General features: G+C 41.7%; 1 protein-coding gene across 2 annotated transcripts; it reads right to left on the bottom strand.

Annotated features, from left to right (window-relative positions):
- Positions 1–72006: 72006 nt before the first annotated feature.
- On the bottom strand, positions 72007–237726 carry LOC140477394 (uncharacterized). Of its 2 annotated transcripts, XM_072571224.1 has the most exons (7): positions 237383–237726; positions 215560–215713; positions 187275–187387; positions 185435–185537; positions 168156–168269; positions 156551–156651; positions 72007–72088 (listed from the first exon to the last, which is right to left on the bottom strand). In XM_072571224.1, exons 1-6 carry the CDS (start codon positions 237435–237437, stop codon positions 156585–156587), a joined length of 606 nt encoding a protein of 201 aa, XP_072427325.1. In that variant the 5' UTR covers positions 237438–237726; the 3' UTR covers positions 72007–72088; positions 156551–156584. The 2 variants fall into 2 exon arrangements, with proteins under 2 accessions (XP_072427325.1, XP_072427316.1); XM_072571215.1 differs by lacking the exon at positions 72007–72088 and having other exon boundaries at positions 153833–156651; positions 237383–237725.
- Positions 237727–249315: the final 11589 nt, after the last annotated feature.

Below are 249315 nucleotides of genomic sequence, written 5' to 3' on the forward strand. Positions count from 1 at the left end.
CATTAGTTGGGTCTCTTCATTGACTGTCCAGCAACAATACCACTAGGCAGTCACCTCCCATCATCTAACATGAATTTATTCATATTTCTTCATGTATTTACAACCATAGAGCAATTAACATATGAACCATCTGAACTTTTTATTGTCACGTGGTTATACTCGTGAACTTGTAGAAACTGGATAGTGTTTTGAAACAAAATGGAGCCGATGGGTCAGGTAACCTTGGTTCTTGTCTGGAATTTCACCAGGCTTGATGTAAACTGCTTGCCTGGACAGGACATAGAGTCATAGAGATGTACAACAGAACCTTGGGTTTATCTCATCCATGAGAGCCAGACATCTTAAACTAATCTAGTCCCATTTGCTTGCACTTGGCCCATATCCCTCTAAATCCCTCCTATTTTTAGACCTATCCAGATGCCTTTTAAATGTTGTAATTGTACCAGCCTCCGCCACTTCCTCTAGCAGCTCATTCTATTCACACATCTCCCTTTGCGTGAAGAGGTTGCCCCTTAGGTCCCTTTTAATTTTTTCCCCTCCCATCCAAAACCCATGCCCTCTAGTTCTGGACTCCCCCACCCCAGGGAAAAGACTATGTCTATTTACTCCATCCATGCCCCTCATGATTTTATAAGTGTCTATAAGGTCACCCCTCAGCCTCCAATGCTCCAGGGAAATCAGCCCCAACCTATTCAGCTTCTCCTATAACTCAAACCTTCCAACCCTGGCAACATTCTTGTAAATCTTTTCTGAACCCGTTCAAGTTTCACAACATCCTCCCGAAAGGAAGGAGATCAGAATTGCACACAATATTCCAAAAGTGGCCTAACCAATGTCCTACACAGCTGCAACATGACCTCCCAACTCCTATACTCAAATCTCTGACCAATAAAGGAAAGCATACCAAACACCTTCTTCACTATCCTATCTAAAAGCATTTCCACTTTCAAGGAGCTATGAACCTGCACTCCAAGGTCTAAATGTTCAGGTCTAAAACTCCCAGGACCTTACCATTAAGTGTATAAGTTCTACCCTGATTTGCCTTTCCAAAATGCAACACCGTCCATTTATCTGAATTAAATTCCATTAAAATTGAAATGACTTTTTGGATCCTTTAATTGAAAAGACATCACAACGCAACAGATATTGTAGATTAAGTGGCCGCCATTGTTCAAATACTTGTAAAAGGTTGTTCAATGGCTTTTCAAAGTTCTTTGCTGTGGAGATCACAATGAGAAATGAATGAAACTGAGCCGCTATTGTCTGTGAATGCCTAAGTGTCAGAGACCGTTTGAGCCAGCACTGGAAAACAGGTAGTGTGGTCACCCGACAGAAACAAAGCACGTTCTGTCAGTTTGGAATCTAAAGAAACTCAAAGGGATCCAGTTTAGCATAGAAAAAATATATCTAAAATCTGCCCAAAGGCAGAGAATTAGGGCTAGTCTTGTCTTTACCCAATCTGAAGAACTACACAATATCATCAGTATAGATGCTCAACTTGATGACAGTAAAGCAATATATTCAAAATCAGGGACACTTAAAGTTTCCATGGTAACTATGTATGCAGGAAGTATGTTCAGGTGTAGCTCCTGAATTGCCGCAGGGAGTGGCTGGAGCTGCGGATGGATTCACTATGAACCATGCATGAGGATGAAGACGTTCTGGATAGTGCATTCAGTGAGCTGGTGACACCATCATTAAGGGCTTCACAGACAGAGAAGTGTTGGATGACCACCAGGAAGACATGGGCAGGCTATATCCCCTGCGGCCATTCCCCTCTCAAACCAGTACACCATGTGGATACTGTTGGGAGGGCTGGCTTCTCGGGGAAATACAGCAGCAGTTGGATCAATGGTACCACGACTAGCACGATTGTACAGTGGGAGGGTCAAAGTGTAGGCAAGCAATAGTGATAGGGGACGCTATAGTCATGGGCATAGATAACGTTTCAGAGGCTGAAAGCATGATGTGTGGCCTCCCTGGTGCCAGGGTCAGGGATGTCTTTGAGAAGACATAAGATATTCTGAAAGGGGAAGGTAAGCAGCCAGAGGTTATAGTCCATATTGGTACTGATGACGTTGTCAGGAAGAGTGACAAAGTTCTGCAAAGGGAGTTCAGAGTTAGGTAAGAGGTTGAAAAGCAGGACCACTGGGTTGCAATTTTGGGATTACTCCCTGTCTCAGTGGGGCTACAAATAGGAAGATAGTACAGTTAAATAAATGACCAAAGTGTTGGTGTGGGAGGGAGGGCCTCAGGTATGTGGATCATTGGGGCAGGTTGGAGTACAAGAAAGATGGGTTATATCAAAACCAGTGGGGCACTAATATCCTGGCAGGGAGATTTACTGGTGCCATTCAGGAGGGCTTAAACTAGTGTGGTGAGGGGGCAGAAACCAGAGTAGTAGGTCAGCAAGGAGGAATCAGAGATCAAGGCCAATAAGGTTAAAAGGAAGAACAGACTCAGAGAGGCTACTGAACATGGTGGAACTGGCAATCTGAGGTGTACTTGTTTTAATGTGAGGAGCATGACCCGTAAGGCAGATAAACCTAGAGCTTGGATTAATACATATAACTATGATTTTGTAGCTATTATAGAGACTTGGTTGAGAGAGGAGCAAACTTCCAGGAGTTTGTACATTTGCCTCCATGTCTGCGTGGGTTTCCTTCAGGTGCTCCGGTTTCTTCCACGATCCAAAGCTGTGCAGGTTGGGTGAATTGGTCATGCTAAACTGCCCATAGAGTTCAGGGATGTGTAGGTTAGGTGCAATGGTCGGGGTAAATGTAGGATAATAGGAAGGGGAATGGATCTGGGTGGGTTACTCTTCAGAGGGTCAGTGTGGACTTGTTGGGGCAAATGGGCTGTTTCTACACTGTAGGGATTCTATAATTTTATGATTCTGTAGGGATTTTATGATTTAAATGTTTCAGGCATGAATGAGAGGGATGTAAAAGAGGTGGAAGAGTGGTATTACTGATTAGGGAGAATACTAAATTGTATTGAGGAAGGACACTTTGGAAGGCTCATCCAATGAGGCCATGTAAGTAGAACTCAGGAATAGGAATGGTGCAAACACATTTATGGGATTGTACTACAGGCCTCCCAACAGCCAGCAGGAGATTGAGGAACAGGTATGTGGATTGTGGAAAAATATATGGAAAAATAGGGTGTTCTGTGAGTGATTTTAAATTCTCTTATATTGACTTAGTATCAGGAAATTGGATGGAACAGAAGTTATGTGTATCCGGGATGGTTTCTTGAAACAATATGTAAATAGTCTAACTAGGGAATGGGCCACACCAGAGCTGGTACTGGGGCATGTGCCTGACCAGATGAACAAAGTTTTAGTGGGGTATCATTTCAGGAACAGTAACCATAATTCTGTAAGTTTTAAGTTACTTAATGGATAAGGACAAAGATAATCCTCCAGTGTAAGTACTAAGGTAAAAAGGTAAAAAGGTTAAAAGGTATTACTGATGAAGGGCTTTTGCCCGAAACGTGGATTTTCCTGCTCCACAGATGCTGCCTGAACTGCTGTGCTTTTCCAGCACCACTAATCCAGAATCTGGTTTCCAGCATCTGCAGTCATTGTTTTTACCTAGTTGATTTTAACCCTACTGCGAATCCTCTTGCAAGGATGCCTGCCTTGAAGACGTTTTCCTCCTCTCTTAAAAAAAAGTCAATTTTCCTGCTCCTCGGATGCTGCCTGAACTGCTGTGTTTTTCCAGCACCACGAATCCAAAGACAGTGAAAGTACTAAACAGAGGGAAGGCTCACTATCACAATATTAGGCAGAAACTGGGAAATGTAGATTGGAGGCAGCTGTTTGAGGGTAAATCCACATCTGACATGTGGGAATGTTTTAAAGATCAGTTGATCAGAGTTCAGGACCAGCATATTCCTGAAGGGTAAAGATGTCAAGATTCAGGAACCTTGGCGATCAAAAGAAATTGTGATCTTAATCAAAAAGAAAGGGAAGCATTCCTAATGTTTAGGGAACTGAAGCGAGACATAGCCCTTGAAGAATGTAAGGAAAGCAGGAAAGAACTTAAACAAGGAGTTAGGAGAACTAAAAGGTGCCTTGGAATGTCTTTGGAAAACAGGATTAAGGAAAATTCTAAGGTGTTTTATCCACATATAAGGAGCAAAACATTAGCTAAGGAAAAGATAGGTCCACTTAAGGACAAAGGAGGGGATTTATGCATGGAGCTTGAGGAAGTGGGTGACATCCTTAACACATTGGTATTCACAAAGGAGAAGGACATGGCAGATGGTGAGTCTCAGGAGGAGTACGTTGACACTCTAGAGCATTTTAATATAAAAAAGGAGGTGTTGGGTATAGTAAAAAGCAGTAAGGTAGACAAGTCCCCAGGACCTGATGGGATCTGTCCCAGACTGTTGAGGGAGGCGGGTGAGGAAATGGCTGGGGCCTTGTACAAAATCTTTGTATCGGCTTTACTCACAGGAGAAGTCCCAGAGAACTGGAGTATAACCAACATTGTTTCTTTGTTTAAGAAGGGCAACAGGAACATTTTGGGAAATTACAGGTCGGTGAGCCTTACATTCAGCTTAGGGAAATTATTGGAGAAGATTCTTGGGGATTGGATTTATTCACATTTGGAAAAATGTGGATTTATTAGCAAAAGCAAGATGGCTTTATGTGGGGAAGTTGTGTCTCACAAACTTGATTGAGTTTTTTGAGGAAGTGACAAAGATGATTGACAAGGGTGAGGACTTATATAAGGACTTTAGCAAGGCCTTTGACAAGGTGCATCATGGCAGGCTGATAGAAAGGTGAAGTCAAATGAGGTCTGTATTGAGCTGGTAAAATGGATACAAAACTGGCTTAGTCATAGAGAACAGAGAGTAGTGGAGGAGGTGTTGGGGCGGGGGGCAGGGGAATGTTTTGACGAGAGATCTGTGACCAGCAGTTTTCTACAGGGATCAGAACTGGGGCCTCTTATTTGTAATAATGTCAATGATTTGGAGGAGAAGGTGGGTAGCCTGGTTTGAAAGTTTGTGGATGACACAAAGGGAACTGCAGATAGTGAGGAGGATTACTAGAGGATACGATAGGATATAGATAGGCTGGAGATTTGGGTAAGGAAATGGCAGGTGGAGTTTAACTCCAGTCAAAGGTGAGGTGATGTATTTTGGCACATCTACTGCAAGAGCTAAGTATAGAGAAAATGGCAGAACCCTTCGTCGTATCAACATACAGAGGGCACCGGACGTACAGCTTTATAGATCTTTGGAGGTAGCAACACAACTGGATAAAGGTGGTCAAGAAGGTGTATGGCATGCTTAATTTCATCATTCGGGGAACAGAGAGTAGAAACTGGCAAGTCATATTGCAGGTGTATGGAACTTTAGGTCACATTTAGAATATTGAATACAGTTTTGGTCGCTACACTCCCAGAAGTATGTGGAGGCTCTGGAGAGAGTACAGAAATAGTTTACCAGAATGCTGGTGGTTTGGAGGGTATTAGCTATGAGGAGAGATCAGATGAACTTCGTTAGTTCACACTTGCAAATCGAAGGATTGGGGCAAACTGAAAGAAGTTCACAAAATTATGAGAGACATGGACAGGGTGGATAGTCAGAGTCTTTTTTCCAGGATAGAAATGTCAATTACTAGGGGATATACGTTTAAGGTAAAAGGGAGTAATTTAAAGAAAAGGCAAGAGGCAATTGTTTTTACACAGACAGTGGAAAGTAAAGTCATATGCAATAGCAATGTTTAAGAGGCACTTTAACAGATATATGAATAGGCGGGGGATAGAGGAATACAGACTGCATAGAGACAAAAGATTTATAGTTTAGAAAAGCATCATGCGTTGGCTTAGCTTGGTGGGTCCAGGGTCTATTCCTGTGCTGCACTGTTGCTTGTTCTGAAGTCAAAAACCTGCAAATGTAAGCAATGAACCATTGTATTGACAACTTCTGACCTCCATCTCTTCAGTGAAAGACAGAGGCACCATAAGGCCTTCTTCCAGCTCCAGAGGCCTAGGTTTAAAAGTGAATTTTGGGACTTCCAAGATATTAAGTAGATGTTACCTCTCATTTCTTTGCATGTTTGTGTGTGTGTGTGTTTGCATTCATGTGCAAAAGTGCAAATACATTCAGGTGTTGAGAAATAAATACTTATCTTATTCCTGTAAAGGATCTACAAGAAAACCTGTGTTTTGTGTGCTCTTGAAAGTTATTGCACTCAAGGAGTCAAACACTTTTCCTTTTAAAAAAAAACTTTGGTCAATTGAGAGCTGAAGAAAGTGAGAATTATCCACTTCTGCCTACACTAACCTGTTTACCCTGCTTCATTTGAATAACACAGATGTAGTGACAGGGATGCGGAAGAGTGTTACACACCTCAGCAACTGACAATGGAGTTCTGGGGCTGTTTGATTTTCAGTTCAGTTGGTATCTCATGCATGGGAATGAATGAAGAAGAAACAGCAATTTTCCAATACTTCAGCTATAATCACTACATGCAGCAACATTCTGAACACGAACATCCTGCTGGAAATTGGGGTGAATTCATTGTAAAAACTTAAGAGGTAGAGTTAACAATATGGCTTGTCGAGCCTCTTCTGCCAGTATCATTACTGATTTACTAGCTCCTCAATTTGCCTGTCCTCTCCTCAACTTGCCTGTCCTCTCCTCATTTACCTTGATTCCATGAGTAACCAACATTCCATCTGTCTCAAGTTTCTATATATTCAACAATGGAGTAGAGGCAGAAAAGTACAAAAGCTCAACTCTTTGACTGAACTTATTTCTCCATATTCTGAGACAATGAGTGTATGTTCTAAATTCCCTAGCAGGGGAAACAAACTCCCAATGTATATTTGCCAAACCAATTCAAAATCCTAAAAGTTTTGATGAAATTACCTCTCTTCTCATAAATTCATAAGTTATAGACTCACTTTATTCAGCCTCCCATCATTGGGCTCCACACTGCCTCCAATGCAAGTGTGTCCTTTCTGAAATTTGGGACCTAAACTGTGGGTAGTGTGGTCTCACCAAATTCCTATATCATTGTAAGAAGACTTCCTCAGTCTCGTACACCAATCCTAATTCAGTCTTTAACTATGTAATTGGCTATTATAGGATCCCTACAGTGTAGTCAATCAGCCCATCAAGTCCATGCTGACTCTCCAAAGAGCATCCCACCCAGACCCAAACCCCCTATCTATGTAACCCTGTATTTCCCACAATTAACCCACCTACTATGCACATCCCTGGACACTATGGGCAATTTAACGTGGCCATTCTATCTAACCTTGCACATCTTTGGACTGTGAGAGGAATCCAGAGCACCAGGAAGAAACCTACGCTGACATGCGGAGAATGGGCAAACTCATCATGGAACTTGCAGACATACCTATTCCCATCCTAACCTGGCACTGGAGATACATTGGGGCAAACATCCCGACATAACAATCCCCATTTTTCCCATCCTACCTGTCTCTTTCCTGCCAAACTCAACACGACAGAGCCAGCAAAATTTGCTCAAGGGTTTTATTCACTCTTCACTTTCCAATGCCGTGTGTGTTTTAAGAATTCTTTGCTTTTATGTATATATTTAATTGCTATATACATTTTTAAACCAAAAGAAGAACTGGAAGGTGATCAGGAGTATTTCCTCTTCTCCAGTTTCCTGCATCATTCATTTATAATTTGTGATTTTTTTCAAAATAAAATGCTTTATTTTGTAATATAAAAGCAAAATACTGTGGATGTTTCAAAACTGAAATAAGAACAGAAAGTACTGAGAATATACAGCCGGTCTGGCTGCATACATGGACAGAGAAAAAGAGTTAATGTCTCAGGTTGAATACAACGCTTATTCAGAAGTCATATTCAGCTCAAAAAGTGAATTTTGCTTCTATCTCCACACATGATTCATATTTTGAAGCTTACTCCCTTTGTTCCAATTCTCCATGTATACTGAGAGACTCCTTACTTCACATGCACAAACAGGCTGGGAAATTGGACTTCAGAGACAGCAGAATGGCACTATGTGGAGGTTCCCACATTGAAAAACAAGTGGGCTTCCAAATATGGCTAATATGGCCAACATGGCTTACCCTACTGACTGAGTACTCATGTAGATGTACCATCCAAGTGTCAGAAAAAAGCAGTGTCCAGATCGTAATCTCAAACAGTGTATGACACTGATTTGGTGTAAGTCCTGTTACTGCCCTCTCTAAATCAAGTCCCAGCTGAACATGTAAACATTCCCACTTTTAAAGGGACCACCATGCAATTTTCAGCTCAGGTACTCTTTTCCTGATGCAGAATCTAAGGGTGATAAGGGTAATAAGTGACATGAAGGTAGTGCAGAAAGGTACAGTTTAGGTGAATCTTTGACTACTGTTGAACGGTCAAGCAGATTTGAGTGGCCAAACAGTCTACTTCTGCTCCAATAACATTTCTTAAGTACAGACTGCTGCTATTGAATAATGATTGACGCTCAAGTTACAGATCAAAGCAATCACACTAACAAGCGGAGGCTAACAATACTGCTAGCTACTTAGAAAGCCATTGGGTCCAACAGAATAATGTAGGAGTGTAGAAGAATGAGAGATGACGTCATTGAAAGATACAGGATTCTTCAAGGAATTTCTTGTGAATCTGTAGAATGCTTTACCACAAAGAGCTGTTGAGGCTGGTCATTTGTTATATTTAAGGCTGAGATAGAACTTTAATCAGTAAATGAGTCAAGGGTTAAAAGGGGAAAAGACAGGAAAGTGGAGTTGAGGGTTATCAGATCAGCCATGATCTCATTGAATACAAGAGCAGACCCTCACCTCCATCCAAGGCCCCAAAGGATCCTTCCACATCCAGCAGAAATTTTCCTGCACCTCTACACATGTCATCTACTGTATCCGTTCCTCTTGATGCAGTTTCCTCTACATTGGGGAGACAGGATGCCAACTTGTGGAATGTTTCAGAGAACATCTCCAGGACACACGCACCAATCAACCCCACAGCGCTTTGCCAAACACTTCAACTCCTCCTCCCACTCCACCAATGACTTGTAAGTCTTGGGCTACCTCCACTGCCAAATTCTAGCCAACTAATGCTTAGAGGAAGAACACCAGACCTTCTGCCTTGGGGTCCTCCAACCACACGGGATCAATGTCAATTTCACCAGCTTCCTGATCTCCCCTTCCCCCACCTTATCCCAGATCCAACCCTCCAACTCAGCACTATCCCTCTTGAACTGTCCTACCTGTCCATCTTCTATCCCACCTATCCACTTCACCCTTCACTTCAACCTATCACCATCACCCCCCACCTTCATCTACCTATCGCATTCCTTGCTACCTTACCCTCAGCCCCACCCTTTTCCCATTTATCTCTCAGCCCCCTTGGGCCGCATCCACCCCCAACATTCCTGATGAAGATCTCATGCTTGAAACATCGACTACCCTGCTCCTCGGATGCTGCCTGACCGACTGTGCTTTTCCAGTACCACACCTTTTGACTCTGATCTCCAGCATCTGCAGTTCTCACTTTCTCTTGGCCCTATTATATACCCAGTGTATTATCTTCATTCAGGCAGGCTGATACATTTCCAACCCTTTGATGCTCCTACTGACATTGGAATTACCCTCATTGTTTTTAATACCCTAGTTTAAAGGAAACATTAATAATACAGAAAACATAGTCTATTAAAATAATTGATGAGCACCATTAAATTTTCTTAGAATTACCAACCATTTTGTCACATTGTTATTCAGTAAAACTGACTTGAGTATAGTCAGATCTGTTACATTTGTGATGTAATTACTCAAACATTTTCAATCCAACCAGTTCTCTCCATTATATTTGTACTTCATAAATATTCAAAAATGTGGATTTTCAAATCCAGATGGTGCTCACCAGATGCTAATTGCCAATTTTCCTTCATGGATGCTCATTAAGTCAAATACCTGACAGTTCACATCCACTGCACATGTTTGCAGGCAGCTCTGTCAGACTGCAAGGTGTTCATTTGTAGTCAGCTGAATACATGTCACCTTGATTCCTGAAACATAGGTGACAGGGCGGCTGAAACACTATAAACCTTTCCAATGCTGTTACTGAGGTAGAAAGAAAGAATGAAGTATATGGATGTTATAATGAAAAGCTGTACAGTAACTGTAGTGTCTTTGAACTGCTGCCAATGGTTGTTCACAAGTTAAGGTGCTAATTGGTTACCAAATATACATCAGTCAAGCGTATATGAAGAGCAGAGTGCTTAGAAGGGATTTGAGGAAAGATTTTTGACCCAGAGGGGGTTGGAATCTGGAATGCACTGCCTGGGAGGGTAGTCCAAGCAGGAAATCTCACAACCTTTAAAAGGAGAATGAGCACTTGAAATGTCATAACATCCAAGGCTAGGGGTCAAGTGCTGGAAAGTGGGATTAGTGTAAATAGATAGGTACAAACTCAATGGGCTAAAGGGCCTCTGCTCTGTTTGTTCCCAGATAAGCTACTTTCTGTGACCTTTGCTGAAAGGTCAGTGTGGATGATGTATGACTGATCTAGCTTGATTTCCATGCCCTTCTCAGTCCAATACCTTTCAAAATTTAGGCGTTCACCTCCCATACCCACGCTGACAAACTATGGTAGGAGTTCAGGCTATCCTATTTCCTGTTCCACAGACAGTTCCTACAAGGCATGATCAGGGACAGAACCTGCATATGTCCCTCACTTGAACTCATTTACAAAGGACAGTACATAACAAGCAGTGTCTAGCGTGATGAAGTAGAAAAGATCATTATATTTTGGACAGGACTTCAATAATCAAACTAGCACCTCAGGTAAGTGTGTCCCATTCAGAATAAGGATCAGTGCTGTAGGCTGAGATTGAGAGCTGAACCTAACGTGATTACTTTAAAAATATAACACAGGTCCTCTTACAATGGAAACCATGGACGGCAGCATCATTTACTTGGTGAGGGTCCCATTGCCCCAGCCCTGATCGGATTCAAAGAAAGAACAAAGAAAGTTACAGCACAGGAACAGGCCCTTTGACTCTCCAAGCCTACACCGATCGAGATCCTCTATCTAAACCTGCCACCTATTTTCTAAGGATCTGTATCCCTCTGCTCCCTGCCCATTCATGTATCTGTCTAGATACATCTTCAATGATGCTATTGTGCCACCCCTACCATCTCCACAGGCACCCACCATCCTCTCCGTAAAGAACTTTCCACGCATGTCTCCCTTCCATTATTCTGGTTGGAAACTGGCCCAAATGTAGGCCGAGGTCCAAAATGTCCACTTTTCATGATGCACATTCCTTCCAACCATCTTTGACATCAATCCACAGCAGGCGCTCTATATATCTCCGCTGAGGGGCAGTGGCCAACATATTATTTGAGACCTCGCCGATTTGAGGGAGGAGTTTGCTACGAGATGTGATATCTTTCTGTTGCCCCACTCTAGGAGGGTTACACTTCCTTACACTTTTGGAAGTCCAGATCCTGATCCCAGCCTAAAATCCCTCAATCCCTTCTCCGAGTTATCCAAGCATTAGCATGCAGCCTGGCACCCTCCTAACCTTTCTGCTGGCTACTCTACAGGCTGAGGAAATGTGAACCCTCAGCTTTGGGAGTCCCTGCTTACTGCTGCAAATACTGAGCCAATGTGTGGACAGAGATCATTCAATGGGCACCACAAGAATTCAAGTCCCGGCCTGGACCCCAAAAGATCTGTGTCCTAGTAATTATGGCATCATTCAACTGGAACAGTGTAGCAGTTTCTTATTGCAGGGGACAGTCAACCTGAAATTCAGTTGGTACCGCTGATCTCTATTGTTACTGTTGACAATTAAAGTGTGCCCATGATCCACTCCATCATTCACTGTAAACTATCAGGCAAATGATGCATCGCTAAAATGCAGGTTTGCCTCCCCCTGCTGGTGAATAGTTAATGCTCCTTCACTTTATGTTGTAGAGTCATAAAGATGTACAGCATGGAAACAGACCCTTCGGTCCAACCCGTCCATGCCAACCAGACATCCTAAATTAATCTGGTCCCAGCATTTGGCCCATATCTCTCCAAATCTTTCCTATTCATATACCCATCCAACTGCCTTTTAAATGTTGTAATTGTACCAGCCTCCACGACATCTTCAGGCAGCTCATTCCGCACATGCACCATCCTCTGTATGAAAAAGTTGCCCCAGCGGTCCCTTTTATATTTTTCCCCTCACACCTTAAACCTATGCTCTCTAGCTTTGGACTCCCTGACCCTGAGAAAAAACTTTGACTGTGCATCTTATCCATACCCCTCATGATTTTATAAACATCGATAAGGTCACCCTTCAGCCTCTGATGCTCCAGGGAAAATAGACCCAACATATTCAGCCTCTCCCTATTGCTCAAACCCTCCAACCCTGGTAACATCCTTATAAATGTTTTCAGAACCATTTCAACTGAAACAACATCCTTCCAATAGCAGGGAGTCCAGAACTGCAGGCAGTATTCCAAATGTGGTCTAACCAGTGTCCTGTACAGCTGCAATATGACCTCTCAGCTCTTATACTTTGCACTGGCCAATAAAGGCAAGCGTACCAAATGCCTTCTTCATTGGTAATTTGAATTGGTCATTTTTATAATTTTACAAGTCACAAATTTAATTGCCAACTATTTTCTGAGCAAAAATGTTTCTCAGTCTCCTTCATATACTTTGACATAATTTATTGGGACAATGTGTGGTGTGCTCCTTTCTACTATTACACGTGCTTTATCAATGCGAATTGGCTGTAATGTGATTGATGAATGGGCGAACACTGTTTGTCATGATGCATGGAGGAATGCAATGTTTATGCCAAAAGATTCACATCATATATTCAGTTGACTGGTGTGATTTGTTGTGAAGTGCTTTTTGAGAGGTATTCCATAATTTTCTTTTTTTTTGCAAATGTTGGTGTGTTAGGCAGAAATATGGGAGGACAAAGTAACAAGAATGTTTACAAGAAGTCCCCTGGTGATAAAAATTGTGGGTGGTGAACGTAAAAGAAAGGCTATAACACTTGAAGAGAAGCTAGATTTTATAAGGTGTTTTGAACTTAATGAAAGAACGTGTGATGTTGTTCAGGCAACAGGAATAAGAGTGTGCGTTATGCATCATTAGAGACAATGCAGAAAAAGTTAAAGCAAGCTCTATTGCTGGAACAAGCCTGGGTGTTAGCAACTCTGTGAGATCACAGCCATGATTTTAAAGGTTTTGAACCATCAGGCGTGCTCCCAGAATCAAAGAACATTGTGTTGCTCTTATAAAGCAAGTGGATTGAAGAAGTGGAGAGTGAGGATGTTGAAGAGTTGCTTGAGTCCCATTGTGAAGACCTCTCTGCAGCTGATCAACAACAACTTGTTGCTGAGGAGGAAATGGAAGCTGGGGATAAAGCAGATGAAGTTCAGGATGCAGCACCATGAGAGATTTCCACTTTTCCTCTGTCTTCTAGCTTGGAGGAAGATGAGAAGCAGTTGCAGCTCTTAGAAGACAATGACTACAATGCAGAACGCAGTTTGTGGAATAAGGTCTTATCTGGCAGCCGATGAAGAGCTTTGTTATGAAAGAAGAAAAATGGTAAAGCAGCAAAAACTAAGTGTCTTTTTTAAGCGAACATCCAAGATGACGACGACCCTCAGGCCCTGCCATAATAACCCAGCAACCTCAAAACCACCCTCCTCCCACCTCAAGCTATCTTCAAATTTTCTCAAGGTTAAGTGTTAAATTTATTGTATTATTTTAGTATTAGATATGAATTTAACATTTACTAAATTGTGCTATCCTTTGTGTTAGGTTAACTACTATATTCGTTTTTAATTTTGAGTAATATTTTTGGTGGTCTGCCCCCCCAACCCTATTTTTTCCATAAGCCCTATTATTTTCATTGCACGATTTTCTATAGCGCAAGGTCACACAAGAACACAACTATTGTGTTAAAGCAGAAAGCACTGTAGTCAATCATTAGGAACTATCTATGTGGTAAGGTGCAAATAAGCTGTTAAGTGCATGTTATTTTTTATTCATGGTAAAAACATCTAAATCCACTACACGTTCAGGCTCTCACCAATCAGACTTCAGTTAAAGTTGGGAGAGTAGAAAGAACATTAGAATAGTCACTGTTGACCTCTTGGTGTGGGGACAATTAAAGCTTTTGCACTGGATGTTCATGTCTGCAGGGAAGTTGACTTGAGAGGACTCAAATGTACCACTATTATTGTTATTTGATTGCTTTTCATGCAGTAGTAATCATACTGTTTTGTTGATAAACTTAAAATAGAAGGGACGTCTCTAGTCAGCATCCACGTTGGTACTAACAACATTGGTAGGACAAGAAAGAAGGTTCTGCTGGAAGATTTTAAACAGTTAGGAGGTAAGTTAAAAAGAGAACCTCCAACATAAACATCTCTGGATCAGTACCTGAGCAAACCGAAACAGGGTAAATAAAGACAAGGAGTTAAATGCATGGTTCAATGATTGTCAAGCTTTAAATGGGTTCATGGGGCATTGGCTCCAGTATTGGGGTAGAAGGGAGCTGGTCTGATGGGATGGGCTTCACTTGAAATGTACTAGGATCAGTGTCCCAGTGAATCAAGCAATAAGGCTGTAGAGAGGGCTTTAAAATAAATAAAGGTGAGGAGGGTTTTGGAGAGAGGGAATGTAGGCTTACAAAGCAAAAGAAATTGGCAACATTACAGAGCAGCTTTTGGATAATGACACAGAGTGGGACAAACGGAGAAAACAGCAATAAGTAGAGACAATGACTAAAAATATGGTAAAAAGGTAACGTTATTGGCTCTTTCCTTGATGAGTTGGTGGTGGAAAAGCACAGCCCAAGAAGCAGGAGAGTCGACGTTTCAAGCATAAGCTCTTCATCAAGAATGAAGCATGTGGCCCAAGGGGTGGGGCGGGGGTGGGGTGTGGGGGTTGGGGCTGGTGGAAAAGTAGCTAGAAATGAGATAGGTAGCAGAAGGTGGGGGAGAAGGTGATAGGTCAGAGTGGAGGATGCATCAGAAAGTGGGAAGGAAGATGGACAGATGGACAGTTCAAGAGGATGGTGCTGAGTTTGAAGGTTGGATCTGAGATAAGATGGGGGGTGGAAATGAGGAAACTGGTGAAATCCACATTGATCCCATGTGGTTGGAGGGTCCCAAGGTGGAAGATGAGGTGTTCTTCCTCCAGGCATTGGCTGGTTAGGGATTGGCAGTGAGGAGGCCCAGGACTTACATGTCCTTGGCGGAGTGGGAGGGGAATTTAAAGTGCTTGGCCGCTGGGCAGTGCGATTGTTTAGTGCGTGTATCCCAGAGATGTTCTCTGAAACACTCCACAAGTTGGCATCCTGTCTCCCCAATGTAGAGGAGACCACATGGGAACAACGGACACAGTAGATGATGTGCGTGCTTGTACAGGAAAATCTGCGCCAGATGTGGAAGGATCCTTTGGGGCCTTGGATGAAGGTGAGGGGGGGGAAGGTGGGCACAGGCTTTGCACCCACATCTGCCCCCCTAATCTCCGTCCTCCTGAAGAAGGGCTTATGCCCAAAACGTCGATTCTCCTTCTCCTTGTATGCTGCCTGACCTGCTGCGCTTTTCCAGCAACACATTTTTAAGCTCTGACCTCCAGCATCTGCAGTCCTCACTTTCTCGTAGTTTTAGAAGAAGCTTGCATGAGTTACCGCAGTGAGTCAGTGGCCGAGGGAGGAACTATTGATGGTGGTGGATGTGGTGCCAATCAAGTGGGCTGCATTGTCTTGTATGGTATCAACCATCTTGAATGTTGCATGAGTTATTTTCTAAACCTTTGATACAACCCTGCTCACCCCCAGCCAGATCCAACTCCAGTGATTCCTAAAAGATCACCACCAATGCCTCTATGATCTCCTCAGCTATCTCCTTCAGAACCCAGGGTCTGGTCCACCTGGTGCAGGTGATTCAGCTTCATACTATTCAACTTGCCCAGCATATTCTCCTTAGTGAGGGCCACTACACTCACCCTCTGTCCCCTGAATCTTTTGAATTTCTGGTATGCTGCTGGTGCTTTCCACTGTGAAAACTGATGCAAAATACTTACTTAGTTCCATTTCTTTGTTCTCTATTACTACTTCTCATTCTCCAATTATCCATTGCCCACTGTTGCCTCTCTTGTACCTTTTAGAAATCTAAAAAAACTCTTGCAATCCTCTTTTATATTACTAGCTAACTTACTCTCATATTTCAACTTCTCCCTCATTTTATTGCTGTTTTAGTTTCCACTGCTGGTTTTTAAAGACTTCCCAATCTTCTGACTTCCCACTAATTTTCCCCACATTATACATCTTTCCTTCTTCTTTTATGCTGTCCTTGACTTGCTTTGTCAGCTCTGGTTGCCTCATCCTTCCCTTAGAATGTTTCTTCTTCCTTGGGATAAATTTCTACTGTGCCTCCCATATTACCCTCAGAAACTCCTGCCATTGCTGCTCCACTGCCTCCCCTGCTAGACTCCCCCTTCAATCAAGTCTGGCCAGCTCTTTGTAGTTATTTTTGTAGTTTCCTTTACTCAATTATAATACAATTACATCTGATTCCAGCTTCCACCCTCTCAAACTGCAGGGTGAATTCTATCACATAATGATTACTGGCCCCTAAGGATTCCATCACTTTAATACCCTTAATCAAGTCTGCCTCATTACACATCACCAAACTAAGAATTGCCTGTTCCCTCATGGGCTACCACAGCTGCTCCAACAAACACATCACTCAGATATTCCGCGTGTGCCTTCTTTTGGGATTCATTAGCAACCTTGCTTTCCCAGCTCTCTTGCAATTTGAAGTCCCCCATGATTATTGAAATAGTGCTTTTCCTACATGCTTTTTCTATCTCCTGATTGATTTTTCTTCCTCACATCCTGACCACTGCTAGAAGGCCTGTACACAACTCCCATTAGGGTCTTTTCTCCTTTACAGTTCCTCAACTCTATCTCCACAGATTATACACCTTCCAACTCTATCCCACTTCTTGCTATCAATTTAACTTTGCTTCTTTCTAACAAGACAACCCCGTCCTTTCTGCCCATCTACCTACCCTATTGTTAGGGCATGTTCCTTGAATATTTCGTCCCAGCCCTGATCCCCTGCAGTTATGGCTCTGTGATACCCACAGCATCGTAACCTGTCATTTCAATCTGCACTACAAGCTCATTTACATTGTTTCATATACTGTGTGCATTTAAGTACAATACCCTCAGTCATAGAACATAGAACATAGAACAATACAGCACAGAACAGGCCCTTCGGCCCACGATGTTGTGCCGAACTTCTATCCTAGATTAAGCACCCATCCATGTACCTATCCAAATGCCGCTTAAAGGTCGCCAATGAATCTGACTCTACCACTCCCTCGGGCAGCGCATTCCATGCCCCCACCACTCTCTGGGTAAAGAACCCACCCCTGACATCTCCCCTATACCTTCCACCCTTCACCTTAAATTTATGTCCCCTTGTAACACTCTGTTGTACCCGGGGAAAAAGTTGCATTAACTTCTCATAACGGACCCCCTTTCTGCTGTGCCTGAAGTTAGATTCCTGGCCCTTTTAGTGCTCTCTGTCCTATTACTTTTTCTAGAAACTTTAACCTCTGCCTAGCCCTCTCCCCCTTTAACTTATTTTGTAATTTTCCATGCACCCCCCTATTCACAGCACTAGTTATGTGATTCACCAAGACTCTGGTCCCAGTGTAATTCAAACGGAGCCCATCCCATTGAACAGCTCCCTCCTTGCCCCGTACTTATGCTAATATCCAATGACTTCAAACCTATTTCTCCCACATTAATCCTTGAACAATGCCTTACCTGTTTAAGCTTGTACCCATGGCTCAAGTAAGAATTCAGAGATTACCACCTTTTTGGTTCTCTTTATAATTTAGTCCTAACTGCTCATATTCTCTCAGCAGAACCTCTTTCCTTTTTCTACCTATATCATTTGTACCTATGTGGACTATGATAAACAGATCTTTCCCCTATAGTTCCTCCGCAGCCCAGATGAGACGTCCTAAACCTGGGCACTGGGCAAGCAACACAGCCTTCACAACTCTCAATCCTGGTCACAGAAAACAGTGTCTCTTCCCCTGACTATACTCTGCTCAATTACAAGTACACCCCTCTTGAAAGGGACCCTGTACCAAAGTGTTATGGTTAGTTTGCTCATCCTCCCTGGAGCCCCCACTCTCATCCAAATGGGGAGCAAGAATTTAAAACCCATCAGACAAGCTAAAGGGCTGAGGGTCCTTCAGCACTACCTTCTGGATCCTTCTACCAACCTCACAGGTATTTGTAATATTCTGACTAAATTCAAAGTAGTTAATCTAAGGGACATAACTACCTCCCAAAATACAGAGTCCAAGTCAGTCAGTCAGTCACAGTGTTTGAAACTCAGACTCTAGCATATCAACTCTGAGCCAGAATTCCCCAAGCAACCAACACTTACCACAGATATAGTCATTATGAACTCTAATAGGGTCCACCAGCTCCCACACCATACAGTTACAACACACTGCCTGGCTGGCTTCTCTGTTTTATTTATTTCAGACTTGATTTTTTAAAAAATATTCCTACTGTTGTTTCAATTTTTAGCCTGTAAATATGTCTCTTATTAACCTTCAAACTGGAAGTAACTGACAATAGATAGTCAAAATAGTAGCTGTCACCAGCCAATGAACCTACAGCTTACCTGTGATGTCACTCTTTTGCTTTGGGCCCCTGATCCTGAGCTTCAATTTATCCTTTCTAAAAAAAACCTGACAAGCTATGAGCCAAAAAAAGCAAGCATAAAGCACCTCTTTCCTTCTGCACCAAATCCCTATGCTGCTACCAAATTCTCTGAATTACACATTCACTGAGGATGTGTCTCACTCTAGATGGGATCTCTTCTTCTTGCCGATGTGAAACTTACTGATGACATTGATTTGTTGGTAACTACAAAATGCTCTGTTAGACTGAGCATGGATCATCGGGAGATAAAGTGATAATGACATACTGTTTAGAGAACCTGCCTTAGAATGATTTGCTAGTGAAATACAGTCCATTTTCATAAATAATCTGTCCTGGAATTCTTAATAAATTGAAAATTGTTGTCATTATGTCAGTGATGGTTTCACTTGTCATGTTGAAATATAAGCGTTGCTGAAAAAAGACACATTTTGTCAAAGTTTTATCATTTTGCATTTATCAGGACAATTCGCAAGAATGCCAATACAAGAGTTAAACCAGCATTCAAACTCCATGAGACAAGAGTGCTATTTGGTTGGCAATTGAACCCTGATTGATAGAGGCATTGCCAAGAAGAATGCACCCATTCATGCTGACTGACAGATGACTATCAGCCTTGTTTACATTTGGAACAAGACAGGTTTACTCTGACTAATGATCCTTAAATTCCATATTCTTACTACACGTTATAATCTTATCTTGATGGCCTCTAGATATGTTCTTTCCCACAAAAGGAAACATTCTCTCTGTATCCGAAATCTTTAATAGTTTTAAAGACCCAATTAGACCTTTGCTCAATTTCTTTTTTTCAAGAATAAATGAAACAAGAATTTTTAGTCCTTTCCTGATACCCACAACCATGCATGTCCACTATCTTGCCCATGCTGGAATTTTTCTAAGGCAGAGTTGTCAGCCTGAGGAATGTTGAGTTTCTGTCATATAGATTTACATTGTCGCTAGTTACATGTTCTAGCATGAATTACAGAGTTTCTAACCTGTATATCAAAGCACCACAAGTTTGAATTGTGGCATTCTCCATCTCGATGCCTTTTGCTGGAAACAAATAAGCACATTCAACAATTGCCCCAAAGCCTTATTTTCCAAATCTATGTCATCATCAACTGAGACTTAATTGCATTTGATCTTTCAAGCATCTAGTTTCTGTTCCTCTGCCAAAAACTCTATTCTTCTGTTCTTGCTCACCCTGCTGCATGCATTATGCATGGTACTCTTCTAAAACCCCTCTCATGGTGAATAAATCTGTATTGTTGCTTTGCTGGGACAACTTACTCATCATTGAACTTATAGACTGCAAAGTCCTCTGACTGGAGGCAATGGGTCTCTCACTAAATTGTCTGATACATGCCCTTGGTGGGATGGGGTGGTGCTGGACACTCCAAATACTTACAACCATGTAACCAATTGTTTGTTAGCCCCTCAATATTTTCCTAAGTTTTGATTCTGGGATGGTTCCTTGAGTGAAGTATGCAGATGCAATGCCGCATTGATGTGGCCACCCTTTGTCATGAACTTAGATTGTAATTACCATCTGAGTATTTGAGTATACGAATACAATCCTCACCCAAGCACATACTGCCTTGCACAAAAAAAAAATCTCCTTTGATATTAGGAGCTGGGGATTCACTATGACTTGTGTAACTATTTTGAATATGATTTATATTTCAGGAGAAAAAGGAAGGAAAGATGGAAAAGTGGTTTGTGTGGGGAACAAAGGCAGAAATAAGATGAGCTACAATAAAAGTGTGTGTATAAACTCTATGTGTAAACAAAGTTCACATTATGTCACAAATTATGAATTTAAACTTCAATTAATTTCTCATGTTACTTCCACTGCCAGAAGAAATTCTGGCACAGTCTCCAGCAACCTCATTTCAGTTCATTTAACCTCATTCAGTGATAGAAATTTTTTTTAAAAAAGGATTAAGAATTACCACAAGCTTGAGGTTAAGTATCAGTGAATTGGAACAGTAATCTGCAAGTCAAATTTTGTTGCCTGTGGGAATGAAGACAAAACATTGACGTCAAATGATCACAGTCCATTAACTTTAAATATAAAAATATACAGCTGCACAGGCTTCAGGTTGTTGTGAAAGAAAATACCTTCATATTACCCATAATTAGAAATTTGTTTACTCATTTAGCCTTTAAAGAACCATCTCTGTATCTGGGCAGATTAATAAGCCTCCCCTCACATAAATGCCAAGATCATGCAATCGGGTAAAACACAAAAAGATGCATAAGGTGTGAGATGGGCAATTAGTCCATTCCCATTATGCTTAATATAGACAGCATGCAAATGTCACACTGCTTGGTCATTTAAATAGTTGCCAAATACAGCCAAGGCTAAGTGTTTGTGTGTACTGATAAATGGCTGCACACCTTAGAAGAGGATATAATATTGAGAGTCTATTATAGGCAAACTTGATAAGGATACAAGCTACGTATAACTAAGTTTTTAACACACAAATGTCCTGCAAATTGTTAACTGATCAGCAAAATTTGGAACTGGAGTGAACTCTGAGAAAATGTGAAGCTATCTATGTGAGAAAAAAATTAAAGCAGCATATTATTTAAAATGATAGAGATTGCTGACCGCAGGTCTGAATGTCCTCATACATAAATCACAAAAAGATAAGCATGAGGGTTCAGAAAAAAAAATTACAAGGATGTTGCCAGAGTTGGAGTGTTTGAGCTATAGGGAGAGGCTGAATAGACTGAGACTGTTTTCCCTGGAGCATCGGAGGCTGAGCGGTGACCTTATAGCGGTTTATAACATCATAGGGGGCATGGATAGGGCAAACAGCCAAGTGCTGGCAAATGGGACTAGATGAGATTAGGATATCTGGTTGGCATAGACAAATTGGACCAAAGGGTTTGTTTCTGTTCTGTACATCTCTATGACTGTAAGTAATTTAGAAGGTTAGTGAAACTTTGTCCTTTATTACAACAGGGATGGAGTATAAAAATCTTGTTGTTATGTAGAGAGCAATGGTGAGACCTCGTGATCTTACACTGAACTCCTTTCCATTCAAGTGTATCTTTGAAATAAAGACACTAAAGCTAAATGGAACACTAGTAGCATGAGTACCTGACCTGTTGGTAGTGATGGAATGTAAATGAGATGGATTCTTCCTGCATTGTTTCAATGCCAGCAGCAAACAACAAAACTGTTACCTTTGATACAAATTTCCAGCATTGGCTGATCAGAACTGCATAAAGGTGGAATGATAATTTAGGAAGAATATTCAGGCACAAGTCCATTTGTTCAGTGATGCTCACTATGCTCTGCACCTGACAATGTGAATGGAGACGTCAAATGATCACAGTCCATTAACTTTAAATATAAAAATATACAGCTGCACAGGCTTCAGGTTGTTGTGAAAGAAAATACCTTCATATTACCCATAATTAGAAATTTGTTTATTCATTTAGCCTTTAAAGAACTATCTCTGTATCTGGGCAGATTAATGAGCCTCCACCTCACATAAATGCCAAGATCACACAACACAGGTAAGCTTTTCCAACAGCTCACCTTTATAAACAGTACAGCCTTGTGATCGCAGCATTACTTTCATTCCAAGGCAATCAGCTGGGGGGTTGGCATTCTCGCTTAATCACAACTACACTAGCTATTCTTCTTAGTGGAGCAACAGAAACTCATGGAATCAGAGATTTACAGCACAGAAACAGACCCTTCGGTCCAACTCGTCCATGCCGACCAGATATCCTAATCTAATCTCGTCCCATTTTCTAGCACTTAGCCCATATCCCTCTAAATTCTTCCTATTCATATACTCATCCAGATGCCTTTTAAATGCTGTAATTGTATTCCCCCTCCACCACTTCATCTGGCAGCTCATTCCATACACACACCACCCTCTGTGTGAAAAAAATTGCCCCTTAGGTCCCGTTCAAATTTTTCCCCTGTCACCCTAAACTTACGCCCTCTAGTTCTGGACTCCCCACCCCAAGCAAATACCTTGTCTATTTATCCTGTCCATGTCCCGCATGACTTTATAAACCTCTATAAGGTCACCCCCTCAGCCTGCTCCAGGGAAAACAGCCCCACTCTATTTAACTTCTCCCTATAGCTCAAGTCCTCCAAACCTGGCAACATGCTTGTAAATTTTTTTCTGAACCCTTTCAAGTTTCACAACATCCTTCCAATAGGAGGGAGACCAGAATTGAACACAATATTCCAAAAGTGGCCTAACCAATGTCTTATACAGCTGCAACAAAAGCCAACATTGACACTGTTGTGACAGAAGTGGGTGAAGAAGAATGTTTGACCTCAAGAAGAGTGACTTTGGTGCCACAGGGGAGAAAACATTCTCCACTGTTCTCAGATACTGCTCTGCAGACCTTGGCATGGGAGATGTGATGAAGGGTAGTATCCTCCATGCACAAGGAGTTAGGAGGCACTCCATATTGACATTGCAAAGGGGATTGGACCAAATACCCATGGCAGCTGCCAAAGTATTATCTCAAGGACCTCGAGGACTTCAATGACCTCACACATGTGAATACATCTTTAATCCCATAGCCTATTAACTGCTCCATTAGTTCAACACCTTGCTGAATTCCTGCATCCCATTCAGACACCACCTTAAAAATCTGTATCAAGAGAGACTGACATCTAACATGAAAAGCTTCATCTCACGCCACATACTTCTCATTGCTGAAAGCCTCAAACTTACAACTTACAGCTTCCACCTGCTGGTCAATATTCAACCATAACAACCATATCATCCAAACGCATTACACTCTGCCTTTCCCCTTCTCTCTTGCAAACAAGATTATATCAGATTCAAAAACACGTAATCTGTCACATAATCTGTCACACCTGCATGTCCTTAAAGCCCTGGATGAGATGGTGCTCACCATTACTGAAGTGACCATGGCAAGCTGCAGCACTGAAACCAGTCAAGATCCACTACGCTTGTATCCAATTCTTCTCACTTCCCATTGCCCTTTCATTCCACAATAATTTGTTATTATTTAATGGAAAGTGAGTATCAATGGCAAGGCCAGCCTGCAAAAGTAGTAGACTTGCCAATGTTAAGGGCATTTAAATGGACATTAGACATATATATGGATAATAATGGAACAGTGTGGGTTACATGGGTATCAGATTATTTTCACAGGTCAGCGCAACATCGAGGGCTGAAGGGCCTGTTCTGTGCTGTAGTGTTCTATGTTCTTTGTTCACCTGCTTGAGGTTACAATGAAGGATTCTGCTTCTCAACCTTGTCCAGTGATGCTCATCCCTAATTCCCTCACTAGGCCTTTCAGAGCCTCGTTAATGGTGAATTGTATTTTTTTGTTGTGTCGATATAGTCTTAGCAGACCATGAACATTAGAAAGAGAAGCGACTGCTGGTGATTTAACCTGAGAGCCACCAGACCTCAGGCAGTGGATTAGGTTGAGAAGGAGAATAACCTCAAACCAGTGAACATAGAGTATAGAAAACTACAGCACAGTACAGGCCCTTTGGCCCTCAATGTTGTGTTGACCTGTGAAAATAATGTGATGCCCATCTAACCTATAGCATTCCATTACTATCCATATTCATGTCCAATGCCCATTTAAATGCCCTTAATGCCGGTGAGTCTACTAATGTTGCAGGCAGGCCATTCCCTACTACTGTCTGAGTAAAGAAACTACCCCTTATATCTGTCTTAAATCTATCACCCCTCAATTTACAACTAATGTCCCCTCATGTTAGGCTTCACCATCCGAGGAAACAGGGTCTCCCTGTCCACCCTATCTAACCCTCTGATTATCTTGTACGTCTCTATTAAGTAAACTCTCAACCTTCTTTTCTCCAATGAAAACTGCCACAGCTCCCTCAACCTTTCCTCGTAAGACCTTCCTTCCATACCAGGCAAAATCCTAGTAAATCATCTCTGAACCCTTTCCAAAGCTTCCACATCCTTCCTATAATGCAGTGAGCAGAACTGCATACAATACTCCAGGTGCGGCCTTACCAGTGTCTTGTGTAGCAGAAGCATGACCTTATGGCTCCAAAACTCAATCCCCTGACCAATAAATGCCAACACACCACAAGCCTTCCTACCAACCCTATCAACCTGGGTGGCAACTTTCAGGGATTTATGCACCTGGATACCAAGATCTTTCTGTTCATCTACACTGCCAAGAATTTTAACATTAGCCCAGTCCTCTGCATTGCTGTTATTTCTTTCAAAGTGAATTACATCACATTTTCCACATTAAACTCCGTTTGTCACTTTTCAGCCAAGTTCTGCATCGTATCTATGTCCCTCTGTAACCCACAACATCCTTCAGCACTATCCACAACTCTGCCCACCTTAGTGTCATCTGCAAATTTACTAAACCATCCTCCTACACCCACATCCAGATCATTTATAAAAATTACAAACAGCAGTGGCCCCAAAATAAATCCTTGCAGCACACCATTGGTAACTGAGCTCCATGATGAACATTTCCTATCAACCACCACCCCTTTGTCTTCTTTCAGCTAGCCAATTTCTGATCCAAACTGCTAAATCACCTACAATCCCGAAAGTCTGTATTTTGTGCAATAGCCTACCGTGTAGAACCTTATCAAACATCTTACTGAAGTCCATATACACCATATCACACGCTCTACCTTCATCCACCTGTTTTGTCATCTTCTCAAATAACTCAATAAGGTTAGTTAGGCACGACCTACCCTTCACAAAACAGTGTTGACTATCCCCAAGCAAATTATTCCTTTCCAGATGATTATAAATCCTATCACTTACAACCTTTTCCAATACCTTACCCACAACCAAAGTAAGGTTCACAGGCCTATAGTTACCAGGCTTGTCCTGACTCCTCTTCTTAAACAAGGGAACAACATTTGCTCTCCTCCAGTTTTCTGGCACTACTCCTGCCGACAATGATGACATAAAGATCGAAGCCAAAGGCTCTGCAATCACCTCCCTGGCTTACTAGAGAATCCAAGGATAAATCCCATCTGGCTCAGGGGTCTTATATATTTTCTGATCTTCCAAAATTGCTAAAACTTCCTCTTTGTCAACTGCAATCCCATCTAACCTTGTAGCCAGGATCTCCGTATTCTCACTAACGTTACCCTTTTCCGATATGAATACTGACAAAAAGTATTCATTAAGCGCTTCCCCTATGTCTTTAGATACCACACACAACTTTCCACCACTATCCTTGATTGGCCCTAATCTTACTCTAGTCATTCTTTTATTCCTGATATACCTATAGAAGGCCTTAGGGTTTTCCTTGATTCTATCCACCAACAACTTCTCATGTCCCCTCCTGGCTCTTCTTATCCCTCTCTTTAGATATTTTCTGGCTAACTTTTAACACTCAAGCCCCCTAACAGAGCCTTCTCACCTCAGCCTCGTATAAGCCATCTTCTTCCTCTTGACAGAAGCATCAACTTCTTTAGTAAATCATAGCTCCCTCGCTCAACAACTTCCTCCCTGCCTGATAGGTATATACTTATCAAGGACCCACAGTATTTGTTCCTTGAATGAGCTCCACATTTCAACTTTGTCCATCCCTGCAGTTTCCTTCCCCATCCTATGCATCCAAAATCTTGCCTAATCGCATCATAATTGCCTTTCCCCCAGTTATCACTCTTTCCCTGTCCATTGCAATTGTAAACAAAAAACGAATTGTGATCACTATTGCCAAAGTGCTCACCTACCTCCAAATCTAACACCTGGCCGGGTTCATTCCCCAGTACTAAATCCAATATGGCATCACCCCTTGTTGGCCTGTCTACATACTGTGTCAGAACACCCTCCTGCACACATTGAACAAAAACTGACCCATCTAAACTACATGAACTATAGTATTCCCAGTGAATATTGGGGAGATTAAAGTCCCCCATAACAACTACCCTGTTACTCTCACTACTATTGAGAGTCACCTTTGCTATCCTTTCCACTACATCCCTGGCACAATTCAGAGGCCTATAGAAAACTCTTAACAGGGTGATCTCTCCCTTCCTGTTTATAATCTCAGACCAAACTACCTCAGTGGATGAATCCTTAAACGTTATCTTTGCTGCTGTAATACTACCCTTGATTAACAATGCCACACCACCATCCCGCATCACCTTCTGCCCCCCCCTCCCCCACTTAACTGAAACATATAAATCCTGGAATCTGCAACAACCATTCCTGTCCCTCCTCTAGCCATGTCTATGATATGGCCACAATATCGAAATCCCAGGTACCAACCCATTCTGCAAATTCTCCTGTACACTGGAATGACAATTCCGGTTCCCATCCCCCTGCTGCATTAGTTTAAACCCCCCAAAAAGCATTAGCAAATTTCACCCCCCAGGATATTGGTACCCCTCTGGTTCACGTGAAGACCATTCTCGTTGTAGAGATCCCACCTTCCCCAGAAAGAGCCCAATTATCCAGGAATCCAAAACCCTCCCTCCTGCACTATCCCTGCAGCCACGTGTTCAGCTCTGCTCTCTCCCTGTTCCTCGCTTCACTAGCACGTGGCACAGCCAACAAACCAGAGGTAACAACTCTGTTTGGTCCAGTTCTAAGCTTCTACCCCAGCTCCCTGAATTTCTGCCTTAAATCCCCACCTTTCTTATTATCCATGTCGTTGGTGCCTATGTGGACCATGACTTGGGGCTGCTCCCCCTCCCCCTCCCCCTCAAGGATCCTGAAAACACAATCTGAGACATCATGAACCGTGGTATCTGGAAGGCAACAAGCCAATCATGAGTCTCTCTCATTCCCACAAAACCTCCTATCTGTCCCCTTAACTATAGAGTCCCCAATGACTAAAGCTCTGCTTCTCTTCCCCTTTCCCTTCTGTGCCAGAGACCAGTGCCCCATTGTTTACTCCTGGCAAGTCATCCCTCCCAATAGTGTACTTGTTGTTGAGGGGAACCACCACAGAAGCTCCCTGCACTGCCTGCCAGTCCCCTTTCCTACCCCTGACAGTAACCTATCTACCTTCAAGTGGCTGTGGAGTAACTACCTACCTCCCTGTAAGTCCTCTCTATAAGCCCCTCTACCTCCCAAATGATCCAAAGTTCATCCATCTCCAGCTCCATTCCCCTAACATGGTTCTCGAGGACCTGGAGTTGGATGTATTTCCCACAAATGAAGTCGATGACAGGAATTGAACCCATGCTGTTGGCATCACGCTGCTCTAGAAACCAACAACCCAGGCAACTGAGCTAAACTGATTCCCTGAATCATATTACTGTGGGTCTGGAATCACGTGTTTGCCAGGCCATGTGAAGATGGTAGATTTCTTTTTCAAAAGGGTAACAATCACTGATGGGTTCCGTGGTCACCATTATTGGGACTAGCTTTACATCGCACATTTATTGATTCAACTTAAATTCCACTGGCTGCTGGTGAGGGATTTAAACACGTTTCAAGGATATTAGTGTGCTTCTCTCACCCAATGACATTGCCATAACATCCCTTATTTTTGATTTATAAGTTGGTATCAGAATGAGATAAGAAATAGCAAAGGTAATAATTTGGAGGTACAATAACAATTGTAACACTGAGTACAAGTCAAGAAGTGAGGGGTTTGTAAGAATTTCACTTCAAAAATCATGGGAGACTTTAATCTTCATATAATGGCAAAGAAATCAGTTTGGTAAAGTTATCCATATAGCAGTAATTTTGAAAAATACATTTTGGAACTAATTGGCGAGCAGGTTATTTTTGGTCTGGCAATATGTGATGAGATATAATTAATCTATGTCAATTAACAGTACAGGATTCTCTTGGGAGGACTGATCATAACATGATGGAATTTCACATTCACTTTGGGGGTAGGGGAAATGTGAGGCTGATACTAGAGTCTGAAATGGTTCTGTTCGCCGAGCTGGGAATTTGTGTTGCTGATGTTTCATCCCCTGTCTAGGTGACATCCTCAGTGCTTAGGAGCCTCCTGTGAAGCGCTTCTGTGATCTTTCCTCTGGCATTTATAGTGATTTGTATCTGGCACTTCCGGTTGTCAGTTCCAGCTGTCCGTTGCAGTGGTCGGTATATTGGGTCCAGGTCGATGTGCTTATTGATTGAATCTGTGGATGAGTGCCATGCCTCTAGGAATTCCCTGGCTGTTCTCTGTTTGGCTTGTCCTATAATAGTAGTGTTGTCCAAGTCGAACGCATGTTGCTTGTCATCTGAGTGTGTGGCTACTAAGGATAGCTGGTCATGTCGTTTCATGGCTAGTTGGTGTTCATGGATGCAGACCATTAGCTGTCTTCCTGTTTGTCCTATGTAGTGTTTTGTGCAGTCCTTGCATGGGATTTTGTACACTGCATTGGTTTTGCTCATGTTGGGTATCGGGTCCTTCGTCCTAGTGAGTTGTTGTCTGAGAGTGGTTGTTGGTTTGTGTGCTGTTGTGTGCTTTAGTGTTTACCTCTATCGACAAAACCCTAGCCAGAGAAACAATAGCCAACCTGCTGGAAATACAGAACAGACAACACGGTGGGCGGCACGGTGGCACAGTGGTTAGCACTGCTGCCGGAGACCCGGGTTCAATTCCCGCCTCAGGCGACTGACTGTGTGGAGTTTGCACATTCTCCCCGTGTCTGCGTGGGTTTCCTCCGGGTGCTCCGGTTTCCTCCCACAGTCCAAAGATGTGCAGGTCAGGTGAATTGGTCATGCTAAATTGCCCGTAGTGTTAGGTCAGGGGTCGATGTAGATGTAGGGGTATGGGTGGGTACGCTTCGGCGGGGCGGTGTGGACTTGTTGGGCCGAAGGGCCTGTTTCCACACTAAGTAATCTAATCTAATCTAATCTAAAGACGGGGAACCAATCAACAAAGATTGCATACTCAAACTACTGGACCTGTGCCTCACAACATACTTCACATTCAACAACCAAATATATGAACAAATCAACGGCACATCCATGTGCTCACCCATCTCTGGACTCATAGCAGAAGCGGTAATGCAAAGGTTAGAACAAACAGTCTTACCGCAAATTCAACCCAAACTCTGGGTCAGATATGTAGATGATATCTTTGTAATCATTAAAAACACAGAAATAGAGAACAAACACCGGATCATCAACACCACACTCAGAGGAATCCGATTCACTAGAGAGGAAGAAAAGGACAACCAACTCCCATTCCTAGACGTGATGGTACAGAGAACACCGAACGGAGAATTCACCACAAAGGTTTACAGGAAAGCCACACACACAGACCAAGTCCTAAACTTCGAAAGCAACGACCCCAACACACGCAAAAGAAGTTGCATCAAGACACTGTTCAAAAGGGCCACAACACACTGCAGTACACCAGAACTGCAAAAAGAGGAAGAAGAACACCTATACAATGTATTCGCCAAAAATGGATACCCGCGCAATTTCATCAATAGATGCCTAAGGGAAAGACAATGGAATGAGGACATGCCACAACCCAAAGAACTAGCCACACTACCATACATCAAGAGCATTTCCGAACTGACAGCCAGACTACTGTGACCACTAGGACTCATAACAGCACACAAACCAACAGCCACTCTCAGACAACAATTCACCAGGACGAAGGACCTGATAGTCAGCATGAGCAAAACTAAAGTAGTGTACAAAATCCCATGCAAGGACTGCACAAAACACTACATAGAACAAACAGGAAGACAGCTAATGGTCCGCATCCATGAACACCAACTAGCCACGAAACGACACGACCAGCTATCTTTAGTAGCCACACACTCAGATGACAAGCAACATGAGTTTGACTGGGACAACACTACTATTATAGGACAAGCCAAACAGAATAGCCAGGGAATTCCTAGAGGCATGGCACTCATCCACAGATTCAATCAATAAGCACATCGACCTGGACCCAATATACCGGCCACTGCAGCAGACAGCTGGAACTGACAACCAGAAGCGGCAGGTACAAATCACTATAAATGCCGGAGGAAAGATCACAGAAGCGCTTCACAGGAGGCTCCCAAGCACTGAGGATGTCATCTAGACAGGGGACGAAACGTCTGCAACACAAATTCCCAGCTCGGCGAACAGAACCACAACAATGAGCACCCAAGCTACAAATCTTCTCCCAAACGTTGAACTAGAATCTGAAACTTAAGAGCAATTACAAGGGAACAAAAACAGAGTTGATTAAGGTGAAATGAGAAAATAAGTTAAGAAGTAAGACCATAGAGTCACCGGGATGTACAGCATGGAAACAGACCCTTCACTGCAAGCCGTCCGTGCTGACCAGATATTAGTGATGGGCATTTAAGGAGTCATTTAATAACTTTCAATAAAGATACCTTCCACTGGGAGAGAAAGACTCAATGAGAAGACTGCACCATCCTTTGGTACTAAAGATGTTCAGAATGCTATCAAATTGAAAGATGGACAATATTGCAAAGATTATTGGTAGCTCAGATGTTTGAGAATGTTTTAGAAACTGGCAAAGCTAAAAATAAAGAGGGAGAAATTGAATATGAGTGAAAAGCTAAAAAAAGAAAAGACAACAAAAGTGTCCGAATATCATTAAAAAGAACAGTAGTTAAGTTAGACATTAAACCTTGGACTGTTTGACTCTGAGACTCAGAAATTAATATTGGGAAATAAGGAAATGGCAGAGATTTTGAACAAGTATTTTGATAATGTCTTCACAGCAAAAGTACAAAATGCATTCCAAGGACAGTGGAAAATGAGCAAAAGGGATGGAGGAACTTAAAACAATCGTGGTCACTTTGGGAGTTAGTTAGCTCAGTTAACTGGACAGTTAGCTTGTGATGCGGAATGACACCAACAATATGGCTGAAATTCCCTGAGCAACTGAGGCTACTATGAAGGTCCCTTCTACTCAGCCCTTTCCCTTGTCTGAGGTGTGGTGACCCTCAGGTTAAACCACCAGTTGTCTCTCTAAGGAGAGATCGGCCTAATAATCCTCTTGAGAAAACAAGTGAGACTGAAAGGTTAAGTCCTCTGGACCTCATGCTCTACATCCAGGATCTTAAGGTATAAAAGTAAAATACTGTGAATGCTGGAAAAATTCAACAGGTCTGGCAGCAGTTTTGGAGAGAGAAGCAGAGTTTGCATTTCAAGTCCAGTGTGACTTCTTCAGAATTTCAGTCAGGCCCCTGAAACGCCAGGATGCAATCGCTTCTCCCCCACCCCCATCATTGACTCACTAACTCCCCCTCCCCAGCCCCTTCCCAAATCCCTCCCCTGACCTACTCCCTTAAGCCAGATAAGATTCTGCCCTATGTTACTCCTTGGAGGAGTGAATCTAGGAACTTATGCAATTCTGAGCATTCTATTGTAAAATATTCTGATACATATTCATACCACCTGTGGACATGTCAGATGTGACCCTTGCCTGCCTTTGTGTTAGTTATTTGCTTCTCATATCCTTTTTAAGTCTCACATTACCATAGCTGAAACTCAGCAAGGTCACCTTTACACAACAGCATAGTAACAATATTTCATTAAGAAAGTTCTCTTCGGTGGCCTTGTTCTTTGTTCCTGCCAAGTTCAGATAAAGGCTTAATGTGAACTTATCTTGATTTTGTTGAAAAATGTTTGTTCCTTTGAGGAGAAACTAAGATATCTGTTCCAGTATTCATGTGATATAGCTGTGAAAAAACAAAAATCATATTTAATGATGAAATACTCTTAGAGTGGCACATAATTCAGTGTTATAGTGCAGAATGTAATTATTTGGACAGATGCGTTACAAAAGATACATACTGATCTTTCCATTGCCATGACATCCACCTACTAATAAGTAGAGTTCTTTTGTACATCTTTTAGTGATTAACCTGGAGGTCTTTGAGGGAAAAGTGTGTGGTTTCTGTACCAAGCAGGATAAAGGTGGGAATGTGATAAGAAGATGGAATATAATATGACGAGAGATTTGATGCATTCAGCTTCAAAACATGGTTTGTTGTAGGTCTGCTTTAAATCTAATACACGATGCTTTTCTTTCTTATAGCTTCTGTTTCACAGTATAATGTGCATACTATGCTATTTTTGCATTTGCCATGGCTGATCACCTTATATGCCTTACACTAGAAAGTCTACTTTTAAATAACTGAATTCATCTTCATGAAACAAAATAGATCAGCTAGCTGCATTGACATAGTACCGCTGTGCGATTACAGTCCCCTTAAATCTCTGTGAATTAACTGCATCCATCTCACTTACTCTACGATGCACAACACGTTTCATAATCTTTCATCTGCTGTTTGCTACTTGCTGTATTTCATTTTGACTGACAGGACAATAGCTTCTCTCTACATGTACACTGTATAACTAGCCATTGTTATAGCCAGATGTACAGTTATATCAGTAAAACGTTAACAACAGAAATCCACTTTCTGAAATCTCTGTTTAATGCTGATATCTAATCGAAATAAATTGGTCTTGGTCAGTAATGTGGAATGTGTTCATAGTGAGCTAACAATCTGTTTCACACTGCATCTGATGATGGATGCCCGCAGAACATTAAACTTTCCTCAGGCCAGTTTTGGGGGTAGTCATTCCAGCCATCTTAAACACTATCATTAATACAGACGGTCCCAATTCCCTCGAGATGCAGTGAACGCACAGTTAACTAGAAGTCATCATGCCCAGTACTTCTAATACTTTATTTTAGATTTATCTCCATAATTAGAGAGCAAGAAATCTAGTAATTCTCAGAGATTCCCCCAGAACCTCAATGTTAAAATCCTTTCTGAAATATGTCCTGACCATCTTTCTTTTTTCAAAATAAAGGATCAAAATTAGATTGTCTTTCAATTGGGAAGTCATTTGAGGTTGTACAGGACATTGGTGAGGCCTCTTCTGGAGTATGTGTGCAGTCCTGTTCACTCTGCTACAGGAAGAATATGGTTACCTTGGAGACGGTTCAGAAAAGATTAATCAGGATGCTACCATTGACGGGAGGATTTTAGTTATAATGAGGGGCTGGATAGGCTGGGATTTTTTTCCCCTGGAGTGTAGGAGATTGAGGGGTGACCTTGGACAGGTTTATGAAATCATGAGTGGCATAGATAAATAACAAATGTCTTTTCTTTAGGGAGAGGGAGTTCAAAACTAGGCAGCATATTTTCAAGGTGGAAGGAGAAAGATTTGAGGAGCAACTTTTGCACACAGAGGGTGATTCATATGAGGGAAGGAACATCTAAACAATGCAGGTATGTTACAACATTTAAAGGACATTTGGATAGGTACATGAATAGGAAAGGTTCAAAGGGATATGGGTCAAAAGCAGGCAAGTGGAACTAGTTTAGTTTGGGAAACTTGATCAACTTGAACAAGTTGGACCAAAGGATTTCGTGCTGCTTGATTCTATGACTCTATGCCGTTTTGTTGTTGTTCCATCTGTTCTGAGGAAAGGTCATCGATTTGAAATGTTCACTCTGTTTCTTTTTCCAGAGAAGCTATCAGTTCTGCCAAGTATTTTCACCACTTTATGTTTTTATTCCAGATTTTGTATATTTGTTGCATCTTAGGTCTTAGATAAACAAGATAGCTGCTGAATTTGTCTACATCGATAACAGTGATTGAAATTCAAAATAATTCACTGCATTTTGCTTCATCCTGAGCGTTGAGATAACATGCATTTATAAATGCAAGTTGTAGTTGTTGTAATGAGGTCAGCCATGTATAACTCATAGAATATAAGGTATTTGGGCTGTTAACCTGGTTGACAGATATAAACAGGACTGTCAGAGGTTCTGTGCACTCAGAGCTGGCTCGCAGGAAGCCGGACCAGTGTCAAGTACAATGCACATGTAAATAAAGGGTGACTTGGTAATGGGATACCGGCCTCTGTGGAATTATTTCATCCGTGTTTTGTTTTTTATACGAGTAATGTAACACAAAGTACAGCACATGCAACTGGACAAGCAAGCAGAACTGTGAATGATGAGAACACAATACTTGATTCAGCTTTCTAATGAAGTTCAATTTATCAAATAGACAAGGGTATATCAACTCAAAAAGAGCCAAAATAAAAACCTGATTTTTAAAAATTATACAGTTCAGACTGCTGGTACTTCAAAAAAAAACAAAAAGAACAAAGAAAATGACAGCACAGGAACAGGCCCTTTGGCCCTCCAAGCCAGCACTGATCCAGATCCTCTATCTAAATTTGACACCTATTTTCTAAGGATCTGTATCCCTGTGTTCCCTGCCCATTCATGTATCACTCTAGATACATTTTAAATGACAGTCTCATGCCTGCCTCTACCACCTCCACTGGCAATGTGTTCCAGGCACCCAACACCCTTTGCATAAAGAACCTTCCACAAATATCTCTCCTAAACCTTTCCCCTCTCACCTTGAACTTGTGACCCCTAGTAATTAAGTCCCCCACTCTGGGAAAAAGTCTCTTGCTATCCACCCTGTCTATACCTCTCATGATTTTGTAGACCTCAATCAGGTCCTGTCTCAACCACTGCCTATCTACTGAATATAATCCTAATCTGCTCAACCTCTATTCATAGCTAGTGCCCTCCATACCAGGCAACCTCCATAGCTGAACCTCCTCTGCACCATCTCCAAAGAATCCACATCCTTTTAGGAATGTGGCGACCAGAACTGTATGCAGTATTCCAAACGTGGCCGGACCAAAGTCTGATACGTCTGTAACATGACCGGCCAACTCATGTACTCATTAGCCGTCCAGTGAAGTAAAGCATGTTGTATACCTTCTTGACCACTCTATTGACTCCTGTTGTCACCTTCAGGATACAATGGGCCTGAACACCAGATCTCTCTATATTTTCCCCAGGACTTTTCCATTTACTGTATAGTTTGCTCTTGAATTGAATCTTCCAAAATGCATCACCTCACCCAGATTGAACTCCATCTGTCATTTCTCCATCCAACTCTCCAATTTATCTATATTCTACTGTATTCTCTGACAGTCCCCCTCACTCTCTGCTACTCCATCAATCTTGGTGTCATCTACAAACTTGCTAATCAGACCACTTATACCTTCCTCAAGATCATTTATATATATCACAAACAACAGTGATTCCAGCACGGATCCCTATGGCACACCACTGGTCACTGCTCTCCATTTTGAGATACTGCGTTCCAGTACTACTCTCTATCTCCTCTTGCCCCGCCAGTTATTTATTCATCTAGCTAGCACACCCTGGACCCCATGCGACTTCACTTTCTCCTTCAGCCTACCATGGGCAACCATATCAAACACCTTACTGTAGTCCATGTACATAGGAACCTCGATTATCCAGGATTCAGTTACCCAAATATCAGATTATCCGACAAGATCACAAGGTCCCCAATGCTCGGCTAAACTATGTTATCTGGCAATCAATTATCCGGAATTCAATTAACCGAGCGAAATACTCACCGTCTGTGTCCTTCGGGTATTCAAGGTTCCTCTGTATATGACATCTACAGCCCTTACCTCATCAATCAAGATTGTCATTTCCTCAAAGAAATCAGTAAGTCCATAAAGAAAACTATTACAATACACACCAATCTGAGGCTGAATTATGTATCTCCATTGAGCATTTGCATTGCTTGCCAATTAGCTGAAAAATAAGCTATGAATAGTAATAGTGTGTATTTTTCAAAGAGAATGAAGATGTGGTCCAGCATGTTAATTACATTTTCCACATTAGATTGAAGCATTGTTGCCGACCTTTTTTTTAAAAAAAGCACACGTTACCAATGTTTATTTATTCAATTTTTGGAGCTTTTTAATCAAAGTCCGTCTTAATTGAGATTTGGAATAATGAATATTAGGGGATGTGCAAAACAAAACGAAGTCAATTTGTGCTGATTGACAAATAGTTATCTCACTTCTTCCCATCTTAGTATAGACAAGTTATAGTTTCAATTCTCCAAGTCGATATCCAGGTATGTACTAAATGTGGTGAGAGTTTCATGCTCCTGCCACTCTCTGGGTGAAAGAATGCTTCATCATCTCCTCGCAACCTGGAAATTGTAAAGGCTGGTGAGAAACATGGCTGGCACTAGGAGAAGCTGCTCCAGTGTCACTTACACTAGCACAAAGGAAAATCTACAGCATTCAACTTTTAATGACACTCAAAGACATTGCAGGTTTTTACAATGTTAACTATGAAGAAAAACAAGGATTAGCAGGCAAATGTGAAATGAAAAGAAGTCCAATTTATGGCCTCTAGAAATCTAGACAGCACTTTGGTATGTTGTTATATGTTATAGGAATGAAGAAAATATAAATTGGTGTTTGTTTACTTAAGAAAACAAAAATATGCTATCAGGAGTAGATCATATAGCCTTGTAAGCTAACTCTGTTATTCAATACAATCATGGTTGACTCAACCTCAACTCAATTTATCATTCTCTCCTATAGGCAAGAAATACTGCAGCGATTAACTCACTTCATGACCCCACAGGACCTTCCCATCTACAAGGCACCAGTCAGGAGTATGACAGAATACTCCCCATTGATGGGGCAGATGCAACAATCAAGAAGCTTGATGCTATCTAGTACAAAGGCACTGGGCCCACAAACATCCACTCCCTCCACCATCAACACTCAGTAGTATAAATGTGGATGATCTACAAGGTGCACTGCAGAAATTGACCAAAGATCCTTGAGACAGCACCTTCCAAATTCATGGCCACTTCCATCTAGAAGGACAATGGTGGCAGATACATGGGAACAGCATCACCTGCAGATTCTTCTTCAAGCCACTCACCAGCTAGACTTGGACTTATCACCTTTCCTTCAGGACCGGTGAGTCAAAGTCATGGAACTCCCTCTACACAGCATTGTGGGTCTACAAACAGACTGCAGCAGCTCAAAAAGGAAGCTTACCACCACCTTTGCAAAGGCAACTGAAAAGGGCAAAGAATGCTGATCAGTCAGCCTGTCTGAGCTCCAGAGGCACCAATGTGCAATCAAATACAAAATGCATTTGGGAGTTTTGGTTCTTAGTTGGCAAAATTATTTGTATGCTTAGTAATAATTCAATGTAAAATACAAACCCATAGGATGTTGGAAATACTGAGATGTTTAGGCAATATCTGTGAAGAGAAAAATAATGTTAAGAGAAGCGAATAGTAATGGGAGAAGAATAGGCTAAAACAGACAAACACTAATCTTGTCAAAGTGAGAGCTTCCAAGCATTCCTGGAAGATTAATGTCAATGAATTAGATCGGAGAAGAAAACTAAATCTTGCATTTAATTTGCTTTCTTAAATGATTGCATTAATTGATAGTTAAGATTACTTACAGTGTGGAAACAGGCCCTTCAGCTCAACAGGTTCACACCGACCCTCCGAAGAGCAACCCACCCAGACCCATGCACCTAACATAATGGGCAATTTAGCATGGCCAGTCCACCAAACCTGCACATCTTTGGATTGTGGGAGGAAACCAGAGCACCAGGAGGAAAATCATGCAGACATGGGGAAAATGTGCAAACTCCACACAGACGGTTGCCCGAGGCAGGAATTGAACTCAGGTCTCTGGCGCTGTGAGGCAGCAATGCTAACCACTGTGCCACCGTGCTACCCAAACTTAATGATTAACTTAGTGATCTCGGACTAAGTCCCACTCTCTGCAACTGGATGTTCAGTTTCCTGACCTACAGGCCACAATCAGTGAAGATTGGGGACAATATTTCATCCTCACTAACAGTCAATACTGAAGCCCCCCCCAGGAGTGCATACTCAGCCCCCTACTGTACTTACTGTATACCCATGACTGCGTCACCAAATACCAGAAGAATGCCATTTACAAGCTCGCCAATGACACCACCATAGTTGGTTGAATCTCAGATAGCGATGAAACAAACTACAAATGGGAAGTGGAAGACCTGGAAAAATGGTGCACTGAGAACAGCCTAGCTCTCAATACCAGCAAAATCAAGAAACCCATTATTGACATTCCATAAGACCATAAGACCACAAGACATAGGAGATGAAGTAAGGCCATTCGGCTCATCGAGTCCACTCCGCCATTCAATCCATGCGCATTTCAACTCCACTTACCCACATTCTCCCTGTAGCCCTTAATTCCTTGTGACATCAAGAATTTATCAATTTCTGCCTTGAAGGCATTTAGCGTCCCAGCCTCCACTGCACTCTGCGGCAATGAATTCCACAAGCCACCGCTCTCTGGCTGAAGAAATGTCTCCGCATTTCTGTTCTGAATTGACCCCCTCTAATTCTAAGGCTGTGTCCACGGGTCCTAGTCTCCTCGCCTAACGGAAACAATTTCCTAGCGTCCACCCTTTCCAAGCCATGTATTATCTTGTAAGTTTCTACTAGATCTCCCCTTAATCTTCTAAACTCCAATGAATACAATCCCAGGATCCTCAGCCGTTCCTCATATGTTAGACCTACCATTCCAGGGATCATCTGTGTGAATCTCCGCTGGACACGCTCCAGTGCCAGTATGTCCTTCCTGAGGTGTGGGGACCAAAACTGGACACAGTACTCCAAATGGGGCCTAACCAGAGCTTTATAAAGTCTCAGTAGCACAACGGTGCTTTTATATTCCAACCCTCTTGAGATAATTGACAACATTGCATTCGCTTTCTTAATCGCGGACTCAACCTGCATGTTGACCTTTAGAGAATCCTCAACTAGCACTCCCAGAACCCTTTGTACTTTGGCCCTACGAATTTTCTCACTGTTCAGCGGGATGTTACTGATGCCCCCTACACATTAACAGCACAGAGGTGGAACAAATGGAGAGTGTCAAGCTCCTTGGAGTGATCATCCACAACAAGCTTTCTTGGACTCTTCATGTGGATGCACTGGTTACAAAGACCCAACAATGTCTCTTCTTCCTCAGGCAGCTGAGGAAATTTGGCAAGACAGCGAATACCCTTGCCAATTTTTATAGGGCGCCATCGAGAGCATTCTGTCTGAACGTATCACTACTTGGTATGGCAACTGTACCATTCAAGATCGGAGATGGTTACAGAGAGTGGTGAATTTGGCCCGGACAATCACAAAGGCCAACCTCCCACCTATAGAACCCATCGACCAGACCCGCTGTCAAGGGAAGGCCACCAGCATTCTTAAAGATCCATCCCACCCTGGCAATGTTTTTCTACAACCTCTACCATCGGGGAGAAGGTACAGAAGCCTTAACACACGCACCACCGGTTTCCGTAAGTTTCTAACCTACTGTTGTTAGAATGCCGAATGGACTCACAAACTGTTAACATTGGCCTGTAACTATATTTTTGTTTTTGCAGCTGTTTACCTATTATTTACTATCTATGCTACTTAACTATGTGATCTGCCTGTATTGCTCGCAAGACAAAGCTTTTTACTGTGCCTCGACACATGTGACAATAAATTCAATTCAATTCAATTCAATAGTTTCGGTCAGAGAGATCCTGTGCATGATTGGAGCTTGAAAGATAAATATAACTGGTGCAACATTAGATTTGAAAGATGAGATTTGAAACATGAGATTCAACCAACTATGGTGGTTTCATTGGCGAGCTTGTAAATGGCATTAGTCTGGTATTTGGCGACGCAGTCATGGGTATACAGTAAACTCTGAAAATGTCATTGCGGATGAGTTAACATTACAGTGTTGGTAGGGATTGAATTTGAGCTTATATCGATCCAGACCAAATGGGTAGTCATGGGCACACATATGGGCCCCAGCTATGCCTGTCTCTTTATTGGCTACGTAGAACAGTCGATCTTCCGTAATTACACCGGCACCACACCCCACTTCTTCCTCCACTACATTGATGACTGCATTGGCACCACCTCATGCTCCCGCGAGGAGATTGAGCAATTCATCAACTTCACCAACACATTCCACCCTGACCTTAAATATACCTGGACCATCTCTGACACCTCCCTCCCCTTCCTGGACCTCTCCATCTCCATTAGTGATGACCAACTTGACACTGACATTTTTTACAAACCCACCGACTCCCATAGCTACCTGGATTACACCTCTTCCCACCCTACCTCTTGCAAAAATGCCATCCCATATTCCCAATTCCTCCGCCTCCGCCGTATCTGCTCCCAGGAGGACCAGTTCCACCATAGAACACACCAGATGGCCTCCTTCTTTAGAAACTGCAATTTCCCTTCCCACGTGGTTAAAGATGCCCTCCAACGCATCTCGTCCACATCCCGCACCTCCGCCCTCAGACCCCACCCCTCCAACCGTAACAAGGACACAATGCCCCTGGTGCTCACTTCCACCCTACCAACCTTCGCATAAACCAATCATCGGCCAACATTTCCGCCACCTCCAAAAAGACCCCACCACCAGGGATATATTTCCCTCCCCACCCCTTTCCGCCTTTCCTCCGTGGCTACCTGGTCAGGTCCACGCCCCCCCTACAACCCACTCTCCCATCCTGGCACCTTCCCCTGCCACCACAGGAATTGCAAAACCTGCGCCCACACCTCCTCTCTCACCTCTATCCAAGGCCCTAAAGGAGCTTTCCACATCCGAAGTTTTACCAGCACATCCACCAATATCATTTATTGCATCCGTTGCTCCCGATGCGGTCTCCTCTACATTGGGGAGACTGGACGCCTCCTAGCGGAGCACTTTAGGGAACATCTCCGGGACACCCGCACCAATCAACCACACTGCCCTGTGGCCCAACATTTCAACTCCCCCTCCCACTCTGCCAAGGACATGCAGGTCCTGGGCTTCCTTCACCACCTCTCCCTCACCACCAGACGCCTGGAGGAAGAACGCCTTATTTTCCGACTTGGAACACTTCAATCCCAGGGCATCAATGTGGACTTCAACAGTTTCCTCATTTCCCCTTTCCCTACCTCACCCTAGTTCCAAACTTCCAGCTCAGCACTGTCCCCATGACTTGTCCTACCTGCTTATCTTCGTTTCTACCTATCCACTCCACCCTCCTCCTTGACCTATCACCTTCATCCCCTCCCCCACTCACCTATTGTACTCTATGCTACTTTCTCCCCACCCCCACCCTCCTCTCGCTTATCTCTCCACCCTTCAGGCTCTCTGCCTGTATTCCTGATGAAGGGCTTTTGCCCGAAACATCGATTTCGCTGCTCCTTGGATGCTGCCTGCACTGCTGTGCTCTTCCAGCACCACTAATCCAGAATCTGGTTTCCAGCATCTGCAGTCATTGTTTTTACCTTTTATTGATCCTTGCTGGGGAGTTGATTTTTTGGAGCTGAAAATGTGTTGCTGGAAAAGCGCAGCAGGTCATGCAGCATCCAAAGAGCAGGAGAATCGATGTTTCGGGCCCTTCTTCAGGAATTATCTTCAGCATCTGCAGCCCTCACTTTCTCCTAGTTGATTTTTTGGAGTCAGGCTAATGTTGGTGACAGGCTTCTGGTGATGTTTCTGGAGTCACCAGGTTACTCACCTCAGGCAATAAGTGCGCCTTGGCATAGCTTGGAGTGGTGCAGTGTCGGCTGAAGAAATAATCAAAACATTTACGTTAAATCTTTCTAATTGCCAAGGGTGACCATTTGCTCTGTGATTGCTTGGACAGGATAAATAGGCAACCTCCTCTGCTAACATTACATGACCAAAACACAACAGGATCCCTGATTTCCAGCATTAGAAAAATGTTACTGCTGAAAACTTTCTCTTCTCTGTTCTTGAACTATAATTTATTCACTGACTACTAAATTCAGTAGAAAAGCTGAGAAGTGATAACAGACACCAGGGAGCCAGAGGAAGCGCTTCAGAATTCCTTACCCTGGTTCCTCATACTTGGAAAAAAAGAAAAAAAAAGGAAAGTCCAGGCCATTAACTATTGCAGAGTATGATGACCTTTTGACTGCACTTTATGCTGGACATTGGACGTAGAAATGGTTAATGTTGAAACAGGGTGTAGGTAAGGAGTGAAAAGTCTACCATTTCCTGTGCTGAATCAGGATGTCGATAACCACAGCAAGAAAAATGCTACAGACTTGTTATGAATTTTTACTTGTAGCCATAATTACAGTCAAAACAACAATGCAGGCTTCTTTCAATCTCAACACAAAATATTTTGCAGGTAACATAAGGGTAATATGTGAGCAAAATAAATCAGTGCCTGAAAGTTAGAAAGACTAAATGAAAATTTCCAGCGAGGTTTGAATCTCAATTTCAGAGTGGAGTGCTATTTAACAATCCTATGAGTTTCCTCTCCAAGCTAACCACCAGCTTGTCTTGGGACAAATGCCACACATTTTTGGGCAGAAATCAAACAGGAGGTCCATTGGTGAGTGTGAACAATTAAATTTTGTATTAATTTTCTGGGCATGACTTCTTCCTGCCAAGACTGTCTGAAGGATAAGATACTGTGACTGAGATGCCGATGCAAAATCATCCAAACCAAGCTCCTACAACCACGTGACGCAAACTCTATGCCCTTGCCATAGGTTTCATCAACTGCCTCAGGGCAAATGAGACTGCTTGTGAGCCCAATGCTGCATTCATTTTAATCTCAGTTCCAGATCCCACATGCTTTCTACCATTGTAGTTGAGAGTAATTTTCTGATAGTGGTGATAACGTTACTGTGTCAGGCTAATGATGCACAGCCCATCTAACTGAATGTTCTTGATGCAGACACAGCATCATAATAGAGGAATATAGATTTCATTCTTTGGAATTGTTCCCTCTTGATGAATGCAAAAATCTAAAAATCTACAGCATTTAAAGTTCACCGCATCTCAGTTATTGCCAGAAACGTTATATTCTGAAACTCAGTGACTCAAGTTAAAAGCTATTTCTGCAGGATGAAATTCTTACATCAACCAGCTAGATGAAAAGTTAACATTTTTGTCTTGTGTTTCTCTACCCATAATATCAATACCTAATTTTTTGTGAAAAGAATATCTTTACATAAAACTTAAGAATGAGCTGTAGTCTTCAACCCTCAAGAATTCACTTTAATTCATGCCTAGGAGGCACATAGTCCCAAAGAAAACAAATTATCACAGAGATGACGCAATCTGCTGGAATTAATCATTCTTCGTCAGATAACTCATTGCATCCATAACAACCAAAAAGTTATTTATATTATACATTGTATTGCTGCAATGTTTAAAGAACTGGAGAACTGAGAAACTTTCAACATAAAATATTACTAGATCAACAGATTATGACAGCAATTTTGAGTTACCCATGAATAGTTGATTTTTTGACAAAGTACTGAAAGTATTCCTGTTCTGAAGTACAGTCACTGCATACAAAATGGTTTCCCTCTACAGATGCTGCCAGACCTTCTAAGTTTTTCCAGCAATTTCTGTTTTTGTTTCTGAATTTCAGTATTCAAAGTTCTTTGATTTTTTTTTGATTACTGAAAATTAGCATGATCCCTATCCACCATATCTGGCAAGCAGCTTCATACAAGTTTTAAGGTGACATTTGTTCATCTGAAATCATGAGGCCATTCTTTAGGGATTTTTTTTAATATCTTCATTAAATGGGATAAATATGGTAGGCAGGGCAAGGAATTTCCAGAGGCGAAAAAATGACTGCTATATAACCCACTATATCAAGAAAGGACAACTTAAATCTAAAATAGTTAAAGGCAAATTTGTAACAAAATAAATATGAAACATACATGGGAGATATTAACCATAAAAAGCAGGATCTTAATCCACTAGTAACCCACAATACAATCTATTAAAAGAAAATCAGAAATCAGGAATAATACCACGTATGCTTCAATACTTTGTTTTACACAAACATTTTTTCAAAAGATTTGTTGATGCAGTTGATCACATTGCAGTGTACTATGCCAGGGGTGGTTCCCAAAAACGTCTCAGTTGCAACAGTTATGGTTTGATGAGGTTCAGATTAGCAAATGGCACTACAAGGACCATTTTTTAAAAATTCATTCATGGGACATGGGCATCTCTGGCTGAGCCAGCGATAATGGCCTGTCCGTAGTTGCCTTTGAGGTGGCGATGAGCTATCTTCTTAAACCACAGCAGCCCATCTGCTGTGGGTTGACCCACAATACCCTTAGGAAGGGAATTCCAGGGTTTTGACTCAGCGACTATGAAATAACAGCAATATATTTTCAGGACATGCTTCTGCTATTGAGTGTCGGTGATTGGGGGAGTGGATGCGTGTAGATGTGGTGCCAATCAAGTGGGCTGCTTTGTCCTAGATGGACATGGGCAGCTTCAGACATATTGAAAAAAAAGCAGCATTGTGATTAGAAAAGCACTTCCATTTGTGTGCTTTTAGTATGTTTCAAACCTGCATCTTCTGAGATTTACCCTAGGCAATTGACTAACATTCTTTTTGATATTCATTCATAGGATCTGGGTGTCATTGGTAAGGACATCATTTTTGCTCATGCCTAACTACTTTTGAGGATGTGATGGTGAGGTATCTTCTTGAAGTTCATGTGGTGTAAGCACACTGAGAGTGTTGTGAGAGAGGTGTTCAAGATTTTGACCCAGGTACAGTAAAGGATCATCAATATAGTTTAAGATGGTTTGCACCTTGGAGGTGAACTTACAGGTGGTGAGCTTCCCTTATATCTTCTTTTTAAGAGGTGGAGTCTATGGATTTGGAAGAGGCTATCAAATAAGACTTGACATCTTATGCTTTTTGTGGCCATTGTGTGTGGTGATGGATACATTGCATGTTTAAGGTCATGAACGTTGTGTTAACAAGTGGGCCGCTTAGTTTTGGATGGTGTCAAGCACTATAAAAGAGTTGTTGGAACCAAAAGGGAAAATGCTGGACAATCTCAGCAGGTCTGGCAGCATCTGTGAGGAGAGAAAAGAGCTGACGTTTCAAGTCTAACTGACCCTTTGTCAAAGCTTGACAAAGGGTCAGTTAGACTCGAAATGTCAGCTCTTTTCTCTCCTTACAGATGCTGCCAGACTTGCTGAGATTGTCCAGTATTTTCTCTTTTGGTTTCAGATTCCAGCATCCGCAGTAATTTGCTTTTATTAAGAGTTGTTGGAGCTGTATTTATTCAGGCAAATGGGGAGTATCCCATCACACTTCTGACTTGTGCCTTGTAGATAGCAGGCAGGTTTTGGGGAACTGGGAGGCGAGTTACTCGCCGCAGGATTCTTGGCTGCTGACTTGTTCCTTCAGCCCTGTATTTAATTGGCTGGTCAAGTTTAGTTTTAGGTCAATGAATGTCGGTAATGGGTGATTCAGAGATGGTAATGCCATTGCATGTCAAGGTGAGATGAAGATTCTTTCTTGTCAGAGATGGCCATTGCCTGACACTTTTGTGGGATAAATGTCACTTGTTACCTATCATCCTAAGACTTAATGTTATCCAGATCATCCTGAATATGGTCACGGACTACTTCAGTTTCTGAGGAATCACGAATGGTGCTGAATAATGTGCAATCATTGGCAATAATCCCCACCTCTGACTATATGATGGAAGGAAGGTCATTGATGAAGCAGCCTGAAAATGGATGGACCTGAGACAGTACTATGAGAAATGTCCTGGAGACATTTCCTTGAGCTAAGATAACTGACTTCCAACATCTACAACCATCTTCTTTTTTGCCAGGTATGGCTATAATCAGCATTCGCATCAAAGTAGTATACAATTATCTCAAATCTTCAGTTCATCTCCTTTAAGTATATTCAGATCAAGGATGTAATGAAGCCTATCCACATTACATCTTTCTATAGTCATGGAAAGCCAGCATTTTTCATCATATATGCACATCCAGTTTTGCTCACCCAGTTATAGGAAGGATATTATTAAGCTGGAGAGGGTTCAACAATAAATATACCGCTTTGGATACTGTTGGGGGGGACAGCCTAGCAGGGGTAAGCTGCAGTGACCAGGTCTCTGGCACGAAGTCCGGCTCTGAGGCTCAGAAGGGAAAGGGGGCGAGGAAAAGAGCGCTAGTTATAGGAGACTCTATAGTTAGAGGGACAGACAGGCGGTTCTGTGGACATGGGTGAGACTCTTGGTTGGTTTGTTGCCTCCCGGGTGCCAGGACCGTGTTTTCAGGATCCTTAAGGGGGAGGGTGTGCAGCCAGAAGTCATGGTGCACATTAGCACCAATGACATAGGTAGGAAGAGGGGTGGGGAGGTCATTCAGGAGCTCAGGGAGTTAGGCCGGAAGCTAAAAACTAGGACGGACAGAGTTGTCATCTCTGGGTTGTTGCCGGTGCCACGTGACAGTGAGGCGAAGAATAGAGAGAGAGTGCAGTTAAACACCTGGCTGCAAGGATGGTGTTTGAGGGAGGGCTTCAGGCATTTGGACAATTGGACTGCATTCTGGGGAAGGTCGGACCTGTACAAGCAGGACGGGTTGCACCTGAACCAGAAGGGCACCAATATCCTCGGAGGTAGGTTTGCTAGCACTCTTCGGGGGGGTGGGGGGGAGGGGGCGGTTGTTTAAACTAATTTGGCAGGGGGATGGGATCCGGACTTGTAGTCCAGCAAGTAGGTTAGCTGTTTTTCAGAATGTCCAAGAATGTAGGGAGGCCGTGGAGAAGATAGCACTGACAGGGAATACTTGCAGACACAGAGTTGGGTTCAAGTGTGAATACTTCAACGCAAGGGGTATCAGAAATAAGGTGGGTGAACTTAAGGTGTGGATCGGTACCTGGGACTACGATGTTGTGGCCATCACAGAAAGAAGAGGGACAGGAATGGTTGTTGGAGGTTCCTGGACACAGATGTTTCAGTAAGATTAGGGAGGGTGGTAAAAAAAGGAGGGGGGTGTGGCGTTGCTAATTAGAAATGGTATAATGGCCGCTGGAAGGCAGTTCGAGGGGGATCTGCCTTTGGAGGTAGTATGGGCTGAAGTCAGAAATAGGAGAGGAGTCGTCACCTTGTTGGGTGTTTACTATAGGCCCCCCAATAGCAGCAGAGATGTGGAGAAACAGATTGGGAAACAGATTTTGGAAAGGTGCAGAAGCCACAGGGTAGTAGTCATGGGTGATTTCAACTTCCCAAATATTGATTGGAAGCTCTTTAGATCAAGTAGATTGGATGGGACAGTGTTTGTCCAGTGTGTCCAGGAAGCTTTTCTAACTCAGTATGTAGATTGTCCGACCAGAGGGGGGCCATATTGGATTTGGTATTCGGTAACGAACCGGGACAAGTGCTGGGCTTGTTAGTGGGTGAGCATTTTGGTGATGGTGACCACAATTCTGTGACTTTCACCTTGGTTATGGAGAGAGATAGGCACATGCAACAGGGTAGGTTTTACAATTGGGGGAGGGGTGAATACGATGCTGCAAGACAGGATCTGAGGAGCATAAGTTGGGAGCATAGGCTGTCAGGGAAAGATGTCATTGAAATGTGGAACTTTTTCAAGGAACAGATACGACGTGTCCTTGATATGTATGTACCTGTCAGGCAGGAAAGAGATGGTCCTGTGAGGAAACCTTGGTTGATGAGGGAGGTTGAATGTCTTGTAAAGAGGAAGTAGGAGGCTTACATAAGGTTGAGGAAACAAGGTTCAGACAGAGTGTTGGAGGGATACAGGATAGCCAGGAGAGAGCTGAAGAAATGGATTAGGAGAGCTAAGAGAGGGCATGAAAAATCTTTGGCAGATAGGATCAAGGATAACCCCAAGGCCTTTTATGCATATGTGAGAAACATGAGAATGACGACAATGAGGGTAGGTCCGATCAAGGACAGTAGTGGGAGACTGTGTATTGAGTCGGAAGAGGTAGGAGAGGTCTTGAATGAGTACTTTTCTTCAGTATTTACAAATGAGAGGGACTGTATTGTTGAAGAGGAGAGTATGAAACGGACTGGTAAGCTAGAGGAGATACTTGTTACGAAGGAAGATGTGTTGGGCATTTTGAAAAACTTGAGGATAGACAAGTCCCCCGGGTCTGACGGGATATATCCTAGGATTATGTGGGAAGCAAGAGAGGAAATTGGAGAACCATTGGCAATGGCCTTTTCGTCTTCACTGTCAACTGGGGTGGTACCAGGGGACTGGAGAGTGGCGAATGTTGTGCCCCTGTTCAAAAAAGGGAATGGGGATAACCCTGGGAATTACAGGCCAGTTAGTCTTACTTCGGTGGTAGGCAAAGTAATGGAAAGGGTACTGAGGGATAGGATTTATGAGTATCTGGAAAGACACTGCTTGATTAGGGACGGCCAGCACAGATTTGTGAGGGGTAGGTCTTGCCTTACAAATCTTATTGAATTCTTTGAGGTGGTGACCAAGCATGTGGATGAGGGTAGAGTAGTGGATGTAGTGTACATGGATTTTAGTAAGGCATTTGATAAGGTTCCCCATGGTAGGCTTATGTGGAAAGTCAGGAGGCATGGGATAATGGGAAATTTGGCCAGTTGGATAGAGAACTGGCTAACCGGTTGAAGTCAGAGAATGGTGGTAGATGATAAATATTCAGCCTGGAACCCAGTTACAAGTGGAGTTCCACAGGGATCAATTCTGGGTCCTCTGCTGTTTGTAATTTTTATTAATGACTTGGAAGAGGGAGTCAAAGGGTGGGTCAGTAAATTTGCAGACGATAGAAGATTGGCAGAGTTGTGGATAGTGAGGAGGGCTGTCGGCTGCAAAGGGACTTAGATATGATGCAGAGCTGGGCTGAGGAGTGACAGATGGAGTTCAACCCTGCCAAGTGTGAGGTTGTCCATTTTGGAAGGACAAATAAGAATGTGGAATACAGGGTTAATGGTAGAGTTCTTAGTCAGGTGGAGGAGCAGAGGGATCTTGGGGTCTATGTTCATAGATCTTTGAAAGTTGCCACTCAGGTGGATAGAGCTTGTAAGGCGGCCTATGGTGCATTAGCGTTCATTAGCAGAGGGATTAAATTCAAGAGTCATGAGGTGATGTTGCAGTTGTACAGGCCACGTTTGGAGTACTGTGTGCAATTTTGGTCACCTCACTTTAGGAAAGATGTGGAAGCTTTGGAGAGGGTACAGAGGAGATTTACCAGGATGTTGCCTGGAATGGAGAATAGGTCGTACGAGGATAGGTTGAGAGTGCTAGGCCTTTTCTCATTGGAACGGCGAAGGATGAGGGGTGACTTGATAGAGGTTTATAAGATGATCAGAGGAATAGATAGAGTAGACAGTCAGAGACTTTTTCCCTGGGTACAACAGAATGTTACAAGGGGACATAAATTTAAGGTGAAGGGTGGAAGGTATGGGGGGATGTCAGGGGTAGGTTCTTTACCCAGAGAGAGTGGTGGGGGCATGGAATGCGCTGCCTGTGGGAATGGCAGAGTCAGAATCATTGGTGACCTTTAAGCGGCATTTGGATAGGTACATGGATAGGTGGTTAAGCTCGGACAAATGTTCGGCACAACAAAGTGGGCCGAAGGGCCTGTTCTGTGCTGCATTGTTCTATGTTCTATGTTCTAAGAGATTTACCAGGATGTTGCTGGGTATGGAAGGTTTGAGTTATAAAGAAAGACTGGATAGGCTGGAAACTTTTCACTGGAGCATAGGAGGTTGAGAGGCGACCTGATAGAAGTTTATAAAATAATGAGAGGTATAGATCGAGTTAATGGCAGTTTCCTTTTTCCCTAGATGGGGGACTTCAAGACTAGGGGTCACATTTTTAAGATGAGAGGAGAGAGGTTTAAAAAAGACATGAGAGGCAAAGTTTTTACACAGAGGATGGTCTGCATGTGTAGAATGAACTTCCTGAGGAAGAAGTAGTGGATGTGAGTATAACTACAACACTTAAACAACATTTGGACAGATAGATGAATAGGAAAGGCTTGAGGGACATGGGCCAGGAGCAGGCAGGTGGAACTAGATTAGGTTGGGATTACGTTCAGCATGGAATGGTTGCACCGAAGGGTCTGGTTCCATACTATGCCACTCTATGACTCTACATGCCTCACCTCAGGTCTTCAGTAGCCCTTGTTCTGATTTAGAAGGTATGCCATCAAAGAGTATGCCTGGATTAAGTGCAGGTTAAGGAGAGCTTATTCTTTAATTGCATCAGGTATAAGACATGTTTTAACACGATTCACCTCAAGCTATCCACTTGAATGGACTCTATCACTGGAACATAGAAATCAGGGTGATACTCACTAATTCAAAGTTAGAATCTTATACCAGAGACTCAAGGACATAAAACAGGATGACACTGCAATGTAATACTGTGTGGCTAGCAACCCATTGGAGTCACTCTTTTCATGATTGATCTGAGCTTGCCTGCTAACTTTCATTTTCTAATCGTTCAGAAGTTAAAGATTTTATGGTTCCATCAGAAGAACATGAAAACTTTTACTAATGTCTTGGCTGACACCCAATTCCACCAAGGAAACAGAGGAAATGATTATTTTGCTGATGACTATTCATTCATTGTAGTTGTCATAGTTTGGATGACATTCACCTAGACGACAACAGGCAACACTATTAAACAAGTTTAACTTCATTTTAGAGTGTTCTGAGGTATTTTGGCATAAGAAGGTACCTGAGAAATGTCAGTGCATAATAACTATCAAGTTTGAATGGTAACACTTAACTGTGTAGAAATAATACTGCCGTCAACATCAAACCCAAGGGATGTCAGACTCTGATGATATAATTGCTTTACCTGCCTAAATTTAATGCAGACATTTCCAAAAACAAAACATGCAGCCTAGTTTGCATCAACATGAATGAAAAGTTTAACTAAAATCTGGCCGATTAATTGTTCAACTCTCAAGTTATTGATTGTTCTTATTTATTAAGTATTTATCAATTGATTACTTGTAGAACTGGTTGCTCTGTTTAAACCAAGTTAGAGCAGATTGTTTTTCTTTTGGTGTTGTTAAAAATGTGTTTGGATCCTACAGAAACCATTCTATTCTCCAGTAATTCTGAAAAAATAAATCTGCAAATCTCACTTAAATACAAGTCAGTACAACCACCTTTAAAAGAAATTTGAACAACACCCAAAATACCATGCATTCCCTTGATGCAACACTTATTCAAATTGACATATCACAGGTTTTTTTTTAAAATAGCACTCTGCTCTGAAATTGAGATTCAAAGCTGGCTAGAAATTTTCTCTTAAGTCTGTTCCAATTCCCAGACATTAATTTATTTTGCTCACATATTAAAGAGCTCTCTTGCATTATCTGCAAAATATTTTGTGTTGCGATTGAACAAAGCCCACATTATTTTTCTGATTGTAATTGTGCTGTGAGTAAGAATGTATAACAAGTCTGTAGCACTTTTCTTGCTGTGGTTATGTACACCCTGTTTCTGCACAGGAAACGGCAGACTTTTCACTCCTTACTTACATGTTGTTTCAACATTAACCATTTCTAGGTCAAATGTCCAGCTTATAAAATGTAAAGTGTAGTCAAAGGTCATCATACTCTGCAATAGTTAATGGCCTGGACTTCTTGTTTTTTTCTTCTTTTTGTCCAATTATGAGGACCCAGGGTAAGGAATTCTGAAGGCCTTTCCCTGGCTCCCTGTGTCTGTTACCACTTTTTAGCTTTTCTACTGAATTTGACAGTAGTCAGTGAATAAATTATAGTTCAAGAACAGGGAAGAGACAATATTCAGCAGTAGCATTTGTCTAATGCTGGAAGTCAAGGATTCATTTGTGTTTCATGTAAAGTTTGCAGAGATTAGCAGAGGAAGTTGCTTCAAAATGAAGGATTCCCTATTCCCTATAAATAGGGAATCCTTTATTTTGAAGCTACTTCCTCTGCTATTCGCAGAGCAATCACAGAGCAAATGGTCACACTTGGCAATGAGAAAGATTTAAATTAAATGTTTTGACTATTTCTTCAGTTGACACTGCACCACTCCAAGCTGTGCCAGGCATGCTTATTGCCTGAGGTGAGGAACCTGATGACTCCAGAAACATCACCAGAAGCCGGTCACCAACATTAGCCTGATTCCAAAAAATCAACTCCCCAACGAGGATCGATACAAGCTTAACATCAACCCCCACCAACATTGTAATGTGAACTCATCCACAGTGACATTTTCAGAACTTTCAAATCCAATGTTACACCAATTATACTTATCTTTCAAGCTCCAATCATCCACGGAATCTCTCGGACTGAAACTATCAATTTGGTAACAATTACCGCAATCATCTCAGAAAACAAAAGCAAATTAAATGCAATACTTACTTTTCTTCTCTGGTCTAATTCATGAATATGTCCCTTCCAGGAATATCTGGGAGAGGTTCGGCTCTTACTCTGACAAGATATGTGTTTGTCTGTTTTAGCCTGTTTCCCTCCCATTACTATCTGCTTCTCTTACCATTATTTCCCTCTTCACAAATCACGCCTAAACCTCTCCATATTTCCAGAATCCTCTGGGTTTGTATTTTCTGCTGAATTATTACCAGACATACTAATAATTTTGTCAACTAGAAATAAAAACTCCCTAAGTGCACTTCACATTTCATTACACATTGTTAATCTAGTATTTGCTCATAACGTCTCTGAAGCTCAGACAGGCATTTCCTCTTCGATGTACCATAGCATTGATAGGGAGCAGTCATATGACTGTTATGGACCATCCAACATGACTCAGCATAGTGACACTGATGAGAGCACCTTGGAGGCAGCATTGCAGTCGTGTCATTTCAATTTCTATAGGACAGCTATGATTGTATAATACTTAGAGCTATTGAATTCAGCTCCACTGGGAAAACATGAACCTGTGAATGAAGAATCAAAGCATTAAAAACAGTCCCATCTATCATAAACCAATTCCACCTTGTTGCATCACTTCTGCCCAATCCTTCAGAGCCAAGAAATAAATGCAACCCATTTTCAAGGAGTTGTATTAACTCTGAGGCTTTTTTGATGCCTTTTTAATGTAACATCAATAATGATAGCAATAAAATTTATTAAACCCTACTTACCCAGAATTTTCAAACTAAGACAAAATTGAATCTTAATTTCAATCGTCACTAAAGCAGGTGGTGCAGTATTTGAATATTGTTAAGATATTTTAAGCATTGATAATGTTCAGAAAATCATCTATTGTTACAAAGATTCATTGCTAGAGATAATCTACTTCCCCTAAAACTGCAAAACTGGTAAATTACTCATAATATTTTTGTGTTCAAAATGATAGATTTTTTTCCAGAAACAGTAGTTACAAATATGCATTCACCTTAACTGAAAGCATTGACTTGATCAGAACAATAACACCACAACATGAAAACACCGAAGGAAATTTCCTTGCCTATGGTTGACTTGATACTTCATGGAATCATTGTGGATGTCTCCTTGAGACAGTCCCTAATTGCAAACCAGTGTTCTGCAACTTTTTTTGGATCTGTCTGGCAGTGGGATGGGATGGACTCAGGGGCTGTAATGGGGGATTCTGGGATGTTTGCTGAAATGTGGTAGATTCTTATAGAAGTTTGAGCAATATGGGCTATGGCAAGATTTGTGGCAGAATCAGACCAGGAAATCTAGTCCGGCAAAACCTAGCTCTACATCAGAAGCATCTTGCTCTGTCTTTTATGCTTTTAAAAAGTGGCACGGTAAGGCACCATTTGCTCGGCAATGGTGAGTTGCCAGCTAAGGATATTATTGCTTATTAAATGCCTTGCTTATAGCCCAACTCACCTCGTTAATATTCGGTCTCCTCTCTTATCAACCCTGCTGAACAAATTAGACATCAAGAAAACTCAACATAAAATTCAGAGAGGGTGCCTGGTGACTTCAGCTCACCCCTTGCTCTGCAAGATCTCCATGTTACTTATGACCAAGTGGTATCCTTAGGCAGCAGCTGCATGTACCCCTCATGCATGACCACTGGCAGCTGGCATTTTCTAATCTATCAGAACCATCATGCCACTTGAGAGTTGTTCAGGAAGTACAGATTTGCATTGCAGGGCACATCAGCAACTAGGCTGAGAAAGGCTACAGCAGGGATACTTTCCATGTATGAGCAAGGACCCAGATTCACTGTCTCTCAAGACTACTCACTTCCTCTCTTGGTTCTTGTTTACTTAACACCAACATGTACACTCACACTATTCATTCGTTGTTTTATCTAGCCATGCCAGATTGCACAATGGCAGGATGAGGCAGTGTGCCTTGCTGGTCTGCAGTCCTCAGTCTAAGTGATGTACAGCTTGCTATAGAGCAGTATGCTACATCAACTTCTCAGCTGCATCACGTGTCAGCAACTTACGTGACACACAGTTCATGTGCAGCAAGCAGACTGCCACATCTTACAGTCTTCGAGGGGTAGTCTTCACCAAAGGCCATAGAGGCTCCAAAGGTCAGTTGGTCCCAATGTAATATATTGAGGGCAGTCTTCCATACTGGTCCAGAGGAATGGCCACAGTCATGCTTCCCATCAGAGTGCTCTTGGTCAGGAGTTCTGTGCCTCTGCAGTCTGGGGGATTGGGTCATGGTTGGTCTGGTCACTCCACACTGGCCAGGCTGGATAATGTGATCAGGAAGGTATACAGCTGCCAGTTAGGGGGATGGGCAATTTCCATCTGGGGCTGCGTGGTTCAGTAGCCAAAAGGAAAAGGACAGTTTAAAAAAATCAGTCATACTTGGAAATGAACATCCAGCATGTACCAGAGCCCCAATGGGAGGACACTTGAAGACGAATCACATTACATACTACGTCAAGCACTCTGCACACCTCTTTTCCTCAGCCCTTTGCTGAGCAGCTCAGCTACACCAACACATTTAAGCATAGAGGCCAGAAAATGAATAGGAATGATGTTGATCAGAACCAGTGATGCCAATTGGAACCATTGCCCTGTATTGACCTTGTTCTTCTTGTTGCTGGATACTGCAGCAAGCTCTCAACAAAGCCATTGATCCATAGTATATCCTGTGCTATATCCTGTAAGGTTATGCATCAGGCTGGCAAAGTTAGATTCAAGGTTACACAGAGATAAACAATTGAATCCAAGATCAAAGCAGTGTCATGTATGAAAAATTACAAAATAATTCACCATGCATTATCACCCATGCTACCGATGTGCACTTAATAAGTTTTCTTCTATGCTTCCCATTCAGTCTCAGTGTACTCCCTGGTTCCACAACTAGGGTAGTCAGGTGACCATGGGATGTTGGTATATCTAGATGGGCCAGGCATATTGAGGGTCTTCTCATTAGATGCATGAACCTTTAAGGTTCTGAGGGGAGCAGGCAAAATGGAGGTGCCCTGAGGGGAAACTGCCAAGAGGCCATTGTGTGGTTCCTGAGGACCAGTGGCTGGTGCAGGGCAATGGAGTGGACATGTTTGTGCCTCTCCAGCACACCCTGAGGCTGCTGGATTTGTCTCTCCGTGACAGCAACCATGCTGTCCATGGAGGCAGACAGACAGTCACATGATGGTCTGCAATCCTGTAGCTTTTGAGCACTGAGGGCCATTGTGTCTCACTTCCCTGCCAGCCACTCCTGTAACTCCCTGTGCACATGGACAATGGCCAACCAGCGTCCTCTCCTGCTCACAACTGTGCAGGCAATTGGTCTCTGGCTGCCCTCCAAGTGTCAATAGCCTTGGCAGCTGCATCTTTGAAATTGCTCATAAATATTACTCCAAAAATGACAATGACTCAAGTATCACTCCTATTTTGAACATAAATGAATACTTTTTTTCTCAGAGACCCATTAGCAGCACATCTGGCAATGCCATTGTTAGCATCTCTGCAATATTATAGTGTGCTTTGGTTCTGTGTTTCATAAAAATCATCTCAAATGATGGAAGCTTTGCTGGTGACCAAGACATTGTCAGTGGCCTTGAGGGACAATGACGTGACAGCATTGATCACTGATGTGAGAGAGAAACTATAATTGAATTGTAAGTTTGACTCAGGATAAGAGAATGGAAGGAAAGAGAGGCTAAGGAACTTGAACAGAAGGATCCTACAGCATAGAAAACATATTCAAAAGTTTGGGAGAAGATTTGTAGCTCGGGTGCTCATTGTTGTGGCTCTGTTTGCCGAGCTGGGAATTTGTCTTGCAAACATTTCGTCCCCTGTCTAGGTGACATCCTCAGTGCTTGGGAGCCTCCTGTGAAACGCTTCTGTGCTGTTACCTCCGGCAGAGACAGGCCACTATAAATGCCAGAGGAAACAGCACAGAAGCGCTTCACAGGAGGCTCCCAAGCACTGAGGATGTCACCTAGACAGGGGACGAAACGTTTGCAAGACAAATTCCCAGCTCGGCGAACAAAACCACAACATAGAAAACATGTGAAATGGGAGCTCAAGTAGATCATTCAACCCCTGGAGCCTGCTCCAGCAATCAGTAAGACCATGGTTGATCCGTTTCCATTTCACATTCCACATTCCACATTCCACATTCCCATCCACCCCAATAACGTTTGATTCTCCTGCCTCTTGTGTAACTTGATACAATTCCATAAATTATTGTCTTCTCTAGCCCAGGGACTGCATAGCACTACTTCCTTCACGTGATTTATTTCATAAGAAGTGTACAATGTAAATAGACAGTAAAATCATGTAAGCTGGTTTTAAGCAATCACTTACCATAATTATGAAGCAATTTGAGCCCTTCTAATTGAATGAAAATATTTCTTAATTGCTTCTGGAATGAGAGCTACTTATGTTTCTGCCAATTTCTAAAATTGTATTTAATTAGACATTGTACATTTCTACATACTTTACAATCTAAATCAATAGTGTAGTTTATAATATTTAACGTTGATACTTTAATGTCAACTACAAAATTATTCTGTTGGAAATTCATTTACTTCTGGTCCCTCCTGACCAGTCTCCTTTCCAATAGACAGTAGACCTGACTTCACTAAACTATCCAGTAACGGCAGCTAGTTCTCCTGTTCTATCATTACTCAATATAATTCCTTGGGACCGTGAGGTGAATTTAGCGGCAGATACCAAAGGCATATTTTAAAATTACTGATGTGGGTTTTTCACACTCAATGCCAATGGGGCCTTGATGCCACCAGATCATCTGTTGATGGTTGTTGGACTGGGGTCTGGCACAGGTGGGCAGTGGCTTGAGAAACCTGTTCGACCACATGTGGAAGCCCCTGCACTGAGATACTGCAATGTAATGTTTATCTGTAATTTGTTTATCTGACTGCAGTGTCTATCCTTTTAACTAAGTTTTATTTCTAACTTGTACTATGAATCACTGTAAGATAATGCAACTTCTTTTCGCTTTTATTCCTCTCTTTTGTATCCAAGATTTGTACGTAGGTACTTTGGCACCATGAGCGGCAACAGTATAAACTTTTCACTGTACTCCTGTCCTGCTGGACTTGAGTGCATGTGACAATAAAGGATATTCAATAGCAGCAACACAGATTACTTTTGTGGGGTTGGGGGGAGGATGACACAGAGAGTGGAACATTTTATGATTTTGGATCTCTGTGTGAGTTGTGTCAGGTTTGTGGAGGAATATCCAATGTGAGACTGAGCAGGATTCCCCGTTGTGGAATACTGATTGTGCCTCAATAACTATCTACCCCAGTCCCAGGGTGTCCTTATTTTAAACTAGCTTTGGCTGAGTCAGCATACATAACTGGTCAGAGTGTATATGATGGTTACCTTAAATGGTTCCCCAACCTAAACTGGGAATCAATTAGACAGGATGGTCCTTTTCAACTCCTATAACGTTAGATATCTGGTGATAGTTCACTTTCAAGATAAATATGATAGTATTGCTAAGGTTAACAAGCTGATAAGATTATTGCTAACTTATTAATCCATGTGTAACCAGTGAAAATGAGCCTCATTAACAGTATTGGACACATTCTGGCATTAATATTCCAGCCTAATTATACCCAAAAAAACAGAGATTCATTTACAGCACTAAATAATTTGCGTGATAAGTTTTATAAGACCATGGATATTCACAAGTTAAAACATACATAAAACTATTAATGAACCCAGTCTTTCTACAAAGTTAAGCATTGGACAACATCTATGCAAAGATGTTGTGGCTGGAATTTTCACTAAGTTGGGATAATTGGTGATTTCCACTTGTTTCAAGGTTGTCCTCATAAGAATATGAGGTCAGTGTAGGAGCCAATGGGTTTTGGGCAAAATACAATTTTTGTAGAATGTGGAGCTTAATGAATTATAGGCTGAAGTTCAGGAAGGGTATGTACGGCAACTACAGAGTAGGTCAGAGGGGCTGCATGAAATCTACAGCAATATTGCCTCTAATTTTCTAACTTCTGGTTACAGTTTTTTGGCAATGAGAATCACAAATTGGTGCTAAGTTTATATACCAGCAGATATAGCGACAGTTGAAAATATCAGCTGCAAGAAAAATTGCCTCAATGGGATTGATATCTATCCACAAGTCTGTCCTTGAAGTCACTTACCATATTTGTTTCAGAAGTTTCCAGCCTTAACATACTTATGTATGGAGTTTCTTTTGTTTACTCGTTAATTGGATTCTGGAATCATTGGGAGACCAGCATTTGTTACCCACCCTCAATTTCCTTCGAAATAAGTGATTTACAAGGTCATTTAAGAATCAACTACACTGCTGCTTGGAGTCACAGAGACCAGACCAGGTAAATCTCTTTCATTAAGGGACTTTAGTGACCCAGGTAGGTTTATACAACAACTGACGATGGTTTTTTTGGTCAGCATTAATGAGACTGACTTTATATTACTGATTTATATTTTAATTAATCCAGTTTATTCCATCAGTTGTCGTAGTGTGATTTGAAATCTTGTCTTGACAGCTTTAGCCTCAGACTCTGGGATAGCATTCCAACGTCCAATGATATTACCGTTATGGGTTACATCTTGTTAGACTCCATGTTAATTTCACACCCCATCTCATTATTGCCCAGCTTGCTTCTTGCCAAATTTTTCATGTATAATAAAATTCTTTCTGTAGGTCAGTGTGCTGTATCAATCTCACACCCGCTTCACAAATCAGCAGATTATAGATACGCTGCATGTGCAGTGACCAAACAGCCCTGTCTCAAAATCTTCAGGCAGTAGTCCTCAACAAAGCCCATGGAAGCAACTGCCAGTCAGGGGGCTCAAGCACAGTAAGTCAAGGGCAGGGTCTGATACCAGACCAGGGGAATGGGTGTGGACAAACTTCCTGTCAGTGTAATCTCACTCAGGGTGCTCAAAGTCTCTGTGCCCAGGGAGTGGGTCCACACCAGTCAATCAGGAAGAGTGGGTCTGAACCAATTGGGGAGATTTACAGACATTGATCACAGCTTTGCACACTTCCTGTCAGGGGTCACTCAGTTAGGTTGCTCAAGGGATGACCATCAACCTGTTGCATTCATCCAGAGAAACTAATACAGGAAGGGAGATGTAGGGGGACAAGAGGGACCGTTGCCATTTAAATGAGGTTCAGGAACCTATTCATTGTGATTCGAGGCTGCAAGGTGGGAGAAATGTGAGTTGTAAATAGGCAACGATATTTCTAAGAGGTGGCTACATTGAGGCATGGATGGGAACAGAGTAATGCGGGTGGTGGGGGGTTGTGAGCTTGTCCATGGTTAAGAGCCTCCTGCTGTTTCAAGGTGGGTAAAGTGCACAACCACAGCAAGTGTGGTCTCCACATATCCCACGACTGGGGAATGCTGGGGCCCTGAGGAGGTGCAAAGCCTATGAGTTTGCAGGCAAGGGAATTGAATGAATTGAATGGATTGAACTCATTACATGGTCGACTGAACACTCAAAAGCTACTGGAATTCCCAGTTGCCTTCCACCTTGATGGAACTCAAAAAGTAGACAGACAATGTGAGAGAAAAAGACTGCAACCACACACAGAGTTTCAGGGTAAATGTCTTGACCTGTGGCGGAGATAGGATACCAATCTGAGGCCTTTTAAAAGTCACAAAAATTTCACACAAACCTGCACACTGTATAGGACACAGACCTGCAATGTCCCTAATCCTTGGCCATCCTAATGCATTGACTGTCTGTGTGCTGCACAGCTCCTGCCCGGACATTACTGACCATGTCATTCATTCAAACACTTTTGGACACAGAGGCTAGAGAAAGGAATGAGATGTTTATGATGATGGGCAATGGTTTCAGCAGGACCCATTGTCTATATATGTTTGCTCCTCTTGTTTCCATATACTGCAGCAGACGGCCAGCACAAACATCCAACCATGATGCATCTTGCATGGGCATGAAGTCAAGAACCATGCTGCCACAATTATCTTCAAGGCTACTCAGTCATACAAACAAATAGATCAAGTGCCAAAAAATGAGATGTATAAAAATGTGCAACTTCATATACAGTTTAATTTCAACCATGTCACCACAGTGCCCTTAATTCAATACCCTATTTCTCTCCTTCCCACTGCATCTCAGTGTAGTTCTTAGATTCTGTAGCTGGATTGGAGGGACCATGCTCAATAGTGGAGCCCAGTGACCCTAGACATTTAGTTGGGAAGTCCCAGGGTGTTTAAGTTTAGACCTTAAGGGTGTCAGACCAGGTTGCCAGGATCTGGTGTGGTGGTCTCCAATTCTGGTCATTCTAGAAGAGATCACCCTTACTTTGTACCATACCAATCCATTAGGACTTCCATGTCCCTGTTGCAGAATCGCAGCATCATCGTCCCTTTCTCCAACATGTTCAGAATCTCTCCGCCATGGAGCTGAGAGCTTCAGAATGTCAGTGCTTCTGTGGGCACTCTGCAGCTTTTCGAATATGAAGTGCACACTAGAGGCTCTGATCCCAACAGCATCTACATCCAGTGGATCATTGGCCTCACCTCCCGTCCTATCCCTTGTCAGCCTTCTGCAAGGACCTTCCCTGCAGGACAGCCTGGTCCATTCCTCCTTCACTCCCAACAGCCAGAAAAAGCCCCTCAACACTTTCCCCTGCAACCCCGAAGGTCTAAAACCTGTCGCTTTACTTCCTCCATCCTCAGCATCTTTGGCAGATATTCAGCGAAAGGCAAGTTGTTCTGGGAAAGGTCTGTATTAAGATGGGTCTAGGATAAGATGTGATGCCTCATTGGAACAGGATAGATAGTTAATGAGGTGAGTTTGGGAAGATATAGTGAGAGATCTCCCTGGGCATCGCAGCAAGAAGGCGCCCAGAAAACTCAATGCAACTGGTACTTAAGAGAAAAAAATGTAAGATTCAGCCCTACATTTCTCATTCACGGATGGTGCCTGACCCACTGAATGTTCCATTGTTTTCAGTTATTTAAGTGCATTCTTGGCTGCTCTATCAAGTCAGAAGCCAAAAGAAAACTTTTAATGTTATTTTGAAGTGGGAGATTATAATTATTTTGGCACTTGGAGCAGCTGTCGAGTTTCTCATTAATTTACAGAATTTTGAGACACTATTCATTCAGATAATAGCTCAGCAAATATATTCCTTCTCAGTTGTACATATGTATTATTCAACTAGGATCAAAAATTGACTGGAATTATAAGTGACCTTTCCATGCTGAAACCATACTAATTTAGAAACATCTGCACTTCAAAAAGACAACAGCTTTCTTAGATATGCAGAGCACACATATTGTAAATGGAATTTTCACAAGGCTGCCTTTCTTCAATCAAAAGATAAATGAGAAAATCTTGAACTTATTAATACAGAACAGAAACATTGTAGAGTTAGTTTTAACTCATTCATTACCAAACTACCTTAAATTACCATCAGATTGAAATGTCTAAAGCTTTACATAACAGTCACCAAACTACTACAAGTGGCAAAAACATAAAAAATTGTTGGAAAATCTTGGCAGGTCTGGAAACTGTAGAGAGAAATCAGAGTTAACATTCTGGGCCCAGTGACCCTTCCTCAGAACTAATGGCATGCTAGGAAAAAGTTGATTTTATGCAGTAGGTGTTGTGTGGGGAGGAGATAAGAAGTAAACAATAGGTGGATATAGAGTTCAAAGAGAATGAAGGAGCAGATAACGATCAGCTGAGGAAAATGAATAACTGCTAATGGGAACTGCTAAGGCATTAGTGACTAACAATGTGTTCTATTTAATAGCAGACCATGTGATAACAAGGCCTGGAATGTGGCGATTGGGCTAAGGACATGGGAGAAAGTGCTTCAAGCTCTAAAATTGTTGAACTCGATATTGAGTCCAGAAGGCTGTAGAGTTCCCAAGCAGAAAATGTGATGCTGGAGCACTGCAACCAGCCTTAGAGAGAGATGTTGACTAGGGAACAAGGTGGTGTGTTGAAGTGGTAGGGTCTTTTTATGGACAGAATGTTCGAGCCACTATTCTTAACCACATTAAAAATCACACAACACCAGGTTATAGTCCAACAGGTTTAATTGGAAGCACACTAGCTTTCGGAACGACACTCCTTCATCAGGAAGGGCTTTTGCCCGAAACGTCAATTTTCCTGCTTCTTGGATGCTACCTGACTTGCTGTGCTTTTCCAGCGCCACTCTAATTCAGTATCCTCTCAGCCACTTTTAGACTATTGTGTGCAATTCTGATCTCCCTTCTATTGGAAGAATCTTATGAAACTTGAAATGGTTCAGAAAATCCGGGTTCAATTCCCGCCTCAGGGAATGTGCAAACTCTGCGTGGAGTTTGCACATTCTCCCCGTGTCTGCGTGGGTTTCCTCTGGGTGCTCCAGTTTCCTCCCACAGTCCAAAAATATGCAGGTTAGGTGAATTGACCATGCTAAATTGCCCATAGTGTTAGGTGAAGGGGTAAATGTAGGGGAATGCGTCTGGGTGGGTTGCGCTTCGGCGGGTCGGTGTGGACTTATTGGGCCGAAGGGCTTGTTTTCACACTGTAAGTAATCTTAAAAAAAATTTACAAGTTTGTTGCCAGGGTTGGAGGGTTTGAGCTATCAGGAGAGGGCGAGTAGGCTGGGGCTGTTTTCCCTGGAGAATTGGAGGCTGAGGGGTGACCTTATAGGGGTTTATAAAATCATAAGGGGAATGGATAGGATAAATAGACAAGGTCTTTTCCCTGGTGTGGGGGAGTCTAGAACGAGACGGCATAGGTTTAGGGTGAGAGGGGAAAGATATAAAAGGGACCTAAGGGGCAATGTTTTCACACAGAGGGTGGTGTGTGTATGGAATGAGCTGCCAGAAGAAATGATGGAGGCTGATACAATTACAACATTCAAAAGACATCTGGATGAGTATCAGAATAGTTTAGGGTATCTGAACAGAAGAGTCTGTTTCCATGCTGTACATCTCTATGACAGTATGACCCTATATATTCAGCATAGAATGTAGTGATGACAACTGAGGAATTAAAATAATATGCCACCTCTTTTCATGTATTTAGCACCAAGCATGCACAGAAACAATCTCATTGCAAATTTTGGTGAGATGAGGTGCCATCAAAGCCACATTTGACCAAGTGTGGCATCAAGCAGCTCTAGATTAGATTAGATTACTTAGTGTGGGGCAACAAGTCCACACCGACCCTCCGATGAGCAACCCACCCAGACCCATTCCCCTACACTTACCCCTTCACCTAACACTACAAGCAATTTAGCATGGCCAATTCACCTAACCTACATATTTTTGGACTGTGGGAGGAAACCAGAGCACCCAGAGGAAACCCACGCAGACACGGGGAGAATGTGCAAACTCCACAAAAAGTTGCCTGAGGCAGGAATTGAACCTGGGTCTCTGGCACTGTGAGGCAGCAGTGCTAACCACTGTGCCGGCCCCTCTAGCAACATGGAAATTTCTCCACTGGGAACCGGCATAAAGAAAATGGCTGTGGATGTTGGAAGTCGATCATAATAGTTTCAGGATATCTCTTCAGGATTTCCTCAGGGTAGGTATTTTCAAATCACCTTTTCAGAGGTGAGATTGCACACCACTAGGGTTTGAACATTTGTATACTGGTTCAGAGGTAGGGACACTACCACTGTGTCACAAGAGGAAATCCTCATGGTAGTGTTCTATCTTTAGCTAATTCATCAATGACATTCCCTCCATCTTCATGTTAGAAGTAGGGATGTTTGCTTATGATTGCAAATGCTTAATACCACTTGTGACTCCATAGATACATGACTAATGTATCCATATGTATTCTGTCAACCCCATTGATAATCCTGAATACTTATATTGGATCACCTCTGTACCTTTATTGCACAACCTTCCATTCAAGTATGTGTTTCTATAGGTGTGGAGACCAAAACTATACACTGCAGTCCAATTGTGGTCTCACAAAGTCATGGTGACAAGACTTCCTTCTTGTACTCCCATCCCTAGAATAAAGGAGTTATATGCCTTCAGAATTGCTTGTTTAATATGCACACTAACTTTCTGCATACCTTACACAAGTAACCCAAGTTAAATCCTCTGTTCCTGGGGGCCATTCCACTAGTCACAATCATTGAGCCATTCCACTAGTCACAGTCTGCCAACATATCTAATTTATCTCTCATCTCTGCTTCCTGCCCAATAACATATCTTCCATCCATGCTAATATATCACTCTACTCCATACACCCGATTATTGTGTCTTTTATATGATATCTTAGTGAATGCCTTACCTGCACTTCTGGTTGTATCGTCAAAGAATTCTAATACATTTTTCCAACATTATTGCACTTTTGTAAGATGATGTTGACCTTTACTAATCATAAGTCCATCCTAAAGGTTTCCTTAATAATAGATTTCAAAATTTTCCCAATGGTATGTCTCAGGCTAACTGGCCTGCAGATCCCTGTATTTTCCCCAAGTTCCTATCTTGAACAGCATGGCAGTTACCACATGTACCGACTCACTGGGATCTTGTTGGGCAGAAGAGAAGGTAAAAGCACAGTGTGTAATGGTTTAAAAAGCAATAAAAGGTTATTTCTTAATGTTGAAGTTGTATTTTAGAAGAAACCACAAGAGTTCCATTAAGCCCATTGAAACAGTTTACGTGAATTAGAATCCCTACAGTGTGAAAACAGGCCCTTCAGCCCAACAAGCCCACACTGACCCTCTGAAGAGTAACCCACCCAGACCCATTCCCCTACCCTATATTTACCTCTGAATAATGCACCTAACCTACACATCCCTGAACACCATGGACAATTTAGCTTGGCCAATTCACCTAACATGTACATCTTTGGGAACCCACGCAGACACGGGGGGGATTATGTAAACTCCACACAGACAGTCACCCCAGGCTGGATCGAACCCTGGTACCTGGTGCTGCAAGGCAGCAGTGCCAACCACTAAGTCACTGTGCTGCTAAACAGATTAGCTAAACAGATTTGAATTCCTTGAGCTTGGCTTACAGGCAATATTGGAAATGGAAAGGTCTTTCTAAAAGGTTAAACTGACAGTTTAATGAAACAGATTTTGAAAGAACAGTACATTCAATTGTTTTGACAAAGTAAACCAGGAATGTTCCAACATGTTTGAAATAAATGGAAGAAAATTGTTAGCTACAAGCAGAACTGACTACACCATGACAGATCAACTAAATATTTTGACTTTGAACAATATTCTATTTAAAGGTTTTAGCTTTAAAGCTTCAGCAATTACAAGCTGATAATCTGCTCACTGATCCTTAGTTTAGGTTCCACGAGGAACACTCTGTTCCAGAACTCATTAAACCCTTCATCTAAAGAAGGGCTGAATTCCAGAGTTACAGCAAGAACAACTACACCCAACATCAAGACCAAGTGTGGCATCAAGAATCCCTCGTGTACACTACTGCCCTTTGGGAAAGGAAAATCAGCCTACATGTGACTCCAGACCCACAGCAATGTGGTTAATTCTTAACTGCACTCTGAAATGGCCTAGCAAGTCACTCAGCTCAGGGCAATTAGGGATGGGCAACATCTTGTTGGGGACACTCACATCTCATGAAGGAATAAAGCAAAAACAGAAGCATGATTAAAACCAAAGTCAATGGGAATCAGGAGAAAATATAGTAGTAGAAGACAAAACTAGTACAAAGAAGGATGGTGGTTACTGGAAACCTATCACCACGGGACATCATTGAAGGATTTCCTCAAGGCAGTTTCCTGGACCCAATCAACTTCAGCTACTTCACCAATGATCTGTTATCATCAAAAACTAGGAACAGTACTATTTGCTTTTGATTGCAACGCAAGTGATGCCGAGGTGGATCTGGGATGAGGTGGGGGGAGAGAAGATTTGGAAACTGGTGAAGTCAATGTTGATGCCGTGTAATTGTAGGGTCCCAAGGCAGAAGATGAGGTGTTCTTCCTCCAGTCAGCGGGTAGCTTTGATTTGGTGGTGGAGGCGGCCCAGGACTTGCATGTCCTTGAGAGGAGTGGGAGTTGAAGTGGTTGGCCACAGGGCAGTGGGGTTGTTTGGTGCATGTGGACCAGAGATATTCCCTGAACTGCTCCCAAGGTGGTGTCCTGTCTCCCCAGTGTAGAGTATAACACATTGAGAGCAACGGATGTAGTTAATGAGGTGGGTGGATGTGCAGAAAAATCCCTACCAGATTTGAAATGATCTTTTAGGGCCTTGGATGAAGGTGAGGGAGGAACTGTAGACACAGGTTTTGAACTTGTACAGTGGCAGGGGAAGGTGGCAGGTGTGGAGGTTGCTGAGCTGTCTACTCTGAGCCCAGCTAGCTTTGTTTTTTTAAAAAAATTTGGAACAATAGAAACAACACGAAGGGGAGGTGTCAAGCTCCCACAGAACTAGGATTTTAGTTTAACTTTCAGTAATTGTTGGGGATCCTGAAGTGAATGTGGTAGCTGTTAGTTGTCTCTCTGTTACAGCTAAATGCTTGGCTTCTCTTCCTACTCCTAGAATTGCACGTGAGACAATCTATTTTTCTGAATTTGCCTTTGCCAAGTGTACATTTATGAGATGTATTGGAACAGTTGCTGTTTAGTAGTTAGATAATCTATTAAGCTGTTAAATTTTCCAATAGAGTTGTTATTCCATACTTCCTTCTCTTGTTTATTTTTACATTATAGTTAAAATGCAAAGTATATCTTGTTTCAAGCCGGGTAATTTGACCAAGTTGAATTGCATCAGACCGCAACACACTTGCCTTTAAAAATAAGAAAATGCGTTTGGTTTGGTCCATAAAACATGTCCATATGCAACAAAACCTAAACAACATTCAGGTTTGGGCTGCTAAGTTGAAAAGAAGTCAGTGTGATGCGGATGGCAGAATGGAATTGTTGCAAATGCAAAGGGAGCTCTTTTCCTGAATGAACAAGAGACCCAACACAGTTCAGTAAGATTCAGGCAGTGATCCCAAAGTTCACAGTCTCAGAGTTTGGATGGCAGTTTCCTTCCCTAAAGGACATGAATGAACCAGATGGGCTTTTCCAACAATCAACAGTGGAGACATGGTCACCATTAGACTCTTAATTTAAGATTTCGTTTTCTACTGAATTTAAATTCCACTGTCTGCTATGGCAGGGTTTAAACCCAAGTCCTCAGAACATTACCTGGGTCTCTGGATTAACAGTCTAGTGATAAAACCACTAGGCCATCACCTCCCCTAAAGTTAGTTTAGGAGTCTGGAAATTTTCAAATGGGCAAATGATAAATACAGGAACAGAATTCGACATTTTCAAGCAGGAAGATCAAGATATGTACTTAGTCAGAGTGATAATGTAACAGAATGCACCCTGTTCCCATGTTCTGACAGTCAACTGTAGCAGGTTTCACATGCAAGCTCCAGTCATCCTGACAATGTTCCCACACGGGCCCAGGTCATTGAAGAGGGCTTTCGGGGAAAAAACACTGGCTAACTTTGTTTATTTTCTGGAAAAGAGCACAAAAGCCAATTGTAGTGACTTTCAGGTTAGGCTTAGGTTGAGGGTTAGGGTTAGGGTGATCCTTAGGTGATTTAGTAGCACAGCAACTGTCCACAGATTAAACCAATAGATGTCTGGCACTTTCCAGCTTAAAATACCACAATGTGGTCAGATTCACTTCACCAGCCATGCAGTTCAATTTCTAAAGATTTTCCATATATTTTAGTTTTGATTCTGAGGGACAAGTGAACTGTTGTTAGAGCTGCTGCAGAGCAATAGCAGGGTTTTTTTCTGCACCGCAATACCAAACTGAAGCACAGGATTCTTTTGTCTTTCAAAATGAGAAGATTTCTCAGTGGCTAGCAATGGTTAGGGTGGACAGTGAGAGCCTTTTTCCTTGGATGGTGATGGCTAGCACGAGGGAACATAGCTATGAATTGAGGGGTGATAGATATAGGACAGATGTCCGAGGTAGGTTTTTTACTCAGAGAGTAGTAGGGGCATGGAATGCACTCGCCAACAGTAGTACACTCGCCAACTTTAAGCATATTTAAATGGTCATTGGATAAACATATGAATGAAAATGGAATAGTATGGATAGATAGGCTTCAGATTGGTTCCACAGGTCAGCACAACATCGAGAGCCAAAGGGCCTGTACTGCGTTGTAATGTTCTACGTTCTAAATTGCCCATAATGTTCAGGGATGTGTAGGTTAGGTGCATTAGTCATGGGAAATGTAGAGTAACAGGGTAGGGGAATGGGTCTGGGATACTCTTCAGAAGGTTGGTGTGGAACTGTTGAGCCAAATGACCTGTTTCCACACTGTAGGGATTCTAAGATTCTACGATTCTATGATTCTTTAAATCTGTCCAGTTCGTTCAACAAATTCTTCTCTGTCACTGAGAAGCTGTTTTCCTCTGTATTCCCAACTCAGTAAAGTTACAAAACTAAAACATGTAACTTATTTTCTCTGAATGCCTGCTGGCTATTGGAGTGACGCAAATGACTCATTCATACGTCCGTCATATCATTAGTTCTTTTCCTGAAGGTTTGCGCAATTGTCCATCTCCGATTTGCTTCTCACTGAGCGTAATCGGCTATTGTCTCATTCTGTTCTGAAACGCTTTACTCAAAGTCTATAATTTGAATAGGTTGGGACTTCAGTGCTCTTAAATTATAATGCATCTGATCAGCATTCCCCTCCCTGTGCCTTGACATTTGAAATGCTAATTTGTTATTACATCCGTTTAGTAAGCCTCCCTGACTTGAAAGCACCTGGAGATTTGCTTGAATTCTTTAAGTATGTATTTTTCTTGCAGACATGTTTAAAACTGCGCAACCATTGTTCTGTGAAATCCATGTGGACTATTGCAAATACATGACAAGAATTACAAACTGTGATTAAAAATTGCTGTTAGACTCACCAGGTTCTTTACCACCCTTCGAACATCAGTAACAGTGCATGAGAAATGCTGGGCTTGAGCACTGTGAGCATATGAAACTCCATATGATTAAAAGCTTAGAAACTGGAAAGAGAAAAGTGAAGTGAAATTTTTTATTGGAATAAACTCCCATGCAAGACTTGACGTTCTCAGCACAGAAGATGGGCTTATTATCCATTGGGAGAAAAACTGAGTTCACTCCAAAGATAAAACTTAAAGTGCATGTCCATTCATTAGGCAATGAATGGGAGAGAGTGGTAAAAACAATGACTGCAGATGCTGAAAACCAAATACTGGATTAGTGGTGCTGGAAGAGCACAGCAGTTCAGGCAGCATCCTGCTCGTTGGATGCTGCCTGAACTGCTGTGTTCTTCCAGCACCACTAATCCAGTATTGGGAGAGAGTGAGCAGCCAGGTTTTCCAACATTGGTGGAGGAGGTGGAAATGAGGTTTGACCTAACCAGTGACATTCATGTCATGAACAAATTTTAGAAGTAGTGTTAACTGTTCCCTTTTTTAAGGCGTTGTCCATCTTGATATAATCATCCGCATAATTCACAAAGAAAGGCTACACTACATGTCACAGAGAGCCTGCTTGAGCTCAGAACGCACTGGCAGACAACTATGGAGGATTATTTTGATCGCCCTGGGTCTTCAAGAGGTCACAAATGTCTGAAATGAAAATTCCAAAATCAATCAATCAGAAAAAAAGTCACTGGCAGGGAGAGAGTCCCTGCTCAACCACATCCCAATTCCTGCTGAAACAGACACTTTTTTTTATTTCAAAAATATACTTTATTCATAAAATGATTTGATGGTCTGTACATTTGATCATGCCATACATATGTCCATATTTACAAACACAGATTCGAATTTATCCTTGTCCTTTACAATCCTGTGCATTTTTCAATCTTGTACATATACATATATTTGGCTGAGGCATCAGCAGAGCCCAAAAAAACGTCCGCATGGGCCCCCTGTTCTTCTTTAGGCAGGCCGGTCTTACACGGTGGTCTTTCCCCACCGCGCCTTGGCGGCAGCTGCCCAGAGCTCCAGCGCATCCCTCAGCACGTAGTCTTGGACCTTGGAATGTGCCAGTCTGCAACACTCGGTCGGGGTCAACTCCTTCAGCTGGAAGATCAACAGGTTTCGGACCGCCCAGAGAGCGTCCTTCACCGAGTTGATGATCCTCCAGGCGCAGTTAATGTTCGTCTCGGTGTGAGTCCAGGGGAACAGGCCGTAGAGCACGGAGTCCCGCGTCACGGCGCTGCTCGGGACGAACCTCGACAAGCACCACTGCATTCCTCTCCAGACTTCCTCTGCATAGGCAGGTTAAGGCCTCCCTGTACATGGATGACGTCGCTGTTTTCTGCTCGGATCCGCTGTCCGTGCACAGACTCGTGTGCATCTGCGACCAGTTCGAACGGGCCTCGGGGGCCAAGGTAAACCGAGGCAAGAGCGAGGCCATGCTCTTCGGGAACTGGGCCGACCAATCCTCTATCCCCTTCACCGTCAGGACTGACCACCTGAAGGTGCTGGGTATTTGGTTCGGGGGGGCTGGGGCGTGCGCCAAGACCTGGGAGGAGCGGATCAGGAAGAGGAGACAGAAACTAGGCAGATGGGGGCAACGGTCGCTCTCCATCGCGGGAAAAAACCTGGTCATCAGGTGTGAGGTACTCTCAGTATTGCTATAGGTGGCACAGGTCTGGCCTATCCCCAGGACCTGTGCCGCCGCAGTCACCCGGGCCATCTTCCAATTCATTTGGAGATCAAAGATGGACCGGGTCCGAAGAGACTCTATGTACAAAGACCGGTGCAATGGGGGAAAAAACACGCCCAATGCCACCCTCACCCTGATGGCCACCTTTGTGTGTGGCTGCATCAAGCTGTGCGTGGATCCCCGGTACGCAAACACCAAGTGTCACTACGTACTGAGGTTCTACCTGTCCCCGGTGTTGCGAAGGATGGGCCTGGCCTCGCTGCCGCGGAACGCTCCGAGTAGTTGGACTGTTCCGTATCACCTGTCCTTCGTGGAGAAATTTATGAGGAAAAACACCTTTGACCACAAGTCCATCAGGAAGTGGTCAGCACGTAGCGTCCATGAGACCCTTCGGGAAAAGGAGAGGGCGGATCCTGTCGAGCGGTTCCCTGAGCAGACTGTCAAAGCCATTTGGCAGAATGCCTCATCGCCAGAACTTTCCAACAAGCACCAAGACGTGGCTTGGCTGGTGGTGAGAAGGGCTCTGCCTGTGAGATCCTTTATGCACGCCCGGACTCTCTGCCGCACCGCACGCTGCCCTCGAAGTGGCTGCGGGGGGGACGAGACTGTCACACACCTCCTTCTGGAATGTGCCTGCTGAAACAGACACATTGTTGCATGGAGACTTCGATTCCTGTTCAGACCTAAGTTAAAAGAGAAAAATCACATACCAAGCTGTTACAAGCCACTTTAGTGTGAGTGGAGCCTTTTTTGAAGCGAGACAGAGAGAAGGGCTGAGTAACTACATCTGGGAATTTGGTGTAAGGTGGGTATTGAACTGTTATATCTTTTTGAAGTTCAATGATATAGTCAACAGTGAAGAAGGTTATCCAAGATTACAAAGGGATCTTGATCAATTTGGCCAATGGGCTGAGGAGTGGCAGATGGAGTTTAATTTGGATAAATGAGCAGTGCTGTATTTTTGGTAAAGCTAAAAGGGGTGAGGGGGCTAGTGGTGGTGGCAGGCAGGTTTTATATAATTAATGGCAGTGGCCTGGATAGTTTTAGCAGAGAGATGTAGGGGTTCAGGAACATAGTTTCTTGAAAGTTGTGCAACAAGTACACAGAGTGGTTAAGATGGTTGACCACACTTGCCTTCATTGCTCAGACCTTTGAGTATAGAAGTTAGTACGTCATGCTAAGATTGTACAGGACATTGGTGAGGCCACTTGTGAAGTACTGTGTCAGTTCTGGTTGTCCTGCTATAGGAAGGATATTATTAAGTTAGAGAGGATTCAGAAAAGATTTATCAGAATGTTGCCAGGATTTAAGGGCTTGAGTTATAAGAAGATTGTAGACAGGCTGGCCTTTTTCAGTGCAGCTTAGGAGGTCGAAGAGTGACCTTATTGAGGTTTACAAAACCGTACAGGGCATAGATAAAGTGAATAGAAAAGGTCTTTTTCCCTAGGGCGGGGGAGTTCAAAACTAGGGGGCATATTTTCAAGGTGAGAGGAGAAAGATTTAAAAAGGACCTGAGGAGCAACCTTTTTACAAAGGGGGTGGTTTGTTTGTAGAACGACCTGTCAGAAGATGCCAGTACAGTTACAACATTTAAAAGACATTTGGATAGCAGAGTGAAGAAGAAAGATTTAGAAGGATTTGGGCCAAATGCAGACAAGTAGGAGTAACTTAGTTTGGGAAAGTTGGTTGTCATGGACTAGTTGGACCGAAGGTTCTGTTTCCTGCTGTATGATTCTATGACTCTATGACTTAAATTCTAGAATTAACATCAGATTCAGCCAATAGCTTTTAAGTGAGTTAAACCAATCTAATAAAATGATGCATTTGCCTGAGACATTTTCTAATCAACTGCTCAGTGATGTTATTGCACATCTCTGGAAGTTGAACCTGGACCTTCTAGCTCAAAAGTAGAGATGCTACCACTGCACCAGGAGAGCCCCTGGGTAACTGTAGGATAATGGCAGTTAACATTTCAGATGATACCTGAAATTCCCTTGTCTAGGTGAGGTGCTGATTAATCCAGCGTTGAGCAGCTCCATATAAGAAAAGGATTTTTGTACCTCCCAGTCACTAAGGAACATAGTCGATGTGAATGGAGATATGATAGAAACAAAGTGAAAATATCTGGTAATTTGGTTTGAATTGCAAATTCAAGGCAGGGGGATAAAAGAGCAGTTTTAAGTCAGGTTTAAACCAAGAGATAAGATCTCCAGAGATTTACATTTGAGATTGAGGCATCTTGATTAGATTAGATTAGATTAGATTACTTACAGTGTGGAAACAGGCCCTTCAGCCCAACAAGTCCACACCGACCCGCCGAAGCGCAACCCACCCAGACCCATTCCCCTACATTTACCCCTTCACCTAACACTATGGGCAATTTAGCATGGCCAATTCACCTAACCTGCACACTTTTGGATTGTGGAAGGAAACCAGAGCATCGAGGAAACCCACGCAGACACGGGGAGAATGTGCAAACTCCACACAGAGTCGCCCGAGGTGGGAATTGAACCCGGGTCGATGTTTGAGGTTGAGGTAACGAGTTTATACAAACTCTACAGTCTGTGTTCTTATTGGCCTCAGTTCTCATTTATCTATTTCTCTGATCTCACTGACCTACATCCATTCCCTATTAAGAATAGTCTCCGATTTAAAATCCTTATCCTTGTTTTCAAATCATTCCATGGCCTGGCCCTTCCCTTTCTCCAAATTCTCTTCCAGCTCAACACTCACCTGAGATACCTTGACTTCTGGCTTCTTGAGCATCTCTATTTAATTTCCAACAACTTATCAGCCTAAACCCAAGTTCTGGAAGTCCCTCCCTGAAACTCTGCCTTTCCCACTCACTTTCTTATTTCTTACATCTTTGACCAAATCTTTGGTCTTCTGATCTAATACCTCCTTCTGAAGCCTCATGCTGTATTTTGTTTTAGACTGTGCCTATGCAGTGCCCTGAGATGTGTTATTACTTAAAAGGTTCTATGTAAAATAGTTGTGGCTGCTAGGTATATGCAGCAAAATACTTGGTGAGTTGGAAAACCTGTCATTAAAATGTGCAGACAAGGTCAATGAGCATAGGGGAGTCAAGCCCCATTGGCATTGGTCTTTTCCCACAGTTTGGGGTTTATCCTGTCCAACATGGAACTGATAGACCAACAGAATAACTCTTGTATCTGCGATGGTCATCAGGCCATTTTGAGTAGGCCCTTGCCTGCTTACAGCAGGAGCTTTGGCCAACTTGAAGGTAAACTGCTGGAGATGATATGCTGCCAGGTGGAAATGGCCTCGTGCCAGGTAAGATGACTCCTGCTAGATTGAGGGTAGGGAATGGTTAATATTAACCCTACATGTTGGACAGACTTTGATCCATATCTGAGACAGCATACAAACAAAACCAGATCCAGCCATTGTGTAAAGATCTTTCCAGGGAAATTTGTGAAGATTTTTTCTGAGTCTAAAAGGTTGTTTGAAACAAATTCTGCCATAAGGCAATCTGGAACAAAAAACTATGAGGAGATGGAATGCAAGAATAACCTGGCTTGGGTCAAGAAAGGCAACCTTTTAAAATAGCAAAACATGGCATGCTCTTTACTTCGTATTAATTACAAAAAAATATAACATACACGTTAAAGTGATCATACAGCTACTGTATATGTTCACCTCTGTCAAATTTAATCAAACAATTTATCAAATAATTTTAAATTACATATCATACAGTTACTGTTAAACTGAATGAAAGAATTATCTTCTGAAAGCTGTGAATATCTGGTTCAGATCATGAGAGGATACCACTCTTATCCAAGGTTAAGCTATTTTCCAAGGAGATATAGGCAGTGTGTTTCTGGGAGAGACTAATGACACTGAACAATGACAATGAGGTGTCCACAGTAAAACCACATTCACGTTTCTGAGGTAACTTTACTGGCAGCATGAATTACTAGTCTGTACGTATGAGCTACTGGCAATCTAATTTTTTCTGAATGGAAACCAATGACATGGAATGTCCCACTGTTATCTATTATGTAGCATGTTATATAATGGCTATAATTAAATTGAGTACCTAGCATAATTATATTGTTTACTGCTGTTACAGTTCACAAGGTCACAATCTCTATTAGCCTGAATGCAAAGCTGGTGTAAACTGGTTCATGAGGTGCCTGACAACATTGTTGAATAATATAGGGAGAATGCCCTTGAGGAGATGTTAGTGTAGTGGTGATGTCACTGGACTGGTTAGCTAGGGCTTAAGGTAATGCTGTTAGGGTGTGAGCTCAGATCCTGCTGTGGGATATCGTACGACTTAATTTTAACTTAAGGGTCCTTGTGTCCAGGTTCAAGTTCCACCTATGCCAGGCATTTGTCTGAATAGGTTGATCAAAAGTATTTATAAAGAATGCCCTGTGGTAGAGAGGAAGTGGTTCCAAGTTGTTGCAAATAAGAAGCACAATATTGGGTAGCATGAACTTTATACTCATGTTCCCAATCCCTATGATTCATTCTTTGCTGCAAACTGAGACGTAACGCAGAATCATTTGGGTTTTTTCAGTAAGTGCTGTTTCCAGTGTGTTTTTTGGTGAACCTTCTGTCATGATGTACAGGGATATTTCTCTCCATATCTTATCAGACTCACTCTATTAAATATCTACTCCACCCTGATGGTGTGTCTATCATCCAACTTTAGTTTTACTTTACCACGTATGATTCCCAGAACCACTCACCACTCAGCACACATCCCCTAAAAGAACAACATCTGTTTTGCCCATGCCATTTCCGAGAAACTACTGAGCACATGGCCAAGCTTTGACAATCCATCTTTGCCCTTCACTTGGATGTAGAGCAGTGTGTGTCAATCAGACTGCCTGTGGGAGAGACTGATGACATTGAACCCAATGAAGTATGCGCAACAAAACCACATTCATATTTCTGAGGCAACTTTACTGGCAGCATGAATTATTGAACCGTACGCATGATCTACTGGCAACTTAATTTCTCTGACTGGAAAGCAATGACAAGTTACATCACATAGTTGTCTATCAGGTAGCATAATTATTTTCATATGGTAATATGCATATAACTGCCTTATATCTCCTTGGATCTCTTCATTGCACTATAGAACCCACACCTCAACAATAAACTGCAGATTCCCCGGACTAGGCAAACCAGGGAAAGGCTTCATCAGTTAATGGTAGGGCCCTGGGGAGTATTGCCAAACAAACAGATCTAGGGGTGCAGGTTCATAGTTCCTTGAAAGTGGAGTCGCAGGTAGACAGGGTGGTGAAGAAGGCATTTGGCACTCTTGCCTTCATTGGTCAGTACATTGAGTATAAGAGTTGAGATCTCATGTTGAGGCTGTACAGGAAATTGGGGAGGTCATTTTTGTAATACTGCATTCAGTTACAGTCTCCCTACTATAGGAATGACGTTGTTAAACTTGAAAGAGTTCAGAAAAGATTTATGAGGATAATGCCAAGGTTGGAGGGTTTGAGCTAGAGGGAGAGGTTGAATAAGCTGGGGCTATTTTTCCTGGACCCTCAGAGGCTGAGGGGTGACCTTATAGAGGTTTATAAAATCATGAGGGGCATGGACAGGATAAATAGCCAAGGTCTTTTTCACAGGGTAGGGGAGTCCAAAACTAGAGGGCATAGGTTTAGGGTGAGAGGGGAGTCCAAAACTAGAGGACATAGATTTAGAGTGAGAGAGGAAAGATTTAAAAGGGCAACATTTTCACGCAGAGGGTGGTGTGTGTATGGAACCAGCTGCCAGAGGAAGTTGTGGAGGCTGGTACGATTACAACATTTAAAAGGCATCTGGGATGGATATATGAATAGGAAGGGTTTGGAGGAACATAGGCCAAATGTTGGCAAATGGAGCTAGATCGGTTTAGGATACCTTGTTGACATGGAAGAGTCTAGTTTCTAGTGAACCCTGCAGTGCAAGTCTGTGTTTCCTACAGGTCTTGCAAGTGGATTGAAGAAATGCTATGTAGATCATGAGGGTTTGGCAAATGTTAAATATCAATGTGCATGGTTGGGGGGTCAGTGTGGCTGGTGCCAATAGAGCATGCTCTGAGATGCTGTTTGGTGCTGAACGACACAGAGGCTCCTCACAACCAGTGATGAACTGAAGTCATCAGGTACCCAGTCTGACCTCCACATCTAGATTGCTCAGTGTATTTCGGGAGTTAGGGTGCTCAATGTTAGTGAGGTGAGATGTGGCTTTAATAAGACATTTAACAAGCTATAATCCCCCTTATTCGGCAACTCATCACTGCCATTTGAGTTCATATCAACTCAGTAAATTAAAAAATGCAGTAAGTTGCTCTCTACATGAGGACAGGTCTTGCCAGACTTTTCATGCAATCCTGACCCAAATCTTACACAGCACACCATTCAGGCCCCTATAAGATTCTACCCACAATTTCTTTTTCCTTTATTCTTTCAAGAAGTGTAGGTATCGCCATCTATTGCCCATTCCTAATTGCTCAGAGAACAGTTCAGAGTTAATCACATTGCTGTGGGTCTGGAGTAACTCACAGCTTCCCTAAAAAGGATATTAATGAACCAGTTTGTTTTTTACAACAGGTATTGTATTGTCACCATTAGGCTGACTTTCTACATATGTTAGAATGAGGTCTTGGATTACAAACCCATTGATATTACTACAATAGATTTGTGTGATCCTAGCCTCTACCTTACCTACATAGCTTATCTACCATTTTTCTTTGAACCACTGACCATCTGACCAATTCTTTGTATCACCACCCAGTCAATATTGTCCAAGTCTCCATCCAATCTTGTTTTTTGTTACATCTTCCGCTGAAAAATGTTCTCTCCATGTTACTGACAACAACTTTTTTCAGATTTTTAGCCTCAGGCTCTCCATTCCCATGGTACTCTGCAATTGTTGTTTTGTCAATTTGTTTAACTCTTCTTTCACTTGCTGACTTTACCTTGTTCCCAGAAAGTCTTTTATTCTGTCCCATATTCCATTCATTTCTTGGAATATTCAAATTTTGTCCCTATTAGTTCAAGGAGCACTACTAATTCGCGACTAATAGTTGGCAGATCTGATAAATCTGGGACTTGGTCTGGCCCATTCTGAAAATTGCTTGTAAACTCCAATAAATATCCAACTCACTAATTCTTCAGCTCTACATCCTTGGAAACATGTTCCATCCACTTTACCATTAATTGCAATTATGTCTTTAATTGCCACCCTACTCTTGGAATTCCCTCTCTTTAATAGCACTACTTTGTTATTCATTCCCTGCCTCGTGGTTCTTCTCTTTTGTGAAGTATCTGTCATTAAAAATGCCATACAAATGTAAATTGTTGTTGAATTCAGCAATATAGTCATTTTTTCTATTTGTGGTAATTTTATAACTAACACATCTAAAACCCAAGTTCTCGATCTTAACTCTTATGTATCTACAATTTCCCAATCTCTTGGGACTTTATTTTGTCCCAAGCTTTGCTGAATACAATGATTCATGATGCAATATCATTCTATAATGCCACCTAGCCTCTGGGCAACTCCTAATGTCTATTTCTGATGTGTTGAGTTTGAATAGTGCACAGCTTCCAGGAAGGATTAAATTTGGCATTGTATCAGCTTTTCACATTATTCTCACTGCAGTCCTCTTGTAACACCCCAGCAAACCTTTCCTGTACAAGTATATATCCAATCCCCTTTGGAAAGCTGCTAATGAAGTTGCTTCCACCAGCCTGGGTAGAAAGAGGACAGAGTCCACAGCTGATTATTTTTCTCCTTTTCGCCTTCATCACCGCATCAGCTGACATGAGCTAACTCAGCACAAATCAGGGTTAACCTGATAGCAAAGCCTCTGTTTCAGGAACACACTACATGAAGCAGGAAACTATTATTCAATAATCATTTTACCAATTGATAAAAATTAAAACTGAAATCCACTAGCTTCACTTTGTGTAAAATTGGGGGGCATTTGTTTTGTATTGAATAGGAGGCTAGCCGGGACAGATTTATATAGTTCATGAAGATAAATACTGAGAATTAAGCAAGTGCATTGATTTCTACTGACAAATTGTAACACTCCAATAACAGAAACACATGAAAATTTATAAAACAAAGCCTTGGAAATCCTTACTGACTCAATTGCAGCATTAAATTGCAATTCCCACTTTTTCCTTTGGGTTTGTGGTGCTCGACAGAATGATATGCAACTACATGTTGCAATTAAAATGAGGTTTCCTTTCTGGTTTTGACCAAAGGGATTTAGAACTGAAACATCATTTGAACTTGTTTGGTTTGATGGTAATCAGCTCTGCTGCCCCATGTAGCTCAGATATCCAGCTGATAAATTGTCAGTCATTCACATGTCAAGCGTCTGAAACCTATGAGGAGTCTCGATTTTGGTACATTATGTTCTCACTTTACAGATTCATTTCTACTCATCCATCATGAGGGCAGAGCTCACAAGACTCAAAAAAAAGGAACCAATTGATTTAGGGGAGATGTATGAACAAATCAGTGAATTTCACTGAATAGGCTTAAAGCAAGTATCAGACAAAATTTAACCATTCTGCATTTTACAGCAACTCCAAGTGCCATGCTGCCTTTAGAACATGTGTTCTAGTCTGAGAATGAAGATTTGTTGTATCTACATGAAATGAGGGATCTCAAAAGGTAAAAAAAAAACAAAAAGAAGTGGTTTAGTTACATATATCCGATTACCCAACAAGGAACACGCAGTCAAACTTTTAACATACTAGGACAATTAAGATGCTCAAAGACGTAACAATGCCAATCATTGCAGTTAATCATCCTTCACATAATTTTTTATTAAGCTGCGCAAGTTCCGCTTGAGCTTCTGTCATGGCTTATTGCCACTCAGTAGTGGGCAAAAAATTTACACTCTGCATCTTCCTCATACTTTTCATTATTGCTGCTGTACCTTGCTTAGGATCTTTTAGCTATATCAGGAAGTCTTACAGTTATTCTTACAGCAATTCATATTTGGTGTCAGCTTATGCTCAATTTTCATGCTCTGACCACCTCATCCACCCTACATGTGCCCCTCAATCTATAAATTCCTGTCAACTTCTTTTTTCTTTCTTCCACCTGGTTCTTTCATAATTCTTCCATGCAATCAACTTTTTGTGCACTCAATCTGTTCCATACCCAAGTCTTGGACATTGATCCCCTTTATTATTTAGAGTACTCAACATATCTACCTTTGTGCAGACTTGCTCTCATATGAAAAGTCGCAATCAATATCTGTTATTGATCTTATACCTTTCTCCCACCATTACACTGTCTCTAATTTCTCTTTCCTCTCCATACCTTAGAACTTGCCCAGTGCCATCTGTTGCACAGCATCCTACTAAAATTGCATCATTCTCAATTTTTTCTCTGCTCACTGCTTCACTGTATGACTTTTCTGATCTTTCTGCCCTGAGCTCATAGCAATCAACAATCTTCTGCTGCTTTCCTATGGCACTATCCTTGCACTCTGCTCTGCTCACTCAAAGCCAGATGGTGCAAAAACTCCTAATTTCCCAATGTAATGGGGGTCTAAGTATTTCTGCCACTGTTATGCGACATAAGTTATTAGCAGAAAACAATAAACCTTCCTGTTAAAGCACTAAACCTGGGTGAGCAAACCCATAGGGAATAATTTCTTCTGATGTGAAGGCTTTGCATTCATTTTATTTCTTTGCTGTGTTTAAGTTAAATAGAAGTCTTCAGGACTTTTGCAAATATGAAGGACCGTGGCACAGTAGAAGGATTGAGTTGTTTATGCTGGTTTTTCAAGGTCAGTAGATCTTTCACCAAAGTATAGCAAACAAATAGTAGAACCAGCTGAAATACAGTCTCATGATCATCAATATTTGCCTGAACCACCAGGACAACCAGATAGGTTCTCTGTTTTGTATCTCATCACCAAGGCAGCATTTCCAATAACAAAGCAATGTCAAGGTAGAATGTGAGCTCAGGACGTGGATCTATGATACTCTGGCTGAAAGACCAGAAAGATACCAGCTATAACAAAAGTTAAGTCCAGCTGGGGGATAAGAAATTCTGCAAATCAGTTTGGAGTGATAGGCATTTAATCACAGTATTCCTTGACATGCGTTCAACTGTCGGTTTTTCTGATACTTCTCAATAAATTGGTGATAAGCCAAATTTCTAAGCAAGGCATCTAATAGGCATTTGCCTTTAGCTAAATTTGCTCTTGCACTTTTTGGTGTTTATTTATTTTTTGCATAGGAAGTTGCTGAAAGTGCAAGTTGATACCTGCTCAATAATAGAACAATGTTTCTGGAGCTTGAATGAGCAGAATAACAAATCTTTAAGTGCACTAATAGTCAGGTAATGAGAATCATGATCTGTGACCTGCCTGTACTGGTTTTCGTGCAGACAGGCAGCATCGGAATTTAGCAAATTCTGAACAAGTAGTTATGCCTTTGCAGCCCTTGTTTCTCCTGAAAAGTATGAGATATTTGAGTGAAATTGGAAATGGCATTAATGTTGGTCTTTTCATAAATGTGCTTAAAATAATTCAGCCTTGCTATTGGCTAGAGGAGTAGGAAAGTTCATACCCTAGAATGGATTTTAAATGCTGCTTAAAGGATAAACTTCATTTCATAGAATTATAGAATTACCCCTCCGGTGACTTTAATGGGTTATTTGCTATTTGTCACCTTTGTTTTGTTTCAAGTGCCAATATATGGAAAACATTTGATAAATAAATCAACTTAATCCAACATTTTGGGAAAGAATTGTGTTACTGTCACTAATAATGGGTTTTCATGAACAATAAACTTAACCTTGACACAATGCTGTAACCCATACTCACACTATAGTTCAGTATATGGGATAGGTGGCAAAGAGCTCATTTGTAACATGCTGTTGTAAAGGAGAGGAACAAAATGAATAGAACAAAGGGCCTGATCTAAAGAGGAAATGCTGTCTCTAGGGTGCCCCAAGGTATCTCTATTATATTTTGCATTAAAACTTTCACTACAAAACATCAAGAGATGGTCTAACTTCCAACTTTATGATGCCTTCTAGTTTTTATACCAGTAATCACTTGGTGGAAAACTAACTTTGCAATAAGAAATTTAAAAAATGGAAAAGGCAATATGTACCAATATTCTAAAATGTGTCAATTGTGTAAAGCTGTTTAGCTGGATGGTTCTGATCCACCTCCAGATCACTAGATCAGATGGGAGCACAGATTCATCCCTAAATGCCCAGGTAGAGGGGAAATGAGAAGCAATCAACTTTACACGTAGGCAGCTGCAGACATCGTCAGTCTGCATTTTGAAGATTTGATCAAAGTTGTTTTGGTCCATTCACATTTTGAAAAACGGTTTTGTAGTTGGTGAATTAGGGCATATTTAAGTCCAGTCATAGAGTTTAGTTCCATGATTTTCAGGCCTGGTTACAACACCTGACTCACAATGGTATGATTCTAATAGATCTATACACCCTTGAAAGCCAATATATCCTTCTTGAGATATAATGCCCCAAATAAAACACACATCTCTAAATGGAATTTAACCAGTGACATCTACAGCTATAATGATCACCCTACTGCCTGCCAATCCTCTCTAGGTAAAGGAAAACATTTTGTTAACATTTTCAGTTTTTGTTTGTACTTGTTCGCTATTGTGATTTATCTACTTGGAATCCCAGCTTGCCAACATTTCTATCTTTTCCACATTTAGAAAATGCTTTGGGTTATTTTTCTAAGATCCAAAACAGATGACCTCTTGGGTTTTCATTACCTCCTACTGAGTTTTATACACACCGGAAAGCAAAGGAAACCATTGAAAACAGACAGAATCTAAAAGTACACCACCACTCCTGTGTATTATCACAAAACTGCAGCATAAAGGACAGAGTGGTGCCTGCAGGATAGATGTATGCTGCTTAGATGAGGTCCAATAACAAACAAGATTAATGGAACAGACATTAATGGAACAGGCAGGAAAACACATACAACCCATTGTACAAAAGAACAATCTTAAATGTTATTAGCTATGTATCAAGTAATATGTAATAAACCTATTTACACTTCATCATGATTGAGCCTAAGATATCTTTTGTGTATCCTTCCCTACTTGGTATCAGTAGCCTAGACTAATATCATAAGAGCATAAGCTATAGAAGCAAAATTAGGCCATTTGGCCGAATGCTCCACCATTTAATCACAGCTAATATGTTTCTCAACTCCATTCTCCTGACCTCTCCTCATTACCATTAAACCCCCATACTAATCAAGAACCTATCTGTCTCTGTCTTAAATACACTCAATGACTTAGCCTCCATAACCTTCTTTGACAATGAGTCCCACAGGTTAACCACCTTTTAGCTAAAGAAGTTCCTCCTCATCTCAGTTCTATAGGGTCATACCTTCACTCTGGCAGGTACACTCTATCCAGGCCTCTCAGTATTCTGTAAGTTTCAATCAGATCCCCTCTTCATCCTTCTAATCTCCATCAAGCACAGATACAGAGTCCTCAATTGCTCCTCATTTGACAAGCCCTTCATCACAGGGATTATGCTTGTAAACCTCCTCTGGACCCCTCTAACAGTAGCATCTCCATCCTTAGACACTGGGCCCAAAACTGCTCACAATATTGCAAATGCTGTCTGACCAGAGCCTTATGCACCTCAGCTATAGGGTCATCCTTGCTCTTGTATTCTAGCCTTCTTGAAACGAATGCTAACATTGCATTTGCCTTCCTAACTGAACCAAGACTCTTCAGTCCCTTTCCATTTTCGATTTCCAAAGACTTACCCCTCTGTAACCAACTCATCCCACATGAACTCCGGACCACCTTTAAACCAGCAGAGTTCGGACCTGAACAGGACAAACAGTACAGACTACAGATTCAAAAACACCAGCAACAGTTCTCCTTCAAGATCCTCCGCTCCACGCTTGCAGCAATGCGCCGGCACCTAACCTCTCTCCAGTCAGCCCTGCCCCAGCTGAGGGCCACACTCTCTCAGAATTGCAAAGGATTCACTCTGTACCACATCCTCAAGAGAATTCATACTCTCAACAAACAGTATTTCAATTCCATCTCAAACATCAAAAACTGTAAGGACAACAAACTTTTATCCACCCACCTCCATAACCAGCGCTCCTCAAACATTCCAGAAGATTTCCCCTAGCCTTGGAACCTATTCCACCATTAGCCATGCGACTGATGCAGCTACCACCACACGCTCATTGATGATGTCACTTCCGCCCCCATCATGACCACTCCCACAACCACTTCCACCCCTCACAATTCCTCATGCATCACACCTGACATCACTTCTGCCCTTCACATCATCGCTGATGCCACATGCTCAGTGACTTCCGCCACCTCTACTGCCGTGGTCACCACCACTTCCGCCCCCACCAGCGCCACTCACCTGCATTCTGCTGACATGTCCCCCACAGACACCATTGTCACTATCCCCACCCCCCAGAACCCCAAGGGGAACATTACCCCTGGTCATGCCTCCACCCCCATTCCCCTCACCATCACACCCACTCCAGTTACTGGCTCTGACCCCACTCCCAGCTCTACACCCACACCAGATTCCAGCTCCCAGCCCTGCTGAGTTTTCACCATCCCCCCAGACCTCCCCCTCACTGAGGACGAATGATCAGTCCTCAGCAAAGGACTCACCTTCATCCCCCTCCGTCCACCCATCAATGAATTTAACACACGCTGTGATGTCGAACAATTTTTCCGTCGCCTCCACCTCCGAACTGACTTTCACAATCAGGACTCCCGCCCACCTTCCGAGGACCCCTTCGCCCACCTCCAACACACTGCATCCACCTGGACACCCCGCGCTGGCCTATTACCTGCCCTCGACCTCTTCATTTCCAACTGCCGCCGGGACATTAACCGCCTCAACCTATCTACCTCCCTCCCCCACTCCAACCTCTCACCCTCACAACGCGGAGACCTCCAATCCCTCTGCTCCAATCCCAACCTCACCATCAAGCCAGCGGATAAAGGGGGCACAGTGGTAGTCTGGCACACTGACCTCTACACCGCTGAAGCCAAACGTCAACTCGAGGACACCTCTTCCTACTGCCCCCTCGACCATGACCCCACCCCCCATCACCAAACCATCATCTCCCAGACCATACAGAACCTCATCACCTCAGGAGATCTCGCACCCACAGCTTCCAACCTCATAGACCGGGAACCCCGCACTGCCCGGTTCGACCTCCTTCCCAAGATCCATAAGCCTGACCACCCTGGCCGACCCATTGTCTCAGCATGCTCCTGCCCCACTGAACTCATTTCTACCTACCTCGACACTGTCCTATCCCCCCCTAGTCCAGGAACTCTCCACATACGTTCGAGACACCACCCACGCCCTCCACCTCCTCCAAGACTTCCGTTTCCCTGGCCCCCAACGCCTCATCTTCACCATGGATATCCAATCCCTCTACACCTCCATCCGCCATGACCAGGGCCTCCAAGCCCTCCGTTTTTTCCTCTCCAGACGTCCCCAACAGTACCAATCAACCGACACACTCATTCGTTTGGCCGAACTGGTCCTCATCCTTAACAATTTCTCCTTTGAATCCTGCCACTTCCTCCAGACCAAAGGGGTAGCCATGGGCACACGTATGGGCCCCAGCTATGCCTGTCTCTTTGTTGGCTACGTAGAGCAGTTGATCTTCCGTAATTACACCGGCACCACTCCCCACCTCTTCCTCCGCTACATTGATGACTGCATTGGTGCCACCTTGTGCTCCCGTGAGGAGGTTGAGCAATTCATCAACTTCACCAACACATTCCACCCTGACCTTAAATTTACCTGGACCATCTCTGACACCTCCCTCCCCTTCCTGGACTTCTCTATCTCCATTAATGACGACCGACTTGACACTGACATTTTTTACAAACCCACTGACTCCCACAGCAACCTGGATTACACCTCTTCCCACCCTACCTCTTGCAAAAATGCCATCCCGTATTCCCAATTCCTCCGCCTCTGCCGGATCTGCTCCCAGGAGGATCAGTTCCACCACAGAACACACCAGATGGCCTCCTTCTTTAGAGACCGCAATTTCCCTTCCCATGTGGTTAAAGATGCCCTGCAACACATCTCGTCCAAATCCCGCACCTCCGCCCTCAGACCCCACCCCTCCAACTGTAACAAGGACAGAACGCCCCTGGTGCTCACCTTCCACCCTACCAACCTTTGCATAAACCAAATCATCCGCCGACATTTCCGCCACCTCCAAACAGACCCCACTACCAGGGATATATTTCCCTCCCCACCCCTTTCCGCCTTCCGCAAAGACCGTTCCCTCCGCGACTAGCTGGTCAGGTCCACGCCCCCAAACAACCCACCCTCCAATCCTGGCACTTTCCCCTGCCACTGCAGGAACTGTAAAACCTGCGCCCACACCTCCTCCCTCACCTCTATCCAAGGCCCTAAAGGAGCCTTCCACATCCATCAAAGTTTTACTTGCACATCCACTAATATCATTTATTGTATCCATTGCTCCCGATGCGGTCTCCTCTACATTGGGGAGACTGTGCGCCTCCTAGCAGAGCGCTTTAGGGAACATCTCCGGGACACCCGTACCAATCAACCACACCGCCCCGTGGCCCAACATTTCAAATCCCCCTCCCACTCTGCTGAGGACATGGAGGTCCTGGGCCTCCTTCACCGCTGCTACCTCACCCCCAGATGCCTGGAGGAAGAATGCCTCATCTTCCGCCTCGGAACACTTCAACCCCAGGGCATCAATGTGGACTTCAACAGTTTCCTCATTTCCCCTTCCCCCACCTCACCCTAGTTCTAAACTTCCAGCTCAACACTGTCCCCATGACTTGTCCAGACTTGTCCTACCTGCCTATCTCCTTTTCCACCTATCCACTCCACCCTCTCCTCCCTGACCTATCACCTTCATCCCCTCCGCCAATCACCCATTGTACTCTATGCTACTTTCTCCCCACCCCCACCCTCCTCTAGCTTATCTCTCCACGCTTCAGGCTCACTGCCTTTATTCCTGATGAAGGGTTTTTGCCCAAAAAGTCGATTTCGAAGCTACTTGGATGCTGCCTGAACTGCTGTGCTCTTCCAGCACCACTAATCCAGAATCTATTTAGAAAATAGTCTATGCCTCTATTCTTCCCACCAAAGTGCATAAACTCATACTTTCCCACACTGTACTCCATCTGCCACTCCTTTTCCCAAGCTGCTGGCCTGTCTAAGTCCTTCTGCAGCCTCCAACTTCCTCAACACTACCTGTCCCTCCACCTATCTTTGTGTCATCTGCAAACTTAATAACAATGCCTCATTTCCTTTGTCCAAATCGTTAATGTATAATGTGAATAGTTGTTGGACCAGGGGTTCAAATCCGATTGAGACAGATGTGACGTGTGACTCCAGACCAACTGCAAATGCGGTTGACTCTTAACCGCCCTCTGAAATGAATATTCAGTTGGATCAAAACTGCAAAACGCCTTAATGAAAATGGAACAAAGTCAGGCGGACCACATGGCATGGATTAAGGCACCAGTGGCACAGTGGGTGGCACAGTGGCACAGTGGTTAGCGCTGCTGCCTCACAGCACCAGAGACCCGGGTTCAATTCCCGTCTCAGGCGACTGACTGTGTGGAGTTTGCACATTCTCCCTGTGTCTGCGTGGGTTTCCTCCGGGTGCTCCGGTTTCCTCCCACAATCCAAAAATGTGCAGGTTAGGTGAATTGGCCATTCTAAATTGCCCATAGTGTTAGGTGCAGGGGTAAATGTAGGGTCTGGGTGTGTTGTGTCGGCAGGTCGGTGTGAACTTGTTGGGCCAAAGGGCCTGTTTCCACACTGTAAGTAATCTAATCAGTAATCTAATCAAAAAACAACAACAAGTGCAGTCCTGTCGATAGCTTCTTACCAACATCTAGAGTCTAGTCCCAAAATTGTGACTGCTGTCCCACAGACTAGTCAACACAACATAACCGTACCTTACAAACAACACCTTCACCATTCCTGGGTATGTCCTGTGGCGCCAGAAGGACAGACCCAGCAGAGGTGGTGGCACAGTGGTATACAATCAAAAAGGAGTTGCCCTGAGAATTTTCATCATTGACTCCTGACCCCTTTAGGTCAAATACAGGCAAGGAAATTCTGCTAGTTACAATATTAACCCCTCCACCCTTACCTGAAGAATAAACACTTGAACTCCACTTAAAGGAAGCATTCAGGTTAGCAAGAGTGCAGAATATACTCTGGATGGGTGATTAAACATTCATTAAGAGTGGCTGGCAGTGCCACTACTGATCGAGTTGCTTGTGTTCTGAAGGATGTGGCTGTTAGATTGGGTCTGCAGCAGGTGGTGGGAAAAAGATACTTGACTTCATCTTCAATCTGCTAGCTGCAGATATGTCTGTCTATGATTGTATCAGTAAGAGTCAAAGAGTGTGGTGCTGGAAAAGCACAGCTGGTCAGGCAGCAGGCGAGGAGCAGGAGAATTGATGTTTCAAGCATAAGTCGTTCATCAGGAATGTTTGGGGGGGAAGGGGGCTGACAGACAAATTGCAGGGTGGAGATGGGATGGATGGAAGATAGTTGGGAAGGTGATAGGGAGATGCTAGTGGAGGTGATGGTGATAGGTCAGAGGAGACGGTGGAATGGATAAGTGGGAAGTAAGATGGACAGATAGGACAGGTCAAGATGGCGGTGCCGATTTGAGGGGTTGGATCAAGGATGAGGTGAGGGGAGGGCAGGTAAGGAAACTGGTGAAGTCAACGTTGATGTTGTGCAGTTGAAGGGTCTCAAGGCAGAAGATGAGGTGTTCTTCCTCCAAGCATCGGTGGCTTGGATTTGGCAGTAGTGAAGGCCCAGGACTTGCATGCCCTTGGCAGAGTGGGAGGGAGAGTCGAAGTGGTCAGCCACAGCACGGCAAAGTTGTTAGGTGCGTGTGTCCCAGAGATGTTCCCTGAAATATTCTGCGAGTTGGCATCCTGTCTCCCCAATGTAGAGGAAACCACATCAAGACACAGTAGATGAGGTCTGAAAATGTGTTGCTGGAAAAGCGCAGCAGGTCAGGCAGCATCCAAGGAGCAGGAGAATCGACGTTTCGGGCATAAACCCTTCTTCAGGAATGAGGAAAATGTGCCAAGCAGGCTAAGAGAAAAGGTAGGGAGGAGGGACTTGGGGGAGGGGCATTGGAAATGTGATAGGTGGAAGGAGGTTAAGGTGAGGGTGTTAGGCCGGAGTGGGGGTAGGGGCGGAGAGGTCAGGAAGAAGATTGCAGGTTAGGAAGGTGGTGCTGAGTTCGAGGGTTGGGACTGAGACAAGGTGGGGGGCTGGGAAATGAGGAAACTGGAGAAATCTGAGTTCATCCCTTGTGGTTGGAGGGTTCCTAGGCAGAAGATGAGGCACTCTTCCTCCAACCGTCGTGTTGCTATGGTCTGGCGATGGAGGAGTCCAAGGACCTGCATGTCCTTGGTGGAGTGGGAAGGGGAGTTGAAGTGTTGAGCCACGGGGTGGTTGAGTTGGTTGGTCCAGGTGTCCCAGAGGTGTTCTCTGAAGCATTCCGCAAGTAGGCAGCCTGTCTTCCCAATATAGAGGAGGCCACATCGGGTGCAACGGATGCAGTAAATGATGTGTGTGGAGGTGCAGGTGAAGCTGTGGCGGATATGGAAGGATCCCTTGGGGCCTTGGAGAGAAGTAAGGGGGGAGGTGTGGGCGCAAGTTTTGCATTTCTTGCGGTTGCAGGGGAAGGTGCCGGGAGTGGAGGTTGGGTTGGTGGGGGGTGTGGACCTGACGAGGGAGTCACGGAGGGAGTGGTCTTTTTGGAACGCTGATAGGGGAGGGGTGGTGGGGTCCATTTGGAGGTGGTGGAAATGACAACGGATGATATGATGTATATGGCTGTTGATGGGGTGGTAGGTGAGGACCAGTGGGGTTCTGTCCTGGTGGCAATTGGAGGGGCGGGGCTCAAGGGCAGAGGAGCGGGAAGTGGAAGAGATGCATCATCAATCAAGTCTGGGGGGAAATTGCGGTCTTTGAAGAAGGGGGCCATCTGAGTTGTTCGGTATTGGAACTGGTCCTCCTGGGAGCAGATGCGGCGGAGATGTGGGTGCAAGATTTACACCTTTTGCGTTGGCAAGGGAAGATGCCAGGAGTGGAGGATGGGTTGGTGGCAGGAATGGACCTAAAAAGGGAGTCACAGAGGGAATTCTTTTTGTGGAATGCTGATAGGGGTGGGGAGAGAACTATATCTCTAGTGGAGGGGCTTGATTGTAGGTGGTGGAAATGGCAGAGAATAACGTGCTGTATCCAGAGATTAGTGAGGTGGAAGGTAAGGGCCTCGGAGATTCTATCCTTGTTGCAGTTGGAGGGGTGATGTTCAAGGGTGGAGATGTGGGAAGTGAAGGAGATGTGCTGGAGGGCATTGTTGATCTCTGAGAAGAGAAATTGTGATTCCTGGAAAGGGAGGCCATCTGGGATGTTCTGGAGTGGAATTGCTCCTCCTGGGTGCAAATACGGAGGAGGCAGAGGATTTGGGAGTAAGGGATCACATTTTTACGGCGGTGGGGGGGGAGTGGTGGGAGGAGGTGGAGTCGAAGTAGCTGTGGCTTTGAAATAGATGTCTGTATTGAGTCAGTCACCGGAGATGGAGAGGGAGAAATTCAGGAAGGGGAGAGAGGTATCTGAGATTGTCCAGGTGAACTTAATTTCTCGCCACAGATTTGCCAAATCTGTAGAGTTTCTCCAGCAATTTTGATTTGGATTTTCAACATCCACAGTTCTGTGTGGGAAGTAACATTCATGCCACACAAATGTCAGCAAATGACCAGCTCCACCAGAAAAGTTATCCACTTCACCATGACATTAAATGATGTCACCACCATCAAATCCCCCATCAACATCCCAGGGTTACCAGATAAAAGCCACAACTGGACCAGCCATATAGATATTACGGCTGCAAAAGCAGGTCAGAGGCTGGAACTTTTGTAGTGAGTATCTAATCTCCTAAGACTCCATAGCCAATCAACCATTTTTAAAGTGCAAGCCAAGAATGTGATGGAATATTCTCCACTTATCTGAATTAGTGCAATTCCAATAACACAGAAAGCTCCACAACATCTCGGATAACACAAACTATCCTCAACCTGTACACACTGCATTTCTTATACAACGTGGCTGCAGCGTATTGTTATGATCCCTGCTGATGTTATTACTGGATAAATGATATCCTAGATTTGATAGAACCAATGTTTGTTTTTGCTTATTTAATGAGGTGATCTTTCACTGACACACAAGCATGCAAAGTTGCAGATTTGGTTTTAGCCGTAAGGCAAATGTTTGTTAAGCAAAAGAAAAGAGGATAAAATAGAATAAACTAAACTATTTATATCTAAGACAAATGTTTCACATATCTATTTTCACCAGCATCTGTGTGAGCTGAAAACCTAAAGCTTTCTAAGATTTGAAGTTTTCCCCGAAACAAAAAAAAACTTTGTAAACACAACGCAAGTTTGTGTTTTTGGTTGTATGGACAATGTCTGCCCCTGAAGAATACTTCTTTTCTATTTAAATTGACAATTTTTAGAGAAGAGACCAAGTTGCATCTCCTAGATACAAATAGAAGGCTGTAGATCACAATTGGGAGAATGATGAAAGAATGAGTGCAAATGATATGGGAAAAATGAATGTATGAGCTTGGTTTAAGTGTTCCATATTAATAGTTCACCCAAAACACAGCAGAGGTTTGAATCTAAGTTCACAATCAAAACCAATTTTTAAACAAATCTTTCACGAACGTTTGAAGTATTTTAAGTCTTGTCATTTGGAAAATTTGTTGTTTTTGCTTGTTTGCCTAAATCAGAATTACTCTGTTTCAATTTTAAAAAATAAAATCAACTATTGATTAGTTACTGATTTTGAAGCCCACAGGCATACCACAGTGACCTTGGCTCTGGATCATTGCATCCTGTACTGTCAGCTCAATTTGTTCACACATACTCAATAACATGCTCAGGTCAGGGTTCCATGGAAAATTAAGCTTTGAATTTAGCTTTAAATCTCTCAAGTTAATAACTGCACTTCTGTATATCAAGGTCAAGCCATCTGGGTTTTACTATAAATATTCTAAAAATATACTACATTGAAAATGTGCATTGCTATAATCACCAATGGCATTGAAATGTATTGGAATATAAAATAAACTGACAAGTAATTTGAAGAGTAGTTGAATAGCAGAAATGGTGTTGAGGTGAATTATAAAGCAATCAAAACAAAGTGTACTTGGTTTGTGATGTAAAGGAAATTAAATTCAACTTCACTGGAGACAGGTTAAAATAGGATGTTAACCTGTCTCTCCTTGGGGAGTTCTTCACAATAATGAACACACCACTCTCTTCCTTTGTTTCCCACCTGGGACCTGGCCTCACATTTTGGCCTGCCTTAGTACAACATATTACCAGCAATAGTCGCTCATCCTTTCATATTCCTTTATACATGGCATATTCCTTTCCAGAGTTCCCCAAGGATCAGTCCGTCCTCTCCCCACAACTATCTGTGAGATAAATGGCCAGTTAATGGGTTCAATCATATTAGTTGAATTGCAGGAGGATGGCACACAGGGAGTGAGATACAAGTTTTTATGTGAAAGCATCGTGATAGCATATGATTTCAAAACATCTAATTTTAAAGCAATTGATTTTGTTCTTATTTTTGTGAACTACTTTATTTAGAAGCCAAGAAGTAAATACAGGTGAAAGGGAGTGAGAGAATGGAAGACAGCAGATGGAAAGGTGAATAGAGATACAGGTGAATGAGGGTTAGTGGAGTAGTGCGAGAACAGGCATTATGTTGAGTGGTGCCTTCCACTGATCTGTAGAATTGGGCTGATACTTCTCTAAAGGAGATAGCTACCTTAGCATCAGCCACGCCCATCTCCATCCCAAGCTGTCTCCATCTTCAGCCATTGAAAATTGTCCAGATGTTGCTGTGACTATATCTGATGAATCGCGATGTTGGGAAAGTTCCCACCTCCCAATTTCCATTGCAGTCATGAAAATCTGACCCAATCAGTTAATGTGAGTTGAAATTTCCAGAAGTTATCTCAGTGTAAAGTTTGGGGAATTTAATTAAGCTTTCCCTCAGTGAGCTCTAATGACTTTCCTCATGCGATTTTACACCACTCACCTCAATATCCATTGGGCAATATGTATGTTATGTTACACTCAGCAGCAATGAAGTACTCACCACTGCTTGGACCTTTAGGCATTCGTATGGTGGGCACCATATTTAAATACCAGCTACACGCTTTGTCAAACATTGTCAGCCTGATCTGGAGTAGTCACCCAGATCACGGCATTGTCAATGGTCTGGAGGATTGTGCAGCAATGCTGTAAGAAATTTAATGACTTTCTGTGCTCTATAACGGTAAGGGTCACCATTTTATCCCTGCTACCTCATACTTACTCTAGCTCTGCCATTGCATCAGCCCCCTCCCAAGGCTCATGGTCTCGATTCTCAATATTGTAACACTCAATGGCCCTCACCCTCTCCATCTACTGAAAGTACCTTTGCTAACCTGAGTGCTTCCTACTCACTCACTTGTGATGCATCACAACTTTTCCTTACCAAGAACAAACCAGGCTTTGATTGATCATAGTCCCACATAACTGTTCATTGCTGTCAAACAGCACAGCTGCCTGGCTATCTGTCCATACTAAACTGCAAGACAAGGTAGAGATGCTGTGAACATCCAAACGGTGCAAACCAAGTGGATGCTATGAAAGCAAGAAAGAGCCCAGTGATAACATGTGCTCTGATTCATGAGATGAATGCCTGTGGCTTTGTGCAAAGCAGCCTGGCAGCAGCATTGCAATGAAAGGCATTGGTGAGCTCAAGTCTGATGTTGGGGCACTGAAATATATTATCAGTGAGTCTGAGCTGTGTCATGGTGATGCAGTGCCCTGAAGTTTTGGGGAATGCTGGATAAAATAGAGGAATGGAGAAGATGCGAAGGAACTGGAGCGATGGGTAACCCTCTCTGACTACATGTAGAGAATTGTCTCTGTCTAGTTTCTCTCCACTGCTGGGAAAGAGCAAGCTACATAAAGTATGAGAGGAGATTAGGCAATAATTGGATGTTAATGCTTAAAAATAGACCCCTGGCCACTCACTTGGTAAAATTCTTATCTACCCAATAAAACTTTTAAAGCTTTTCTCCTTTCTCGCCATTTTTTTCCCAACCCTCTTACCATTGCCCACATCATTCAGAGCCTTGGGGAAAAAAAAAATCAGCTAAGCTGAGAATGTATAACAAGAAAAGGTTGAAAAAGAGTGTGATACAAGTGCGACAACAAAGAAGGATTTGCACACACATGTAAATTGTTAAATATATTTGAATTAACTTTACTATTGATAACATGTTATTTGTCAACTTATGCTCATGGTCAATGAGCAATTAATTTAACTGCAAAAATTGTTAAATATATACATTCTACCTCTGAATACAAACAATGCTATCTACTACTCACTGAAACACATATTGTTCAACTATTTTGTTTTCCAAAATTGGGCAACTTAAAAGTAACAATTGCCGGCTGAAAATATTTATGTAAAATCCTGGAATTGTAAACTGCTTGGTTGAAAACACCATCATACTATTCATTTGTGCATTGGTAGAAACCTCATCTTTTCATCTACACACAAATACCAGGATCTAAGAAGAAATGTCAGGCTCATATTCCACAAATAGGTAACATCTCTCCACACCTTTCCATACATCTGGATATTCACTCTTCTTCTTTTCATGTGCACTAGAAGTTGAGATAATGATACATTCAACATCTAACATTCATGGCTGTTTTTAAACCTTTTTACTGAGAATAAGTCTGGTTGCAGGAACAACTGCAATTATTATGTTGGAAGTTGAATATGAGATATGAGCCAGTTTGGTGGTGTCCTGTAACCAAGCGAAAAAGTTACCATTGGTATTTTTTTGTGGGGTCTAGCAGAAATGCCATTGTAAGGCTAAGAGGTTCATCTCATGTGAGAAAAAAGTGAAAATAAATATGTAGATCTATGATCATCTGAAAGAAAAATCATGAATTGATGCCTTGGATTGACATCTCACATTAGAACTGATACAGGGTAGTTCGGAACAAAACGGACAGTGGGAATAGTAAAAGGAAATAGTATAGATTGCTAATTCTTAATACAAAGATGTAATGTGCTGATTTAACCGTCAAAAGCATTTCAACACCTGTTATTCTCACTATATTTGTTTTGCAGGGCAAAACTTCACCTGAACTCATTCAGCAGTGAGCACTGAGCTGTATAGACTTATGCAGACCCTTTTAACCTCAGCTTAATACAGATTGGAAAAGGTTCAACACTCTTGTTATTGAGTTACAAACCAGTATAAGATAAGCATTTTTGGTGCGGTTGCTTTTCTTTGATTGTTATTTATAAAACTGACCTTTCTATTAAATAAATGAGATGCAACATGAGTAAGCAGGTTGTTCTAGATCTAAAGCAATTGGTCAGTTCTTTGACTCAGTCATGACGCAGTTGCCTCTTGCTTTTAAATGTAGAAATGACACTTCTAACTGCGGAACTCATATTCCTTTAATTGATTCAGTCTGTGAGCTATTAAGTGTTGCTCTGTACCCTGAAGCAAAATGGTACATTTCCACTTTAAATATAGTGGTCTTTAGATTTGTATTGCTTATCACATGGTGTGTAAAACTATGCTGAAATGTCTGAAAGGAATTTTTAAAAGTGAATTGTCACACAGTTCACAAGGTTTTGAGGTCTGAAGGATATAAATGGAAGTCTGGATTGCAGAGACAGGTTCATGGTCACTTAGCAGCTAGCTCACACTCACTTGGGTATAAAAAAGGAAATCACCTTGACTACCTCAGCAAAATGTGAAGATACTTCTCCTTTCTTTGCAAATTTCAGATTAAAGGACCCCTCACTGGGCAAAGAAAGGGTCCTATCTGTTCATCTGTGTAAAGTTAAGCTGCGAGGTTACAAAGAATAGCTTGCTTTCAACAGCATGTCATGGTTCAAGTGATCTCAGTTAAGTTGGAGTATGTGATCTTTAACGATATTTTTAATCAATGCTTTCGGATGGGTTATAGCTTTCTAGCTTAGAGGTCGAGATACTACCACTGCACCACAAGAATTATCAAACTTTTTTTTATTGAATTCAAAGTTCATCTCTGCCAATAAAGGATTTGAACACATGTCCACACAACACCAGCCTGGGATTCTGGATTAGTAGTCCAATGACATTAGGACTATACCAGTTTCTCCCTGTTATGTATTATTTATGTTCGAGCATGTGTTTAAAAGATGCTGACTGTGAGACATAACACAACATCTCCATTCTACCACCAAAGAGAATTATCCTAAATAAATAAAAAAAAGGGAATAGGGATAACCCCAGGAATTACAGGCCAGTTAGTCTTCGGTGGTAGGCAAAGTAATGGAAAGGGTACTGAGGAATAGGATTTATGAGTATCTGGAAAGACACTGCTTGATTAGGGACAGCCAGCACAGATTTGTGAGGGGTAGGTCTTGCCTTACAAGTCTTATTGAATTCTTTGAGGAAGTGACCAAGCATGTGGATGAGGGTAGAGCAGTGGATGTAGTATACATGGATTTTAGTAAGGCATTTGATAAGGTTCCCCATGGTAGACTTATGCGGAAAGTCAGGAGGCATGGGATAGTGGGAAGTTTGGCCAGTTGGATAGAGAACTGGCTAACCAGTCGAAGTCAGAGAGTGGTGGTAGATGGTAAATATTCAGCCTGGAGCCAGTTACAAGTGGAGTTCCGCAGGGATCAGTTCTGGGTCCTCTGCTGTTTGTAATTTTTATTAATGACTTGGAAGAGGGAGTCGAAGGTGGGTCAGTAAATTTGCAGATGACACGAAGATTGGTGGAGTTGTGGATAGTGAGGAGGGCTGTTGTCGGCTGCAAAGGGACTTAGATATGATGCAGAACTGGGCTGAGGAGTGGCAGATGCAGTTCAACCCTTTCAAGTGTGAGATTATCCATTTTGGAAGGACAAATAAGAATGCAGAATACAGGGTTAACGGTAGGGTTCTTAGTAAGGTGGAGGAGCAGAGGGATCTTGGGGTCTATGTTCATAGATCTTTGAAAGTTGCCACTCAGGTGGATAGAGCTTGTAAGAAGGCCTATGGTGTATTAGCGTTCATTAGCAGAGGGATTGAATTCAAGAGTCGTGAGGTGATGTTGCAGCTGTATAGGACCTTGGTAAGGCCACATTTGGAGTATTGTGTGCAGTTCTGGTCGCCTCACTTTAGGAAAGATGTGGAAGCTTTGGAGAGGGTGCAGGGGAGATTTACCAGGATGTTGCCTGGAATGGAGAGTAGGTCGTACGAGGATAGGTTGTGAGTGCTAGGCCTTTTCTCATTGGAACGGCGAATGATGAGGGGTGACTTGATAGAGGTTTATAAGATGATCAGGGGAATAGATAGAGTAGACAGTCAGAAACTTTTTCCCCGGGTACAACAGAGTGTTACAAGGGGACATAAATTTAAGGTGAAGGGTGGAAGGTATAGGGGGGATGTCAGGGGTAGGTTCTTTACCCAGAGAGTGGTGGGGGCATGGAATGTGCTGCCTGTGGGAGTGGCAGATTCAGAATCATTGGTGACCTTTAAGCGGCAATTGGATAGGTACATGGATGGGTGCTTAAGCTAGGACAAATGTTCGGCACAACATCGTGGGCCGAAGGGCCTGTTCTGTGCTTTATTGTTCTATGTTCTATGTTCTATGTTCTAAATACATATGAGTATACATTGGAATGTATTGTCTATTAATAGTCACACAAACAGATTAAACAGTGTTTACAAGACCAACAGCTTAAACTTCAATGTAATACTTTAGAGATTTGACAACTCATCCTGAGCTGGTGAACATATAACCATCCGGAAAGGTGCGCATTGTTCTTTGTTGCATTAAGTTTGACAACTTGCTATCTTCTGCTGGTAGCTGTGGCTTTGCATCACCACATAATCATCATGGTCAGAGTCTTCTTCCTCACTCTCTTTGAGTATGACTGGAATGTTGTACATTAATGTGGCCTGGCTTACATTCCTTCACAATATAGCGCCCTGGTCAGGAATGACTCAGTATGATCTGGACAGGCTGCATATTCTAGCAACCTTTGCTGGTGTCCAGGTGTTTGTATTCATCCACCACAGCAAGGTGGCAATACATGGAAAGGGACTGTCTCCATCTTCCATCTCCTCCACAACAAGATGCAATGATCCTAACTGGCAGAAATATGTCAGAATTCTTTGAGGTCAAAACTGGGGTGAAGCGGGGATGTATCATTGTTGTTACTCTTTTCTCCATCTACATCACCACCATTCTTCATTTTGTGAAGAGCAGATTCCCAATGGTCTGAACATTGTCTTCAGAGTGGACAGAAAACTTTTCAACCTCAGTTGGTTGCTAGGTTTGCACTTAGCTTCCAAGTTTAAATTGTGGTGCTGATGATAAATCCCTTCCACATTGTTGATGCACAATATTATTGTTTTGTTGCTCAATGCTTAATGACCATTGAATTGATAATGCATGCCATATGTTATGCTAGACCGTTTGATCTTGGATAAGTGATAACAACATGATATGTGTCAAATCCCACTTTGTATACATATCTTAAAATAATTTGCTAGTGAGCTGTAATCCATTGTCAGACGTTATTAAACAAACCAAAACTAGTGCTCCACCATTCAATAGAAAACATGGCTGATCTGATAATCCTCATGTCTACTTCCTTGACTTTTACCCTTAATCTTTGATTCCTTAATTATTTATCTAATCTATCTCTCAAATATATAGTAAGAAAGTGTTAACAAAATACAAAAGTACAACATTTCAATATGGTTCAGAGTCAACAAACAAAGGCAAACTTCAGAAGATGACAAAACTTTCACAAACCATATCAAAAATATTCAGGGTTTTGCATTTTAAGAGCAATTAATATCACATGTCCTAAGAAGCAGATGATCCACATTAAAGACTGGAGTCAACAGGAGCTAGAGCCAACATATTACCATTATTCTTCCTAAAAGGCATGTAACTCAGCAAGCACTGCTCCATGGCACAGACTAGGAGAGATTATCTTACTGTGTTATCAGTTTTTACCAGTTCCATACATTGGCAACATTGCACTGTTGGGGCCAGTATGCAGACTCATCTTGGCATCCAAAACCACCTTGCTGAAGTTGAAGACAATCCCTGAACTCTAAAATCCCTGTATCTCACATCTCAGTCGGTTTAAACTCCCTGTGACTTCAACTTTTAGACTCGAATGGCTGTAGCTATCATACACCTCTTTAAAAGTATTCAACTTTAAGTAACCTTTTTCAGGTTTTAAGCTTAACACTTCCAGTCAGGGACTAACACTAACCCTGCAATCTCAGGTTAATCAATTCATTCTATATATTTCACTTCTCAGGAGCACTTTTCTACACAGCCATCCTAATTCAAGGATTGCTCTATTCCAAGTCAAAAATGAATTTAAAAGTCTCTATCTCCCAGCTATGAGAGATCTTTTCATTTAAAAAAAACCTAAATTCCAAAATGTTTAAAAAAAAACTTAATGTCCTATTATTTACTATGTTGGGTCAAAAACAATCTAAAACAAACAAAAGTCCATTAGTGGTGCACAAAACCCATTCACTCCAAAGTCAGACCTCAAAAACTGTTTTTAAAAAAATCACCATGTGCACAGATACGCAAGTTGATAGCGAATTTCAAACACACAGAAAGCCCACCAGTTACTAACTCCAAAACCAGAAAGCGAAACTCACAACAAACAACATTGAAAATTCCGCATTCAAATCCCAAAGCTTTCATTACATTACCTCTGCCTTACAGATATCTAATGACTCTGCCATCACTGTTTTCTGAGGCAGAAAATTCCAAAGTCACACAACATTCTGATATAAAACAATTCCCCTTGTCCTGGTCCTAAAAGGGGGCATTGTAAAACACTGTCCTCTAGTTGTGGATTAGTCACAAGAAACTTCCTTTCCAGGTCGACCTTGTCAAGACCTTTCAGGGGTTTACACACTTCAGTCACGTCATCCCTCACTCTTCAAAACCCTATGGAAACAAGCTCAGTCTGTCAATCTTTGTATCCCACCACAGAAGATGTTGAAATTCACATTTTGTGAAATATGGAATAAAAGTAAGCTGGTGACTATGTCAACAATTGTCTTAAAAACCCATCTGGTTCTTCCTTTAGGGAAGGAAATCTGCCACCCTTACCTGCTCTGGTCTAAATGTGACTCAATTCCACCAGCAATGTGTTTGAATCTTAACTACCCTCTGAGCAATAAATGTTGGTCGAGTCAATGATGCACAAAACCCATTGATAAATTTATAAAAGATGTAGTCTCACTAACGATCTGAATAACTAAAATAACACATTCTTCCTTTTATGTTCAATTCCTCTTGTAAGAAAGGATGTCATTCTATTAGCCTTCATTGCCACTTATTTCACCTGCACACTAACCTTTAGTGATTCACAAACGAGAGCAATGAAATTCCATTGCACCTTGGAATTCTGCAAGGATTCTCATTTAAATTATACTCTACTTTCTTTCTTCCTTCCAAAGTGAACAACTTAAGACTTTCCTCTGTTTTACTCCAACTGTCAACTTTTTGGCCAGTCACTTAACCAATCTATATTGATCAGCATCTTTGTTATGGCATCTTCCCAAATTTTATTCCAAAAGTCTTTGTGGGAGCCACCATGTATTTGTTCCATTCATCTAAGTCATTGATATAAACTATAAATAATGAGTGTCAGCACAGATCCCTGAATGACCTCACTCACCACATCCTGCTGGTCTGAAAAAACACCAATTAATGCACTCTGTTGTCTGCCATCGAGCTATTCTTCTGTAAAAGCTGGTACATCACCCTCTACACTTTGAGCTCCTTCTTTACACAATAATCTTTCATGTGGCCCCCTTCTTAAGTACCTTGTAGAAATCCAAGCACAGTACATTAACAGTCTCCCCTTTAGCGACAGTGCCTGTCACACATTTGAAGAATTCAATAAATTGGTTAAAAGAACTTTCCTTTCCATAAAACCATGCTGGTTCTTCCTGATTATTTAGAGATGCCGGTGTTGGATTGGGGTGTACAAGCTTAAAAGTCACACAACACCAGGTTGTAGTCCAACAGGTTTAATTGGAAGATTTACCTTTAGCTTTCAAACCATCTGATGAAGAAGCAGTGCTCCGAAACCTCGTGTGGTTTCAATTAAACCTGTTGGACGATAATCAGGTGTTGTGTGATTATTTTGTGTTTTCCAAGTGCTCAGTGTAGGATTGAGCAAAAATCCCCATCTTCTACTGTACTGGACTAAGACGCTGGATTTTTCAAACATCTAAAATACTGGACAAAAACATGAGCTAGGCTGCAATAAATACACACAGAAGCAGAATGATTTCAGTCTGGGACCATTGTTCAGCCTGCAAATCCATTTTACACCTTCACTCTAAAAGAACAATCAACCAGACATAACACTTGAGATTGAAACTAACTTTTATACCTTGGGCTACCCCAGCCAGACATTATGGAACCTACAGAGGTACCACATGTTCAACTTCAATCAATATTCATTCAGAGGGATATCAGGCATTTAACCTCAATCAAAATACATTTACACATACTCTTAACTGTCAGGAAGCCAACTGACCTCAAAGGGAACACTAGTATCACAATGGCAAGCACAGATTTGGTGCAAAAATAAGAGGTCCATAACTAATATAATTGCAGGCTCCAACCTCACCTAAAGAGCTATCCCCACAGCTATCTCCAGAAGAAAGAATACCTATCACCCCGAGAGCAATCCTCCAGCAGTTATTCCCCAGGCGGCATTTCCAATAGCCATACCCAGAAGAAGAGTTCCAACAGCTAATTCCAGTGGCTATTTCCAACAGCTATCTCCGGAAGGGGGGATCCGGCAGCAATTCTGCAACTTATCAACACAGGTCTGTTCTGTACCAAAGGAACCAACAGAAACCAACCATCACCAGAAATTACCAAACTGACCGACACTACAAGGCTTCAGGCACACCCTGAAGTGAAAACTGGCACGCAAAACCACCACCACCTGTACTTGTAATGCCTACCTTCATCATACGAATGAACTCTGAGTTTAAATTGCTTAGGCTGAATTGCTTAAATGTACAACTCCGGAATTTAGAGTCATTTGCTGTTAGATCATCAGGGAATGACCTCTAGGTAGACTCGGGAAGGGGCCATACTGGACCTGGTGTTGGGAAATGAGCCTGGACAGCTGTTTGAAGTTTCAGTACGGGAACCTGAATTATGGTTCCAGTGTACAGGTGGTTGAGGGTAGTGAGGTCAGAGATAGGTTTACAAGGTCGCGAGAGGGCATCAGCAAAAAAGGATATCGGTTTGAAATGTGTGTACTTCAATGCCAGGAACATCCAGAATAAGGTGGGTGAACTTGCAGCATGGGTTGGTGCCTGGAAGTTTGATGTTGTGGCCATTTTAGAGACATGGCTACAAGAGGCACAGGAATGGTTGTTGCAGATTCCGGGATTTAGATGTTTCAGTAAGAACAGAGAAGATGGTAAAAGGGACGTGGGGGTGGTGTGGCATTGTTAATAAAGGGCAGTATTACAGCTGAGGAGATAACATTTGAGGAATCATCCACTGAGGTGATTTGGGCTGAGGTTAGAAACAGGAAAGGAGAGATCACCCTGTTGGGAGTTTTCTGTAGGCCTCTGGATTGTTCCAGGGATGTAGCGGAAAGGATAGCAAAGATGATTCTCGATAGGAGTGAGAGTAACAGGGTAGTTGCTATAGAGTGCTTTAACTTCCCCAATATTCACTGGGAATACTATAGTTCAAGTAGTTTAGATGGGTCAGTTTTTGTTCAATGTGTGCAGGAGGGTTTTCTGACACAGTATTTAAACAGACCAACAAGGGGTGATGTCATATTGGATTTAGAGTCAGAGAGTCATAGAGATTGTGGGTAACGAACCAGGCCAGGTATTAGAACTAGAGGTAGGTGAGCACTTTGGGGACAGTGACCACAATTCGGTGATTTTTACTCTTGTGATGGAGAGGGATAAGTGTGTACTCCAGGGCAAGAGTTATAGCTGGGGGCAGGGAAATTATGATGCGTTGAGGCATGACTTAGGATGTGTGGATTGGAAAAGTAGATTCCAAGGCAAGAGCGTAATTGATATGTGGAACTTGTTCAAGGAGCAACTATTGAGTGTCCTTGATAAGTACGTACCTATCAGGCAGGGAGGAAAGGGTCGTGTGAGGGAGCCGTGGTTTAATAAGGAATTGGAATCCCTTGTTAAATGGAAGAGGGCAGCCTTTGTAAAGATGAGGCGTGAAGGTTCAATAGGGGCGATTGAGAGTTATAAGGTAGCCCGGAAGGACCTGAAGAGAGAGCTAAGAGCAGCAAGGAGGGGACATGAAAGGTCCTTAGTTGGTAGGATTAGGGAAAACCCTAAGGCTTTCTATAGGTATGTTAGGAATAAAAGAATGACTAGGGTAGGAATAGGTCCAATCAAGGATAGTAATGGGAAGTTGCGTGTGGAGGCTGAAGAGATTGGGGAGGCACTGAATGAATACCTTTCGTCAGTATTCACTCAGGAACAGGACATTGTTGTCGATATGAATACTGAGGCACGAATAAGTAGAATGGATGGCTTTGAGATATGTAGAGAAGAGGTGTTGGAAATTCTGGCAAGGGTGAAAATAGATAAGTCCCCTGGGCCTGATGGCATTTATCCTAGGATTCTCTGGGAAGCAAGGGAGGAGATTGCAGAGCCATTGGCCTTGATTTTTGTGTCCTCTTTGTCTACAGGAGTAGTGCCAGAGGACTGGAGGCTAGCAAACGTGGTTCCCTTGTTCAAGAAGGGGAGTAGGGATAATCCTAGTAACTATAGGCCAGTGAGTCTCACTTCTGTTGTGGGCAAAGTCTTAGAGAGAATTGTAAGGGATAGGATTTATGCACATCTGGATAAGAATAATGTGATCAAGGATAGTCAGCATGGTTTTGTGAAGGGCAGGTCGTGCCTCACAAACCTTATTGAATTCTTTGAGAAGGTGACTAAGGAGGTAGATGAGGGGAAAGCGGTAGATGTGGTATATATGGATTTTAGTAAGGCGTTTGATAAGGTCCCCCATGGTAGGCTACTGCAGAAAATACAGAGATATGGCATTGAGGGTGAGTTGGAGGTTTGGATTAGGAATTGGCTGGCTGGAAGAAGACAGAGGGTAGTAGTTGATGGCAAAGGTTCATCTTGGAGTGCCGTCACTAGCGGTGTTCCGCAAGGATCTGTTTTGGGACCATTGCTGTTTGTCATTTTTATAAATGACCTGGAGAAAGTGTTAGAAGGTTGGGTGAGCAAGTTTGAGGATGATACGAAAGTCGGAGGAGTTGTAGACAGTGAGAAAGGATGTGGCAGGTTACAGCGGGATATAGAGAAGCTGCAGAGCTGGGCAGAAAGGTGGCAAATGGAGTTCAATGTAGCTAAGTGTGAGGTGATTCACTTTGGTAAGAGTAACAAAAAGATGGGGTACTGGGCTAATGGTCGGATACTTGGTAGTGTGGAAGAGCAGAGGGATCTTGGTGTCCATGTACACAGATCTCTGAAAGTTGCCACCCAGGTAAATAGTGCAGTGAAGAAGGCATATGGCGTACTGGCTTTTATTGGTAGAGGAATAGAGTTCCGGAGTCCTGAGGTCATGCTGCAGTTGTATAAGACTCTGGTGCGGCCGCATCTGGAATATTGTGTGCAGTTTTGGTCGCCATACTATAGGAAGGATGTGGAGGCACTGGAACAGGTGCAGAGGAAGTTTACCAGGATGTTGCCTGGTATGGTAGGAAGATCCTATGAGGAAAGGCTGAGGCACTTGGGGTTGTTTTCATTGGAGAAAAGAAGGTTTAGGGGTGACTTGATAGAGATGTACAAGATGATTAGGGGGTTAGATAGGGTTGACAGTGAGAACCTTTTTCCACGTATGGAGTCAGCTATTACAAGGGGGCATAGCTTTAAATTAAGGGGGGGTAGATATAGGACTGATGTTAGGGGTAGGTTCTTCACTCAGCGAGTCGTAAGTTCATGGAATGCCCTGCCAGTAGCAGTAGTGGACGCTCCCTCTTTATGGGTATTTAAGCGGGCATTGGATAGGTATATGGAGGATAGTGGGTTAGTGTAGGTTAGGTGGGCTTTGATCGGCGCAACATCGAGGGCCGAAGGGCCTGTACTGCGCTGTAATGTTCTATGTTCTATGTTCTAGATGTTCAGCATGAAAATAGAACCTTCGGTTCAACCTGTCAATGCCGACCAGATATCCCAACCTAATCTAGTCCCACCTGCCAGCACCCGGCCCATATCCTTCCAAACCCTTCCTATTCATATACCCATCCAAATGCCTCTTAAATGTTGCAATTGTACCAGCCTCCACCACTTCCTCTGACAGCTCATTCCATACATGTACCACCCTCTGCGTGAAAAAGTTGCCCCTAAGGTCTCTTTTATATCTTTCCCCTCTCATCCTAAACCTATGCCCTCTAGTTCTGGACTCCCCGACCCCAGGGAAAAGAGTTTGCCTATTTACCCTATCCATGCCCCTCATAATTTTGTAAACCCTTATAGGGTTACCCCTCAGCCTCTGACGCTCCAGGGAAAACAGCCCCAGCCTGTTCAGCCTCTCCATAAAGCTCAAATCCTCCAACCCTGGCAACACCCTTGTAAATCTCTTCTAAACCCTTTCAAGTTTCACAACATCTTTCCAAAAGAAGGAGAACAGAATTGCACGCAATATCCCGACAGTGGCCTAACCAATGTCCTGTACAGCCGCAACATGACCTCCCAACTCCTGTACTCAATACTCTGACCAATAAAGGAAAGCATACCAAACGCCTTCTTCACTATCCTATCTACATGCGACTCCAATTTCAAGGAGCTATGAACCTGCACCCCAAGGTCTCTTTGTTCAGCAACACTCCCCAGGACCTTACCATTAAGTGTATACATCCTGCTAAGATTTGCTTTCCCAAAATGCAGCACCTCGCATTTATTAAAATTAAACTCCATCTGCCACTTCTCAACCCATTGGCCCATCTGGTCAAGATCCTGTTGTAAACAGGGGTAACCCTCTTCGCTTTACACAACATCTCCAATTTTGGCTTCATCTGCAAATTTACTAACTGTACCTCTTATGCTTGCATCCAAATCATTTACATAAATGACAAAAAGTAGAGGGCCCAGCACTGATCCTTGTGGCACACCACTGGTTATAAGCCTCCAGTCTGAAAACCAACCCTCCACCACCACCCTCTGTCTTCTACCTTTGAGCCAGTTCTGTATCCAAATGGCTAGTTCTCCCTGTATTCCATGAGATCTAACCTTGCTAATCAGTCTCCCATTGGGAACCTTGTCGAACGCCTTACTGAAGTCCATATCGATCACATCTACCACTCTGCCCTCATCAATCCCCTTTGTTACTTCTTCAAAAAACTCAATCAAGTTTGTGAGACATGATTTCCCACACATAAAGCCATGTTGACTATCCCGAATCAGTCCTTGCATTTCCAAATACATGTACGTCCTGTCCCTCAGGATTCCCTCCAACAACTTGCCCACCACCGACTTCAGGCTCACCGGTCTATAGTTCCCTGGCTTGTCCATACCACCCTTCTTAAACAGTGGCACCATGTTAGCCAACCTCCAGTCTTCCGGCACCTCACCTGTGACTATCGATGATACAAATATTTCAGTAAGAGGCCCAGCAATCACTTCTCTAGCTTCCCACAGAGTTCTCGGGTAAACCTGATCAGGTCCTGGGGATTTATCCACCTTTACCCATTTCAAGGCATCCAGCACTTCCTCCTCTGTAATATGGACGTTTTGCAAGATGTCACTATCAATTTCCCTTCAGTCTATATCTTCCATATCCTTTTCCACAGTAAATACTGATACAAAATATTTGTTTAATATCTCCCTCATTTTCTGTGGCTCCAAACAGAATCTTTGAGGGGCCCTATTCTCTCCCTAGTTACACTTTTTCCTTAACGTATTTGTAAAAACCCTTTGGATTGTCCTCAATTCTATTTGCCAAAGCTGTCTCATGTCCCCCTTTTGCCCTCCTGATTTCCCTCTTAAGTATACTCCTACTTCCTTTATACTCTTCAAAGGATTCACCCGATCTATCCAATCTATTTGGTACTGGAGAATGAACCCAGCCAGGTGTTAGATTTGAAGGTAGGTAAGCACTTTGGGGATAGTGACCACAATTTGGTTATGTTTACAATAGCAATAGGCAGGGATAGGTATATACCACAGGGAAAGGGCTATAACTGAGGGAAAGGCAATTGTGATGCGATTCGGTAAGATTTCAGGCAAGAGGAAGATGAAAGCTTATGTGAGGATGAGGCGTGAAGCTCAGATAAGGGGCTTGAGAGTTATAAGTTAGCCAGAGAAAAGATCTAAAGAGAGGACTAAGAAGAGCTAGAAGGGGACATGAGAAATTGTTGGCGGATAGGATCAAGGAAAACCCTATGATCTTGTATCAGTATATCAGGCATAAAAGAATGACAAGAGTAAGGTTAGGGCCAAAGTTAGTAGGGTGAAGTTGTGTGTGGAATCTGAGGACATAGGGGAAGTGCTTAATGAATACTTTTCATCAGTATTCACATTGGAAAAGAGCAATGTTAGTGAGAATAGAGATACAGGCTACAAGATTAGCTGGGATTACGATTGACAAAGAGGAGGTTTTAGCAATTTTGGAAGATCTGAAAATAGATAAGACCCCTGGACCAGATGAGATTTATCCTAGGATTCTCTGGGAAGCCAGGGAGCAGATTGTGAGCCTTTGGCTTTGATCTTTATGTCATCATTGTTGGCAGTATTAGTGCCAGCAGACTGGAGGATAGCAAATGTTGTTCCTTTGTTTAAGAAGAGGAGTCAGGACAACCCTGGTAATTATAGACCAGTGAGCCTTACTTCAGTTTATGGGTAAGGTATTGGAAAAGGTTATTAGAGATAGGATTTCAAATCATCTGCAAAGGAATAATTTGATTAGGGATAGTCAACACGGTTTTGTGAAGGGGAGGTAGTGCCTCATTAACCTTATTGAATTCTTCAAGAAGATGACAAAACAGGTGGATGCAGGTAAAGCAGTTGATATGGTGTATATGGACTTCAGTAAGGCATTTGGTAAGGTTCCACATGATAGGCTATTGCACAAAATACGGAGTTTCGGAATTGAAAATGATTTAGCAGTTTGGATCAGAAATTGGCTAGCTGAAAGAACACAAAGGATGGTGGTTGATGGGAAATGTTCATCATGGAGCTCAGTTACCAATGATGTGCCACAAGCATCTGTTTTGTGGCCACTGCTGTTTGTCATTTTTATAAATGATCTGGATATGGGTATAGAAGGATGGCTTAGTAACTTTGCAGATGACACTAAGGTAAGCAGAAATGTGGATAGTGCCGAATGATGTTGTGGGTTGCAGAGGGACAATAACAAGATGCAGAGCTGGGCTGAGAAGTGGCAAATGGAGTTTAATGTGGAAAAATGTGAGGTAGTTCACTTTGGAAGAAGTAACAGGAATGCAGAGTACAGGGCTAATGGTAAAATTCTTGGCAGTGTAGATGAACAGAGAGATCTTGGTGTCCAGGTGTTAAATCCCTGAAAGTTGCCACCCAGGTTGATAGGGTTGTTAAGAAGGCATATGGTGTGTTGGTATTCATTGGTAGGGGGATTGTGTTTCGGAGCCAAGAGGTCATGCTTCAGCTGTACAAGACACTGGTAAGGCCTTACCTGGTGTATTGTGTGCAGTTCTGGTCACCGCATTATAGGAAGGATGTGGACGCTTTGGAAAAGGTTCAGAGAAGATTTACCAAGAGGAAGATCTAATGAGGAAAGGCTGAGGGAACTGAGGCTGTTTTCATTGGAGAGAAGAAGGTTGAGAGATGACTTAATCCAGACATATAAGATAATAAGAGGTGGACAGTGGCAGCCTTTTTCCTCGGATGGTGAAGGCTAACACGAGGGGACACAGCTTTAAGTTGAAGAGTGATAGATTTATTGACAGATATTGACAGATAAGAGTGACAGATATTGGAATAGTTTCTTGACACAGAGTAGAAGGGGAGTGGAACGGCCTGCCTGCAATACTAGTAGACTCACTGATGTTAACAGCATTTCAATGGGCATTGGACATACATATGGATAATAATGTATGGATATATTATTATGTAGGTTGTAGGTTAGATGGGCATTAGATTAATTCCACAGGTCAGCGCAGTATTGAGGGCCGAAGGGCTTGTACTACCTATAACATTCTATGTTCTTATTACTTTGGGAATAGTGATCACAATTCCATAAGTTTTACAATACCCAAGGACAAAAATAAGAGTGGTTCTAAAGGAAGAGTGCTAAATTGGGGGAAGGACAACCATACCATAATTTGGCAGGAGCTGCAGTATGTAGATTGGGAGCAGCTATTTGAAGGGAAATCCACATTCGTTATGTGGGAAGCTTTTGAAGAGAGGTTGATTAGAGTTTAGGAGAGACATGTTCCTGTGAAAATGCATGATAGAAATGGCAAGATTAGGAAACCATGGATGACAGGTGAGATTGTGAGACTAACTAAGAGGAAAAGGGTGCGTACATGATGTCTAGGTGACTGAATACAGATGAAGCTTTGGAAGAATATTGGGAATGTAGGATCAATCTGAAACAAATTAAAAGGGCTAAAAGGAGTCATGAGATATTCTTAGCAAGCAGGGTTAAGGAACCCCCAAAGTTTTTAAATCATATATAATGAGCAAAAAGGTAACTCGGGAAAGGGTTGGCCCACTCAACGATAAAGGAGGAAAGAAATGCGTAGAGTCAGAGAAAATTGGTGAGAATCTTAATGAATACTTTGCATCGGTATTCACCAAGGAGAGGGACATGGTGGATGTTGAGGATAGGGATAGATCTTTTGATTACTCTCGGTCAAGTTGGCACAAGGGGGGAGGAAGTGTTGGGTATTCTAAAAGGCATTAAAGTGGACAAGTCCCCAGGTCTGGATGGGATCTATCCCAGGTTACGAAGGGAAGACAGAGAGGAAATAGCTGGGGCTTTAACAGATATCTTTGCAGCATCCTTGAACATGGGTTTAAGAAGAGTAGGAGGGATAATCCAGGTAGTTACAGACCTGAGAGCCTGATGTCAGTGGTAGGGAAGCTGCTGGAGAAGATACTGAGGGATGGGATCTATTCCCATTTGGAAGAAAATGGCTTATCAGTGATAAGAAGTATGGTTTTGTGCAGGGAAGGTCATATCTTACAAACTAATAGAAATCTTTGAAGATGTGATCAAGTTAATTGATGAGGTAAAGGATGTAGATGTCAGATGGACTTTAGAAAGGCATTTGCTAAGGTTCTCTATGGAAGGTTAATGGAGAAAATGAAGTTGCATGGATTCCAGGGTTTTCTAGCCAGACAGATAGAGAACTGGCTAGGCAACAGGAAACAGAGAGTAGTAGGGAAAGGGACCTTCTCAAAATGGAGACCTGTGATCAGTGGTGTTCCACAGGGATCCGTGCTGGGACCACTGTTGTTTGTGATATACATAAATGATTTGGATGAAGTTGTAGGTTGCCTCAATAGCAAGTTTGCAGATGATACTAAGATTGATGGAGTAGCAGACAGTGAAGGGGACTGTCAGAGAATGCAGCCAAATATAGATATATTGGAGAGTTGGGCAGAAAAATGGCAGATGGAGTTCAATCCAGAAATATGAGAGGTAATGCATTTTTGAAGATGCAATTCCAGAGCAAACTATACAGTAAATGGAAAAAACTTTGGGAAAACTGATGTACAGAGAGATCTGGGTGATCAGGTCCATAGTTCCCTGAAGGCGGCAATGCAGATCAGTAGAGTGGTCAAGAAGACATATGGCATGCTTTCATGTTACAGCTTGGCAGGTCATGTTACAGTTATATCAGATTTTGATTTGGCCATATTTGGAATACTGCATACAGTTCTTGTTGCCACATTACCAAAAGAATGTCGATGCTTTGGAGAGGGGGCAGAGGAGGTTCACCAGGATGTTGCCTGGTATGGAGGGTGTTAGGTATGAGGAGAGGTTGAATAGATTCAGATTATTTTTAATGGAAAGACAGAGGTTGAGGGGGACCTTATTGAGGCCTACAAAATTATGAGAGGTGTAGACAGAGTGGATAGCAAGAAACCTTTTACCGTAGTGGAGGACTCAATTACTAGGGACACGTGTTCAAAGTGAGAGGAGAAATGATTAAGGGTGATATGCGTGGAAAATTCTTCATGTAGAGGGTGGCGGTCCCTGGAACGTGTTGCCAGCGGAGATGGTAGGGTCAGGAACAATAGCGTCATTTAAGATGTATCTAGATGGACGATGAATGGGCAGGGAGCAAAGGGATACAGATCCTTAGAAAATAGGCGACAGGTTTAGATAGAGGATCTGGATCAGCGCAGGCTTGGAGGGCCGAATGGCCTGTTCCTGTGCTGTCATTTTCTTTGTTCTCTTTGTAGAATATAGAATAGAAAGCAGAATGGACTTCGTGAGAAAAATAGCAATTTGTCATTCAGTTATAAATTATTATGCAAACCCGACGTGGAAGTTATTGCACAGCACAAACTTGGCTGCACTAAAGGTAAAAATCAGCAATCCGTTTTTTAAAAATTATGTGGTTGAAGTCAATTTTCTTTCCTTTTCAACATTTATGTGCCATAGTCAGAAAATGATTTTGACTTTGTGAGTCAAGAAAAATCAATTATAATGAAGTTAGATTGACTGACAATGTCTAATTCAAACTAATGATCACACTTCTTAACGTTTCTATAATGCAAACACAACAAACTTCAAGATTCATTTTAACACTATCCAGCTCTTACTTTAAAGGTCATTCAGTCAGAAATTTGGACAAATGCTAAGACTCAGTATTATCTAGTGGGAAAAATCTTTAGCACTAAGAGATAATTCCATAGTTTACGTAATATGAGAAAAAAACTGACTTGTTTGTTGCTGTACGTTCATTGTAGCATGCAGGTAAACCACTTCCTGTCTCATCAAAATCCAATCCACCAGGCACAAGAGAGGAGGGAGGGTGGTGGAATATCCCTCACTCCACCAACACTCCAGAAGCTCAACACAGGACAAAGCAGGCCACATATGATTGACATCCCATCCAATAATCACACCTGCACTATGAAAGACCCGCAGCAGCAGTATGCACCGTTTACAAGATACACTGTAACTCACCAAGGTTGATGTGACACAACCTTTCAAACCCATTACTCCTACCACCAAGAAGGACAAGGGCAGCAGATACATGTGAAAATCACAAACTACAATTTCCCACCAAACTTCACATCATTCTGATTGCAAACTATATCATTCCCTCGCTATCATTGAGTCAAAATCCAGGAATTCTCTCCTTAACAGTGCTGTGAGCATACCTGCACAACAGGAGATGCAGCAATAATTAAATAATTTCACAATCTACACAATATGAGAAAAAACTGACTTGCTTGTTGCTGCAAGTTCATTGTAGCATGCAAGTCACCCACCACCTTTTCAATGGGAAAGATAATACATGTTGGCCTAACCACCAATACCGACACCCCGTTAACACGTAAAAAAAAAGACAGTAGAATAGATTACAAAGGAAATCATTTTGATGTCCAAGTAAAGGAAACAGTATATGTTTCAAAACTGATTTTGAAATTTTCCATGTGCTGATCATTTCCTTCATCAAAAATTGTCCTAAATTTCTTTGCCTCTTTCAAATAAGAACGTATTTCCCATAATTTGAAGCCTACCTCAGGTTTTTTTACAAAACGATTCTAACATAAATTGGCAGTCCAACTCAGAGGGACTACAAATTGGCCAGTGTAGGAAATGGGATGGAAGGTATCACCCAAGAGGAGTGCTGTTTTGAGGCAAAGGGCAGAGGTATTTTACAGCTTAAATGGAGCATCTAACCATGCTGTATCACCCTTGAAAGTATCGTATAGTGGCATAGAATGGAATAGTGGTTACATTCCCCATATTAGAACACCCCACTTCACAAAGTTTTGGTTTTGAACTGTTCGTGTAAAGTGAGAGAATTCACTGTAAATCCAGAACTTGTTTGACTTTGATGTTCTTACCCAATGTAACAAATTAATTTTTTAATGTAATTATACAGTAATCGCAACTGTCATTAAAATATTATGAAAGATTACTTCGAAATTGTTTGCAACAGGCAAAGGAAGATGCCTGTTTCAGGCTCTTTCAGTTCATAATATTACCAGGAGCTGGCTTTGAAATATCTCTCACTGATGCATTCTCCTTTTTTGAATGAACAGCAAAAATGGACATCATTATTGCTATGATCTAAGTGAAGACCATTCAGAATGAAATTTGGCCACCCAGTTCTTAACTGAAAGACTCACAACTCAAGATTTCATGATTTAAACAAAAACTTTCAATGTTCAAGAATTAAGCAAAGCAAGTACTACTCAATTAAAACTACAGTTCTTACACTTGTCTTTCTAACCAAAAGATTCAACAGATCACTTCCTGTTCTACATAACAGTTTCGCTGATACTTCACAGGATCTTGAGCGTTCATTCATTCCTGTGACCAAGCTGTTCCACAGATTTCAGTATTTCACTTTTATTCTCCTCAGGGACCAAGTATTACATGAGATAGAAGATTTCTTTGGGTCCTTCCACCAGCATCTGGCTAAGTGATCCTCCAACCCTCCTTAAGCACCTCATGATTATAAACACCACAGCTCAAGCAGTAACATCACTGCATTCTTGTTTAGTAACTCCAACTTAGAAATATCTCTGATTTCTGACAGCCCTGTGCATCCAGTCCTCAGCTTCTATGCAGCTCCTAACCCAAACTTCAGTGCTTGGTTCAAAGCTGTTTCCAAGCTGGTGAAGTGTTTTGGTGAGACAAATAAAACAAAAGGGCAAGTAAATTCAAATCAAAAACCTCCAAAGCACTGTGACAACCCAGGATATTCTAGCAATCAAACCTAATTTTTTAAAAAAATAACCTACTGAAAAGGTTTTCCACCCAATTTGAGCAAAATTATAGCAGTGAAGTTGCTAAAACAGCGTAAATTCCTGACTTATTAACATTCAAGAATAGATAGAAATGTGACTGTGGAAAGTGGTTGAAAAGATATGATAATAAGATAGATGCACAGGTTGTTGGTTTAAGGACAAACAACAATTCAAACTTTTTAAGCTGTTTCAATTGGTTCACTGTTGCCATTTCTGCGTAATCCTGTCTAGATTTTTAAAACGGAAGAATTACTTCAACACTGGGACATGGATCAATTGATAGCCCATTCAGGTCTAAGTCAGAACATTCTTGGTTCAAAGTCCACTCAAGGGTATGAACATGACCATCTATACCGAGAGAGTGCTGCATTGGCAGAGGCACTGGTTTTTGGATGAGACAGTAAATTGACTCAAGATAAAGCTCACTTAGCATCAGACAATGGAACTGAAATTCACTATTCTCCCAATTATTGCTCATTGTAACTTCAGTGAGATTCCACCCGAGAATCAAGGGGCCATAGTTTGATGCTCGAGTCAGGAATTGTGAGCTAATCCATGTCCCGAAATCACGATCCCAACTAACCCGTGGTATAATGCCCACGGGTTAGTTTCCTGCCAGGGAATCAGGGGCAGTCTGGAATCAAGGACATGCAAGGTGGGTGGATGCCAGGGCTACAGGGTAAAAGTCTTGTATCCATTTGCTGGGACATCAGCACAGTTCGATTCATAATTGTTCGACCCCTATCCCTCACCATTGACCCATGGTCATGTCTCATCCATGTGCCAATGCAGCCTCTCTCTCCTCCATTTCTCCTTATGTCCTCAATTCCCCTTCATAATCCCTTGTGTTTCCTGTGACCTCTCCCACTCCCACTCCCATATATCCTCCATATCCACTTAACTATTATCCACTATGAACAGAAATCAGAAATCCCATAACACGGCAAAATCTTTTAAATGCTTATACAGCAACTAAAATGAACAACCATCTATTCTGAGGCTGAGGAGTGACCTTTTAGAGGTTTATAAAATCATGAGGGGCATGGATAGGATAAATAGATAATATCTTTTTCCCTGGCTGGGGGAGTCCAAAACTAGAGGGCATTGATTTAGCGTGAGAGGGGAAAGATTTAAAATGGACCTAAGGTGCAAGTTTTTCATGTAGAGGGTGGCGCATATATGGAATGAGTTGCCACAGGAAGTGTTGGAGGCTGGTACAATTACAATATTTAAAAGGCATCTGGATGAGTCTACGAATAGGAAGGATTTAGAGGGATATGGGCCAAATGCTGGCAAATGCTAGATTAATTTAGGATATCATAGGACATGGTTGAATTGGACCAAATGTTTTTTCCTGTGCTAGACAGCTCTATGACTCTGATTCTGCTTAAAAAAAATGCTTTCTTTAGCAACTCACCAATCTATCAATCAACGATTGACATTCAAATTCTACATGAAATAGAAACTTATTCCACATAAGGACTTAAAAATCTATTAAAATAAACAACTATTCAAAAGTAGTTTTGAAGTAATGTAATGCTGTTAAATGGTCACTGAACTTTTTTAGAACACAAAATACTTGTTCATTTCTTGTCACCACACTTTAAGAAAGATGTGAACATATTAGAGTGTGTAAAAAAAATCATAAAAATTGCTCCACAGATATGAAAGTAGTTATGTAGATAAATTGGAGACGGTGATACTGTTTTGCTTGGAGAAGAGAACATTGACATGGAATGTGATAGAAATATTCATTATCATGGAAAGGCTGGACAGAGAAGATAGGGAAAAATTGTTTCCATTGGGGGAAGGATTGAGAGCAATACGACACAGCTATAAGACAACTGGCAAATAAGTAATTGAGATACAAGGAGGAGTCTTCTTCATGCAGCAAGTATTTGGAGGTTTGGAATGCACTGCCTGAGAGTGTGGGCAATGTGGGCTTACATGAGACAGTCAAGAGGAACTTGGATTATTATCTGAAAACGAAGAACCTGTACAACTATGGGAAGAAGGATGAAAACTGGGTAAATTGCTCCACTGGAGAGCCAGCACAGATACGATAAGAGAAATGCTGTAACCTTTGTGACGCTGTGAACAATCAATCAAACAAAACTCACAATTCCCTCAATAGTCATGTAATTACAGTCCAGCATTTATAATGAGATTTATTTGCACAGCTATAGAAATACATCATGCAAAATTTAATACAATAAAACTTCTGAAGTTGACTAAACAGATGTTTGGCCATCTGGTTAGTTTTTTTTCAAAGGCTCAATAGATAGACTATCAAACAAATCCAGAAATTCTTCAGATTTTCAAAGATTCAATGGATGTCTAGACTTGACAAAGGTAAAAATAGGATCCAGATTATATATTAGTATCTAATTTTCAATATTATTGAATATGGAATAGCTATTTTTCAAATGAAATAAGGATTCAAATGCATCTGAGCACTTACACAATATTGATCATTTTAATGGTCCCTTAGTTTTTAATGGCTGGGGTCTAAAATTAGTCACAGCAATAAACATACTTAAGTTATCACACAGTATTGAATCATGACTTTGAAGTTAGCAATACCTTTTAAATATATTTGTTAAACGGTTTCTAACTCCAAAACATGCTTCACCAATAAACAATTTGACCTGACAAGTTCCACACAGGCTTCAGGAACCCACCTACCTCACCAAAGATCTTAACACAGGGATATTTAAAATTTACAACAGACATGTAAAGATTAAAACCAAAGTAACTTCAAGTGCATATCATGTGATGACAAATCTCATTTCCCATACCAATCAAACTAGTGGCTGACAGAAAAGAGTTGAGAAATTTAAATTGATTACCCCACCTCCACCTTTGATTGGCTGATGTCAGTTTGCTCAGCAGAGGAACAATAACTTGTCCTCAGAACCCACAAGGTTATTGTAGGAAAGTAGCTGTTAACCCAGCTGAGACTCAAATACTCCAGATCCCTGCATTGAATTGATTTCCTGTTTGGACTTTCTTGGACAGAATCTCAGCCCTGACAAGCCATCAACATAAAGAAGGGTGGGGCTAATCAAGATCAAGAGTTCCTGTCTCTGCAGCTCCAATTAGGACTCAGAAAAACATACGCCTGATCTTACTAGATATAACTAATTTGTAACTAGTCAAAGTGGAAGATCAGGGAATAGTATTTCAATACTGCCAGTTATAGGCAGCCTCTTCTCTTTTCTAATAAACCCATCGCCTCCCCCCATCTCCACCCCCACCACCATCTCCCAGTTGGAAACTCCCAAGGGGTGACTTTTCTTGTTTCTTTGGTGTGACAGAACCCCGCATTATAGTCCAATAATTAAAACCAATGTCTTCAGCAAATATTTATGACAGTGTAACTCAGAAAATGTTGGCCAAAGCAGTTTTTCTGTGATATAATTACCAAATACATTAATTTTATTTACATTTGCATTTGTGAGCGTATGTGATCTTTATATTTGTAAACACTACCAGACATCCTGGCTATCCTCCTCTTCAAATAATCATTTTTGGTAAACACATATCAGTGACAGAGTCCAAATATCAGCTCAGTGTTTATATACACATGCTGGTCTCTACATTGCAAGCCCCCACTAGTCACTCAGTTCAGAGAAAAAGATTTCTGTTTGTAAACAGTCACCAGTATGACTGCTCATAATTCAGATACACTAACTTGAACTTCCATCAGTGCTTTTCCAATGGAACCTCAGAAAAACAATTATTCATAAGAGGCACTCCATTTGAACAGAGTTTCTTCTGCTTCCTTTACAGCAGGAAGTTAATCGAAGCCTATCAATATTTAATAAACATAATTCGGGAAAAGCTGAATAGAATTTCTTTTGCTAAATGTATTCATTCCTTCAAAAGTGAATTAGTCAATTTTAGAAGCAACCAATAAAAATCTGAGGTTGCTTGATAAGTTTTTTTTAAGGTCACAAGGGAGAAATACATGCGACATTCTGCATGGACTTTCTGGGCTAGAACCTGAATGATTAGCTGTGTCTAGTTAAATCACAAAGTGAGCATTTTGTTCCTCTGGAGGTTTAGTGAATTGATTTAAGCAGGGACTGTTTAGAAGATGGAGAGGGACGGTCCAGGTGTGGTGTTTAGCTGTCATGTAAAGTTTAATTTCAAACTACAATTAATTTTCCTTTCCATGCATTAGGTTGAGATATGGGGATCTGATGCTAAATAAACTTAATACATGGGAAAACATGCAGGGCTTCAGGGTGAAGGTGGAGGAGTGGGGCAAGAAGAATTGCATTTTTATCAAGCCAGCACAGACTGAATAGGAGTGAATAACCTCGATCCATTAATTATAACCATTTATGATTCTGTGACATTGTTACATTGCAAAGTTCTAGATGATACAATGGGATAGTATATGTTCCATTAGCCCATTAAGGAAAACATGATCATTTCTATAATACCTGTCTAATATTGCTTTGATGCCAACCAATCAGATAAATGGATAAACACGCTGTCACCGAGAGACAGTCTGTTTGTCAGTTTACCCAGAAAGAATGTTAGCTGACAAGAGACATTGGTAGCATTCGGCTCAATCAGAGTAAAGTCCTACTCTGATAAGAACTAATAACAAAATTATAACAAAGTATCCTGCATTCAGCCAGTATTGATTATAGGCATCCGACTGAGAATTGAATTTTTGTATGCTATTACAATACCATGAAAAATATGTTACTCCAGGGAAGGTAAACATAGTGACGTTGCAAGTTTGATTATGCAGAGTGCCAAATTCTGCTTCTCATAACTATGTTATTCTGTGCAAGCTCGCCAACTGAGTGCTCTAATCCCAGCTTTGTTTTAGTTGACAAGAATGGAATAGCTTTTCTTCCTCATTACATTAAATGAAAATCCATGAAGAATTCATAAAGTTCATGAAATATCACACATTTTAAATATTACAAAAATAAAGCTGAGTATGATTTTCAAAATATTGATGTCTGTGTTAAATTCATTTTGTAGTTTGATTAGCTCTGTCTGGAAGTTTACTATTAAATGATTCACCTACACCAAGGAATTGTCAATTACATTTGTTTTAATAGCATTGGAAAATCTCAACATACTGAATAAGGATCTCAAAGATCTGATCTACAGCAGAGCATGGAACACATTTGGAATTTCAAAGGACTTTGAATGGATTCAGATTCAGATACAAGGCAAAGTGAATCCTCTACCCACACACTACATTGAATGAGAAAGATTAGTGTTAATGTTTGGCAACTGGACAATGTTTTTCACTGAATGGATTTGCAATGTTTCACTAAAAAGATATCCAAATAAAAAATATGAATTGATGGTACACAAAAATATGTTTTAGACATTAGCTGAACATGTACTGGGAACAGCCCAAAAGCAGAAGTGTCGTAGTTTACTGAACACTGCAAAGGACTGAATTATCTTGTCTTAATGCTTCTGGTTCCCTTCCAAAACAATCAAGATTAGTAGGAGCATCTAATCTTCGTCAAAAACCCCTAGAGCAGGCAAACATGCCAAAGCCAGAAAACTTTCAGGAACTGTTAAACATTGGGCAGTTTGAATCTGTGTACTATAATTTGCTGTTTTTTTTATTGAAGGCTTGTAAATAGAAGTTTTGAATATTGCATAACTATTCCAAACAAGGTCAAAAATGAATAATGTGGCATTAATGTACCTCAGCACAGTAATAAAGAAATTTTAAAAGAGAGTGGATGGAAAATGAAAGGAAAGAAAAATGAGAAAATGTTGCATTCACATAGCCCTGTTCATGACTTCAAAACATGCCAAAGCTTTACAGCCAATGGAGTACCTCCAAAGCATAAACGGTTCCCATAGTGACCTCATTGTGGTGCTTGGAGCTTGCCAAGAAGGGGTAGGGCCTGTAGGAATAGGGAGGGATGGGGGTTGGTGAAGTTACTAGTGAGGGATTTGTGATGGACAGGGTTTGAGAGACCTGTAACAGAGAGGGGAAGGGGCAAATGGTTAGGAGAGTGATTGAGCTACCTGTGGTTGGGTAATAGGGCATTAACTTATGAGAGGAGGGAAGGAATACCGCTGTTTAATGTACAGCACTTTTAACTAAAAAGCATTTATCTCTCCACTGGACATTCCAGGAGAACATTCAGGCCTCAATCGAATAGGAACATAGACATTAAAAAAGGGAATATAGGAGTAAGAGCTGGCCATTCAGCTCTTTGAATTGGTCTACCAAGAATATGACCATCATCTACAAAATACAAGCCAGGAGTGTGACAGGATGCTCCACATATGCCCAGATTGGCACAACACCAACAACAGTCAAGAAGCCTGACACCATCCAGGACAAAGCAGCCCACTTGATTAGCACCATATCCATAATCATCCACTCCCTCCACCGTTGATGCTCAATAGCAGCTGTATGCACTATCTATAAGATGCAGAAATTCACTTCAGATAGCACCTTCCAAACCCACAATCACTTCCATCTGGAAGGACAAGAGCAACAAATAGATGGAAATGGCACTATCTTCAAGTTCCCCTCCATGCCATTCGCCATCCTGACTTGGAAATATATTGCTGTTCCTTCACTTTGGCAAGGTCAAAATCCTGGAATTCCCTCATTAATGGCATTGTGGATAAAGTCTTTCAAGAAGGCAACTCATCACCATCTTCTCAGAAGCAACGAGGGATAAGAAATAAATGCTGGCCCAGTCAGCAAAGCCCCTGTCCCACAAGAGAATTTTTTAAAATGGCTGATCATCCAACACAGTTCACTGTTCCTGGTTTCTCCCATATCCTTTGGTAGCGTTAGCCCGCATGTGCTATATCTAACCCCTTCTTGAAATCATACAATGCTTTGGCCTTGATTGCTTTCTGTGGCAGCAAATTCCACTAGATCACCACTCTCTGGGTGAAGAAATTTACCCTTCCCTGAGTCCTAAATGGTTTACCCCATATCCTTAGACTGTGATCCCTGTTTCTGGACTGTCCTGCCTTTGGGAACATCCTTCCTGCATCCACCCTGTCTAGTTCTGTTCAAATCTTACAGGTTTCTGAGATCCTCCCTCAATCTTCTGAACTCTTGTGAATATAATTCTACACTCCAGTCTCTCTAAACATCAGTCCCACAAGAATCACTCTAGTAAATGTTCTTTGCACTCCCACAATAAGCAGAACATCCTTCCTCACAAAAGGAGATCAAAACTTCATGCACTTGAGATGTGGTCTTTCTGAGGTCTGGTATAATTGCAGCAAGACATTCCTGCTCCACTACTTGAATCCTCTCACTATGAAGGCCAGCATAGCATTTGCCTTCTTCATCACTTGCTGTATTTGTAGACTTATTTCCAGCAACTAGGGCACAAGGGACACCCAGATCTCATTGCTCCGCCCACTTCCCTAGCTGTCACCATTCAGATGATAATCTGCTTTTTAAACTGCATCTGCCATGTATTTGCCCACTTATGTGACTTGTCCAATTCACAATGAAGCTTCTCTGCATCCTCCTCACAGTATACTATCTCACCCAGCTTTGGGTCATCTGCTACACCTACTAATAACAAATACTATGAGAAGCAAGAGGGACCATACAGCTGTTGGCACTCGTTCAGAGTCTCTGAGTTGAGACTAAGGCAGAGCTGTCTCAGAGCTCACAACGCCAAGATTTTCACTGATGACTTTACTGAAGCTTATTCATGAAGCCTTGCAGTATTGTAACGTAGGGAAATTCACATCCAATTTGGAAACAACAAACTCTACAAGCAGCAATGTCATCATTACCAAATAATCTTCTTCACAATTTTGCTGAATAACAGATGAACATTGATCAAGACACCAGGGGAAAATCCCCTACTTGTCATCAAAGTACTTGCATGGAATTGTTTATGTTCAACCTATAGAACAGACTGGCCCTTGGTTTAACAGACAAAAGGGGGCACTTCTCTCTTAGTCCTGCTTTGAGATTTTTAGCCTCAGGTTTCTTGAGCGAAACTAAATTCACAAAATTGTCTTGAAACAAAGAGTAATATCAACTGAACCCTTATGCTTTGTATATCAACTCCAATTGTAGGGTAGCATGAATAGAATCAAAAGGAATTTATTGGAGATGAGCAATTTATTTTAATTTTTTTATGATAACACAAAATAGTAAATATCAGATGTGAGAAATTATTGAATGTTGGTGCTTATAGGGATTTGGGTGCCTTTACATACGAAGGTAAAAAGGTACCATGCAGGTACAGAAAGCAATTAGAAAGCCAAATGGTATATTGGCCTTTATTGCAATGGAGAGGACACATTGTTGCAATTGATAAGACCATACCTGAACTGTTGTGTAGTTTTGTCTCCTTACTGAAGGAAGGACATAGTTTTCTTACAATGAGTACAGCAGGAGTTCATTAATTCATCAGATGAGAACACTGTGCTTAAATACAAAATTAATAAGATTGTTATGTTTTGAGACTGCCTCTTTAATTTAGGATAAGGTGGAAGAATGAAGAAGACCATGTGACCTGTTCTATAAGCTTCGCATTTATAAAACAGTTCTCTCCTCACACGAATCAGTGAACTGTCATTGTGACTGTTTTTCTTCAATACATGTGTTATTGAAGTGAATGGTAGACATTACTGCTCAAAGAATAAACATTATGTTTATTACTCAATTTTTTGTTGAACCAATGAGAATTCCACATTAAAACTAGTATGACTGGCAAAGCCTTTTGTGTCCAGTCCTGGAATAACCAATGAGAAGGCACCGAGCTCCAAAACTGTCTTTCTAATTGTGGCTTGTGTTCCCACATCCTCATGAAATATGCTGCTCCTTTGATCCTGCATTGCTTCAATGATGCACCTTCTATAAACTGCCTCTGATAGCATTTAGCTAGATTTCACAACTCAGCCAGTCTGTTTTCATGTCATAAATGTAATTTTAATAAAACAAAGAGGGCCTTCCTTTAATTAAACATTTTTTGTCATGTAGCTCTCTTGTCTAATCACATTTTGATTGTTATTCTGTTTGTCATTATGTTAATTGGTTTTTGGCACCAAAGCTGTTTTGGTGAATGAAGCAAAGTATCATACTTTTGTAGATGCTTATTGGATGAGAAAGTCTGGCACTTTTTAGAAACCAGACAGTGTCACTGCTAAATACAAAGTACATGTTGATTGTTATGAGACACATTCTTCACACTTTAATACAGATAATCCCGTGAAGCTGTAAAGTTTGCTGGGTTACTTTATACTATCATAATTCACTGCAAAAAATGGAAACTCCTTTTAATACATCAGGGATCAAAATACAGTTTGTTTCTCCACAATCTCAGAACAAAGAATAATTTGTTTCTGGCCCTAACGTACCACTATCTTAATTTTAAAATCAAAGTCAAAGAGCCTTGCTGTTCCAGCCATAATTCAGAAGATTTCTTCTTAGATTCCACATTGCTTTGGAACCCTTAATTTATCTCATGGAGGTGCTGTTTAACTCCAACATTGGAACAAAGAACTTTGCAATTCTGTTTTTATACTTCACTATGAAATAGACTTTTATTCTTGCACAATATGTATTCCTGCTCAGGCTTGCAAATTATTACCTTGCCTTGGTTTTTATTTATTTTGTCTCCCTTCACTTGGAGCTCTTCATTGGCACATGTTTCAGTTCCAATTTTATTAGTCCCTCTGCTGTTGTCTCTTAAAGAAGTGAATATACCTTTCTTCTGATTATGGTAATTACACTAAACATATCCCATTTTTGCCCACTTCTCCACAAATCTGCTTTTGAGTCCTCTTCTTTCTGTTAGGTCACGTCAAACAAACTTGCCAGACTTAAGATTTGCTTTGCATAACAGTATCAGAATTTGAGTGAGGAAAATTTTTAAACTCTACTGCAAATCACTTGATACCTTTCTTCAGGATTATGTCTGCCAAAATTCAGCAACTAACAGTAAAGTATTAATGTAGAAACATAGGAAATAGGAGCAGTAGGAGACCATTTAGCCCTTCATGCCTGCTTCACAATTCATTATGATCATGTCTGATCATCAAACTCAAATGTTTTTCCCCGAGAACCTTTTGATGCCTTGGCCACAAGTGCCCCAACTTCTTGTTGGAATCTCGTGTTTTGGCTTTGACTGCTTTCTATGGTAGTGAATTTCTCCACAATCTCAGAACAAAGAATAATTTGTTTCTGTCCCTCCTCATCTCATCTCAGTTCTAAATGGTTTACCCTGTATCCTTAGGCAGTGAGCTGTGGACTCCTTTGCTATCAAGAACATCCATCCTGTATCGATCCTGGCTAGTCCTGTTAGGATCTAATAAGTTTGTATGAGATGTCTCTCCACGTGCACGTCCCACCCCCTACCTCCAGTTCTTCTAAATTCCAGTGAATACAATCCTAACCAATTCAACTTCTCTTATGTCAGTCCCACCATCCCAGAAATCAGTCTGCAAACTTTTGTTGTACTCCCTCCTATAGCAAGAGCAGTAGGTAATTTCAGTAGTCTTAATTGTGACTGAGTTGTGAAAGCAATTTGGAATCCATTTGAACATCTGGGTTTTGTGTTTTTAATCAAGAGTGTTCTTTGGAGCTCTCCTCTTAACAGTAAAAAGAAATCAAGCTAATTTGGCCTGCTGCATGCACTTTGCTATTGCATTTTCAAATGCATTAAGTGCCCATAACTTAATCCTCGAGGAGAAGACTGGGTATAAACCGTTTTTATTGGATGTTTGCACATAGTATTTTACCCCTTTTTGGGAAATAATGGTGAACCAGTTATAAATGCTACTTGGGTGGCACAGTGGTTAGCACTGCTGCCTCACAGCGCCAGAGACCCAGGTTCAATTCCCGCCTCAGGTGACTGACTGTGTGTAGTTTGCACATTCTCCCAGTGTCTGCGTGGATTTCCTCTGGGTGCTCCAGTTTCCTCCCACAGTCCAAAAATGTGCAGGTTAGGTGAATTGGCCATGCTAAAGTGCCCATAGTGTTAGGTGAAGGGGTAAAATGTAGGGGAATGGGTTTGGGTGGGTTGTGCTTTGGCAGGTCGGTGTGGACTTGTAGAGCCAAAGGGCCTGTTTCCACACTGTAAGTAATCTAATCTTATTTACATTTTTCAGTATTTGAATATTTGATGAATTCCCATTGTCCCACTTGGCTTTTCAAGTGCTGTGCATGGCAGCGATAGTAAACAGGTCTTTAGAAAAGGACTGCTATTAGAATGTTGACCATAGCAACTGGTTGCAATAATAGTCTTCTACAGCCGTGTAAAAAGTGAAGTAGCATAAAAATTCACATCAACTAGGAGTGGCACAGTAGTCAGTACTGCTGCCTCACAGTGGCAGGGACTTGAGTTTGATTCCAGCCGTAGGCAATTGTCTGTGTGGAGTTTGTGCATTCTCACCATGGGGTGGTTTTCCTCCCACAGTCCAAAGATGTGCAGTTTAGATGGATTAGCCATGCTACATTGCCCATAATGTCACCTTATGATCTTAAGTTTCAAATTATCTGGCACATTCTTTGAACAAACAATTTCACAATAACCTTCCATAAGGTATAAACTGTGTTACCACATATTGGATTTGTGTATACTCACATATAACTAAAGCAATTTAAAGTTAATAAATTACCAAGAATTATAAGTGATCAACTTTATCAAACCTGTAGACAGTGAGGTCTGCAGATGCTGAAGATCAGAGTTGAGTGTGTTTTGCTGGAAGAGCACAGCAGGAAAACCGATGTTTCCGGCAGGAGCCCTTCATCAGGAATGATAACACAAAATAGTAAATACCAGAAGTGAGAAATGATTTAATGTTGGTGCTTATAGGGATTTGAGTGCCTTTACATACAAACATAAAAAGGTACCATGCAGATCGATTCTCCTGCTCCTCGGATGCTGCCTGATCTGCTGTGCTTTTCCAGCAACACACACTCAACTCTTTATCAAACCTGTGTAATCCATAAATAGGGATTTAGTGAATTATTTTGTCAATGGCTTGATTTAGCCTGAACTTAAGTGATTGGTGATTGTCTTGCTATTATCTAGAGACTAGGTAAAAACAAGGACTGCAGATGCTGGAAACCAGAGTCTAGATTAGAGTGGTGCTGGAAAAACACAGCAGGTCAGCAGCATCCGAGGAGCAGGAAAATTGACGTTTCGGGCAAAAGCCCTTCATCAGGAACAGAGTGGAGAGTGCCTGCAGAGTGGAGAGTTAAATGAGAGAGAGGTGGGGGTGGGGAGAAAGTAGCATAGAGTACAATCGGTGAATGGGAGTGGGGATGGGGGTGATAGGTCAGAGAGGAGGGTGGGGGATGGTGTCTGTCTTTGCATGATATCTTTTATCGTTGACAGCATTATATGTCACGAGTAGAACAGGAAGTTCAGACACAAGTGGCAAAAAAAAATCATCTGCTCTCCTGTTGTGTAGAGTTACCTTTCAATACGGCATTCTTAAAATTATTCATTGTCATCAACTGACCAATATCAAAGCTACATCCTCAATATGGTCTCCTCAAATCAGTCATTAAAAATTACTAAATAAATCAGAAAATTCTGGAGAAGCTCAGCAGGTCTGGCAGCACCTGTGGAACTTTTAAAAACAATGTTATAAATTTCAAGAGTGAGGGAAACCGGGGCATAACTTTAAAGTTAGATTTAGGCCATTTAGGAATGAAAGCAGGAAGCACTTTATCATATAAGGACAGCGAAGATCTGGAACACACTCGCACAAAAGACTAAGCAATGACTCAACTGAAATTCTTAAAATCCTTGTCTTTATTAGGTTAGTGTGGTAAGTAAATGAAACAAAGGCATGAGAATAATGTAGAGGTGCAAATTACTCCTGATCTAATTGAAAGCTGATGGGTTAATGGGATAATTGCTGTTCCTGTTTAAGCACAACTCAAGTAAGAACATTTCACTACATTTTTCTGACATCTCACTAGCTCTGCTACATGATTTTTTTCTATTTACTCAGAAAATATACAGTTTAATCAAAAGTAAAATAAACTTCAAGATATGAAAGAAATTCAGTATACTAAATGTTGTTGTGGATATAGGATTCATGAATTTCCCAATGTGTTTAAGATTCATCAAAAAACACAAGAACTCATTAACAGTTCTGCTCCATAGGACCCTGCTTTCAAAGTTCTCCCACACAACATACACAAAGATCTCAGTGTTTGGAGCACATCTGGTACAGATGGGAAGGCCTACTGGAGGGTTTTGGTTTCAGCTCATGTGAAATAAACTGGAACACCTAATCTCAACAGTGGATATGACTGGGGACCAGTCAAATGTATGAAAATAACTGCATTGGCCATTTCTTTGGGGCAGGCAGTATGCACAGTAGAAAACTGAGATCCATTGTACCCAATAGTTCCATCAAGATGATTAACCTGATAAATAGAACAAAGAGATCATTCAGTTTTCAATTAGACGTGTAAATTGGGATCAAAGCTAAGCTATTTCACCCTTCAAACTTGCTCCACCATTGGATAAAATCATGATAAATCTAACTGTGGCCTTAACTTCCACTTCTGATCTGTCCTGATTATCCTTTGATTTGCTTGTCAAGAATCTATCTTGGCCTTAAAAATATTCAATGAAAAACCTCTACACTCTCTGGGGAAGAAACTTCTCAGAGAATTTTTTTTGCTTCATCTCCATAGGGACATACTTTATTTTTAAAACTGTATTGCCTAGTTCTAGACTCTCCCAGAAACGGAAACATCTTTTTAGCATCCACTCAAGGGGAGTCAAGTCCCCTACCTCCCTGTCCCCCAAGGATCTTATGCATTTCAAGAAGATTATCTCCCATTCTCCAAAATGCCAATGGATATAAGCTCAACCTGCATGACCTTTCCTCATGTGGTAATACCTCATCCCTGATATCAGTCAAGTGAACCTCTTCCAAACTGCTTCTAATGCAATTTGTGTCCTTTCCAAAACAAGCAGGCCAAACTGTACAAAATACAGAATGTAGATATTGTTCAAATGAGGTGCAAGGTCAAAGTTTCTTGACTTGCATTCATTAGGACACACACAACCTGGAAAAGCAACACCCATGTAAGTACCCTGAGAGAGGCTGATGATTCGTTGGATTATGATTGGCATGGAGATGCAGCAGGAACTGTTAACTCTCAATCTTAGATAGCTGACAAAACTCAACTCAGGCTGGTAGATTATGATTGGCCAGGATGGTGCCATGGGGAATGCAGCAGGGATTGACAGTGTCCGTGAAGTATAGTCCATTAAAGGAATCACATCTATAGGGGGCTGGACATGATCCTCTGAGGTTTGCTGTGATTTGGTGGTTGTGGTACTGGTGTGATGACTGTTCAACCCAATGACTAGTAGGTTATATCAAATAATATATCCTTTTGACCGTTTGCTATGGAAAATGTATGAGCTGCTCTCCGCTAACAATGGTTGCAAACCTCAGAACACCACATCCAACATTCTACTGTTAGACAATCTTTACTAAATAATCTAACTGCACTAAGAATTACAATGGAAACCATTTCAGATTATCAGTTAGGCTCACAATATGATTAACTTGTGTTTGCTAGAGATTACATAAATCAACACACAGGACTCTATTCTTTGTGGCCTAAAGGAATTTATTCATATATTGCTCCTTTTTCTTTGAGGAATGTGCCTTAGAGACTGCGAATCCCTACTGCATTCTTCATTGCAGCACCCTGATAAACCCAAATCCAAAGTATTCCAGCAGGAACAGTTAGCTGCCATCTCTTTACAAACATGGTCTGACCAGTCAGCATATCCTTCTCATGCTGTGTAAATTGGTATTCCTTTTCCAAGTTTCTTTTTTTTTGTGTGATAGTCCTGATAATTAATGAAGCTTTAATTTCAGGCATTTTGAAGTAATACTTTACATGTGGTCTCACTAACATCTGACACAATTGTAGCAAAACAACATTTTAAAACATTTTATTTCCCTTTATTTATTTCCCTTCAATGACAGCATTCCATGTATCTTCCTCATCACTTGCTGCACTTGCAAATGTTTCTTTGAGACCCTTTGTACCTCATGCAATCTTTCTCCATTTAAGTAACTTACTGCTTTTCTATGTTTCCTGCTAAAGTTCATATTTTCCAACAGCATACTCCATCTGCCATTTCTCTGTGCATGCATTTACCTATCCTTGTCTGTTTTCAGATTCCTTATATACTCTTCACTTACTTTCCTTCCTATTGTTGTATCATCAGCAAATTTATCGAACGTACATTTGGTTCCTTCATCTAAATGTGATTGGATAAGATGCCCAATGGGTTAGATAACCGAAATTTCACATCTGAGGCCCTGGTTCAAATTCTCATAGTTCAAAAATCCATTGGCTTAAAAGGTCCCATCCAACATATAAGTGTATTTGAAAATCTCAGTCCAAATTTGTGAGAGAGAAAAATCACTGCACTAAATTAATTTGACAATGACCTTAAATTAAATCATAGGAGTAGGACAAGTGGGCACAAATTTAAATAGTTAAGGTAACCTGAGATAACAGACAGTTTGTTAGCTTTTATTGATAAAGGGATTGAGTTTTGGAGCCATGACGTCATGTTGTAGCTGTACAAAACTCTGGTGCGGCTGCACTTGGAATATTGCGTACAGTTCTGGTCATTGCATTATAGGAAAGACATGAAAGCTTTGGAAAGGGTGCAGAGGAGATTTACCAAGATGTTGCCTGGTATGGAGGGAAGGTCTTATGAGGAAAGGCTGAGGGACTTGAGGATGTTTTTGTGAGAGAGGAGGTTAAGAGGTGGCTTAATATAGGCATACAAGATGATCAGAGGCTTAGATAGCATTGGCAGTAACAGCATTTTTCCTCAGATAGTAATGGCTAGCACAAGGGGACATAGCTTTAAACTGAAGGGTAATAGATATAGGACAGATGTCAGATGTAGGTTCTCTACTCAGAGAGTAGAACATAGAACATAGAACAGTACAGCACAGAACAGGCCCTTCAGCCCACGATGTTGTGCCGACCACTGATCCTCATGTATGCACCCTCAAATTTCTGTGACCATATGCGTGTCCAGGAGTCTCTTAAATGTCCCCAATGACTCTGCCTTCACAACTGCTGCTGGCAACGCATTCCATGCTCTCACAACTCTCTGTGTAAAGAACCCGCCTCTGACATCCCCTCTATACTTTCCTCCAACCAGCTTAAAACTATGACCCCTCGTGTTAGCCATTTCTGCCCTGGGAAATAGTCTCTGGCTATTGACTCTATCTATGCCTCTCATTATCTTGTATACCTCAATTAGGTCCCCTCTTCTCCTCCTTTTCTCCAATGAAAAAAATCTGAGCTCAGTCAATCTCTCCTCATAAGATAAGCCCTCCAATCCACGCAGCATCCTGGTAAACCTTCTCTGAATCCTCTCCAAAGCATCCACATCTTTCTTATAATAGAGCGACCAGAACTGGACGCAGTATTCCAAGTGTGTCTAACCAAAGTTTTATAGAGCTGCAACAAGATCTCATGACTCTTAAACTCAATACCCCTGTTGATGAAAGCCAAAACACCATATGCTTTCTTAACAACCCTGTCCACTTGGGTGGCCATTTTAAGGGATCTATGTACCTGCACACCAAGATCCCTCTGTTCCTCCACACTACCAAGAATCCTATCCTTAATGCTGTACTGTTTTCAAATTTGACCTTCCAAAATGCATCACCTCACACTTATCCAGGTTGAACTCCATCTGCCACCTCTCAGCCCATCTCTGCATCCTGTCAATGTCCCGCTGCAACCTACAACAGCCCCCTATACTGTCAACGACACCTCCAACCTTTGTGTCATCTGCAAACTTGCTGACCCATCCTTCAATCCCCTCATCCAAGTCATTAATAAAAATTACAAACAATAGAGGCCCAAGGACAGAGCCCTGTGGAACACCACTCACCACTGACTTCCAGGCAGATTATTTTCCTTCTACTACCACTCGCTGTCTTTTGTTGGTCAGCCAATTCTGTATCCAGACAGCTATGTTCCCCTGAATCCCATTCCTCCTGACCTTCTGAATAAGCCTACCATGGGGAACCTTATCAAATGCCTTGCTAAAGTCCATATACACCACATCCACAGCTCGACCCTCATCAACTTTTCTAGTCACATCCTCAAAGAACTCGATAAGGTTTGTGAGGCATGACCTGCCCCTCACAAAGCCGTGTTGACTGCATTTAATCAAGCCATGCTCTTCCAGATGGTCATAAATCCTACCTCTCAGAATCCTTGCAGATGACAGACGTGAGACTTACTGGTCTGTAATTGCCGGGGATTTCCCTATTTCCTTTCTTGAAGAGAGGAATTACATTTACCTCTCTCCAGTCCTCAGGTACGACTCCAGTGGAGACCGAGGATGAAAAGATCTTCGCGAGTGGCGAAGCAATTGCATTTCTCGTTTCCCAAAGCAGCCGAGAACAAATCTGGGCCTGGCGACTTGTTAATCTTAATGTTTGACAAAATTTTCAGCACATCAGCTTAGTAGGAAGGGTATGGAATGCCCTGCCTGCAACACTAGTAGACTCACTAACTTTTAGGGTATTTAAATGTTCATTGGATAAATATATGGATGATAATGGAATAGTGTAAGTTAGATAGGCTTCAGATTGATTTCACAGGTTGGTGCAACATCGAAGGCTGAAGGGCCTGTACTGCGCTGTAATGTTCTATTGATCAACATTTGAAATAGAATTCTAGATATAGTAGAAGAGAAACCTTGCAATCATTTCAGGAACAATTATTTCAGTAATGAGGGAAATGTAGACTTGTTCTGCATGGATGACTTAATTAGATTAACATCCTTCCTCATCTATCAGTATCATGTGATGTTTTGTGATCTCTGTCCAATGTTAGATTGTAAAACTGGAACAAAGTCAAGAGAACTTTGATCTTTATCTCATCATGTTTTACCTTATCTGAGGGTGCTCAGTGTTGTATAGACCTGCCAGCTTACTATTCTCTTTGAGCTGCTACACAAGATGAAGGCACCTGCCACCACCCTCTTCAAGTGTAGGAAACCACAGAGATAGTATGTTAGAGAAAACTACTTCCCAATCTAACTAAAAGGGCCTCTTCTAGTTAACAAAAACAGTTTATCGCACGTTAGCAACTAGTCACATGCTGCACAACTATTATTAACATTGCTATAAAGACTTTGAGGAGGACAGGGGTTAGGTCTCCCTCCTTTTAAGGTCCTCAGCTATCTGACTCATATACAACTTTTTTCCCAAAGTCTATGATTCATTGATAATATATTTGTACATACAATGTCCTTTACCACTACCCCATCATCTTATAATCTCTCATCTTATAGTCAGCCTTGGGTACAGTGTACCATGCCTAAACATGATTCATTTAGTCATGCTATTAGGGAATCGATATCCATTCTTGTCATTTCTGCGTGCTTCACTGAGGGTTGTGAAAGGTGTACTCACTTGGAGAGCCAGTGCACATTGCACTGTAACACTTCTATAATCCTGGGACACAAAGCTAGGAAAAGGTGGAGAGGTTCATTTAATGTTTGTTAATGATGTTATTCACATAAAAGTGAGAGATGACCTGGGTCTAGGATGTTGAAACACTTTGGGTAGAGTTAAGACATGATAAAGCCAAGTGGTGCCAGCAGTGTATAGGCTCCCCAACAGTAACCAGAGAGTCGTGTGGATCATTAAAGAAGAATGCTTCGAGGTTGTCAGGAAGGCTTGGTGTTAATGAGGGAAAATTTTGATCTACATAGAGAGTTGCAAAGTCAAATGGGCAAGGGAATATGGATAGTGAGTTCATGTTTTTGAGGTAGTTTTTTGACCAGCATGTTCGGGAACCAACCATAGAGGAGGTTGTACTCCACCTGGCATTTTGCAACATGGTAAGGTTAACTAATGATCTCATAATGAAGGCATCATTAAGTCGGAGCAATTATAACATGACTAAACTTTACATGAAGTTTTAGGGGGACAGGACTGGGTCCAAGACTACTTTATTAAGCTTAAATAAGAGTAATTGTCTTCAAAAGGGTGCTGTCATTTACATCCATGACATTCTCCATTTGACTCCAGTTGTAAAAGGCACAGCATGCCATGATAATGTGGTACACACTTTCTGATTTATACTGCAAGGTCCCATTAAAGTGGTCAGGTGTCAAAAATCTCATCTTAAGGAGGGCCATAGTCTGTTGCATTATGGCCTTGGTGGAAGAAAGGGCCATATTGTACCTCTGTATATGTGTGAGGGTTTCATAAAGGTGTCATCAACAGTATTTGGATGGGATAGTCCTTTCCCCAGCAGTCATCCAGGCAGGACCCAGGGATCTTGGAGTGACTCAGGAATCTCTAAGTTCTCCAGTATGCACAAATCATCACAGCTTCCAGGATTTCTAGCACAGACCTCCAAAACCTGGCATCGATGGTCACAGATACATTGAGCACTGATGGAATGGAAGCCTTTTCAGTTGTTAAACTCTGCAAGTCAATGGTAGAGCATGCTTAAAGCAACATGGGTGCAGTCTGTAATGCCCTGCTAACATTGTTGGAGAATTCTACTGCTCAAGTTACTGGACTCTCTTCATTATGAGGCAAGAATATAAACCAATGTAATCTGAAAAAATTGGAATCAATGCTGCCCTGGATATATGTGTAGACAGAGGGTTGGACAATGCCACACAGTCCCTAGTTTCTTCTCGAAATGAGCTGCTGGCATAAAAACTCAATCTATCTGTAACCTTGACAACAGCTGAGATGGGATGGCGGTCCACTTATCCTCCAGAAGATGACACCATGCGGCAATGGTGGCCCAGCATGTCCTTAGTGTGCGGCTGCACTTTGTTTCTAAGAGTTAGAGACAATGACAGCCAAGTTTTCTCCTTCTCTTCTACCTCCTTGGTAAAATGTTCAGCTTCTGCTTCTCCCTCTGGAGGCTGTTGGTCAGCTGCTGGATGTTGCTGTTTTTAGCTGATAATATTGTAATTGCCCTCTCCTTCGTCACAGTTTCTGTGCACCAAGGCCACAAGCAATGCACCAGTTGTGATGTCTATACAGATATGTGAATGAATAATCTGTGGGATTACACAAACAGTACTCCAGAAAGCCCTCAAATCCATCACAATGAACTATCATATGCCCCAAAATATTGCGAGACTTTACAAGGGAGCCAACATCATGTTTTGATAATGCATTCTCAGCTATGTAACCTTACCCAAATGTATGTTGCAGAACGAAGTCATTAAAACTACATTGGAGAAGTGAGATTCACTTGTTTACTGCTACAGTACCCCTCTCAAAAAACCTACCCTTGAACATTACAAACCATGTGCAAATTTACAGTTCAGTGGAAATATCTGGAAATGTAACTGAGTAATGGCAAATTCTGGATTAGTGGTGCTGGAAGAGCACAGCAGTTCAGGCAGCATCCGAGGAGCAGTAAAATCGACGTTTCGGGCAAAAGCCCTTCATCAGGGCTTTTGCCTGAAACGTCGATTTTACTACTCCTTGGATGCTGCCTGAACTGCTTTGCTCTTCCAGCACCACGAATCCAGAATCTGGTTTCCAGCATCTGCAGTCATTGTTTTTACCTACCTGAGTAATAGCAAATCCAGGTGAGACTTTTAGGTCAGGTTTGCATAACAGATATAACAAGGCAATCAGTGCAAACTATCTAATGGTCAAGATTGCTTGAGGCTATAATTTTAATATTCATTCTTGTAAAAAGAATGATTTGCCAACGAATTGGACTTTGATGCCAAATGGATGGTGTTACGGAATCAGTGGATGTATGGATCCATCCCTGTGGAATGCTGACCAGGGAGGGGCGAGGAGGATGTGTTTGGTGGTGGAAAGTTAGAGGATGATGCTTTGAATGCAGAAACTGGTGGATTGGAAAATGAGGATAAGGGCAATCCTATTGTTGTTTTGGGAGCAAGTGGAAGTGTTGGCGTAGAAATGTGGGAAATGGGTTGGATCTGACTGAGGGCCTTTCATTTACCATGGAGGGGAAGGTATCCTTGGTTAAGGTCAAAGGAAGTCATGTCAGAGGCAGCCTAGTGGTGATAAGTGACATCATTAGAACAGCTGTGATAGAGACGGAAAAACTGAAAAACAGAACAGAGTCCCAGCAGGATGTGAGGAAATGTAATCAAGTGTAGTTCTGTCACCATGTTTCTGCCCAACGTATCTTTTCCTAGTCACCATTTGCATGTTTTGTTACAATCTAAAATCGAAATCTAAATCTGATCTGTCCTGCAGGTTTCAGCCACCAGTAGGACTTTGCTGTTAGAGTGTGGCAAAGTTTCCAGGCTGCAAAAGCTTTATGCCTTCACATGGTTGGGTGTTTTATCTCTTGCCATTTTCATCAAACTATTAAAAATAGTTGGCAGAAAGGCTTCTTTCCAGGTGCTTCTTCTGGTGAGCTATAGGATCTATCAGCCTCCGTGGACACACATAGCTCTCGGTTGCTGCAGGTTAAGAGGTTGGCAGTAAGGTGCTGACTGAGCCTCTTTGATGGCATCTTGAGGCCTTCATGTTAGGTGGTGGAGGCAGTTCTATTGTGTGCCTTACAAAAGATAATTGGATAATTATCCAAACTATCAAGATTTGCAGGCTACAGGGAAAAGGGGAAGTATGAGAACTAGCTGAGTTGAAATTGCAAAGTGATAAAACAGACCTGACAAGTGAATGGGCTTCTTCTGTACTGAAACTATTCTATGATAATTTAGTGCGTTTGAAAGTTTTATGCAGACGTGAGGGGGAAAATCAACCCTTGGTTTAACATTTCTTCCATTTCCTCAGTACTGTATCACCGGCCTAGATTAATGCACTCAAATGTCTGAAAGCGAACTGTCAGGAATTCCATGTCTTTCTGAGTGAATACACAGTGAATGAGCTATAGCTGATATGCAAAAGCAACTATTGAGCTTTCCATTCATTACCAATATCAAAAGGCATTAATTCAAACTGACAACATTTTCCATCCACATTAATCGATATGTAACCTTTGCCATGGGTGAGACAACAATATCTAGGAAGTATTCAGGATACACATAGCAGCTCAAATGTTTCTACATCATATTGATACTTCAATAACAATAAAACATTAACTTTTGTGGGCAGAATCTATTTAATTTGTGCAGATTTCATTGTCTTGTTTCATTTTGTCGGTGATATTTTGAAGTTGTACATGTAGATAGCATTTCTTTTCTCCTGTGGTTAACTAACCTCACTGGAGTCATGAGGTTAAATCAAATTGCAGGCAACTGTTCAATAAACTCAACAAAGAACGCATCCTTTGACAGAAATGTGGAACAGATGTGTAAGTTTGTTAGGCACAGGGATGAATTTAGCTATACTCCAGGAATAAATAAGTCCTACTCTATTTCTCATAAGTAAAGACTTTTTTTTAAATTTAGGAAGCAAATATGCTTCTTAGCTGTAAAAGTTATCATAGTCATCTGGTTGCCTTGGGGAATGCAGACTGCCCCCCTCCACATCTCCCATCCTCCAGAAACTGTCCACAAAGTGGGGAACAAACTTTCCCTTATCTACTGCATGCTTAGCAAACCATATCAGGGAAGCTCTAGACTGACTATGTTTGACGTGGTACAATACTGTCTCTTACATATAGTGTTTGTGCCAGGAATCCTACTCCAGCTGACAGCAAGTGGCAGAATCCAACAAATGAGGTGCCATAGAGGCACAGGTAAGAAAGCAAGTTTTGGATGATAGCATGAGAAAACATGCTGGGGGTCTCACAGAGAGAAACATTCCATGAAACCCAACAAAATTGGGACTAAGCCAATTTCTGGTAAGATCCAGCTCAAACTGAAGAGAGGCAGGTGGGGAATATGGATGTTGCAATTTAAGTAGGAGGCTGAAAGAGTCGAGTGATCCACTCCTCATTCTTTTGTACTTAAATTATTATTTAGATTGGTCAGTTACTTTGAGATTGAGTAAAATAATAACTTGGCTTTTAATCACCAAGGCCTTATTTTAAAGAATCAAATATTCTGCAGTTAAGACCATAAGACCATAAGACATAGGAGTGGAAGTAAGGGCATTCGGCCCATCGAGTCCACTTCGCCATTCAATCATGGCTGATGCGCATTTCAGCTCCACTTACCAGCGTTCTCCCCGTAGCCCTTAATCCCTCTAGACAACAAGAACCTATCAATCTCGGCCTTGAAGACATTTAGCGTCCCGGCTTCCACTGCACTCCGTGGCAATGAATTCCACAGGCCCACCACTCTCTGGCTGAAGAAATGTCTCCGCATTTCTGTTCTGAAATGACCCCCTCTAATTCTAAGGCTGTGTCCACGGGTCCTAGTCTCCTCGCCTAACAGAAACAATTTCCTAGCATCCACCTTTTCCAAGCCATGTATTATTTTGTACGTCTCTATTAAGTCTCCCCTTAATCTTCTAAACTCCAACGAATACAATCCCAGTATCCTCAGCCGTTCCTCATATGCTAGACCTGTCATTCCAGGGATCATCCGTGTGAATCTCCGCTGGACACGTTCCAGTGCCAGTATGTCCTTCCTGAGGTGTGGGGACCAAAACTGGACACAGTACTCCAAATGGGGCCTAACCAGAGCTTTATAAAGTCTTAGTAGTACATCTCTGCTTTTATATTCCAACCCTCTTGATATAAGAGACAACATTGCATTCGCTTTCTTAATCACAGACTCAACCTGCATGTTTACCTTTAGAGAATCCTCGACTAGCACTCCCAGATCCCTTTGTGCTTTGGCTTTACTAATTTTCTCACCATTTAGAAAGTAGTCCATGCTTTTATTCTTTTTGCCAAAGTGCAAGACCTCGCACTTGCTCACATTAAATTCCATCAGCCATTTCCTGGACCACTCTCCCAACCTATCTAGATCCTTCTGTAGCCTCCCCACTTCCTCAGTACTATCTGCCTGTCCACCTAACTTCGTATCATCGGCAAACTTCGCTAGAATGCCCCCGGTTCCCTCATCCAAATCATTAATATATAATGCGAACAGCTGTGGCCCCAACACTGAACCCTGCGGGACACCGCTCGTCACCGTCTGCCATTCTGAAAAAGAACCTTTTATCCCAACTCTCTGTCTTCTGTTAGACAGCCAATCCTCAATCCATCCCAGCAGCTCAGCTCGAACACCATGGGCCCTCACCTTGCTCAGCAGCCTCCCGTGTGGCACCTTATCAAAGGCCTTTTGAAAGTCTAGATAGACCACATCCACTGGGTTTCCCTGGTCTAACCTACTTGTTACCTCTTCAAAAAATTCCAACAGGTTTGTCAGGCATGACCTCCCTTTACTAAATCCATGTTGACTTGTTCTAATCAGACTCTGCTCTTCCAAGAATTTAGAAACCTCATCCTTAATGATGGATTCTAGAATTTTACCAACAACCGAGGTTAAGCTGATTGGCCTATAATTTTCCATCTTTTGCCTTGATAAAATTCTGATATAATTCGATATAATTCTGATATAATTTGAGCGAACAGTGAAGTTGCAATGGAGGTCGGATATTACATTGAGAAAGTCTGCTGACAACCCTAAAATGCTCTCAGTACACATGTGCAAAGCTCACATGTGCAGTATTCCTGCCTGTGATGTCACTCTGTCCCATTAGCTCAGATCTTTTGTGGTTATTTGGACAAAACATTTCGCAAAATGTGCATGAGTGGAACTTTCTGCAAGCACTAGGTAAGACATTTGTGGGTGTCAGGGAGCACATTTTAATACCAATTGCACATGAACTTCCAAACCAGTGTCATTTCCAAATATTCCATTAGTGAAGTCATAGTAAGAGCATCTTCAGCAGGATTTATTGTTATAACTACAGAAGATTCTGTCTGCTTTGGCAACTCATTTAATACACGTTCTTGAGCAAAGTAAATAATGTAATTGTAGGAGTTAAATTATTTATAGCAGCATGGCTTGAATTATGCTCAGACAGGTCAAGCATATTCACAGGCCATCTTTAAAATTCCCTCCAGAAAAGACATGTCCAATGTAATTGTGTTACAGTTCTTGCAAGGTGTTTTGTAAATGACATTAGTTTTGCTTGTTATCTATATAGGGTCTTTCAAGGTCATTGGGATGACTTAAATTATAAAACAAAATGGTTGTTTCTTCTAACTGATTTTGAATTCATTTTCTAGATACAGGCATTGTTCGCAATATTTGGTTACCCTGAGTTAGAAGTGACTGCATTCTAGATGTAGGTTTGCTCGCTGAGCTCTAAGGTTTGTTTTCAGACATTTTGTCACCATACTAGGTAATATCTTCAGTGAGCCTCTGAATGAAGTACTGGTGGTGTAGCCCACTTTCTATTTATATGTTTGGGTTTCCTTGGGTTGGTGATGTCATTTCCTGTAGTGACATCATTTCCTAAGGTAATGTCATTTCCTGTTTTTTTTTCAGGGAGTGGCAAATGGGATCCAAGTCAATGTGTTTGTTGATAGAGTTCCGGTTGGAATGCCATGCTTCTAGGAATTCTTGTGCATGTCTCTGTTTGGCTTGTCCTACGATGGATGTGTTGTCCCAGTCAAAGTGGTGTCCTTCCTCATCTGTATGTGAAGATACTAGTGGTCTGAGACTGGGTCATGTCGTTTTGTGGCTAGTTGATGTTCATGTATCCTGGTAGCTAGTTTTCTGCCTGTTTGTCCAATGTAATTTTGTTACAGTTCTTGCACGGTATTTTGTAAATGACATAAGTTTTGTTTGTTATCTGTATAGGGTCTGTATATTCAAGGTCATTAGCTGCTCTTTTAGTGTATTGGTGGGTTTGTGGGCTACCATGATGCCAAGGGGTCTGAGTAGTCTGGTAGTCATTTCCGAGATGTCTTTGATGTAGGGGAGAGTGGCTAGGGTTTCTGGATGTGTTTTGTTTGCTTGTTTGGGTTTATTGCTCAGAAATCAGCAGACTGTGTTCATTGCGTACCCATTCTTTTTGAATACACTGTATAGATGATATTCCTCTGCTCTGTGTAGTTCCTCTGTGCTGCAGTGCGTGGTAGCTCATTGAAATAATGGTCTAATGTAGCTTCGTTTGTGGATGTTGGGATGATTGCTTCTGTAGTTCAATATTTGGTCTGTTAATGCTGTTTTCCTGTAGACGCTTGTTTGAAGTTCACCAGTGGTTGTTCGCTCGTCTGTGACATCCAGGAATGGCAGTTTGTTGTTGTTTTTTCTCCTCTTTAGTGAATTTTATGCCAGTAAGGTTATTATTGATGGTCTTAAAGGCTTCCTGTAATTTGGTTCATTTAGTGATGGCAAAGGTGTCATCCACATAGTGGACCCAAAGTTTGAGTTGGATGGTTGGCAGAGGTACTGCCTCTGCTAAGAACCCTGATATTGGAGATCCCATGGCTGTTCCGTTGGTTTGTCTGTAGTTTTATTGTTGAAGGTGAAGTGGATGGTAAGGCATAGGTCCACTAGCTTGATGACACTGTCCTTGCTGATGAAGTTGGTGGTGTTTGGTGTATGTGTCTTTGGTTCTTCTAATAAGGTAATCAGTATTTTCTTGGCCAGGTTGATGTTGATGGGTGTTAACAGGGCTGTTAATTCAAAGAAGACCATTATTTCATCCTCTTCTATCTTGGTGTCTTTGATGGTCTTCAGGAATTCTTGGGTGGATGTGGGATAACACATCCATCCTAGGAAAAGCCAATCAGAGACATGCACAAGAATTCCTAGAAGTATGGCATTCCAACCAGAACTCTATCAACAAACACATTGACTTGGATCCCATTTACCACCCCCAAGAAAAAAGAACAGGAAATGACATCACCACAGGAAATGATGTCACTACAGGAAATGACATCACAAACACAAGGAAACCCAAACATATCAATAGAAAGTGAGCTACACCACCAATGCTTCATTCGGAGGCTCATTGAAGATGTTACCTAGTATGGTGACGAAATGTCTGAAAACAAACCTTCCAGCTCAGTGAGCAAACCTACATCCAGAACCTCAACCTGAGCTACAAATCATCTCAAAACTCGCTGACTGCATTTTACTTAAACTGTTTTGCAATAAGTTTGAGAGAAGTGTAGTTAAGCCCTAATCACAATGGTGTGGGTCATAAGTGGCAGGTTAGCCAGCCAGGAAAGGAAACAGCTCTACTTCCCCAAAGTGAACCAATTGGTTTCTTACAGAAATCTGACAGTTTCCCTTATTGATACTATTTCTTTTAACTGAATTCAGATTCTCAACATTTTCATGGTGAATTTGTTTAACAAGACTCAGCAGGATTTTTTCAAATGGTGGGATTTCCCATCTTAACAGTGGAACAGCCAGTGGGGAATATATCTCCAGCCAAGCACAGCAAGAGATGTTAGGCAGCAAGACAGAGTCTTCTGTCCCTCACTCAGGTGGAAGCCCCGCCTCAGAGAGCAACCCACCATTCAGATGAGCCAACTGCTGTGCAGTCCCAGCAGCACCAACTGTGGCCAAATCAGAGGGCAGTACAGTGGCTCAGTGGTTAGCACTGCTGCCTCACAGCATCAGGGATTCAGGGTCAATTCCACCCTTGGGTGATTGTCTGTGTGGAATTTGAACATTCTCCCCCTGTCTATGGCGGTTTCCTCCAGGTGTTCCGGTTTCCTCCCACAGTCCAAAGATGTGCAGATTCAGTGGATTGGCTATGGAGGATTGCCCATAGTGTGCGAGGAAGTGCAGAGTAGCTGGGTTAGCCATGGTAAATGCAGGGGTTTCAGGGATGGGGTGGGTCTGGGTGGGATGCTTTTTGGTGGGTCAGCGTGGACTTGATGAGAATGAATGACCTGCTTTCAAATTGTAGGGATTCTATGATAAAAGCAACCCCAAAAACTCAACATCCAAGGGCTGAGGGCCAGGTAAGTACAAGGGGTCTTACAGCAGGGTGATAAGGCATGGGTGGATGGAGAGTACAGATGAGGGCCTTGTTTGAGTGGCCAAAGCAGGAGGAATACCCAGAGTGGACAAACCTTTGGAGGGGTCACCTGATATGGGAAGAGGAGCCAAAGGAGGGATATATCAGGGATTTGGAGTCTGAGTGACAGTGTCAGATCTGACATGTAGGAGGTCTTGATGTGTTCAGAGGCCTCAGACTAATGAAGGTAGGCTGGATGTGTCAGTGCTGGGCAAGTCAGGCCATTGGAGGGGGAGTCAGGTCTGGACACTTTTCAGCCTGCTGGGAGTGGGAGAGGTGTTGGGTCAGGAAGATGCCAGGCTGGCAGGAGGTCAGGAGGTGGGTAGGCATGTCATTTCCACATTGTTGGCGGAGGAGTGGGCAGGTGGTGTTTTCTTGGGGAAAGAGTCACACTGGCAGGACGCAAATCATTTGGTTTAAATTTGCTCCATTATCTTGAAACATTTTTCAACACTCTACAAGATATGCTATTATAAATGATACATCTTAGAATAGGAAGACTGCTCTGGTAATTAAGCCCCATTATTCCACCAGCCATCACAAAAGTATAAATGTATAATTGAATCAGTAAAATGGTTAATTTGCCTGAATTTAGCTGTTGTGTAGGACAAAATAAACTCATACTGTACCAGATTTCTTGAATAAATAATAAAAAATTATAAACAAATTTACTATTTAACAAATGACAAAATGAATTATTATCTATCAACTTAAACTACGCCATCTTTAAACCCAAACACACACATTCATTCAGAAATTGGACAGACAGTTCAGCTCTGCAGAAATATCATAGGTGGAAATTATAGGCAAAAAGAAATAAAGAGTCCAAACTATAATGATGGATTGGAGTGTCTTTGCACAGTTCCTTTGATTTTTTGATGATATCACATTGTTGCCAATCACAGGGAGATAGAATTTCCTCAATTCTGTAACCGGTCAGTTGAGCCTAGGTCTTTGCTTAAGTTATAAATTCTTCTTTTCAGAGTCTTTGAACATTTGTTTCACCCCCATGAAGTGAGCAAAAAAGAGATCTGCCAGTCCTTGCAGTCTTCCTGGAGGTCTGAATACCCTGTCTAAGTATTGTGACAATCTGCAACTGTTTCTAGACAGCTTTATAACACAAAGCATCTGGTTTCAAAAAACGTTAAATCCAGCTTCTCCAAATGTTACATGAAATACAGTAAATGATAAGTAAACACCATACAGTTTCACTTTTGACCCTTTGGTTGTGAAAAAAAAACAAAACTGGTACATTCTCTGCATCATCCCAATGTCCAAACCTCTATTCTTCCCAGCTTATATTGCAAAAGAAAACAGAAACTTACAGAATTCAGCATGACATTGACAGATTACAGATGGTAAGTGTAAAAATTTCAACATCTTGAAAATGTAAAAATTTAACTTGACCAACAATAAAAAAAAAATTCATTTCTCCAGCAAAGTATGAATGTAAAAAATGCAATATTCTAAAATAATGGAGTAGATTCTAAGTCATTAGATTATTTAAAATTGATTGATACAGAAGACGTGGGAGTATCAGTACGAGTTGTGAAAGACTGAGGAATTAAGGCTGGTTCTGATCAGCCATGAACTTGTTGACTGATAGGGTAGAGTTGAGGGGCCAAATGGCATACTCCCACCCTTATTTCTTAAGTTCCTGACATAGAATTAAGTTAAACACCCATTTAAAGACTTTCACAGAAAGCTTTAAGTCTCTGGAGTAAAGGTTCAAAAGTTGCTAAGATTCAATGACATTCTGTATGAGGTGATGTTAGGGTAATTGGGCAATTGACATCATTTGTTGCGGTCATCAGGAAATTGTTTGGTCACTTTCAGATGACCCACAGAAAATTCCTGGTGCTTTTCCCAAATGTTTTTGTTCTGTATGAAGGGTGGGTTCAAGGTACCTTGGGCCTCACCATGTTATAATGCAGTAAGCTTGATGAATCAGTAACTATTTTCTTGTCCCATTTTAAATGTTCATATTCCTTTATCCTTAGATCATACATTCCAACGTTTCAAACTGTAACTTGTCTCACTCTAAATTTGAAGTATTTTTGATTGGGTTTGTGAATTAATTTAGAAAGCTTTGATGTGTATTCTTCATTTTCTATCTAACCATATAATAGAAAACTCACCTACATCTGTAATGTTGGTTTGTCAATATATTGTCTGGAATGTACACTGCAGCAAAACATTGCAATGCATTAATTACACTTTTTTTAAAATGAGGTTTCAAAAATTTAGTGAACCAGTAAAGTTATAAAAAAGGGAATTAAAAAATGTTCATCTTCAGCATATTTTATTCTAGTGAAACCAGGAGAAATGAGAAGGTATTGGTACAAACTAATAAAAGGCAAGCTCAGCACTGAGGTTGTGGAAACATTCAAGAGTCCACTAAACATCTATTGTGGTGCATCATGCTGTTTGGATTGAGCGTTTTAAGAAGCACCATATCATGAAAGGAATGATCAATACTTCCAAGGAGGAAAACAAATCCCAAAATTCTTATATAAATTAAGTGGCAAATCAAAAACTTTAATGGGAGTACTGGATAAGTGAAATGGTCTGTGAAGGACTCACGGGGGTATTATGTAATGGTCCATTTAAAGTGTGGTTGCTATGCATGGCTGTATTTTGACTGTGTGATCCCTTTCAATTTAATTTGTGCAACGTTTATCACAGAATCCTTCATGGGACCTTCCAGTGGTTGCATAGTGACAGCAATCATGAAACTTTGCGGAAACATCGCTAACAGACTCAACTTAAAAGAATATAGGCACCAAATGATTACATACACAGAGGGAAATGTTTGGTAATCTTCAAGGCTTCTAATATTTTTCATATAGATTTCAGTCTTTATAAAGGCTACTTGACTGCCAAAATGTAGTGGCTGGCAAAATAAACGTGGAGACAGGAAGCAGAACCTTGCACTCAAAAATGAAGCAACAGGATATTTGAATCACTTGTTTAAAAGTTGATATAGTGAACATAATACTAGCAAGAAGTAGCTCTGTTTGTTATATCAGAACACCAACCTCAATCCCCATAAGACAACATCTTCATATACCAGGAAGCAAGTAAAGGCAGAGACCACAGTTGAAATTTCTTCCAAAGGCAGTTCCGACCCTAAAGTACACATTAGTTGCAGCTTCTCCTGCAGGAACTAGCCCGCCTCCGTCATTGCCTCCCTGATGATTCAGAGGTTGCTTGTAAAGTTTTTTTTATTTCTTCACGGGATGTGGGCATCACTGGCTGGGCCAGCATTGACTGTCCATCTCTAAAGTGAATGTTACTGACGGGTGAGTACGTTCTGTTTTGGGAGCAGCCTGTCCTGCTTAGCATCTTCTTCCTTCAAACGCATAAAGGAGTTAAGACCCTATGTGCCAATGTAGTGAAGCTTGCAAATAACTGGGAGTGTAAAATCATTTGGGCAAACAAAAAAAGGTGTGAAATAATATTAGAATTTCACTTCAGATCATACTAAGAAATCAAAAATCACAATCTCTAGCAAACCGGACACTCATTTTGCAAGGATGGGCGGATGACAGTGCTATGTTCAAGGAAGCTGTAGGAAAGTGGATGAATTTCTAAACCACATGAAATGGAACTTCACTTTAATGTTCTGACTGACAAATTGTTGACACTGTTTGAAAATCTCACTGGAAAATTAAATTGGGTACTAAAGGGGCATAAGTTAAAAGGAGTCTTTTGTTATTATTGCTAGGCTATTAATTCGGAAACACTAGTAATGTTCTGGAGATCCAGGCTTAAATCCCACCGTGGCAGATGGTGCAACTTGAATCCAACAAAAGTACGGGAATTAAGAGTTTAATGATGGCCATGAAACCATTGTTGATTGTTGGAAAAAACAAATCTGGTTGATAATGTCTTTGAACAAAGAATACTGCTATTCCTCACCTGCTCTGGCCTACATATGAGTCCAGACCTTCAGCAATGTGGTTGACTCTTAACTGCCCTCTAGCCAGCAATAGCCTAATCCCTGAACAGAAAGATTTACAACAGAAACAAAATATTTATATGTAATTATCAGATATAATTGTTAGCAAAATCAATCTCAACAAAACTTTTTTATGTTTTAAGTTCACCCAATTAATAAAGTAACCGTTTTTCAAACTAATTACCTGTGAAGCACTTTTCAACATCCTGTGAGTCATAACAGGCTGTGTAAGTGGGAGTTCTGTCTAACCTACATTGAAAGTTCATGTGGAATTTACATGTTCTGGAAAGTAAATGTTAAAATCTTAATATTTTGGAAAGATGTACAAATGTGGTTTAGAGCACTGTTTCTGCATAGAACAATAACAATGTTCTAATTTCTGTAATTCTGAATAAGATCTTAAAGGATGTAAGTCTCAATCATAATGAAACATTGGTTTTACTACAAAAAACTAACACATTCCCAATAATTATATTTTAAAAATTCATTCCTGGTGTGTGAAGATTGCCAGCAATAATTGCCCATCATAATTGCCCACCAACTTCTCCATAGCAATGATCGCTGGCCTTGTTACTGACCCTTGATCGCTGGCCTTGTTACTGACCCTTGATCGTTGGTCTTGTTACGGACCCTTGATCGCTGGTCTTGTTACGGACCCTTGATCGCTGGCCTTGTTACTGACCCTTGATCGCTGGTCTTGTTACGGACCCTTGATCGCTGGTCTTGTTACGGACCCTTGATCGCTGGCCTTGTTACTGACCCTTGATCGCTGGCCTTGTTACTGACCCTTGATCGCTGGCCTTGTTACGGACCCTTGATCGCTGGTCTTGTTACTGACCCTTGATCGCTGGCCTTGTTACTGATCCTTACATCTCATGAATGAATACATTTAAAATAGCAAATAAACTGAGCTGCAATGTTTGAAGGCACATATCAGATTTTTTAACTTAATTCTGAGATGAGGCCAGCATTTACTTCCCATCACAAATTGCCCAAAGGACAGTTAAGAGTGAACCACATTGCTGTGGGTTTGGAATCATATGTAAATTAGACCAGGCTAGAATAACCTTTCTGAATGGACATTAGCAAACTAGGTGGATTTTAATGACAGTCAACTAAGGTCACCAGTGCACTAGCTTTTAATTCCAGATTTTTTTCTAATTTGATTCAAATTTCACTACCTTCTATGGTGCATCAAACCTGTGACCCCAGAGCATTACCGCGGGCCTCTGGTTAATAGTCCAGGGATATTATCACAATGCCCACTGTCCCACTGAGGCAAGGAAAGGATGGTAGGGTGAAGGAACCTTGGATGACAAGGGATGTGGAACATCCAGTCAAGAGGAAGAAGGAAGCTTACCTAAGGTTGAGGGAGCAAGGATCAAACAGGGCTCTAGAGGGATACAAGGTAGCTAGGAAGGAACTGAAGAATGGACTCAGGAGAGCTAGAAGAGGGCATGAAAAAGCTTGGCGGGTAATATTAAGCAAAACCCAAGGCATTCTACACTTATATGAGGAACAAGAGGATGGCCAGAGTGAGGGTAGAGCTGAGCGGGGATAGTGGATGGAACTTTTGCCTAGAGTCGGAGGAGGTGGGGGAAGTCCTTAATGAATACTTTGCTTCACTAGTATGAGGGACCCTGTCGTTTGTGAGGACATCATGAAATAGGCTGATATTCTTGAACAGATTGAGGTTAAGAAGGAGGATGTCCTGGAAATTTTGAAAAACGTGAGGATAGACAAATTACCTGGTCTAGACCCAAGGTTACTACGGGAAGTGACCAAAGAGATTGCTGAGTATTTGGTGATGATATTTCCATCCTCAGTGTCGACTGGAGTAGTATCAGATGAGTGGAGGGTGGCAAATGTTATTCCCTTGTTCAAGAAAGGGAATAGGGATAACCCTGTGAATTACAGATCAGCCAGTCTTACATCAGTGGTGGGCAAATTATTAGAGAGGATTCTGACAGACAGAATTTATGATTATTTGGAAAAGCAAAAAGCATAGTTTGATTAGAGATCATCAGCATGGCTTTATGAGGGGCAGGTCATGCCTCACAAGCCCTAATGAATTATTTGAGGATGTGACAAAACACATTTATGAAGGTAGAGTAGTGGATGTGGTGTATATTGATTTTAGCAAAATGTTTGATAAGGTTCCCCATGGTAGGCTCATTTAGAAAGTAAGGATACAGAGAAATTTGGCTGTCTCGATACTGAATTGGCTGAGGCATAGAAAACAGAGGGTGATAGTAGATGCAAAGTATTCAGCCTGGAGCTTGGTGACCAATGGTGTTCCGTAGGGATCAGTTCTGGGACCCCTGCTCTTTGTGAATTTTATAAATGATTTCGATGAGGAAGTGGAAAGGTTGGTTAATAAGTTTACCAATGATACGGAGATTGGCGGAGTTGTGGATAGTGTGGAGGGCTGTGGTAGGTTGAAACAGGATATTGGTTGAATGCAAGCTGGGATGAGATGTGGCAGATGGCGTTCAACCTGGAAAAGTGTGAAGTGATTCACTTTGGAAGGTCGAATTTGAATGCAGATTACAGAGTTAAAGGCAGGATTCTTCTCAGTGTGGAGGAACAGAGGGGTCTTGGGATCCATGTCTATAGATCCCTCAAAGTTGCCACCCAAGTTGATAGGGTTGTTAAGAAGGTGTATGTTGGCTTTCATTAGCAGGGAGATTGAGTTTAAGAGTCGCGAGGTTATGCTGCAGCTCTTTTAAGCCCTGGTTAGGCCACACTTGGAATGTTGTGTGCAGTTCTGGTCACCTCATTATAGAAAGGATGTGAAAGCTTTACAGAGGGTGCAGAGGAGATTTACCAGGATGCTACCTGAACTGGAGGGCATGTCTTACAAAGAAAGGTTGAAGGAACTAGAGATTTTCTCATTGGAGCAAAGAAGAATGAGAGGTGACTTGATAGAGATGTACATGATGATGAGAAGCATAGATAGAGTGGATAGCCAGAGACATTTCCAGGATGGAAATGGCAATCATGAGGGGGCATAATTTTAAGGTGATTAGAGGAAGGTTTAGGGGAGATGTCAAGGGTAGGTTCTTTACGCAGAGTAGTGGGTGCATGGAATACACTGCCAGAGCTGATAGTAGAGTCAGATACGTTAGGGACATTTAAGCAATTCTTGGATAAGCAAATGGATGATAGCAAAATGAAGGGTATTAGGTTAGTTTGATCTTAGAGGAGGATAAAAAGTCGGCACAACATCGAGGGCCGAAGGGCCTGAACTGTGCTGTGCTGTTCTCTGTTCTATGCCATCACTTTTCCATATTCACATTATGTCCAACTGCACTTCAGTCAGGTCAGCATCTATTAAATATGTGATATATTTGATCTTTTCCTTCTCAGGTCAATTCTAATTTTATTGTACAAGAATTTCTTGAATTTAATTAAAATCATAAAGTGTTGCCATTACACTTCAAATCTCATCTGAATTGCATTCAAAAAAGCAACTGATGAAATGTGTAGGTCACAAGAAATTCTATTGAAAAAGTGGAATCCAGGAGTAGTTAGGTCTGCTTTCAAACAAATTACCCATTTTTGTTCCTTTACCATACCAGTCATCAGAGAAAGACCATGTGGCACTAAACTGCATAGTGAACCAGGATCGTTGAAAAGCAGGCAAACAAGAGCTCAACTTTCCATTGGCCAATCTAAAACGTTGTGTTGTGTGTGTGACTGGATCAGGTTTGTTTCTTGTATTCATAAGTAAGTCCATTGGTCAGAAATGACATCATCCAAGCACACGTGTATAATAAAATACTCTATGAATCCTGTTTGGCAGGGGCTGTCAGGCAATTAATCAATTAATCCACCTTGTACTTAAAAAATATCAAGGTGCTGAGCCTCCCTGTCATTCAGATTTTTGTTGACACTGGAGAAACCTAGCACCTTCATTAAACTGAAGACTTAGTAGGTTCAGGAGCTAAGTGTCTAAAGAGTTGTAGAGCTATTGGGATAGTGATGTCTATGATGATAATAACAGGTCTGTTCTAGAGACAAAGGGAGAAGCAACAGTGTGTATCAGAATGACAGCCACTTACCTTGCCGTGCAGAATGTATTCCTGTATAAATAAAAGGAGTTTTGCAGAAACCTACCAGAGTTAGTCCATCGTTACCTCCAGAGAGAGACAGAGAGAGAGAGAGAGAGAGAGAGAGACAGACAAGTCACAGTTACCCAAAGAGACATCTAAACAATATACAAAAGTGGAACTAAATGTTGGTGAGGTGCAGTCAATCATTGAAGAGTGGGTCAATGGGTTGTACAGGGGAAAGGGCATTGGGTAAGGGTGGGGATTAAGTGGGCTGAGATCCTGCAGCAGGATGAAGAATCCTTGTAGAGGGTTAGGGAAGGTGTGGGATTGGATGCCTCAGGTATAGAAGTGGGAGATGGGAGATATATATAATACAATGTTCTTTTATTGTCTCGTGTGCTCCATTGTACCTGGGAGCCAATACCTCCCTCCAGGAACCATGCACCTGCCTGAGAAGCCTCCTAAAAAAGGTAGCCCTCTAACAGGATTTCCCCTAATGCTTACAGTTTCACCACAAAGCTTCCAATCTCTGTTCCACACTGGCTTCCAGGCTTTAAATTTTGACTCCCTTCTTCTCTCTGAGCTATCTGCTGTGAGCAGTGAGCCATGGAGAACCGCATGGGCAGCAAGCCTGGGTACAGCACGTGGGGAAACTGCCCCAGAGCATGGAGTGGGGAAACAGCCCCGGAGCAGGGGGTGGGGAAACAGCCCCGGAGCAGGGGGTGGGGAAACAGCCCCGGGTGGGGAAACAGTCGTGGACCAGCGAGTGGGGAAACATCCCCGGAACAGCGAATGGGGTAACAGCCCCGGAACAGCAAATGGGGAAAGAGCCCAGTATGGGAGAGGCAGTCCTGGCACTTACCTGGGAGCAGCTGAGTGATGGTACGGAATGGGCTGGGGTCTGGCACTGGCAATCAGACTATGAGTGGAGGCCCTGCGCTGAGCTGTCACATTGTAATGTCTATTTGAAATTTCCTACCTTTCTGTAGTGTCAACCCTTTAATGATGTTCTATTTTTAATTTATTATTCAACTCTGTAAGTAATGCAACTATTTTTTATGCCTTTACTGTATCAAAGAAAGGTACCTAAGTAATTGTACTTTAGATGTCGCCAGAAGGCAGACATTGTAAAAGACTATGATGGAGTACATGTGACAATAAAAAGGATATTGTATTGTATTGTACCACCTCTATATCTGAGACATCCAATCACACACCTTCCCTAACCCCCTACAAGGATTCTTCATCCTGCTGCAGGATCTCTGCCCACCTAATCCCCACCCTTACCCAATGCCCTTTCCCCTGTCCAACCCATTGACCCACTCTTCAATGATTGACTGCACCTCACCAATGTTTAACCTCCCCCTCCCTTCTCAGGTAATTGCAAGGACTGTTGCTAAATTTATCTTTGCTACCTGTTAAACTTTTTTCCCAACATCTCTGTACTCTACAGTGAGCTGACTAAGCTGTGATAATTACTGAGATCAAATGATTCATTTGCTCTTTGAGAAGTGTCAAAAAATCATAATTGCAGCCACTTTTTGTACTATTTCATAGTCACCAATTAAATAGAATTCTTACAGATCACACTTTTCCAAATGTGCATTCTTGTGATTTTGTCAGCAATTTTCTTAACTTTATTGACCATGTTTTTTGCTAGTGACTGAGAGTGATCTCGTTCAGCTCTCAACCTGCACACAGTTATGAGCCAGTCTGAAAACAGCATGAAAACACTGTACTACCTCACATCATTCACATTCTCTCCAGATCTGTACTTTCGTTGGAAATGTGAAAACAGCATATCGTGAAATACCTTTCAATGATGAAGCAATTTTCACATGCTTAGCCAATACACGCTGAGTAATTTATTAATTCACTAACTGGGATGAAGATATTACCTCAAAACGTGGTCACTGCTGTCCTGCAAGTTTTTCAACAAAACTTTCAGCCTTCACTCCAGACATCAGTCTGCAGAACCATACACATTTCCATTTAGGAATTTTGCAACCATGAGAGGTGTTACATATTTGTGGATAGATTCCAATCAAAGTTTGGTAAGGTATTCCAAAGCCTAGCATAACAGCAAGCTAATAATAATTACTTCAAAAATGAAGCCTTTTGATGATATAAATTGCAACACTTACAAGACACCAATGTTTAGCTCTGCTGACAATCCCAGTATATCAATATTGATTATTGATATCCATCAGCTTTCAGCTGAACTCTGCCATGAAGTACTTCCTCCAATATAGGACTATGTTCAGAAAGAATTGTTCACCCACTAAGTGTCAGGCTTAATTGTTCGCAGTTTTAAGTTTTGGTACATACTGTAACCTTACCAATTGCTCTTGTGCTTGTTTTAGAAAATTAGGCTCTTAAAAGAGCCTTTAAAAGGGAGTTCACCTTTGAATCTGCAGTGCATTAATGGCCCTCCACCTACAGATTCAATCTGGGCGTCCTTTATGACAGGTTCCTCTAGGCATACTGTTTGTAGGCTAAAAATGTCGAACTAGCCTCCACTTTAATCATCTTAATTTTCACATGGGAAAGAGGTTCCTATCTGGGCCTCAAGAAAACTCTCACAAGACTCATCAGTCCCTGAAACTTCTGTGAAGTTAAGAGGATCAAACTCACTCCCCCACCAACCCCCACCATTTCCTCAATTACCCATTTTCAAGCACAAGTTTAGTGCCCAATTGTCACCATACCTGGCTGTGCTTCTTTTTGCAAAAAAGCAGGAACAAGAAGTAAAAATCTGGAGCAAAACCCTAGTTAATTCCTCTTACCTGGCTCTTGTGTATTGCCCGAGATGAAATCTAATGTAGTGGGTTAGTAGTTGAACTTGACACCTTCCTAATATACAGTCCCCTCCAAACCATAGACTATCTTGACTCAGAACTGTATTGCCATTCCTTCAATCAAAATCCTGGAACTTCTTCGCTACCATAATGTGGCATAACTATATCATATGAAGTTAAAAATCACACGACACCAGGTTTGTAGTTCAACAGGTCTAATTGGAAGCACTAGCTTTTGGAGCACTGCTCCTTCATCAGGTGGCTGTGGAGTATACTCCACAACCACCTGATGAAGGAGCAGCGCTCCAAAAGCTAGTGCTTCCAATTAAACCTGTTGGACTACGACCTGGTGTTGTGTGCTTTTAAACTTTGTACACCCCAGTCCAACATTGGCATCTCCAAATTGTGACTATATTGTACGGACTGCAACAGTTCAGAAAGACAGCTTACCACCATCTTCTCGAGGGCAATTAGTGATGGAAAACAAACTTTTGTCTAACTAGCAGTGCCCACATTCAATGAACACATTTTTAAGACAATAGCACTTGAAACATTACAATTAGTCCATTAGAAATTCCATCTCATCATAGTAGATAATATTATTTAGCTTGATGTTACAAAGTTACAGAAGTAGACACGTTACAAAATGTCACTTATCAATCTTGAGAGCTCAATAGAAAGAATCCTCTTTCAATAAAATGTTAAGAAGTTAAAACCCTCCGTACGAAGAATGTCTTGATTCACAAAAGGACTGAAAGCAACTGCAAACAGAAGGATTGTGAGCATTGTAGTGAGCAAATACAGATCTAAAGAGGCTATCGGCGGCTATCAAAAACCCAGCATGAATATTTCCAATTGTTTCTTTTGCAACCAAATAAATTGATTTGTTTCTGAAGGGGAGAATCTAGTGCTGGAATGGAACAGGGAGAAATTGGAAGGACAGGGAGAAGATAAAGTGAAGGCTAGGCTTGGGGTCCATTGCTTATCTGAGGAGAGAATCAGGAACTGGACCAGACACACATCAGAGCATTAAAGAAATGAAAATGAAAATAAGTAGCTGGTGTCAATGCAGCATATCCACGAGGCTTACAGCTTTATGCATTGCACGTTAATGAATATGGTTACCCTGTAGTTTAGGACTGTGCAGAGAAAGGGCACAGTTGTGTCCTGAGTGAAAGAAGGAATCCCACTCTCAAACCAATATTCACCCTGAATTCTGACAAAAGTGGATTTTCATTGTGATCCACATAAATTGGAATCAAAGAATGGCAGACTCTGTAACTAAACAACTAGATCCCTTTAAAGGAGACATCATTCAGGCACAATAAAGGCATATTAAGGGAAAAGTAGTCCAAATCAATGCAGAGTTTCCTTGTGACAAATAAGATAGAAAGTAAGGTGAAGATAAAGAAGTGTGTTATGTCAAAATTCGGATGGATAATCGAGCCAAGACTCAGGCTGAGTGTAGATGTTTTAGAAGGGAAGTTAAAAAAAAAACTATAGAAGCAAAGAAACAGTATAATAAAAGAGGGGCAGCTAAATAAAGGGGAATTCAGAATTCTCTCTGGGTATATAATTAGGAAAACATGGTTAAAAAAAGCAGCAGGGCCAGTTTGGAAACAAAAAAGAGATTTACAAATGGCAGCAAGGGGTACAGCTCAGGTATTAACTTTTTATCTATCCTTACCAAGGAAGAAGCTCTGCAGATCATGCTAAAATTGGAGGTGGTATTGGGTGTACTACCTGTAAAGTTGATAAGGCACCAGGTCTAGCTAAAATGCATCTCTGGATACTGAGGGAAGTGACAGCAGGAATTGCAGAGGCCACAATTTTCCAATCATACTTAGATTCTGCAGGTGGTGCCAGAGGACTGGAAAATTGCAAATGTTACACCTTTCTTCAGACTGGGTATAAAGATAAGTCAAGGGATTATAGGGCAGTCAGTTTGACTTCAGTGGTGAAGAAGCTATCGTTTGAGACAAAATCAATAGTAAATTTGGCAGATAGGGATGAATATAAGAAAGCCAATATGGATTTGTGGGAGAGAAATAGTGGCTAGCTAATTTACTTGTGATTTTGGGGAGATAAGAGAGATGTTTGATGATGTCAGCTTTTCAGTAAGTGCTGTACAACAGATCTCTGAGGAAAGTTAGAAATCATGGAATAAAAGGGATAGGAGCAACACAAATGGGAAATTAGCTGAGTGCCAGGAAACAGAAAGTTGTTTTCTTGGGTACTTTTGGACTCTAGGAAGGTTTATAGTTGAGTTGCCTAGGACTCCTGGTTCCTGATTTAAGACCTTGATCAGAATGTAGAGCACAATTTCAAAACTTGCAGCTGATAGAAAACTTGACAGTCTTTTTAACCATGAAGAGGATAGTGTAGAACATCAAAAAGACATACACAGGTTGGGGAATGGGTACATAAATGGCAGATGAAACTTAATACAGAGAAGTTTGAAGTAAGTCATTGTGGTCATATGAATATGAAAAGACAAACTAAGGTAAAGTCTACAAATCTAAAGAGGGTGCAGGAGCAGATGGTCCTGACAGCTTATGTGCAGGAATTATTGAAGCTGACAGGACAAGTTAAGAAAGTTAATAAAGCATTCAACATCCTTGGTTTTGTTAATACAGGTATAGAGTTGAAATGCAAGGAAGCTATGCTAAACCTGCATATGCTGAAATATTGTGTCCAGTTCTGGGTGATATATTTAGGAATGATGTGAAGGCATTAAAGAGGGTTTCATAATAACGGTTCCAGGGGTGAGGAATTTCATTTACAGAAATAAATGGAAAAATTGGGACTGTTCTTCTTGGGGAAGAAAAATTTCAGAGAAGACTTTATAGTGGTTAAAAATCATGAGTTTGGACAGAATCAGAAGAAACCGTTCCCACTGGAATATATCAAGAAGCAGATGGCACAAACTTGTTTTTAAAAACTGGCAAAAGAACCAATGGGAGAAAGCTTTCTCACACAGCATGTGTTTAGGTTCTGAAATACATTGCTTGAGAACATGGTAGGGGAAGATCCAATCATGGCTTTCAACAGGGAACTGGATTATTATCTGTGAAGGAAGAAAATGCAGGGTTATGGGGAGAATACAGGAACAGTGACATTACTGAACCACTTCTTTAGAGAACAACACAGATACAAATGTCCTCCTTCTGTGCTGAAAGTGTTCCGTGATTCTGTAATCCTGTTTTAAAGCCCAGTGGAGTTCTGTGAAACAGGCTTAACTGGATAAATGACGTTAACAATCCAAATTGTAGAATGTGCAAATAAGGCATTAAAATTACATTGTGCATAAGTCTCTTCAGGACGATGAATAGGTCATCCAGCATTCTCTTCATTCTCTCCAAAAATGAAATAAGGTGCCACTTCTACATTGCGACGAAGTCTGTTTAGGAAAGAGAGATTAGACAGGTAACACTTTCTGGCTTTTTATGTATCCTTTATAAATGCAATAAAGATCTAAATCTCCCAAAATAGATTCTAAGTCTTGTCAACTACTTTTCACTATTTATTTTATGCTTATTCAGTTTGCATCAAGGACACCATATGAGAATACTGATTAACCTGGACAGAGTGGATGTTGGGAAGATGTTTCCACTGGTAGGAGACTCTAAGACCCTAGGACACAGCCTTGGAGTAAAGGGAAGACCTTTTCGAAGGGAGTTAATTTATTTCAGTAACTTCACCTAGCCAGAGATTGGTGAATCTATAGAATTCATTGCCACAGAAGTCTGTGGGAGGCCAGGTCATTGAGTATATTTAAGACTGAGATAGACAAGTTTTTGATTGCCAAGCGGATCAAGGGTTACAGGGTGAAGGCAGGAGAATGGGAATGAGAGATTTATCAGCCATGATTGAATGGAGAAGCAGACTCAATGGGCTGAATGGCCTAACTTCTGCTTATGTCTTATGGCCTTATATGAAAATATTGAGGTAGAATTTCCTCTTTGAGTTCATTTGAAAATTTGATTCAAAATTGTATCCATTTGGTTTCCATTGGCATTCATGGCGTAATCACAACTGTAAAGTCATCCACGTACCAGTGACATATTAAATACAACTGTTTATATTCTCCTATGAAAACATGTATCTTGATGTATTTAGGAGCAGTAATATGGTGCAGCTTGATTTATACAGCTGAGAATTGCTTTTCACCAAAAGGAATCATTTTAAGCAAGAATAACTTGATTTAAAATCAAATGGAAATTATTTTTAAAAACCTTATTGAATTAATCATTAATTGATGTACACCAGTCACTTTCTTAAATACAATTCATCCCAGTAGCACCTGTGTGCCTAAGGAAACAAGCAAGATTTGAGAAGCCTTCCCAAACTGTCAAGATCAATAGAATCTTCTCATTTCGACCTCAAGGCATAGCCACTTTTGTAAATGCGGTCTCATTCAGTTGAACTGAACATTGAAGCAATGTGAAAGGTCAGCAAGAGCCATAATTTTTATGTTGCTCTGATCGATTTAAATGTAATGTGGTGCAAAACTAATAGAACAAAGTGGAAACTCTACTCCAATATATTTGACAGATGAGAGATAATGTAATTTATTTCAGTAACTTCACCTATGACATCAAATAGACACTAGAATTTGAAAAGAACATTATGCTCTCCCTTACAGGGCAGCAAAGAAGCATGATGTGAGCACTATTTATAAAATCTTGCTAACCCATTACAATCAATAGAATCTTGTAATTTTGACTAGACTGAGAGGTGATGATCTAGTGGTATTATTGCTTGACTATTATTCCAGCAAGGCGAAAGTGGGTATTGCAGATATCGGAGATTAGAGTCAAGATTAGAGTAGTGCGGGAAAAGCACAGAAGGTTAGGCAGCATCTGAGTTGCAGGAAAATCAACGTTTCTGGTAAAAGCTTGACGAAGGGCTTTAGTCCAAAACATTGATTTTCCTACTTCTCGGATGCTGCCTGACCTGATGTGCTTTTCCAGCACCACTCTAATCTGTTACTCCAGCAACCCAGGTAAAGCTCTGAGGACCTAGGTTCAAATTCTGTCAATCGTCCAGAGGGTTGGGCTGCTTGGTTTTGTGCTTGAAGTTGCGGGACATTGATCGAGTGTTAAATACTTCCCATCTATCTTTACTTTGGAGAAGGAGGGTTAAAGGACAGAATTTGAGGAGCTGCACTGTGAAGCTCTTGAGCAGACTGATATGGGAAGTATCGGAGATTTTGGCAGATTTAAAAGTGGACAGATCCCCAGGTCTGGATGAGCTGCAATCCAGACTGTTATAGAGGAAGAGGGATGAAAATAGATTCCCTGAATCAAATTTTCAAAATGTCTGTGGCCACAAGAGAGGTTCTAGAGGACTGGAGAACTGCTAATGTGGTTCCACTTTAAAAGAAGGGTGATGAAGGTATAGCAAGAAAGTGTAGGCCAGTGATTCTAACATTCTATCAGTTATTGGGAAAATAGTGAAGGAGAAAATTAATCTACATTTAAAGAGGCAAGGTTTGATCAGAGATAGTTAAATGGCTTTATCAGAGGGATGTTATGCCTAACAATTCTAATGGGCTTTTTCAGAGTTGGCCAAGTGATTTGATGAGGATGGTATAATGATTGTAACAAGGTCAGCCAGATGGATCGCATAGAATATGAGTTCCCTGATTGGTCCAATCAGGGATCTGTGACTAACGGATATAAAGAGGAGTGTGAGAGGTTCTGCTCACTCTGAGGAAGCTGGATCAGTGTTGAGGACTTTCCACATGTAAATAAAGGGTGCCCTGGTGCCAGGATAGCAGCCTCTTTGGAGTTATTTCAGGTGGGGCTGTTGATGTAGTTTATGTGGGTTTGAGCAAGGTCTTTGACAAGATACCACATGGGAAACTGGTAAAGAAGGTAAAATCTCATGGCATCCAGGTTAACTTGGCAAGTTATATCTAAAATTCACTTAATAACAGGCGACAGAGTGTGATGGTGGAAGGCTGTTTGTATGACTGGAGCCACAGGAATCAGTGCTGGGTCCTTTATTGTTTATTCCTAAAATATGTATATAAGAATGTTGGGGATGATAATAAGTGTGTTTGTGATGACACAAAGATTGGCCTAGTCATGCAAAGTGGGAAATAATTTAGTTTACAGGAGAATATGAATAGATTGGTCAGATGGGCAGCTCAGTGGAAAATAAATTTAATAAATATGGGCTGATGCATTTTGGAAAAAAGAACAAGACAAGGGAGCACTCAGTGAATGGCAGGGTACTAGGAAGCACAGAGGGATCTTAGGGTGCTTATCCAGATCCCTGGAAGTGGCAGGATAGGTTAATAGTGTAGTTAAGATGAAACGTAAACTTGCATTTTTCAGTTGTACAGAACTTTGGTTAGGCCACAGCTGGAGTACAGTGTGCAGTTCTGGTTATCGCACAATGGGAAAGATGTGATTGCACTACAGGGGGTGCAGAGGAGACTCACCAGGATGTTGCCTGGGTTGGAGCATTTTAGCGATGAAGAGAGGCTGGATAAGCTTGGGTTGCTTTCTTTAGAGTAGAGAAGGTTGGAGGTGAGAGGCTGATAGGCGTGTTTAAGCTTATGAGGGGCACAGACAAGATGAAAAGAAACCAGCTGCTCCCCTTAGTCAAAGGATCAATATCAAGGGGCATAATTTTAAAATGAAAGGCAGGAGGTTTAGAGAGGATTTGAGGAAAAACCTTTTCACCCAGACGGTGGTGTGATCTGGAATACATTACTTGGGTGGGGAGTTGAGGTGGGAAACCTCACAACCGTTAAAAAGTACTTCAAGGAGTACTTGAAATGTCATAGTATTCAATTCTGTGGGCCTAGTACAGAAATGTATAGGTACTAGTGGAGATAGTAATATATATTTGGTGCTGTAGACTCGATGGACTGAATGGCAACTTCTGTACTTTATGATTTTATTATAACATGTTTTACAGTTGACCATCAAAAAAAATTTAGAATTCTTAATTCTCCCAAATATGGTGCTATTACCCTGCAGGTAAGGATGCTCTGACACATCAATGTGTCTTATTGATGCTGGCTTGCACACTACAATAACTATCATTGGCAAATATCAAAGGAAAAGTCAACATGCTTAAATAAACTGCTGAAAACATCCAGAAAACAAAATTACACCACAAACTTCCTTCTTTTCTCAAATGACAGAGCATTTAGAAATATTTTAACGGTTGTTGAATACTCAAATCTGACAAATGCAAGCAATTAAAAGCCAAATTGAGGTTCCTTTACAACAGAATGATACAACATAACTGATAGCACAAATGCGTCACTAACTGGAAAATATGGAATGAGAATACATCATTTGCCTCCAAGCTGGCTGGAAAGTTACATGAGGCCAGAAAAATGCACAACCTTGTATCTGAAATTAAGTACATACGCAATTGCTCTACAGTGTGATGACAATCACTGTGTAAATAATGGTATCCCTGATTAAACATCATCTCAAAAGCAAAGATCAGATACAGCTGGGATCAACGGAATTAATGCATTAACTTTGCTCCAATTAAACCAATTGAAACGCTTTGTAGAAATCCAGAGTAGATTTTTATATTACATCTGACCATATAGGACTTTGAGGAAAAGATAAATCTCCTGCCTTTCATTTTAAAATAATGCCCCCTTGTTATTGACCCTTTGACTGGGACTGGGGGGGGGGGGGGGGTGGAGGGACACTGCTCTCCGTGCCCACAATGTAAAGAAATATTTAAAATTAAGGTTTGCCAGCAGCCCATACACCTGGAAGGAAATGTTACAGCGTTGTGTGTGGGGTTAGGGGCAACATTAATATTTATCACGATAGGGGTAAAATATGAATTATCGATTCTCAACTGATTTTAATGCTTGAGACCTTCATGGAATAAGATTGTTTCTAACACCGATGTAAAATGGCTGCAATGATCACCTGACCACAGACAGAGGCAAGTTCAGAAAACCAAGGTGGAATAAATGAAAGCAACTCAACTATTTTATCTAAAGACACTGAAACTAGTCAACTGACTCATGCATCAAGAAACTCACATCTCCTGTTTTAGTTTACATTTGTGAGAGAAGTTACATGTTTTGCATAAGGAAAGGTTGCCTGCAACTTCCTGATGAAGGCTTTTGCCCGAAACATCAATTTTACTTCTCCTCGGGTGCTGCCTGAACTGCTCTGCTTTTCCAGCACCACTCTAATCTAGACTTTGCAACTATCCAGCTTGGAGAAACAATGGAGCCAGACTCCAGAATATATAAAAGAAACTGTATTACAGTAGCTGTTTATAGAGCAGCAGCGAGAGAGAGATTCTGGCCACATCTTACCACCATCATTCCCAGAACAGCAGGCTGCATGATGGATATCCTGGAATTCACATTCTTTGTGCCCCCACCATCATTAAAATCTCACTGTACACCCTGTCAAGCACTGACAGTACAGTTCTGCTCTGCAAGTTCGTGCCCCAAAGAAGGCAGACAGGGTGTGATTTCCTCTTACCCCAGGTCTAGCACTGGAGACCATGACACCATACCATGCCAACCTGGTCTGAGGCTGCCACCAGGCTAAAACAGTCATAGCCATCTAGAGGAATGCCAAGTATGGTAGGAAGTAGACATTCTCCATTCCATCTGCAAAAGTGCCACTATCTTCTCTCTAATGCTTCACACTCTCTCCATCTCTGCTCCCGCACCCACCTCCCACCAGGGGTCATGCTCCACCACTCTCAATATTGCCTGCAACACCTTCCCTCAGTTATACTCACCAACTCCAAATCCCTGACACCACTACCCCTGTGTGCCCTCTGTGCTGCCTATTCACTCACTCAGGACACCTGCCCACCTGCACTACAAGTAACAGCTGTGCCAACCACTTTCATCTTTGTAATATGGGTTCCTCTCTCATTCCAGGAGGCGACGAGTCCAAATTCAGGAAGTGTGGCGGACAGCATGGCTTTCTGCTCCTCAGCCCTTATGTGGAGAGTATCCTGACTCTAGCCATCGCTTCAACTATTTCCTAACTCCCGAGACTCCTCTTGACTGGCTGTGCTTGGACCCCCTGAGTGAAGGCCATCTCTCTTGCCTGAGGAAAGCTGAAAACTGTGACAAACCTACTTCCTTTGTGTGTGCACTAAATGGCAAGGCAAGACAGAAGTAATCTCAGTATGGTATCTCTGGCTGAGAGACAATACTCAAAAAGTCAAGGCAATGCAATGCAAGGCAGGGCTGCTGTGCACATCCAGGAAGGTTCAGGGCCAGCGAGCACAATGACAGCAAATGAAGAGGCCAGCTTAGCAGCCTGATCCAATCCATATGTATGTCCCTGAGTACACAATGTTGTTGCTGCAGCATTACAATGACAGTTACTGGTTCATCCCAAGGTTCAGCATTGAAGTGCAAAAAGACCACTAAGTGGGTCGGAGGTGTTCTATAACACAGATATCTTGAATGCCAATATCCTTGAGCCACATGTAGCTGATACATTGAAATGTTGGTGTCTGGTGCCCAACATGGAGATCCTTCAGAGCAGAAGCCCTGTTTAATTTCCATGTTGGTTTGTTCAGTTCAATGTTTAGCTTGTTTGGCTGTTGATGTGAGTTTGACCACTGACGAGGAGCTTAACAAGCAATAATCACCCCAAACAGGCAATTCTCCTCGCTTTTGGTCGAGCACAAAAAAAGATGCAGTGAGATACTCCTGATGTTAAGTGTTGAGAGTGTGGTGCTGGAAAAGCACAGCAGGTCAGGCAGCATCAGAGGAGCAGGAGAATCAACATTTCGAGCAAAAGCCTTTCATCAGCCCTTCATTCTCGATACTGATCTCCAGCATCTGCAGTCCTCATTTTCTCCTCATGTTAAGGTCGGCCTCACCAGACTCCTCATCTGATTCTTCCACAACTTCACCAAAACCCACTTTGCTCAGATCCCTAACAGATATTTTTCCACTAGGTGTAATTTTGGTCTTCTTATTCAAGAAATGTATTGGAGGGGTATCGGAGGAAGTTGCTAGCTTCATATCTGGAATGAGCTGCTTGTCTTTGGAGGAAATATAAACAAGCAGGACTGGGTTCAACTGGAGTCTAGAGGAGAGAGGGATGATTTAATTGAAGTGTACAAGATCCTGAATGGTCTTGAAAAGGTGCATGTGGTTTCTCTCTATTAATGGTGAGTCCAGAACTAGGAGGCACTAGGAATCCCTACCTACTAAGAGTTGTCAATCTATCGAAGACCAGTAGCATTCATGCTCAGCAGCATGGTCTCTAGGTTCAGGGAGGTGCTTAGATGTACATTTGTCCAGTAAGGTGGCGGGGGTGGGGGGGGGAAGGATGCTCCAGCCGGAGCTTGTCCATGTCGCCTATTCCTTTTCTTTGTTTTCTTTCTGGGAATAGCAGCCCAGTGCGGAGTGTGGCAGCAGCCAGTGATCCGACCACATGGAGGCCCACAGTGTTGGTCTGCTGGGGAGAGCCTTTGGAGAGATACTATGATGTTTGTCTTTTTAACTTTGCTTCTTGTTTTTTTTTTCTGACCTATGGTCATACCGTGTGTAGCTAATGCAATTTTTCTTAATTTTCTCTATGCTGTAACTCAGGATTGTACCTAAGTACCTTTGCACTTGAGGTAGCACTGTAAGTGGCGACTAATAAACTTTTTACTATACTCATTTGAGGACTTGTGACAATAAAGCAAATTCAATTCAATTTTATTCAATATAATAAACAAGAGCACCGATGTGGATCTCAGTAGGTAATGCCTGCCCATGATTAGCCCCTTTATTATGCACAGATCTATGGATCCAAATTGACAGTCTGCGCACACCGGTTTGTCACTTTTCTGTCGTGCGTGGAGATGAGGTCATTGTAGTTCAGGCTGGGGAAGGCCCAAAGTGGTCAATACTTGACGATTTTAATGCCTCAGCTGGTGGCACGGCAGAAGGCTTGGACCTCTCCACCTAGAACTTACCTCAAGTGGAGGCAAGAAGGTGACAGCATTCAGGGTGCCACAAACTCACCTACTTGCCTCCAGGACTGAAAGATCACTCCCCTGACAACCTCTGAGGATAAAATCATGTCTTTGTCCAGGAAATCAAGCAAAGTAACCTTATTCTAATTTATATTGAAACGTCAAGAAAATCTAATAACTTTTCAATATTAATATCTTGAAATTAGACTCTTCAAATATCAGTTTATAGACAGTTAATTCAATCGAGCAAAATTCCTTTTTCATTATTAGCACGTTATAAAATTTACTAAAATATCCTAATTGCTTTCAAATATAAAATACAAGGTTTCAGGTTTATTGCTGAGGTGAAAAGCACAAGCCTGTTTTACGGCACCGTTGCTGTATTTGCTTTTCTTGATGCCAAGCATACAAGTTGAATCCAAGACCTAATATTTCTTGGCAAATTCACTACTGGTGGCACTGTAGTTTGAGGCATAAACGTTTAAAAAAAAAGATCTTTGCTTGCCAATAACAATGACTGGGATGACAGTAAAACACAAGTTGGTAAAGTAAGCCAGTGTTTGAAATGTACACCCACACATTACTTGAAATGCACATCTGTGACACATCTCTGTTGATAATCCATATTTTTTTGGTCAACCGGAAACCCATCACCATATACAAGTGTCCAAACCAAACTATTAGTAATGCTGTGTGTTACTACACAAACAAATAACAGGAAATTATAAACTTAGAGCAATCATATCATCTTCTAAAGTACACAAAAATCATGTTTACATATCCTTTTCATTAAATTACGATTGAAATGTTAACTTAGAAATTTACACAACCAGTTCAAGGTTTCTCAAGCTTCTTTACATAAATACATACGTAATTTTAAAGTGATCATTGTAAGATGTTTGAGTATAGGCCAGACCATAAAAATTATAGTGCAGATGTTTAACTGAAACTCGCTCAACTAATCCCAATCTCCTGGCCTTTCTCACATGATTTTATACATTTTCTTATTCAATCTCTTTAAATTACATATTCCATGTACCACAACTACATTACTCCAATTTCATGAAAACCCTATGGAAATTTTTTCTAACAACATTCACTGTCTTTTGTTGGTAATATTTAGCTTCTCCCCCTTGTTATTAATTTGACAATCAGCAGAAATAAGTGTTTGTTGTCTCATACACAGAAATCAGAATCTGCTTTGTCCCTTTTAAAGATGCAAATTCTGGGGAAAATGCCCAGCGAGGTGTGTGTGTGTGTGTGTGTGTGTGTGTGTGGTAAATGTAGCTTTTTCCTGTCAGTGGAAAACTGGTGCGATGGGATCATCCAGCCATTTTTACATCTCACCTAATTTTACTTTCAATTGAGCTCCATTACTTGTCTAGCCAATAACCAACCAGATACCATCAGTTTACCCCCATATCTCTTCACTTGGACACCTCTCAGCTCACAATCTTTACTATGTGCAAGTATATTTAAATTTCATGTTCTTCACCTCTCCAGTCCCCTACAAAATACAATTTTATATTTTCCACCATTGGACATCATCTTCAAATTTTCTGTTCACTCCGTTAACAATGTCTCCTACAAAGTTTCTCATACAGCTAACTCTGATGGCAATCCTTTGTTCCTGTAACATGTACAGTATAAGGTTATGAGATTAACTATCTCAAATATCCAGGCTCTGCTCTGGGGTCACGAATACAAATTCAGTTAATTAATAAAGAAAAATCTGGAATTGAAACCTCGTCTCAGGAATAGTAACTATGAATTTTCTTTGGGAAAGGGAATCTGAATCCTGTCTGCTTTGATGTCAAGCCCATTGCAATGTGGATGACTCTCGGCTATCCTCTAAAATGGCAGTAAGCCATTAAGTTCGAAAATAATTAGGGATGAGTAACAAATGCTGGCCTTGTAATGCTCACAGCCCTTAAAAATAATTTTAACAATGAATGTAGTGTTACTCAAATCCTACCAATTGGAAAATACCTTTTCTTCTACTATTCTGTGCATAAGTTGTCACCACATGTGTAAAATTACATTGGGCTTAATACCATATCCGTTCACTCTCATGATCTTTCTGACATGTGGTACCTTCTCAATGTCACCTGATATATACATTTCTCATTCATGGCATTCTCCTTCTCCACATGCTTTGATTCCTTTAAAGAAATTAACCCCAAACTGCCCTTTCCAGAAACTGGCTACCCCAGATGCCTTGCTAAGTTGACGTTAATGTCACCTATATATATTAACTCTATGGAAGTAAAATTAAGACATAATTTCCTGATACACTTTTCTTCATTCTGAGTAGGGATTGATGAGTTCAATTGCCTGGATGGCCACCTTGCAATGTAGAGTGACACCAACAGCATGGGTTCAGTTCCTGTATCCGCTCATCATGAAGGGCTCTCCTTACCTGAGGGGAGGTGACCCTCAGGTTAAATCACCACAGGTCCTGTCTCTCTGAGAATGCAGTCCTATGAACTCGTAAGACTATGACGACTTTACCTGACCTTAATGTTCCCACTTCCCATTTCTTTGGCACAATTCCCATTTCAAAAGACTCTTGTGAATTTATATTTTTGTGCTTCCATTATCTTTTGCTCAATTTAATCTGGGGTGTATAGTGTCCAGATATGGAAGGTTTATTTATTTATTTACTATTTCTATTTACTACTAACATGTTTTCATGTTATCTTTTGAAAGTTTATCTCCAGCAATGACTGTTCTAGCTCTTCTTTAGAGTTCCCCACAATCACATTTTTATCTTCTAAGATAAAAACATGGGTAAACATGGAAGTATACCCACTATTTTCTTGCTGTCATTATAGGAGTCTGCTTCTATTCCAAATTTGCTGACCCCTCCTTTAACTGGCCTTTTATGTCGGAGCTTCGAAAAGCCCTTATTTTCATTAGTTCTAATGTCGATCTTTATTCAGACTTGCTTCTCAATGTTTCTGATCTCATTTTTTTGCTTCCTTTTTAAATATTGGGCATAGCTTCCTCACTTATATCCGAAGCCATTTACTTGCATTTTGGTTCTAACTTTTTCGCCCGTTGCTTCGGCACTGCTTTGGATGCACATCTTTACTCATTGTTAAAATACACCCTATCCATGTCATTTTTAAACATTCTTTACTGCTTGACCTACTTTCGTTTCCTCGACAATCAATCTGGGCTTCATTCACACATCGTTTCCATTCCCTTCGATAATCAGGACTCAGGTCTGCCCAATTGGATTGAAAAGTGTGTTTCTGTGCTCTATGACTCTCCCACGCTATGCCTCAGGAGATCTCCCTACTCAAGCTTCCGCCTTCTCAAGTGAAAATCTCACCTTTTGTAATATCAGAAAAAGAAGTGTCAATTTTTCTTTATCTGATATTGATTATTTCTTGGCGTCTGTTGGATAGAGATTTTAACGTTGTTTCAAGGTAACAGTACATCTTCAAATTTAAAATACTGACAAAACACTCAGATTTATCTGTTATGGTTCAGGATTATACTGTAAATCTTAACTATGTTCCTACTTTGTAATTAACTTAACATCCCACAGATTGTATAAACATTCATACCTTTCCGTTAAATGAGATGAAAGTGCAAGAAGCGAAAGATCCAGAATATTTATTGGAATCCTAGCAGTATCTTTCTAACTGTAATAATACTTTCACATTAATAGAACCAATGAGTTGAAATATATAAGTTAAACAAAAATCTTGGATATATTTATTTAATGAGTAATTGCTGTTAGAAGTTATAATTTAAAATTTGTTTTACTTGAAAGTACAGGACTGGAATAAAATTTGGGGATGTCATTACTATATAAAAATCTACTTAAAGTTTGAAAATAAAGGACAGTTACATTTACAGTGACCCCATCAATTCTTAAATTGAAGTAAACACTATCTTTAATTTTCCAACTTAAAAAAGATACCAACAATCTATTGATTTTTGTACCTTAAGAATGCTCGGAGTCTTTCGTCCATTCTCCACTTTTTATAAAATGAATAGGACAGGTATATCAGGATTACGCCCCCAATGCAACCGAACACAGCTCCCGTCAGTACATCCCTTACGAAGAAAAGAAACAAAATAATCTTAAAGATGTGAAAATTTGCTCAAATCACACATTCAGAAGCACAGTGTTATATGTTGCACTCCACATATTGAGTTAGACTGTGCATTTGTACTTAAAACCATATGAAAATAAAGAGTTCCTAATCAATTTAAAAGCGTTTATTTCTTTTGTGACAAAAAGGGAGCACTATACACTGGTACTCCAGTATTTTGAAGATTGTAATGCCATAAAGATACACCTGGATAAATTATTTCAAAATAACTATCAAATGCTTAAACTGGAAGCTTACAATAATAACATAATCCCGGATAGGGTATTAACATTATGATACATGTGCCTTATTATAAATTAAATTATTTCAAAAATACACATTCTAAGTTCTCGGATGGAATCTTCTAGAATCGGAGGCAGTATGCAGAGGTGAAAAGAAAACATCATTAGGTAGGATGGGGATGAACTAAAACTCCAACACATTTCTACCTTTGATCAAATTAGGTTATGGGTCAAGGTCTCATCCCACTGGTAACTGAGACATTAAAGTGGTCAATTAAAAAACACTTAAGGGCCTTGTGCTGTCTGGGCTGCAACTGTTTCAGCTCCAGGTAGGACCAGAAAGAATTGGTGTATCCAATCAGTTTATGAGTGTGCAGATAGCTGTCAGTTGGAGAGTCCCTTCCTCTACTTTAATGTCTGCACAATCGATGGACTGAACATGGGGATGTGGGATGGTCCCTGAGACATACCCCATTGCCCTTAATTCCAAATCCCATGAGATCACACCCAAGCAACAAAAAGCTTTCCCTGGAATGATTGTCCATCCTGGGAGCCTGTAGCTGGGGATGGAATTGTTAGGAGTTCTGGAGCTTCCAGCCTTGGATTGGTCAGCAACTCTTGATGGTCAGGACTTTTTTACCTCAGGCCCCAATTCTAGTTGAAACTTCTCCATCATCCGACCGCCTGATTGCTTGAAGATCTTGCAGGCTTTCCAATCTCCCAATCTTCAGAGGTTACATGTTTCCTCCTTTAAGCTATCCTGTTTTTGGACTTAGCCTGCAACTGTGTTTCAATTGTTTCAATTGTCTATGTTTCAATTGTTTGGATTACATGTTGGAGAAATGGACATTGGTCCATTGCAATTTAACATCCATTTGAAAAATTACTACTCTTATAAAATATATCTTATCCAATGGACTGTTCTAATGGAGCTCAATCATTTGTATCTGAAACAATTTCTGTTGTTTTCATGTGGGTGTTGAGCTTTCAGCAATGTACAGCACATAGGAACAGGAGGAGGCTATTTAGCCCATGCAGCCTATACTTTCATTTTAGATTATGGCAAATCATTTCCTCAATTCCATTTTCCTGCACTCCATATTCCTGAATAACATCCTGTCTTTTTAAGAGATGGCAATTAATTTCTATTTGCGGTATTACCTATAAGCATCATTTAATTCAAGGAACGTTGTCTCATTTGTGCATGCTGTTAATGAAAAGCAGTGTGGGCACACTTAACACTGCTTGAAGAGACAGAGCTTATTACTGCCACACCATTAAGGGGGTAATGTAGCTGACATCTTCATTTTAGGTTTCATGTGGCAAATAAATCTCCACTGACGGCTATTCTCTCCATTGAAAGAAATAATTCATAGAAGTAATTGAGGGTAATGTGAAATTCACCAGAGGACCATATGACACTCTCTCTTCAGAAACAGATGACTTGTGGCGAGCTGAATATGAGAGTCACTAAACTTCAGGTAAGGGTTGAGGTTGAGAAATCACAGATTCATAGTGACCTCAGCCAGTACAGGAATTAAACCCATGCTTTTGGAATCACTGCACTGCAAACTCAGCCACCCAAGCCAAATTAACTAACTTTCTCCTCACTTTCTCCAAATTAACTAACCACTTGATATAGAAACTGAGGGATAAAAGCACTGAAACATTGAAGTAGGAGTAGGTCATTCAGCCAACCGAGTTTATTTCATCATTCAATATGATCATGCCTAATCCTCCATCTTTTTCTATTCAGTCATTGAATAGCATTGACTGAGCCAGCATTTATTGCCCATCACAATTTCCCTCGAGAAGGTAGTGAGCTACCTTTTTGAACTACTTCAGTTCATTTGCTGTAGAAAGATACACAATGCCATGAGGAAGGGAGCTCCAGCACTTTGACCCAGTGACAATAAAGAAACAGTGATAGATAATTCATATGTACACAGGCCAGTGAGTGACTTAGAGGGGAACTTGCAGGTGGTGGTGTTCCCACGTATTTGCTGCCCTTGTCCTTCTGGATGGTAGTGGTCATATGTTTGGAAAGTGACGTTGATGGAGTTTTGGCAGATTTCTGCAGTGCATCTTATAGATGGTTCACACTGCTGCTACTGTGCTTTGGCGGTGGATGGAGTGGATGTTTAAGGATGTGGTTCTGATCAGATGGGCTGCTTTGTTTTGGCTTATTCATTGTTGTTATAGCTTCATCCATGTAAGCAAGCAGGCAATATTCAGTCACACTTCTGATTTATGCCTGGTAGATAGTGTACAGAGAATACTGGAGTACAAATATCCATTTTGCCCACAGTGCTCTGGGAAGTCAAACGTGCATTACTCATTGCAAAATTCCTAGCCTCTAACCTGTTCTTGTAGCCACAGTTTGTTTATTGCTAGTCCAGTTCAGTATCTAGTCAGTCACAATCCCAGGAACACAGGAAACTAGCACACAGGTTCAGCAGGTAATCAGGAAGGTTCATGAAATATTGGACCTTATGTCAAGGGGTTTGGAGTATAAGAATCAGGAAGTCTTATTGCAACAATACAAGGTGCAGGTGAGATCACATCTGGAATATGGTGAGCAAATTTAAATAAGGAGAAGATATTTTTTCATTAAAGGTAGTTCAGAAAAGATTTGCTCGGATGATCCCCAGCATGCAGGGACTGTCTAATGAGTGAAGGCCTAACACTGGAGGTTAGAAGAATCAGAGGTGATCTTGCAGAAACATATAGGATTCCTAAAAGGTTTGACAGGGCAAATGCCAAGAGGATGTTTCCTCTCATGGGAGAATCTAGGACCAGAGGGTTTAGTCTCAGCCTAAATGGGTTCTAATTTAATACTGAGATGAGGAGAAGTTTCGTCTCTCAGAGGGTAGTGAAATATTTGGCACTGCTTGCCACAGGGTCCTTGTGTATTTTTAAGGCTGAGGTAGAAAGATTCTTGATCAATAGGAGAATCAACAGGTCACAAGGAAAAGGCAGGAAAGTGGATGTGAGGAATATTAGATCAGCCATGATTCTAATGAATGGCAGAGCAGCCTGAAGTGATCAAATGATCTATTCTTGTTCAGTTTTTTATGGTCTCATACAATGTTGATAATTGGGGGGGTTCAGTGATAGTGATCCCATTGCATATATTCAGTAAATGGTTAGATCCTATCTTATTGAAGATGTCCATCACGTGGCACTTGTGTGACATGGATATCACTTGCTTTCTGTCAGCCCAAGCCTTGTCAGGACTCACTGCTTTTGGATATGGACTGCTTCAATACCCATTGAGTCTAATGAGTCACAATGTGCAATCATCAGCAAACATCCACACTTCTTCCCTTATAATGGATGGAAGGTTATCTCAATGCCATTCTCTTTGGTGCATTTAGGGTCTAGAAATCTATTTCTTTCTTAAATCTATTAAGTGACTTTGTCTCCACAGCCTTCTGATGTACAGTATTCCACAAGATCATCACCATCAAAGTGAACGAATCTCTCCTCACCTCAGCCCTAAATGGTCTCCCCAGTATTTTGAGATGGTGAGCCTTTGTTCTAGTTCCCCAAGTCAAGGGAAGCATCATCCCTGCATCCAGACTGCCCAGCCCAGGCAGAATCTTGTACATTTCAGTGAGATCCCTCTGAACTCATTTCTCTGAACTCCACTGGGTACAGGCCAAGTCGACCCAATCTCTCCTAATACAACAAACCTGCCATCCCTGGGGAAAAGTCTGGTGAAGCTTTGCTGACGCCCCTCTATGGTCTACCGTTTCTTAGACAAAGAGACTAAACTTGATCAGATTACTCCAGCTGTGGCAAGATACCTTTATTGCTGTACTCAACCCTTTTGGGATGAAGGCTAACACACCAATGGCCTGGTTCACTACTTGCTGCACCTGCACGTTTGCTTTCAGCGAGAGTACCCTTTGGACGTCAGCATTTCCCAATCTCTCACCATCTAAATAACACTCTGCCTTTCTGTTTTTCCGATTAACGTAGATAACTTCACACTTATCCACATAATATCACATCTGCCTTGTATTTACTCACTCACCCAACTTGTACAAATCACCTTGAAGCCTTTTTACTTCCTTCTCACCACTCACAATTCCTCCTAATTTTGCACTGTCAGCGAACTTCAAAATTTCACATTTAAGTCCCTTCCAAATTGTTGATGGATATTGAAATAACATTAATCCCTCTGTTATCCTATTAGTCACTGCCTTCTTCTCCAAAAAAACTCATTTCTTCTCAGTTTCCTGTCTGCTAACCAAGTCTCAATTCATGCCATCATATTAACCACAATCCCATGTGCTTTGACTTTGCATACGCACCTCTTATGTGGTACTGACGATCCAGATAAACCACATCCACTGGTTCTTCCTCATCTATTCCAGTAAATACATCCTCAAACATCTCCAATAGGTTTGTAAAACATGTTTTCCCTTTAATAGTTCCACACTGATTTTGTTTAACCTCTATTGATATTTTCCAAAGGTCCTGTTATTATATTCTTTATTGTAGACTATTATTGTACATACTACTGATGTTGGGCTCATCAGTCTGTAATTCTCCCTCTTCCAGTTGTAAACAGTGTGATTACATTCACCACCCTCCAATCTACTGGGACAGTTCCAGAACATATTGCAAGGTATTGAACTTAAATGAACTTTTGTAAGATGACAACCAACACATCCACTATTTCCATGGCCGTGAAATATCTGGGTAAGTCAGGTTTCAAAGGGAGGACAAGTTAGCACCCACGTGAAAGGTAAAGAATCTAGTTGAGATATTCTGGCAAGAAAAGTATTTTAAGAAGTATTTGCTGTTTGCACACCCCTGTGTGGAAACCTTCACCTGCTAAATATGTAGATCAACAGACTACACACATACAACTCTTGACTTTCAATCCTTAGATTTTAATGTTTGAAAAATAATGAGCCAAGTGTCTGCAAGTGAGGATGTGCACTTCTGAAGAATGAAATTCCACAATGGAACTATACTATCAGGTAAGATGGAAAGATTTACAGAAATGAACTATTCAATGCCTAAAACATTATGTGGCAACAGATCTGTATGCTGAGTCACCAGAAGGGAAGCTTGTGAGTAAATTATACAGTTGCTTTCAGGTCAACGCTTCTTAATTACATGTTTTTTGTTTACTTTTGTTTTTAAAAGTCACTACAATACTACCCCAATTCAATCTCAGTTCTCAGTACAGTTAAAGGGTATTCATGGATGATATTTTATGGGTATTAAAAATAATCAAAAATTACTTAGAACATATACTTTCATTCCAAGATCACCATTCCATGAACTTGCAGATTCCAAATGTTAATCCATTAGTTTATGTGTTATGTATAAATAATGCTCTGCAGCTGTAATGCTGTAGAAAAATATGTAAATTTTAAAAAATCAATCCCTTTTTTGAAAAGTTAAGGGAGTGAAGTTTGATCTTTAAGACTGTACAACTGTTACAAAAAAGAAATCATGTTTCAATGCCAAATGTAAAGTCCTTCATACGGTCACTGATATTGAAATCCTTCCAAATATAAAATAGGATTCAGAATTAAGGATGGCTAACTTATTCCATTTTGCTTAAATTGCAGGAAGCACCATTCAAAGAAATAATGGAAGGAGTTGATGATGGAGAAATATTGGATATAGATAAGAAGTATGTTGTTAAAATTAAGGATCACAGTTTTACAGGGTGAGGTTGACTAAAAAACAAAAAGAAGACTGTGCTAAAAAGAGGTTATTTTGGACTGCAGAGATGCCAACCCAGCATTTCCTGTTAAGATCACTACTGGTATCTCTGTAAAAGTGATCCAGACTCAGATAGGAAAGACAATACTGAAACTTACAGACAATGCAAAAATAAAGAGCATGGTTAATCATGCAGACTAATACAACTAACCTCAAGGTGACATGCAGATTAACTGTTTGTGCTGTGAGGTGTCAAATGAAATTTACAGCTGGGACGTGTGATGCACTAAATTTGAGAAGTAGGGACAAAGATAAGAAGTACAGAGGAACCTCGATTATCCGAATATCAGTTATCAGAATTTCGGATTATCCGAAGGGGATCTCAAGGGCAGAGGTGGAAACTGTCAAAAAGTTGCAGTAAGAAGTTGTGTGTGTGTGCGCGGTGTGTGTGTGCGCGCGCGCTCTATTTGGAGACTCACCCCAAAAAGGCAGCAGCAGTCTTACTGTGGGTGTCCAGTTCACCTGCCCTGGGGGATGGGGGCGCGGGGGTGGACGAGGGTGGGTGGTGGCAGACAGGGTTGTGGGAGGCGGTCGTGGTGGGGATGGCTGGGTTTGGGTGGGTGGAGGCAGATGGGGTTGGAGGACAAAAGGGGGGGGCGGGGTGGGGACGGACAGGATTGGGGGTGGGTGGGTGAGCGGGGTTGGAATGGGTGGTGTTGGGGGCCAGGGTGGGTGGGGTTGGGGGGGGGCGGGCAGGCAGTGGGTGGGGGACGGGGTTGGGGAGTGGGGTGGGGGTGGATGGGGTTGGGCAGATGGCGTTGACTGATTGTGTGGGGTTGGGGGTGGGCAGTGGGTGGGGGATGGGCTGGGGAGTGGGGTGGGGGTGAATGGGGTTGTGGGGTGGGTGGGATTGGGGGCAGAAAGTGGGTGGGAGTGGAGTTGGGGAGCAGGGTTCGGGGGCTCACACGCTGTGTGCTGCTGCCTAGTCTCTTGAATGGGGAGCAGACTGAACAGAAAACTCTGAGCCCCTGAGAAAATCAATTAACCTGAATAATCAATTATCCAAACGAAACAGTGCCTGCCCATTTCATTCGAATAATCGAGGTTCCTCTGTATACATTAAAGAGTGTTTTCCAAATTATCAGCAAAGCACTATCACAAGGAACGTCTGCAGTAATAAATTTTTCACTGATGTTCATGGGTCCTAATTGACTACAGCCTCAGTCCAAGCATGAACAAAAGAGCTAACCAGAACAGGTGAGGTGAGAATGATTAACCTTGGTATCAAGGCAATATCTTACTGAAACTAGAGTCAATGGGATCTGAGGGGAGGCTCTCTGCTGGTTGGAGTCATACCTAGCACAATTAAGACACTTGGTGGTTGTTTCAGTTCAACCTCAATCTCAGGACAGTAAAGCATCCGAGGAGCAAGACGCTGCCTGACCTGCTGTGCTTTTCCAGCACCGCACTCTCAACTCTATCCTCCAGCATGTGCAGTCCTCACTTTCTCCTAAATATTTTCTAATCAATGTACAGAAATGTTACTACACACCTCTGGAGCAGGTGGGCCTCAAGCCTGAGCCTCCTCGGGACAATACCATTGTGCCACACAAGGCATTCAATTACTGCCAATGAATCTGACTGGCCTTTTTCACCAGAATTATATTCTGATAGGTGCAGAACAAATCAAATTGAATTTTGTTGAAACCACAGGAACATCGGAACAGGAGTAGGCCCTTCAGCCCCTCTAACCTGTTTCACCATTCAATGAGATCCTAGAAGATCTGGGGCCTAACACTATATACCTGCTTTGGCCCATATCTCTTAATGCCTTTGATTAAAAGGACTTATCTGTCTCAGATTTTACATGAACAACTGATCCAGCATCCACTACCATTTATGGAAAAGAATTCCAAACATCTACCATCCTGTGTGTATCAAAATGCTTCCTAACATCTCTCAGGAATGGCCCCTTCATTCTAGAATCCTAAACCAGTGGAAATTGTTGATTTTTATCTCTCCTGTCTTTTCCTGTTAAAATCTTGAAGACGGATCAGATCACCCCCTAATCGTCTCAATTCTACAGAAAACAACCTAATTTGTAAAATCACTCCTCATAACTTAACCCCTGAAATCCAGGTATCATTCTTGTAAACCTACATTGTACTCCCTCCAAGTCCATTATATCCTTCCTAAGGTACAGTTCCCAATCTGCTCTCAGTACCCCAAGTGGGGTCTAACCAGGGTTTTGTACAGCTGCAGCATAACTTTGGCATACTCGTACTCCAGTCCTCTAGAAATGAAGGCCAGCATTACATTAGTTTTCTTGATAACTTTCTGTAGCTGTTGGTGACATTTTAAAGATCTACACAACTGAACCCCAAATTTCTTTGTACATTTAACTATTTCACTTCATAGCATCTCGAAAGTACCTTGATCAATCCTCTTTTGGTCCAAATGGATAACCTCACAATCTGCCACAGTTTTGCTCATTCATTTAGTCTAGCAATATCCCTTTGTAATTTTATGCTATCATCTACACTCTCTACCACGGCACCTAATTTTGTTTCATCAGCAGATTTAGACATATGACTTTTTATGCCATTATCCAAGTCATTAATAAATATTGTGAATAATTAAGGCATTAACACAGAACCCTTTGGGACATCACTGCTCACATGCTGCCAAGTTGAGTACCCAGCCATTATTCCTACTTTCTGTCAACTGCCACTCAACCATTTTCCCAACCATGTCAGTAATTTCCCCTCAAATCCATGGGCTTCTACCTTAGTTAACAGTCTTTTAAGTGGGATTTTATCCATTGACTCTCAAAGTCCATGTAAACAACTTCAAAAGACATTTCCCTATCTATTACAAAAATTAAATGAGGTTTGTCAGGCATGACCTCCTTTTCATGAATCCATGTTGGCTCCCCTGATTAACTGAACAGTTTCAATCCTTAATTATAGATTCCGACAATATCCCCACCACAGATATTAGGCTAACTGGTCTTCCTGTTTCACCCTTAAAAAATGGAGTGACATGTGCAAGTGTCCAATCCAGAGGTAACGACACCTGTATTGAGGGAACTCCTAAGGATTATAGTTAGGAAATCTACAATATGTTCCCCTATTTCCTTTAACCAATGCAATCCTTTATTCTAAACTAATACAACAACAGACATGAGACAAGGTGAGGAATAAAACAGAAGGATAGATGATGATTATTGGAATTTGCTAATACATCTCAAACTGGCTGAGCAAGGATTGGTAATAGATAATTTGCAGATTGGATTAAAGTGAGAATATAAGAATGTTCACTGTTTTTAAATATTTGCAAAATTTTATACTGTTACTCTTTGAGATCATCAAAAATCTTCATTGCATATCAATGTACAATCAATGACTGGTTGCATTTTCATGTCTAATAAGGTATCTTTAATAAATATCTTTCAAACTCAAGGCACTTATTATTGAATCAACTCTCCAAAACTGTCCAACTTTAGGACTGTAGTCTACAGAGTAAAACACTGTTGATTTCAAAGCCGATGAAATACTGGCCAAAATCACATCTTCACTCGACTGTTGTAAATACAAACTCCACAATCTAAAAATGTCAACACCCACTCACTGCAGAATCTTGCGTCACATTTAATCTAAACTGAAGCATATCTGGAATCAAACATGCTTTGCGAACAAACTCATGATTCACAGAATGTTTCAGAAAGTTTTATGTAAGAGACCTTAATTTCTCAACTTTTGGATGCGGTCTGCAACTAACTATCCAAAAAGCCTTCCAAGTAAAATCAATACTTTTGTAACTTGCTTTGACTCAATGTTTGCAATGACACATGATTCAACTCTTAGAACAGAAATGTCTTTAAATTTACTTATGAAACAAATCAATGTAGACATTCAGAAATTGATACCAAATTGTGAAATTTTGATCTCACTTTTACAATTATGTGTACTAAAAAGAATTCCTCATGCAAAAAGAAATCTGTTAGATGATGATCATAAAATCAAGCAGAGCTATTCTGAATAACATTTTTATTTATTTTAAATATACTTGCGAACAATGTCGCTTTTCTTCAAGGATGGAAATTCTTGTAGTCAAGAATTCTAATTCATTTTATTCACTCTCTCTTAGTGATATTCCAAGATATATTAGTGTACAATGTCAATAGATATACAATATCAAGATTATCACATTAAAATCATGAAGAAAGGATATTTTGTGTGATATCAGATGAGCTAGCAATAAAACAAACTATACAGTGTCTTTTAGAATAATCAATAAGGTTCTGTTGTATTAATCCTGAGAAATGTAACTCATGCACCAAATATGACACTTATTCCATTCTACCAAAAGGAGTATTTGTAAATGAACAAATTGGATGCAAATCTAAAAGGAATTCACCTGTAACTACCAGTAATAATATCCGCTCTATATTAATTTTAGCTTGCACTATATTATTCTAACTACTATCTTGGAGCCATCTACCTCTGACTTCTAATTTATATGTTTCTTTTCTGCGCCTCTCTTTCTCTCTACACCTCTGTTTATTTGCCATGTTTGTTAACTTTTTTTACAATATGAGTATTGAGGCAGTTACCAAAAACAAATATTAGGCTGAATATTTCATGTCCCTGCCATGTTTCTGACATGGGGAAGGAATGGGTAAGATTGGGCAGGTGCCCAGCAAACCACATTCCCAGCCATCTCCCAACTCACCCCATAATATGGGGGTTGGGAAAGATGGATAGGCATTGGAATAGAAAGCCCACCAGCCACATGTAAATAAATAATTATGGGTTAATTATTAATTAGTTCTGATGAAGAGTCACTGCACATGAAATGTTAACTCTGCTTTCTTCGCACAGATGCTGCCAGACCTGCTGAGTTTCACCAGCAATTTCTGTTTTTGTTAAGGGTTAATTGAGCTTGCTAAAAGCTCGATCGACCCGTATATAACGTTTACAATGCCAAGCATAATGTTTCTCTGTCAAAACTTTCTTTTAAAACAACACAAGGAAAACAGGAAATATCTTTGGAGGATGCACTCTGTCTATTGGGGCATATCGGAGGAGACAGTATCCCTTTCTTCCTACCTGCCTATACTTCAAAACCAATGCCCCCACACATTCACTTATCCCCTTTCCTAAAGTGGGCAAATCTTCCCCATAAACTATTCCTTTGACATACCTCATTTCAGGATACTCAGGATGGGTATCAACCCCCATTTTCATCCTGTTAGTACTGCCCACAACAATATCAAATTTTACTTCACGGTCAGTTTGTAATCTAATTTCTAATCAGGTGGGGTTACAATGTGGGGAGGACAGTTGGGGGGAAGCACGAAGTTTCAGAAGTAAATATGCAACATCAGTTTCCCTTTAAATAAGTGGTAAAATAAATCGCTGGCCAAATATTTTGAGCATTCAATCATATCCACTCGTAAAGGACTTCGTAGAGTGTCCAAAATAGATGTAAAATTAGAGTTAAAGTGACTCAGTTTACTATGGCATCACATTCCTTCAACTTAGACATTAGGCTACATGTCAGGGTTTTCACTCTATAACTGAATTCTGTGGTTAACTTGAACACAGTGGCTACGTTTTCCAACAACAGCGTTGCCACGAGATATATATCATTCATATATCAGCAGGTTTCCCATGATGCTGTTCACATTAAATCCTGCTAAATAGACTCTCATATGGTTGTCAGTTGGGTCTGATATTGGCTATTGGCAGTTTTCAGGAGCACTTTTGGTTCAGGCCAAACTAATATTTTCCAGCAAAGCCAATGACCCCAAAATGTCCTTCATTACGTTCAGTTCTCCCTGGATAAGAGTTATTCTGCTTTTGATGTATGGTGAGCGATTCATTTTGCAGCATCAGCAATTGCAAGTTCTGGGAGAGTGTTGAATATTTACCAAGGTCTGTTACAGAATTTTGGGGTATCCCAGGACATTGGAGATGTTTTGGGGATCTGAGAGCACTGGGAATGTAGTTCAGGGAACTGTGGGCATTACAAATCATCTTGGAGAGGGAACAGTAGCCTTTGTGACCATCAAAATTGTGGTGATATTTTGAAAGGATTAACATCTGAGGATGTGACTTGAACCATATTAATAATGTAAGAACATATGACTGAAAAGACTTAAGAGAGTTTGATCATGGCTATAGCACAGTAAATATACTTTTTTTTAAAGCTGTATATAGGTACTTTACATAATAAAGTTATTATTTATATCCATGGAAGGGACAGTATGCACCAAAACACATTTGGAAATCCAGAAATCCATTCATATTGGGACAGCTTGCCCTCAATCTTCAACAATCAGAACCAAACTGCACTTAGTTCTTTTAATGGATTAGAACTGAATTGCAACATATTCCCACAAGTCAGCCACCTCTCCCAAACTGTTCAGACTTGTGTTGACAGGCACCACCTTTTAATGATTTCTCCATCATTGGATGAGTTCTATCTTTGCATTCCTGCCTTATATGCTCTTTAACAATTAGTGAGTCTGTCAATCTCCAGATTTTAATAAACTTAAATTTTCATAATTATCAAAACTATACCGTATCAATTCAAAGTTTGATTATTCATTCAGTTTCCAAGTTTTGAAATATTCAAATAATCGCCTAAGGTTTCAAAATAATACAGAACAGAATTTGTTTTTACCTTTGATTTTTCAGTCAGGAGATGTAATTTAAATAAAACAGAAAATGCTGCAGTTTGTATAAATACTGTCAGTTTGGCAGCATCTATGCAAGAGAAACAGAGTTAAGATCTTAGGTCAGTGACCTTGTTTACAAACTTGCTTTGACTGGCACAGACCATATCAAATTAACAATTAGCAGCTAACATTTGTACCACACAAAGGCCAAGCAATGATTCTCTCCAATAACAAACAATCTAACCACTGCTCCTTGACATTCCATGTTATTACTATCACTGAATTCCCACTATCAACTTCCTAAGGGGGTTACCACTGATCAGAAACTGAACTGGATTCGACCATACAGTGGCTACAAGAGCAAGTCAGAGGTTAGGAATCCTGCAGTCAGTAACTCAAATCCTGACTCAAACCCTAATGAAGTTCACCATTTATAAGGCATAAGTCAGGAGTGCAATGGAATACTCCCAACTTGCCTGGATGAGTGCAGCTCCAACAACATACAAGAAGCTTGACACTGTGGTGGGGAAAGTCGCAAGCCTCGGAGTCAGAGTTGAGCTTCAACAACAGAGTTTATTGCACAAGGAAATACCTGAGCTCCGCGGAGAGAGAGATACACCAACAACATAGTGGTCAGCTGCGAGTCTTCTCTCAATCCGGAGCACATGTCAAGATACTTTTATACATTTTGTAATACAATAGGTCGGTGATGAGGTTATTGTCTCTGTAACATAGTTCGTTTATTGTAAACATTGCAGAATCATTGATAGTTTTGGTGCAGTCATTGCCAGTTCCAGCACAGCCTTTGTTAATTTCAACACGGTCATTATCAGTTTCAGTGCAGACATTGTCAATTTCAACATCTGCGCAGAAGTCCATTACTATACAAATGGGTGCTAATCGCTCTTCCTGAGAAGGTCGATTACTGCAGCCCTGGCTATTAGCACTTTGTATTGAGTCCATATCAATTCCATCAAAGGTGTTGGCTGGGCCCAGACACCTCGGTGGGCAGTGTGGGCAGTGTGTGCTACTCGTGTATTCTCTCCCCCACCTGCCTTAAGCTAACCAATTAGGTTGTGAGTGCATTGTGCTTGCATTCCGGTGGCCCCAGGCAGTATCTGTGTTTGCTCTGCTGTCTCTCTCCATGTTGTGGTCAATTAGTACCAGTTGCTGAAAAAGAAAGTATATGAAATTTTCTATAGACTTTGAAAAATTAACTTTGTTCCATTTCCAAGTGGTTTTTTTTAGTGGTTTCCAGACTATCATTCAGCATATAATTTCATATGGCCTCAGTGGTCTCTGATTTGCAATTTTCTACCTGGCTTAACTTTGATTTGTCAGCTCCAATTTTAACTCCAGCTAGACTTAGAACTGGTGGGTAATAATACAAATGCAAAACTCGTTCAATGCCTCAGAATAATTATCTGAGGAGAAAAGTCTATGCAGGCCTACGGGGAAAAAAGATAGAGAAGTTGGAATAGGTGACTACAGATGAGCCAAGTGGCCTCCTCTGTGGTGTACCATTCGTTGGTTCAACAAAATGCCCAGAAACAGAAGCCATCTTTTGCTTTGTGGTGTTCATGTGGGTGGCATAGTTCAAAATTAAAGATTTGCTGACCCCTACTGGTACAACATAAAGGAACATGAGGCCATCAATATATAACTACTTCCAAACAGAAATTACTTCTGAGCTTTGACTGAAATGCAACTATCACAATGGGCTAAATTTTCCCAAAATTTGGCTAAACTGTTAATTTCAAGGGGTTTTATGGAAGGTTTTTCATTGCAAACCCTAGCAACCTTTCTCACATGTTGTTCTCTACATAAATTATGTACTTTGTCTCCAAGGGGCCAACTCTCGTTGAATTTTGCACCCAGCAGTAGCAGAAACGCCCACTGGTGCCAGGAACATATAGCAATCACACAATCGGCAATGTATTTAAACCCCAGCTCACCTTATTAAGCACTGCCAGGCCTGGTCTGAAGTGGTCACCCAGCTCAGTATATAGTAATCATGGTCTGGAGGAACACATTGAAATGCTGCAATTACCTTCTGCATTCGTCAAAGACAAATACATCTTCTCTCTGCTACCTCACACGATCTCTGCCATTGCACCTATCTCCCACCAAGACTCAAGTACTACTAATCTCTATGTTATTTGTAGCATCTTTTCTAAGTGACCCTCATCCACCATATTCCCCCTCAAACTGCCAACCTTTCTTCTCTTCTGTGCTTTCAATTATTCACTCAAAATACCTCACCAATTTTTCTGACTGAGTACAGATCGGCCCACTGACGATCCATGGTCCCCTTTAACAGGATGAAGGACCACTCCCTTATGACATTTAGACATGACCATTTGGTTAAGCACATGCAGAGAGTTTGCTACATAAGGTGTTACTGCATGCTGTACATGAGACAGTGATGTAGCATGGCCACTCATTGCCTGTTCATTGCTGATAAGCTGCTGGCTTTCTGCCTGTGGTAAAAAGCAATGCAAGACAAGACAGAAATGGTGTGAGTATCCAGGTAAGTGGAAAGAGAGTAAGCATCAATAAAGCAAACTAGTCGCAATAATTGAAGTGGCTGTCTGTTCCTGTGTGCAAAGCATTCACAGCAACACCACAATGTAACATATCGGTGAGCTTCAAAGTACAGTATTGAAATACTGAACTTTGTTATAAGTTAGTCTGCGTTGTGCCATGATGAAGTGTTGAGTTTGGTGCTTTGTCCATACCAACCTCCATGGATGGAGGGAGAAAGTCTTCAGTCAAGGTGACCTGGGATTGTAAATCTACAGCAGTGTCCAATATCAGTCCAGGGGCTTGGGCACATTCAGTCAACTGCTTGGGCAGTCACAATCAAGCAGTACATGTCACCAAAGTCTGCGGAACTGGTCATAGTCAGTCCTGCAGCTCCAATGCTACTACTAGGTTGGGGGCGCAAGTGCATAGGAACGTAGTTGGGGAGCTACACCACAATCAGGCAGGGGCCTAGTCTCACACCAATTGGGGGGTGCATCCAAGTTGGTCAGGGGATGGCCAACAATCAGTCATGGAGTTCAACTCAATGAAAATCAACAGGGGGTTTAATAGGACCTGCTGCTATGGTAGGAACGTGAAGGAACATAACTGTAGGGGTGGTACTGTGCTGCGAAGTAGAGGCGACAATAATCGTGAAGGTGGTAAACATGTAAGAGATGCAAATGAAAGTTGGAGGATATGAGCTACTGAGGAGGTGAGGTCATTGACAATCTCACCACAGGGACAATGTCGCATGAAAACTGGCATGACAATGCTGTGGAACCAGGGCTCTGGAGGTAATGTCGTTGGAGAAAGACAGAAAGCAGGAAACCATGGGCCAGTTAACATAATTTACACCATGGGAAAATACTAGAGTAATTTATTAAAATAGGAATATCAGGATATTTGGAAAGACTTAACACAATGAAACACAGTCAATATTTTTGACAAATTTACTTGAGTTCTTTAAGGATATAACAAGGACAGGTGATTGAGAGGAACGCGTATATTCAGTTTATGTGGATTTCCTTCAGGCACTTGATAGGTGCCATATAAAAAGGTTCTTCGAAAAGATAGGAGTTCACAGTAATTTTGTTGGTGTACTGTTGAGGAAGTGCTACACAGCTGGAAGTATCATCTTTCAGAAGAGGCATTTAACTAAAGACCTCTCTGGTAGATGTAAAAAAATCCCATGGCATTCTTTTAAACTTGTCCCGCAATCAAGATCATTAAAGAAAGGGGAAAAAAATTCAAAAAGTGGCAGATGGTGTGAATCAGAAACAAAAACAGAAATTGCTGGAAAAGCTCAGCAGGTCTGGCAGCATCCATGGAGAGAAATCAGCGTTAACGTTTCGGATCGAGTGACCCTTCCTTAGGACTCACTCAAAAAAGAGCTTGTGAGATTATCATCACATTGCTGATGGGAGCTTGCTGTGTGTAGACGATGTACCACATTGGCATCGTTTCAAACAAAGTTGCCATAGTCTTTCCAGACCATACGGCTGCTCTGTCATTTCAGAAAGACAATTGGTGGTGGTTTTACCTGAGGGTCACCATGCGTCATGTGACGGGAGAGACCATCATGGTAACCTCAAATGGTGTGGAACTGTTTTAAAGTAATTCACAATGTATAAAGCTTGAGGTCTTGAAAAGCATTTATATTTGTATTTGTTCATGGAATGGGCCAGCATTTATGGCCCATTCTTAATTGCCCCTGAGAAGGTGGTGGTGAGCTATCTTCTTGAACAGCTGTAGTCCTTGGGGAGTCGGGACACCCCTCAGGCTCTGGAGAAGGCAGTTCTGGTATTTGGACCCTGCAGTGGTGCCCATCTTGTGGCTCCAGATTTTAAATTTGACTCTGCTACTGGAAAATGCTCACACCAATGTGGGTTTTGAGTGAGTTTGGAAAAAATTCAACATATGTTGACTGAAAACAACTGTTGTAGATAAACTCTACTTTGGAACTAGTATATAAGATGTACGTACGAACTGAGTAACTTGGCATGGTTCAGGTGGTTGCCTGAAGTTGACTGGGCTTGTGGTCCTGATGTGTGCAGTGATGTCGCAGGGTGAGTACTTGGTGCAACACCTGGAATGCAAAACGAGAGATATTTCAATGCAAGACAAACAAAAGAGAGGAACATTACTTGCTGCAACTTGAGGAGCAGAGAGCTCAATTCTACTCTTAACTACCACATCTCAGAACAGCTTCAAATCCATTATCAAAATTGTGAAATACATAATCGTGAAGACTTGATTCAAAGGAAAGAGTGGGAATCACTATCTAGGCCAGCATTTAATGGTCATTCCTAATTAACCTTGAGAAAATGGTAGAGAGTTGCCTTCCTGAACAGCTACAGTCTCTGTGATGTACATACACCATCAATCCAGCATCACTAAAGGAACAGTGAGATATTTCCAAGTCAGAATGGTACAGAGCTGTGAGGGAAATTTGAAGGTTGTGGTGTTCCTAGGTAATTGCTGCATGTAATAGAAGTTGCAGTGTATATGAAGGTACTGTTGAAAGAACCTTGTGAGTTGTTGCAGCACATGTGCAGATGGGTGCACACTGCCGATACTGTATGTCAATGCTGGACTGAATAGATGGTTAAGGTGTAGTTGGGTGGCAAGTGGACTGCTTTGTCCTAGATGGCTTTGAGCTTCTTAAGTGTTTCAGTAATGTGAGCAAGTGGAAAATATTCTATCACACTCCTGATTTTACACTTGTAGATAGGTGATAGGCTTTGGAGCGGTTAGGAAGTGGGTTGCAAAATTGCTGCAACATTCCCACCTATGACCTGCCCTCCTTCTTTGAATTCCTTCAGAGGAGGTGTACTTCACAGAGCCCATCACTAATTGTCCTTGAGAAGATAGTGGTGGTAAGCTGCCTTCTTGACCCACTGCAGTCCACTGGTGCAGCTACACCAAGCGGGTTATTGCATATTATTATTTCGTTTTGGAGCCATTAGTAATAAAGCTCCCCTCTCTCCCATTCAAAAAGCTTGGAATTGGTTCTCCTTCATTTTTGATTTGGTTATCTAAATTTAATTGAAGTGTGGTAGCTACCTGCTAAAAAAGTTAATAAAATTAAAAAGGTACATTTGGTGTGACTCACCAAGAGGAGGGCGGTGATTCCTCCTTACCGGCCATAACAGCGGTCTGAGCTAACTTCTCTGAAGGTCGTTCCTTCTTGTTATCCAGACATTCTCCTCTCCTACAACAGAATCTCGAGCGATTCTCACAATGTTATACTGAGCTGATTGACTCTGCACAAAAAGCGCAGTGTAGTGACAAAAAGTCATGTGACGGGAGAGACCATCATGGTAACCTCAAATGGTGTGGGAACTGTTTTAAAGTACTTCACAATGTATAAAGCTTGAGGTCTTGAAAAGCATTAATATTTGTATTTGTTCATGGAATGGGCCAGCATTTATTGCCCATTCTTAATTGCCCCTGAGAAGGTGGTGGTGAGCTATCTTCTTGAACAGTGACTCTGTCACTACACTGCAGCCAAAATGCTGATGACGCTACAAAATCACTCCTATCTGGAAACTAATCAGCAGACTGACTGCTGTTCTGTGCAGTGGGGAGCCTGTCCTATTTCCACACAACCCTGGGAAAGTTCCTGGTGCCAGGAATGCAGCAATAAGTTGTCCCGACACAACTCTCCCATGTTACCCTGGACCCCCGACCATTACCACCAAACCCTCCATAATGGGGCCGTGAAAATTCAACCCGTTAGCTTTGCTGTCAGACCTGCTAATTATTTCCAATATTTTCTAATCATGCCTTCTTTCTGAAGTAATATTAAAATACACAAACATACCTGTATCAATGCTGATATTTGAAGACTTGAGGATTGTTTCTCCATTAAAACAGTTGACATTGATAGTGTAAAGAGTTCCAGTCTTACGATCTGTTAGCTTCAAACTTCCATTTCTAAACATACAATAGACATTAAATATATCAACATGATTTTGAGCAGCTGTAAAACACTATAAGCAATAGATGTTAAGGTGGAACATGAAGGACCACAATATGGTGTTCAGCAACTTCTCATGTGAAGATAAAAACATCAGTATACCTCAACAACTTATTTATATTTCAGGTAGTTTATTTCACTTCAAAAGTGCTAATAAATCCTGTTTCCCTCTGGAACATTAGAGCAAAACATGAACTGGTGTCCAGCATCCACAAATCCCGACAAATATTTCCTGCAATTAAACAAGGGGACAAAGATATCATTTAATGATATATCGATAGTTGATAGCACCATTTATGTATGCATTTGTTGACAGAGGAGTTTTAATTTGCAGAGAACTTTCCACTCTTCTTCAAAAAGTGTAAGGAAATCATTGAGGCCTTACAGACAGGGTTTCAGTTTAATACCTCATAGACTCACGGCAACTCGACGGGTTGGACCGAAGGGTCTGTTTCCATGCTGTACATCTCTATGACTCTATGACTCTAGAGCATGCCCAGTGGTTTCAGGTGCCTAATGCTCACTACTCTGAAACGTCTAAGGCACATCAAAGCAATCAATTAATATCAATTGTGATTAGAAACATGGGGGTGATTTGGTGGTGAGAAAAAAAATGCAGAGAATTGCAAATCTCTGGATAAAAGAAAACGTAAAAGTCATCATAGTCCCTTGGAGAGAATTGAAATATACTGAGTTTAACCTGAAGCTCACTAGGCCTCAGGTAAAGGGTAAAGATGAGAAGGTGGGATACTCTTGGTGATGTTAGCCAGTACAGTATGGTGTCACTCGGTGTCACAAACCAGCCGCAAAGTCACCTGAATCAACCGAGCACGCCCAACCCCTGCCCGAATGTCAACTCAAAAGTAAGAAGACATTATTTCCTGCCAATTAAATCCTCTTTGTGATGCTGCAGAAGGCTCACATCCAGTCATCTACCAATGAGCAGCAGTTCCATGATTTGATTATGATAACTCATGAGTGATCTGACATTTTTGATTTGATTAGATTTTGATTTATTATTGCCACATGTACCGAAGTACAGTGAAATGTGGTGTTTTGGGCAGTACAGGCAGATCACATGAAACAAAGACCATTGGGTGATAAAACAGATCAAGCAATACAAAGTTACGTCTGCAAACAAGGTGCACAAAAACAAGATCAACATTACATTTTAAATTTGAGAGATTCATTCAGAAGTCTAACAACAGCAGGGAAACGGCTGTTCTTGAACGTGTTGGTACCCGTGTTTAAGCTTTTGTATCTTCTGCCTGATGGAAGAGGTTGGAAGAGATTATAACTGGGGTAGGAGGGGTCTTTGATCATGTTGGCTGGTTTTCCGCAGGAACAAGACATTTAGATGGAGTCAGTGGATGGGAGGTTGGCTTGCACTTTGGACTGGGCTGTGCTCACAACTCTCTGTAATTTCTTACAGACCTAGGCAGAGCAGTTTCCGAGCCAAACTATGATGCACCCAGATAGAATACTTTCCATTTTCGTATAGAATAGCAGTGTGACTTTTATCTTCCACTTTCTCTTTCAAAAGAAACAAAAAGGTCACTGAAAATCAAAAGAATTGTGAGAAACAGTGATCTTGACTCTTGAACCAGGGAATTTTTTCTCCTTGGCTATCTTTTCCGACCATAATATTTATATTATGTTGTCTATGTGTTTTCAGTCTTACTCCTGAATGACTGTGTACATGCTTCTTGTTTTAAAGGATTACGCCTTTAGTTGCATATCAGTGAAGAGCAATTCAATTTTCTTTGGCTATTTGTTAAAGAATAAGTTTATTTAGAATAATGAATTATTTTCTTGTTAATGACAAAAAGCTGATATAAATTACTTTTGGCTTGAATAGCTGTCAGTCTCATTAATTGTTCATCTTGGTGGTTTAACTGAGTCGTTACATAACTGTAAAGGTTGTGGAACAATGAGTCTCAATTGTTGGCACATTGTTCCTAATTGAGTCGTGGCAACATGCTGACATCTTGGAATGAGTCTGTCAATTACTTTAGCATCCAGCAGTAAATATTCCCCATGAAAACAGTGATGTCTACTAACTGAATGAAAGCCACAAATCCAAGCAATGTCTGTTTTGGAGACTCTGCTCATAAACCCGAAACAGTTCAGTTATTTGAGTGTTGGTGAAAAATGGAACATGCTGTTGGAGCTTTTCACCTTACACACATCAGCACAGATACAAGAATGTCACATTTCAAAGCAAGCAACAGGAGAAAAGGATGTTAATTGGTTGGCAAGTCCATTCTGATCGGCTGGCATTTGACCAAGGGAAATGCACCAGAAAACTATTGTCCCCTTAAGTTTTTGTTTAATTCAAAAACGTTGCATAGTCTGCCTCCATTTCCTTTTTCTGAATCCTTTCAAGTTTCACAACATCCTTTCCTGTCGCAGGAAGACCAGAATTGAACGCAGTATTCCAAAAGTAGCCTAACCGATGTCGTAAACAGCTGCAACATGACCTCCCAACTCCTGTACTCAATGCACTGACCAATAAAGGCAACTATACGAATTACCTTCTTTACTACCTGTCTACCTGCATCTCCACTTTCAAGGAACTATGAACCTACACTCCAAGGTCTCTTTGTTCAGCAATATCCCCCAGGGCCCTGCCATTATGTGTATAATTCCTGCCCTGACTTTTTTTCTTTTTCCCTTCCCTCTAAGAAATGCTACCTGCCACTTGTCTGCCCATTCTGCTTGAGAGTATGGTGCTGGTAAAGCTTTCCCAGCACCACACTTTCCACTCTGATCTACAGTCCTCACTTTCTCCCTGCCCATTCTGCTTATCTAACTACGTTAATTTGAAAAATGTGTTGCTGGAAAAGCGCAGCAGGTCAGGCAGCATCCAAGGAGCAGGAGAATTGACGTTTCTGGCATAAGCCCTTCGTCGATTCTCCTGCTCCTTGTTTGCTGCCTGACCTGCTGCGCTTTTCCAGCAACACATTTTTCAGCTCTGATCTCCAGCATCTGCAGTCCTCACTTTCTCCTACGTTAATTTGAAGGCAATTTTTACCATCTTCATGGTTTGCCCCTCCTCCAAGTCGGGACCCATCAGCAAGTTTGAAATTTTACTTTGTATTTCAAGATCCTGATCGGTTGCATTTAGCAAGACCGTGTTTCCTAGCACTGATCTTGAGGAACACCACCGTCTATCATCCTTCAGTCTATCATGACTCTCAGTTTTCCATTCTTAAACCAATTTTTTAGTCCAATTGTAAACTGACCTTCCTATTGTATAAGCCTCAGTTTTATTTACCAAATTTTTAGGTTGCACCTTATTGAATACTATATTCACTGTATTACCTTCATCAATGTCACTGTTCATTCATCAGAAAATTGAATTAATCAAGACAATCTCCCCTTTAACACTCCATACTGGTCTCTTCAATTAACTCAATACTCTATCATCTCTTGATTTAATTTCCCAGATTAATTCCAAAAACATACCCACCAACAATGTTCAACTAACTGGTCTGTATTGTTAGGACCATCCTTGGACTCTTTCTTGGTTAATGGTGTCACATTTGCTGTTCAGTTCTCTGGGACATCCCCCATATCTAGGGAAATCTGAAATGTTAAGGTCAGTCCTTCCACCCTCTCCACTCCCACTTCCTTTAACAATCTGGGATGCAATCTTCCAAACCAGGTGACCTATCTACCCTAAGCATAGCTAGTCTTTCCAGTACCTTCACCCATTCAAGTATACTATCAAGAGATGTGGGCATCACTGGCAAGGCTGGCATGTATTGCCCAGGCATTACTGCCCTTGAAGTAAATGGCTTGCTGGACCAATTCGGAGGGCAGTCAAGGGTCAATCACATTGCTATGAATCTGGAATCACATGTATGCCAGAGCAGGTAATGATGGCAGTTTCTTTCCCTAATGGGCATTAAAGACCAAATGGATTTTTATGATAATCAGCAGTAGCTTCATGGTCCCCATTACTGAGACTAGTTCACGTTGCAGACTTGTACTAACTACATTTTTAAATCTCACTAGTTGCCTTGGTGGGATTCAAACTTGTGTCTCCACAGCATTCACCTGGCCCTCCTCATTACTTGTTCAATGACATTACCACAACCTACAGTGCCACCATGATCGCTGCTTCTACTGATAATTTGCTGGATTTCTCTTTCTAAGTAAATACTAGTGCAACTGACTTAGTAGGTATTCTAGCCTTACCCAGCATTTCTAACCATCCATCATCCTTTTTGTCACCAGTAGGACCCACTCCACGTTTTTCTACACCATTATGATTTAAATGCTAGGCAATTCTTTGGAATTCTCCTGTTTGTTGACTTCAAATGCCTTCCCTGTTCTTAACAGCAAACCCATCTCCCATATTCTTTTCCCTTCCTCATTCTTGTATCCTTGATTAAACAACCTGCCCTTACCATTTTAAAGCCACATTTCCATTATTGTCCCATACCATATTGCCACATGGCCACCTGTGCTTTTAGCCCAACAACTTCATTCACCACAACCTGTGAGTTTACATCCATCCATTACATTCCTGGTTTTGCATTTCTCGTAGTCCTCCTTTGTCTGCTCTTATTTAATGTGTTACTATTTCCTTTTCTAGTACTGACTAAACCTCTCACTTGGTGTACCATATTCCTCTTTGCTACTTCTATTTGCTGGTGACCTCGCTCCTGCTAATTTAGTTTGAAACCTCCTCAACCACAATTGTGAAGGTCCCTTCATCACTGAGCCCATTTCTATTGGGGTGCAGCCCTTGTGAATAATGCCGTCTGTTCCATGATTGGTCCCAGTGCCCTGAGAATCTGAAGCCTCTCTGCTGCACCATGTTTCAAGGCATCTATTGATCCTATTTATTTTCCTATTTCTACTCTAGGCAGCATGTGACACTAGAATTAATGCAGAGATTACTACTCTCAAAGGCTTACCTTTTAACTTCCTCCCGAGCTCCTGAAAATCTCAACAACCTCTCTTGGTCATTGGCAATATGTGCATCATTTAAAAGGGACCTAAGGGGCAACTTTTTCACATAGAGGGTATGGAATGAGCCTCAAAAGGAAGTGGTGGAGGCTGGTACAATTACAACATTTAAAAGGCATCTGGATGGGTATATGTATTGGAAGAGTTTAGTGGGATATGGGCTAACTGCTGGCAAATGGGACTAGATCAGTTTAGGATATCTGGTCAGCATGGGCGTGTTGGACTGAAGGGTCTGTTTCGGTGCTGTACCTCTCTATGACTCTGTGACTCTGTGACAATTTGTATCTCACTCTCTCCTCCCCAAAGAAAACTCTGCATCCTCTCCTTACACCAGGAAGGTCACATATCATACAGGGCTCAAAATTGCAAGTGCAGAAATGTCCATCTGTCTTTCTATAATAACTGCATTCTTATGTTTTACTGTTTACCTTTTGCACAATCCATGGTCCATTGGTTCCAGTGGTTTGGGCTGCACTCCTTCAAGGCACAATCACTGCAAGCAGATCCTAATACTGAGTGGCTGCTTCAACATGACACATGCCTCAACTAACTGCATCCCTACCCTTCTGGATCATCTCCCAACTAATATCTGGACCCCTCACTGCCTGGAACAAATTACCCAGGAAACACTCATCCTCCCTGATGCTTCAGCTTCCCCTCAAGTCCAAAGATCCTGAGCTTGGAGTTGGAGCAGCTAGAGATAGTCACCAAGCCCATGTAGTGTGTCCTGACATTCCCACATGGCACAGGGATGCCATGTCTCAGATGCCCATCCATAATGTACTTGATTGTTACACTTTCATAGATTCTTTCATATCAGTCTAGTTAATGTTGGCCCTGTCCACAGTCATATTTCACACTGAAATAGTCTTTTTACATTCAAGAGACTCAACATTTTAAGGACCGTGTCTTGTCTATGTTAAATCTTTGTTTATTCCATTCTGTGAACCCCTTGTTATGAATCACAATTCCTGCCTTATATTCATCTTGGTTTCTATGTTGTAAGTCCATATGAACAACTTTGAGTGCAATCTGCTTGAACATTTCCAATTTTGTTCATTGCTTCTTCTCTCAGTCTCTGTTGTTCTTTCTGATGGAGTGGTGCCAGTTGATAGCAACGGCTAAAGCAGATGATATAGAGCAAATCCAAATGTTGAACAAGAGCTTTGAAAGTCTGAACATCCACACCTCTGGATCTAGTAGTTGATTCTTTATAATATGGACCAAATGGTCTCTTTCTGTACCTTAATGTCTCTAAGTTTAAAGTTATTTTGTGTAAGATGTCCTGGTTAATTTAACATCCACAGAAATTTTAACAGGTTTCCATAAACACTAATTATTCTCTGTCTTGCAAGCCTGTGACTGGAACTTTGTCCTTCTCAGTGGGGTCAAAGCTTGATGCAGAATCCTTAATTGATTGTCTCTGACTTGCCCCATCTGAAAATGAATCAATGAATTTCTCATGCCCTTCAGCCAGCAGCAGTAGAGAGAGCAACACTGCCATCTAGTGATCTTCAAATTCAATTCAAGAAAGGAAAATACTCATTTTGAGGGCTTGTTATTTAAACTGAAGTTTAAAAAAAAGATTTTAGAAACAATATTTTGGAAGAATTCGCATTGTAAGGTATAATAACTGGACCATACATGAATTATTTTATGAACTCTGAATGCCTCAGAAAGGCTATCAATAATACTTGCTTTGTTTAGGGAAGTTTGGCATGGAGCAATGATTGGGTGTTCAGATTATGACAGAGAGTCTGAGAGACAAACCTATTTTTATTGGAGAACAGAAGATGGAGAGGAGAAATGGGGGCTGATTTGTATCTTAAGTCTTAACCCAAATTGAAACAGATAGCAATAGTACAAGGTTCATCAGGACCCAAATCTGATGAAACCTTGCAAGTGGCCTACCTAGTGTAAGCAATTAACAAGCCTCACATTAAGCATTCAGTATTTGCACCTTAAACAGACAGGAGCCTTATTTAAATATTTAAATCAAGTTCTAACATTTATTATTAGATGCCCCAATGCAAATTTAGTTAAAAATAATCAATGTGTACTCAGATTTTTCCCGTTTCCTCATTTCCCCTCCCCCCACCTTGTCTCAGTCCCAACCCTCGAACTCAGCACCACCTTCCTAACCTGCAATCTTTTTCCTGACCTCCCCACCCCCACCCCCACTCCGGCCTATCACCCTCACCTTAGCCTCCTTCCACCTATCGCATTTCCAACACCCCTCCAAGTCCCTCCTCCCTACCTTTTATCTTAGCCTGCTTGGCACACTCTCCTCATTCCTGAAGAAGGGCTCATGCCCAAAACGTCAATTCTCCTGCTCCTTAGATGCTGCCTGACCTGCTGCGCTTTTCCAGCAACACATTTTCAGCTCTGACATAAACCCAACCTAATGATCATGCTATGATGCAGTCTAGCCAGCAGTCCTTAATAAGGGGACAAAGAATTCTCGCAATTCTGTGGGGCCATCCATGGAAAACAAAAAGTGGCACCACAGGTAGATAGGGTGTTAAAGGCAGCATTTGGCACGCTTGCCTCCATTGTTCAGACCCTGCTCCTCGGATGCTGCCTGACCTGCTGTGCTTTTCCAGCACCACTCTTATCTTGACACTGAATATAGGAGCTGGATCATCGTGTTTTGGGTGTACAGGAAGTTGGTGAGGTTCTTTTGGAGTACAATGTACAGTTCTGGTTGCCTGGCTGTAGAAAGGATAGCATTAAATTGGAAAAGGTGCAGAAAAGATTTACCAGGATGTTGCCCCGACTGGAGGGTTTGAGATATAAGGAGAGGTTGAGACTTTTTTCCTTGGAGCATCAAAGGCTGGGGGAGTGATCCTATAGAATCAGACTCAAAGTGTTAACTCTGTTTCCCTCACCATAGATCCACTCTGTCTTTGTTTCAGATTTCTAGCATCCACAGAATTTTATTTTCGTAAGAGTTTCAAAATTCCAGAAGAGTGTACCCAGGCAAAATTTGCAGAAAGACAAAAACAGAATGTTGAGAGGCACAGATGGTCTATATACGAACAAGTTATCTGACTTGAGCTGAAAGTCCCGAACTACAAAATTAAGTTTAAAAGTAAACAGATTTATTATTTACAGGTTTAAAATTAAAATCTTATCTGAACTCTGAGATTGAAGAAATAGCTTTCATCCAACCATTTTCCATGGAAAATAGATGCAAGCACATTCTGAAGGTTACAAGACAAAGAACTTGTTCCTTATGTTAAATTAAATTGTTTTTTTTTCAATTGAACACAAAATTGAAAAACTTATGTCTTTAATTTGGGTCTTAAAAGATCGAATGAGGAAATTAATGTTCTCCAAACCTAAATGAAATACAGGAATTTATCACGAGATTAAAACCTAAATGGAAATGATTGTGAAAATTCTAATGCATCATCTCACTTTTGAAGGTTCAAGGACAAGAGAAGAGCAGCAATTGCCTCAATGCTTTGAATTAATTATACAAAATGGAAACCCTGCCTCAGGTGCCTCTATAATTTCAGTTTCATTTGATTGCACCTCAAGTGGTGAAGAGACATCAGAGTTAAAAACCAAATCTCAACATGGTTTCAAACCAATCTCAAAAGTATACTAACTCAAAATACGTATTTCAATAAATATGAAGTAATCCTTTATCTCGTTAAAGGTTACTCAAGTTATTCTTTATATGGATCATTGCCATTTGCCTCATTGAAGACACAGACAGCTACAGACCAATTCGAAAATAGTTTTAGGCAAATGGAATTATGAAATATTGAGAAACACATTACTTCAGTGTCAAGCAGCAATCATGTGTTAAATACAGCCATGTTTGATAGATTTAATGCAGTTTTTTGATAAATAATTTGATGGATAAAAGTGAATGCAGAATGTGTATTACATTTTCCAAAATACGGTGACTCACAAGAGGCTTGTTATAAAAATTCAGGAACTGGATAAAAGATGAATCGCATTAGCATGGATACAAACTGTTTAATGGAAAGGAGACTAATTTGCAGTTAATGAGTGCTGCTTTGTGAAGGAAAGCGTTCTGCTTGGCACACCCAGCAGTCAATGCTGGAGCCACTTTTATTCGCATATGGATGACTTGGGCTTGGATTCAGGGAACATGATCATGACATCTGCTAACTGGGTAAGGGGAGGTGGTTTGGCGAGAGGAGATGGTTTGGCAAATATTGGCCAGTCTATTAAATACTACAGGAAGACACAGGTTAATGTAATGGATAGACAGATAACATACTATTTAAAAGTGGATAAATGTGTAATACATTTAAGGAGAGAGAAAACCAGGATAAGTAGTGTACATTGAACAGAACTAATCAAAGGGTGTGGATAAACTGCATTACCTAAGGTTTGAAGTATATATTTAGAACATAGAACAAAGAATAGTACAGTACAGTACTTCAGCCCTCAATGTTGTGCTGACCCTTTATCTTTCTGTAAGATCAAACTAATCTACATATCCTACACTTTACAATCATCCATGTGCCTATCCAAGCGTTACTTAAATGTCCCTAATCTATCTGACTCTACTATCACTGCTGGCAGTGCATTCCACAGGGTAAAAACAATGACTGCAGATGCTGGAAACCAGATTCTGGATTAGTGGTGCTGGAAGAGCACAGCAGTTCAGGCAGCATCCAAGGAGCTTTGAAATCGACGTTTCGGGCAAAAGCCCTTCATCAGGAATAAAGGCAGTGAGCCTGAAGCGTGGAGAGATAAGCTAGAGGAGGGTGGGGGTGGGGAGAAAGTAGCATAGAGTACAATGGGTGAGTGGGGGAGGGGATGAAGGTGATAGGTCAAGGAGGAGAAGGTGGAGTGGATAGGTGGAAAAGAAGATAGGCAGGTAGGACAAGTCCGGGCAAGTCAAGGGGACAGTTACTGAGCTGGAAATTTAGAACTAGGGTGAGGTGGGGGAAGGGGAAATGAGGAAGCTGTTGAAGTCCACATTGATGCCCTGGGGTTGAAGTGTTCCGAGGCGGAAGATGAGGCATTCTTCCTCCAGGCGTCTGGTGGTGAGGGAGCGGCGGTGAAGGAGGCCCACGACCTCCATGTCCTCGGCAGAGTGGGAGGGGGAGTTGAAATGTTGGGCCATGGGGCGGTTTGGTTGATTGGTGCGGGTGTCCCGGAGATGTTCCATAAAGCGCTCTGCTAGGAGGCGCCCAGTCTCCCCAATGTAGAGGAGACCGCATCGGGAGCAACGGATACAATAAATGATATTAGTGGATGTGCAAGTAAAACTTTGATGGATGTGGAAGGCTCCTTTAGGGCCTTGGATAGAGGTGAGGGAGGAGGTGTGGGCACAGGTTTTACAGCTCCTGTGGTGGCAGGGGAAAGTGCCAGGATTGGAGGGTGGGTTGTTTGGGGGCGTGGACCTGACCAGGTAGTCGTGGAGGGAATGGTCTTTGCGGAAGGCGGAAAGGGGTGGGGAGGGAAATATATCCCTGGTAGTGGGGTCTGTTTGGAGGTGGCGGAAATGTCGGTGGATGATTTGGTGCATTCCACATACCCACCACTCTCTACCTACCTCTAACATCTCCCCTAATTTCCTTTAATCACCTTAAAATTATGCCCCCTTGTGATACACATTTCTGCCATGGGAAAAAATCTCTGGCTATCCATTCTACCTATGCCTCTCATCATCTTGTACACCTCTAACAAGACACCCGTTGTCCTTCTTCACTCCAATGAGAAAATTTCTAGCTCCTTCAACCTTTCTTCATTAGACATGCCCTCCAGTTCAGGCAGCATCCTGGTAAATCTCCTCTGCACCCTCTCTAAAGCTTCCACAGCCTTCCTATAATGAGGTGACCAGAACTGAACACAATATTTTAAGTGTGGTCGAACTAGGGCTTTATACAGCTGCAGCATAACCTTGTGGCTCCGAAACTCAATCCCCCTGCTAATGAAAGCCTACACACCGTACACCTTCTTAACAACCCTATCAACTTGGGTGTCAACTTTGAGGGATCTGTGGACGTAGACCCAAAGATCCCTCTGTTCCTCCAACTGCCAAGAATCCTGCCTTTAATCCTGTAATCTGCATTAATTCGACCTTCCAAATAGATCAGTTCACACTCTTCCAGATTGAACTCCATCTGCCACTTCTCAGGCAAGGTGTACATCCTGTCAATGTCCTGTTGCAAACTACAACACTCCTCCACACTATCCACAACTCCATCAACCTTTCTGAGATTGGCAAACTTACTAACCCACCTTTCCACTTCCTCATCTAAGTCATTTATAAAAATCGAATGTATTTTGTCACATCCTCAAAGAATTCAATAAGGCTTGTGAGGCATGACCTGTCCCATACAAAGCCATATATTTCTCTAAGTACATAACAGTACATTCAGAAAAAGGCCCTTCAAGTCTGTGACACCTCTTTAAAATAGTAATCCAAATAATATGAAACTGCATTTTCCAAATTACTCCTGCAACTTTTTCAGCTGCAAGTATTTATCCAATTCCCTTTGAAGGCTATCATTGAATGTGTCCACCACCCTATTAGATTATGCATCTCAAATCTTAACCATTGCCCACATATTAAGGTCTTTCCTCATATTTCCCCTGTTCTTTTGACAGTCCCATTTAATCTGCACTCTCTGGCTATCAACCCTCAGCCACTGAAAACAGTTTCATTTATTTCCTTTATCTAAACTACACAGGACTTTAAATGCTCCGATTGAACCACTTTTATTGCTCTGTTGAGCAGAATCTCAGTTTCTCTGGAATGTTCATGTAACTGTGATCCCTTATCCTTGTCGTTGCTAAAATCTAGTCCCCAGAATTGAACGGCATAGTCCATCTGGGGCTGAAAATGTGCTTCGATAGGTTTGACGTTAATTTCCCTGTTTATAAACAGCACTGTTTATAAAAACCAGTATCCTAAATGCTGCATTAACTGGCTTGTTATCCTGTCCTGCAGCAATCACAAATTAGTGCACAGATACTCCTAGACCCATGGGGAGAACATTGGTAGTGTCCCTACCTCTGGGCCAAAAGGTCGAGGTTCAAGTCCTATCTCAGGTGGTGTTGGGTACGGAGGCATATTATGAGATGTCAAACAAGTTAATTAAAATATTACACTCCTAGACCTCTCTCTCTCTTCTCATATCCCTTTAAAATTGTACCAAGTAGTTTACATAGTCTGTTTTCATTCTTCCTCCACCTCACATATCTCTGTATTCAAATTGTATTTGTCATGTATCTGGCCATTTCATCAGACCTGAAGTCCTCTTGGCGACAACAATAATTTTACTTACTGTTTACTTCCATGTTTTGTGATGTTTGAAATTTCAAAATTTTGCCTTGTACCCTTGTCCAAGTCATTAAAATAGTATTACAACAGCAGTGGTCCTAAATACTGAACCTTTCGGGAATTCCACTATGAACTGCCCTCACAACTGTTCACCTCTAACCTGTCTTACTATTTCTCAGCCAATATTATATATTCTACTCCAGACCCTTTTATCTCACGAGCTTTTATTTCACTGGCAAGCCTAACATGTGGTCATTTATCCAACGGCCTTTGGAAGTTGCAAAAATTGACCTTCAGTCACCATCGAAGTATGTAAGAAATGGAAGTAGGAGCATTCAACAAGATCTTCAACCTCAATTCCATATGATGCCCTGATTAAATTTGCTCTTTGCAAAAAACCTCAATCAAATTATTCAAACAGAATTTGCCCTTATCAACTCTGAGCTGCTTCAATCTTTATTTTTTTTGTCCATAGTTGACTAAGTGGTGACTAATGTTTTCCCAGATTATTGTTGCCAAAATGTTTTCCTATCCATATTAAAGTGGCAGGCCTATGATTGCAACAGTTATCATTCCTGTCTTTATTGATCTAAGGTGCAATGCTTTGCAATTTTCCAGTCCTTTTACATCATTCTGTATCAAAGGAGTTTAAAGATTGCACCAGCATCTCCACAATTTGTACACATACTCCCCTCAGCAACCTAGGATGCACTCTCCTGCATCACCAGGGCAGGGCGCTGGAAATCATTCCAGATGAAGGACTCCTGTCTGAAACTTCGATCTTCCTGCTCCTCAGATGCTGCATGACCTGCTTTCCAGCACCACACTCTCTCGACTACTGGAAGTCATGTGTCTCTATTGTCATGGGCCATCACAAAAGTTTAGAAATGTTAAATAATGTTAACATAAAGATCAATGGCACCACCAGACCTCAGGATTTGATGCAGCATTCCTTTTATTTCCCAAGTTTTTCCATTCGCTGATCCTTTCCAACAGGATTTTCACAGGAGGCACAGAGCAACTGGTTCAGAAATTATATTTCTCTGACATAAAGGCAACAACTTACAACCAGTATGAGAATATAAACTGATTTTCTTCAGATTTTATATATTCTACTGTGGAAAGAAAGAGAGAGACCTTCTGCCCTTGCGGGAAGCCAAAGGCTTCTTCCAATATCATTCACACCCATAAGCTGGTCAGCTACCCAGAAGCCACAGAATTGTCATCAGACTGATAGCCTTTGGCATCAATAACTGGTCACAATGCCACAAACCAATCAGCAACTTGCTGCTGGCCAAATCTCACATTGTACACAAAGCCCCAGAGCCAGCTCATCTACTCTTACACTTTTCCCCACTTTTTGCAAAGCAACAATATAAACATGACACACAATGAGTTTCAATGCCTCACTTTTTAAAAGTATGGCAATTCTTTCCTCAATCCTGTTGTAACACATTCTGGACAGAATTAGGAAATCAATCAAAAATAAAGTAAAATAAAATAGTACATTCTTCACAGTTTCATCTCATCCAAATTGGATAAAACCCATCTACAACCTATCCATTACATATCCATAGGTTCCACAAGCTTCTCAATATACCCACTCTTTATTTTTTTCTGCATTTCTAGAAGATCTATTGATGCCATTTTATAGTAGCTGCCAATCTACAAATACTCTGGAGGGTCACAGTTATTGGGCAGGACTTCAAGCTTGAGTCAGTAATGTTCCTGACTTGACAAACCTGCTGAGGTATAAGCAACCCTGCTTTTCATAATGAGGAGATGAAGATAGGACCAAATCTCCCTGGAAGCAGAGTGGTAGCTGTGGTGTCATACAATCATAAAGTCATAGAATCATTCTGCACAGAAACAGATCTTCGGTCCAACATATCCATGCTGACCACATTCCCAAAACTGAATAGTCACACTTAGAACATAGAACATAGAACAATACAACGCAGAACAGGCCCTTCAGCCCTCGATGTTGTGTCAACCTGTAAACTATTCTCAGCTCATCCCCCTACACTATCCCAAAATCATCCATGTGCTTTTCTAAGGATTGTTTAAATCTCCCTAATGTGGCTGAGTTGACTACATTAGCAGATAGGACATTCCACACTCTTACCACTGTCTGCGTAAAGAACCTGCCTCTGATGTCTGTCTTAAATCTATCACCCCTCAATTTGTAGTTATGCCCCCTCATACATGCTGATGTCATCATCCTAAGAAAAAGACTTTCACTGTCTACCCTATCTAATCCTCTCATCATCTTGTATGTCTCTATCAAATCCCCTCTTAGCCTACTTCTTGCCAATGAGAACAGGTTCAAGTCTCTCAGCCTTTCTGCATAAGACCTTCCCTCCAGACCAGGCAACATCCTGGTAAATCTCCTCTGCACCTTTTCCAATGCTTCCACATCCTTCCTGAAATATGGGGACAAGAAATGTACACAATATTCCAAGTGTGGCTGCACCAGCACTTTGTATAGTTGCAGCATGACCTTGCAGCTCTGGAATTCAATCCCTCTACCAATGAAACCTAACACACCGTATGCCTTCTTAACAGCACTATCCACCTGGGTGGCAACTTTCAGGGATCTATGTACATGGACTCCAAGATCTTGGAGGCATGGCATTCATCCACAGATTCAATCAATAAGCACATCGACCTGGACCCAATATACCGACCACTGCAGTGGACAGCTGGAACTGAAAACCGGAAGCAGCAGATTCAAATCACTACAAATGCCGGAGGAAAGATCACAGAAGCGCTTCACAGGAGGGTCCCAAGCACTGAGGATGTCACCTAGACAGGGGATGAAACGTCTGCAACACAAATTCCCAGCTCAGCGGACAGAACCACAACAACGAGCACCCGAGCTACAAATCTTCTCACAAACTTTGATCATCCTTTTATTCCTCATATACCTATAGAAAGCTTAAGGGTTCTCCTTTATTCTATTTTCTAAAGACTGTCCGTGTCCTCTCTTTGCTCTTCTTAACTCTCTCTTTAAATCCTTCCTAGCTGATCTGTAACTTTCCATCGCCTCATCTGAACCATCTTGTCTCATCGACACATTAGCCTCCTTCTTCTACATAACAAGAGATGCAATATCTGTAGTAAACCACGGTTCCCTTACCTTATCACTTCCTCCCTGCCTGACAGGGATATACCCGTCAAGGACATGCAATATCTGTTCCTTAAGCCAGCTCCACATTTCCATTGTCTGCATCCCCTGCATTTTGCTAACTCATTCAATGCATCCCAATTCTTGCCTAATTGCTTTATAAGTCGATAACTCTTGCCCCGTCGATAACTCTTGACCTGTGGCATGTACCTATCCCTTTCCATCGCTCAAATAAACGTAACTGAAGTATGGTCACTCTCTCCAAAGTGCTCACCTACAACTAGATCAAACACCTGGCCTGGTTCATTACCAAGCACCAGATCCAGTGTGGCCTCCCCTCTTGTCGGCCCTTCAACATACTGTGTCAGGAAGCCCTCCTGTACACATTGGACAAAAACTGATCCATCTGACATACTAGAGTTATAGCATTTCCAGTCAATGTTGGGGAAGTTAAAGTCCCCTATAATGACCACCCCGTCCCTTTCACTCCTACCCAGAATCATTTTGCCAATCCTCTCTTCCACCTCCCTGGAACTTTGCAGAGGCTTAGAAAAACCTCCAAGCAGCGTGACCTCTCCTCTCCTGTTTCTAACCTCAGTTGACGAGTCCTCATCAACTGTTCTTACACCTTGACTAACAAGGCCACACCTCCCCCTCTTTTACCGCCTTGCCTATTCTTAATGAAAGATCTAAACCTTGGAACCTGCAACATCCATTCCTCACCCGGCTCTATCCATGTCTCCAAAATGGCCACAACATCAAAGTCCCAGGTACCTATCCATGCTGCAAGCTCACCTACCTTATTTTGGATACTTCTGGCGTTGAAGTAGACACACTCAAACCAGTTCGCTGTCTGCCAGCACATTCCTGTGACCCTGAAATCCTGTCCCTGTCCTTCCTACTCTCATCCTCCTGTGCACTGCAGCTGCACCTCCGGTTCCCATCCCCCTGCTGAGCTAGTTTAAACCCACCCGAATAGCACCAGACCAGCAAATTTCCCACCCAGGATATTAGTACCCCTCTGGTTCAAGTGAAGATCGTCCTGTTTGTACAAGTCCCACCTTCCCCAGAATGAGACCCAATTATCGATGAACCTGAAACCCTCCCTCCTGCACCATCCTTGCAGTCACATGTTCAGCTGAAATCTCTCCTTATTCCTTGCTTTGCCATCACGTGGCACAGGTAACAAACCAGAGATAACAACTCTGTTTGTTCTAGCTCTCAGCTTCCACCGTAGCTCCCTGAAATCCTGCCTTATATCCCTATCTCTCTTTCTACCTATGTCATTGGTACCTACATGGATAACGACTAGAGGCTGGTCACCCTCTCCCTTCAGGACCCCAAAGATACGATCCGAGACATCACGGACCCTGGCACCTGGGATGCAACACACCAACTGTGAGTCTCGTTCATTCCCTACAAGCCTTCCATCTGAGCCTCTAACTATTGAGTCCCCAATGACTAACACTCTCCTCCTTTCCCTCCTTCCCTTCTGTGCAACAGGGACAGACTCTGTGCCAGAGACTTGGGCCCCACTGCATACCCCTGGTAAGTCGTACCCCTCAACAGTATCCAAAACGATATACATGTTTTTCAGGAGAATTACCACAGGGGATCCCTCCACTGACGGTTTTTTTCCCCCTTCGAACAGTCACCCAGCTTTCTTCATGCCTATGAATAACTACTTCCCTGTAACTCTTATCTATCACGGCCTCTGCCTCCCAAATGATCCGAAGTTCATCCAGCTCCCGCTCCAGTTCCCAAACACGGTCTTGGAGGAGCGAGAGTTGGGTGCACTTCCTGCAGATGTACTTGGATGGGACACTAATGGCGTCCCTCACCTCAAACATCATGCAGGAGGAAAATTTCTCTCCCTGCACTGCCATCACTGCTAGTCTCTTTATCACAAAGTAAAAAAGAAGAGACACTTACCTGATTATGTCCTTGGTCTTTAAGGTTAGAGGAGATGGTTGGGTGGGAGGCCCTACAAAGGTAGGGTCTTGGGTTGAGAAAACACTGACTTATGTAGCTGCATTTAGCCAATATCCATCTAAACCTTTCCTATCCATGCACCTATCCAGATGTCTTTTAAATGTTGTACGGTATCTGCCTCTACCACTTCCTCTGGCATACCTGCACCATCCTCTGTGTAAGAAAATTACTGCTCAGGTCCTTTTTAAATCTTTCACCTCTCACCTTAAGTCTCTGCCCTCTAGTTTTGGACTCCCCCAGCCTGTGGAAAATACCTTGGCTATTCCCTTTATCTATGCCCCCCATGATTTTATAAGCCTCTGCAAGGTCATCCCTCAGCCTCCTACATTCCAGAGAAAGAAATCCCAGCCTATCCAGCCTCTCACTGAAATTGAAACCTCCAGTCCCAGCAACTTCTTGTAAATTTTTTCTGCACCCTTTCTAGTTTAGCAACATCTTTCTTATAACAGGGCAACCAGAACTGGATGTGGAATTCTCAAAGTGGCTTAACTAATGTCCTGTGCAGCTGCATAAAGATGTATTATATTCAATGCTCTGACCAATGCTCTGCAAGTTTGCCACATGCCTTCTTCATCATCCTGTCTACCTGTGACATCACTTTCAAGGAACTATGTACCCACACCCCGAGGTCTCTCTGTTTGACAACACTCCCCAGAGCCCTATCATTAACTGTGTAAGTCCTGTCTTGGTTTGTCTTACCAAAATGCAACACCTCGCATTTGTCTAAATTAAACTGCATCTGCTATTTCTCGGCCCACTGACCCAGTTGATCAAGATGAGGCTGTCAGTTAACCTTCTTCACTGTCCACAATACCACCAATTTTAGTGTCATCCTCAAACTTACTCACCATGCCTGCTATATTCTCAGCCAAATCATTTATATAAACGAGCATGAGTGGACCCAGCACCAATCCTTGTTGCACAGCATTGGTGACAGGCCTCCAGTTCAAAAAGCAACCTCTACCATCATCCTCTGTCTCCTATTATCAAGCCAATTTTATATCCAATTGGCTAGCTCTCCCTGAATGCCATGTGATTTAATCTTACTTATCAGTTGACCACGCAGAACCTTATTGCTAAAGTCCATGTAGACAAGGTTCACCACTCTGCCTTCATCCATCTTCTTTGTAACCACTTCAAAATACTCAACCCAGTTTGTGAGACACAATTTTTCCCACAGAAAGCAATACTGACTGTCCTTAATCAGTCCTTGCGTTTCAAAGTGCATGCAAATCCTATCTCTCAGAGTCCCCTCCAACAACTGATGTCAGGCTCACTGGTCTATAATTCCCTAGCTTTTCCTTGCAGTCTTCCTTAAACAATGGCACAACATTAACCACCCTCCAGTCTTCTGGCACTTCACCCTAACAGTCAATGATACAAATATCTGTGAGGGACGGTCAAGTAATTGCTGGTGACCTACTTCAATTTTCCAGGACTTTGTCATGATTATTTTAAAAGCTGTTAGGGCTCTCTAATCATCATATCTGAGACCCTTTATCTGCCCACTCCATTCGCCATCCATGTCATTTCATAGTCTATATACCAGTTTCACGTCATCTTAAACCCATCATGGCATCTTCATAGCCCCACTGGAATTCCATGTCACAAATACCCTCTATGCCACCTCCATAGTATTCAATATTGGGAGACCTCTGCAGTTATGTGAATAGGAAAACAATAACTTCTAACTATCCAGTGGATTTCATATACACTTGATACAGAGAAGAAATCTCTCATTGTTGAAGCTCATTCAAAGATATAAAATTCCCTCAAATGTTCAATCTCCTAAAACACTAATTTCAGTTAAGTAATCACATTATAGAAATTAATCATTTAATAATCTCTTTAAATCACAAATAGGAATGTGAACTTAGCCACCCCTGACACAGTAAGAGCTTTGGGAGCTTCTGAAACTCAGACGAGCATTTAGAATGACCTCAGGTGTAATCATTGCTTTTCTGAAATCTCAACAATGAACTCCATTGGAATGCATGAACAAATAGATGTTACTAAGAAATGTCAGCTGGCCTGTAAATCTAAGCAGTCCAAATGTCCATTGTTTTTCACTTAAACTGAGAGCTGCATAAACTGCATTTTTTTTCACTTTTAAAGAGGTAGGGGTTGAAATAATTTCGGACCATGGCACTTATCCAGGCTTTTTCTTCTGTTCAAATGTTTTTACATGTACTCCATAAATTTGTGATGCCCATTCTGCGAGTTAAGACACTTGGAAATTCAAAATGGAGTTTAGATCAGAGTGGTGCTGGAAAAGCACAGCAGGTCAGGCAGCATCTGTGGAGCAGGAAAATCGACGTTTCAGGCAAAAGCCCTTCTGAACGGCTTTTGCCCAAAACGTCGATTTTCCTGCTCCGCGGATGCTGTCTGACCTGCTGTGCTTTTCCAGCACCACTTGGATGTAAACTCTGGTTTTCAGAATCTGCAGTCCTCACTTTTGCCTACATTCAAAATGGAGTATGTGACAATTTAGCACTAATTTCAAATAGTCCTGCTGAGTTTGGGTTTCCGCCCATGCAATTCACACCCTTTCCCCTACCAGCAAAGTGGGGTTTCTTGTTAATAAATTTGGGATATGCAAATCCATGCCCTGCTGTTATTTTTAAAGGAATCTGGCCCCTCAGCCAGTTTTCACAAAACTCTGAGCCACAAAATAATGAAGAAGGCCACTCAGTCCATCTAGTCTATGACCAATCCCTGTGAGAAATTTCGGTTTGTCCCACGCTGGTTCTTGAATCTGTAGCCCTACTGGTTTACCTCTTTCAAGTGCCCAATCAATTTCCTTTTGAACTCCTCGACGGTCACCATTTACAGCACCCTTGTGGATGCAAGTATCAGGTCATTATCAATCACTGTACAAAAACATTCCTCCTCACATTCCCTGCATGTCTTGCTCAAAATCTGCAAAATTTTCATTTAATTCTTGCACAATCAGCTGCCTACCTTATTTAAGCCTGTCATATACACTGCTATCAAATCTCCCATAACCCTAGCTTTTCCAAATGAACCTTGCAGCTAAAGTCCCACATTTTCTGGAACTTTTCTAGTAACTTGCTCCTGCATCCTCTCAAGAACCTTCACTTCTTTCCTAACGCATGGTGTTTCTTTGAATCACTTATCTCCCTTTTCTCCCTTCTCTGCTGTATGTTTACACTTCTCCTGGTACTTCCCTACGTTATGAAATTGAAATCAAATTGATTCATTAGTTTGCAGGTCCAATCATTGTCTTAGCATCTTTTTCTTGGTGACGGTGATTGCTTTAAGTTGGACGTTACCTTTTCCTTCTCCTTTCAAATGGAGTGTGTAAGAAATATACAATACCATGGGTGACTTTGATACACATGTAATTTGGCAGAATCCGGTTAACAAAGCTATCTTAGAAAATAAGCTTATAAAATGGCTGCAGGACAATCTCTTAGTACCTTCTAGAGTCAACCAGGAAACAGGCCCATAGACCTAGTAATGTGCAGTGAGACAGGCATTAATTAATAAGTTCAAAGTAAAGGAGCCTCTGGGTGGCAATGATTACAACATGATCAAGCTTAACATTCAGTTTGTAAAGGAGAAGCGTGGGTCCATGACTAGTGTTTTAATCCAAAATAACGTTAACTGTGAGGGTATAAGGGAAAGCTGGCAAAAGCAACATGGGGATCTAGGTTACAGGTTAGGACAGTAGATTTGCAGCGGCAGATCTTAAAGGAGATACTTAATAAATTTCAGCAAAGATCTATCTCAGTTGAAAGAAAGGCTCTTTGAGAATGATGCATCACTCTGACTAAATAAGGAAATTAAAGATAGTATTAAATTTAAACACTGCACAAATCTGCAAAGATTAATGGCGAGTCAGAGGTCTGGGTAGAATTTAAGAATGAACAAACAATGACAAAAATGTAATAAAGGGACAGAAAGCAGATTATGAGAGTAAACTAGCAAGTGATTTTAAAAACCCAGTTAGCAAGCACCTTACTGCAAGTACTTGAATAACAGAAGAGTAACTGAAATTGGTGTTGGTGCTCCAGACAGTGACTCTGGTGAATTGATAATGGAAAACAATCACATGGTGGAGAAGGTCAACTGTTATTTTAAATCTACCTTCACAGTAGAAGACTTAGAGGATTGCCTAATGGTAATCATGAGGTATCAGGGAGGGAAGAACTTAAAGCAATCTCCATCACCAGAAAAAAGATGCTAAGATAATGATTGGACCTACAGGACCAGATGGCCCACATCAAAGGTTTTTAAATAAATGGTGGCATAGATTGTAGATGCATTGGCAGAATCTTCCACAATTCCAGAGTGGACCCAGATGTAGAAAACAGCAAAGTAATATCTTTGTTCAAGGAAGAATAAAGGTAGAAAAGCAAGAAATCTTGGACCAGTTAGCCTAACATCTATCATAGGAAGATGCTAGAATACATTATTATAACAGGATGCTTAAAAAAATCACATTATGATAGGTCAGGCCAACAAGATTTGGGGAATAATCATGTCCAACTATTCTATTCAAGTTTTTTGACAAAGTAACATTTGTAGGACAACAAACTTTTTATTAGCCGGCACCTGTGGGACTAGATTAAATATTCCAGTTGGTCAAGAAGTCCACATAATCAACGTAAAAACACACACTAAGTAATAGAAACATAATGCAAGGCCTATACACATCACTGTTAAACTTTACTTACTGCATAAATAATTTAAATAATAATGCAACTTTGCCCTAAATAAAACTTACTGGTAGAGAGTCTTCTGACTCACACCCACAACTGACTACTCAGACATTGTGATAATACAGTAAACTTCTGATATTTCAGCTCAATAATTTTTGCCAGTTTATCGAGAGTTCCAGTTAAAACAAGGTTTACTGTACCTAGAGGGAAACTGGAAGGTGCAGTTATACTTTATTTCTAGAAGGGTATCTGATAGGGTGCTACATCAAAGGTTACTACACAAGGTAAAGTGCACATGGCTTATAGGATGACAAATGAATATGGATAAAGGATTGATGAGCTAAAGTGGAAGGAGAGAGTCAAGATAATTGGGTCTGCTCCCCATCAAATCCTGACTCCGTGGCTTAACTAAATGTATCCATCTCCATATTGTAAATATTCAATAACTCCTCTCCATCAACTTCTCAAGCAGAAAGTTCCAAACTTGCACAATTCTCTGCGAGAAAACAGTTTCTGTCTTCTCTGTGCAAAAGGTGAACCCCTAATTTTAAAACAGTGTCCCCTAGTTCTGGACTGATTCACAAGGAGACACATCCTTTCCATGTTCACCCTGTCAAGGATCCTACAAACTTCAAACGGAGCATCACTTTTCTGATATCTAGTGAAAACAAGCCCAAACCTGTCCAATATTTTTTCAAAAGATAAAACACTCATTCGATTTATAAATCTAGAAAATCTCCACTGAACCACCTCCAGTGAATTCACATCTGTCATTAAATAAGGAGACCAAAACCACACAATAATCAAATTGTGCACCATTGCCCTGTATAACTGAAGAATAATAGCGTTACCTTCATGTTCAATCCCTCTCATAATAAATGTTTGCATCCTAACCTTTTGAGAGTCATGCACTGGAACATCAGGCACCCTGCACCTCAGAATTCGGCATTCATTGTTTAAATAATATTTTGCATCTTTATTAATGCTGCCAAAATAGACAACTTCAGATGTTACCATTTTATATTTCATTTGCCATATCTTTGCCCATTCACTTAACCTGTCTGTATCATTCTGCATCTTTATTACATCATCTTCTCAACATACTTTCCTGTATATCTTTACAGCATCTACAAATTTAGGCCCACTCCATTGTTCCCTTTATCTAAGTCATTGTTATAAATTATAAAAAGTCAAGGGCCAGCACAGATTTCTGTGGGATAGTACTCATCATCTCCTTCCAATCTGAAAGGGACTCATTTATGCATATTCTCAGTTTTCTGTTAGCCAGCCAGTCTTCCATCCATGCCATGGATCCCTATACCATGAGGTCGTAGTTTGTACAATAACCTTTATGTACAGGCTTGCTAAATGCCTTTTGGAAATCCAAATACAGCATATCAGCAGCTCCCCTTTATCTACAGCAAATGTTACCCTTTCAAAGGATTCCAAAATATTGGTTAAACTGAATTGCCTTTCACAAAACAATGCTGATTCTTACTAATTGCCTTCAGTTTTCCAAGTACCCAGTTATAACTTCCTTAATAACTGATTCCTAAAGCTTCCCTATGACAATCATCAAGCTAACTGTCTTATCGTTGCCTATCTTCTGCCTGGCACCTTTCTTGAATAGCGAGTTTATATTTGCTATTATTCAAATTAATGGAACCTTCCCAGCATCAAACAAATTTTGGGAAATTAACACCAACACATCTAATACCTCATTAGCTGCCTATAGTATAAAGTTCATTAGAATCCAGAGCTTTATCAACCCACTTTTCAATTTAAACTGCTCAGGACTGCTTCTCTAGTGATTATAATTTCATCAAGTGCCTCTCTTCCTTCAACCTCCTGATGTAGTGGGATGTTTTTATGTCTCCACCATGCTGGAAATAGAAGCATTTACTCGTTACTTCTGCCATCATGTGATTATCTACAATGAACTCCTCATTCTCACTCTCTAGAAGACTAACTCTCACTTTTTTTACTCTTCTCTTTTTCCAATATCTATAGAAACTCTTGCAATCTGTTTTTCCACTTTTAGTTAGCTTCCTCTCAGTCTAACTACTTTTATGATTAACCTTTTAGACATTATGTGCCATTTTTTACATCTGACCTGCTACTCAATTATATAGACATTTTCTTAAAACTGATGCTTTAGAGTCATAGGGTCATAAAGCACGGAAACAGCCCCTTCTATCCAACCAGTCCAGGCCGTCCATAATCCCAAACTAAACTAATCCCACCTGCCTGCTCCTGGCTCATTTCTCTCCAAACCTTTTCTATTCATGTACTGATCCAAAAGTCTTTTAAACATTGTAATTTTAACCCCATCATCACTTCCTCTGGACATCCATTCTACACATGAAACATCCTCTGTGCAAAAGATTTGCCCCTCATGTCCTCTCTCTCCTTTCACCTTAAAAATGTGCCCCCTAAACTTGAAATCCACCATCCTCGGGAAAAGACAATTACCATTAACTCTAACTGAAAAATTCTAGCAAAAAAAAACCTAACTGTTCGAAAACTAGGTTGCAAAGAGAGCAATAAAATTTAATCAATCTCTTCTGTTTCTATTTTTCTCTCCTGAAGACCCAGAACACACTCGTTTGAAAGACCACATGGGAAGGTGATGCCCTACTGGTATTATCATTAATACTATTAATCTAATGACCCACGTAATGTTCCGGGGACCTGGGCTCAAATCCTGCCATGACAATTGGTGGAATTTGCATTCAATTCAAATCTGGCATTAACAGTCCGGAATATGTGTTTGGAGAGGGTGCAGAGGAGGTTCACCAGGATGTTGCCTGGTATGGAAGGTGCTAGAGAGAGTTGAGTTGATTAGGATTATTTTCATTAGAAAGACGCAGGCTGAGAGGGGACCTGATTGAGGTCTACAAAACCATGAGAGGTACAAATAGGGTGGATAGCAAGAAGCTTTTTCCCCAAAGTGGGGTCTCAATTACTAGGGGTCACAAGCTCAAGGTGAGAGGTGAAAAGTTTAAGGGAGATATGTGTGGAAAGTTCTTTACATAGAGGGTGGTGGGTGCATGGAACACATTGCCAGCAAAGGTGGGAGAGGTGGGCTTGGTAGTGTCATTTAAGATACATCTAGACAGATACATGAATGGACAGGGAGCAGAGGAACACAGATTCTTGGAAAATAGGTGGCAGGTTTAGATAGAGGATCTGGATCGGTGCAGGCTTGGAGGGCCGAAGGGCCTGTTCCTGTGTTCTAATTTTCTTTGTTATTTGTTCTTTGTTCTTTCTCATAGAGTCATAGAGATATACAGCACGGAAACAGGCCCTTCGGTCCAGCTCGTCCATATTGACTACACATTCTAAATAAATCTAGTCCCATTTGCCAGTATTTGGCCTATATACCTCTAAACCCTTACTGTTCATATACCCGTCCAAATGCCTTTTAAATGCTGCAATTGCACCAGCCTCCATCACTTCCTCTGGCAGCTCATCCCATACACGTACTACCCTCTGCTTGAAAAGGTTGCACCTTAGGTTCCTTTTAAATCTTTCTCCTCTAACCTAAACCTATGCCTTCTAGTTTTGGACCCCTCCACCCTGGGGAGAATGCCCCTCATGATTTTATAAACCTCTATAAAGTCATCCCTCATCCTCTGACACTCCAGAAAAAATACCCCCAGTCTTTATATATTATACATGATATATTATATAGCTCAAACCCTCCAACCCTTGCAAAATCCTTGTAAATATTTTCCAAACCCTTTGAAGTTTCACAGCATCCTTGCTATAGCAGGGAGACCAGAATTGCACACAATATTCCTTTGATGGCCATGAAACTATTGGCAATTGTTGTGGGAAAAGATCCATCAGGGTCACTAAGGCCCCTAACCTGGTCTGGCCTTCATGTGACTCCAGACCAACAGCAATGTGGCTGACTCTTAACCATTATCTGGGCATTAAGGGGTGGGGAACAAAAGCTAGCCTAGCCAGCAATACCCACATCCCATGAATGAATTAAAAAAAACACTTCTTACTGCTGGTAAGTAATTCAATAAAAGCTGATATCATTCAACACTGAGGAACTTGCTAGTGGTGGTGCTTCTGTTCATCTGCTGCACATGATAGGGGTCAAAGGATGGGAATGGTGATATTGGAGGAGCTATGGTGAGTTACATCTTGGTTACATAGATGGTACACACTGCCACCTAAGTATTGATGTGAACAATGAAGGAGGTGGATGGGGCACTAATCAAGCAGGTTGCTTTTTCCTATGTTTTATTATGGTCACTATTTCCTAAAGATTCCTTTACACCAAGGGAACATCTTTTTAGTTAGTCCTTTCTCATTAAACCAAATCTAATAATGCCTGATTCCTAACTCCTCAACATCCTGTTTCCTGCTCTTCCAGCACCACTAATCCAGAATCCTGTTCCTGAGGCCTATCATGCACAGATATCAACAATTCAAACTTCATAGTAATAGTGCTAAACCAATCTAAATGCAACTAAACTCACCATGATTACTGTATCCCAGATTGCATGCAGCTTTAATTTTCTAACCTGGAGTATGCCCATTATTAGGTTTACAGTTTGATGTTCTATAGACAATATCCATCAATGTTTCCTTCCCTTTGCTGTTTCTTAGCTCCACCCACACTGATTCTACATCTTAGTCCTTGGATTGATCATTCTTTCGTACTAACTTATTAATGTAATTCCTTACTGTGAATGCGATCAAATCTCTTCCTTTTCTTTTTATCTATTCCCCAAATACAGAATACTCTTGGATATTCAGTTCCCAATCTCTTCCTGCAGCCAAATCTCTATATAATTAAATCACATTCATTTAGCTAACCTGTGCTATGATGAAAGGTGTATTATAATATTTGGATTTGGATTTAAATATAGGCAAATGGATAGGGATCAGTTGTGTGGAGGTATTGTGTTGTAAAAGGTTAAGAATGTGTTTAGTATGCTTGCTTTCATTGCTCAGACCACTGAGTATAGGAGTTGGAAAGTCATGTTGAGGTTGTACATGATACTGGTGAGACCACTTTTGGAGTACTGTGTACAGTTCTGGTCACCCTGCTGTAGGAAGGATGTTACTAAATTGGAGAGGGTTAAGAAAAGATGTACCAGGATGTTGCTGGGTTTCGAGGGTCTGAGTTATAAAGGTGAGGTTGGAAAGGCTGGGACTTTTTCCCCTGAAACATGAGAGGTGAAGGGGTGACTTTATTAAGGTTTATAAAATCATGAGGGGCATAGATAGGGCAATTAGCAAAGGCCTTTTCCCCAAGATTGGGGAGTTCGAAATCAAGGGGCATACTTTTAAGATGAGAGGAGAAAGATTTAAGAGGGACCTGAGGGGCAACCTTCACACACTCAGAGTGGGGGTTCCTATGTGGAATGAACTGCCAGAGGAAGTGGCCAATGCAGGTACAGTTACAATATTTAAAAGACATTTGGACAGGTACATAAATAGGAACAGTTTAGAGGGATATGGGCCAGGCAAGTGAAACTAGTTTAGCTTGTAAAATTTGGTTGGTATGGACAAGTTGGACTGAAACGTTTACTTCCATGCTGTATGACTATGACCTAAATACATTAATTCCAAGAAAGTATCTGACTACCTGGGAGAACTCTTTACGGTGTTAATAATTAAGGTGATTATATGTTTAGATTTAAGGTAATAAGTTGTGTTTTACTTCAGAACAGATGATTAAAAGTTTAGTCAGAAAAAAAACAGTCCAGTTTAGCAGAAGAATCAAATCAATTCCGGGGAACCAATCGGCCTAACAAGGTTACAAAGTATGGAGCTTCAAAGCTTGGAGAATGTGAATGCAAGTCTTCAAGTTGCTACAACTGAAAAGTTGAAGCCATGGTAAATCCAAAAGTTTCATCACAGCAATCCTAGAAAGGAATTATAAGAGAAAAGTCTCAACATTCAAAGGATAACCACTGGAAAGCACCGGAGTTTGGAGTGATTTACTTAGTCAAATCTCAGTAAAGAATAATATTTAGGAAAGATCTGTGTGCAATGCAAATATTTGAATGTTCCTTTTTCTCCTCAGACCCTCTGTTTTACCTGGGCAGTAAAAATATCTCATCTTCTTTGCTTCCTTTCACGAAGATGACCAGAACACATTGCAATACGGAATGAAGATTTGAGTCCCACTTAACATGGATAGTAGTAGAGTTTTCCACTTCCACCTGCACATCAATATGGGGTTCCATGACATCTGAAACACAGATTAAAAACTGAACTTTAAATGTTTTAAATTAAGTTCAATGCAGAATCTATTAGGCTTATGCAGTGGGCCTAATTTTGATATTCAGTCGATTTTAAATTAGTGATCAGCTCTCCAAATCCCCTAGAACCTGACAGTGTAAGAAAAGGTTTAAAGACCTTACCAGAGCTCCGAAGGTAAATCTTCCTACAGTCTGAAAACTGTTTTACCTCCCCAACAAACAGTACCAATCAATCCCTGCTCCAATTCACTTGCAATATTTCCTTCCACATATGCTCACAAAGTCATTATCTATTATCTCCGTAACTGGCTCCAACACCATTCTGCTTTCACCATGTTTGGACTTGAATTCACTTTTTCACTTTTCTGATACTTTACACTGCACACTTTCTCACATCCCCGGAAATTTTGCCTGCTCCCTTGCATACATTTTCTGTTTCATTCTATTAGTATGCATGACCAGTTAAGCTTCCTTGTCCAATTTCAATTTATCCACACTCGTGTACTCTTAATATTTTTGCAGGATAGCTTTGCACTCAATAAGAGAGAGTCTGGAAGAACATAGATGTCTTGGACAGAGAGAGAGAGAGAGAGAGAGAGAGAGACATCATGAAAATGGGTCTCTTACAGCAGAGTATTTGACAACTTTTCATTGCTCTTTTCATTTAATTTTTCAGACACTTGCAGCACGGCACATTGGGGTTATATTGTGCTGCCACTAAACTGCTTTTATTTGCCACTGGGAACAGGAGTAGATGTAACAAACTGACAGTGGTAATCACAGTGGATTTAATTCAACTGACTCAAAGTTGCCATTGATTTTACCAGAGTGTAAGGCTACCATAGCTAGCAGTGCAGCAATTTCAGTGAGGGAAATGTTGGGGTGGTTCAAAAGTCTCAGGAAATTAGGGAACTGATTAAATAAACATGGAAGTCACTGACAAAATAATTTCCTGGGCGTTTACAGTGTCTGTGACAGTGTTGCACTGTCACATTTGCCAAGAAATTCAGGCCAATATTTTTTACAAACCAATTTGTGTCCTAGTCAAAAGATAGCACAGTGGCTAGCACTGCTGCCTCACAGCACCAGGGACCTGGGTTCAATTCCAGCCTCAGGTGACTGTCTATGTGGAGTTTGCACATTCTCCCCGTGTCTGCATGAGTTTCTCCTGGGTGTTCCGGTTTCCTCGTACAGGCCAGGTGAATTGGCCATGCTAAATTGCCCATAGCGTTCATGGATGTGTAGGAAAGGTGCATTAGTTAGGGATAAATGTAAAATAATAGGGTAGGGAAATGCGTCTGGGTGGGTTATCCTTCAGAGGGTTGGTGTGAACTTGTTGGGCCGAATGGCCTGTTTCCAAAATATGCCCTAAAATAGTGAAATCTAGATGTGCAGAATGGCTTCATTTTGTGTGTTGTACTCTTCTGTTTAAATGACTAGCAAGGTTCCACAATTTCCAGCAATCGCAGTTCTTTCGTTTTTTTTTTGCTACAACTATTTGTCCATGAAAAATATACCGGTGTAATCACAACAAATATTTATCTGATATCATGATTGATTACATGGCTTCGATGTGATAAAGCCCTGGTCTCAAACAAGCAGCACTTAGCAGATAATATGGTAACAATGCCTTGCAATCTTCGTATCATTTCGTACTGCTTCGGTTAAATCTGATACTGGTCACTAGGTGGGGCTATAAACTACCAGAATTATAACGTCAACAAAGTGGGAACTATGCAAGAACGAAACCCAAACAAAATCTTTAAAATTCTCCAACTACTCAACAGGCCAGGCAGCACCTGCCATGACAGCAGTTTGATTTGAGCAGTTTCTTCTGGGGCAGAGGTGACCTGTAAAAGAGGGACAGGTTGCACCTGAACTGGAGGGGAACCAATGTCATGAAGGGGGAGATTTGTTAGATCTACTCAGGAGGGTTTAAACTAGTCTGGCAGTGGAATGGGACTGAAAGAGTAGAGGGTTGTTTTTCGGACTGGAGGCCTGTGACCAGTGGTGTTCTGAAGAGAACGGTGCTGGGTCCACTTTTGTTCATCATTTGTGTGAACAATTTGGATGAGAATATAGGAGGCATGGTTAGTAAGTTTGTGAATGACACCAAAATTAGTGGCATAGCAGACAGTGATGTAAGTTATCTAAGAGTACAATAGGTTCTTGATCAACTGAGCCCTTGGGCTGAGGAATGGTAGATGGAATTTAATTTAGATAAATACAAGGTTGTTGCATTTTGGTAAAGCAAACTGGGGTAGGACTTACACAGTTAAAGGCTGGGGCCTGTGGAGTGTTGTCGAACAGGGTGAGGGTGCACAGCTCCGTGAAAGTGGTATCACAGGTAGATGGAGTGGTGAAGGTGGTGCTTGGCACACTTGCCTTAAATCGGTCAAAGCATTGAGTTCAGGAGTTCGGACTTCATGTACAGGACATTTAGTGTACTGCATACAATTCTGGCCTATCGTTCTAAAGGAATGCTGTTAAACTATAAAGGGTGCAAAAATGATTGATAAGGGTATTACTGAGATTGGAAGGTTTTGATCAGATTAGATTAGATTACTTACAGTGTGGAAACAGGCCCTTCGGCCCAACAAGTGTACACCGACCCTCCGAAGAGCAACCCACCCAGACCCATTCCCCTACATTTACCCCTTCACCTAACAGTACAGGCAATTTAGCATGGCCAATTCACCTAACAAGGAGAGGCTGGATAGAGCCTGGAACATTGGAGGCTGAGAGCTGACCTTGTAGAGGTTTAAGAAATTGTGAGGAGCATAAACAAGGTGAATAGCAAAAGTCTTTTCCCGAGGTTGGGGGACTAGAGTCATAGAGTCATAGAGATGTACAGCATGGAAACAGACCCTTCGGTCCATGCCGACCAGATATCCCAGGTAAAAACAATGACTGCAGATGCTGGAAACCAGATTCCTGATGAAGGGCTTTTGCCCAAAATGTCGATTTCGAAGCTACTTGGATGCTGCCTGAACTGCTGTGCTCTTCCAGACCACTAATCCAGAGACCAGATATCCCAACCCAATCTAGTCCCACCTACCAGCACCCGGCCCATATTCCTCCAAACCCTTCCTATTCATATACCCATCCAAATGCCTCTTAAATGTTGCAATTGTACCAGCCTCCACCACACCCTCTGGCAGCTCATTCCATATACGTACCACCCTCTGTGTGAAAAAGTTGCCCCTTAGGTCTCTTTTATATCTTTCCCCTCTCACCCTAAACCTATGCCCTCTAGTTCTGGATTCCCTGACCCCAGGGAAAAGACTTTGCCTATTTATCCTATCCACGCCCCTCATAATTTTGTAAACCTCTATAAGGTCTTAATTTTAAGAAGAGAGGGGAAAGATTTAAAAGAGAGCTGAGGGGCAACTTTTTCACACAGCGGGTAGTGCATATATGGAACAAGCTGCTAGAGGAAGTGGTGGAGTGGGTATAATTATAGCATTCAAAAAACATTTGGACAGTTGCATGGATAGGAGAGATATGGGCCAGACAGAGGCAAATGGGACTAGTTTAGTTTCAGAAACTTGGTCAGCATGGCCGAGTTAAAGGGCCTGTTGCTGTGCTGTATGACTCTATGAATGATAGTTTGCTTTTATGGATCCTCCTTTGCCTTTGACAAAAACAGAAAGTGCTGGAGAGACTCAGCAGGTCTGGCAGCATCTGTAGAGAAAGAAAAATCAGTTCCCGTTCAGTGTCCTTTATTGGACTAGTAATTGATTACTGGCTGGGAAAAAAGTCCCAAAGCACATCTATAGATCAGGCAGTGTTCTTAGCTCACAAGAAGGCTTATTGCACGATAGCAATAAGTGCAACAATAAGTGCAAGCTTAATTACTAGGAATGACTACCACATTCAGTTTAAAAACAAATGCTTAAAGGAAGTCTAAAAACATTTTTAGTCGACTCTGACGTGTACAAACTAGCTTTCCCACAAATGTGATCTTTTTCAGAGACATTTTTCTCAAACAAATTTACATCCAAAATATTGGCCTTTTGCGCTTCCTCTCACAGACCCCTGACCCCACTCAGTGCTCAGTGAAGAACCTATACCCCTCTCAGTGCTCAGTCTCTACTGTGTTCCCCACTCCATCCTCACTACAGGTGCTGCTCCTCACTCAGCACACAGTACAGACCCTGTACTCCACTCAGTGCTCAGTACAAATCCTGAACCCCACTCAGTGTTCAGTACAGACCCTGAACCCTATTCAGTGCTCAGTACAGAGCTGAAAATGTGTTGCTGGAAAAGCGCAGCAGGTCAGGCAGCAGCCAAGGAACAGGAGAATCGACGTTTCGGGCAACAGCCCTTCTTCAGATCCTGCACCCCACAAAGTGCTCAGGACAGACCCTGTACCCCACTCGGTGCTCAGGACAGACCCTGTACCCCACTCGGTGCTCAGGACAGACCCTGTACCCCACTCGGTGCTCAGGACAGATCCTGCACCCTACTGAGTGCTCAGTACAGACCCTGTACCCCACTCAGTGCTCAGTACAGACCCTGTACCCCACTCAGTGCTCAGTACAGACCTTGAACCCTGATCAGTGCTGAGTACAGACCCCGTACCCCACTCGGTGCTCAGGGACAGACCCTGTACCCCACTCGGTGCTCAGGACAGACCTTGAACCCCGATCGGTGCTCAGGACAGACCCTGTACCCCGATCGGTGCTCAGGACAGACCCTGTACCCCGATCGGTGCTCAGGACAGACCCTGTACCCCACTCGGAGCTCAGGACAGACCCTGTACTCCACTCGGAGCTCAGGACAGACCCTGTACCCCACTCGGAGCTCAGGACAGACCCTGTACCCCACTCGGTGCTCAGGACAGACCCTGTCCCTGACTCAGTGCTCAGTACAGACCCTGTACCCAACCCAATGCCTCAGTACAGACCCTGTCCCTGACTCAGTGCTCAATACAGACCCTGTACCCTACCCGGTGCTCAGTATAGATCCTGTACCCCACTCGGTGCTCAGTACAGACCCTACACCCCACCCAGTGCTGAGTACAGACCCCGTACCCCATTCAGTGCCCAGTACAGACCCCGTACCCCACTCAGTGCTCAGTACAGACCCTGTACCCGACCCAATGCCCCAGTACAGACCCTGTCCCTGACTCAGTGCTCAGTACAGACCCCGTACCCCACTCAGTGCTCAGTACAGACCCTGTACCTGACAGTGCTCAGTACAGACCCAACACCCCACTCAGTGCTGAGTACAGACCCCGTATCCCACTCAGTGCACAGTACAGTCCCTGTGCCTGACTCAGTGCTCAGTACAGACCCTGAACCCTATTCAGTGCTCAGTACAGATCCTGTACCTGAGTGTGCTCAGTACAGGTCCTATCCCCCACTTGGTACTCAGTGCAGACCCTGTACCCCACTCAGTCCAAACCCTGTAACTGACTCAGTGCTCAGTACCGATCCTATACCCCACTCGGTGCTCAGTACCGATCCTATACCCCACTCGGTGCTCAGTACAGACCCTGTACCCTACTCAGTTCTCAGTACAGACCCTGTACCCTACTCAGTGCTCAGTACAGACCCTGTACCCTACTCAGTGCTCAGTACAGACCCTGGACCCCACTCAATGCTCATTACCAAACCTGAACCCTAATCAGTGCTCAGTACAGACCCCATACCCCACTCAGTGCCCAGTACAGACTCCGTACTCCACTCGGTGCCCAGTCCAGACCCTGTACCCCATTCGGTGCTCAGTACAGACCCTGATCCCTACTCAGTGCACAGTACAAACCCTGCACCCCACTAAATGCTCAGTATAGACTGTTTTCCCCAGTCCGTGTCAGTAAAGACCCTGTACCCATTTGTTCTCTCAGTAAAGACCCTTACTATTTTTTCTCAAAAAATGATGAAATCCCTCCTCCTCCTCTGAGCTGATTATACCCTTCTACTCTTAGTAATTTTGCTGCAGCCACTTCCTCCTCCTTTATTACTGACCTTGAATAGCAAGACAAACCAAGAACATAAAGACCTATGAATCAAACATCTATTGTAGAGAGTTATTGGAATCTATAATTAAACTGGGAATGACTGAGCACACAAACAAATTGGAGTTAATTACAGGGAACTAACATGGATTTGTAAAAGGTTTCTCATGTCAAAAGAACCTAATTGAATGGTTTGAGGAAGTAAATAAAATTGCAATATGGGAATTTCTGTGGGATTCTCAAAGACATCCAGTAAGTTTCCATATATGGTATTGTTGACTAGAATGGAAGCTCATGGAATAGACGGCATGTGATTGACCTGGTTCGGAGAATGCTTAGATGGTCAAATAGCCATGTGGAGATTGGATATGTACTTGAAATGAAAAGAAGAGACCATTTGAGTTGCACAAAGATCTTTACTAGGTCCTCAGCTATACGTTGATAGCACAACCGAAAGCCAGATATCCAAATTTGTCAATGACACAAAGATTAGTTGCTGAGTAATCAGGAACTTACAATTACGGAGAGTTATTCCTAGATGAAAAGAGGGTGTAAAAGCAGAAGTTCAATGCAAACATTTGTGGGATCCTTAAGCTTTGTCTTCCTTTCAATATCAACCTTGTACTCCTTGTGTTAGTTAAAACAATTCCAAGGTATAAAAAGATATGCACCATCATTCATAATGGTTGGAAAATTGATCCTGTGTCTTCTTAAATCAGACATGCTCTTAAAATGCTAAGCTCACATGTTTAATTTCTTTTCTTTTTTTTCTGGATCTTCTGCTTTCTTCTCCTCTTTGTGGAGGTCAGACCTGAACTGCTGCAAGCTTGTGGCATTTTCCCAGATGACACTGCTGGTACCTTTGGATGTTTGTCACATGTACCATTACATCACACTGGGCAAGGGTTTTTTTTTAGGTGAATCACTACAGTAAACAGTACCTCTTGTGGAAGCTTCTGAAATCTCTTTTGGAAATTCACACAAATCCTTGTACTGCAAATTTATTTATCGCATCAAACCATCTAATTTAAGTGTTTTCAACTTGAACAACCTTTTGCAAATCTATGCTGGTTTTCTACCAGTATCCTTATAAAAACATCCTATCCAGTCCTGGCAACCTTTCATCTTTAAGTACACTCCCCCTTTCTAACAGCTACATTTTAGTCATTTTTAACTCCAGTATTTCCAACATCACCCCTCTGCCACCATGACATTTTCCCCAAGATGCAAAGCACCTATCTACTACCTCAGCAATGCCTTTTGCTTTCATGTGTACATCATTTGGTAGCTAATTGGCTCATCTCCTCTTAAAGCCATATTTATACACAAGGCCAAATGAGATTTCACACCATATCTTACCAAACCTGCCTCATTAACTACCCACCCCAACTCATGGCATCCCTCATTGTTGATTCTAATCACATCTTAACATTCGCCATTCCTGGAACAACTTGCCACATTGCGGATATCTGCGGAAAACACTGACATCCTTTAGCCAAAAACAACAAAAGATACAGTCCCATGTGTTCTGCAGCCAATGTTTTACTTTGGCCAAGGATATGTCCACCACTTTATCTGTCTTTTGGTACAACTGACCTAAACACCCTCTCAAGATCCCCACTATGTCCCAAAGTGTACTCCAGACCTGCATCCAATGGGAGAAAATCCCATACAAACAATCAGACAATTCCAAGCTGGAGTTTTTAAAATTAGAATTATAGAATCTCTACAGTATGGAAAGAGGCCATTCAGCCCATCAGGTCTGCACTGATCCTCTAAAGATCCAGCCCCCATCCTATCCCTGCAACCCTGCATTTCCCATGGCTAATTCACCTCGCCTTACATCCCTGGACTCTATTGGCACGGCCAGTCCACCTAAGCTGCACATCATTGGACTGTGTACTGAAGCCAGAGTACCCGGAAGAAACCTACACAGAAGTAGCGAGAATATCCATACAGTCAACTGAGGCTGGAATCAAACCTGGGTCCCTGACACTGACTCTGCCCACCCTGGCCATTGTCCAGTTGTATTTACATCTAGTTAACAGCAAGTGATAGCAGGGAACACAGCTCACAGTGGATACTATCGACACCTGGCTCCAGCTGATCATTCAGGTATCCCCCGGAGCCTTGATGAACCTTTTTATCTCGCTCTATTTCAACATCTTATTCCCACAAATGAACTTCCTCTTCAACTATCCTCCCTGCCCCCTAAGCCCAAATATTACACCTTAATAAAGCCCCCTCTGGTTCTTTATGTTTTCTGTGGAGACCACAATGGTGGTCACTGTCGATAAACTATATAAGACTACATTTGTAATGTTATGAGCAGTTTTGGGCTCTGTATCTAAGGAAAGATGTGCTGGTGTTGGAGGGGGGCCACAGAAGGTTTACAAGAATGATCCCCAAGATGAAGGAGCAGTCGAGAACTCTGGAATTCAACGGAATTTAGCAGAATGAGGAAGGATCTCATTGAAACATACATAATAATGAGATGCCTGGAGAGAGTGGATGTGGAGAAAATGTTTCTACTGGTAGGAGAGACGAGGACCTGAGGGCACAGCCTCAGAGTGAAAACACAAAACTCTTTAGAACTGAGATGAGGAGGAATAACTTTAGCCAGAACACAGTGACTTCATGGAACTCATTGCCACAGAAGGCTGTGGCGACCAAGTCATTAAGTGTATCTAAGACAAAGATAGATAGGTTCTTTATCAGTAAGGGGATCAAGGGTTATGGAGAGAAGGCGGGAGAATGGGGTTGAGAAACATTTCAGCCATGATCGAATGGCAGATGGGCCAATGGCCTAATTCTGTTCCCATGTCCTACAGTCTCGTGGAGAAATCTCTACATCTAACTTGATCAGCATAATTGGTAAGGTGGATGCAGACACAGAACAAGCTGCAACCCTCTTTACTGGCAACTCATTACAGCCTAGTGAGAAACTTGCTTGGCAAATGCATAAAAGATGCAGCGAGTTGCTCCTGATGTCAAGTTGGACTCCATTGTCACAATTCCTGCACAACCCATGTTACTCAAGCTCCAGTAAGTTTCCATGGGAGTGAGTTCTTTCTGAAACCTCACATCATATTCTGAGCTGACAGGGAAACTGGATGATTGTGAAATTCCATGTAGGCTGTTCTCACCCAGTGAGAACTCTAAGAAATCTAAAAGAAGATAAAACCCCTGGAATTAAAGTTTCCAAGGGGTTTCCATCTGTATTGTTTTACAGGGTGTACACTGAAAGTCACATGTAGAATTTCACTGAGCAGATTAACTCAATAAGTCAGAATCTCTGCACGGAATATTTCGTTGTTATCCCTGTGAATGTCCATCTGATCAAGAAAAATGCAAATAACAACTTAAACCACAATGTTACTGACTGGAGAAAATCCCCAATTACTCGAGTAGTACGTCAACAGAAACTTCAATAAAATACAAATTAAATGGTAGGAGTTCAGGACAACCTCACAAAATTCTGGCGAACAAAATATTAATGTTTTAACCTTTTGAAAATTTTGTGCCTGTTTGATTATTTATTTCCTTCTCTTCAAAGAACATCTCATCAGCCACAGCATTTTGCGAGAACATTTCTGCACATTATTTCTTTGTAAACAATCTATAATTTTAGGAGATGGAAGAAAAGAAACTGTCACATGATCCATCCTGCAATCATCACTCACCCTCTTGAGAAAAAGTCACAGAAAAGCAAGTTAAAAGCCAACACTAATAGTAAAAACATCCAAAGGGACAATTTGTTCAACTTGAATGTTGGATCAGTACATGTTTTGGTTGGGTGGGGCTGTCAAGTGAAGTTTTCCTGTGAGCTGTATTTATACAAAATACAATGAACAATCACACAATGATTAAACTACTTTTAACATGACTGTGGTACCATATTTCATATCTGAGCATTATCCTCAAAAGATATAGTTACTGCAGACTCTCAGACCTATTATAATTGCAGTGGTAAAACTCAAACTACCATATGAACATACGAAATGTGAGGGGAATGGAGCATTCCACCTCATAAATCTGCTCCACTGATCTGTTTCTTTTGAATGCCACATTCCCATCTAGCCCTAATAACCTCTCATTCCCTCACTTTATAAACCTCCATCTGCCTCCAGTTTAAAAAGTATTCAATGACCTTATCTCCACCACCTTCTCATGCTAGTGCCAAAATCCTGAGAGAAAACATTTCCCCTTTGTCTCTGTTGTGAATGAATGACGCCTCATTTAAAAACAGCGCACCCATATTCTGGACTGAACCACAAGAGGAGATTTCACAAGATCATTAGACCATGCGACTCAGGAACAGAAGTCGGTCCACCAAGTCCACTCCACCGTTCAATGACGTTGTGATTCGTCTGATAATCCACAGCTCCACTTTCAAGCTTTATCTCCATTACCACTGATTCCTTAGAAGGTAGAACGTAGAACTGTATAGCTCAGGAACTGGCCCTTTAGCCCATGATGCTGTGCCGAACGGGAAGCCAAATTAAACCAATCCCTTCTGCCTGACCTTGGTCCATATCCTTCCATTCCTTGCATAATCATGTGCTATGAAAAGTCCCTTAAAATGCTTCTGTCTTATCTGTCTCCACCACCACCCTTGGCAGCATGTTCCAGACTATAACCATAAAAAACTCACCACTCACATCTCGTTTGAATTTTCTCCCTCCCACCTTAAATGCAAGTCCCCTAGTATTAAATATTTCAACTCTGGGAAAAGGATTCTGACTGTCAACCCCATCTTTCCAGCTCATAATTTTACAGACTTCGGTCAAGTCTCCCCTCAGCCTCTGCCACTCCAGAGAAAACAACCCGAGTTTTTCTAGCTTCTCTTTATAGCTCATACCCTCTAACCCAGGCAGCATCCTGGTAAACCTCTTCTGTACCCTCTCCAAAGCCTCTTCATTCTTCCTGTAATGTGGCGACCAGAATTGAACACAATACTCTAAGCGTGGCCTAACCAAAGTCTTGTAAAGCTGCAACATGACATCTTGACCCAATCAATAAAGGCAAGCATGCAATACACCTTCTTTACCACCCTTTTTGGCAACCACTTTCAGGGAGATATGGACTTGAACCCCAAGAACCCTCTGTACATCAATGCCATTAACTGTAAACTTTTCCTTAACATTTGATTTCCTAAGTTGCAACACCTCACACTTATCCAATTAACCATCTGCCATTTCTCTACTCATATCAGCAACTGATCTATATCCTGCTGTATCCTTTAACTATCATCCAAAAACTTACCAACCCACCCATCTACATTTACATCCAAGTCATTTATGTACATCAAAAACAACAGTGGTTTCCAGAGTTGAAAAGTATGGTGCAGGTCAGGCAGCATCCGAGGAGCAGGAGAATCGACGTTTCGGGCATAAGCCCTTCTTCAGGAAGGACCATGGTTTCTAGTACAGATCCTGCGGAACATTACTGGTCACGAACCCACAGTCAGAAAAACACCCTTCTACCACTTATCCTTTTATGGGCTCGCCAATTCTGAACCCGAGCAGCCAGGTCACTATTGATCCCACTCACCTTAACCTTCCGGATGAGCCTACCATGAGGGAGCTTGGCAAAAGCCTTACTAAATTCCATGTAGTCAACATCAGCTGCTCTATCCTCATTGATCATCTTTGTCACCTCCTCGAAAAATTCAATCAAGTTATTAAGACATGACCCGACCTGCAGAAAGCCATGCTGACTGTCCTAATTAGGCTATGTATTTCCAAATGTACGTAAATCCCATCCCTAAGATTTCTCTCCAATGGCTTCCCAACCACCGTGAGACTCACCTGTCTATAGTTTCCTGGATTATCCCTATTTCCCTTCTTGAACACAGGAACAACATTAGCTACTCGCCAGTCCCCCGGGATCTCTCCAGTGGGTAGCAATGATACAAAGATCTTCTCATGGCCCCTGCAATCTCCTCTCTTGCCTCTCTCAATAACCTGGGGTAGATACCATTGGGCCCTGGGGATGCATCTACCTTAGTGCTTTTCAAGAGAACCAAAACCACTTCTTTCTGTTGTTGTGGTTCTGTTCGCCGAGCTGGGAATTTGTCTTGCAAACGTTTCGTCCCCTGTCTAGGTGACAGCCTCAGTGCTTGGGAGCCTCCTGTGAAGCGCTTCTGTGCTGTTTTCTCTGGCATTTATAGTGGCCTGTCTCTGCCGCTTCCGGTTGTCAGTTCGAGCTGTCCACTGTAGTGGCTGGTATATTGGGTCCAGGTCGATGTGTTTGTTGATAGAGTCTGTGGCTGAGTGCCATGCCTCTAGGAATTCCCTGGCTGTTCTCTGTTTGGCTTGCCCTATAATGGTAGTGTTGTCCCAGTCGAATTCATGTTGCTTGTCGTCTGTGTGTGTGGCTACACTACCATTATAGGGCAAGCCAAACAGAGAACAGCCAGGGAATTCCTAGAGGCATGGCACTCATTCACAGATTCAATCAATAAGCACATCGACCTGGACCCAATATACCGACCACTACAGTGGACAGCTCGAACTGACAACCAGAAGCGGCAGAGACAGGCCACTATAAATACCGGAGAAAACAGCACAGAAGCGCTTCACAGGAGGCTCCCAAGCACTGAAGATGTCACCTAGATAGGGGACGAAACGTTTGCAAGACAAATTCCCAGCTCGGCGAACAGAACCACAACAACGAGCACCCGAGCTACAAATCTTCTACCAAACTTTGAACCACTTCTTTCTTGATTGCAAAATGCCGTAGCATATCAGCATGTTCCACACTCATCTCACAATCCTCTGTATCCTTCTCCAGGGTAAACACAAACACAAAGTACTCACTTAGGATCTCACCCACATCCTTTTCCTCCAAGCACAAGATCCCCCTCCTTTATCCTTGAATGGTCCTCCCTTCTCCCTAGTTATCTACTTATTTTTAATGTATGTCTTGATTGCCTTGGGATTCTCTTTAACCCTACTTGCCAACTAGGAGACCAAAACTGCAAAATGTACTTGAGATGTGGTCTCACCAATGCCCAGCATAATTGAAGCATAATATACTTATTTTTAGGGTCATGTTCTCTCACAATAAAACACAGCATTCCTGTAACCTTCTTCTTTACTTGCTGTACCTGCATACTCACCTTTTGCGATTCATACACCAAACCAGAGTCAACTGGAGGAGAAAGTGAGGACTGCAGATGCTGGAGATCAGAGCTGAAAATGTGTTGCTGGAAAAGCGCAGCAGGTCAGGCAGCATCCAAGGAGCAGGAGAATTGACGTTTCCTGAAGAAGGGCTCATGCCCGAAACGTCGATTCTCCCGCTCCTTGGATGCTGCCTGACCTGCTGCGCTTTTCCAGCGACACATTTTCAACTGGAGAGAAAAAAAACCACTGGTTGGAGTCATCCTGGCACAAAGGAAAATGGTTATGGTTGTTGGAGATCAGTTATCTCAGCTCCAAGACAGTCTGTAAGAGTTCCTCAGGGCTGTGTCCTAGGTCCAACCATCTTCAGCTGCTTCATCAATGACATTCCCTAAAACCTAAGGTCAGAAGTCGGACACTTGCCAATGATTATGCAATGTCCAGCACCTCCTCAGGTACTGAAGCAGTCTATGTCCAAATACTGAAGACCGGGACAATATCCTGGCTTGGGCTGAAAAGTGGTGGGTAATATTTGTGCCACATGAATGACAAGCAATAAGATCCAATGAAAGACAATCTAACCACCAACCCTTGCCATTCAATGTTGTTACTGTAGTTATCTCTCCCCCTACCAACACCCTGGAGCAGAAGCTGAATTGGAATTGCCATATAAATACAGTGGCAATAAGAGCAGGTCACAGGCTAGGAATACCGCGGTGAGTATCTCACTCCCCGAGGTCTGTCCACCATTTACAAGGCACAAGTCAGGATGTAATACTCCCCACTTGCCTGGATGGGTATACCTCCAATTACACTCAAGAAGCTTGAAACCATCCAGGACAAAGAGGCCCGCTTGATAGGCACCATATCCTCAAAAATATGCTTCCTTTACCAGTGACTTAGTAGCAGCAATGTGTACTATCTATAGGATGCACCACAGAAATTCACCAAAGATCCTTAGGTAGCACCTTCCAAACTCACAACCACTCCCATCTGGAAGGACAAGGACAGAAGATACATAGGAACACCACTACCTGCCAGTTCCCCTCCAAGCCACTCACCATCCTGACTTGGAAATATATCAGCATACCTTCAGTGTCATTAGATCAAAATCCTAAAATTCCCTCCACAACAGCCTCAATGGTCTATCTACAGCACATGGACTGCAGCAGTTCAAGTAGGCAGCTCACCGCCACTTTCCCAAGGACAATTAGGGACAGGCAATAAACCCTGGCCAGTCAGCAACATCCACGTCCCAGGAGTGAATAATTTAAAAAACTAGAATAACTAGATCCCTCTCCACATTGGATTTCTGCAGTTGCTCTCCATTTAAATAACACTCTTTCTTTCATCTTCTTGTCAAAGTAAACAAGTTTACATTTTCCACACTATACTCCAACTGTGAGAGTTTTTGCACACTCGTTAAAGCTATCTATATCTGTCCATCCACATCCACATCCTCTATGTCTTCTTCAAACATTCTCTCTCATGTACCTGTGTGTTATTTATAAATGTAGCTATCATGCCTTGGCTCCTGTTATCTATGCCATTGATATAAATTGTAAAAAGGTTAAGCTCCAGCACAGGTCCACTCATCACATCCTGCCAATCAAAGAGCCATTTAAATATGTTGCCTGTTGTCTGTCAGCCAGCTCATCTTCTATCAATGCTAGTATGCTGCCTTTTAGACCATGAGCACTACTTTGAACAATAACCTTTGATGTGACACCTTGCTAAATACCTTCTGGAAAGCTAAGTATAGTATGTCTACAAGCCTTCCCTTACCAACAGTACAAGTTACTCCTTCAAAGAAGTTCAATAAATTGATTAAACATGATTTTCCTTACAAAATCATGATGACTCTTTCTGACTTGCTTGAGTTTTCCTGCTTTGGTCATCTTCATGATGGTTTCTAATAACGTTCCATGACACACTTAAGTTTTCTGCTTCCCTCCCTTTTTGAATATTTGCTATTTTCCAGTCTCATAGAACCATTCCGTAATCTAGAGAATTTTGGAAAATTTATCCAACCTAACTTTTATTTTATACTTGGGATGTGGGCATCACTGGCTAGGCATTTATTGCCCATACCTAACTGTCCTGGAGAGGGCAATAGTGAGCTGCTTTTTTTGAACTGCTGCACTCCTTGGATATAGGGACACCCTCAGTATATTTTGATTGAGTCACTCTGATATATGGCAATATATTTCAAAATCAAGATTGTGGCGTTCCCATGCACCTATTGCCTTAGTCCTTCTAGTTGATAAAAGGTGGCAGGTTTGGAAGGTGCTATCAAAGAAACCCGAGTGACTCACTGTAATGCAGCTTGTCGATGGTACACGACAGTGTCATTGTGCAAGGGTCTTGGAGGGAGGTAATACTGAAGGTGGTAGATGCCTTACCAATCAAGTGGACTGCTTTGCCCTTCATGGTGTTGTAGGAACTGCATCCATCCAAGCAAATGAGGAGTATTCCACCATACTCCTGACTTGTAACTTGTAGACGGTGGGCAGACATTAAAGATTATATTAGGGTGGTGTTGGAAAAGCACAGCAGGTCAGGCAGCATCCAAGGAGCAGGAAAATCAACATTTTAGACAAAAGTCCTTCATTTCTCATTCCTGATGAAGGACTTTTGCCCAAAACGTAGATTTTCCTGCTCCTTGGATGCTGCCTGACATGCTGTGCTTTTTCAGCACCACTCTAATCTAATCTAGACTCTGATCTCCAGCATCTGCACTCCTCACTTTCACCATTAAGACGACTAGAGGTGAGTTATTCACTTCAAAACTCCTCACCTCTGACCTGGTCTTGCAGCCACAGAAGTTACACGACTAATCTGGTTCAGTTTCTAGTCAATGATAACCCTGACGATGTTGATAGCATGAGATTCAGCAATGATAATGCCATTAAAAGTCATAGAATAATGGCTAGATTCTCTCAATTTGGAGATGGCCACAACCTGACATTCATGTTACCTGCCACTTCTCAGGCCTAGACTGGATGTGACTGCAAATGGATTCGGATTGCCTCAGTATTTGAGGAGTAATGAATGTTGTTGAGCATTGCGCAATATTCAGTGAAAATCCATATTTCTGAGGGTTTCCTTACTGAAACAGCTGAAGATGGTTGGGCCGAGGACACTCCCCGAGGAACTCTTGCAGAGATGTCCTGGAGCTGAGATGACTGAAGTCCAACAACCACTACCACCTTCCTAGGTGCCAGGTATGACTCCAACCAGTGGAGATTGCTTCCTCTAATTCCCACTGACTCCAGTTTCAGTCAAGTCTCCTGATTCTTTACTCAGTCAAATGCTATCTTGGCATCAAAGGCAGTATTGAATATTGCCAGCCAGTCACCCCTACATCCCACCTCTGGAGATTAGCTCTTTTGCCCTAGTTTGAACAGAGAACATACAACATTACAGTGCAGTACAGGCCCCTTCGGCCCTCGATATTATGCCGACCATTATCATCCATATGTTTATCCAATGACCATTTCAATGCCCTTAAAGTTGGCGAGTCTACTACTGTTGCAGGCAGGCCATACCATGTCCCTACTACTCTGAGTAAAGAAACTACCTCTGATATCTGTCCTATATCTATCACCCCTCAATTTAAATCTATGTCCCCTCATTCTAGCCATCACTAGCCGAAGAAAAAGGCTCTCCCTGTCCACCCTATCTAACCCTCTGATTATCTTATATGTCTCAATTCTTCTCTCTACTGAAAATAACCTCAGGTCCCTCAACCTTTCCTTGTAAGGCCTTCACTCCACACCAGGCAACATCCTAGTAGATCTTCTCTGAACCCTTTCCAAAGCTTCCACATCCTTCCTATAATGCAGCATCCAGAACTGTAGTCATGGTTTGGAGATGCCGGTGTTGGACTGGGGTGTACAAAGTTAAAAATCACACAACACCAGGCTATAGTCCAACAGGTTTAATTGGAAGCACTAGCTTTCGGAGCGCCGCTCCTTCATCAGGTGGTTGAGGAGGACACAATTGTAAGACACAGAATTTATAGCAAAAGTTTACAGTGTGATGTAACTGAAATTATACATTGGAAAATACCTTGATTGTTTGTTGAGTCTTTCATCTGTTAGAAAACGATGATAGTTTCACTTCTTTCATATGTAAATCACAAAATTTTTTTAAAAAGTTACATTCTCAGGGTAACTGTAACAATTGGTGTCAGCCAGATAATATGTTGAAGGTGTTAGCCCCCTGTGTTCCTTGTATGTGTCAGGTACTCATGTGATTCAGCCAACGTTGTCTATCTTATACGTTGCAGGCAAAGATGCCGTGAGGCAAGGTACATTGGGGAAACTGAGCAAAGGCTATGCAACGGATGAATGGGCACCGCACAACAATCAACAGACAGGAATGTTCCCTCCCAGTTGGGGAACACTTCAACGGTACAGGACCTCTGACCTTCGGATGAACATCCTCCAAGGCAGACTTCGGGACAGGCAGCAGCGAAAAGTGGCCGAGCAGAGCCTGATAGCTAAGTTTCGTACCCATAGGGAGGGCCTCAACTGGGATCTTGGGTTCATGTCACATTACAGGTGACCACCATTGCACTGTACACACACACACATATACATAGACATGCATACAGACACACACACTCCTACAGGCACACACACTCCCACACTCACACATGCACCCTCCCACAGACTTAGACACTTTACACTCACATATACACTCTCTCACACACTCACAACCCCCCACCCCAGATAGACAGACACACACACAAAAACCCACATGCACATAAGTTTGTGGGGTGAATTTGTACTTGCAGAGTTACATTGTGCTTTGCTCAAAAACTGCATGAATCCATGTAAGATTCTGTTAACTCCCTTTTTAGATGAGAATCAGTCTAAACATTATGGCACAGACAGGGAACACAGGGGGCTAACGTCTTCAACATATTATCTGGCTGACACCAATTGTTACAGTTAACCTGAGAAAGTAACTTTTAAAAAAGGTTTTGTGAATTACATATGAATGAAGTGAAACCATCATGGTCATTCTAACAGATGAAAGGCTCAACAAACAATCAAGGTATTTTCCAATGTATAATTTCAGTTACATCACTCTGTAAACTTTTGGTATAAATTCTGTGTCTTACAATTGTGTCCTCCTCAACCACCTGATGAAGGAGCGGCGCTCTGAAAGCTAGTGCTTCCAATTCAACCTGTTGGACTATAGCCTGGTGTTGTGATTTTTAACTCCAGAACTGTACGCAATACCCCAGGTGCAGGCACACCAGAATTTTGTCCAGCTGCAGCATGACCTCATGGCTCTGAAACTGAAGTCCTCTACTCGTAAAAGCTAACACACCGTATGCCTTCTTAACAACCCTATCAACCTGGGTGGCAACTTTCAGGGAGCCATGTACTTGGACACAGAGATCTCTCTGTTCATCCAAGAATCTGACCATGAGCCCAGTACTCTGCATTCCTGTTACTCCCTCAAAAGTGAACCATCTCACACTTTTCTGCATTAAACTCCATTTGCCACCTCTCAGCCCAGCTCTGCATTTATCTATGTCTCTCTGGAACCTAAAACATCTTTCGGCACTATCCACAACTCTACCGACTTTAGTGTCATTTGCAAATTTACTAACCTATCCTTCTACACCCTCGTCCAGGTTATTTATAAAAATGACAACAGCAATGGCCCCAAAACAGATCCCTGCAGTACACCACTAGTAACTGAACTCTAGGATGAAAATTTCCCATCAACCACTACCCTCCACCTTCTTCCAGCTAGCCAATTTCTTACCCAAACCGCTAAATCACCCTCAATCCCATGCCTCTGTATTTTGTGCAATAGCCTAAGGTTAAACTGAATTTGAATGGTTCGGTCAAAACCCAAACTGTGCATCAGTGAGCAGGTTCTCTCTTTGCAGGTGCTACTTGACAGCACTGACAATGGCCCCTTCGGTCACTATGCTGAGGAGATTAAGTGCCAGTGTTGCAGCTGTAGTGAAAGAGATTGGCTAGGGCCATAGCTGATTCTGGAGCACACATTTTCAGTACCAGGTGGGAATATATTTCCTCACTTCTCACTTCTTTCCATACTCTAGAATGAAGCCAATCAGGAGTTTGGAACCTGTCAGTCTCCATCAGTTTGCTCAGTACCACTTCACTGGCGATTGTAATTTCACCAGGTACCCTCTCGCTTTCAAATTCGGTTTACAGCTATTAATGGAATGTTTTTCATAAACAAAAATGTTTCTAGCATTTTTGGAGAAGCTAGGAATAGCACTGACATTGATGGAATTGTGCAGATATCTGGAAGCAAGATTGCTCCAGACATTATGCTGCTCAAATTTGCATTACAACAGCATGAACAGATTACTCACTTTAGAATAAAGATTAAAGAAAGGTGAATGGAATTTCCCAAGTTATATGATTATAAGGCCAGGTAGAAATACTACATTAAATGAACCGTATTGCCTGTTATATGCTTTGTTTGATACTAAATCATATTGAAATCAATGTAGCTGTGTATCAGGCAAGCATGTGTTAAACATTCCCTCTAAGCTACACAAATGCACATTAGTAACTTTTTTTAATTTCACATATTTATAAGAAATCGATCGCACCTTAAAAATCATATTAGCAAGTGCATTGCGTAGACAGGCATTCAATCCAAGTCAATGACTTGCACAGCAGGTGGTGCACTAATGGTGAGAAAAGTAGGATAAAGGGAGGAAAGAATGATGGAGAGGGGAGGACAGAAAGTGCTCAGAAGAAGAGTGGGCATGAGGACAGATGAGAAACGAAGGCTTCCTGACAGTCTTGGGAAATTGCCACATGACTACTGGAGTGGAAGGCAGCCAAAAGAGAGCAGAGGAGTGCTGCCAGTAGAGATGAGTGTGACAGCAGTCAAACTTTCAGTAAGAAATAGAACATTCTTTTAAGTGACTGTTGATGGAACTTTAATCAGGTTTACCCTCAGTGAAGAGATCATAGTATGCAGTGCTGAGGATGCTTGCTCTGTAGGTTAGAAGATAGACTAGGGAAGGGATTTAGGAAAAATGGCAGTGGGGGAGTTCAGAACTAGAGGGTATAGGTTTAGGGTGGGAGGGGGAAGATATAAATGGGACCCAAGGGGCAATTTTTTTCACACAGAGGGTGGTGCCTGTATGGAATGAGCTGCCAGAGGAAGCGGAGGAGGCTGGTACAATTGCAACATTTAAAAGGAATCTGGATGGATATATGAATAGGAAGGGGATGGAGGGATATTGGCTAAGTGCTGGCAAATGGGACTAGATTAGGCATGGACAAGTTGGACTGAAAGGTCTGTTTCCGTGCTGTGCATCTCGAGGATTCTAATTTCCTCCACATCGTAAGATATATTTGCTGCCACTCAGTACCACATAGACTTTAAGATTCTCATCCTCTGTGTTTAAATCGATCCATGGTTCACCCCGCACTATTTCTGTAACTTCCTCCATTTGCAAGCCCTCTGAGACTTCTATATTCTTTCAACTTTGACCTCCTGTGCATATCCAACCCTGATTTAATAAGGACAGTTTGCTTCCAGCAGCTCTAGGCCTACTTGGAAATGACTGACCAACCTAGTGAACCTATGACATAGGATTATATGAATTTGCATCCACCTTTAATCAGACCAGAGCAGATGCTCCTTCTCTATGCCCTCCAGGGACTCCACCATCACCGATGCCAGTCTCCAATCAGTTTGATTCTGTCCACTTGATGTGAGGAAATGGCTGAGTGCATTGACACAGTAAAAATTAGGGGGTTATGGGTAACAACAGTGCTTTCAAACTCGCGGCACCTCTGGCCAAGTTGTTCCAGCCTGGGAAAACATTTACAATTATGTCTTACCCACCAGAACAAACTCAACCCAATTACCAGTTTCCTCCCAATAAGCAGTAAAGTGTTAGAAGCATTTTCATCCAACAGTTTTGACAGGGAACCAGGAGTTAAAAATTGAGCAATTGATTGACCTGGAGCCAATGTAGGTCAGACATAGAACTGGAAGTGATTACAGTTTAAAATTGAGCTTTGTTTATAAATATTAATCGTAGTACAACTGTTCGGGAGGCTTTAGCCAGTTCTATGCGGTATTACTCTCAAGGAGTGCATTTGTTTTTAAACAGGGCACAAAAAAAAATCAGAGGTGGATTTGAAATGAATATAAATCACTGCTCGAACTGAGCTTTGTGTATTGTACCAGCTAATGAACAGAGGTCATGGGCTTCCCTTCCAGTTTTGGAACGAAATTAATTGTAATTTTCTGTTGATTCTGCAAATAAGCGTCTGCGTTCACAACCGGGATTTAAAATGTGTCACTTGAAACTATAAGAGTAGGTACTTTCTATCAATTGTTTAGCGATGTTGCTAATTACAGGAAGACCCGCCTATTCGATCCTCATTCGTCCAGTGTCAGGAATAGTATCGTAGTCAGTAATTTAATTAGACACTGAAAACATCGATCACTTGACGCTGGATGGAAACTTCGCCTTTGTGCTCAGGGGAAACAGAAATGAATACCGTGGTGGATTGGATACTGGAAGATATTTGCTTTACTCTTACCTTCATCGTGTGCGATAGGTACTAAGGAGAGCAGGAGCAAGAAGCACAGGCTCATGTTGTGTGGCACTCGGTGCAGAGTATTGCTGCTCCTGAGATCTGGTCTTCCATTCCGTGCAGTCACTGTTGGCCCTGTCCTGGGCAGTTTGCCAGCGACGTGCAGCGCTCGCTACTCACCGCTTACGGTCATCATAGAAGGAGGAGCTGCAGCTGGATGGAGCTGCCACTACAGCTCCTTGGTATAAACTGTCAGGACAGGCAGTGTGCCCAAACGTACCTGCACCATTCCCACATCATGAAGCAAGGCTGATGATGATTTTGGTTTTAGTCCCGCAATCCCTGCGTTCCTACAAATTCTGTGCGACCTACCTCTTACGAAGTTATGTGTGAAAACTTGTAATTCCGCTTGATGGCGAAAGGCGGCACTCCCCCTTAACCTTCAAATCGCTTTCTGATTTTTGTTTAACGCATGTTTTAACACACATATTAAATGTATTTATTGCAGTGTTTTGGTGTAAAGTTTAACAAGGTTGACTTCTCTGAGGTGTGTTTTGTTCAGCACCCATCATGGTCTACCTACACTCCCATATTTCTTATCTCTAGAATAAGAAGGAGGACAATCTGCACCCCACAAATTCTATGCTTCAGTTGGACCGCAAGCTTTAGGTCTCCCTCATTAAATGACTTTGTTTAAAGAGGAGCATCTTAAAGCAGGAAAACAATAGTTATAATTAACTGTAATAATGCGTTGTTTACTGTGGTTTAAAATTTTGAGATTGCTTCTATGATGTACCTTGGTACATTTTACTACATCGAACATACAAACTACTTGTACAATATCTTTATTTAAATTATCCTTTTATTCTTTCATGGGACGTGAGCATTAAAAAAATCGACGTTTCGGGGAAAAAGCCCTGCATCAGGAATAAAAGCAGAGAGCCTAAAGTGTAGAGAGATAAGCTAGAGAGGGATGGGGAGAAAGTAGAAAAGAGAGGGGGAGGTAGGACAAGGCAGGGGAAGGTAGCAGGATGGGAGGGTGGGGGGACGTGGACCTGACCAGGTCGTCACAGAGGGTACGGTCTTTGCGAAAGGCAGAAAGGGGTGGGGATGGAAATATATCCCTGGTGGTAGCCATACGTGTGCCCAAGGCTACCCCTTTGGTCTGGAGGAAGTGGGAGGATTCAAAGGAGAAATTGTTACGGGTGAGGACCAGTTCGGCCAAACAAATGAGAGTGTCGGTGGAAGGGTACTGTTGGGGCCATCGGGAGTGGAAAAAACAGAGGACTTGGAGGCCCTGGTCATGGCGGATGGAGGTGGAGAGGGATTGGATATCCATGGTGAAGATGAGGCGTTGGAGGCCGGGGAAACAGAAGAAGTCTTGGAGGAGGTGGAGGGTGTGGGTAGTGTGTCGAACGTATGTGGGGAGTTCCTAGGCTGGGGGGGGGAAAATAAGACAGTGTCGGGGTAGGTAGAGATAATTCAGTGGGTCAGGAGCATGCTGAGACAATGGGTCGGCCAGGGTTTCAGCGGGGCAACCCACCTCCCATCCTGGCACCTTCCGCTGCCACCGCAGGAACTGCAACACCTGCGTCCACACCACCTTCCTCACCTCTATCCAAGGCCCTAAAGGAGCCTTCCACATCCAAAGTTTTACCTGCACATCCACCAATATCATTTATTGTATCCGTTGCTCCTGATGCAGTCTCCTCTACATTGGGGAGACTGGACGCCTCCTAGCAGAGCTCTTTAGGGAATATCTCTGGGACACCTACACCAATCAACCACACCGTCCCGTGGCCCAACATTTTAACTCCCCATCCCACTCTGCCAAGGATATGGAGGTCCTGGGCCTCCTTCACCACTGCTCCCTCACCACCAGACACCTGGGAGGAAGAACACCTCATCATCTGCCTCTGAACACCAACCGCAGGGCATCAATGTGGACTTCAACAGTTTCCTCATTTCCCCTCCCCCCACCTCACCCTAGTTCCAAACTTCCAGCTCAGCATTGTCCCCGTGACTTGTCCTACCTGCCTATCTTCTTTTCCACCTATCCACTCCACCCTCACCCTGCCCCCACTCACCTATTGTACTCTACGCTACTTTCTCCCCACCCCCACCCTCTAGCTTATCTCTCCACCCTTCAGGCTCTCTGCCTGTATTCCCGATGAAGGGCTTTTGCCCAAAACGTCGATTTTACTGCTCCTCGGATGCTGCCTGAATTGCTGTGCTCTTCCAGCACCACTAATCCAGAATCTGGTTTCTAGCATCTGCAGTCATTGTTTTTACCCTGGGGACTTCTGGGATTCAGATTCTGCAACGGTGAAGGAACAGCAATATATGTACATCTGGACTCTTATACTGAGTAGTAAGAAACAGTGTCACACTACAGTCCATTAACTTTAGGTAGATCCATAATTCCATTTGGGAGGGAATTCTAGGGTTTTAATCCAGTGTCTGTGAAAAAAAAAGTAATATCTTCCCAAGTCAGGAGGCAGGGTGGTTCGGAGGCGAATTTACAGATGGTTTTGTTCCCATTTATCTGCTAGCCTTATCTTCAAAATCAAAGTGGTTATTAGTGGTTATTCACTGAAGATGTTGGATTGAGGGCAGTTTGAACATGTGTACAATGTCATTACTACAATAGAGAAGGGTGCCATTTGATCCACAAAGTCCATGCTAGCACTTTATACACAAAACTAGTCAAATTCACCTCCTGTACCTCTGGCATCAAGCAAATTTATTTCCCTTATATCAACCTTTCTTGGGAAAGATTATGTTTTCACTACCCTCATTAGGTATTCTATTCTAGGACAAGATTTCCTCACATCAGCTTTGCATCGGATACCACAGAACTTAAATTTGTGCCTCTAGGTCATCATACCATTAGCTAATAGCAGCTTTTCTCTATCTAAACCATTCCTAAGTTCATTTAATCACATGTCAATTTCCCTTGCTTTAAAAGAGAACAGTAGCAGCTTTAACAATCTAACCTTGTCAGCAAAATCCCTCAACTCTGGAATCATTTTGGTGAATCCTCTCAAAAGGATCCTCAACATATCTTGATCAGAATTGAATAGCATGTTCTAGGTGTAGCCACAGCAGAATTTTATAACATTTCATCATAACATCCATACTTTCATACTCAACACCCTTATTTAAGTTAGAGCCCATACGCTTTGCTAAGTACTCTGTCAGTATGTACAACCACCTTAAAAAGAACTCCAGGTCCAACTGTCCCTACAACTCTTTCATTAAATCTATATTCATTTTCCCAATCCTCTCTGCCAAAAAAAAGTATCACCTCACTTCGCTGTATTACATTTATTATGCTACACTTCCTATGTCCTATTTCAGGCCACTGGTGTCATCCCATCGGTCACACCCGTAAATTTGGTATCATTAGCAAGTTATTCAGTACTTCAATATCCAAATCATTGGTATATTTCAAAGGGATGACGGCCCTAGCACTGTTTCTTGAGGAAAAGTAACTACCTACCTTAATGCCTTCAGAAAATCTACTGCTTTTGCTCCTTAACCAATGTTTTGTCCAAACTGAAACTCCTGACTATTTAACAAAATTGAGACTTGTTAGTGAGGCATTTCGGTAGCTGTATTGACCTTTTCTACTAATTCATTAAAACTTCAAGCATATTTTTCCCTTTTATTGGTCTTAAAAACCTTACTCAACACTAATGTAAATCTGACTAACCTATCATTTCTAGGAATAGGTGCGTACCTTTTCATGAATGAGTGTTACATTGGTCATTCTCCAGTTCTCAGTCATCTTATCTGCATCTAGGAGATTATAGAAAGCCCTTTCATAATCTTTAACAAGCTGATATGCAAGTCATCACATCTTGGCAATACATTAACTTTAAGCATAGTTAGAACTTAAATCTCCTTTCTATCAATTCTCACTCCATCCAATCCCTTGCTTCTACCAATACTTTTTGAGAGATTCTTTTTCCTTGATATCAATACGAAGCACTTAAGTATCTGAGCCTTGCCCAACACTTCTGAACAAACATCACACTTACCGCACTGTCTCTTCCCACCTGGTTACTCTAATATTGGTAGAGGAAATCTGGGTTTCCTTTTATGCTGACTGCCATTCCATTTTCCTTGTCAATCTTATTTTCCTCAACTTTATCTCTTCCACTTTGTCTTTAGCCTGGTCGTCATGTAAACTTATACCCAACATTTTTTTGTTCAACATATTCTCTGCCTCTGTTTTCATTGGAGCTAGAAGTTTCCTCTACCTTTAGCTCTTGTTCAAATGTACTTAGCCTGCATGTAAAATATTTCTTCAAAGACCACCACTAAAATGCTCCATTACAGTTTATGCCATCAGTCTACTAAGTTCTAAAATCGCAGGGGTTCTCAACCAGATTCACATGGAGGTTTCAAAAGGGTGCACCAAAAATAATGTCATGGTTGGCATTGTAAATGAAAAACCAACCTAACAATCTCAGGATCAAATCAACCGTGGTTTTCTTTCGCCCTGGCTACAGGGTATCTTTGTTTTTATTTCTAACTTGTTTTATTTCCTTCAGTAGACTTTTTGAATCAAACCTACTCTCAGCAAAGTTCCTCCAATTGGTTTCAACACTCCGGCACAAATCTTTACCTACCCATCATCTTCCCCACCAAATCACAATATACTTACTAATCCTTACTCGTAATCTCTGATCACAAATTTCATGGCTTTACCAACTTGGAGCCTTATTTATTTTTAAAATTCCAAAATAGCGGTCAGATTCTTTTATCCTTTTTGAGCAAAAAAAACCCCCAGGATATCAACAAAGCCAAATAAACATCAATTTGTTATCTCTCAATTAGTTGGATTCATTTTCCTAAAAGCCAGCTCCTGTCCTCGGATGCCAGATTTATTAATCTCTCCTTAACCATTTTAAAAAAGTTCACAATGTGGCCATCAATTGGCTTGACCAGCATTTATTGCTCAGCCTTAATTATGTTGGTATTATCGGGGGTGAGCCTTTTCTTGAGCCACTGCAGTCCTTAGGATGCAGGGACACCCATAGCATTGTCAGGAAGAGAATATCAGGATTCTTACCTAACAAAAGAACTGTAATAGATTTCCTAAGTCAGGATGATGTTTGGTTTGAAGGGGAGCCTGCATCTTCTGCCATTTGTTTTCTTCAGGGGTAAAGGTTGCAGGTTTTGGAGTTCAGTTGAAAAGAAACCATGAAATGCTCTGAGCTGTCATGACCCAAGAGAGGGTTTGTATATGTGTGCCTTGCCAATGATACCCATGAACTTCAAAAGGCGAAAAATGTCAAACTGGACTCCTGATCTACTATGTTAATAAAGAGCAGCATATTGTGGAACGGTGTAGCTACATCGTGTCATATTTATGTGGGGAGTGATGGAGGGGAGTGCGGTTGTATAAGAGACGTCTTTGTTGTACAGACTATTTCAAATGAAATTTATATTTGAGGTATCACCTGCTCATTAATTCACATTTGTATTGATTTCGATTCATATTGAAATAAAATCTACGAAAGTGATTCCTATTAATTTTGTCATTTGGTGCAATTTGATATATGGACTTATATTGGTTTACCATTTCTGAATGGGGTTCATAAAGGCATATAGAAAATATACAGACCCCGACTGACAAAACACCAGGTAAACATATTAAGTAAGTGTGACACTAACACAAGCGTGTGCCAGTTTGATAGCTGGATTGTGGAGAGTTTGACAATGCTACAAGAGTTACTCCAACATTTGTTTAGGAGGGTAAAAACTAAAAAAGGGTAAGATGCATTAAAAGCAGTAGACTCATTTAGTGCAACTTCCTTATGCAAAGCAGCATTTCTTCAAATGGCAAAGGAACCAACATACTAAGCCAGGATGAAAATTAAACTTTTTAAAAAAAACTGTAGATGGAGATTTAAAAAAACAGAATCAACATAATTTGTTTCTCTGGAGCGATACTGCCAGATCTGTTGAGTTTTACCAGCAATTTCTGTTTTGAACAGTGAACATTAGCATATATGCTTTTATCATACATAAATCCACACCTTGACAGAACTTATGAACCATATTAGCAGCAGGTTTCACAAGTGAAATAAACATTAAAACATGTAACCCCTTAAAACAAAAATATGATTGCATTACAAGTATTTTGTAATTTCATAGCATACGCAGACTGGATGCACGTACCAATCTCTGTGACCTAAAGAACTAGAGCAACAATGCCAATGGAATACCATCAATCCAAGGTCACGCATCATCTGACTTGGATATATATTTTCACTGGCACAGTCTCCTCAAACCTGATGTGCTTTCTCAGTGCACAGCCCTCATTCCTAGAAGGACTGTGGTGTCACAAAGTGCTGGGTTCTTCTGAGATTTGTATTAAATGCAGCTGCACCCATATTGGCCATATCATAATAACAATAGTTATTTGAAAGAGCTACAGGTTATATTTCAGAATATTTAAACTAACTTGGCAAGGGAGTGGGAACCAGAATGTTAAGCAGGTGAAGATAAATGGCCAAGTTAGAAGAGACAGTAAATGAGTCAAAAAGGCATCAACCCCATAGGCCAGTTAAGGCAGAAGGGAGTTTAGAAAGATTGGATGGTAATGATTTGAACACAGTCTGACAACAAAAGCAAGGTGAGTCATCGGTTTTGTTTCCATGCTGTTCGGCCCAACTCGTCCATGCCCAACAGACATCCCAAACTGACTTTGTCCCATATCCCTCCAAGACTTTGCTTTTCATACACCCATCCAGATGCCCTTTAAAACACTAAATTGTAACCACATCCATCACTTTCTCTGGCAGCTCATCTTATACACACCCCACCCGCTGCGTGAAAAAAAAGTACCCTTTTTATACCTTTCCCCTTAAACCTCAGCCCTCTAATTTTAAAGGCCCCCACCCAAGGAAAAATATCTTGGCTATTTATCCTATCCTTGTCCCTCATGATTTTATAAACCTCTAAGATCACCCGTCAGACAGTCTCACCCCAGTCCATTCAGCCCCTCCCTTTAACTCAAATCCTGTAGTCCTGGCAACATCATTGTAAATCTTTTCTGCACCTTTCCTTTCTAAAAAGGAAGTGAACAGAATTGTATGCAGTATTCCAAATGTGGCCTCATCAACATCAACAGCCGCAACACTATTTCCCAATTCTTATACTCAATATTCTGACCAATGAAGGCAAGCATGTTAAATGCATTTTGAACCATCCTGTCTACCTATGATGCAACTATCAAAGAATTATGCACCTACAGCCCTTGGTCTCTGTTCAGCAACATTCTTCCAAGCCCTACCTTTAAGCGTACAAGTCCTGGCCTGGTCTGCCTTACCAAAATGCAACCCCTATTGTTCATCTAAATTAAACTCCATCTGCCATTCCTCTCTCAATTAACTCAAAGTCTCACTGTACTAAGATAATCTTCATCACTGTCCACTATATCACCTTGCTGATATCTGCAAACCTTACTAATTATGGTCACCAATATTAACATCCAAATCATTTATAAAAATGACCCAACACCAATTCTAGTGGCACACTGCTAATCACAGGTCTCCAGTTTGAAAAGCAACCCTAATACCACCATCAATTCTGTATCCAACTGGCTGGGACCCCAGCGCTCAAACCAATCTACCATGTGGAACGCTTTGCTGAAGTCCATATAAAGAATGTCTACTGCTCTAACTTTAATCTCCTTTGTTACCTCTTCAAAAAAAAAACAGTCAAGTTTGGAGAGACAGGATTGCTCACGCATAAAGCCATGCTGATTATCCCTAAATCAGTCTTGCCTTGCCTTTCCAAATGCATGTAAATCTACCACTGACAAGGCTCACCAGCATTTATTACCCTGGCTTTTCCTTATGGTCTATCTTAAATAATGGCAGCACTTTAGCCACCCTCCAAGTCATCTGGCACCTCACCACTGACTGTCGACGATACAAATAGCTCCGCAAGGGGCTCAGACATCTCTTCTCTAGCTTCCCACAAATTTTGGCAAATACCTGATCAGGTCCTGGGGATTTATCTACCTTTATGCATCAAGACCTCCAGCACTCCTCTTCTGCAATAGGTCATTCTAAGACAGCACTATTTATTTCACCAAATTCCGTAGCTTTCTAGCCCTTCGCCACAATAAATACTAATGCAAAATATTTGTTTAGTATCTCACCCTCCTCCTCTGATTTCACACAGACAGCCTTGTTGATTTTTGAAGGGCCATATTCTCTCCCTAATTATTTTGCCCTTAAATTTAGTTAAAGAATCTCTTTAGATTCACCATAACCAATTTGCCAAAGCACTCTCATGTCCCCTTTTTGCCCTCCTAATTTCCCTCAAGTATACTCTTATTGCCTTTATACTCCTGTAGGGATTCACTTAATCCCAGCTGACATATGCCTCCTTTGTCTTGGTCAGATTCCCTACACCTACCAGCCCGGTCCTTCACACCAACAGGAACGTACTATCTCCTTTTTAAACCTCTCACTTCCCAACCGCTCCTCTAACTGAAAACACAGTCTCCCCAAACAACTTTTCAAAGGTCTTGTTAAAAACCATCAAAATTGTGGGTCTTACTCCAATCTAGAACTTCAACTTTTTGATCAATTCAATCCTTTTCTATAATTCGATTAGTTTTAAAATGGTTATGATCACTAGCCCCAAAGTACCCCTACTCCACAGACACCTCAGTCACTTGCCCTGCCTCATTTCCCAAGAGAAGGTCAAGTTTTGCTCCTTTTAGACAATAGACAATAGATGCAGGAGTAGGCCATTCTGCCCTTCGAGCCTGCACCGCCATTCAATATGATCATGGCTGATCATTCCTAATCAGTATCCTGTTCCAGCCTTATCTCCATACCCCTTGACTCCACTATCTTTAAGAGCTCTATCCAATTCTTTCTTAAAAGAATCCAGAGACTGGGCCTCCACTGCCCTCTGGGGCAGAGCATTCCACACAGCCACCACTTTTCTAGTAGATACACCCATATACTGAACACAGGTGAGGGCACAAATTAAAACAAGAGGGCATGATGTCATTGCTGTCACTGAGACATGGTTGGGAGGGTTGACAGCTCAATATTCCAAAGATACAGAATCTTCAGGTGAAAGAGGTAAGAGGTGGTGGTGTAACTTTGAACAGGTAATCTATTACAGCAGTAAGGAACAATAACATCTTAGAAGGTTTCTCAAATGAACCCATATGGATGAAACTGAAAAACCAAGATAATACTTACCAAAGCCCCCTGACAGTCAGAGAGAAACAGAACAGCAGATATTTGGGCAAGTTTCAGGGAAGCTTAAAACTATTATTAGGTACTGATATTGGGAGATTTCAACTTCCTCAATACTAACTACAGTAGTCATAGTATGACTTGCTTAGGAGGAGTGGAATCCTTAAAATACCTAGAGGAAACCTTTTTAAAGCTAGTACATAAAGGGTCCTACAAGAGAGGGGGTGGTGCTGGACTTGTTTAGGTAATGAACTCAGGCAAAATGGTTGAATTGTCAGAACATTTTGCAGACAGCAATCAGAACTGTGTTAGATTCAGATTGTTACAGAAAAAGGACTAGGGTAGGCATAAAATCAATTTTTTTTAAACTGGGGAAAGGCAGATTTAATAAAGCCAGGTATGATTTAGCCAAAGTGGACTTACAAAATACCATCTCATCTTTAACTTCCCCATTCTTTCCAAAATCTTTGTGCTGTTATTTCCACACATGTGGACATTTTTCCCAGAACTCTATCTTCAAATCTCTCCAATTAGATTTCTACCTTGCCATAGTACTAAAAACACTCAAGTCACAAAATGATATCCTATGTGACTGAGTATGTTAAATTATCACTTTTTACCCTGTCTGCATTCTTTAATATGCTTGACCACAAAGTCCTTCATATCTTCCACCTAGATGGAGATGCCTTTTTCTTATTTATCCAGCTATGGCCAGAGAATCATAGGATTCTCTGATGAAATAGCATTAACAGGAAATATGATCACTTTCTCTCCACAGATGTTGCCAATCTGTTGAGTATTTCCAGAACTCTGATTATATTTCAGACCGTTTACAAACTTGAGTGTTGTATTTTATTCAGAGATTATCCTTCCAGACAAGTATCCATGCCATTCCATCTGAATTATCCCCTAACACCACACTGAAGCTTACAACTGCTGAAAATCCCATCGATGTCTTCATTACTTATGGGTTACATTATTCCAACAAGCACTTGGCTGATTTATCTTACATCATCCAGTCTAGTTCATCCAAAGTGGCACATCCACCATAACTTACACTTACCCTTTTCAAAGTGCTTACTAAACTATACTGGTTCCAGGTTAAGTAACACATCAACAACACAGTAAGCATGGTTTTCAAGTCTCGCCATCAACTCATCCCTCCTAATATCGAATCTCAGATATTGTATTCCTCCAATTCAGGCTTGTCAGCATTCACTGCCAAGGCCATAATCTCATGAATTTCCTCCTCAAATCCATCTACAGTTCTGTTTTGTCCCTGGTGATGGTCCATTGAAAAAGCACTTCTGTCACCAGTCTCAAGATCTGCTTGTAATTTAGTATCAAATTTTATTCATTGACGGTCCTAGAAAATTACTTGGGAGATGTACCCTATGTCAAAGATACTGTATAAATTGTTGTATATAGAAAAACCAGGAGGAAAAAACAGCATGTATTACAGAATATGCGATAGGGTGAGGTGAAGTTGAGGCTGGAAAATAACCATAGGAGATGATCAGTTGAACTGAACAAAAGCAAAATCTGCAGATGCTAGAAATCTGAAACAGAGAATGCTGAGGAAACTAAGGTCTGGCAGCATCTGTGGAGAGGGAAACAGTTAACAGTTAACATTTTCAATCCAGTATGCTTCTTATTTAGAATCATACGTCTTCAAAGTCATTTCCTGATGAGGCTTACTTTTTTGATCCTGGAAAGAGGGAAATTTAGACACTGATGATTGTATAACTATTGATGAGTGAGTTATGATTGAGGTTATAGAATTTGCTCCCATCAATAGTGCAATCATGTTGTTGCCTAGCTTTCATCATCTTCCTTTACTTTCACTTCCTCCTATTCCTGCTGCTCAGGTTCTTGGTAGATCAGGTGATGCCAAAGGCCTGGTAATACACAGGTGATGTAGCATGCACATTTCTAATGCAAAGCTTCATATCTATTCAACAGAGTACTGCAGCACTCCAATGCAGCAAGAACAAGGATGCAAATTGTGTTCATATTATACTCCTAGTAACATGGCTCTCACTGCATCCTCACTGTGCACGTACACATTTTACAAACCAAAGTCATCAACTAGCATTACACACTGATTGACATGATCCGCCTGCTTTATATATTGTTACCAGGTTCAAAATGTACATTTGCATCTTGGATACTATTGTTTAACATTAGATGTCAATTTAGCTTCAGTAAAATATAAAAGATAAAAGATAATTAGAGTCATACAGCACAGACCCTTCGGTCCGACTCATCCGTGCCAACCAGACATCCCAACTGACCTAGACCCATTTGCCAGCCTTTAGCCCATATCCCTTGACTTTTCCTATTCATATACCCATCCAAACCCCTTTTAAAGTGTTCTAATTGTACCCACCTCTACAATCTTCTCTGGCAGCCCCTTTCATCTTAATCAGATATCTTCTAGTTCCGGACTCCCCCATCCTAAGAAAAAGACCTTGTCTACTTGCCATATCCCTGCCCCTCATGATGTTATAAAACTCTATAAAAAGGTCACCCCTCCACCTCCAGGTGAAAAAAAGACCCAGCCCATTCAGCTTCTCTCTATAAACTCAAATTCTCCAGTCCTGGCAATATCCTTGCAAATTTTTTCTGCACCCTTTCCAGTTGAGCAACATTCTTCCTAAAAAAGGGTGACCAGAATTATGCACAGTATTCTAAACG

Source organism: Chiloscyllium punctatum, chromosome 1, assembly GCF_047496795.1.
Source record: "Chiloscyllium punctatum isolate Juve2018m chromosome 1, sChiPun1.3, whole genome shotgun sequence".
Lineage (NCBI taxonomy): Eukaryota > Metazoa > Chordata > Chondrichthyes > Orectolobiformes > Hemiscylliidae > Chiloscyllium > Chiloscyllium punctatum.

Excerpts from the sequence above, each read along its gene's own strand:
- LOC140477394 (XM_072571224.1), bottom strand. The coding sequence starts at position 237,437 with ATGAGCCTGTGCTTCTTGCTCCTGCTCTCCTTAGTACCTATCGCACAC. Across the intron at positions 215,714-237,382 it reads ACCTATCGCACACGATGAAG|ATGTCATGGAACCCCATATT; the intron begins GTAAGAGTAAAG and ends TCTGTGTTTCAG. Across the intron at positions 187,388-215,559 it reads GAGATATTTTTACTGCCCAG|AAATGGAAGTTTGAAGCTAA; the intron begins GTAAAACAGAGG and ends TTGTATGTTTAG.